This window comes from Giraffa tippelskirchi, chromosome 10 (genome assembly GCF_054371585.1).
Source record: "Giraffa tippelskirchi isolate mGirTip1 chromosome 10, T2T-mGirTip1v1.2.pri, whole genome shotgun sequence".
Classification (NCBI taxonomy): Eukaryota; Metazoa; Chordata; class Mammalia; order Artiodactyla; family Giraffidae; genus Giraffa; species Giraffa tippelskirchi.
In genome coordinates, this window is record NC_137284.1 from 146,630,705 (window position 1) to 146,856,703 (window position 225,999).

Sequence of the window (225,999 nt, forward strand, 5' to 3'; positions counted from 1 at the left end):
CTGTGGCCAATTTTGTCCTTATGGCCTTGCTCCATCTCTATACACATGGCTCTCAACAACTCCTTCTCTACTTCAGATTTCTCTCCTGACCTCTCCAGGGCCTGGGGCCTCCTGAGCATCCTTACCTGTCTGCCCACCAGGGACCTTGTGCTCAGCTTGCTCACTATGGATACCACAATAACTTCCCTCCACTTATTGCTTCCCCAAGCCCTTATCGTGTTTCATGGCACCACATGGGCTCCATCAGTGGAGCCAGAAATTGCAGGGTTATCTTCAGCAATGCTTCACCACCACACTCAATGACCAAGAACTGTTGGTTCTGCCCTCCCCATAATCTCAAAACCTAGCCCCCTCCTCCATATGTCCACATCTACTGCTCCATTCAGACCATCCTCTCTTACTTAGCTGACCAGTGTCTCTTCGCTGGTCTCCCATCTCAGCTGTAACCCATCCGATCTGCCTTCCGAGAAGTATTTCTGTTTAGAAATAATAATAATACTGTTGGTGCTCAAGTTTTGGTCCTGTCCTGGCTTCTCACTGATCCTAGGATAAAGTATAAACTCTCTGGTGTGGCCCAACTGCCTTGCCTCACCTGGCCCCCTCCACTCACCCCCAGCATCTGATGCCCTCCGGCAAGCCTTAGCTGTGCACTGCCTGCCAACTCCATCTGTCCTGCTGCCGTCGGTCCAGTCTAAGCTCAGGTGTCATTTGTTCAAAGCCTTGACTAAGGAATCCCCTGGTGGTCTAGTTGTTAGGACTTCAATCCCTGGTCGGGGAATTAGGATCCTGAAAGCTGTGCGGTGTGGCCAAAACGTTTTAAAAAAATAAATAAAGCCTTTACCAATCTCCTTCCTCCTGTTTTTGCCCCTTCTGTGCCTTGTCTGTCTTTATGTCGCAGTCTCTAGAACAGGGACGGCAGGTAGCCGTTTACGTGTCTGCTTCCCTATCCTGGGAGCTGAGCTCCTTGGCGGCAAGACCTGCAATGTGGGGCCTTATATGCTAAGATTCTGTCCCCCAGTGCCAAGTGCATACAGACAGTCCGATGCTTGTGAGCTGACGGAAGGAATAACAAATGGAGGAACCTGCAAATCTGACCCCTGTTCTCAGAAACTGGACAGGGAGTCCGTAATACACTTGATGCTGTTGAGGAGACTGGGCTGGATTGGAGCTAGTTGAGGTTTTCCGCCTTCCAAAGGGTCCCAGCATCTTCTCCATGGAGATGAAGCAGCTGGCACATCCCCTCAGTCTTTAACTGCAGCAACTCTGCACCCCAGGGGCAGAAACACAGAATAAACTGTATCATACCAGGCTCTGGCTGGGTGAACTATGAATACATAAGTCAATATGTGATTTTAGATTTAAGGAACAAAACTTTGGGTTTAAAGCCAGAAGATTGGGGTTTGAGCCTGGCCTCTAGGATTTATGAAAAGTATGATATCAGACGGACTTTCTCAGTGGCTCAGCCGTAAAGAATCCTCCTGTAATGTAGGAGGTGTGGATTCGATCCCTGGGTCAGGAAGATCCCCTGGAGGAAGGCATGGCTACCCACTCCAGTATTCTTGCCTGAAGAATCCCATGGACAGAGGAGCCTGGCGGGCTGTAGTCCATAGCATCTCAAAGAGCTGGGCACGACTGAAGCAACTAAGCTCACACACACATGATCTCAGACAGTCTTGTACCATCTCTGAGCTCCAGTTTTTCCCTCTGGGAACCCAGGAATGAAAAATCCTGCTCACCTACTGCCCAAGTTTGCTATGAGGCTGAAATAAAGTTACAGGTCAGTGTTCCTTGGTCAGCTATGATGCTGAGGACACTCCTCTGTCCTTCCCCTCAGGGTCCCGTAGGGCAGAGGGAACACGTTCTGAGGTCTCAAACCTTGTCAGAGATGTTGGGCTTCACGCAGGCCAGCTGGGAAACTTCGGCAGAGGAGGAAGGCATTCGCACAAGCAGTTTTTAAACACAGGGAACATGGAGGAAATACCACACAATTTATGGATGAAAGCTTTAAAAAGAAACACAAGACTTAAGTCAAAACAGTTGACTCAACTCTGGGGGAGGCGTCTGCCTAGATGTAGGAGACAAAAAAGCTAGAATTGGAGTGGGTTGAAACAGAGGGGTGTCCCACTGAGTGGGGTAAATGGGCACGTTGATACACAGCTGGGGGCAGGTAGCCATCTAGAGGGTATCACCTGCTAGCATTTTTGAAATTCCACTTCTGAGACTGTCACTTGGGCTATCCTCACGCAAGGCCACAGTGATATGTATAAGGATGTTCACCAAAGACTCATTTATAGTTGGGGAAACTTGAAAAGAGCTTGAATGCCATTTAACAGAAGATGGACCTGTATGAATTACAACACAGCCAACCAGGGGGATTCCAAGAAGCAAATGATGTGCGTGTCTGGTGGTGTTGCTGTTGTTCAGTTGCTGTGTCTAATTCTTTTGGAGACCCCATGGGCTGTAGCCCACCGGGCTCCTCTGTCCATGGGATTTCCCAGGCAAGAATACTGGAGTGGGTGGCCATTTCCTTCTCCAGGGGATCTTCCTGACCCAGGGATTGAACTCGAGTCTCCTGCATTGCAGGTGGATTCTTTACCGCTGAGCCACCAGGGAAGCCCCATATGTCTGGGTATGAACGTGGAAAGATATTCGCCATAAGGTGAACAAGAAAGGCCAGTTGCACATGGCATGGATATGATGATCTTGTTTTCATAAACACTAAAAATGTACCAATGTTTGCATATGTGTAGAAAAAGATAGTGAGGGACATAGACAAATTGGTTAACAGAGTTTATCTCTGGGAGTTGGGATTATAGACTATTTTTCATACAGTTCTGCAGAATCGGTGGTTTTCGTTTTCTATTTTGGCTGCATTGGGTCTTTGTTGCAGTGCTCAGGCTTAGTAGCCCCGAGGCCTGTGTGATCTTAGTTCCCTGACCAAGGATCAAACCCGAATCTCCAGCACTGGAAGGCAGGTTCTCAATCAGTGGACCACCAGGGAAGTCCTAAGTTGGTTGTAATAGATATATATTGAAAAGAAAATATCTAGAGAATCAGTTCAGTTCAGTCGCTCAGTCGTGTCCGACTCTTTGTAAGAATAAAAAATCTAGAGAATAAAGGCCTAATATTTAATGATGGTATGTATTACGACAACAGTCTCCTCCTCATTCTGGAAAAATCTCAACCAGCATGTCCCTGCCTTGCATCACAGATACCCAAACTGTAATACATCCTTAATCATATTACTCTACTGATATAAAGCCTAAAACCTCTTGTGTTTGACCCTTCTGTTCCATCCGGATTATTTACTGTCCACAATTCACTGAGTATTATCTCTGCTCTGAGGTGAGTGTAGAAAGGGGGTGATGATCTCTCTATGGCATTTACAGCTTCCACAAATCACAAATCACACACAAAGGGCTCCAGAAATACTAGTTGAGGAATTAGTTGGGCTTCCGTTGTGGCTCAGATGGTAAAGAATCTGCCTGCAATGTGGGAGACCTGGGTTCGATCCCTGGGTTGGGACGACCCCCTGGAGGACGGCATGGCAACCCACTCCAGTATTCCTGCCTGGAGAATCCCCATGGGCAGAGGTGCCTGACGGGCTGCAGACCATGAGGTCGCAAAGGGTCGGACACGACTGAGTGAATAAACTCAGCACACGAATGAGAGGAACTGGTGTCACTAGGGGAGGTGACCACCCCTCAGGACATCCCTGAGCTGACTGCCAACATCAAAGCCATCTCCGTGAACCGGGCAGGGCCTATGACAGGTCCATCAAAGCCATCTCCGTGGAAAGGGCAGGGCCTATGACAGCCCCACAGATCCATGGCAGGATGGGAGGCATGCGTTCTAGATGCAGAGTCTGAAAAGAGAGATGAGGGCCCTGGTCACAGGGTTGGCTGTGGGACTTTGTACCATCACTTTCTCTTTCTGGATTTCCATTTCTTCCTCTGTAAATAAGAGCCAGGCTTGGCCAATATTTCTCCAAGCACATTCCTAAGAGCACAACATCCAGGCTGTGTTCATACCTGTCCCTTAAGAGGGATTCTGTGGTCTAATGCACTCGAGGAATGCCGCTCTCTGCATCCCACTGTTGGAGAGTCACCATGCATGTCGGTAGGTTCAAGTCTCTGAGAGGTCTTATGTAAATAAACTTATGTTTCAACTCACTCCAGTATTCTTGCCTGGAAAATCCTATGGACAGAGGAGCTTGGCAGGCTACAGCCCACAGGGTTGCAAAGAGTCGGACACAACTAAGTGACTGAGCATGCACGCACACGGTACTGGTCACATGGGACAAAAGAGACATAGAATATGGAGAGAGGACAGGAAGTCCTAAAGGGCTTGGCTGGAAATCGGGCGCTGGTCCAGATAGGAGTAGCCGTTGGGGGACACCCAAGTAGAGAAGCAAAACAGGGAGGCAGCTCAAACGGCTAGAGAATAGGGAAGGTGCTTGGAAGGAAGCTATCTGGTATTTGCATGGCTCACTCTCTTATTTGGGGCTGTCACTCATCAGTGCATCTGGATTTAACTACCATTTGCATATTGGTGCCTTGAATGATTGATTATCACCTTTTGATAAATAGTGTGGGCTTTGGAGTCATACCTCCTGTGCCTCAGTTTCTACTTCTCCAAAGTGGGATTAATAATAAGCATTGCCTCCTAGAGTAGCTTATGAGGATTAAGTGAGCTAATATAGCTGGATGTTCTTAGACTAGTATCTAGCATAGTAAGTACTCCATAAATGGCATTGTCAGTATTAAGAATTATTATTTGTTTTTCCAGCCGAGATTCCTCTCTGACTTGACAGCTCCACTCCAGTGTCTCTCAGGCATCTCAACAGCACCAAAACCCAACTTTTGACCCCAACAGTACCTCATCTTTTCCCAGCCTTCTTCATCTCAGTGAAGGGCGCTCCCTCAAGTCAGGAACGTGGGGGTCAGACATGCCGCCTCCCTCCTCTTCTGTCTTCCTCCAATCCACCAGCAAGTTCTGCAGGGTCTGTCCCCAGAATAGATTTCAAACTCATCTACTTCTCTCCTCCTCCCATCCTTACTCTAGTCTGAACAAAATCATCTTCCAAGAGGCTCCCTTCTTCTCTTTCCATGAATTCTTCACGCAGGGCCAGAACAACTCTAACAAACAGAAATATGACCACACTAAACTGCTAAGTGGCACATAAAATGAAGCCCCGGCTGCTCGCCATGGCCCTGAGCTGTCTGGCCTCTGCAGTGTCTCCTCCTTCCCCAGCTGCTCCTCCAGCTGGCCCACTGGCCTCTCTCCAGTTCCCACAACAAGGGGAGGTCACTCCCACCTTAGAGCCTTTATCTGGTCACCTTTTTGGCCCAAAGGCTTTGCCCACGGCACTTTACCTGATGTCTCCCCCTCACCTGAGGCTCTTGGCTTCAAGTTGTCCTCCCCACACTTCCCCCTACACTCTCCTAATGGGTTATCCCGGTTATTCCCAGTCACAGCCCTGTGTTCACGACCTTCACAGTGCTGTTCTCAACGTGCAATTACTTATTTATCTACTTGTTTATTGTCTGTCTGTCCCCAGAGAAAATTCTCTGGAGCCCAGTGCTTCTCTTTTCCAAGCACTGTAAACTCAGCATACAGCCTGGCCCCCGACCCGTGATGAATGAACAAAAGACTGTCATGGTGAGTGAATGGTTTCCTCTCTGATACACCCTTCCTGTTACTAAAGTTGTCACCAGCTGATTAATAAGCAAAAAATAATCTCGTCCACCTTGGTCAGATAAGCTCAGAGCTAGAACAAAGGGCCCTTACACAAACCTACAGGTATGCTTTTAGACATTTAAGAAATCCTCCAAGTCATGATGAGAGGGCTGACTTGAGGCAAGATCCTTAGGCATTGAGTAGGGACTCCACTGAACCCCTAGGGGCCAGGGGACCCCACGGACTAAATGACCTTGAAAAGTGAAAGCACAAGTTGCTCAGTCGTGTCTGACTCTTTGTGACCCCATGGACTTTACAGTCCATGGAATTCTCCAGGCCAGAATACTGGAGTGGGTAGCTTTCCCTTCTCCAGGGGATTTTCCCAACCCAAGGATCAAACCCAGGTCTCCCTCATTGCAGGCGGATTCTTTACCAGCTGAGCCACAAGGGAAGCCCAAGAATACTAGAGTGGGTAGCCTATCCCTTCTCTAGGGGATCTTCCTGACCCAGGAATTGAACCGGGGTCTCCTGCATTGCAGGCAGATTCTTTACCAACTAAGCTATTAGGGAATCCCAAATGACCTAGTGGGATGGATGTCCTCAATGCGGGATAGATGTCCTCAATGCAGCTGGCATTTTTTATCAGTCTGATGTCCAGCCTCAAATTTTTCTGGGACATTCAGTGACCATGCAAATACCATGCAAATACCATATGACCATTTAATGACAAATTAATTTTTTTTTTAAAGCATGTTCTTTCTTTAAGGAGTACTTGTCATGATAGAATTCTACAGTTGCAGCCATTTTCTTTCCCAGCAGACTTTGGGTCAGGTCTGCTGCTGCTTCTTCCCGGGGAACGTAACATAAATGTTTATTGGCGGCACAGTCATCAAGAAAATAAAGTTGCTGATTCATTGCCTTACAATGAAACCCTTTGTTTTTCCCTCCTCTTCCTTCCTCTTTATAAGGAGACACTTCTGAGAAAGGGCACACTTCGGGGACCCACTTCTTGGGATGTTTTATTGGTTGCCTATGTCTTCTGTCTGCAGACTGTGGGTTCCCGTAACAGCTGGGGGGATCAGCCTTCCTCTTTCCTCCTCAGTATCACCCCTCTAGGGCCTCTGAGGAACAATGGAAGTCTTAGGGTTCTTCAGGCTGGAAGTGAGTGGCCCCATGGTGATGGTGGCCCTGTCCGTGGTCCTCTTGGCCCTCCTGAAATGGTAAGTGCAGCCAGTATGTCCCAACCATGGTGACATTGTCAGAAATAGCAGTCGCGGAGCCGTGCTGGAGCCAGGGTGGGGTCTATGGGAGTGTGTTTTTCTTCCCCTCTAATCTAGAGGGAGTTGAGTATTAACACAGCTTCAGAATTAAAAGCAAACAGCCAGGTTAATCTTTTGCTCTAATGCATGCGATGGAGGTGTCAGGAAAGGCTGGTGATTCAGTAACTGAGAATGCTATACATAATTAAGTTTGAAACAGAGGGAGAAAGCAGCAGATTGGCAAGGTTTGGGCAGAAGTATTTCCTTGCATCCCCGTCCTATCTTCTCACCTCAGCTTTCTAAGTTCCTCTCCCCAGGCTGGAGTTACAGCAGATTCAGCCTCTTGGCTCTGATGACGTTAAAAGCAAAAAAAAAAAAAGATAAAGGAGCTGTCCGTCCGGCAACATGGTCTGGCGATGTGCATGGGAAAGTCACTGTGAAGAATTTCTGTAGGTTTAAAGATAAAGAGGTGGAACTAATTTCTTCATTTTCTAATATTTGATAGAAAGGGATGAATGTTGTATGTGCAGTGCCACGAAGTCTGAGACCCAGGAGGATCTCAAATTTAAACTGGAAGTAACTCCTCGTGATCTTGTTAATTCAACAGAAGGTTTTCTGAAGTCTGACTGGATCAGAGACTGGATGTGAGGCCCCACAATATGCTTCATTTATGCATATTCACCTTGTCAGTGAAAGTTATTAAAATTACCCACTCCATCAAAAGCACCTGGGTTTAGGCAGCTCTGGTTTTTGAGGGGAAAGTGGAAAAAATAATGGAGAGTTTGAGTTTGAACAGAATTTCAATTTACGTTTCTGGTAGTAATAAACCCTCCTCTCGATTAATAACTGGGAAAGCACTTTGAAAAGCATCAAGCATTATGCAAATGTGAGGTATTATTCTTTTGGAATTTGCATAGCTGAAAATGGAATTCACGTTTGATGTTCTATGATGATGAAATTACTTCTTGGAAATTGGCTCTGAAACCCAGCTTCAGTCCCAGTGCTGTTTTGCTTTCTAACTGGTTTAATTATCTTTTGAACTTTTCTCAGTGTGGCTTTTCTTGCCTTGAAACCAGCCACATGCAAACCCAGGAGAAATTGGTACCCTCCCTCCCCCACTCTGCTCCATCCTTCCATCCATCTAGTGTGTTTCTGCTTAGAGATGGACATAGCACAGTGCCTGATATGTTCTGGGTGCTCAGTAGACATCAGCCAGTATCATTAACTATTGTTTAATGTGACCTAAACACAGAGGGAAATAAGTTTTTTGTGCTTCAGGTATATTTAAAATTTCTCATTAATATGCTTATTAATATTAATTTCTCATCAACAGTTGTGCACTGACTGCAACTCTCAAAGTGTGTCCTGTTTGAGGCCCCCATGGTCTCACAACATCCATGTTTCTATTGTATACTTCACTGCACTTCTGTTTCTGTCTTTGTTGGGTCTTTTCAATTTCTGTAGTCTTAATTTCCAGCTCAGTGCCTGATATATATAGTATGGCTCCGATAAATGTCTGATGAATGGGTGAGTGGATTGCATACATTAATGTTGTGCTTGTCCTGGAAAGGGGCATGTGTCCTGAGTGATAAGCTGCTGTAACTGGGAGTTTCTAATCAGCGTAGATCAGAGTCACGGCTAATAACACCATACCATTCAGCAAGGCAGTTGTGCATTTGTCATCTGTTCTGGGGCTGTGCTAATAACCTGGGTCAAAGACACTGAGATAAGAGAGAGGCATGAAGCAGAGGCGGTGAATAGGAAGCCAGAGCCGACTTCTATCTGTTCTTGCAAAAATATTTACCGATTTGCTCACGTGCACCAGGCATGGTGTGAGGCCCTGGTACAAGGTCAGAAAACAGGTGGTCTAGATCAGATGCCCAGGGTGGGGGAGACGTGAAGACTGTGGCTGAGCTGGGTGTCTGGGAGGATGACGCTGAAGAGGAGGAGCTGCAGCCTTGAGGGGCCGTGGATGTGGTTCTTATATCCTGGGTCTATCCCGGGATCAGCTCAAGGTCACCATCCTTGAGCTCTCATCACTCATTTTCCAGGCAAGACTCCTGAAGTGAAGTGAAGTGAAGTGAAAGTTGCTTAGTCATGTCCGACTCCTTGCAACCCCATGGACTGTACAGTCCATGGAATTCTCCAGCCCAGAATACTGGAGTGGGTAGCCTTTCCTTTCTCCAGGGGATCTTCCCAACCCAGGGATCGAACCCAGGTCTCCTGCATTGCAGGTGGATTCTTTACCAGCTGAGCCACAAGGGAAGCCCAAGAATACTGGAGTGGGTAGCCTATCCCTTCTCCAGTGAATCTTCCTAACCCAGGGATCGAACTGGGGTATCCTGCATTGCAGGCGGATTCTTTACCAACTGAGCTATCAGGGAATCCCCAAGACTCCTGGGCAACAGACATCGGCTTGAATGAGGCAGGGCCTCCCTCCCACTTCATTTTCTTGAAAAGATGCACATGGGAAAGACAAGGGCGCTCAGGGAGAGCTGGAGGTAGAGAGACCCTCACAACATCTGCCCCCAAGGAGGTCTTGTGCAGGGTGCAATTTTGAAGGTTTAAACTCCTTAGTCTTTCCTGTTAAGAGCTCCCCCTGCCTCTGGACCAGGAGAAGGTGCAATAATAGCCTCGACTCTGGGAAGGTAACACGAGGAGGACTGCTTCTTGCCTGCTCCACCAGCCTGGGGGTTCACTCAAGTCAGGGGTGAGGTCCCGTATCTCACTGCAGTTCTGGAAATTTCTGTCCATGACTTGCCTGTTCTAGTGTCTGGTTTAATGAAGGTAAAGTGAAGAAGTACATATGCATCAGCTCCACACTCGGGATGTAGGCTTTGGTTCTCACCTCTTTCAGCAAATTCATCCCCCAGACCCTGACTCCATCCTGTGGGCTTGGCAGTTCTGTGAATGGTCACATGCTCCACACATCCAGGCCTCTGTTCTTGCTGTTCTCCATGCTTGGAATCCCCTTCCTCTCTTCTTTCCTTCAAGGAGCTCAGGGGCACCTCCTCACTGAAGGTTCTGCTTGCCCATGGCACTGACCAGTCCCACTCACGGTGGCTTTCCTTGTTGTTCTCACCTCTATCCCCCACTCCTCCACAATGCATGGATGCAGTTGGTGCCCAATGAATGTTGGCTCTAACCTCCACTGGTGTTTTCTTGCTGGCTCTTCCCTTAGGTGTCACAGCTCAATACAAGTCTTAATTCTTCTGCCTACATGCATCATCATTTTCCTATGGCCTTTTCAGTTTGGACCAGCTTGGGGTCCATGTTCTAATTGAACCCCAATAGGTGTGCTGTTTTTGGATCTCCACTCACCTTGCAGAGCAAGATGATGACATGTACTTAAACATTTCACTACGAAGTATATGTATGAATTTAGAAAGCAGAATAGAAAAGAATCAATTTCACTTAAAAAGAGACTAAACTAGGCATAGTATATTTTGATAGTTTTCCCCCAAATGGTATTTGACACGTTTTTTTTTTGATGACAGTCACTAAAATGGATAGTTATGAGGCTGAACAGTGTGCACTGAGGTCTAAGGGGATCAGGGCAACTCCATCGGGGGTTGGAGATGGAGCTGGGGATGTAGGATACATTAGCAAGAAGCCCATGAAGCTCGTGATCAAAACACATGACAAAACATCTTAAAAACTCGTTTTTCTGTATAAAATTGTTTGAAATCCTGACTTTTGGAAGAGATTTATGTCCAAGAAATAAGTGGAGTGAGTTGAATAGTGCTAGAGGCAATCTTAAGTACAATGTAATTAAACTTTGAAGAGCACCTATGAACTGGTAGCTTTTGGTAGGATGAGAATTTCTTTATTAAGAAAGAGTGTAAAGTGAAGTGAAAGTCACTCAGTCATATCTGACTCTTTGTGACCCCATGGACTATACAGTCCATGGAATTCTCCAGGCCAGAATACTGGAGTGGGTAGCCTTTCCCTTCTCCAGGGGATGGATCTTCCCAACCCAGGGATCGAACCCAGGTCTCCCACATTGTGGGCGGATTCTTTACCAGCTGAGCCACAGGGAAGACCAAGAATACTGGAGTGGGTAGACTATCCCTTTTCCAGTGGATCTTCCCAACCCAGGAATTGAACCAGGGTTCCTGCATTGCAGGCAGATTCTTTACCAACTGAGCTATCAGGGAAGCCTTAAGAAAGAGTGTAAGGATTCCCGATTTAATAACGTGCAAATTCACTTGCCCTATCCAAACAGACAGAAAGTAGATTAGTGGTTGTCAGGAGCTGGAGGAGGGGAGATGGGAGTAGCTGCTGGTAGGTGTGGAGTTTCTTTTGGGGGTGATGAAAATATTCTAAAATTAGATAACGCTGATGGTTGCACAACTCAGTGAATATACCAAAATTACTGAATCACATACTTTAAAAGGATGAGTTTTATGACATGTGAACTGTATCACAATAAAAAATTCATCTGTACAGGAAAAAAAAAAAGAAAGCGAGAGAAAGAATGTAAGGAAATAGCCCAAATATTAATGGTGGTGGTTTAATTGCTAAGTCGTGTATGACTCTTGCGATCCCATGGACTGTAACCTGTCAGGCTCCTCTGCCCATAGGATTCTCCAGGCAAGAATACTGGAGTGGGTTGCCATTTCCTTCACCAGGGGATCTTTCCCACCCAGGAATCAAACCTGGGTCTCCTGCACTGCAGGAAGATTCTTTACCAACTGAGCTACGAGGAATAGTGGTAGGATTGTGGGGTTTTTTTCTTCCTTTACTCTTTCTGCATCTTCCATATTTTTAAAACAAATATCAATTACTGAGCAAAACAACAACAACAAAAAAGGTTTTACTAAAAAGAATAAGGAATTCCTCCTCTGTAGCAATGAGGAGGAAAGCAGTCTTATGCTTTGAACATGGAGGTTTCAAGACATACTCTCACTATTCCAATAGCAGAGTAGAACATACAGGAGAATTTTGAATAATAGGGGAACTTCCTGGATGATGAAGCAGTGAGAAAGTAAACTGTGGTTGTTGTAATAAGTGGCTAAACAGAGAAGAGTTGTCTTGGGAAGGTGGAAGTGCTCTTAATGCCAAGCTGCATTTAAGTCTGAGGAGCCTGAGACCCAGAGGTATAAACTAAATGGACATTAAAATAGGAAACAGGATAAGTTAGTGTTCTGATCAAGTCTCCTTCTCAGTTCAGTTCAGTCACTCAGTCATATCTGACTCTTTGCGTCCCCATGGACTGCAGCACACCAGGCTTCCCTGTCCATCACCAACTCCCGGAGCTTGCTCAAACTCATGTCCATTGAGTCAGTGATGCCATCCAGTCATCTCATCTTTTGTCATCCCCTTCTCCTCCAGCCTTCAATATTTCCCAGCATCAGGGTCTTTTTCAATGAGTCAGTTCTTCGCATCAGGTGGCCAAAGTATTGGAGCTTCAGCTTCAGCATCAGTCCTTCCAATGAATATTCAGGACTGATTTCCTTTGGGATCGACTGGTTTGATTTCCTTGCTGTCCAAGGGACTCCCAACAGTCTTTCCAATACCACAGTTCAAAAGCATCAGTTCTTCGGTGTTCAGCTTTCTCATTCTAAGTCTCATTCTAAGATCAGATTAAATTAAATTGTGAATAGTGATTATTAAGACAAAACAACAATGAAAAGGTCCATCCCTGTCTGTACCTGGAAGTTTCTTTCTCATAGAGCTTGCTTTACATGTAGAAAAACTAGATTCCAATTCTAGACCTACATCTAATTTCAGACCATATTTAAAAGAAACCACTGGGACTTCCCTGGTGGTTCAGTACTAAGACTCTGAGCTCCCAATGCAGAGGGCCCAGGTTTAATCCCTGATCAGGGAACTAGATCCCACATGCCACAACTAAGAGTTTTCATGCTGCAACTAAAAATCCTGCATGCCACAACTAAAGATTTCACATGCTGCAGCTACAGATCCCACATCCCTCAACTAAGACCTGGTATAGTCAAATAAATACTTAAAAAAGAAAAGAAACCACTGCTCCCAGGATGCAAGTTGGTTCAATGTATGCAAATCAATAAATGTGATACACCACATTAACAGAATCAAGGGTAAAAATCCTACAATTATCTCAATAGATGCAGGAAACGCATTTGACAAAATTTGACTTTCTTTCATGATAAAAACTCTCAACAAATTAGGAAGGCAAGTACCTCAACACAATAAAGGCCATAGTTTAGGACAAACTCACAGCTAACATCATACTCAAGAGTGAGAAGCTGGAAGTCTTTTCTCTAAGATCAGAAACAAGACAAGAATGCCCACTTTTGTCATTCAGCATAATGCTTGAAGTCCTAGCAGAGCAATTAGACAAGAATAGGAAACCATTGATATCTAAATTAGAAAGGAAGAAGTAAAACTATCTGTTTGCAGAGCATATGATCTTATACATGCAATATCCTAGACTCCCACCCACCGAAAACCGTTAGAACTAATGAATGAATTCATTAAAGTTGCAGGATACAAAATCAACATAAAAAGTCAGTTGTATTTCTACAGACTAACAACAAACTTTCTGGAAAAGAAATCAATCCCATTTACAATAGCATCAAAGAGAATGAAATACTTAAGGATAACTTTAATCAAGGAAGTAAAAGATCTGTACACTGAAAATTATATGACATTGATGAAAGAAATGGAAAAAGCCACAAAATACATGGAAAAATATCCCATGTTTATATATGGGAAGAATTAATATTGTTAAAATGTTCATAGTACCCAAAGTGATCTATGGAGTCAATGTAATACCTATCAAAATTCCAATGGCATTTTCCATAGAAATAGGAAAAAAATCTTAAAATTTGCATAGATCCAGAAAAGACTGAATTATAAATCACTATTGAGAAAGAAGAACAAATTTGGAGACACTACAATTCCTGATTTCAAACTATATTACAGAGCTATAGTAGTCAAAACATGTGGTTCTGGAATAAAAACAGACACATAAGCCAATGGAATAGAATAAAATATCCAGAAACAAAAAGTCAACTAATTTTGACAAAGAAGTCAAAAATAGATAATGGGGAAAAGATAGTCTCTTTAATAAATGATGTTGGGAAAATTAGATAATAATATGCAAAAGAGTGAAATTGGACCCTTATACCATAAATAAAAATAAGCCCAAATCAGATTAACAACTTAAATGTAAGACCTGCAACTGAAAAACTCCTAGAAGAAAACATAGGGAAAAAGCCCCTTGACATTGGTCTTGGCAGAGATTTTTTTTGGATATGAAACTAAAAGCACAGGCAATGACATCACAAATAAGCTAGTGGGACTACATCAAACTAAAGTCTTCTACATAACAAAGGAAACAATGAACAAAATGAAAGGTCGCCCAGTACCTTCTAGATTTACTCCATGACTGCTTCGTCTATTGATGGTCTTGCTTGGGCTGATATGTGCTGAATCTAGCTGCTACTGATGCTGGTGAAAAACAAGTCGGATAAGACCCAAGGGGTCTGCTAGGGACTGCTCCCTCTCCTGCCTGGACACCCTACTCTTCCCCCTTGGCAGTTCCTATGGTGCTGAGTGTCCCAGGGCCCAGGAAATACCCTCAGGAGGCAGCTTTTGGGGACCTCCTTGTAGCTTCATGCATGATTCATGCTTCTCATCTTCCTGTCTTATTCCTTCAGCCTTTCTGGGTCACCAGCCAGGCACAGGTGGCTTTGGGAAGTAGGAAGGTATTGAGCCGGATCTTGAGATGCAGGGAAGGACTAGCAGAGAAGAGGAGGGTGGAAACTTCAGGTGGGAAGGTGTCAGAAGTGAGGCAACATTGGGCTTTGTAATGTTTGGTGGAATAGACCACTCAGAGTGTGAATAATGGACACATTTTAGAAATACATTTTAGAGGCCGTGGATAATTTCCAGTGCCCCAGAGCATCATAGAAAAGGATGCATGCTGTTTCCTTATTTTTTTGTGCTTTTGTCTAGGCTATGATGGGTACTTCGGTTTAATAATTCAGTGATGAGCTTGGAGATAAAATTGAGCCTGCTTATGAAAACTATGTCTGTGTTTCCTTGAGGACCATTTTCACAGAATATTATTTTTTGTTTTCTCTCTTTTAAATAGTTGTGCACAATATCCCCAGCCTTCTTCTCACTTTATTGATTTTCCAGAACGAGAGGACGAGGTGTGACTATAAAGTAACGTGACTGATTATTTTAGCATACGCACCAGAACTTATACAGCCAAATGAATTTTATGACCTTCAAAGGCATTTTCCTGATAGGCTGAAACCTTACTGCAGATATGCCATATCACAAAGCACGTTCTTAGCACTTTTCTCTGGAAATGGTCCTCGGTGTGTGAATGCAGTCTTTCGACCACCCTCAAGGCACAAATCACTGTCTTTGTTGAGAATGGATCGATTTTTTTAAAAAAACAGCCCAAATTTTGGCAACTAGGTGATTAGACTGGGTAATATTATTTTTAATCCCAAGCAAAATGTGATTATAAAATAATAAGGCTTGCTGTCCTTTACCAAGAAGTTTATGAGCCATTTCTGGAAGCCGGGGGATTCTGTTGGGCCATACTCATTGGACATATGAGTTGCTCTTAGTCAAGCTTAGTTTCACTTTAAAGACAACAGCAGCAATCATCTTAACATTTATGGTCATACATCCTTTTATCTTGTAAGGAATTCAGGCTTCCGGAATTGGTAGCATTGACCCTTTAGGCAGAGATGAAAGAAGCAGCTCATCCACTCTATAAACAAAGCAGACCATCCGATTTGTGTTTGTGCCTTACTGAGCTGTTTGCTGCTCCCCCTGGGAGGGCAGTGGTTCTTCCAGAAATAAAACTACTGCACGGAGCCTCCCCTTCACCCCTGAACATCATGATCACAACTAACCAAATAGGCTGCCATTTGCCTTTGCAGGCAAGGGCCTCTTCTTCGGGAACCTGAACAGTATGGCAGGGGCTTGTTTCTGCTGGCCAAAATGACACACATCTGGACAAGAGGGTGGGACTTTGGGGAGAGCGGGGATGGGGGCAGGTATCATGCAGCTAACGGATTGGCATTTCAGTGAGGAAGGGCCACCTTGTCTCTGGTTTGCCAGAAATATGTGATGCTGCACAATGTCCCAGGGGCTGGGGGACAGGAGGCACATCAGCTGAATGGGGCGACCCCTGGAGCCCTGCTGTCTCACAGTCCCCAACCCCCACCCCACCTTGGACAGAGCCTAGAGCTGGGTGACCCTGCAGAGCCATCTTAAAGCCCCAGCTGGTCTTGCAAAGACGTGTTCGCTTTCACCTCAGCAGACGGCAATTCCTGAGCTTGGTCTCAGAAAAAGGATGGCCCTCTCTTTTTTTGGCTCAAAGTTTTCTGGGAAAATGGTGTCAGAGAGTGAAGGCAAGGCCAACTGCTACCGATAGTGGCTTCAACCGAAACCCTGTTTCCCAAGCTCTGCCCAGACTCCCGGCGAGAGCCAGCACCGGGCACCAAACCCCGAAGCTGCCTCTGCCCTCTGAGCTGGGAGGTGTGCCAAGATCCTTCCGAATCACCTTCCTCTACATACAATCTGCCCCTTCTCGCCACACTCTGCACATCGCACTCCCCGCTGCCCGATGCCCTTGCCTCTCTGTTTAAAGGAAATCCAACCCATCCCTCAAAACCTTGTCTAAACATTGCCTTCCTGAAGGTCTCCTTAGCCAGGCCAGCCCTCAATGAGCCTGGCTTCCTCTGAATTCCGCTTTCTGTCTCTACTGCGGTCTTGGCACTTGCTGTACTATTCTATTGTTCACGCCTGTGTCCTATTTCCTGGCCTGACAATAAGGCCTGGAGGGCAGGGGCTGAATCTTAAACCCATGAGTGCCTCGTGCATAGTAGCTGCTCAGTAAACCACATGCGTGGCACGGCTTCTAAATGACTGCTGTCATGTGTGTGTGTGGGTGTGTGTGTGAGCACCTGTGTGTGCTCTGCTGGATACACTAGTGGCACCATGACCTCAACATCTGGCAGAATGCCTTGCACATGGGTCACTGAAAGAGTAAATTCCTTCTTTGTTCATACACTCACTGACTGCTGAAGTTTTCCCAGTCTGTGTGCTGGTTCTACCTCATTGATGGGCTATGGATCATATATGCCCATGAACTCAGATAAAGTAATTATCACATTAGAAATAGAGGAGCAAAGCTCTGATGCAAAAGTAGGAGATGGGATAGAAGGCAGGACCCAGCCATTTAGAAGATGAGGTATGTGGGGAGCACAGAACACCTGCTGTGTGGGCAGGGTATCCTGACCACAGTGTGGGGGAGGGGAGGTCCAGCCCCCAGCAAAGGCATCAAAGGACAAACCCTTCATCCTTCACTGTTTTATTAACCACTAATCCCTATAGTTCAAAGCAATGCTATCTAAACTCCTCACCGGCATCTTTGTTTATATTATTTCCCCATAGGTCCCAACAACGATGTCCAAACAACGATGTATATTTAAGTAATGATTGATTTATTTTCTCATTTTAATTATTCGAAGACGAGCTGATGGAAACCCTGCCAATGAGAATAGTGATCAATGAGAGAACCGACATTCTTATACCCAGTTATAATTCAACTCCAAAGCAAAGAAACTTCACATTTTTGTTGACCTGCACAATCTTATTGTCAATAGAGGCACAATTTCCATTGAGGCTCTTTGAAATGTTGAAAATATCTCATGTACCCTCTTCCTATCTCTACAAATCAACAGGCATCTGGGGACCCCAAGCTGTAAGCATTGTGAAGGATAGTCAGTTATATATTTGATGGTTTGAGTGCTATCTTTACACAGAGAGTGAACGAAATTGGTAGCATCGTCTCATGATATAAAGGATGATCAGTTCAGTTCAGTTGCTCAGTCGTGTCTGACTCTTTGTGACCCCATGAATTGCAGCATGCCAGGCCTCCCTGTCCATCACCAACTCCCGGAGTCTACCCAAACCCATGTCCATCGAGTCGGTGATGCCATCCAGCCATCTCATCCTCTGTCGTCCTCTTCTCCTCCTGCCCCCAATTCTTCCAAGCATTAGGGTCTTTTCCAATGAGTCAACTCTTCGCATGAGGTGGCCAAAGTATTGGAGTTTCAGCTTCAACATCAGTCCTTCCAATGAACACCCAGGTCTGATCTCCTTTAGGATGGACTGGTTGGATCTCCTTGCAGTCCAAGGGACTCTCAAGAGTCTTCTTCAACACCACAGTTCAAAAGCATCTATTCTTTGGTGCTCAGCTTTCTTCACCGTCCAACTCTCACATCCATACATGACCACTGGAAAAACCATAGCCTTGACTAGACGGACCTTTGTTGGCAAAGTAATGTCTCTGCTTTTAAATATGCTATCTAGGTTGGTCATAACCTTCCTTCCAAGGAGTAAGCGTCTTTTAATTTCATGGCTGCAATCACCATCTGCAGTGATTTTGGAGCCCAAAAAAATAAAGTCTGACACTGTTTCCACTGTTTCCCCATCTATCTGCCATGAAGTGATGGGACCAGATGCCATGATCTTAGTTTTCTGAACATTGAGCTTTAAGCCAACTTTTTCACTCTCCTCTTTCACTTTCATCAAGAGGCTCTTTAGTTCTTCTTCACTTTCTGCCATAAGAGTAGTGTCATCTGCATATCTGAGGTTATTGATATTTCTCCCAGCAATCTTGATTCCAGCTTGTGTTTCTTCCAGCCCAGTGTTTCTCATGATGTACTTTTCATGTAAGTTAAATAAGCAGGGTGACAATATACAGCCTTGACATAATCCTTTTCCTATTTGGAACCAGTCTGTTGTTCCATGTCCAGTTCTAACTGTTGCTTTCTGACCTGCATACAGGTTTCTCAAGAGACAGGTCAGATGGTCTGGTATTCCCATCTCTTTCAGAATTTTCCACAGTTTATTGTGATCCACACAGTCAAAGGCTTTGGCATATTCAATAAAGCAGAAATAGATGTTTTTCTGGAACTCTCTTGCTTTTTCAATGATCCAGCGGATGTTGGCAATCTGATCTCTGGTTCCTCTGCCTTTTCTAAAACCAGCTTTAACATCTGGAAGTTCACGGTTCATGTATTGCTGAAGCCTGGCCTGGAGAATTTTGAGCATTACTTTACTAGTGTGTGAGATGAGTGCAATTGTGCAGTAGTTTGAGCATTCTTTGGTATTGCCTTTCTTTGGGATTGGAATGAAAACTGACCTTTTCCAGTCCTGTGGCCACTGCTGAGTTTTCCAGATTTGCTGGCATATCGAGTGCAGCACTTTCACAGCATCATCTTTGAGGATCTGAAATAGCTCAACTGGAATTCCAAGGGATGATAGAAGGAGGTAATTGAGCAGTTCTCAGGAGAAATATGGCACCGTGTGAGTCAGCAAGGCCTTCCTAGTTGAGGGCAGGTACACTTTTCCCCTAGAGGAGCTTGGGTACATCACTCCATCCTTGCCAGATTTTTCACTGATAAAAGAGGCTAACCGTCCATGGTTCTCCGAATATGGCATCTTTTCCACGCAGACCTCCAGGCCAGCTCTCAGTCACCTGGATAGTCAACCCAGTCTTGTTTCCTAAGTGGTCCTTGAACCATTCTTTTCCCTCTATCTGTTCTTGTACTCTGGGAGTTGTGGATTTCAAGAGCATCCGGAAATAAGCACCCATCTTGTTTCCCTGTCTCCTGTCTTGTGCCCCTCAAAATTGTCCTTCACATCTGCAGCCCAAAGAACAACCAGCCTCTCACCACTGGGGCAGAAAGCCCCTCCATGGCCCTCCCTGCCTGTGGAATTGGTCTCCTCGGCTGGCACAGGAGGCCCTGTCCAACCTGATCTCATCCACTGCCGCATGGTCACCTCCTCACCTGCCGCTTTGCTCTCTGGTCCCTCCGTTCCTTCCACACACCATGCTGCATGCCATTCATTTCCTCCCCTCTCCTGGGATGCTCTGGATTCCTTTATTCTGGTGAGAGCCCTGCATCCGTGTGGTCTTGGCCCCACCACTCCTGGTGCCTTCTCTCTCTCGAACCACTTCCCTGTCTCCCCTGTTAGAAGGTGAGCAGGACTGGATCTTAAGTGCCTGGCACTGTGCTTGTACATTTCTTTTGGGCAATAGACACTCAGTTATTTGTTGACCAAAGTTGAAATAAGAGGGACAGTATATAGGATTTCGTGTGGCACGTGCTTGGCATATATAGACACAAATTCATGTTCTTTGCATCTATGAATATCCTCATAGAGAATTTCCATTCATTTCTAAATGCATATCACTGCAACCAAGCTGCCACCCTCACTTGTTAGATAACAAAATTTCACTGCATTGAACTATGAATCTCAGTGAAGGATTTCATCTTTATAATTCAGGTGTCACTGGGCTGTGGGTTGAAGTTCATCTCTGTACAATGTATGAAGGAAGGATTGCTAAACAAACTCTGACTGCAAAGGTGACTTTTGAACCTCTTTAGGAAAATAAACTATTCTCAAGCACTTTCACCGATGTTAGTTCATCAACACTGCTTTTAAAAACACATTAAAAATACTTCACTCTTGGCTGCCTTTCCCCATGTATGTAATGTCCCAGAGCTTGGGCTTTGAAACCTGATTGCCTGCATTCAAGTCTTGGTTAGCTTTGTGACCTTAAGAAGTTGGTAAGGTCACTGTGCCTCAGATTCCCCCACTGTTAAATAGGGATAATAACAATGCTCGCCTCATAGCATGTTGGAAGAATTGTATGAGTATACTTGGAGCAGTGCTGGGGCACAGTTAGTGTTCAGTAAGCATTAGTTATTGTTGCTGCTGTTTAGTCACTCAGTCGTGTCCGACTCTTTTGCAACCCCATGGACTATAGCCCATCAGGATCCTCTGTCCATGGAATTCTCCACTCAAGAATACCAGAGTGGGTTGCCTTTCCCTCCTCCAGGGGATCTTTCCGACCCAGGGATCGAACCTGGATCTCCTGCTTGGCAGGTGGATTCTCTACCATTGGGAAGGTTGATAATAGTCAGCACGCATTAAATGAATGACCCTAACCTTAGCAACGGAGAAGGACATGGCACCCTACTCCAGTACTCTTGCCTGGAAAATCCCATGGACGGAGGGGCCTGGTGGGCTGCAGTCCGTGGGGTCGTGAAGAGTCAGACACAACTGAGCGACTTCACTTTCACTTTTCACTTTCATGCATTGGAGAAGGAAATGGCAACCCACTCCAGTGTTCTTGCCTGTAGAATCCCAGGGACGGGGGAGCCTGGTGGGCTGCTGTCTATGGGGTCTCGCAGAGTCGGACACGAGTGATGAGACTTAACACACATGCACACACCCCATTATTAACTGCAGGCTTGTACTCAACAATAATTGCGTAGGTCCTAGGTTTTTATTTATTTTTTTAAAACACCATTTGGAATTCTCATACGATCTCAAGGACTGCATTGAAGCGAAAAGTAAAGAGAGCTGAAGTTCAATCAAGTGGCCTCATTTTGAATGATCCTGGGCTTACACCATTAGGGAGCTTCTGATCTTGAGCAAGGTAGATGAAGTTTAAATAATAACTACTGGATTTAGCAGCTAAGAAGTTTTAGGTGATATTGGAATTGGGGGTGGTAGGAACAGAAGCCAGAATGCAGCAGGCTTAGAAGTGATTGGGAAAGGAGGTCGTCAAGGAGGAGGGGGTGCCTTTTTTCTCAAGAAGAAGGTCTGGAACGTCAGCTGCCATTCTGAGCTTCAGTTTCCAGTGGTAAAGCAGAGACCGTCATCCTTTTCCTGTCTCCTTGACAGGAGTATGAACACTTTGCTAATGGTAAATTTTACATCAACATATATTATTACTAGCCTATTGATGCAACCGTTTGTCTCTTAGCTGTAGGCTTCCCTGATGGCTCAGATGGTAAAGAATCTGCCTTCACTGTAGGAGACTAGGGTTCGATCCCTGGGTCGGGAAGATCTCCTGGAGGAGGGAATGGCTACCCACTCCAGTATTCTTTCCTGGAGAATTCCATGGACAGAGGAGCCTGGTGGGCTACAGTCTATGAAGCTACAAAGAGTTGACCTGGCTAACACTTTCACTTTCACTTGTAGGTTTTTAAACTTTAAAATAAAATGTTTCTTGAAAAGTGCTCTATAAATGAAGCTTTAAACTCAATTTGCTTTTCAGAAAATTTTCAAATTTTCCCATGACAAAATTTACATTTATCCTCTGATTTGAACAATAACAGCACGATTCTGTTCGTAGCCAAAAAGGTTCATTTGGACTTTTCTGTTACATTTTACTGAAAAACCCAAATGAACTTTTGACCAACACAATATTTTTCATTTGGCCTTTGTTTCACTGGTTGATGCTTGCCTTGTCCTTGGGTTTGAGAGCTTGACATGTAAATGATGCATAGCAAATAAATCCTGGTATGTTCTCACTCTAGTCTCTCTCATAGACCAGACCTCTGGTTTTCTGCACACTCTAGTCTAAGACCCTGCCTTCATTTTGCCTTTATTATGACACTGGAAATGTATTTATGCAAGTTCAATTCTCTCCCATCTTAAAGCATACAAGTAAACCAGCCAACCAACAACCACCTCTTCTTGGACTATGTATTCCACCCCTACCTCCATTCCATCCCACCCTTCACTTTCCAGACAAGACCCCACACTCCTCACTTTCTCATTTCCCATTTACCCTCAGCCCTCAGCAATGGGGCTTCTGCTCCATTGTCCACTGAAAGGACTCTCTCCAAGGCCACCGCTAACTCCTTGGTTCCTAAACAGAATTCACATTTCCCAGTCCTTGTCGTTCTTTAGTGCTTTGCAGTATTTGACTATGATATGCTTAGTCCCTTACTCTTGGGTTCACAGTAGAAGTCTCTTGTATAGTTGTGCAGAAAAGCCTGAGCACCTTGAATACAGTCCAATGGCCTCATTTTACAAATGAGGAAATGAAGGTCAAGAGAAGGTCCATGGATTGACCTCTATCAGTCAGCTAGTGCTGCAATAACATTGTGTAACAAACCACCCCAAACCCATTGGCAAACAACCACATTAATTTTTCTCATGGTCTGGGTGTTGGCTGGGGGAGCTATGCTCCAGGTTGTGGGTGGGGTTCATATCTTCTCCACCTGGTTTGTAATGGGGCACAGGCTGAAGAGGATACTTCAGGAAAGTTCTACTTCTGGTAGATCATAGGAATGCAAGAAACACAAGAGGAGGGAATTCCATGGTGGTCTAGCGGTTAGGACTCTATGCTTCCACGGCAGGGGTTCAATCCTTGGTTGGGGAACTAAGATCCCATAAGCCCATGTGACATGGCAAAAAAAAAAAAAAAAATGCTGGAGGAAATAAGCAATGTCTCTTCAGGGCTCAGCCTTAAAGTGGCTGAATGTCACGTCTGCCTGTATTCTTTGGTTAAAGCAAATCATGAAAGCCTAACATGAATGAGGTGAGGAAGAAGACTCCACCAAAGTGGGAGGTATTGATACTTCAGAGAATCAATATTTACTCTGACGATGAAGAATTTTGATAAGGGTGGGGGGTGACAAGTTGGGAGGAATGATTCAGTCTACCACACGCCCAAAGATGACTCATGTGGATTCTGACCTCTGACAATGGAGAAAGAGGACATGAGTGAGTAGACACAACAAAAGAAGGAACAAAGATAAAGGCAGGGAGCAAGCAAAACAAAAACGTAAAGCTAATGGAAGTTTGCATTTTTATTGTAAATAACAACAATGATGTTTTCTGGAAAAAGAACGGACATGGATGGGGAGTTTGCCAAGACTCCAGGGCAGTGAGTCACAGTAGGTCTCGACTGTGAGGAGCTAGCACCAGGAGGGCTAAAGCAGGGTCGTGTGCCCAGTGCAGGGGCTCAGCGTGGACCTTGACTGAGCCTGGGGGTGGACCCAAGAATTTCTAGCTGAATAAGCGATGGAGATCAGGAACTGACCAATGATGGAGCTACAGCTCACCCTGAGAAGGGTAAATACTAATTCAGGGATGGGGTGGGGAAGAGAGTAGCTGCCACTTAGAGGATCCAACTTGAGTTTGAAAAAGCGGGATTGCAGGGGAACATTGCTGAAGTACTCTGGAAGCCTGAAAGCCAAAAGTCTGCTGTGTTCACTATACCCTGAACTGTAACAACCAGGGGACATCCTTGTAGATTGTGAACCCCATTGTTTGGGACCAATTCATTGGTTTATACTTGGCAATACATTTATGTAAGACGTTATGCCAAGACATGGCTACAGCTGGAAACAGAAACAGCTCCAGAATTACTATAAATATTCTCATGGATACTGGGGCCCTACTGAGTTATTAAAGAAAAAAAATGTTTTAGGATGATCACTTGCCCTTCCGGAAATTTTCCCGTGGTGCTGGCTAGAGGCTGAAAGGAGAAAGGGTGTGTCTCAGCATCACAAGCCCTGTGAGACAAGGTGAACTGAACTTGGGCTCTGAGAGATCAAAAGAGCCATGCTCTTCCCTGTCACACATTTTTTTTGCACGTTCTCCTCTAGGAAGTTATTGGTGAATCTCAACAGGGAGGTGCTCTTGCAATCCAAAATCAGCCATCAATTTCATTTCCTTTTTTTCCTATAAAAAGGGTATGCTGACTCAAACAACTAAAATATAGATTAGTTAGCATACTAATAATAAAGACCAAAAAATCCCCCAAAGACAAAAATCCCCACACAAAAAACAAACAAAGCAAAGCCCAACATTCAAAGTGAGCCAGGAAAAAAATGTTTTTGAATTAGCATTTTCTTTCGTGAGAGTCAGTTTCTTTCTATGTCACCTCCTCTGACTCCAGGGTAGATGAGAAGACCTGTCCCCATCCACCTACCCATGTGTTGGCCTCTTCAATGGCTGGTGACAGCTCTGATGGTCTTTATACTGGATTGAGTAGTGTTAGTGTTCCCCCGCCCTCCCCAAATTCACAGTAAATGGCACCTCCAAACAAGGCCTTAATTGGAAAGAGTGTCTTTATAGAGGCAACCAAGTTGAATGCTAGTGAGTCCTAATCCAAGACTGATGTCCTTCTACGAGGGGATCTGGACACAGAGTGGAGGTGATGTGAATATACAGACACACGAGGAGAACACCATGTGAGGATGGAGCAGAGATCTGCACAGCACCCCAAGGATTGCTAACAACCATCAGGAGCTAGGAAGAGCCAGGGAGGGGCTTCCCTTAGAGCCGCAGGGTGGGCAAGGCCCTGCCGACATCTTGATTTCAGACTTCCAACCTCCACAACTGTGAGAGAGTAAATGTCCCCAGTTTGTGGTACTTTGTTATGGTAGTCCTAGGAGATGACTGGTCTCCTTCCCCTCATTGGCCTTGCTGATCCAGAACACACCAGTCAAAGGCCTGGCTAGAGGCTCGGGCCCTTCGGTCAGACAGACTAGGACTGGGCTGCAGGCTGGCCACTGACCAGTGGGCTCAGAGTCTCAGTTACCCCATCTATATGATGGACATAACAAGGATGTTGGTGGAGACTAAAGGCTGCCATGTTTATAAAGTGTTTGGTACAATGCCTGGCCCATAGCACATGTTTAGTAAATGTTAGCTGCTATTAGCCATTGGTTTCCACCTCAGTGTGAAGTTTTCCTGATTTTACTATTTTGGTAAAAGCCAAATGGACATCTATTCCCTTAGGGGTGTACCATGGCATCTAACTCATGGTTCACACTAAAAGCATCTTTATGGAATGAAGAATGGAAAAACTACATCTCATCATGGAAGGAAAGGGCTTACAGGCTTCATGAGGCTTAGTAATCAGCTCAAAAAGTCCAAGAAGAAGGATATATTTTTATCAAATTAGGTTATGAATGTTTGAGGTTTCCACCATGGGCTCTCTCTCTCCCCTGGGTTGCTTGTTTGGGGGGAAGCCAGCTGCCATGTTGGGCAGCTTGATGAAGGGCCCACAAGATGAAGCCTGCCAACAGCTATGTAAGGGGACATGAATGTGATTCTCTAGGTCCAGGCAAACTTTAGGTCACTGCAGTCTCAGCTGACAGCTTGACTTACCCTTATGAAAAACCCTCACCCCCAACTGCCCAGGTAACACACTCCCAGGTTCTTGGAAACTGTGAGATGATAAATATTTGTTGTTTTAAGCCACTTAGGTGTTGGGGCTAATTTGTTACCAGCACTAGATAACCAATACAGGTGATGAGATAAGAATGGCCAGGATGAGCCAGGGCTGAGACCAGGGACTGTAATGGGAGACTAAAACATAGGAGGCAGAGAAGAGATCAGACCCAGATGGGTTGGACATGGAGATGATCAGGCAGGTTCTGTGGGTCTGTGCCTCTGGTCCAGAGCCCAGAGCAGATAAGAGCCAGAACCAACCACATCACTGAGCAGAAGGCACTGAGATCTTGGTGATCTTAGACTAGAGTATCGCCTTTTGACATAATTTTACACAATTCCCAGTTGGACCTTCAGTTGATCACTATAGCTATGAGGTGATCAAAGACCAATGAGTGAATTTGTCCAGAATTAGGTCAATACAAAGATTTGAGGATTCCAGTAACAAACAAAACGCAACGGGATTATAAATATTTTTGAAACACTCACAATATTCTTTTGTTATTTTGATGGCTTTAGCTCTTTAAGTTGTCCGCCAAGCTGGGAGGCAGAATTAAGTTTCCTAGGCCTGTTCCAGGCTATTGGGCAGGTCACGGTGCAATAGAAAGTTAAAGATATTGCCTGAGTTTATAAAGACATACCTCACATCCAATTGGCAAATGTTTTCTGAATGCTTACCAAGTTCATTATAAAGAACTTAGAGTCATTCTATACATCTAGTACAAGTACCCACTGCTCCTTATCCCACCTGTGATTACTCATGAATATGGAAACTCAATGGATCAAAAAACAGTTCCTCTATTCTTTGCAGAGGCCAGGTCTCCCCTTTGAATTGACCTTTGTCTCAAGTCTTGGAGCCCTGCTGACTCAGTGGCAATCACTTGATATTCAGGGGATAACAGGATCCCATGAATAGCATCTGCCTTTTTCACCAGGAAGTCAGAGTCTTTACTCTACAGAATTGAGCAAAGCTTCCAGCCGCCCCTGTCTTGTCGACAGGTTGAGCTCTAGGCAATTTTCTGCTCTGCAAATGCAAAATGAGAGACAGAGGCTGCTAGCTAGGGGCACAGGCTCAGAGCCAGACTGCCTGGGTTTATATGTCAGCTCCACTTCTTCCTAGCTGTGCAGCCTGGGGTGAATGACTTAAGCTCTCTGAGCCTCGGTTTTCCCAAATGCAAAATGGTGATCAAAATAGCACCTCCCACACAGGGTATGGAGAGGAATAAATGAGTTGATGTATGAAGCACTTAGAACGGCTCCTGGCCCTGGGAAATAGTCTGTAACTGTTGGTGATTATTATACAGGATAGGGAGGCAAAAGTAGCCCCTTCTGCCCTCTCTGGGCTCAAATGTCATTGACTGTTGGGGTTCACTCAAGGCAGATGTCTCTTTCACAACATGCAAAGGGTTCTTCAAGGACTTCACAAAAACAAAAGGATTAACTACAGATGACTAAGCCCACATGATGGAAACAGAACCAGGTACAGTAAATAATGACCTTAGGCAGGATTATATTCCTACAAACAATACACTGAGTTCTTAGGCTCTCGGTCTGCAATCCCTCTACCACAAGGGAGCCAGTGGCCAAGGACAATGTGTCCGTGTGCCCAGGATAATCTGGGTGGGCTCCTGGAGGAGGCAGCCCTCAAGCAGAGACTTGAAGAATTCAGGACTTGCCAGGTGGAGAAAGAAGATGGGTATACCAGGCAGAGAAGAGTGTGCTGGGACCAGGGTGAGATAAGCAGGTACTTGGGACACAAGATTTAAGGGGGCACTCACTCTCAGGGCCATGTGAGAGCAAGGTCAGCATCTGCACACCCCTAGGATTGAGCGCCTCCTTTAGTTTTGTATCCCAAATGCCTCTGTTGTGTCACCTTAGTCCTGGCCCTAGAGAAGAGCCTGGGTAAGAGCCTGGAAAGAAACGTCTTTAACTAGAAATGTCCAAGTCATGAAAGATGGCTTCAGGACAGAGGTCACTTGGAGCGAGCCTGAGGAGTCAGGCTAGGGTGAGATCATAAAAGGTCTTATGTTCCAAAGAAAGGAATTTAGAGTTGGTCTAAAAGTGACAGGGAGCCAGTAAAGAATTCTGAACTGATCTACAACATGATCAGATTTGCCTGTTAGCAACATTCTTCTGGCATTGGCATGAACGGCAGATTGGTGGATGAGGGAAGAAATGGAGAGTAGGAGGCCAATTCAGGACTCCGCTCAAGAGTCCATGCCCAAGGGAAAGACAATGATGGCCTGAAACAGGGCCGTGCCAGTTAGAAAACTCACTGAGCGTTTTCTAGAGAGCTGGTTTGAAGGTAGAATTGACTGTCCACGGTGACTGAGGGCAGATGAGCGTTGATGGGAAGAGTCAAAAATGGCACAGTTTAGGGACTTCCCTGGTAGTCCCGTGGTGAACAATCCGCCTGCCAATGCAGAGGAAGTGGGTTCGATCCCTGGTCCAGGGAGATCCCACGTGCCGTGGGGCAACGAAGCCAGTGTGTTGCAACTACTGAAGACAGCACCCTAGAGCTCACGCTCCTCAACCAGAGAGGCCACGATGATGAGAAGCCGGCAGACCACAAACTAGAGAGTGGGCCCTGCTCACTGCAACTAGGGGAAGCCCACATGCAGCAATGAAGACACAGTGACGCAAAAAAATGTAAATAAATGAATAAAAATGCTTTCAAAATGGCACAGTTTAGAAGCCACGGGGAGCCATTAGGTAAGATAGAAGTATACCGAAGACAGTTAGCAGGGCTTCCCCAAGTCCACAGGAAACCTCCCCACACCCTCCCTATTGGTTTTCCATAGGATACAGTCTCTGGGGGTCTGACATGTCTTACCCTCTGGATGGTACCCACACCCTCTTAGCATCGCCGACCTGAGCTGAGCCACTTCCAGACCCCACTGGCTTTCCAAGCAGTCTTAAGGTTGTCAAAGTCCTTTTAAAGACAAACACGCAGCTGGGCTCAGACCAACACCCTGCCACACCCAGCCTCCCATTCTGGACGTGTTAACCCCCAGGGCTCTGACCTGCCCCATATGACCTGGCTGGGGGCTCTGGGAGGTGGAGGGAGGAGGGGCCGAGGGGGAGTGAGGGTCTGTCCAGAGGCTGGGAGTCTTCAACTGCCTGTGAAGAGCCTTGTGAGAGACGACATAGACCAGAAAGGCAGCTGGAGGGCAGCTGGGTCCGGAGGCAGCAATGCTGGGAAAGGAGGGCAGTGTTCAGGGGCCAAGCCCTGGGCAGGGGAAGTACTAGGGCTGCGGGACTGGCCGTGGAGGCAACCCTGGGACTGACTTCCTCTGACCCCACCACAGCTGCACGCGCTGACCTTGTGGTCCACTGAAGCCCTCGTATCTTCTTCTATGAACTTGAGTGAAGCCAGGTCTCCTGCCCTCCCTGCACTTGAGAAGTCTGGAGAATGCTGGTTCTGCACACATTTCTCCATGTTCTCATAAAAATCAAGGGAATGAAAGAGCGAGTCTGAGCTCTTTGAAACATTAATTAAAGACACCATCGTTTCCTTATTTCACGGAGGGTTGCTACCCCATTTGGGATTATTAGCAAAGCCAGACAGCCTTTGTTGTGCTTGACAAAGTGATTAATTCAGACTCTAGGTGAGTCTTGGCTTTCTCAACATCTTTTGATGTGCTAAGATTCCCCAGCGAGGCAAAAAACATCATCAATTACTTAAACAAGCCATTACCTTGAGAGCACAATTACCAGTGAGGCCCAATCTACTAATTGGCAGATGAAGAGAGAGCAATGAACTTGGGCTGTGCCCTGGACCCTTACCTGTCCAGCAGGAGTAAGAGTCCTTTCAATTGTGTCATGGCAATGCTCCTGCTGATCTGGAACTGCCTAGAAATTTTTCCGTCTCCACAAAAATTCATCTCGGGCCACTCGAGTCTTGGGAAGCCAGAAGCTTCCCATCCGAGAACCGCATTCTCGTGGGCGAAGTTGTAGGCCTCAGCGCAATGGAAACACAGAAGTATTCACAGAAGTAAACCTCTTGTTTGAAGGGAGCTGGGAAAAAATTCTTTGGCTTGCTCCTTTCCTTGAAAGTCACAAATCCTCCAGCTCCTAGGGCAAGCAGGATGGCGGGGTCTTCTGCAGAATGCTACGTCTGAGTAGACAATCCCTGACACATAAGGAATTCAAGGCCTAAATAAAAGAGGCAGGTTTTCACTTTAAAACATGGAAACATATAAAATTAAATTTATAAATTCAAGTAGAGTGTAATACACTTAAATATATTTTATTTTATAAATACTTACTATAAATATACTTTTTAACGCACTAGGTCATGACTGTTTTTTTCCCTCTCTTCGCTAGAAGAAAGGTTTAGGGGGAGATTTTTTGCTGTATTTATATATGTCATTGGTTTTTCCAAATGGAGAGGGGGAGCTCAGTCTAGTTAAATTCAGTCAAATAACCAATACTTAAAAAAAGAAAAATCCAGAAGTGCTCCATAAATATCATCCACTGCACTGGCCTTGTCACCCAATTCAATCGTTCTGTCCTATTTTTAAAATAGAAAGATGGGTTGCATGCATGTTCATACTGTGAAACTACTTTGGGTACTACCTCGATCGTTCTTCTCCTCTAATTCTCCCTGGCACGAAAGGGCAAGGCGCCTTTCAGAATTCTTCTGTGAGAAGTGGTGAGGAACTGGGGGGCGAAGGCAGGGGCGGTGGCTGCGCCAAGGCCTCACTCTGAGTCCCCTCCCTGCTTAACCACTATCTCCCACTCGGCTCCACTTTCTTCCTTAATTCCCGAGAGATGTCAGCTGGGTGGGGCCAGGCCCCGGAAGGCACACCTGGGGAAGCAGAGCGCATAGTGCCCAGGGCTTCCTCCACAGGAACCCCCAGAGCTGGCTCTTCCCGGGCAGGCCCCCTGGGACACCCCTCCTCTCCAAGCAGCAGCCTCTCCCAGCACCTTCACCTGCTATGAGGAACACAGTTCTTTGTTGCACCAGCTTTCGCACCTCTGTCCTCAGTTTCATGGATTTTTGGAAACTGGTCTGCTTTGGAGGGCCCTGCTTTTGGAAAACTAGCCTTGGGGGAAAATAATAATAAGCCTAAGGACCACTTGCCATTTTTTTCAAGTTCGACAAATATGTCCCATCCAATAGCTGGACAGAGGAAGTGCTCTTAAGTGATCAAAACACAGTTCCACTGGCACACCCTCTGACACGTGACGCTTCTTTGCTGCAAGGGTCATCACGTAAATACTTCGTTGGCTGCTTGTCATTAGCCACTGAATGCGTGTCGGGTCCACAAGGCTGTAAGTACCACCTCCCTGTAGCTTCCCCTGGTGCTTTACACATGCCTGGCTTGTAGGAGAAACGTGTGTCTGCCTGATCATTCTTGTAACGTGTCACTTGTAACATGTCAGTTACCATCAGCCGACAGTGATGAAGGATGTCATTCCAGGACTCCTCCCCTTTGTGAAGGTAAACTGCTATCACAGTTTGGAGTAAATCCAATGTCAAATGCAGACGAACTCTCTTTAGTTCTTAGAAATGAAATACACAAGATCCATTAGATCTAATGCTCTACATCTCAGTCCTTTGAGAGAGGACTGAGATTCCTTCATTGTTCTCCAGCTGTAGTGGTAGATTGTCAGCTGAGCCAAGGCAACCTAGACAGAGCACATTTGAAAATGTGGCCCATTTGGACCAGCCTTGGGAGCCCCATCTTCCTGGCATCGTCCTTGTAGACCATCCATGGCCAGCGAGCTCACTTTAGGGAGTTCCTGGGCTTTAAAATGTCCCACGGTAAAGTGTTTGTTTTTACTGTTAGTTTTTCTTTATGGAAGTAGTAATGGTTTTCATTTATGGTCATGACATAAAGTTACCTTTTATTTACGTCTATATCAAAGAAAGTGGGAAGCAAGTGCTAGCTTAGGTGATTTGCAGATATGGCAAAAATTGTCAAGATGTTGTAGATTTAGAAGGTTAACCTCTTAATGCCAATTGAGGTTCGTTGACTCAACTCTCCTGTCCTGGCAAGGTGAGATAAAGCTGAAAAAGTTAGCTAATTCTATGCACTACAATAACCAACAACTGGATGACACGATTGTTTGTAAACTGTAGTCTTTTCTTAAAATACTTATCTGTTTGGGTGGTAAGAGCCCCCAAACCTGGTTCAGTGGTGCCTGAGACAGAGGCTGAGAGCTGTGGTAGCTCTGGGTGGCCCCTCCCTGCCCTTCCCCAGCAGCTGGCTCATCAGTTTTCTCTAAACAGGAAGCCTTGAGAACCTCAGCCTCCACCCCAGACACTTCTTCTTTTCAAGCACACTCCAAAAGATAGTCATCAGCACACAACAGAAACTGGTGTGGGAGCTGAATAATGGCCTCCAAAGATGTCCACATCCTAATCTTCAGAACCTGTGAATGCCACTTTACACAGCAAAAGGGACTCTGAGGATGTGCTTAAGGGTCCTGAGATCAGGAGAGTATCCTGATTATCTGGGTGGACCCTCAATGTGATCACAAGGGTCCTTCTAAGAGGGAGGCAGGAGGAGTCAGGCAGAGGGGTTGATGTGATGTCTGGGAGCAGAGACTGGAATGATGTGCCCACAAGCTAAGGATGCAAAAAATGGATGCTCTCCAGGAGCCCACAGAAAGAACCAGCCCTGCTGACATCTCAGCTTCAGATTAGAGAGACTGATTTTGGACTTTGGGCCCCAGACCTGTAAGATAAATTGTGTTATCTTAAACCACTACACTTGTGGTTACTTGTTTTAGCAACCATAGGAAACTAATGCAGTTGAGAAAGATTAAACAATTCCTTAACTTTCTGATCGGATTCACTGCATTGATCCTTTATGTAAGGTATCACTATACATTTAAAATAATTCTAATTACAAGAGGTTCAGTTAACACGTTTTAAAATCTATTTAAGTTTTTGAATCGGCATCCACGTGGTTGAAATCTCAAACATAGTATCATGAAGTATTACCAAAATAGACTGAGAAGTTTTCTTCCTGTTATGGCCCCTAGACACTGTTTTCTACTGAAAGGAAACACGGTTTCTCAGGAAAATGGCTGATTCAGGTCTAGGGCAAGAAATGTACAAGATATACCTGGAACAACTTGTCATTTCAGAAAGTGGGGAGGCTGTTCTTCCGCAAAGTACTCAGGAACGAACATAAGTGCTCCCCCTAGCCAAAGATGGGACAATCTGATGAATAGAAAAATCATGGCAATGGATCAGAACACATCAAAATACTCCAAAACACAGTCATCTGTACACAATAGAAGTTGGTGCGGGAGCTGAATCATGGCAGTGGATCAAAACACATCAAGTAAATTTAAATTCATGAGTTCATAATGATACAAAAATAGCGTGTGTACCCAATGTAAGATGCTACAGAATCAACTCACTACTTCGAACACTAACAATAAAAGGAAAGAATCAAGCACTGATCCTACTTTTCTCATATGAACTGTCCCTAGTAGAGGAAGGTAAATTCAGAATTATTCCAGCTGGTAAATGGAGTAGGAATAACATGACTTTGCAGCCCCTGGTGCATGAATGGATTCAGGTGATAATCCTCACAGCTGCTCAGGTCATAATAAAAAAGACAAGTAGATTATGAACCTCCTCTGGTGTAGTCTTGAAGAAAAAGCCTCTGGATCAGTGGTTCCTAAATGTGGCTGAACACTGGAAACACTTCAGGATCTTATAAAAATTCCAAAGCCCAAGTCACACCCAAGGCAATTAAGTTAATACCTGGGGGTATGGGTAAGGGTGGGGATGGGGTGAACGGGACACAGGCACCAGAAGTTTTTGAAGCTTCTCCAGATGCAGACAAATTAGGGAATCAAGGGTTTAGATCCAGCTACAGGGGCTTCCCTGGTGGCTCAGATGGTAAAGAATTCACCTGAAATGCAGGAGACCCAGGTTCAATCCCTGGGTCGGGAAGATCCCCTGGAGAAGGGAATGGCAACCCACACCAGTATTCTTGCCTGGAGAATTTCATGGACAGAGGAACCTGGCAGGCTGTAGTCCATGGGGTTACAAACAGTCAGGCACGACTGAGCAATAAAACTTTCACTTTTCATTAGGACTGAAGAACGGGTTAAACTACACCATGGGAGGCAACCAGCAGAATTTAGACTGTGGGAAACCCTACAGAGACACCACCTGGTTTTGTTGTGTAAAAAATGCAAGGGAGAAAATGGGGGTGGGGGGTGGGATTGGAAGGAGGATTTAAAGACTTAAAGATATTTATGAGACATCTGACCCAATTCTAATATCTAGTCAGTGTTTCAGTTTCCTCAACTGTCTCACAATTTTTCTTTGTAGTATGTTTATTGAGTGAGAATCTAAAGTCAGATGACCCCAATTCAAACTATAGACCTTAGATTCTCACTCCATAAACATAATATAAAGAAAAATTGTGAGACGATTGGGGGAATTAAAACACTGACTAGCTATTTGAAGATACTAAGGAGCTATTGTTATTTTTAATTGTAATAGTAATACTGTGGTTATTTTGGGGAAGAGTCATATTTTAGCAAAGGGGTACAGAAATATTTACAGTTGGAATGATGTAATGTCATAGATTTGCTTCAAAAAAGTCTGGGCATGAGGTGGGTAGGAGTGTATAGCTGAGACAAAATTGGCCACAAGTTGGTAATTGTTAGAATGGTAGGTACATGGGAATTCATTTTACTCTTTTGTCTACTTTTGCTCTTTCCATACTAAAGCATCAAACTAAATGTCTCCTTTCTGCCCACCGTCATCCCCACAGTTCCTTCCATCTGTGCAACTGGTAACCTTTTCAATTAACTCCTTATTTAGACTTATAGAGATATTTTTAATAAACATAGAAGCTAACATAAATAATGTTAGGTTTTTTCTCCTCTTTTTTACATAAAATGGAAGCACACTAAACTCAATTTTCTGCATCTTACTACTTTCATGTAATAGCGTATCTTGATGGCTTTCCATCTTCGTTGCATAGTATATTATTGAATGGATGCATCATAATTTATTTAAACAGTTCCAAACAGATGGGCATTTAGGTTGTTTCCAATTTTTTGCTGTTATAAACACGTTAAAAATAAATACCTCTGTACATATTTATGTAAAAGTATATGTGTAGAACAAATTCCCAGGAGCAAATTTGATGGCTCAGTGGATAAATGCATATGCAAGGTGCTAGCAAATAACCCTGGCTTATCCCAGGGTAGAAAGAGAATAGATGGAGAGCAGTGGGCAGATATGGAGATGGAGCTAATTTGAAGACGGAGCTAAAATTATTTGCTGATAGATCGTTTGAAAAATAAAAGAGAAAAATTAAGCATGTCTAAAACCAGTCAGCTTCAGGTAAGTTCTGCTTGGGTAACAACTGACTCCCTTCATGCCCACAGCAAATCTCAGTGATTTACATACTCAAATATTTATTTCTTGGTCATGCTAAATGTCTATCATGGACCACTTCCTTCTTTGCCCCTCATCATCTCCATTGCAGGACCCAGGCTTCAGGAACAGCTCTCATCTGGGAGACTACAGGCCTCAGGGCAGAGGGAAAGGACAAAGGGCTCATCACGTGTGGCTCTCGAAGCTTCCACTTGGATGTAGCACACTTGGCATCTTTTCATGATCAGTTGACCAAAGAAAGCCACATGATCAAGCTTTATGGAAATTAGGTGGAGATGTGTAGTCCTCCAATTGAGAAAGATTGTCATATTTTACATAATTACACACTCCACTAGTGAGAAAGATCCCACCTGCCAATGCAGGAGAACTAAGAGATGAAGGTTTGATCCCTGGGTCGGCAAGATCCCCTAGAGGAGGGGATGGCAACCCACTCCAGTATTCTTACCTGGAGAATCCCACGGACAGAGGAGCCTGGCGGGCTACAGTCCATGGGATTGCAGAGTCAGACACGACTGAAGCAACTTAGCATGTCAGCACGCTCCACGTCGCAAAGGTTTCTGGCTTGAGCAATTGGTGGGTTGTGGTTGTAACAGTGATATAGAGATGAAAGAGGAGATAGAGTTCTAGGGGGAAAATTGAGTTCAGATCTAGATATAAGTTTAAAACACCTAATAAAACCATGATCACCCAGGTATTTTGGGTACTAGATGGGTGGACAGCAGTGCATTTCCAGGTATCCCTAATAACGGGGCTAGAACTTCCAAAATGCTCCCAGTGGGTGACCCCACTGCCTTGATACCTAGGGGCAGCTGTACTGGACAGTATCCAATCCACCAGGCTGCCTCAGGAGAAGGCAAGTTTAGGCAGGACCGGCCAGTCAGCTCTATATATTACTACTTTAAGAGCCCCAAACAGTTTCCTGGTTTTGAACTCAATGCTTCTGTACACACCTGTGCAACTAGAAATCAGTAGAGTTTTGGGGGACAGAAGTTTTCAATATGTTCAAGAACCTTTAAAGCCATGATAGCTTTGATCAATCATGTAATGACTTGAAGTCTAACTTAACTTTAAAAGCCATATGCTAAAATGCTTCATATGCAAAAGATATTTATTGTAGAATTCTGTATTGACTTGAATTGTATTGAATTGAAAATAATTTACATGTCAACAAGTGAATGGTGATGGTTTAGTTGCTAAGTCATATCTGACTCTTGTGAACCCATGGACCGTACCCCGTCAGTCTCCTCTGTCCATGGGATTTCCCAGGCAAGAATACTAGAGTGGGCTGCCATTTCTTTCTCCACGAGATCTTCCCAACCCAGGAATCAAACCTAGGTCTCCTGCGTTGCAGGTGGATTCCTTACTGATTGAGCTACAAGGGGAGCCTAACGAGGGAATAAGCAAACAAATTATGAAATTTAAAACATGCCTAATAAACATCATAAGAGTGCAGCCAAGGTGATGTCTGGATAAAGATGAGTTCGGTGGAGAGAGTGAGGCTATAGATAGCAAGGGAGAAGTTATTGACACATAGATGGTGTTGAAAGTGATGGGACTAACTGAAGGACAGGAGCTGGAAAAGACTCTGAGGACCAGCCCCTGAGGTAGGAGGTGTGAGGTCATGGAAACCAAGAGAAGAGAATGTTTCAGGAAGAAGGAAGTGTTTATCTGTATCAAAATGCTGCTGAGAGCAAGTGGAAAAAATAAAACAAAACTAGCTAGAAATTACGAGAACGACAAGATCAAAACCTTGGACCAGTGACAAGTGACCTTGACAAGGCCACTTCCAATTAAGTGGTGGGTACAGAAACCCAGTTGGGAAGATGGAGAAGAGAGTAAGGGTATAGAAGAGGAAGAGAACATGTCTAGATGAGGCTTTTAAGAGGTTTTACTGGGAAGAAAAAAAGAAAAATAAGGGAAAATAAGGAAATGGCTGGAATCACAGGAGTCTGCTTTTCTTTTCTTTAAAATAGAAGACACTAGGATATGTCTGTATACTGATAGCAGTGATCCAGTAGAAAAGGAGAAATTGGTGCAACTGAAAAAAGAAACAGTTGAGAATTCTGAGTAAAAGCAGAAGCGAAGGCATTAGCTTTAGAAAGGCAAAGACTCTCTCTCGCTCATTATGGTCATCAGTTAATTAGTATCTGTTATAATTATATCTTTGGTTTCTAAGAAACCTGCCCTTGTTCTCAGTATATTCTCTGCTTGTTCTCATGCAGTGGTTTGTCAACAACACCCTATCTTAGAGGACAGGAAGAAACAGGTTCGTAGGGTTCACACGGCACCTGTTTGAAATGTGGCAGACCCGGTTTCATCTCTGGCTCAATCTCTTAGCAGCACTGCCACCTTGGGGGTGCTAATTAATTTCCTTAAGCATTAATTTCTTAATCAGTAATATAAGAAGAATATTTATGCCTACGTTTATGTAATTGTTGGAAGGCTCATACAGGAAAAGGTATAGAGAGTTCTTGCCATAGTCTCTGGTACATAGGGAAGGTTAAAAATTATAATAATGGTGAGTGTGTGTGTTAGTTGCTCAGTTGTGTCCAACTTTTGACGACCCCATGGACTGTAGCCTGCCAAGCTCCTCTGTCCATGGAATCCTCCAGGCAAGAATACTAGAGTGGGTTTCCATTCCCTTCTCTAAGGGATCTTCCCAACCCAGGTCTCCTGCATCGGAGGTGAATCCTTTACCATCTGAGCCACTAGGGCAGCTTCTCTTTGTTGATATAAATGTATTTTTCTTATGCTGTGACAAAATTGTTGTTGAGACTAACAACTACAACGAGCAAACTCCAGGAGACAGTGAAGGACAGGAGAGCCTGGCATGCTGCAGTCCATGGGGTCACAGAGTCGGACACAACTTAGCGACTGAACAACAACAACGTTTTTGTGGTACTTCTATTATTGGAGAAAGAACTGCACATCAGTCAGATATTTGTATATTTGTTCAGTAGTCCTCTATTTTTTTTCCAGAACGGTGAAGATTATAAACAGTCTCCTTTCCTGAGTCTTGGGAACAAATTATAATGACTGTTACTTAATTTCATGGATACGGTTGAACAGAATTGAAAAACAATGGGAAATTCAACTCCAGAATATCTGTCCCACTGAGTTTTGCCTGTGTACATCTTACAGCTTATTTTATATTCAGAAGTCTCCTATTAGAATGCAACTATAAGACAATGAAAGTAGTACATTTCAAAATGCATGGGGTGCAGCTAAAGAAGTAAGAAGAGGGAGATTTATATTCTTAAATGCATTTATTAGAAATAAAATAATATTGAAAATGAGTGAGCCAAGTTGTTAACTTAAGAAGCTAAAAGACAAAAAAAACCCAGAGAACTAAGAATAAACCCAAAGAAAATAGTAGGAAGATCATAATAAAAAAATGAGCATAAAATTATGAAACAGACAACAGCAAAAAGAGAAACATAAAAATGAGTGACAAAAGCAAAAAGTTGGGGCTTTGAAAAGATGGACAAACCTACAGCAAGACTCTTCAAGGAAAACTTTTCCAAACAAACTAGGAATGGAAGGAATGTCCTTTATCAGGGATGTCTGTTAAAAATCTATGGCAAAATCTTACACTTAATTTTAAAACATTAGATACATTCCTATAGAGTCAGGAACAAGAAAAAGATGTTCACTCTTACTGCATCTTTTAAACATTGTACTGAAGGTCTTAGCCAGTGTGATAAGAAAATGAAAAGTGAGATAAAGGAATTAGGGAAAAAAGAGAACAAAGTGATACTGTTTGTATAAAATATAACTGCCAGCATAAGAAATCAAAGAGAATCCATATGTAAACCAGAAGAACTATAAGAAATTTTAGAAGGATCTTGATTACAAGACTGACATAAAACACAAATGATGTTCCTACACATGAGCAATAAAAATAACCCAATGTATGTAAATAGCAAAAAGATACTCTGTGCACAAAATTACAAAATGTTACAAAGGACAGAGAATGAGTCAATGGAGAGCTATATACATAGATGAGAAGACTCAGAATTGTAATAACATTGGTACTAATTTATAAATTTAATGCAATTCTGATAAAAATTCCAAGAGGATTTTTCATCAAACTAGACTAATCAATTCTAAAATTAATAGGAGAAAGTAAGATATTATAAGGTATTGCAGAGTTATAATAGTTAAAATAGTGAGGCACTGGGACAAGTCAGACAAACGGTCAGAATAGATCAGAGCTCCGATATTCCTAGGGTGTAGGATGGAGCCACGGCTTCCCAGGTGGCACTAGTGGCAAAGAAGCTGCCAGCTAAGGCAGGAGACATAAGAGTCGTGGGTTTGATCCCTGAGTCAGGAAGATCCCCTGGTGGAGAGCTTGGCAAACCACGCCAGTGTTCTTGCCTGGAGAATCCCATTGATAGAGGAGCCTGGTGGGCTACAATCCATAGGGTTGGTCGCAAAGAGTCAGACATGACTGAAGAGTTGGACAAAACTGCAGTGACTTACTATGCACCCATGATGAAGGCAGCCTTATAAACCAGTGGAGAGAGGGGTGGGTCTCTTTGCCAACCCTTAATAGAAGTGCACTCAGCTGTGGGGCAGGATTATCTTTCCCAGCGTCCCAGTGACATATGTTTTCTGATGAGCCACCTCTTATTGTAGAACCTGCCTTAACACATCACCCTCTGATGATTGATTTGACTTCTCAAGTACCTGAAAAGGATGTACTCTGAGTAGATACATCAGCATCTTGCTCCTGGAAAAGAACACCTACTCTTATAAGTTAATGAACATTCTGCTTTGCAGTTTATAATCTTACAAGCTTCTCTAACTTCTACTAACTGACACATGAGTGAACGCACACTGGATGGTTTCCAGTCCTGAGGGCAAGGTCTTAAGGGAACGGGTCTCAAGAGAAGGCACCAAATGTGAAGATGAGGATGTGAAAAAAGAAATGAGGCACTAAAAGAGGAACTGAGACGATCTCATAGAGAAATTCTATTTCCAAGGAACTCCTGCCTTGAGACATGATTGAAGAAGCAATTTGTATACTTGACAGTTCCTTTAAGTGTTGTTGTAGGGGAAGAATGGGGGAAGGAAGAATAAAACAATTCAAAGTCAGCTAACAAGGCTGCAGCTAGTTATTTGCTAAACAAAAGCTGTTCAGAATTCATCTGCTTGCCCTCCTCTCCCTGCCCAAATATGGGCTTGCCGTCAGCTTGCAGTCATCTATTGACGACTGCTATTTCCCAACTGATACTTTAACCAATCGGTGTAGCACAATTCTGCCTGCCACCTAGATAAACTGTAATAGAAATAAGGGGTAAAGAAAGGGGAATTTCAAAGTTGGAAAATATTTTTGAAATTGGAGGAAAAGCAATGGCAAAAAAACGTTTTCTCTCAAAAAAAAGTACAGATATCGAGATATTGATACATGGATGTGTCTACAAAACTTGGAAAAATTTAATGAGTGTTTGGTGAAATGGATGTATGCTGACACTGAGACTAACTGGGGCGAACTTTCTGGAAAACAATTTGGTATTGCATGCCAGTGTTTACAACCAGTGACTCAGGGATTTCAGATCCAGAAAAGCTTCATGTGTAAAATATTGGAAAAGCTTGATGTATAGAGTTGTAGTGGCCTAACTTAAATTAGCTAAAAAGCTGAAAACATCCTAAATATTTAACAATAGAAATAGTTTAGTAAACTTTGATATGTCCATAAGAGGCATATACCACCATAAAAATAATATTTATAAGGGATTTATAACATGGAGATGTCTTCCTTATGTTGAATGGAAAAAGTAGAAAAATAAATAGAAAAAATTACAGAGACTAGGATCTCAAATACATAAAAATATACTCAGAAAAATTTACAATTTTAATAAAACGGGAATAGGCTTTCTCCCTGATATTTCTAGCTCTTTTGCTCAAATTTCTGTCAAGCATTTCAAGATTTATTTTCTGGAAAGCTGGCAAATCTCATCTTCTGCTCCTGAGTCTTAAAATCTTTTGAAGAGCCAAAAATGTAAGTCCTTACCTGATAAAGTTTCCCATGTGGCCACATAGCCTTTTATGGAACTGCTGGCTAATCCTTTAATGGCTGTGTGTGTCACAAGGAAAGCGTAACCACTACAAAGGCCTTTTCTTCTCCAGAGGTGGGACAGGTGGGTTACCTGGCACCCTTGGGCTTCATCTCTTCCTGGCACACCATGATTTTTATCCCAGGAAAATTGCTATTTGCCAAAGGAATCTTCCACTATTTCAAAAAAATATCAATAGCCTCCGAAATTTCCAAAAGCAGCTCACTAAGTAGAAATTCTTTGATAGGGATCATGAAGACATAAAGAATGGACTGAGGATCTGTGGTTCTCAAAAGCACAGAAGAGAAAAGCCAAGTCCTCTATGGCTGCGGCTTAACATACACAGTGAGGGAAACTTGTAGAACACACCACCATTTGACTCTTTTCTACTTTGGCTTTAATCTCAGCTTCCCTAGTAGTTCAGATGATAAAGAATCTGCTTGCAGTGCAGGAGATCCAGGTTCGATCCCTGGGTCAGGAAGATCCCCTGGAGAAGAGAATGACAACCCACTCCAGTATTCTTCCCTGGAGAATCCCATGGACAGAGGAGCCTGGTGGGCTACAGTCCATAGGGTCGCAAACAGTCAGACAGGACTGAACAACTCTCACTTCAGTTCAACCAGCTCAGTCATCTCTATAATACATCAGTTTAACACACAATTTATCAAAATATCCCTCAGTTTGTTATGAGTGGCTTCTTTGGCTAAGCAATTGGTTGACCACTCTTATTGAATACATCAGGAAAGGGCTTTGTCTTATGGAAGACAAAGTACTGGGGAATTTCTTATGTTGAAAACAATCCCATGTGGTTCCATGTAGTTTTTTTTGTTTTTTGTTTTTTTTTGAGAATGGATTGGAAGGAGCAACACTGGTACTGCAGGATTTGAATCCTTTGGGGATAAATGACACTTTGGTTGTAAGCATAAAACCAAAGAACGCTATTTGAAGCTACTCCATATACTTTCCATTGTCATTTTCCAAGTTAAGTATCCTTAATGTAAACAATGATAGATGTTCAAGATCATAATTGTGGAATACACTTGCATTAATTCCCGTCAGAGAAGCTGTTCTAAATATCAAAACATGGTGGCCACATGATGGCTGAATATCGTCTGATTTACTAGCACCCTGGGCCACCAGAACTGTTTTTTTTTTTTTTGGCTTTACCATGTGGCATGCAGGATCTCAGTTCCTAGACTAAGGACTGAACACATGCCCCATGCAGTGGAGACATGAAGTCTTAACCACTGGACCGCCAGGAAGTCCCTGCCAGTTCTTTACTAACAGCTCAGGACTTAATGGTATAATTTGAGGCAAAAAAGAAATTTCTTTCAAAATGATAATTTTTAAGGTAACAGGAAATTTTTAAAAAAATCTTTTTTCATTGACTCTCTAAACTCATTCATGGGTATTCCTGGTGTACCAGTTTCCTAGGGCTGCCATATTAAAATAACACAAACTGGACTTAAAACACTAGTTTGTCTCACAATTCTGGAAGCCAGAAGTCTGAAGTCAAGGCTTTTTGCAGAGCTATGCTCCCTCTGTAGAGGAAAATCCATCCTTCTTTTTCCTAGCTTCCAGTCATCTGCTGACAACCTTTGGTATTTCCTGGTTTGTAGCCTTGTAATTCTAATCTCTGCCTTTGCTATCACATGGCATTCTCCCTGTGTCTCCATGTCTTCTTGGGGCATCCTCCTGTAAGGACACCAGCCATAATGGCTTAGAGATCCACTCTACTTCAGTATGACCTCCATCAATCCTAAGTTGCTTCAGTCACGTCCAACACTGCAGCCCCATCCCCAGGCTCCTCTGGGGTGCCAGGCACTGGAGGGCCTTGCCATTTCCTTCTTCAGGGGATCTTCCCAAGCCAGGGATTGAATCTGTGTCTCTCATTGCCTGCTCTGGCAGGTGGGTTCTTTACCACTAGCACCCCTGAGAAGCCCCTCATTTTTAACTAATTACATTTGCAACCACCCTATCTCCAAATAAGGTAGTATTTTGGGAACAGGAATTCAACTGATTTTTGGAGAGGTGACACAATTCAACCCCTAATTCCTAGAGTCCATGAATTCTGCGTTAAGAACCTATTGAGACAGACAGAGGGGAGTCTGGGAGTGGAGAATATGAAACATGGATGCAGAGAAGGAACTGCGAGCAAGACAAATGGAGCACACTTTGTAATTCTGCTCAGAAGTCTGGAGGCAGTGATCTCTCCCTGTTGATTTTAGCGCAAGGTCTCTAGTTACTGATGGCAACGTTTGGCCCATTCCTAGCTGAAGACGCTTCAGTTCTATACTTGACTCTGGGCTGCAAAGTGAAGTTTATGGTTAGGTCCAGAACATTCTCTGCTGATGCCATATGTTTGGAAATGTCTGAATTTTGTGCAGAGACACACAAGCGGTATTTTTGTAAGTGGAGTTACATAATTAGGGCATGGGCTTGCATGATAATTAGCATGTGTAATTAGGCACAGACTTCTTGTCCTTTAATTAGACAATCAAGACATCTAATTACAAAATTAAGATGTAATTACGTGGCCCAAGATCGACATATTTCTTTCTACCCATTAGAGATTACATTTTAGAAAATAATTCATAAAAATTGATGAAAAAATGAACCAGAAACCAGATTTGAGGCTGTTGAGGGAAGTGTTAAGTAGGCTGGTAAGTCACCTTTGGTCTTTCGTCTTAAGTGTGAAGGGGGTTATTTAAAACATCACAGTCTACTTGAAATACTTTTACACGCTCTGCTGTCAACCTTTGGCATACACACTAATGAAGAGGAATGTTGGCATGACTAGTCCATGTAATTCACATGAGGCTCTTGAGTGTGGTTTATAATTACCCTTGAACGTGGACTTAAATGTGATGTCCTGGGGACCCATTCAAACCCAATAGTGCAGCCACTCAGTGGAAACCTTGGTCTGGAGAACTGGGAGGAGAACCCACCTTCCCTTTTCACCCTGGCTTGATTCTCCCTGTGGCTACTTTAAAGGTAAGCAACATTGCTCAAAGTAACACAAATCAACAGTTAACCTGCTGTCCTTTCCCTGAATATTTGAGTATTCACTGCAATGTGCTTAAGTGCTCCTTATTGGACTGCAGGCAAGAATGGGAAGGTCAGAGTCTACAGCAAACATTCCATCTTTCTAATGATAAGTGAGTCTTGGAGCTGCAGGAATTTTTAAGTTCCAGTGCTCCTATGAAGTCTGACTGAATGGATCTTCTCTATATTTTCCCTTGCTCCGAAATTGAGATTTGGCTGATCTTTGTACAATGCTAAACACTAGTTTGATTCATTAATTTTTCTGAACTGAACTTTTGACATAATTGGCTGGTTGATTAGGGATTACAGCCATATGCCCAGGTTTTTCTAAGCTAGTTCTGACTTTCACTGTGTTATCCCTCTGTTCCCATAAACTGTTGAAATATCCTAGTAATTCCAATGTTTTGACAGCAACACTGCTTTCTCAAACTGTCGCTTTCTCCTGGAAAGTGGCACAGAAATCTGTGGGGCCATGTTTCCTGATTTGAGGCTAGGAAAATATGCTTCCCATATGGTCTCAGGCCATGAAAACAAAGACATAAAGGGTTTGCAAGTGGTTGGTGATGAGGTTTTGTTCCATAGAGTGTCCCCTCCTTCCTTGTTTTTTATTTTTCTCTATTAGGCCATGGAATGTGATGAGGGATAAATTATGTGCAGGGGTCAATTTGACCAAGAAAAACCACAGATTTGTGCAGGGAACTGATTTTTGCCATTGTTACTTTTTTCGCCTCACCTTGCCAGGGAATTGTTGATGGTAGATTTAAAGGTTGAGGAGCTGAAATGGGCAGAGGTGTGGCTTTTGGGGGGTGGGGTGGGGCCATGCTGTGCAGCTTGTGGAATCTTAGTTCCCTAACCATGGATCGAACCCAGACCCTTGGCAGTAAAAGTGCAGAGTCGTAACCACTGAACTGCCAGGGAATTCCCAAAGTGCAGTTTTAAATACGATTTATTGACAGAAATTTTGTAGGATCTCTAAGGGGACTTTCAGCTAAGACATCTGAGGATGTCTTGATCTCTAGCCTGTTAATCAGGAGGAATTTACTGAGCTCATGCCACTCGCACACCTCTAGGCCTCCACCTCGTCAGTCCTAAGATGTGGTCACCTGGAAATTTCTCCTACCCTTACATCTGGAGAGCTCAACAATTTTGATATCGGATAGGGCCAAAAGTGTGAATGCAAACCTGTGTCTCACTTTTTAAAATGTGCCTTTTTCCTCAGGTACTCCACTTCAGCATTTTCAAGACTAGAGAAGTTGGGCATCAGACATCCCAAGCCTTCTCCTTTTATTGGAAACTTAGCGTTTTTCCGCCAGGTAAGGGTTGCCTTCCACTGTCTTCTGATATAAGATGCTCTGAGCCCAGAGCGGCTTTACCCACAAAGCATTGCTTCTGTTCAGGTCGCCCACACTCAGGGAGGTCTGTGTGTGTATTGCATCAGTTCTTATGTGATGAGAATGATCCATCACGGATCACTCATCAATACATATAGAGTCCTGGTGTCCTGTCATTCATGAAAAAACCCATTCAATGAGTGTCTAAGTGTGCCAGGCCCTGGAATGTGGAAGAAAGTAAAAGTTGCCCGTGCCCTAGCGCTAGTGTGGGTGGTAGACATGGCAACTGTGGTTTGTCCTTCAGAGGAGAGGAAGATCCATCAGGGCTAGAGTCATCCTGGAGGACTTCCTGGAGGAGGGGGTCTTCAGGAGTGATAGACACAAAGACAAGGAGATTCACACCAGGTGGGAGCAATGATGTGTGTGATGGCACCATATGAGAAACAGGGCACAGCTTGGGGAGCAGCCTGGACTAAAAAGTGGAGATTGGGGAGCACCAGGGAACACTGCTGTGAGAAAGAGAGACGAGCAGGCTTCCCAGGTGGCCCTAGTGGCAAAGAACACACATGGCAATGCAGGAGATGTGAGAGATGTGGCTTCGATCCCTGGATTGGGAAGATCCCTGGAGAAGGGCATGGCAACACCCTCCAGTATTCTTGCCTGGAGAATTCCATGGACAGTGGAGCCTGGTGGGCTACAGTCCATGGGGTCGCAAAGAGTCAAACACGACTGAGCGACTAACACTCTCTTAGATCACTGACAGTTCAGAAAGGCAAGTGAAGAGCTGTGCGTGTCCCAACATGGGTTATTAGGAGGGGGACACAAAAGGGGAAGATTTCTCTGCAAGATTTAGATCACATCTGTAGAATCCAACTGTTGCTGAGGCCTGGCTGTGAAGCAGTGAGGGCTTGGCCAGGGTGGAGATGAGAGCAAAAGAGAACTTTGGGGGCAAAATTAGTAATTCTCATGGTGAGTTAGGTGAGAAGTCAAGGCAGAATGAGTCAACACATCTTTAAGTTTGGAGCCAGACAACAGGGAGAATGGCCAGGAGTCAATGAAAATAAAAGGTTGGGAGGTCAGCTGGTTTAGGGAGGTGCCTTTGATTTGCCAGAGTGACTTGAGTGCCCTCTGGGCATTTGGAGATAAAGTCCTGGGACTTTATCTTTGCAGGTTATTTTTGTTTCTCACATTGGGTTTTCTCAGAAGCCAGATGATTTATTCTGCCAACTCCTGTGGGGGGTGCTGCCACCAGACCCTACATTAGGAGCTTACGGATCCTACATGTGAAGCCACTAAGCCAAACAAAGGCAGGAAGGACTAAATTGGGGCCAATCCTGATAATACCCCTCAAAGATCTCTTTAGGCTTTCCCCACCCCTGCCCCCGGAAAGGCTGGCCCTTGGCGTCAGATAGAAAATAACATATGCTATTTCTGTCCCTTTTCTTTCTCATCAGTTTCTCTTCTCTTCCTTTCTGTCCCTTTCTCAGTCCAACACCCCTTTCCACTGTTTATTGTTGTTTCTCTCTTCCCAGTGTTTTTTTTTTTTTTAACACCTCCTTCTCTCCTCCCTAGCTCAGGGGTGGCCAGGCCACAACTTTAAGCCCACAAACAGCATCGTGGCAAGGCTCCCCATCAGCTCTGTGAAGCAAGTGTGAAGACATTTCTAAGTGTCAAAACACAACAACAAACCAGATAGGAAATTAAAACAAATCCACTTCACAAATTTCTATGGGGAGATGACCAGTTGCATTCAGACTTGACTGAATTAATTCAGTATCAACATGTTGAGTTAAACCATATTCCTGTCGATGTGCTGAGAACACTATACCTGCCTTTGGCTAATTTCCACATAGGCTCCTTTTTAGCTGCTCATTCTTGTATGGGCAAATCCTGCCAAGTTCTTGCTAGAACATGGTCATTTCATTGACTGTTTTTATAGTCATATGAGCTTTCCTTGGTATTAATATATGGCAAGCTTAGATGGAGGTGGAGCTATGGTTTTCCCAGTAGTCATGTATAGATGTGAGAGTTGGACCATAAAGAAGGCTAAGCGCTGAAGAATTGATGCTTTTGAACTGCGGTGGTAGAGAAAACTCTTGAGAGTCCCTTGGACAGCAAGGAGATCAAACCAGTCAATCCTAAAGGAAATCAACCCTGAATGTTCATTGGAAGAACTGATGCTGAAGCTCCAATACTTTGGCCACCTAATGCAAAGAGCCAACTCATTGGAAAAGGCCCTGATGCTGGGAAAGATTGAGGGCGGGAGAAGGGGGCGACAGAGGATGAGATGTTTGGATGGCATCACTGACTCAGCGGACATGAGTTTGAGCAAACTCTGGGAGATAGTGAATGACAGGGAAGCTTAGCATGCTGCAGTCCATGGGATTGTAGAGTCAGATAAGACTGAGCGACTGAACAGCAACTAGATGGTGGAGCTAGATTGAAAGAGCCTGGGATGGATTTTCATTAAGAACATCCACCTCTTCTACTTTCCCAACTCTCTACTCTCAGCCACCCTTTATGTGTCTACCTGTCCACTCCATTCCCACAGCACAAGTCTAGGGGTCTCCTCTCTTCCACTTCCATCCCAATTGAAGCATGTTTTCATGCTTATTTCTTTCCTAAAACACAATGGATTCAGCCATTTTCAACTCTTTACCCATACTATCCCCCTGTGTATATCCACACCCAGACCCCATCTCAACAATACAGTGAGTCAAGCATTTTCTGACCCTGCTCCACGCTGTGTATATCTCCTGGAACCCTCCTTTCCCATCCCAAAATGTGTCTCATATATAAAGTAGCTCTAAGGTTCTTATGCCTTGAATATGTTGATTTTAGTTAAAATTTAACTTGGATCATAATTCAGAGTTTGTGATAATTTGGGTACACTCAGCAGACATTTATGCCTATAGTGGCTGTGAAAAAAGGCTCTGCCAAAAATAATAATAATATAAACCAAATTGCAGAGGGGAATGTTAGCATAGTTGAGAAAGCAAACAGTTTTCAAATATTTTAGCAGCAATTATACACAAATAGTATAAGTACAGATGATCTCATCTGTCCATTAAAGCAGAGTTGACAGTGGCTGTCTCTTGGCAATATTATTTTTTCAAGCCACCAGTTTATTCTAATACTCCAAAGTACTGGAGTACTGAGAACTGAAACAGTTCTGAAAACAATATCACTTCAATTATTTTTTTATGGTTGATGTAATTGTGTTCTCACAATTGCAGGCTTTTTTCCTGAAGAAGTTTGAATATTTGAAATTCTGTTTCATCTGGGTTTTACTATAGTGCTGTGTTTTCTGCAGGGTTTCTGGGAAAGCCACATGGAGCTCAGAAAGCAATATGGACCTCTGAGTGGGTAAGAAGAAAGCTCCATTATTCTCCCATGTATTTTGATTTGTGTGTGTTGAAGTGACATGGAAGGAATGGCCAGAATGGGCATGTTGCCTGTTTATCACTTTTGAGGATCCGGAGAGTATGCCCAACTGTACAGATGGGGCTCCTAGAGAAGATCCCAGGGTGGCCCAGGGTGGCCCAGGGTGCACGGTGCTAGCCTGAAGAACACCGTTTCCCAGTCTTTAAAGCCCAATCAGCTGGGTCGGGCACTGGGTGCCTTGACCATCTCTGATCACTATACCAAAGGCGTGTTGCAAGGGAGGCAGCGGCCCTCCACACCTCAGTCTAATTTGCCTTGACAACCCACAGCAAGTCTTTCCCCATAATCTTATCTAAACTTCTGTTGTTGTTTAGTCACTCAGTTGTGTCTGACTCCTTTGGGACCCCATAGACTGTAGCCCACCAGGATCCTCTGTTCATGGGATTTCCCAGGCAAGAATACTGGAATGGGTTGCCATTTCTTTCTCCAGGGAATCTTCCCGATCCAGGGATCAAACTCACATCTCCTGCATTAGCAGACGCATTCTTTACCACTGAGCTACCAGGGAAGCCCCTCATAAACCTTATTTGGGCCTGTTTTATTCAACTCTATGGGTGAAATATGTTATCAGCTGTATGGACATATCTTCTATTATCTGACACTATACACATTTCAAAGTAACAGGGGGTGCTATTCATACTCACTGCAGGACAACAGTGGAAACTAAGATTGACCTGGGTAGACTGGGTCGCATGGTCACCCTAATTCTCAGCCATGTAAAGTAATATAGCCTTTCCCCTTCTTTTTTCTGTATTTTCCCTTTTTTAAAAAAATTCTTCATGTTTTATTTTAATTGTGAGATATATATGCCAAAGAGCATGTAACATGTAGAATTTAAAGAATATTAATAAAATGAACATATACCTATCACCAAGCTTAAGAAATTGAATACCAGTATCCTGTGTAGATTTTTCTTTTATTTATTTTAATTGGAAGGTAATCACTTTTACAATGTTGTGTTTGTTTCTGCTGTATATTATTGCAAATCAGTCATAACTATATATATATTTGTTGCTGTTCAGTCGCAAAGTCATGTCCGACTCTTTGAGACCCCATGAACTGCAGCACGCCAAACTTCCCTGTCGTTCACCATCTTTCTGGAGCTTGCTCAAACTCATGTCCATTGAATCAGTGATGCCATCCAACCATCTCACCCTCTGTCACCCCCATCTCCTATAGCCCCTATATTTTCCCTTTTTATGCTTCAACATATGCTCCTTTTTTAAAAAAAATTCTGGCATCTGACAAACAAACTCATGATCAGAACACTTAACCTCTTCAAGATTTAATAGACTTGAATCATACTGATTGTCAGCGCATGTCCTTCTAGTCTGGAGTCCTAATCATTTTAGTCTGTTCTCTCACAGCTTCTTCTCAGTGGCTAGATGATTTGGGGTAGCTTTTTCCCAGACTTTCAGGTCTCTGATAACTTTTCTAGGGGCAGCAAGAGTCTATGGTGTTCCTATTGTATATCCTAATGGGATCCACTTGGTTTGTGAGCCCTACTATCCATGGGACACATGATGCTTGTTCTTTGGGTGATGATTTTCAAGAGGGCTTGACATTTACTCTTTGTGGAAATGCCAGGAGACCCACAGTTTTGGCAAAGTTCTTCTCATCACTCTTTAGTTTGCCATGTAACCCTGCAAATGTGGAACATGAAGATATTCTACTCGATGGTCTCGGATTAGTTTGCCATTTCTGGATAAGAAATGCATTTTGGAGTACCAAAATACAGTGACTTAAAGAACAAGTTATTATTGATCGTGTGCCTAAGGGTTGGCTCAAGTTGGCTGATCTGAGCTCACCTGTCTGGGAAGCTCAGCTGGGCTTCCTGGTGCTTCTGCAGGTTCAGCGGGGGCAACTGTGCCCCACCCTTCCATCATCCTCCTTGGAAAGCCAGGAGGGCCAGGGCAGGCTCATCTTGGGAAGGGAAAGTATCAAGAGAGCAAGCCCAATGGTGCAAGAACATTTTAAGTTTCTGCCAACATCCTATCAGCCAAACCAAGTTATATGCAGAAACCAAAATTCTGGGCAGAAAGCACACTCTGTGTGCAGTTAGGCCAAAGCAAGTTACTTGGCCAAGCTTGACACTGGTGGAGCAGGGAGATGTATTCCTCTAAAAGAAGAGTGGGGAGATGGTGCATATTTTTAATAATAGGCAATTCCATCTCACTCTCTGTGATCCCTTTCAGCTTGGTCTCCTCTCACCTCTTGCCCCATTTCTTTTAAGTGCATAGCTTCTTGCACTGAGTATAATAGGTACTAAAGAACTTATTTGTCCAACAGTCTCATTCTGCTGTTGACTTGACATTGACCTTGGAGACTGTCATACATTTCTGAGACATAGCACTGACTCAGAAGGACGGTGGTTTCCCCAGAATTAGAAAAAGGCCTCTCTAAGTCTGATTCTAGGAATCTCTCCCTTGAAGTAGTTCTGTACAGATTTTCAGAGTAGAGCTCTTGAGTATTTTAAAACAATTTTAAAATCTCAGATGAAGAGTTTAAATGGCACTGCATTAACTGGTGGATTGTGTGGTGGTGGTGATGGTGATGTGTGTATGTGCGCATGAGTCAGAGAGAGAGACAGATTGATTTCCTTGACGACAGGATGGCCAATCAACTTCCCACTCCCCCAACTTTAACTTAGAACAATTTACCCCTTTCATTTCAAGAAAACTTGAATCATAGAGAACGATCTCAAATGAGGTTGCAGAGAGAGAGAAATTGCATTATGATCTTTGGTAAAAAGGGAAAAAATGAAAGGTGATGGAATAATTTCTTCATACAAGGCTATCAACTTTCTCTGCTTTAGAAAAATTGATGAGCCTTAAAATGCTGACTTCTTTTTAAATGTGTCCACTGCCGAATTGAGAGGCACTGTAGTGGTGGGGTAAAGTCCTGTTTGAGCTCTGTGAAAAGTGAAAGTCACTCAGTCATGTCTGACTATTTGCGACCCCATGGACTGTATCCCTGACCTCACTCCTCAGGCTCCTCTGTCCATGGGGATTCTCCAGGCAAGGATATTAGAGTGGGTTGCCATGCCCTCCTCCAGGGGATCTTCTCAACTCAGGGGTTGAACCCAGGTCTCCCACATTGCAAGTGGATTCTTTACCAATTGAGCCACCAGGGAAGCCCAAGAATACTGGAGTGAGTAGCCTGTCCCTTCTCCAGGGGATCTTTCCAACCCAGGCATCAAACCAGGGTCTTCTGCATTGCAGGTAGATTCTTTACCAACTGAGCCACCAGGAAAGCCTGCTTGAGTTCTGTAAACTGGGTGAGACTCAGTATATTCACCCTTTCAGATGAAAGGGTTAAACTAGTCTGTATTTACGGAGAAGGCAATGGCACCCTACTCCAGTACTCTTGCCTGGAAAATCCCATGGAAGGAGGAGCCTGGTAGGCTACAGTCCATGGGGTCGTGAAGAGTCAGACACGCCTGAGTGACTTCACTTTCACTTTTCCCTTTCATGCACTGGAGAAGGAAATGGCAACCCACTCCAGTATTCTTGCCTGGAGAATCCCAGGGACAGTGGAGCCTGGTGGGCTGCCGTCTATGAGGTCGCACAGAGTCGGACACGACTGAAGTGACTTAACAGCAGCAGTCTGTATTTAAGGGCCTTTCTAGCCCTAAAAATTATTTTGTTACTTTTTAAATTTGAACAAAATGGTTTCACTGATTGGGAATGGCAAAAATGGACCAAGTTCAACGAGAGACCCCCTTCTTTTGGGAAATGATTTGGTTTGAATTGTCTTAACTTTTGGATTCCTTCTGTCATTAGGAAATGTTATTGATCCCAGATTGGTCCCTTTAACATTGAAATAATAGATTGATTCATCATTTGATGAGGGAAACCCCACGCTGTCGATGCCACACGGAGATGCATGACAGAGCATATATTTTGAAAGTGTGGGCAGAGAGGATCTCTTTACTCTGTACCTGAACACCAAACATGATGAGTATTTATGCTTATTATCTGTGGTCATCATAGCAACTCAGTCAGAGTTTGGGTCCCCAAACAGGAAACCTGCCTCTTACCCTTTTCCCTTTCCTGTTATGAGGAAAGTAAATTGCTGGAGAAGCCTTCTGCCAAGAGGGGTTGAGAGCACCAATGTTTGTTACAATCACCACCACCACCACCACCACCACCGAGAATAAAATGACTTCATCAAGTGTCTAATTTTGCAACTTGCTTTGTGCAAATAAACCTATGCACATTGTCTCTGGTTTCTCTGAACTTGAATGTAAAGCAGGAAGGCTGGCACACACGTGTACCTATACAACTGTTATGCACAACATAACATGACTGAATTGACTTAACACACACATGCACACACAGTAGCCTCTAGGAGTACGTTCCAAGACCCCCAGTGGACGCCTAAAACCACTGAACCCTGTATATATCATGTTTTTCCTATACATATGTACCAAAGATTAAATTTTATTTATAAATTAGGCATAGCAACAATAATAAAAAAATCAACAACAATAATAATTAACTAGAACAATTATGGGCTTCCCTGATAGCTCAGTTGGTAAAGAATCCACCTGCAATGCAGGTTCAATTCCTGGGTCTGGAAGACCCCCTGGAGAAGGGATAGGTTACCCACTCCAGTATTCTTGGGCTTCCCTTGCGGCTCAGCTGGTAAAGAATCCACCTGCAATGTGGGACACCTGGGTTCGATCCCTGGGTTGGAAAGATCCCCTGGAGAAGGGAAAGGCTACCATTCTAGTATTCTGGCCTGGAGAATTCCATGGACTGTATAGTCCATGGGGTCGCAAAGAGTCAGACATGACTGAACCACTTTCACTTTCACTTTTCAGGACAATTATGAACGTGTCAGTTGCTCAGTTGTGTCTGACTGTGATCCCATGGACTGTAGCCCACCAGGCTTCTCTGTCCATGGGATTTCCCAGGCAAGAACACTGGAGTGAGTAGCTATTCCCTTCTCCAGAGGATCTTCCTGACCCAGGGATCAAACCTGGGTCTCCTGCATTACAGGCAGATTCTTTACCAACTGAGCCACTGGGGAAGCCCACTATAACAATATGTTTAATAAAAGTTATGTGATTGTGGTCTCTCTCTCTCTCTTTCTTAGAATAACTTACTGTACAAATTTAATGCCTTTTCCATCTTAACTAAGCATTTATCATGCACTGTGGCCATAAATTTTATAGTTTGAGGTGCAACTGAAAAACAAGCAGAAATTTCTTTTTCCTTCTCCACACTTTCACGTATAAATGATTTTCTCTTACTGTAGATCTTAGAAGCTGCTGAATATGATTTTTTTCCTCTCCTTATTAAGTGGAGAACTTCCACATTTTCACTTAAAGGAAGTACTTTATGGCTTCTCTTTAGTGTATCTGAATCGCAATACAAGAACACTGTTCTTGTGTTTTGGGGCTCTTATTAAGTAAAATAAGGGCTACTTGAACACCAGCATTGGGCTACCAGGACAGTCAGATGATCTGAAAACTGATTTGGTTACTAAGCGACCAATGGGAGGGCAGGATATGCTGGACAAAGAGATGATTCACATCCTGGGTGGGATGGAACTTAATGGTAGGAGATTTTATCACACAGAACATTCTAACACTTAACAATCTAACACTTATGAGTTGCTTATTTCCAGAATTTTCCACTTAATACTTTTGGACCCCAGTTGACCACAGGTAACTGAAACCAGGTAAAGCAAAACTGCAGATAAAGGGGGACTAACGTACCCTTGGCAACATAATATGGAGAAAGAAAGGCTTTATTGTTTTAGATAACCTTTGATTAAAGATTACTGGTTATCTCCTTTAGTCTGGGTTTGAACCCCAAGTTGGATCTATATTCCTTCCCAAACCCTTAAAGAATAGTATCAACATAGTATGTTTGTGATTGGGCATGGCAGCCCACTCTAGTATTCTTTCTGGGAAAATCGCATGGACAGAGGAGCCTGCTATGGTCCATGGGGTCGCAAAGAGTCAGACACAACCGAAGTGACCGAGCGTGCATAAACAGGATAGAGGTTATGTCCCCTTTAGTTTGTGGCAAATTTTGTAATCCAGTGGGTGACAAGGATTTATTGTGCCAATAATATTAATTACTTCTACTTACACAGTGACCTAACTTCAGGTTATGTGCAACTCCTGAAGGCTCCTATCCAAAGGCCCCTTTCCCCTATATCACCTCTCTTGTAAGTGATAGTTCTGCTGTTATTTTTTTATTAATATAAAAAGCATATATATATATATATATATACACACACACATATGTATATATCAGTTCAGTTCAGTTCAGTTCAGTCGCTTGGTCGTGTCCGACTCTTTGCGACCCCATGAATCGCAGCACGCCAGGCCTCCCTGTCCATCACCAACTCCCGGAGTTTATCCAAACTCATGTCCATCGATTCAGTGATGCCATCCAGCCATCTTATCCTCTGTCGTCCTCTTCTCCTCCTGCCACCAATCTTTCCCAGCATTAGGGTCTTTTCCAGTGAGTCAACTCTTCGCCTGAGGTGGCCAAAGTATTGAAGTTTCAGCTTCAACATCAGTCCTTCCAATGAATACACAGGGCTGATCTCCTTTAGGATGGACTGGTTGGATCTCCTTGCAGTCCAAGGGACTCTCAAGAGTCTTCTCCAACACCACAGTTCAAAAGCATCAATTCTTCTGTGCTCAGCTTTCTTCACCATCCAACTCTCACATCCATACATGACTACTGGAAAAACCATAGCCTTGACTAAACGGACCTTTGTTGGCAAAGTAATGTCTCTGCTTTTTAATATGCTATCTAAGTTGGTCATAACTTTCTTTCCAAGAAGTAAGCGTCTTTTCATTTCATGGCTACAATCACCATCTACAGTGACTTTGGAGCCCAGAAAAATAAAGTCTAACACTGTTTCCACTGTTTCCCCATCTATTTCCCATGAAGTGATGGGACCAGATGCCATGATCTTAGTTTTCTGAATGTTGAGCTTTAAGCCAACTTTTTCACTCCCCTCTCTCACTTTCATCAAGAGGCTTTTTAGTTCTTCTTCACTTTCTGCCGTAAGGGTAGTGTCATCTTCATATCTGAGGTTATTGATATTTCTCCCGGCAATCTTGATTCCAGCTTGTGCTTTCTCCAGCCCAGCATTTCTCATGATGTACACTGCATATAAGTTAAATAAGCAGGGTGACAATATACAGCCTTGATGTACTCCTTTTCCTATTTGGAACCCGTGAACAACCCATGTCCAGTTCTAACTGTTGCTTCCTGACCTGCATACATATATATATATATACTGTTCCAATCAGAAAATGTTTTGGTATTGTTGAATTTAATCTACTTTAATGGTGTCTACATTTTGTGTCTTGCTCGGTAAGGCTTTCTTCGCTAAGGATATATTATTTTTAACTTCCATTTTTTTTCCTAGTGTTTTTTTGTTTCACTAAAAAACTTATATATTTGATCCATCAGAAATTTATTTGAGGGTAAGGGTAGAAGTAGGGTGGTATTCCTTCTGGAAATGCATCCTTTCCCAATTGATTTGAAATGTCATTTTTTAAAATCATCTCTTGGTTCCTATATATATTTCTGACTTCTCTGCTCCATCCCTCTGCCCAATCTCATGCCAGTGCCACACTGAATACCCTCCTTTGGTATGGATAGTGCCTTCTTGTACCTAGTAGCACTAGAGTGTTTTAAGAACATCTTTGTAAGTATCAGAATCTAAAGCAGCCTATCTCCCAGGGAACCTTGGGTCTTTGCACTTAAAACAAATCAATTTAGCAAATAAAGAAAACTTTAGTTTGGACATAAAGGACGTAGCACTTAGACCCAAAGTTCACCCCCAGGGCAGGTAGAGGTGTCTCATTTGCCTCCAACCTGGAGGTTCTTGGTACCATGTTTTATTTAACTAGTAGCACTCATGAACTCATAGCACCTGGTCACCAGGGAGTGAGGAAGCTGAGAACCTTGGGATATACACAGAATGTGACATCAGCTAAGACAACAATAGGTTGTTCAGATATTTTTTTAAGCTCAGCTTCCATTGCGCCATCCACGAGGGGAGCATGTTCTCCGGAAGTGACTAAGGTGTGAGCACTTCTCTGTAAGTGCTCTTCACCAGCGTGCTTATGCACTATTTAGATGAGGTTGAAGAGCCGTATAGAGATGGTTTACTTCAAGGCAGTCAGCTGGCTCTGTCATCATCACGTGGGAGGTTTGCTGGCCCACTTCCAGAGGACCTGAAATCCTGGGAATGAAAAGGCTCCTAAGGACTCGACCTGGTGCACTCTTCTGCCACGGGACCAGTCTTTGTTTAGAAGACACTGAGACAGCTCAACATGCTGGACTTGAAAACAAGGGAGAGGATGAGTTAGGGTGGAAACTACTGCTGATTCGTTCAAGAAAATACAAATATTCAGACCCACACTGGGCAACGGATATAGGGAGATTGTTCTCATTTTTAAACTGGACTGAGCTCAACAGAATCACAGATGTGGAAGAATGGCAGAAATCTTAGGCAGGAATGGAGCCACAGATGCAAAAGAGCCTCACGGACAATGTACAGGAGTCCAACTTGAACAAAGTTTCTGCTGCCAATATGGAGCACATGCCTCAGAATGAGATTCACTTACTAAGTGACCCAAAAATGTGACTCTGTTTTAAGAGGAACTGATGTAAATGAAAACACAGTACCCTTGAAACTATGGAATTAAGTACATAAATTCTAAATTATCTTCACATTTGCCCAGAAGGCCAGCCTAGGAGCTTGGGTCCCCAAGCTTGGTAAAAGTTGAGCCTTTTATGAAAGTGTTGAAAGCAAAGCTTAGAATCACTAGCTTCAAGTAATTTGAGTCTGAAACCAAAATTAATAGGAGATCTGATGGTTTCTATGCCACAATTATTGAGAATCATTCAATGAGTTAGATATCAATACTCACTGGTATAGATCAATCCTGATACTCTGCCTTTTAGAATACATGTTTAAGTGAGTGTTTATTATAAAATGATACTATACTTTAGGGGGGCACATTATTTCATAAAAGTAAATACCCTGATAAGATTGGCTGTTCTTTTCAGGAGGTCATTGAGAATAGGAAGAAAGCTGTCAGAACGAACATATTTGATAGTTACCACCAATCCAAAGGAGCTTCCCAGGTGGCTCAGTGGTAAAGAATCCGCCTGCCAATGCAGGAGATGCAAGTTTGATCCCTGGATTGGGAAGATCCCCTGGAGGAGGAAATGGTAGCCCACTCCAGTATTCTTGCCAGGACAATCCCATGGACAAAGGAGCCTCGTGGGCTACAGTCCATGGGGTTGCATTGACTGAGCAATTGAGCACCCATGCATGCACACTGATCTAAATGCCTCGCCCAATCGGGAGGATTATTGAAAGAACAGTTGTTCTCAGACAAATGGGCGATTTAGACCAAGAAGAGAGAGATTTCTATTATAGCCCCATTTTTATCAAATGAAACTTTGATAGACTCTCCACCCCTATCTGTCCCTTTCATGGTCTCTTGTGATCCCAAATGGTGAATTACTACAGAACTTTCTTCTTCCATGCAGTTTAAGACTTTCCCTCTTCCTAATCGTCATCCAAAGACCCTTCTGAAATTTACCCACTTTCCTGGACCTCTGACCTCCCCTTTTATCCCTTATTTCACACTGCTTTCTTGCCCCCCACTATCTTCATTCTATGACAACCTATAGGTGACAGTTGCTGTGCATTTTAGTAATTACTGATGTCCAAGCCTTTGTGACCCATACTTCTAAACATCAACAGCCTATATAAATTCCTCTTGTTTGGCTAGAAAAACATCAAATAGAGCATGCCAACTTACACTGGAAAACTGAGGTCCAAATTTCAGCTCCAACTCTCTTTCTATTACTACCTGTTGGCTTCAAGGATTTGGGCCAGTCGCTTCCCCTCTCAGAGCCTCAGTTTTCTCAGGTATAAAATGAGAGAGTTGGGACTAGATCAGGGACTTGGATCCTTTGTTTAATTATGAGCCTCAGTAAATAATATATTTTACATTATGATCCAGTACACACAGACACCTGAAATCAAAGTTTTACTAAATATCTTTTACTATGCAAGATCCACTTTGATCCAGTCTATTCTCCTCTTCTATTCTACTCTATTCCATGAAAAAACAAAACAAATGCAATCTGATCATGACCCACGAAATTGGTTTCATCATCACTGGTGAGTCAAAATAAGCAATTTGAAGAGCAAAGGGCCAGATGATAACTGCAGTCTTTTCCAGTTCAAAACTAGGTGACTGCAAACTGGATGACTCAGCTCCAACCGTCTACATTAGGAACATTTTATTAGCCCCTGATTTTATTTTGCCCCAGTGTGGTTTAAGATTCTGAGAAATTTCTGACAAAAGAGATTTTGTCAGCTGAAGTAGAATCAAAGATGAAACACTCTTTCTCCAGGGATGGCGCTCCTGAACAATGTGGACCTGAGCAGAGCCCTGGCTACCCAATAGCTTTTCCTTCTTTAAAATCTGAAGTTAATTAATTAAAATTAATTCTCAGAATTAACCCAGAATATTTCAAGCTAAAAAGCTTACCAAAATGTATATAATTTGTTGATATGCGATTAGTTGACAATGTAAAACATCTCTCCATAAGATTTTTGCTCATCCCCTGGGGTGTCTGGGCATGGACACCCAACCAGGCTGTGTGCGCTGAGAGAATGGGTTCCCACCAATGAGAAAAGCATAACATTTAAAGGGGAAGAAACTGCAGCTCCATTCTAGTAATTACTGGACAGTCCAGGAGAAAACTGCCCACTGAGAAGGTGCTGGTCGAGCAGTAGCCAGGAGTCCTGTAAAGCAGAAATCATAAAGGCCCATTAGTGGCCATTAGGGCCTAACTAGGGGGTGTTTGGGGCTTCCCAGATGCTTCAGTGTAAAGAAGCCACCTGCCAATGCAGGAGATGCAGGTTCGATCCCCGGGTCGGGAAGAATCCCTGGAGCAGGAAATGGCAACCCTCTCCAATATTCTTGCCTGGAGAATCTCATGGACAGAGGAGCCTGGCGGGCTACAGTCCATGGAGTCTCAAAAGATTTGGACACAACTGAGTGACTAAAAACAAAATAGAGAAAAGGGGATATTCTTGGTCCTGAGAAGAGTCTGGCAGGAGCCCAAGCAGGGCCTCATGGGGAGGGGGCCCAGGCAATAAATCTTGTGCAGATTCTCAGTCCTAAGACTGAGAGCATGATGTGAGGCTTGAGACTCAGCAACCAGACCCAAGCCCTGTGACCAGCTGGGAACAAAAGGCCCATCCTGGCTGGGACAGAGTGAGGCTGAGGATGCTGGCCATTACTTCACCTCTGGGGGCAGCCGGACTGCAGGTGGGAGATGAACATCCCTTCGGAAAGTCAGCCACGGACCTTCAGTTTGGCATTATTTGACGTGTTTCCAAAAATCCAACAGTCCACCAGGTTCAAGGTGGAAGGGGACTTCTGCTCCATCAGTGACAATCAAATATGGCATCAGTAACTTCTTTATCCTCCAAATGACAGCCTGGCGAAGATGCATTCCCAAACAATAGAACATCTTCAAAAGAAAATCACATATGAGCTGTTTCCAGCTAATATTTTTGAATAATAAATTCCATATTTAATTGTATTGTACCTGCAACAAATCCAAGTTGTTCAACCCAAAATGCAAAATAGAGTTATGCAACATAGTCATGAATCACTGTGGCATTTGCCAAAACATTCTCCCATCTGGAAGCAGGTCCAGAGAACACACGGCACCAGGCGTGTATCTTCTGTCAACAACTCTTTTGCACAGATAATCCCCCAAATGGCACACACTTCCCCAGTTCTCATGGCTCTTAACCCTAATTATCTGAGAATGCAAATAGCTTCCCTATTCTATTCAAAGAGAAGAATGACAAACCATCTTTGATTTCATAACTTTAAAAACATCTTTGCTAAATTCCAGTTCAGTCACTCATTAATGTCCGACTCTTCGCGACCCCATGGACTGCAGCATGCCAGGCCTCCCTGTCCATCACCAACTCCCAGAGTTTACTCAAACTCATGTCCATAGAGTTGGTGATGTCATCCAACCATCTCCTCCCCTGTCGTCCCCTCTCCTCCTGCCTTCAATCTTTCCCAGCATCAGGGTCTTTTCCAATAAGTCAGTTCTTTGCATCAAGTGGCTAAATTCAAAGAAGCAACTAATTCCTAGTTCCCACGGAGCTTCAAGTTCCTCTTTGATCACTATTTTGTAAGCAGAAAAACTTCTCTCAAATAAGTTCTCAGAACCATTGAATGATTAAAAAAAAAACAACAGTTTTAAAGTGCGTTCCTCATAGAGGGCAAAAGGCAATGCAAAACCAAATTAACTCTAGATCTACAGTGTAAGTTGTCAAACAAAAAAAGTCAGATACTGCACACATTTGAAATTCTACTGCAGTTTGAGTAATCAAAGTTTATCTTTAAAATGGAACATGTTCTCCTTTCTTCCTCAGGACCCTTAAATCTTTCAGAGTTTGGGTTGTTTGCTATACATTTCCATTCTTCCTGGTCAGTCTTCTGTGTAACATTTCTGCAGCTGTGGACATGAAATAATTTCCAGCAAGGCACTGCCAAGTTTTATGATGCCTGCAGGCCTGGGGCAGATCATAGAAATTTAACTACTCAAATAAGTCCCTTGATTATTTTTCACATCTCAAGACCATGTTCCTAACAACTTCTCCCCCATCTCACCCCCAAGATGCAAGAATTATGTAGCCCACTATATCAACTTTTCCACTCTGGGTGAGGCTCTCAGTTCATTGGCCTGCTTTAAAAGGCCTGACTCTCTGACATGTTTACCACTCTCCCCACAGTAACCACCAAGGAGGCACTGTGAGCAGATGATTCTATTTTTGCCTCCGCTTAGAGAAGAACTCACTAATCTTTGCTCTGAACACACGGCTGGTGGATGGCCTGTCACCACATGGTAGGTGGACGTGGGAAGTGTGGTCTGTTGTGGTACAACATCCACCAACACCTCTTGATGCTACTCAGGCTACAGGGGAAATGGACGTCCTGGTATTAATCGAGACCACGGCCCTTCACAACAGGCCCTCCAGGAGAAGGGACTCCAAGCCCTCCCTAGTTTGTCCCGCTCCATGTTCTCTGTTGTGGATGCAGTACCTGGGTCATAGGACCCACCAGAGAGGCAGTTCTTGAGTGGACCTTCCATTTGTCTTTGAAAGTTGTCTGCAACTCCTCAAGCTCTCTTCTCCATCTCACTGCTGGACCACAGGTTGTATCTTATGAGTGACATGGCCCCTGGATCTTTGCAAAAGACTCCAGCCCGAAGATTCTCAACTGATGTCCTCGAATCTTAGACTTCTCTGCTAGAGGTTGGGTTCTCCTGCACAGGCTCTAGGCACGTGGGTTCGGTAGTTGTGGCACCCAGGCTCTAGAGCACAGGCTCAATAGTTGCCCCGTGACATGTGGGATCTTCCTGGATCAAGGATCGAACTCTGGTCCCCTGTGTTGGCAGGCAGATTCTTAACCACTGGACCACCAGAGATGACCCCATCCTAGCCATTTTTAAGTGTAGAGTTCAGTGGCATGAAGTACATTCACACTGTGCAACCATGACCACATTCTTCTCCAGGACTCTTTCTCATCTTGAAAAATGGAAACCCTTTACCCATTAAACAATAACTCTCCATTCTCCCTTCCTCTAGCCCTGGGAAGCCACCATTTTACTTACTGTCTCTATGAATTTGACTAGTCTAGGTACCTCATATAAGTGGAATCATGTAGTATTTGTCCTTTTGTGATTAGCTTATTTCACTGGGCTTCCCTGGTGGCTCAGATAGTAAAGCATCTGCCTGCAATGTGGGAGACCCGGTTCAATCCCTGGGTTGGGAAGATCCCCTGGAGAAGGAAATGGCAACCCACTCCAGTATTCTTGCCTGGAGAATCCCAAGGACAGAGGAGCCTGGTGGGCTAAAGTCCATGGGGTCGCAAAGAGTTGGACACAACTGCGTGACTTCATTTTCACTAACCATAATGTCCTCAGGGCTCATCCAAGGAGCATGTATCAGAACTTTCTTCCTTTCTAGGGTTGAATAACAATCTATTTTTTGTATATAATACATTTTGTTTATCCATTCATCTGCCGATGGACACTTGGGTGGTTTCTACCTTTGAGCTGTTGTGAACAATGCTGCTATGAACACCAGTGTACAAATCTCTCTTCAATACTCACTTTCCTTTTTTTTTTTTAAATATATATCCAGAAGTGGAATTGCTGGGATCCTATGTTAATTCTAGACTTAATATTTTTTATTAATTAATTACTTTATTTTTGGCTGTGCTGGGTCTCTGTTCCTGCGAGGGCTTTTTTTCTCTAGTTGCGGGTGCTACTCTCTAGTTGTGATGCATGGGCTTCTCATTGCTGTATCTTCTCTTGCTGCAAAGCACAGGCTCTAGGGTATGTGGGCTTCAGTAGTTGCAGCACGTGGGCTCAGGAATTGCGATTCCCGGGCTCTAGAGCACAGGCTCAGTAGCTGTGGTGCACAGGCTTAGCTGATCCGTAGCATGTAGGATATTCCTGAATCAAGGCTGGAACTCATGTCTCCTGCATTGGCAGGTGGATTCTTGACCACTGAGCCTCCAGAGAAGCCCTGTGTTTAATTTTTTGAGGAACTGCTGTACTGTTTTCTGTAGCAACTGCATTTGGAGTTGCAATGCTGTATTTTTCCTTTTGACCGTGACTGAGTGGCTGCCACTTCTTGCCTTCAAACCTCACAAGTGACCTCCAGAAGAAATGTAAACCCCTCCCTGTGCTCCGGAACCTTGCTGGTCAGCCTGAATGACACATTTCTGATCGGAATGCCCGGCCCTTGTCATCTTGCCCCGGCTTCCTGTTGACTGCAAGCCAGTGAGCACATTCTTTACCAGACTTGCCCCGTTATCAACAGATGCTTGTACTGCACCATAAATTCAGTTCGTTTTAATAAATTCCCAGTAGTCCTTACCCAGAGCCCCTTCTCGCCTTATCTCACTCCTCTCTGCCAAGCCCTTTACAATTTATGTGTTTGCTTTTCAATTCTGCTTTCAGCCCCCTCCAAGTTTCCTCTTTCCCACCAAGTCACTGTGGCCTTTGGGTCTCATTTAAATGTAACCTTCTCTATCTGGGACTCTTTCTCGTTCACAAGGCCTACTCTTCTCTCCCCGGCACCTTCCATCTCCAGGCTTCCTACCTGGAGTAATTTGTCAAGATCCTGTCCCTGTCATTTGTAGCCTCTGAGGTTTCTCCCTCTGTGCTTCTTTCACACAGTCTTTTAGCTATTTTTTGAGGCCTATGTTCCAGCTTTGTGGCCGTTTGCTGGAAGAGATGCACTGAACTTCCCTGGGTCCTCCCCAGAGCACAGTGTGCGCTTTCATTGAGAGGTTAGCTAGCTCTGTAGCTATCCAGGTAAAGGAGAGCTTGCAGGTGGTCTGTGGGCTCAGGCACATAGGCTTGGGAGAAAGTTTAGAGGTTTTAGCTGAGATGTTGAAAGGCAGACGACAGAGGCCAAAGGTGTGCTAAGAAAATGTGATGGTTTGGACATCACTGGGGAGGACGAGCTCTCTGCAGTGGCAGGAGGGGAGATGGATCTAAGGAATGGTGCTAAGGAAGTGGGTTATTTGAAGTAGGTTATTGTACAGATGCACAGAATGGAGAAGGGCAAGGTGAGGAATGAAGGGTGTGTGTGTGTGAGTCACTCAGTCATGTCCAGCCCTTTGTGACCCCATGGGCTGTGGCCCGCCAGGCTCCTCTGTCCATGCAATTCTCCGGGCAAGAATCCTGGAGTGGGTTGCCATGCCCTCCTCCAGGGGATCTTTCCAACCCAGGGATCAAACCTGGGTCTCCTGCCTTGCAGGCAGATTCTTTATCATCTGAGCAACCAGGGATGAAGAGGGAGGATGGAATTTATAAAAGACAAGCAGACGACCATTCTAACAACCCAGGTGAGTGATAACAAGTGATTTGGATCATCAGAAACATGAGGAAAAGAGAAGTAGACTTTCATAAAGGACAGCAGAATTGAACTACTAGTTAGTTACAAGGAATAAGGACTAGGCAACATTAATCACTGATGTTGGCTTTGAATTCTAGAGAGAAAACGATCATTCCCTACGTAATGAGGAGATGGAACATAGCAGAGGGGAAGACAGCACCATCCTCGCCACCATCAGTTGTAACTATGACTGAGACTTTGGGTCCAAGGTGGCTTGGGAGCAGAGCACTGGAAGGATTGCTGGGACAGAGTAGTGGGTGGGGGAGCCCCAGGCTACACTTGGAATCTGGAATCTCCCATCTCTTATCCTCCAGTGGCATTTCCCACAGTGCAGCCTCTGGACCATTTCCATTGACAAAAATAATAGTTACATGGAACTAAAGTGGGGAGTTCCCCTCGGTCGAAGGCTGGAAACACTGGGTTAATCCATGGAACACAGGTCTCTCAGAACTGTTAACGTAATAATGTGCTTGGAACATCTCCAAGTGGGAAATTTAGTATGCAGTGTTTATTTGACCACAGAACATTTTTCCCCCCTTTCTGGAATGTCTCTTGGGACTAGAATATGGAGAACAGGCACTGAAAGGAAATGCTGATCTAATAAGCAGCAGCATTTTACTTCTAAAGAATTCCACATGAAAAACAGGCATTGATAAGAAGAGTTTACTTCACCATTGTAAATTATCAGTGTTACTGCCAGTGATTATTAATCACCTCCCTTTGGAGGTTGTGTGGGTGGGAGTGTGTTTATTCTATGGCGCTATGGAGAACTGGGGACACAGCCTCATGTTTTGCATGTTTGATTCCCTTTTATTCCTACACCTTTCTCTCTGGTCCCTTCCTGTCCCCAACAGACAACCATTCCATTGTGCTTAATGTGTATTTTGGGAGGCGGGGTGAGTGTTGCAAGTTCTTGCAAACTGGGTATTATGGTTCCTGTGTGTTCTCTCTGTTGTTATTCAGTTGCTCAGTCATGTCCGACTCTTTGCAATCCCATAGACTGCAGCACATCAGGCTTCCCTGTCCTTCACCATCTCCCAGAACTTGCTCAAACTCATGTCCATTGAGTCAGTGATGCCATTCAACCATCTCATCCTCTGTCATCCCCTTCTCCTCCTGGCCTCAATCTTTCCCAGCATCAGGGTCTTTTCCAATGAGTTGACTCTTTGCATCAGGTGGCCAGAGTATTGGAGCTTCAGCATCAGTCCTTCCAATGAATATTCAGAGTTGATTTCCTTTAGGATGGACTGATTTGATCTACTTTCTGTCCAAGGGACTCTTCAGCTCATGCCAATGGTAGTGTCATATCACTCATTTATCCTTTAGTTTCTTTACTTCGCACTATGCTTTGAAGCTTCATCATGACACTGTGTGCCCATCAAGTCTGTTACCTCCAACTGCTGCCTGTCATTCTGCAGTGCAACTCTGCCCAGCTCTCCCATTCACTCTCCCAGAGGGGGATACCCAGTGGCCTCCCGCAAATAACGCTGCAGTGGACATCCTTTTGGGGGCCCTTTCTGGACCCGTGTATGCATTCTATGGGCTGTATGCCCTGCTTTTAAGACTGTTAGAGAGAGAGATCTTTGTTGCCTGGGGCCACATGTAGTAAAATGCTATTAATCCATAACAGTTTTCCAGTCCTCTGTCTGGGTCTTGGCCTTTCAATACAGTATCTCATGTGACCATCCCAAGAACACTTCAAATTTACCTGCCCTAATTACATTAGCCTCAATTTATTGGGGTGATCAAAAAGTCTGCTTTGGACTTGATAGGCTTTTTTGCCCATCCAATATTTGGAAACATCAGTGACTTTAAGATGAGAATGACATGTGATTAGTAAGAGGTAAGCACGGGGAAAAGCAGGTTCTCCTTGTTATGTACATGTGTGCTCAGTTGTGTCCAACTCTTTGCAACCCTATGGACTGTAGCCTGCCAGGCTCCTCTGTCCATGGAATTCTCCAGGCAAGAATAGTGGAGTGGGTTGCCATTTCCTCTTCCAGGGGATCTTCCTGACTCAGGGATCGAACCCCTGTCTTCTGGATTGGCAGGCAGGTTCTTTACCACTGAGCCACCTGGCAAGCCCTTGTTAATCCAAAGCTTCTTCAGTCCCCCTGTCCCCTTGGTTGTTCCTTGGACACTCCATGCACTCCTGCCCTAGGATGATGGCCCTAACAGCAGGTCGTGTCATTGTTTACTGTCCTGCTGTCTTGCTAGAGTATAAACTCCATGAGGACAGGAATACTGTCCTTATTTGCTTGGATACTCCCAGGGCCTAGACTGCACAAAAAGTGCTCAGGAACTATTTGTTGAATAACCAAAGGAATCTCCACTGAATATGTGCCTTTCAGGACAAATTTGTCCCCAAGAAAACCTAAAACGGGAAGGTCTTCTGTTTTGGTGATATTGGTAATTAGTATTATTTCCCTGGAACATAATGAAAGGACTTAGGGAAAGTCTTTCATCCTAAAATCAAGGCTTCGGGTGGCAGCGTCTGTAATCTTTCCCCATCTGTGACCTATGAGACATCTATCCAGGAATTAGCCCATAAAAATACAGAATTGATTTAATCCCACATCAGGCTATCTTGGGACCCAAAGGATAAGGTGAAGGGCAGACTCTTATGATGCGCTTCACTGAGCTGGGCTCTGCTCTCAGATCATTGGTTTCCTTCCCCAGGGAAACCTTTTCTCTAGCCCTACTTAAGGGGTCTGCCTAAGGTGACAGAAAGAGCACTGGATTGGGAGGCAGAGCTGGGTCTGGTCTGAGCTCAGCTCCTCCCAGCTGTGGGACTAGAATGAGTGACTTTACCATCATCCTCACTTTTAACAGATACCCGAGCACCTGCCCACCTCCCAGGCTGATGTGAAACCAAAGGAACTGTCAGTGGTCTCCATCAGCACAGCCCCCACCCCTGCAGGGAGCAGGGATCCTGACCATGATGCCTCAGCCCCTAAGGGTGGGCTTTCAAAGGTCCTCTTGCAGCCACCTGCCATCCCAGAGGAGTACCCACTGCAGGAGCCCGTCCCTAGCTAACTCTGGGGTGAATCTCCCCAGTTCTGCATATGGATATTCTCTGGCCTCTCATGCCCCCTCCTGCACAGGGGCTGCTCCAGGGCGATGGCCTGTGTCCAAGTGCTGCCCATTCAATCATCTCACCTCTTGTGACCTCTGTTTTTCCTAGCTATGAAATGGGGGTGTTTGGCTAGAATGATCATCATCAAGCTTCCTCATGTTCCTGAAATACTATGATCTGTGCTTTAATTTCCATCCCCTCACTGCCCCGTCTCTTATTTTTCCCCAGCTGTGTCTCAAATTGTTTGGCCATTAAATTCTCCTTTCTTGACAGTTCCACATCTGGGCTTTCTAATAATACCTAGCCCAAGACAGCACATTCCTCGGGTGGCATGGAGTTCCAGGCCACACTGTCTTTTTAGGACTCATTCTAGCTCTTGCCAAGCCCCTCAATTCATATTCTGAGTTCACACATCATTGAGGGAGAGGAGATTTTGCTACATACTCTCACACAGATATATGTCCTGCACATATTCTACGTATTAGCATGTGTGTGCGCTCACACACACACACGCACACACACACCTCCTTCTGATGCCTGCAAATCTACACACTTGGGCATAACCGTGTGGGCGCAAATATTCTGGGACAGCCAAATGACTATTTTAATGTTTCTTTGTCCCTGCGGTGCCATCTAACTATTTATTTAGTAGCTTGACGCTGTTTGCATCAACAACTTTGCCTTATAGGCTCTTCTTCATGTTTATGATTCTTACTGTGAAAAAAATTGCTTGCCTAACATCTGTTCTGAATTTGTTTTTTCTTCCTTTTTATTTATCTGTTCCCTACTGAATTAAATTTCACCAAGGACAGTAACTCGAATTGGAAACTTCAGTGTCCTTCAGGATTTCTGTACACTTCAATACATCTCTTAATTACTCTTTTTTTATTGTTATGAGATATACATATATATTCATGCTCACACAGGCAGATTGGTTTGTAGCTTACCTCTGCCTGTTCCCCTCTGGGGAATAAGTTTTATTAACTGAATAAATTAAATGGGCGGGTGTATCCAATAGAGTAGAGAGGTTTATCGTTATAGGTTTGCTTCAGATAATTTTCCCCCATTGCTGCCCATTTCCCCCCTTTAGCCACAGCTCTGTTTGGGAGAAAGCTTGACCTGAGCTTGATGCAGCCACAATTCACCAGGAACTAGAAGGGCCCTTCGTCTTCCAGGCCCACTTATGTGAACTCAGATCTGATTCCTTATTAAGCCCCTATTCTCACTACTTAGAAACCCACACAGAGACCAAGCAAGCATATTCACAGCAGTAGAAGGTCCCTAAAGAAGAGTAATGAGACCTGCTTTTCCACCCGATATCTCTGCCAGCTGAATAGACTGTGACCCCAAGACTCAAGCAACTGGCCCCATATCACCCAGTTCTAATTCCCAAATGCAATGCCCTCTCTACCATCAGGTCCTCGCTCATTCAGGGAGGGCTCTCCATTCCTCCCCTCTTTCTGAGCTTTCCCACACTCACTTCAGTCTGTGTCTCTGTCTTCGATGGCACGAAGACTGACAAGATGGTTTCCCCACATCTAAAGAACCAGCTCCCTCTTGGCCCCACCCCAGACATCATCCACTCAACAGATAATTTGGTTTCCGCTGAGTGTCTATCACTGGGCTGATGGTGGTGGGAGAAACCGCTCCACTCTTCTGCCAAAAGTATCACTCATGTCTCTTTTCCTGAAGAAAATCTGGCACCTAATTCAGAAGAAAAACACAGACCTGAGCCAAGTTGCACAAGAATACTGGGTAATGAGGGACTGAATATGCCACATTGAACAGACAACCTGAAGCCAGGAATTGGGTAGAAGCATGGGCCAGTAAAAGCAGAGAAGTCTTCCAGGAAGAGGCAGTAGTCGAGCATAGTCTTGAATAATGGGGAGATGAGGAGGAGGAGAGAAGAACAGTCTACCTGGTGAGAACAGTCAGAGAAGGACCTTAGGGTGGGGATGGTGGGAGGAGGGGTAGCTGACAGCTAGAGATGGAGACACAGAGGGGGCGGCCAGTTGCTGTTAGGTGACCCTGAAGGGATGCGGAAGGCTCTCTGCTGACCACACTCTCTGCTGGAGCAAGATCTCGGTGCCAACCCATCAGGAAATCTCTGATTCAAACGAGATCTCTGGCAGAGCCGTTGGCTTGCAACAGGAGCCTGGCCCACCACGGTGACTCCACACACAGCCAGACCTGGGATGACCACAAAGATTAGCGTTCAGCTGAAGAAGCCAGTAGGGTGGACACGAAGGTGATGCCCCTGCCAAGTGGTAGAAGAGAAAGACAAAGAGTTAGCCACACATTTCAGAGAGGATGGGGACCAGTGACTTCGAGAATGCAAGATAAAGGCCAGTAAAGAGAACCAAGGTTCAAGTCTGGCTTCAGATCTGCCAGTAGCAGGAACTGAGAACTCGGGAGGATAAGAAGTGATTTCTTAGAGCTAGAAAGGCAGACGCAGAATCGTCTTCCCAGTTACCTTGTTGGTACGAGGTGCTCTGCCAGCTTCTCGGGGATGAAAGACAAACAAGATAGGGCTTTGTCCTCAAAGAACTCACAGAGTGGTGAGGAGACTGTCAAGGAAGCTCAAGAAATAAAACAGTAAGATGCAAATCAATAGACAAATGGACAAGATGCCACGGTAACTATGGGAAGTGAAGGGTCCGAGAGGACTCCACAGAAGAAGCGACAGGTGACCCGACTGTCAGAAAGGTTTTCCAGACAAACTGCAGACCAGATTTCAGAGAGACGATCATGTGCAAAGGAACGGAAACATAGAGAAACAGTGTAAATGAAGGGTACCAAAAATAACTATTTCATAGCAGCAATGTATATGGTTACAGTTCCCAAACTGTGTGCTAAGGCACCCAAAGGTGCCATAGAGAATTCACAGGGGCTTCCTGGGATATTTTCAATATTCATGGTGAACACAGCGACATCTGTGGGTCATGATGAGAACTACTTTCAGTGCAATATGTGCATTCTTTTTTCAAATGTTTACTTTGTTAGAACATGTGTTGTTGTTGCTGTTCAGTCTCTCAGTTGTGTCCCACTCTTTGTGACCCCATGGACCTCAGCACGCCAGGCTTCCCTGCCCTTCACTATCTCCTGGAGTTTGCTCAAACTCATGTCCATTGAGTTGATAATGCCATCCAACCATCTCGTCCTCTGTCACCTCCTTCTTCTTCTGCCCTCATCAGGGTCTTTTCCAATGTCAGCTCTTTGAATCAGGTGGCCGAAATATTAGGGTTTCAGCTTCAGCATGAGTCCTTCCAAGGAATACTCAGGGTTGATTTCCTTTAGGATCGACTGGTTTGATCTCTTTGCTCTCCAAGGGACTCTCAAGAATCTTCTCTAGCACCACAGTTTGAAAACATCAATTCTTCGGCGCTCAGCTTTCTTTATGGTCCAACTCTCACATCCATACATGACTACTGGAAAAACCAGAGCTTTGACTAGACGGACCTTTGTCGGCAAAATGATGTCTCTGCTTTTTAATACACTGTCTAAGTTTGTCATAGCTTTCCTCCCAAGGAGCAAGCGTCTATTAATTTCATGGCTTCAGTCACCATCCACAGTGATTTTGGAGCCCAAGAAAATAAAATCTGTCACTGTTTCCACTTTTTCCCCTTCTGTTTGCCATGTAGTGAAGGGACAGGATGCCATGATCTTCATTTTTTGAATGTTGAGTTTGAAGCCAGCTTTTTCACTTTCCTTGATGGAAGAGGAGTGGGATAAGGAGAGATTTCCTACAGAGCTCCTCATTGCAGTTAAGAAGCTTGGACTTTTTTGCTTCAAACAATGAAAAGCCATTAGAGGTTTGCTGATAGAGGGATAGCAAGGTCAGTTTCTGTTTCACAAAGGTAGACTTGGCCTTGATGGGGCTGTTGGTCTGGGAGCAGCAATCCGTATAGGGAGCTACTTCAGTGTCCTAGTGAGAAAGATGGGCCTGGGCTCAGGGACTTAAGAGGTTGGGCCTAGATACAGCCTGCTCCACTAACATTACAGAACTCCTGTAATACATCCAACCCTGTAATACAAATGTTAGATATCAATGTTAGAAAAAGTCCAGATCCTTGCATTTAAACCACTCACAACCAAGTAAAAATGTAGCCAAGAAAAGAACTACAGTTATTGGAGTACTGCTAGAAGTTAACCTGGCAAGATAGAAAGAAGGAAGACTGATCCAGGAGGGCAGGGGACCAGCATGTGCAAAGACCCCTATGGATGTGAGAGGTGATGGAGAGTGTCAGTAAGAAAGGTTGATCATTGGTGCTGGCTCTCGGGTGGTGGGCAATAGGGAGGGATGAGGCCAGAAGCAAGGCAGGGCCGGGCTGTGAAGGACATCTGCACAACGTGCTCAGAACTTCAGCAGTTTGGAGACAAACCACTGAAGGATGTTAAGTAAGGAGAGCTACAATCAGATTGGCTTTCTTTTTTTTTTTTTTTTTGACCACAATGAGAAGCACGCAGGATTTTAAGTTCCCTGATCGGGGATTGAACCCAAGTCCCCTGCAGTGGAAACGCAGTCTTAACCACTGGACCACCAGGCAAGTCCCCAGACTTGCATTTTACAAAGCCCTGGTGGATAAACGGAATCAGGGCCCACGTGCAGATAAGCAGCTGGTCAGGAAGACAAGTCAGAGGGCTGGAGGCATAAATCTGAGTGCAAGGTCCAATGTCCAGCTGGGAAGCGAAGAACCAGAGAGTCCACCAGTGTCTGAGGGCAGGCGAGGAGAGCCGACCCGGCTCCAAGTATCGCAGAGAGGGAAAAGGATGACCTAGTCCTTGTGGCTCTGAGGGGCTCTGTGAGGTCAGGGTCCGCCCGCGGGCACCAGTGACCTGAGGCTTCCCTGGGCAGGTAACGCACACCCTGATCTGAGTGACAGGAGGGACCCGGAAGAAAGCAGCTCCCGACGCCAGGGACCTATGTCTGTCACTGGCTCCTCAAGAAAAGCATCCCCAGCAACTTGAGCGGGCTCCGCCTCTCTGCTAACTCAAGCCTGCCTTGTTCTAATGACAGATCAGGTTGCTAATGAGACAGGGCAGGATGCTCCGCTGAGCCAAGCCGGGAAGGAGCCGCAGGACTGCGAGGCCATGGTTTCTCTGCAGGACTGTGGGCCGCCCAGCCCACCTGGGGCCCACTCCCAGGCTTGGATGCCTACTTAGCTCCCTTGGAACATTTTAGAGACTGATCATTCATGTGGGATCTCCAGCAGTCAACGCCCACCTTTCCCCACTGAGCTGCCCATCACCTTCTCATCCACAGTCCAGGGCAGAAGTCAGACCGAAGGTCAGGACGACAGTTACCCTATTAGCATCCTCAACCTGCTGGGACGTGGCCTGACCCCAAGGCAAGGAGTCATCTGATGCTCTCTGTTAGCAGTCGTCAGTTGCTAGAGGCCTGCATCTTTGGAAAAGACGCTGATGCTGGGAAAGGTTGAGGGCCTGAGGAGAGGGGACGACAGAAGATGAGATGGTGGGATGGCATCACTGATTCAAGGGGACGTGAGTTTGAGCAAACTCAGGGAGATGGTGAAGGACAGGGAAGCCTGGTGTGCCGCAGTCCATGGGGTCACAGAGAGTTGGACAGGACTGAGCGACAAAACACCAACAAAAGAGGCCCCCATCAGTTCTTCAGTCTCTACCTGGAAACCTGAAGTCTCCGGAAGCACATTCAGGTTCTTTGTGCTAAAGCGAGCGAAGGGAGTGGCATGTCACCTGACCTCCCTGGGACTCTTCTCACCCAGCTTCTTCATTCCCCACAAAGTGACACCAGCAGCCACCCACCCCACCCCCCATGAGCGGGGTGGGGGGACTTTCACTCCTGATTGGGAGGTTATCATGACCAGCAGTTGCCTAAAACCTTACTACAGACAAAGCATTCTCTTGTTTCTCATCTGACCCTTATAACAGCCTCTTTATCCAGGAAATTGGCTCAGGAAGGTTGTGGTTTGCTCAAGGTGACACAGCTGTTAAATCACAAGGACACGGCCTTGAACCTGAGTTCTGACAGCTGCACCACTGCCAACCCCCACCTCAGCTCTTGACAAGACAAACCTCTTTTTTCTTTCTCTTATTACAAAAGCACTCACTGTAAACTAGTGGAACATTAAAGAGATTTGTTTGTTGTTCAGTCGCTAAGTCATGTCAGACTCTTTTTGTGATCCCGTGGACTGTAGCCCACCAGGCTCCTCTGTCCATGGGATCCTCCAGGCGAGAAAACTAGAGTGGGTTGCCATGCCCTCCTCCAGGGGATCTTGCTGACTCAGGGACTGATCCTATGTTTGCTGCATTGGCAGGCAGATTCTTTACCACTGCGCCACCTGAGAAGCCCCTATTAAAGATACACAATGTGAAAAGTAAAAGTCCCCATAATATGCACCGTTTGTGCTCAATACATGCTTGCTGAACGAGCTAACCATCAAATGGACTATTATTTATTTCCACAACTGTATGTACTATTTCCCAATGTGCTTTTCCATTCAGCTGTGTGACTTAGACATCCTTTCGTACTGATGCTTTTAGGTACCTCCCGATCCACACCCTGTATAGCTCAGCCACCCTGGATGGGGCAAGCCTTCTGGACTGGAGCCAGGCAGCATGCAGGCTAAGAGCAGCAGTCCACCAGGCCTCGATTCCCAGAAGGCAACTGTGAACTATTTTGGTTGAACCGACTGGTCAGTTTTTTTAAAAAATAAGAAAACAACTAATTAAACAAGTCAAACAAGTATTATTTTTGTCTGCACAATACTTCACCAATTTGCCTAAATTTTCTCTTCCACTAGGTGCTTCAGAGTTGAGTAAGAACATTCTTATGTGCCTAAATAAGTATAAATGAGTAACTGGCAAAGAATTTTTTGACCCCCAAAGTGATGATCCATACGTTTCAATTAGAAGGGAGCAAGAAGTTACCTTTGTAATTGGGCTGGGGTGGAGGGCTGTTTCTGGGCCATTAAACAAGAAGCTGCTCCGACTCTCCACCTTTAAAAGACACAGTCTGCACAGCTGGAAGCCTGACTGCCCACACACCTGCTCGGCCTGGGGAAGAAGGGTTGCTGGTATAGGCGATGGCACGGCCATGGCCACAGGCCCAGGCTCTGGCAGCCGTCAGATTGGGATCAAATCCCTATCTTGGGCAATTACTTAACATCTCTAAGTCTCAGTTTCCTATTCTGACAAGTGGGTATAGTAACTACCCCGTCCATTTTCCATGAGGATTAAGTGAAATCCTACAGGCGGTGCACTTAGAACATGGCTGGTAGGTAGTAAGCACTCAATAAACACTAACAATTGTGCTTATCAAAGATTCTGAGAAGAGTCTTCAAGTCATTCAAATACTTCACTGACTGATTCCACTGTCAACAGGATGTGTTTTCAAGCCCTATAGATGTTCAGTCGCTAAGTCATGTCCGACCCTTTGCAGCCTCATGAACTTTAGCATGCCGGGCTTCCCTGTCTTTCACCTGCTGGAGTTTGCTCAAACTAATGTCCACTGAATCAGTGATGCCATCCAACCATCTCATCCTTTGTCATCCCCTTCTCCTCCTGTCTTCAATCCTTCCCAGCATCAGGATCTTTTCCAATGAGTTGGCTCTTCATATCAGGTGACCAAAGGATTGGAGCTTCAGCTTCAGCATCAGTCCTTCCAATGAATATTCAGGGTTGATTTCATTTAGGACTGACTGGTTTGATCTCTATGGCCTATAGAACGTAGACTTAAAATTCAAAGACCATTATTTAACTTCCTTTTTAATTCATAAGAACTACAGGATTTAAAGCAGAGCAAACTGCTGAGATTGCGTGGTTTTACTCCCACGTTTCCGGGGCAAGGAAGCTGAACTGCAGAATTTCCAGAGTCCACCTATAAGGCTTGTATGAGTAAGCAGCAGAACTGGGTGATCCTGGATCCTGACTCCTGGCCCTAGGGCACGTGGCTTTGCAGTATTCCACCCCCTCAGGGCTTCTTGGTGGCTCATATGGTAAAGAATCTGCCTGTAATGCAGGACACCCAGGTTCTATCCCTAGATTGGGAAGATCCCTGGAGAAGAGACTGGCTACCCACTCCAGTATTCTTGCCTGGAGAATCCCATGGACAGAGGAGCCTGGTGGGCTACAGTCCAAGAGGTCACAGAGAGTCAGATATGACTTTCACCCCACTTCAGGAGGCAGTAACAGGTGGCCATACATTCATACCAGTGTACAAAACTGAGATCAGACCCTCTTTAAAAAAATAATAATAATAAATTATTTATTTATTTATTTATTTGTCTTTGTTGGGTCTTAGTCGTGACATGCAGGATCTTCATTGAGGCATACAGACCAGAGCACGGGGGCTCAGTAATTGCAGTTCATGGGCTTAGTGGCCCCAAAGGATGTGGGGCAAGTTTCCTTACCAAGGATCAAATGCATGTCCCCTGCATCAGAAGGCAGATTCTTAACTGCTGGACCACAGGGGAAGCCTCGGAGATCAGAGCCTCTTGGGGAAGTATGTTTTGAGAGGCAGAACAGCATTAGGTACTCACAAAGTTGAAAAGGAAAAGGAATACCTCGCAATATTTAGGACTTCTGGATTACAAATGATAGAAACCCAGCTCAAACACACTTAAAAGTGCAAGCTAATTTAAGCTTGGAAGATGCAAGGAACACTGCAGGAAGCATACCTTGACCTGGAGTTTGTGCCAGCATGTGGTACAAAGGTGGCCACTGACTGGGTTCATATATTCCTAGTTAAGCACCTTTAGGAGGAAAACAGAGCTTTCCTCAAGCAGCCTCCAAGTATATACTTACACATACACCCAATGAAGGATTCTGACTGGTCCTGACTCAGTCATGCATCCAACCTGTGGACCAGTCACTGTTGTCAAGGAGATGAGATATCGTAATCAGCCATGCCTGATGGTGAGTCCACCCCCATGACCAGAAGGGTAGGCTCTGTCACTGACAGCTCCTCCAGAACTGGTGGAATGGGGAAGGGTGTTTCCTCAGGGAGGGCTGGACAGACAAAAACAGGGCAGCCATCCAGACATCCAAAAGGAAAAACAAGCTTCACTTAAATGTTTCTCGATCAAGATCTTTCCAGGAGCTCCTCAAACTACAGATGAGTGTTTGTATAAATATAAATCTATAAGATTACACAATTTACATGTAAAATGGGGCCAGTTTTCTCACGAGGTTCATAAACCAGCTCTGAAGCAATTCTAAAGAAATGGTGACAAAATTGTTTTTAGCATCAGCAGCATTACTAGAAAAAAGCTCAAAGGCTCCCAAGGTGCCCACTCGGAAGGACAACTTTCATTTGAATGTAGAAGTATTATTTTGGATTTTTTTTTCTTTGAAAATCCAGATTATATGGACATGAGTTTGAGTAGGCTCCGGGAGTTGGTGATGGACAGGGAAGCCTGGCATGCTGCAGTCCATGGGGTCGCAAAGAGTCGGACATAACTGGGCGACTGAACTGACTGATGTAAAATTATTTTGGTGATAACTAAATCGATACAAATGAATCATTACCAAAATAGGTGTGCATTTCAATGTAAATACTTTCCTTTTAGAACTAAGAATTTAGGGAAATGAGAATCACAGCGTGAGCTTTAGTTAAATCTAAAGCAGGGTTTTTAACATGGAGTTTGTGGGTCCCCCAATCTGGTTACTGTCAATCAACTGTCAGTGCTGGTTACTGGAGAGCTTATTAAAGTTAGAAGGGACTGGGTCCCACCCCAGAGATGCTGGTCAGGAGGTCAGGCATCACTACTTTTTGAATGCTTGGCTGGTGCTTTTGACCAGTCCTTGAGGCTGAAAACCACTGCCCTAGAAGAGTATTTCTTGAATTGTGGGAGTAGTCCTTTACATCAGAATCCGGAGAGCCTGTTCAAATGCAGATTTCTGGGCTCCTCCCAGCCTACTCGATTTGCTCGGGGAGGAGCAGAGTTGTGGCTATAGTTTAAGTTCCCAAGTGACTTTTAAACATTTGAAATTTTTTGAGATAATTATAGATTTACAGGAAGTTGCAAAAAAAAATGTACAAAAGATCCTGTGTACCCTTTACCCTGTTTCCCCCAAAGGTTACCTCTTGCATAACTACAGTACATTATCAAAACCAGGAAATTAACATTGATACAATCCATAATGGGCTTCCCAGGTGGCTCAGTAGGTAAAGAGTCAGCCTGCAATGCAAGAGATGCAGGTTCAATCCCTGCATCGGGAAGATTCCCTGGAGGAGGGCATGGTAACCCACTCCACTATTGAGGACGAGGAAGCCTGGCGGGCTACAGTCCATAGGATCGCAAAGAGTTGGATACGACTGAAGCAACTGAGCACACACAGCGTGATCCATAATACTTATTCAGGTTTTATCAGATTTTCAAGCCTTCGTGTGTGTGTGTGTGTGTGTGTGTGTGTGTGTGTGTGTGTGTAGAATCCTCTGAAGTGTTATCAGCTGTGTAGGTTTGTGTAACCACTACTGTACGTTAAGATACAAAACTGGTCACACCCCGCATCCCTAGAGTTTAGAACCTACTCTTTTCCTTTAGAAATAACTAATCTCACTGCTGTTTCAAAAACATATAAATGAAATCATATAATATGTAACCTTTCTAGATTGGCTTTTTTCATTTCAGGCATCAAAGAACTCCTCAAATTTCATTTTAAAATGCTGTGAATGGGAAATGTCTTAGGGAAATGTCCACAGTTTTTACCAGATTCTCAAAAAAATTCTGACATGCCCCATAAAGTTTATAAAAGCATTGGTTCATGGTTTTATTGGGTTATTTCTGGTCTTCTTGGCTAAAATCAATTAAAAAAAACAAACCAGTGAATATTTTTTCTTCTACCACATCTGTTGAATTCCTGTGTCCCAAAGATTTCTCTAACAGTTTGGGAAATATGATCACTCAGATGAATATTTCTGAGTGCCTGACATGTGCCAGACAAATATTATTTTTTCCCCAGTTAGTAAGAAGGGGAAGAGTTAAAACATTAAAGACACTTTTAGCTTATGAAAAGTTCTAAGTAACTAAGAAATCAGAGCAAACTTTGCTGCTTTCATGCCCATGTGACTTGTACTGCTCTGCTCTTTACTGCTCTGAACCGGATGTGCCAGTGATCAAATAACATCCTGAAAAATAATTGCATACACAGTACTGAAAATATGGCATTATGCAGTGGGGTTACTTGTCATCACTCTGGTTGGCTTTATACAGTTGCTAGTCAACCGCTCACAGCTCCTCCAGGCATGCTTGTTCCTGGGCAATTGTTGAACTGATTCCTCTGCCTGCCACACCCTCACTCCCCTTTGCCACCCACCTATCTGGACTAATTCTTGCCCATCCTTTGAAACTCACTTTAGGAAGTACCACCTCTAGGAAGACGTCATTCTCTCTTTGCCAAGCTTTCAGTGGGGTGTGCCCCCAATGTCACCCATGCTTGCCAGATGTCACAGTGGATGGCGATTACTTAATTGCCACTGCCACCAGGCTCTGAGACCCTTGAAGGCTATGACTGGGTCTTGGATGCTTTTATGTCCCCTGAACTTCAATAAACAGCAAGATTTATTTAATAAATAAACAACAGTATGTCCTTAAACAGCTTCCTGTTGGCATTCACCACCACTGCTGATTGGCTGAGACTTTCCTCCATTTCTTTTTTTTTTAAGATTTTTTTTGATGTGGATCATTTTCAAAATCTTTATTGAATTTGTTACAATATTGCTTCTGTTTGATGTTTTGGGTTTTTGGCCCTGAGGCTTGTGGGATCTTAGCCTCCCCAACAAAGGATTGAACCCGTATCCCCTGCATTGGAAGGCTAAGTCTTAACCACTGGACCACCAGGGAAGTCCCTCTGTTTCTTCATTAGTCTCACAGTATCTCTTAAGCTCCTTCACATGTAGGTCTAGCACCCAGTTGTTCAGCCTTTCCCCAGCAGGTTTAATCGTCCCTGAATTCTCATCAAGGTTTGTTAATATATTTTAGGCTTTTGCCCAAGAATCAGTATATACAAGTCACTGATCTTCTCTTGCTAGAATGCCTGTCTCCCCAATTTTGGAAAATAGGGACAACACTGACCTGTACCATTTCCTTCTTGGTCTTACTACTGGATCCTATAAATTCTTTATTATTGTGTTTAAACTTACAGATCTGTCTTTCCTATCAAGGGGTGAGTTTCCTGGGGCTAAAGACTGTCTCTTATTCATCTCAGAGTCTTCAGGGACTGGTACCAGGTGGGATTCCATAAATGTTTGTGGAATGAAGTTTGGTGTTAGGTCATCAGAGCTCTGCTGTTCCTTATGCTTAGCACATGCATTTCCTAATCTTCTCCACACCTTTACTCCCTGTTTTTCCTTTATCCCTGATTCTAAGCCACTGTGAATTCTTTCTGAAAAGGAGAAGAGAACAGATAAATACAACATTTATCATTTTAAAGTAATTTTAAATTAAACATTTTAAAGTAATTCTCTTATTCCTCCCAGGTACTATCTCGGTCGTCAGATGTTTATTGTTATCTCTGAGCCAGACATGATTGAGCAGGTGTTGGTTGAGAAGTTCAGTAACTTTACCAACAGAATGGTATGTAATTTTCTTTCTGCATACGGATGGAGGGGAAATCCTTCTAAGATGCAAGGACCACACATCACATCTAACAGGGACGTGATTGGGCCTCTTAGAGGGTTTAGATCAGTTCAACTCAAAACTGAGCTCCCCAGTGAATTTGAGTTTTAAAAAGAGATGTACAGGACTGTTACAAAAGAATAGCATTTACATTTAAAATGTGCTTCAAGAAAGCGAAAGCTCAAGAGAAGTGGTAGCTGATAAAAATGCTGAAACCAGGAGGGTTTTTAAAGCTGTGTTTAAAGCTAGAGGAATCCAGAGAGCATAGGTCAAGCATCTGAGGAACACTAAGGAAGGTTAATAAATATCAGAGGGAAAGTAACATTTCAAGACTTCCACGCTTACATCTTTCCCAGAGAGTATCAACATCTTAAGATTGGAAAAGGAAGACAAGTAATATGATGAGGGAAATTCATCTCCAAGTAACAAGTCTCTAGCCCACTAAAGGAGGTACACAGTCCATCTTTTTTTTTTTTTTTTGTGCAAAGTACATATCATACTCTTTGTCTTTGATGAGAAAGCCCAAAGAATGGAAGAGATGACAGAAAACGGCACAGGTCAGGGCTGTCCATATTTTCCAAAAATGAGGACATAAGAATCCTAATAGAGATGATCAACAGCCTTCACGCTGATTTTTGGAAAATAGTCTAAAGTGAATGAATAAACAGTTGCTTGTGAGAATTCAGAGAATCTCTATGTGCCTTTCTTTTTTTTGTCAAATTAAACTCATCTTCCATTCTTATAGGAATATAAGCAATGTATTCACTCTTTTGTTGGTTATTTGACCAACCTTTGCACACTTGTGATATATACCATGCACTGTCTAGGTACCGATTAGAAAGAGATAGAAAACTCAGTATTGTCCTCGAGGAGCTCATAGTCTAATGAAAGAGGCAGAGAGGAAGGAAACCAGTATAATACGGAATGGTGAGCATGGAAAACCCTGCTCCACCCAGGATGGGAAAAGGGAAAGGCTTATTAGAGGTGAGGTGGCTGAGACTGTCTTATTAAAGAAATTAGCAGTGCCTGCCTGTGTTCTGTACTGGTTGAGCTGTCCAGAGTGTTTCTTCACATTAAATTTCACAGAAACTTATGAGACTGGTACAGTTATCATCTGTATTTTACTGACAAAGAAATAAGACTCAGGTTATAGGAGGAAGACTAATAGAATCCATGTGCTATCTCCCAGCTCAAGTCCAGGGCTTTTTCTACCGCCATTATTGTAACAGCTGCCTAGGTGATGTTCCTGGATTGTCAAGGTTTCAGAGTAATTGGTTACTTGCCCCAAACACACTCACGTTCCAGTCCCAGAGCATCATGTCCAATTGCTATTAACAAGAGAGTCCCCCACCTTTCCTACACCCGTCCAAACCCTTGGTATTCTTCCAGGCTCTCCTCAAATTCTTTCTCCCCCATAAAACCTTCCCTACTTCAACTCTCATTTACTATTCCCCCCTCTCTTAATTCTAACAGCATTGATCATCTGCATCAGCAGTACCCAACCTTTTTGGTACTGGGGACTGGTTTCATGGAAGATAATTTTTTCAACAGGCTTGGTGTGGGGAATAGTTTCAGAATGATTCAAGCACATCACATTTATTGTGCACTTTATTTCTATTATTATTACATCAGCTACACCTCAGATCATCAGGCATTAGATCCCAGAGGCTGGGCACCCCTGGACTATGTCACTCCCATTATTTTCACAGTCACTCCCATTGTGCCTTCATCTATTTACTGTAAATGAATGCATGACTTTCACCCTAACTTGATTAACTTTAAGCTTATCCTTCTATTTCATACCCCAGGGCCCAAACATATAATGACTCCTCAGTATCCAATATACCCTTGTTCAAACTGAATTGACTCTCCATCAACTTAACATTCTCCCCAGATGATTGAGGTAGTACTTGGAGATTCAATATACACTCTTCCTCTTGTCATTCACAAACACGTAAGAGATCCATCAAGGATTAGATCTCTAGGAAACCCCAATGTTTATAATTTTCCATCTGGGACTGTATCCACTTATCTTCAGCTTAGTTTATGGTCTTTAAGCCAAGCCGATATTCACGATAAAAACAGTCCTTAGTGACTCAATTTTTAGAAGACCATCTTTAGAGTGGGATTTTCTCACAGGTTTTGAAAGTCAAATTAGATTGGGCTCTGCGGTTCCCTCTTATCCATATGCTTACGTATCTGCTCAAAGAACTCAAGGAGATTAGCGAGGCGTGATTTCTTCTTCCTGACACCATGCTCTTTCCCCTCTAATAAGCCATGTTTACTTGAGTGTTCAGCGATTCAGCTTTATTACACATTCATTCAGTAAACACTAAATGCTTACTCCATGCAAGCCTCTACCAAATGGTCCCTTGTGATACAGAAAATACCTCCGCATAATAGTTCGATGCATTAAGTGAAAAGGAACTTAAATAACGCACGGTTTCATTTTCCAACTGTGAGAACCCATCTCTGCTCACAAATCCAGGCTTGACTTATGTGTACACATGACAGCCTGGTGGAGAGCGGCGGGGATAGGTTCACCTCTGAACTCGGATGTCGGCTGTAGGCATCCCTTGAGGGACTAAATAGGGCACATTTGGCTGGAGGTGGGGTGACACCATGGGGAACTCCCTGACATAAGTCAGTACTGAGCATATATTTGAATTAAAAAACTGTTCAATGATACATTTTTTTTCCAGTTCAAGAACACGGGGCTGAACAGACTCTATGGGTTGGACCCAGGGTGGCAGCTACTATTTCGAGTTTTCCAATTCACGTTTTCAAAGCACTCAGTGGAATGTGACTGCTCTCTCCTGCCTGTTTCCAAATGGACCCCTTGGGCCTCTCTTACGCCCTCAGCACTTCCTCAAGTTCCTTCCAGTTGAATGTAACCACAATTTATCGTTAAGCCCCAATCAGTCTCCTTAGCATGTACAGAACCTCAGTTTTCCCAGCACTTCCAGTCTTGGTTATTTTTATGCTGATATTTTTACTTAGCTCCTCGTGGCTATCAGGTACTTGGTGAAACCATGGGGCAGCTCTTTTTTTTTTTCAATCTGCAGAAACTGGAGCTGGGTTCATGTGACTCAGCAGAAATGGTCTTACCAGTAGTAGACCACTTCATTCCTGGCCTGTCATGAAGGCTCAGAGTTGGGAAGCCGTGGGAAGGGTGATAGAGGAAGGGGTGGGGGGTCTTTGGCCCACATGAGGTTGGTCTAGCTGGATGCAGATCCAGACTGGGGGAGCTTAACCACTACAGCTGCCACCTGGAGCTCTTGAGTTCTGGTCTGAAATGAGCCTGGCAAACGGGTCAGGCAGCAGGCGTGCCCATTGCCAGGTTTTGTTATGTGTTTGTGAAGTGGACTGGAAGGTGGTGGTGGTCACACGTGTGTGGGGTGGGGGTGCCAACCCTCAGGTCCTCGCAGGCAACTCGGGGTCAACCGTCCAGGCACAGGGCTAGCCACACTGTTAACTCACATCTAAAACTACGTGATGGAGTTGGTGAGTGGTTTTATTCAGGACCATAAAACCTGCTTCCCAGATGGCACTAGTGGTAAAGAACCTGCCTGCCAATGTAGGAGACAAAAGAGATGTGGGCTCAATCCCTGGGTCGGGAAGATCCCCTGGAGGAGGGCATGGCAACCCACTCCAGTATACTTGCCTAGGAAATCCCATGGACAGAGAAGCCTGTTTGGCTACAGTTCATAGGTTCACAAAGAGTTGGACACAACTGAGCGACTTAGTACGTAGCATGCACATAAAACCCCTGGGCCTGACTCCCCAGGGGCAGCCTCTTCAAGGCTACCTTCGCCGTCTTACTGCACGGACACTGGAATCTTAGAACGAGTTCCTGTGAAGCCACAAAGCTCTTGGCACCAGCAAAGAGTGCTAAAGTTCTGAGGCAAATGTGTCACTGCAGACCTTATAACCCACTGCATCTGTAGCCAGGCCCCATCCCAGGAGCAGGAGCGCGTGGCTGGTTGCAGAGCTCAAGAGCAAGGCAAACTCCACCCAGTGCTCCAGGTGGGTCAGGCCACTTGAGCTGGGCCCCCAGGGACCAGCCTGCCGCCACTCACCAAGGACGAAAGAGCCTCGGCTAGCTAGCCGCAAACGTGTCCCGTCCACCTGCAGCCAGCACCTCTCCACAGACAGCTTTGGAATCTTCGCTCCTCTAGAGTTTCTGGTCCCCTTTCTTTTAAATAAAACATTGAGTCAGAGAAAACATTCTGGTTTTCAAGTGGGTGCAGGAAGATTTAAGTTGTGAGGATGGTTTTGACAGGGAAGCTGTCCATGACAGGGAAGCTCTCATCACCGGGTCGTACACTGACTACTTTTTTCAGCTTTGCATTTCTCAAGAAGGGTCAGTTCACATGATGGATCCATAGCTCTGGGGACCATTCTTGCTTAAAGCCTAAACAGACTGCATAGAACCAGAAGCACAGGTGTGTGACCTAATTTGCCTGGCCCCTGTCTGTTTTGAGGCAGATCTCATTGGGTTTTTAATATATAATTGAATTTATTTATTTTTAATTGAAGGATAATTGCTTTACAACCAACCAATTATATTGGTTTCTGCCAAACATCAACATGAATCAGCCATAGGTATACATATGTTCCCTCCCTCTTGAAGCTCCCTCCCACTCCCTCCTCTCATTGGGTTTTTTGGTTTGTTTTAATATTTATTTATTTGACTGTGTTGGGTCTTAGTTGCATCACGAGGGATCTTTCATTTCGGGGCACAGGCTCAGTACTTGTGGTACATGGGCTTAGTTGCCCCTTGGTATGTGGCATCTTTGTTCCTCACCAGGGATCGAACCTGAGTCCCCAGCATTGGAAGGTGGATTCTTAACCACTGGACCACCAGGAAGTCCCAGGTCTTGTTGTTTTATGTGAAACATTGTACTGTGCACAGGAAACCCTGCAGCCTGAGCCGAGCGCATCTCCTCCTGGGCTGCCCTGCCCATGGGAAGCCCTGGGAGTGGCCACAATGGGATGCCTGCAACCTGCAGGTCGCTCCTCTCACCAGCTTTTCCCATTTCTAAAAAAGCCAGAGCCAGGGAATTGCACTTGATGATCTCAAGCATCTTCCAGGGCACCGGGTGTTCTGTGAAGCCTCAGTAATGTAGTAACAGTGCTAAGTGGTATTGATTGAACCCTCAGCTGTTCTATCAGGGCCTTGCAGAGCTTTTCTAAACTTCAAAATCTTGCTGAAAATAATTTCATATTTTTGTCTTACTAGACCTTTGGTTCAGTGGGAAGCCATCTTTAAATTTTTAAAAGAGAAATAAGTAAAATCTTGATCTTAGATTCATATCTTCCTTCTCTGACTTTTGTGGAGGCAGAGGTAAAAACAAATGTGTAGAGACTTCCCCGGTGGTCCGGTGGTTAAGAACCCACCTTCCAATGCAAGGGACATGGGTTCAGTCCCTGGTCAGGGAACTGAGATCCCACATGCTGTGGGGCAACCAAGCCTGTGCACCAAAGACCCAGAGCAACCGAAAATTTTAAAACTGTGTAAACCAGGAGATTAACAGCTAGAATTCTGGGAAGAGATCAGGAAATAAGCCATAGGAGTGGTCTCTCAGTGGCTGTGTTCCTGAACTTTCTCAGGCAGGGCTGCCATAGCAAAGTTCTTGCCTTTGTTCAAATCAGAAGACTCCCCACCCCCTCACCTTTCATTAGCTGGTGCTGAGTTGGCAGACGGAGCCCAACTTGGGGTTAGCCTCACCTGTCCCCCGAACCTTAAATAAAATGCACTGGGTCCCCATGAGCCCTGGACATGCCACATCCCTTACTTGGAGGCCATGCTCTTGGGCTGGTCACAGTCTGAAGCCGAGAGAGGGAAGACGGTGTGATGCTCATGACCATCTTCTACTGGCAAAGAGTGAAGGGACAAAAATTGTCTTGTGGAGATGCAATACTTTAAATATTTCAAAACACCAAAATAAAAGTCCTGCTCAGTTGCTCAGTCTTTGTACAGCCAGATAGCAGTAGTCATATGTTGAAATTAGCGTATGTTCTCAGGCCTAGGACTGGGGGTTCCCCAGGTGACAGAATCCTCGGGTTTTCATTAACTGTAACAGACTGAGGGGCAGGGCACCGTGTTTCACACACCTGAGGGTAGGAGAGAGAGGGGCAGTAACCCTCTGCTTCCTTATCTGTGCAAGGTTGTGTGAGGAAGACTGTTACCGTGGACCTGGCCTTTCTGTGATCATGGCATCCTTTCTGAATCCAATATTTCCTCAGCCTCCTTGACATACTTAACACCAAACAAATCAGCAACACTCGCAGCCTGACCACTGAAGTAGGACAGCATCTCTTGAGTCTTTAAATCACTTCGCTCTGTTTACCTGCTGCCTGCAGCTCTGTGTGGTTGTGTGAGAACTGTGGACTGCCCTGCCAGGATATCACAGAGCTGATACAGGCCTTGCGTCAACTCTCTGGCATGTTCTAGGACACAAGAAAACTATTTTTGGCTATGGCTTTATATCCCATTACACCTTTTTCATGGTAACATGCGTGCCCATTTACAGCAATAGTGCACTGCATGCATCTTGCGGCACTCTGGGAAGGGGCTGGTGGTTCTTACATGGCTCCAGTGGGCCAGTGGAGAAACACTGGTTTGGCCTGTGATAAACCACCCAATTCGTGCTTCTTCACTTCATGTGAGCACAGAATGCAGAAGAATCAGCTTGAATAACCTGCTCCTCAGAACTGTTTGATTCCTCAGTGTTTAAAGTGTATGCTTAGTTGGTCTGAGTTAGACTCTATTTCAAAGAGTTCTTAATTGAGGGACTTCCTTGGTGGTTCAGTGGTTAAGAATCTGCCTTCAAATGCAGGGAACCTGGGTTTGATCCCTGCTCAGGGAACTGGGATTCCACATCCCAAAGCGCAACTAAGCCCATGCATTGCAACTACTGAGCCCACGTGCTCTGGAGCCCATGCCTCACAGCGAGAGAAAGTCCACACGCCACAGTGAAGACCCAGAGCAGCCACAAAAAAAACTTTTTTTTTAAAAGATCTTAATTGAAAAGACAAACAACTTCAACTGTCTGAGGGAAATTTAGCAAGGGAGCCATGAGGCCACTGCTGAACCACGCTGCTCGTCAAGACAGTTTCCTGACTATTGGAGAATTATCCCCAAACTAATGAGATAATGTGAAAAGCACTTTGATTCTTGTGAGATCCACAGTATTGGTTATAAACCACCCCATCTCCATCTCCAAATCAGCTGTGAGCTCCTTGAGGACGAGGGTTCCATTCTTTGACTCAATAGTTGCAGAGCTACCATAGCACCGGCACATATTAATAGTAGGTGCTCAATAAATGTGCACAGCTTGGCAGCATGGTGACCGACACGATTTCAGCTTAGGGTGAGGACGTCTCTCAGGTATGAGGTTAGAGTAGGGTTTTCAAACATTTTTGACTGTGATCTCTGGTAAGAAATGTATTTCACGTCAGGACACAACATAACACTTTCTCTCACATACACACACTCACATACTCTCTCCAGCATCCTTGCAGACATACCCATAAATATATCCCCATCTTGAACAAAAGTTTGACAACAAAAACCCTTCCCCTCACTTCTCAAAATGTCCCTCTAATATTTTCTACTCTGTCCCATTCCCTTTTTCTGTCTCCTTTCTTCTTTTCAACGGTGGCTGCCATCCACAACATTCATTCATGACCGGTTATGGCCTGCAGTCTGGAAGCCCCTGGCCTGAGTGTGAGCAGAGCCTGGTTCCCTGGACCTGCCTTCCTCGGGTCTTCCCTTCCTGCCTCAGCATTCACGGTCCGGCCCCATCTGTTTTACCAGTCTCATTCCTGCAGGGCAAGCACCCTGTGCCTTTCAAAGCCCTGGCTCAGAACATCTAATCAGTTATTATGTGTAGACGGGGCTGGATGGGGAGTTATTGTGACACGGGTGTGGAGTTTCAGTTATGCAGGATGAAGTTCTGGGGATAGATGGGGCAATGGTTGCACAACAATGTGAATGTCCTTAATACCACCAAACTGTCCACTTAAAAATGGTTAAGATGGTAAATGTTACATTATGTGTATTTTGCCACAACTAAAAAATACATGTATTGTGTGTGTGTGTGTGTTTAAATAAACAAACTGGCTTCACTGGTGGCTCACCCAGTAAAGAATCTGCCTGCAGTGAAGGAGACCCAGGTTCTATCCCTGGGTGGGTAAGATCCCCTGGAGAAGGGAATGGCTACCCACTCCAGTATTCTTGTCTGGAGAATCCCATGGACAGAGGAGACTGGTGGGCTATAGTCCATGGGGTTGCAGAGTCAGACACAACTGAGCAAATTTCACTTTGAAACAAACTAATTTTAAAATAGCTGTAGTGGTTTAGAGAAGGAACTTATGGTTCCCAGGGGGAAAGGATGGGAGGAAGGGATAGTTAGGGAGTTTGGGAAGGTCCTGTATACACCACTGTATTTTAGATGGATAACCAACAAGGACCTACTTGATAGCACCTGGAACTCTGCTCAGTGTCATGTGGCAGCCTGGATGGGAGGGGAGTTTGGGAGAGAGTGGATACATGTATATGTTTATTTTATTTATTTATTTATTTTTACATGTATATGTTTAAACTAAATCTGGTGTGGTCATCAGGAGGTTAAGTCCTTGAGGTTTAGAAAGTTCTTACAAGTCATTTAGACAACCCCCTCCACCCGGGTGTGACCCCGTGGATTGCAGCCTGTTAGGCTCCTTCCATCCATGGGATTTTCCAGGCAAGAATACTAGAGTGAGTTGCCATTTCCTCCTCCAGGGGATATTCCCAACCCAGGGATCGAACCCAAGTCTCCTGCATTGCAGGCAGACTCTTTACTGTCTGAGCCAGCAGAGAAGCCCATATTTTAAATGGATAACCAACAAGGACCTACTGTACAGCCCCAGGAACTCTGCTCAAGGTCATGTGGTAGCCTGGGTGGGAGGGGAGTTTGGGGGAGAATGGATACATGTATACCTTTAAACTATATATATCTGGTGTAGTCATCTGGAGGTTAAGTCCTCAGGGTTGAGAGAATTCTTAAAAGTCATTTATACTCCCCACTCCACCCAGGCCACTCAAACCTCCCATGCAGAATTTCCAAGAAGTAGGATACAGTCTCCAGTGACAGGGGCTCACCACTCAAGGCAGGTTATTTTTGTCTTGGAACCTTCTGACTTTATTGGGAAGTTCTTTAGATGAGCTGGAATTTTCCCCACAGCTCCCACTATTGACCCCAATTCTACCACTCAGGGTCAAAACACAAGCCAAATTTCCTCTTTCATGTAATATGCATTCAAGAAATAGCTTTTGAGCACAGATTAAGGACCGTGATCTGATCTCCCAAGCCTTCTCTTTCCAGCTATTCATTCCCAGATCTGTCAGCTTGTCCCCTCACCATCCGACCACTCTTCTGGAAAGACCGATTTGCAGCTTTCCCTCTGCTAGTATCATATCTAGAAATGAAACCATTACTCTAACCAGTGCCCCTGAAATCCTCCATCAACGAAGGAAGACTTCTAATAGAAACTGTAGGCCCAGGGGAGAGGATTGCTGTGGCAGGCCGATAAGGGAGACCAATGCTGACATAATGCACAGGGACTGGATTTCTCCTCTAAGTGCAAGATAAAAATTTTCATGGAGACAATCCTTAGGTCTGAAGGACAGACATGAAATCCAATCAATCTTGGCTCATCTCCAGTTTATTCTGTTTCATCAGAACCCCATAAACCACCATCCAACTTTCCTTGGAGTGTTGGATGTAGCGTAGCACAGGACTGGCATTTGCCAACATACAAATAAACATAATGTACGATTTTCTCCTTTGACTCTGGAACCTAAACAAATGGGTTATGTTCTAAAAATTCCATAAAACCACAATTCTGTATAGTGATCACGGTACTCCTAAAGAATTTTATCCTAAATATAGAGAGGTATTCCTCTGCAGAAAAATATCCCAGCAACTTGGTTCTATTTAATAACGTATAATTAAGTCCCTCCAGATACTTTGCAGTTATGTTTTATAGCTTATTTTGAGTGTTCATATTTTATCAGAAAATTATAATTTTCTTCTAAACAGGAGTTCTTACAAGGCTTTTGAGTTATGGTGGCTGGCTTCATGTTTCAACTATAATTAAAATAGTGAAAAGAAATAGCAAAACCGTACATCACATGTGCGGTTCTGAAGAAAGCTTGGTCCTCCAGCCCCCCTACTTCCCCTCACCCTGCAGCCCTAGGGCTAGGGGTGCTCTGAACAACTGTGGAGACCCCCCCAGTTTTGACCACTTGGTCAGAGTGGCTGGTTTTAGGAAGGAAGAAAATGACCTGGGGAAAAGGGATGATGAGAAGCGATTTCCCTGGTGGTCCAGTGGTTAAGAATCCACTATGCAATGCAAGGGATGTGGGTTCGATCCCTGATTGAGGAACTAAGATTTCACATGCTATGGAGCAGCTAAGGCAGCACGCCACAACTAGAGAATTTGTGCACTGCAACTAAGACCGGACACAGCCAAATAAAATAAATATTTAAAAAAAAGAAGAAGGGATGAAGCATTCTTTGCATGCTTCCAGATTCAGCAGGACTATCTCCTCCTCAGAGAAGCCTTCCTGGCCATTTAATCCCCTATCATTTTCTCACCTTGCTGCCCCACCCCCCACTCCCTTCATAAGGGGCTTCCCTGGTAGCTCAGTTGGTAAAGAATCCACCTGCAATGCAGGAGACCCCAGTTTGATTCCTGGGTCAGGAAGATCCCTGGAGAAGGGATAGGCTACCCACTCCAGTATTCTTGGGCTTCCCTGGTGAACAGATGGTAAAGAATCCGCCTGCAATAAGGGAGACCTGGGTTGGGAAGATTCCCTGGAGGAGGGCATGGCAACCCACTCCAGTATTCTTGCCTGGAGAAACCCCATGGACAGAGGAGCCTGGCGGGCTACAGTCCATGGGGTCACAAAGAGTTGGACATGACTGAGCAACTAAGCACATCACTCCCTTCATAACACATACTTTCCCTTGAACTATAACAATAGCTATTTGTCAGTTTAGGAGCTGTCTGCTTTCCCACTAGACTACCAACTCGGTGAGAATCAGTGCAATGTCTTCTTTATTTAGTACTGTATAGACAACTTCTCACATAGACATTCAACAAACATTTGCTGAATGAGAAAAATGAATGAAAGAGTGAGTGAAAGCACACACAAACATGGTGACAGGCCTTCTCTTGGAAGCAGCTCCGATGACACGTGCTTATTATGGACTCTCTTTCTTTCCTTCCCCTCTCCCACCCACATTCCAAGGACCCAGCTATCTGGCCCAATCTAGCCACACAAAACCCCTTGCCACATAGTTCAGCCATGACACTCAATCCCAGGAAAGACCAGCCCACCTCCAAGAAGCCTGCTGCTGGGTCTTCAGGGAACATTCACTCAGCAAGGAGCTACAGAACACAGAGAAGCCCCTGAGCTGTCTATGGTGATGATCACAGAGTAACGAGGTAGAACTGGGCCAGAGAAGCTTCCCCATCTGCTCCCAGGGGGCCTCAGCCATGGTCTTGAGATCACTGTCCATGAGACTTTATATTCCTCATACGCTTGCAAGAGAAATCTAACTGATGGTCATGGGTGACTTTAACCAGAGTGTTTATTGTGGACTCTGTGACCTCTGAGCTGGCTTGGGTGTCCTGGTATCCTAACTCTCTGCTTGTCTCTTTCCAAAAGGCAATGGGTTTGGAGCCCAAACCAGTGGCTGACAGTGTCCTGTTCTTACGTGACAAAAGATGGGAAGAGGTCAGAAGTGTCCTGACTACGGCTTTCAGTCCTGAAAAACTGAGTGAGGTAAGACACGAGAAATGCAGAGTGTCTTCTGTAAGGAGCAGGTTTCCTCTCTCCAAACTGTGAGGGGAGGGGGTTCACTTTGCGTCACTTGTCCAATGTCCTGCCCGCTGTGCCCTTCAATCCTGCTATCCAGAAAACACATGAAACTGTCCTGGAGAGTCTGCCCTTTCTCCAACCTATCACAGCCCCAGTTGCCATGAATCTGTAGTGAGTCAGCATGCACACAGGGCTCTCCTGCTGAGTCCCACGCTCTGGCCAGGGCACTTTGAGGGCACCCAGGAGAAAACTGGAGAGGCTCTCCCCAGACTTTCCTGTATAACAGATCACCTGGAGATCTTGTTAAAATGCAGATTCTGATTCAGTAGGTCTTGGGTGGGCCCTGAGATTCTGCATCTATAACAAGCTCCCCAGTGATGCGGACGCTTCTGAACAGTGAACCACACTTTACATGTTGTTGTTGTTCAGTCTCTCAGTCATGTCCAACTCTTTGCGACCCCATGGACTGCAGCTCACCAGGCTTCCCTGTCCTTCACCATCTCCCAGCGTTGACTCAAACTCATGTCCATTGAGTCGGTGATGCCATCCAACCATATTATCCTCTGTCATCCCCTTCTCCTCCTGTCCTCAGTCTTTACATAGTAAGGAACTAGAGAACATCCTGAAACAAAGGGGAGCTTTGAGTCAAGTCCGAAATAGGGAAGAGATGGCCACAGATTACTGGGGAGGGGTATGGGAATGGCCTTGGCAGACCTTCGGGCAGCCAGGCACACCCAGGCTAATCTTTGTGGCCAAGTCAAAGGGAACAGTCTCACTTACAAGATGCCCTTAAACCCAGGGCTCTCTCCTTCCCCCAGCAAGGGATTCACCCTTCCCTACCAGTTGTACAAATAAAACCTACTGTTTGTCCTGCTTCCTGGCCAAGTTCTCTCACCTGATCCTTACTGAAGGCACCTCAGCTGCTGGTCTGACTTTGATGTCTGTTCTGAATTCTACAACAGCCCAGGACTGAGACCTTAAGTCCTTCTGACATGAAGTGGTTAAGGGGTCGCTATGGTTTTTCCAGTAGTTATGTATGAATGTGAGAGTTGGACCATAAAAAAGGCTTAGTGGTGAAAAATTGATGCTTTCAAACTGTGGTGCTGGAGAAGACTCTTGAGTGTCCCTTGGACTGCAAGGAGATCCAACCAGTCAATCCTAAAAGAATCAACTCTGAATATTCATTGGAAGGGCTGATGCTGAAGCTGAAGCTCCAATAATTTGGCCACCTGATGTGAAGAGCTGACTCATTGGAAAAGACCCTGATGCTGGGAAAGATTGAAGGCAGGAAGAGAAGGGGACGACAGAGGATAAGATGATTGGATGGCATCACCGACTCAATGGACATGCATTTGAGCAAGCTCCAGGAGATGGTGAAGGACAGGGAAGCCTGGCCTGCTGCAGGCCACAGGGTCGCAAAGAGTTGGACACGACTGAACAACCGAACACCAACAGAAGCTCACATCCCCTGGAGGAGGATATGGCAACCCACTCCAGTATCTTGCCTGGAGAAGTCCATGTGCAGAGGATACTGGTGGGCTATAGTCCACAGGGTTGCAAAGAGTCAGACACGTAAGAGCAACTAACACTTTCACTTTCCCTTCAAAGCTCACACAGTTCTTACCACGTGCCAGACAACACTCTAAGGGTTCCCACTTGTTTCAGACAGAAACCTCCTTTCTCTCTGGTAAAGCTGTTTGTGAAATGAACTCTGCCTTCAGGGAGCGTGGGCTTGTTAATGCTTCCCTGTGAGTGGGCAACAGCAGCCTATCCCGGCAGAAGGGCGGGGACCCCATCCTTCAAGAGCAGGCCCATGCATGCTCAGTGCCTTTCCACGCCAGGGCCTGATACGGGAGGGCATGTAGAGCTGGAGCGGGTATGCAGTCGTGTCACCTGGGCAGCTCTGCAAACTATTGCTGTCTGGGCCCCGCATGGAGACGAAATTGGTTTGGTTTGGTTTGGAACGCAGCCTGGTTTTGAGGGGACTTTACAGCTCCCCAGGCAATTCTGATGTAAAGCTGGAGTTGGGAACCATCACTGGTAGAGAAATTCCCCACAAGGAAATATGAGAAGGGGATTGTCCTTCTATAGCTGGAGCCCAGAGCCCTGCTCCACAGTCAGCTGTGTTATAGACTGAGGTTTCATGTGACAATTAGTTTGAATGAAGGGCCTCCTTCTTTAAAAAGCTGTAAAGCATTATCTGGATCACCTTTATTACACCTGGTCACTAAAATATTGAGTTAACCAAAAGGAGGGGAGGGAGGAGCAGAGATAGGTAAACCATGGGCTCACATCAGGAGCTCAAACAGGTTGCATCACACTTCCTTATTCGTGAGTAAACAATGACTTGATAGTGCTGTAGACGCAGAAAGGATCTCATCATTCGTTTAAAAAAAAAAAAAGAAATTGATGAAGGGTATCTGAGTTTTTTTGATTAAGAAAGAAAGATTTTGTTTGTTTTTGACAGTTTTGTGCCCTGTTTCTCTGAAGGAAAATAAAAAGAGGGACTTCTTTGGTGGTCCAGTGGTTAAGGTTTCAACTTCCAATGCAGGGGGTATGGGTTCAATCCCTGGTTGGGAAGCTAAGATCTCATATGCCTTGGGGCCAAAAAACCAAAACGTAAAACAGAAGCAATATTGTAACAAATTCAATAAAGACTTTAAAAAATGGTCCATATAAAAGAAAAAAGAATTTTATCAGGGTCTTGATTTCTTTAATATTTTACAGGATATACTCTAGAAACTGATACAGAGTCATTGCCCAAACAAATTTAGTGCTCCTGGGATCCAAAGCTTTTTTCCTTTTGGTTCAGAAATCAAATTCTTAGTGGCTGAATTAGCTGCAGAAAACAAAGTTCCTCTAAGAGGTTCGTAGCACTAAGATGTTTAGGAGAAAGGGGCTGGTAAGCAATAAGAGGGAGGGCAAGGAGAGTGGGGGAAAGAGAGAGGGGGAAGAAATTTCATAGATTCCCTAGGTTTTGCTTCAGATCTATCTCATTGTTTAACATGTTCTACAAGTAAACTTAAAGCTCCACTGGAAATCATCTTTCTACTCAATACAGTTAAGTTTAGATTCTTGGGTTTCAATTGAAAGGATGCTGTTCCCGGGCAGAAGGAGTCACCTTTGTCCCCACCTGTGGAGAGTTTAGACCTGGTGACTTTAAGGTTTCTGGGTGACATCTAAGGCAGTAGTTGGCAGCACATCTTGAGCTCAGGAGAGAAAGGTAGGAAAGATGGGCCATGGGTATATAAATATACAGTGTAAGGAATATGATCAATAATACTGTCATAACTTCATATGAGGACAGATGGTTACTAGACGTAGGGTAGTCATCATTTCATAATGAATGCGAATGTCACATCAGCATGTAGTACACCTGAAGCTAACATAATATTGTATGTCGACTATATTTCAATTTTTAAAAAGAAAAGAAATTTTTTAAAAAAGAAAGAAAACCCAGACATGGGTGAGTTCACCCCAGGAGTGTATAGAGAATGAGAAGAAAGTCCCAGGGAGAACCATAAATACGTGAAGGGCAGAGGAGAGATCTATTAATACAAAGATGACTTGGGAAGAACAGCTTGACATCGAAGTCTAGGAGAATGTGGATGGGAAAATGTTTTTCGAGGAGGAAGAAGCAGCCAAAGGTGTTAAATGCTGCTTAAGCAGAAAGAAACACGAGGACTAATAAGCACGTGACAAAGATAATATTTTTCGACTGTTAAACCAATGTCTGCGTGCTTCATGCTCCATAAACCGTGTCCTGGATTTTCTCTCCCCCACTGAATCCTTGCTTCAGAAGTAGGTGGCAGGTGCCATCTTGGAGCTGGGAGCTTTGTAGGGAGTGAAGTTTTCCTAATTCCCAAAGCAGCTCTCTCTGCATATGAAGAGCAGAGTTTGGAGCTCTGAGCAAGGAGTGTTACTCTACACCAAGGTGTAGACAGAAGGAGGCTCTTCTATCCTATGGAAGATAGGTGAAGGAGAGAAAAAGGGAGAGCTGGCTGCCGGATATCAGTGTCCTGACTATCTCCTTTCCCAGCTTCCGTGACCCTCAAGGTTTCTGGATGCTCCCCTGGACTTGAACCTCTCATTGGCTTTTGCTTTCTAATCACTGGTTCTCAAGCCCTATGTGACCAGGGGCTGTATGAAAATTACCTAATATCCTTGTTTAAAACACTTAATTCCAAAGACTTCTCTGAGGGTCCAGTGGCTAAGACTCCATGCTCCCAGGGCTGCGGGCCCAGGTTCAATCCCTGGTCAGGGAACCAGATTTTATATGCTGCAGCTAAAGAGGTCCTACACTGGCACTGGCAATGAAGACTCAGTGCAGTCAAATAAATAAAGAAATAAAAATGTATGGGCTTCCCAGGTGGTGCTAGTGGTAAAGAACCCGCTTGCCAATACAGGAGATGCAAGAGACTCGTGTTGGATCCCTGGGTCAGGAATATCCCCTGGAGTAGGAAATGGCAACCCACTCCAGTATTCTTGCCTGGAGAATCCCATGGACAGAGGAGCCTGGTGGGCTACAGTCCATAGGGTTGCAAAGAGTGGGACATGACTGAGCGACTTAGTACAGCACATTACACCCCAGGACCTGCAGAATGAGGATTTCTAGGGTGACTGAGAATCTATATGCTTTACTAGTTCCCTAGCAGGATTCTAGTTAGAGCCAAAGTGGAACACACTGGTGGTTCCAGTCTTCCTCTTGGTCCCTTGTCTGATCTTCTCAACCTGCAGCCTCCCCAGGCTTGCAAGGGCTGGGCCCCAGAACCCCCCACTCTCTTCCCAGTTTTATTTTTCTCTGTAGTACTATCACCACTAACATTCTACTTATTTTACTTACTTTTCTCCTTTATTGTTCATTGTATAGCATGAAGCACAAGATGGGCACACAATAATGATTTGCCGGATGGAAGGATGGATGGATGGATGGGGAATCATAGAACCAGGAAGCTTTCTGCCTAAGGATATTTTACAACTAAGATAAAAAGGAAATGAAAGGGAAAGAGTTTCATCAAAGAACAATTGTGTAAGAGGATGCAGCCAATTGTTGGCTCTCTCTTTAGAAGGTCTCAGGCCTACGCATGTAGAAATAGAGAAAGCAGGTCACAGAGACACAGAGAGGGGAAGGAGGCTCACCAAGGGCCTGGGGCGGAGGAGATGGAAGAGAGAAGCTCGGGAACCCACAGGAGCCCTAAGTCCGCGTAGATAAGGGTACCTGACTCAGTTTTCCCAGAAATAGCTTTGAAATATCAATATAATCTCCAGTCCTTTCTGAATTTGTAAGTTGCTTTTGAACTTTTATTATCAAACCTCAGAGTTTATTATTATCATTATTTTGCTGCACCATGCAACAAGCAGGGTCTTAGTTCCTTGACCAGGGATAGAACCCATGCCGCCTGCATCGGGAGTGCGGAGTCTTAACCACTAGACTGCCAGGGAAGCCCCACTTCAGTGTTTATTCTTGAAATAAAGATTTGTTTTCCCTTGAATTCTGAGGCTTTTCCCTTCTGCCCCTGGCAGCCTAAGTCCTTCACTTCCTGGGTCTGTGTCATTAATATTCGAAAAGCTTTGGATGGCACCATCTTTATTTGTGTGGATATTAGGCTGCCTTGGCCAACAAGGCTTGAAAGTTCCTTTAAAATCAGTATTCTTTCATGAATCCTTAGTTTTATTTAAAATAAAATTGGTTTTTGGTTTACGTCTTACCAGGGATAATATAGAGAGATAGAGAAGAAGTGAAAATTTGATTGAAGCATCCCTGGTTTCAGAAGAGACCATTGCAATCATGGTCCAGTGACAGACAAGTTATTGGGGTTTATATTAAAAGATGGCTGAGTGTTACTGGGAAAACAACTTTTTTTTTAATTAGAGAAAATCTTGTCTGATTAGGCTGCCAGATTTTCACCCTAAAAGATTATTTTTTTAAAGGGTGCAATGAGTTGATTTATGTGAATTTTTACAGACTCTTTGCTAGATTCTTTCCAAAGACTATTAATAAGTAACCCAGGGATTGTGTAAAAATTTATTATGGGTCAGGAAGTAAATAGATTTAATTTCAAGGAACAAAACTGGGAATAAATTAATCCTTCTCTGAGGGAAATATATAAATAATAGGATTCATTGGGGACCCAGGTTAGTGCTAATTTTATTTTCAAACTTTATAACTCATCTAAGAGAGGGAGAACACCATGAAATTTATGCATTTGTATATTTCTCCAAATTCTTCTGATGTGAAAAATATTAAATCAATTGGGATAAGTTTCTAAGACTCTTGTAAGATTGTGTAAGTCAGCATGAAAACGACAGATAACCTTCAGTGTAAGCAAGAATAAAATAATACATTTGGGACACAGCATTTAAATGGTACTTATATGATGATGAACTCAAGCTATAAGTTACTACCAAGGTAAAGGATTTGAAATCATTGAGGACTGGGAAGGCCCCATGGTCATCTAATTCAGTAAAATATTGCAAACCATATTTCTCTATGTTTAGGGATTCACTATGCATATTAAAGACTTAGGGGAAAAACTGCAGGAAAGAAATATGTTTAATTTTGTTTATTCTGGGTTCAAATAAGTTTCTAATAAGTGAAAACAGAAGGAGTTAACATCAGAGTTGACTATGGAAAGACATGAGGTGTTGAGCACTGTGCCTTTGGAAGTAGATTCTACCAGGAACTCCATGACCAAGCACCTCTAGCAGAAACCAAGCTCCAAATTAGGTGGACCATGGATCCAACCCAGTATGGCAGCTCAAATTTCATCTGTCCTTAAAGCCTAATAGAAGAGATGGGTATTTGCTTATCACCCAGATAACTAAGCCCATGGTGACCCACGGAGCAGATAGGAAGAGACCTGGCAGCTCCATACATGAGAGCCTGAAGCTGGGTGTGTCACTCAAGAGTAAGAGCCAATCATATGTCTGCACATGGAGGATTCGGTTAAAGAAAAGTCAGACCTACAGGGAAGTTGCTGCGAATCTAGCTCGATGCCTAATTGTTCACTTTCATCCAGATGTTCCCTGTCAGGAAGGCACCATCAATAATGTATGAATCTCGAAGGCAGAGACAGATGCGGTTATTATTCCCTCTAGGCCTTTCCTGCCTTGGAGAAGACATATGACTCAGGAATGACTACAATTTAAAAAAATCTAAGTTGATACCGCCAGCTTATGAGTAAATGCGTAGCTCCGACCATTTCAGAGCAAACGTCTTTGCAGAATTCCAGTCATCGTCGCAGTTTAGTTTGGCCTGTAAATTTTCATGGTAAACGCTTCAGACAATAACACACAAGGGCTTCTCGAAGAGAACACAGCCTTCCCGTGGTGTTGGAGCAGGCAGCTTTCTCTGGGCTGCATCAGCCTCCAGAAGGCTATTTTTAATATTTGCTTTTATTTCTTAATCCTTCCAGACAATAAACATGAGAGTCATTATAACCAAGTGTGGCTGGGGTAATAAATACTTCAGAGTCCAAAAATACATGGTCCCTGGCTGACCAATTGCCCATTTTCCAGAAGGTCTAGGTATTTATCTAGCAGCAAGAGACCATTATCTTGCCACACAGTTTATTCCACTGACACCTAATCTCCTAATTAAAATAGGTATAATGATGGACTGTTTAAATTCTGGTTAAACATGTTCCTTTTCCATTTGCACTCAAAAGAAAACACACTCCTCATCATGGGCACCCCATCCTGGGTTCTAATTTGGTTTTCCCTTGCCGGCATCATCATGGCACTCTGACTTGCCGCTGGTTAAATCTAAAAGAGCATCTAAATGTGCCTTCCAGCTTGCCTGTTGCTTGGCAACACCAGCAGCCACCTCCTCATCAGGATGAGTTCTAAATGGTCACAACTCTTGACAGGAGCCACTGACTTGTTAGAAATGACACTTGATTATTCACCTAGATGGCTGGAGCTAATTTTTATCAGCAGGAAATTTTGTGTAAGATAAGTCATGGATGTTTTTAATTATCTGGGTGGCAGAAGGAGGCCATAAGTTTCGTTAACTGCTGTTAATTTTACATTTGCTAGTCACCAGTTTACGGTACTCTTAACATATTACTTTTTCCATTATCCAATAATATGTTTAAATACCATCTCCCTTCCCTCTTAGCTGACCCTTACTTATTCAGGAAATCCCCCTCCTGACATCCTTTCCCAAACAGCATTACAAAGGAGTCTAAGAATGCCACACAGAAGGAAACATTGAATTCATACAATTAAACCAATATGTATCAGCTCCTGCCCCTAAGCAGTTTATCATATAGGAGGTGCAGAAATTCCTACATTGTTACAGATTGTGACAGAGCTCACAGTCTTCTCTTGAGTACCGGAAACCACTTTAGGAGGGCTGGGGGTGAGCAGCATTGCAACTGAGCCTTGATGCTCTTACTGAGTTTTGATGGAGGGAGAAGGTGCGTGGCAGGTGGAATGAGAGGCAGGAACAAAGACATCTGGGCAGAAAGTACAGGGTGTCTTCAGGGACTGGAGGAGTACAAATGGGCTGGAACACAAAGTACGCGTAAGGTATTAGTGAGGGAGACTGGAAGGAGGGGTGAGGCATGACTTCAGCTGTTCTGTGCCAGGGCAAGGCTTGGTGTGAACTTCACTGGAGAGTGAGGAGCTATTAAATCACTGAAAGCAGAGGAGTGAGGAAAAAGGGTTTCCTCTTCAGCTGTTTAACCTCCAAGATGCCACCCTGGACCCTGGGTTGGAGGAAGGGAACCGCAAGTCCACAGTCTAGAGTCGCCACTCTGCCGTGGCCCCCAGGCAAGAGGCTCCCGGGAGCGTGTTTGATCTGAGGGGTGTCCTCTGCTCAGGCTCTTCTCTGTGTCCCTCTTCATGAGTGGACACGTGTGTCCCCTAGCCTACACACCATCCATGTGGGGGACATCTCAGTTGACTCAGGAGGGACCTTCTCTTTCCCTCCCCCTGCTCAGGAATTGTGTCTTCCTTAGCATTCAGACCTACTCCATTCGCCAAACTTCTAGGAGCTCCGCAGGCTTCATAGCTGTGTTTGTTTGCTTTTCAAGTTCATGGCATCAGAGCTGCACTGAGCAAAATTATAACCTAGAAGTTAATTAATGGAGGAGCAAAAAGAATGTGGATGCTGACTTTGGAGAAAAAGGCAACAAGCCAGGGGTCAGTGGATCTGGAATTTTGACTCTCACTTTTATTGAATTATTGAGCATAAATATAACCAGGTTCTTCCTTTTAGATCTTTACGTAATCCTGAAGTCAATGCATCAAAGAGATGCCAAAAGGCCTTCTTAGGGGTGTCATTGTTGGAGACTTTGTTGGGCCCACTAGGAAGCGGCCTGCTCTTTCCACGGTCCCCAAGCAACTGTCGCAGCTGCTGCTTAGTGACTTTGGAATCCTAGAATCTCCATGGAAAGGGACTTTGTAGCTTATTGCAATTAGCTCCTCACTTGAGAGTGAGGACTCAACTGCAGAGAGAGTCAAAGGACTTGTCCATAGTAAGAGATAGAACCAGCATGGGTCTCAGGTCTTTCATTCAGGGCTAGCTCCCAGCAAACTGCACTATATCCTTGCTACAATAGAAAGAACACCTCAATCTATTAATGTTTCTTACATCACTTCTATGTTAAAGCCCTTAAGGAACATTGTCATTATGTTCTAGAGAATCCACTGAATGTGTTGCCCTGTGATCCTTTCTCACAAAGCAAATACTAAAACCTTCAATCATACATGACAACATACAATATTTGTCAGAAGAGAGTGACATTTAAAGTGTGTCAGTTATCTCTTGCTGTGTAACAAATTACCCCCAAACTTAGTTTAAAACAACAACCTTTTAGTAGTTCATTGATTCTGTGAGTCAGGAATTTGCATGGCTTAGCTGGGTGCCTCTGCACCAAGGTCAAGTAGTCAAGTTGTTGGCCTGGGCTAGGATCTCATCTGAAGTCTTGACCAGGGGGAAATCTGTTTCCAAGCTTATTCACATGGTTACTGGCAGTGTTCAGTTCTTAGCTGGCTTTGGAAAATAGGAAACTTGTTCTATGCCCTTCAATCAATGGGACTCTCCACAGAATCTTAGCAATATGTTGCTCAGATGACAAGTATTTTCAGAAGACCCAGCTGGTGACTGAATATAGGATAGATTGGAAAGTGAAAAGACATAAGGCATTTTCAAAAATTGCTTTCTTAGTATACCTATATGCCAGGCAGTATACAAGGCATTGCGCGCTTAGTTGCTCACTCGTGTCTGACTCTCTGCGACCCCGTGGACTGTAGCCCGCCAGGCTCCTCTGTCCATGGGATTCTCCAGGCAAGAATACTGGAGAGGGTTTCCATGCCCTCCTCCAATACAACGCATTAGGACTATTAATATAAAGATGCTTAAGATACAGTCTTTGTTTTCAAGAAGCAGATGTCAGCTCTGTTCCAAGTGATGAGTAGCAAAGCCTGAATTAGAGTGATCACTCACTGGGGAGATAAAAATGAAGGAACAGATGCCAGAACGGAAGTGATGTTAACATGGTGAGGAAAAAACAGGTGAATCCAACAGGACTTGTCTGGGAGCAATAAGAGATGCCAGGCATCCAAACAGTCTGGGAGCATGGGACTGTTCCAGAGGAAGACACTCGGGGTACTCACTGCATTCTAAACCTTTTACACATTTTGTTTTTAATCTTTGACACAAGTTTTCAACAGAAATATCATTATTCCCATTTTGCAGATGAATAAATAGACTGACTAAGGTTAAATGATTTGCCCAAGGTCACACAACTAGAAAGGGTCAAGGAGAGGAAACCTATTCATTGGTTTTGAGTGTTTTCTCTCCCCAGGTCAAGTGTATTTAACAACTTCAGAGTCTTAGCCTCAAGAAGACCTCTCTACCTCTTGGAATTAACTCTGTTGTGCTCTGTCTACACCTTGAATCACAATTCCTCAGACTCAGTCCACAGAGATACCATTTGTCTTTAACTGGGCAATTGAATAATGCTGTAAACTCCTGATGAGCAAGGACTTCCTTCCTTGTGGAATTTCCTTCCCAGACTGACAATGGTGCTTTGCCCTTGATGACTACTAAGCTAAGCAGCCATACACTCAGCATCACCTTATAATAAAGATAGCCAGTGTGAGAGGTGAGAGAAGCAGAATGGGAAATTTTTCCCCAGGCTTGGCTGCTGGATGATAACCCTTCCCCCCAAGTCATTCTTTAAAAAATTAATAACATTAATATTTTATCTGATTGTAAATATAACATGTATGCTTTATGAAGAAATGTGGGATAAACAAAAATAGGAAGCATTCATTATCCTACAAAGAAGATGAAACAGAACAGCCAAATGAGAGGCTTTTGTTCAGATCTGTGAGATCACAGCATTGTGTGTTCATCTGTGCCTGTGTGTTTGCACAAGCCACCTAGGCCTGCTTGTCTGCAAATCTAGGGAAAGAACTGTGGGGTTTGTGGATTGTATAAAGATGACTGCAAGCCCAGCAAAGAGAGCTTTTGTTTGTATGCAACTCGTGTAAGAGTAAATATTCCATAAATGCTTGGGTACAGGCAAGGAAGAAAACCTGAAATGATGGCTATTGGCGAACAGACAGATTATGCTCCACTGTCTTATAATATTTTCTCCGCACTGTTTTTTAAAACATTTTTCATATTACATGCCCCATCTCATATCACATTAACCTAAATAAAAATGTCATTATCCATTCAGTTCGACAGACAGCAGGCAGAGTATGGCAGAAATTACAGTCATGCCAGCTGACAACAAAGCATTCTAATCATGGGTACACAGAAGAACCGAGGGTGGGCGGCCGGTCCAGCCCCCATTTTGCACTGTCCAGGCATATGATTGGGGTCAATAAGGGGAGATCCTTCTTTATACACAGTACATGCTTCTGAAGAGATGCATGTACATCAAATTTCATGTTGCATCCCAGTTTTGTTGCATTAAGGAAGCTTCTAGCTTGATATCTAGAGAGACTTCCTTTCAAATGGCATTTTTCTCTTTACCATGTTACTATTCCTCTGAAATAAATCAAAAAGATATTTTGGCACATGAAATTATATTAAAGCACAGTTCACTTCAACCACTAATTTTATTAAAATAATGGAAGGAAAGGTGGTCAGTGAGCCAGTCATAGGAATGTGGCTTAGACAGTATTGAGTTCTCCAACATTAAATCCAGGCTGAGATTTACTGAGAGTAACAGCCTAGAGGCTATTAGAAGTGACCCCTTGGCCCATACTTTTGTACTAATGGATTATTAAATTGATGGTTTGTGAAAATTTAGAAAAGAATGCAGTAGTAGCAAGAGTCCACTCATAATTACCAAGATAATAATTCAGTATAGTCATCCTCATTTCTTTTCTCCCTGTCTTTCTTTCTCTCTCACTCTCCCCTTTTTTTTTCCTTTTGTTTAGTGGACTTCAGGATAGATAGATGAGATAAATTATATTTCTGTTTTGGCAAATCACTTGGGAAAGTCTTCCTATGCTAACAATGATAAGATGGTGCCTGGTAGAACCATTATTTAGGTTCATGCACAGCTGGCCAAAGAGCTGGAAACAGTGACACTGACCAATTCCATGGCTGCCGGAAGTAGCCATCTAGTGGAGGGCCACAGCTCTGTGTCCGATCCTGTGTATACAGTGGCAAACCGAAGTCTTACAAGGCACTCTGACCAGAATTCAAATGGAACAAAGAAGGAATAGCCAAGGATATAGAAGATGAGTTTTAAATGCGTGAGTACGCCCTCGGTCCACCACACCTAGTACAACCAACCAGCACTCTAAGCCCTTATGGCTTGATGAGCAGAAAATTCTTCTTCCCTAGCTTTCCTCTACAAATGCTCCCTCCAAGAGTCTCTGCAGCAGGGAACACGGGAAGGGTCTCAGATACTCTGCCATCTCTCCACTGGGCGTGTAGGTGGGTTGTGCTTTAAATATCTGCTCCTTGACCTGTTGCCCGGCTGCCCACAGGTGCCACCCAGGCCCACTCTCGTTCCCCCGCACCGGGGAACCCATGCAATCCCGAGCTCAGAGCAGCTTGCTCACTCTCACTCAACAGGGGTGCCCTTCTGCTTCTCTGAGCACCCCCATGGCCATCAGGGGGGCCCCTGGGCACACAGCACTTTCATTACACCCCAGACCACATAGGGCTGGCTTGGAGGAAGTTACAGGAGTGAGGGGTCCAACAAGACCGTGTGCCCATCCAACCTTGGGCAGCAGCAGCCCAGGCTGGCCTCCCTGCCAGGCCTCCCCAATCACCTGACAGTCTCAGGGCAGGGAAGAAATGGCTCTGCTTAGAACAGATGGTAGGACAACTTCCTACAGAGGTATGTGTTAGGTAAATGTAAAGGCTTTCTAATGAATGGACACTCAAGCGTCAAAAAACCAAATGCACCTGATGATGACTCATGGAAAGAAAACTTGTGGTTTTCGTTGACCTGAACCTCAGTATTTGCCTGTGTTATGTATCTTCTCAAAAACTCAACACATACCTGGCTTTGCAACTGACATGCAGGGAAGTGATATCTTTGTGACTTATGGGACTGCACCTGAGGTGCTGCTCCATTTATGGGACTGCCTTTCAGGAGTGACACTGATTAAAAGAGAGAGAGAGAAGTAAGAGTGGAGAGTGTAGGAAAACTGTGTGGTGCCCAGAGTAACTGAAGGGCTAGGGAATGACAGTCCAGCAGACGCTGAGGGGTGAGGGGCAAAACTTGCTGTCCAAGTATCTGAAGCATCCAGGTGACTCAGTGGTAAAGAATCCACTTGCCAATGCAGGAGACGCAGGATCAACCACTGGGTTGGGAAGATCCCCCGGAGGAGGAAATGGCAACCCACTCCAGCATTCTTGCCAGGAAAATCCCATGGACAGAGGAGCCTGATGGGCTACAATCCAAGTTCAAGTTCAGTCGCTCAGTTGTGTCCAACTCTTTGTGACCCCATGGACTGCAGCACGCCAGGCTTCCCTGTCCATCACCAATTCTCGGAGCTTACTCAGACTCATGTCCATCGAGTCGGTGATGCCATCCAACCATCTCATCTTTTGTCGTCCCCTTCTCCTTCTGCCCTCAATATTTCTCAGCATCAGGGTCTTTTCCAATGAGTTGGTTCTTCGCATCAGGTGACCAAAGTATTGGAGTTTCAGCTTCAGCCTCAGTCCTTCCAGTGAATATTCAGGACTGATTTCCTTTAGGATGGACTGGTTGGATCTCCTTGTTGTCCAGGGGACTCTCAAGAGTCTTCTCCAACACCGCAGTTCAAAAGCATCAATTCTTCGGCACTCAGCTTTCTTTGTGGTCCAACTAGCGCATCCACACATGACTACTGGAAAAACCATAACTTTTACTAGACGGACCTTTGTTGGCAAAGTAATGTCTCTGCTTTTTAATATGCTGTCTAGCATGGTCATAACTCTTCTTCCAAGGAACAAGTGTCTTAATTTCATGGCTGCAGTCACCATCTGCAGTGATTTTGGAGCCCGAGAAAATAAAGTCTCTCACTGTTTCCATTGTTCACCCACCTATTTGCCATGAAGTGATGAGACTGGATGCCATGATCTTAGTTTTCTGAATGTTGAGTTTTCAGGCAACTTTTTCACTCTCCTCTTTCACTTTCATTAAGAGGCTCTTTGGTTCCTCTTTGCTTTCTGCTATAAGGGTGGTATCATCTACATATCTGAGGTTATTGATATTTCTCCCAGAAATCTTGATTCCAGTTTGTGCTTCATCCAGCCCAGCATTTCACATGATGTATTCTGCATATAAGTTAAATAAGCAGGGTAACAATATACAGCCTTGACGGACTCCTTTCCCGATTTGGAAATAGTCTGTTGTTCCATGTCCAGTTCTAACTGTTGCTTCTTGACCCACATACAGATTTCTCAGGAGGCAGGTCATGTGGTCTGGTATTCCCATCTCTTTAAGATGGGCTACAGTCCACGGGGTCACAAAGAGTCAGACACAACTATGCACACACGCACATAGAAGAAGAAAGAAACGAAACCAGCCAGGGGTTGTTAGAGGGAATCAGATTCTGCCTCAATACAACAATATACCTTCTAACAAATAGACTAACATTTTATAACCTTTTCCAGTGCCTCAAGCCTTAACTGAACAGTGGTCTTATGTAATCATTAAAACTCATTCATTCATTCAATACTATGTACCAAGTGCTGTTCTCAGTGCTGAGGATACAAAAATGAACAAACAGACAAAAATCTCCCCTGATCTCAGAAACTGATATTTTAGTGCCAAAAAAGTAAAATCTAAACATAAGTAACATTTCAAAGGAAGTTTTCCACAAGAAATACTCAAACCGCTAGGTCACAGCATGTTGCTTTAGCTATGGTGTCAGTCCTGATTGTGACTGGGTTGAAAGGATTCCCCCTGATGTTTCCAACTTGGCTTTTCAAAAATACAGGAGGAAATGAAAGGTCATGGGGGTGTCCATTGGGTTCCGCAAAGAATTCCACTCACTGAAGGCAGACTTTTAGGGTCAACGTGGCGGGCAGCCAAAATGAGGACTAAATTTGTTGAAGGCAGATCATAGTTACATGAATGTTCATAATCCCTACCATTCTTTCCATGTGTATGTTAGGTATTTTCCATAAGAAAGATATTTTAGTATTCAAAAAAGAAATTCAGGGGACTTCCCTGGCAGTCCAGCAGCTGAGAATCCACCTTCCAATGGAGGGGACGTGGGTTGGATTCCTAGTCTGGGAACCAAGACCCCACATGCTGCAAGGCAACCAAGCCCATGTGCTGCAACTAGAGAAAGGCTGTGCACCTCAACAAAGACCCAGCACAGCAAACAAACAAGAAAACAAACAAGAAATTCAGCAATAGTCCTGGATGTCAAAGGCTTCTTGAGATCAAGGGTTCCCTATATTCAAAGTTTTAAACAGCTTAAGCAGAAATGAATAACCATCCATCCACATGCTCTAAAAATGATTTTTGTATTGAATAAGAAGTAGAAATGGATGAACCTTAGGTTCCTCTCAGTACTGAGATTCTACATTCTAGTGGAAGAGCTAAAGTATAACCGGAATCAAGCAAGCATGGATTTGGGCTAATTCCTGAGTTAGTACATACGAATTGTGGTCTATTTACTCTCTAATACTAACCAAATGTCAGAAAACTAAGCGCTGATTCTCATTTCTAAGCATGTAATGATCATTTTCATAATTATTTCACAGTATTTACTCTAAATCCTTTCTTCTTTTTGCTTTCAAAAAAGAAAAACAGATTGTTTGAGCTAAAATAGGCATTTACAGCAATTGTATTTTACAATATTTGTGAATTTTAGATCTTCTTCTCAGGTACACGAAAGTTACATCAAAATGATAACCATTTTCCCAGGAAACACCATATATAACCTCTTCATTTGTTGCTAATTTAGGTGTGCTCCCTGCATGGTGTCCTAATTGCACCTTTGTTATCTGTTCTCAGATGACTCCTTTAATCAGCCAGGCCTGCGAAGTGCTCCTGGCTCACCTAGAGCATTACGCACAATCCAGGGAGGCTTTTGACATCCAGAGGTAAGGGCACTGCATGGCTACATTATAGATGAGAAATCATGTTTTTGAACTGCTGCTTCTTGTAACTGTACATAATCGCTGAACAATTACCTTGGGACCAACAAACTATGGAAATGCTTACAAGCTCCAAAAAGTGTGGGTGGACTAAGAAGAAGAAATGAAATCCACGGAAAATGTGAAGCAAATACAAATGAAGCCCCGGGGGCTGTGACTTGTGCAGGGAACCCTGAGTGGGCATGTTTTGTGGGGAGACTTGCCCTCTGACCTCTATAGACCCAGGAGTGGGCAAGATATGTCTGGGCAGAAAGGACAGGGTCTGGGGGGGCACAGTCCATGCAGTTTTAATTCAAGAAAAACTGTGCCCGCCCCGCTCAGCCTGGAAGCCATGAGTTAGTGGTAGAGCCTCAATTTAAAGGACTGATTGTCTGGCTTTTTGCCTAATTGACCTCTGCTAAATTATGGTTTATATCAGATTAAGAGTCACACAGCAGATCAGCCAGAAGCCAACTTGCTCTCATTATCAATGTTAATAAGATCATAACATAATCATCACCAGCATTTACATTCTACCATATTGTTTACAAAATCCTCTCCTCCACATTCTCTCTGGTCATGACATGCATGAGCTGGGTGAGGGTATGGTCTCACCCAACTCACTGAGTTGGGTGCTCAGTTGCTGAGCGGCTGGTCAGTTGGCCCAGCAGCCATAAAAACAAAGTTAATAACTCTTAAAACCTTTACATCTTCAATGTTTAGGATCAGATGAAATCACATTCAGCAGTCACATTGTTGTTTTTGCTGTCACCGGGAAACAATCAATTGTAGAGATGTTCTCAGTAAAAGAGGTCAAAATAAAACACGTCATCTGGAGATGTCATGTAGTCCTTAATGATAAGTGGTTATAGAATTTATGAAGAAGGGGAACTAAGTGTGTACCTACGTCAGGCCACAAAAATAGACCTTTTCATTACTAAAGGATATGAATTCCCAGCTGTTAGCCTTTTTAGAAGCAACCTAACTACCCCTACAAAGAAAACAAAAAAAGGTTATTCTCTTAAAGCTTAAAATGGCCATTTGAGGGGCAGGTTTCCTAGGGCCTAAGAGGTTAATTTTTCTGGAGCTACTGCCAGACACTTTTCCTTCTGTTTGTTTCTAAAGTGCAACGTGTGTTTCCTGTAATAATATACATATGTTCATGAAACTGCTCCCAAAGTTTATCTTATGTTTATTTGAGTGTAAAAGGGCCCTGGTTTTTTTTATTTGTTGCTCCGATGAAAACTGTAAAACCGTTAGGAGGAAGAGGGAGACAGAGTTAATAAAACTAGACACTCAGCTTGCTATTAATAATTTCATCAGTCACAACTTGCTCTATCTACCTCAAGCAGTTGTTAGACCCTGGCCTTTGATGGGCTCTGCACAACTTTGAAGTTAAAGCACATAGGCTTTGGGTCAAGTGTTTTCCCTCCCTCATGCGGAGAAAAAAAGTAAAGTGTATTTCTTGGTATTTGACTTTGTCAGGGTGACCCCATCTTTGTCTAGATCGGCTCCCTGTTACGTGTTTATGTGTCCCCTTGAATGGGCTTCCCAGGTGGCTCAGTGGATAAAGAATTTGTCTGCAATGCAGAAACCGCAGGAGACCCGGGTTCGATCCCTGGTTAGGGAAGATCCCCTGGAGAAGGGAATGGCTACCCACTCCAGTATCCTTGCCTGGAGAATCCCATGGACAGAGGAGCCTGGCGGGCTACAGTCCATGGGGCTGCAGAGTCGGACAGGACTGAAGTGTCTGAGCACACACACACACTCCCCTTGAATTCTGCTGTCATCCTCCCAGGATCTCATCCCAAGGTGGTTGGGGGGAGGGTTCCTGTCCTACCACCCCACTCCAGGTCTGCTGGAACCCCGCTTTGAACAGGTAGATGGTGGAGTCGTGCACTCCGGGAGGAGGTGGATGGGGAGGCCAGTGGCCACCTCCTTCCTGAACACAAATGGTTCCCTCCCCCATAGGACCTACTGCTGCTACACCACAGATGTGGTGGCCAGTGTCGCCTTCGGCACCGAAGTGGACTCCCAGGAGGCTCCCGAGCACCCCTTCGTGGAGCACTGCAGGCGCTTCTTTGCATCCTCCATCCCCAAACCTCTCCTGGTTTTACTCTGTAAGTGTAGCTCCCACCAACTGGGGTAAACTGGGCAAGTTGGGCAGACCCCATGGCACCCCAGTGGCCTCGGGTAGCTTCGAGGCTCCGCCCCTGCCACCAAAAGGGCACTTGGGGTGTCTCTGAGAGTCACCTGTGGAGTCTGCCCTGCAGAGCCCTGGTATCCCTGGAGACACCCAGGCTCCTCTGCACCAGCCTGGGGCCACTTACCCACACAGGCAGGCCTGGCCCAGCTCACCGGCCCCTCAGTGAGCACAGCCGTGGTGCCTGGGGCTGAGAGGGCTGCTGCACTGCCTCCGCTGGTGCTTCTCTCCACCTCGCGAGGAAGGCATTCTCCTCCCCACTTCACAGATGAGAAAACTGAGGCTTGGAAAGGCAGAGCCAAGACGTGAACCTAAAACCTTTCATTTTCTAGGACATATTCCTCCCCTCCAGCAAAACCCTCTTTAGAACACTACTCTGCTTGAAGCCCAACACATAGTGAACTGGAAACCATGTGATGGGTGACTAGCAGATTACCCAGTGGTGAGGAGACCGGTCCATTTATCGTATTTCTATTTTAGAAGTGAGTGTTTACCCTCTGGCCAATTCCAGTGTCTTCTTGCTTTTATGGAAGCACTGCAGTGTTGTTATTATGGTTATTGACTATTGCCATAATTCCAAACCGTTCTGCTGGGCTGGTAAATTCTATTTCCTTCCTTGGTCAGTTTCATTCCCATTCCCAAGTCAATTTCTGTGGAAGCCCCTGTCACCTCCATCTGCTCTGCACTGACACAGTATAACAATTGTCACTATGGGCGTCAAAGCACAGAGGGTCACTCCTCACCCTCTACACACCATCAACCACAGGGCATCTTGTGCACTGCAGGGCACGTGGGTCCACTTCCCATGGTGGCTGCCACTCCAAGCCCTCCCTCCCTGCTGTGTCATTTTGGCGCAGGCCCCTGCTCTTGAAAATGGGCAGAGCCTGCTGAGACATGCATGGATCAGAAGGGTCTTCTCCCTCAGCTCCCACGTGTGCCTATGCACGGGAGACCCCCTGTGAAAGCTGAGGATCTGAACAGAGCCTCTCTCCCCAGGGACAGGCTTGGCCCCCACGGTCCAGGCTATCATCCAGGAGTGAATAAGTGGCAGCTCCGGGTAAAATGATCCAAAGGAAGAAACAAAAAATGCAAATGATCAGAAAGTTAAGAAAGTAGATCGGCTTCCACAACTTGCTAGGACTTGAAACATGGCCTGCAATCTCTTCTTTCCTGATGAAATACAGAAACCTTGGACCCTCCTATCTAGGACTAGGGAAATTAACTTATAAACATGAGACTGGCTGCTTGAGGGCCAGATGGAAGTGGGCCCTCAGTTGAAGCCCCACTTCCATTGTACAGACGTTTATTGAGCGCTTACTACCTCCAAGGAAGCGTAAAGAGTCCAGAGGTAGAACTCTGCTCTGACCACTGGCGATTCAGAGGGGAAGACAGGCCTTCAAAAGACTAATTCAAGGCCAGGGCTTGCTTCCTGGCAACAGGCATCTAATAGCCCTGGTTTATTCTCACCCTCTTTTCAATGCCACTTTTGTTTTTCTCTTTCAAGTATCATTTCCATCCATAATGGTCCCACTGGCCCGGATTTTGCCCAATAAGAACCGAGATGAACTGAATGGCTTTTTTAACAAACTCATTAGGAATGTGATTGCCTTGCGGGACCAGCAAGCAGCCGAAGAGGTAACGTATTTTAATAGGACACAGCGTCGAAATGGAATAGAAGCTAATTTGGCATCGCTGTCTGCTTTCTCTCCCTCCCCTCCCAGCCCCACACACTCACGCCAAGCTGTCCTTCAGTGTGGCCTAGCGCTTAGAGCTTGCCAGGGCAGCCAAGAGAGAGAAGGGGGTGGGAGGCGGGGAGGCAGAGGAGGAACAAATAAGGAGAGAGAGGGGAAAGCAGGCAGGAAGGACGGCGGGAGCAGCAGCCCAGAGCAATCTGTGCCCCCTCTGACCCAGGGGAGTAGAATTAAAGCTGCCCTCCCTTCAGGTTCACAGGCCACCTTATTTCAAGCATCACCCCCAGCACAGGTTATGGCTGCCCCAGAGAATTTTCTAGATAAATCTGCCCACATGTGCTTTTCATCAGTATATTCTTTATATTGAAAAACAGCAAGATGGAGCTTTCCAGCATGAACAGCATCATTTCAAGAGGGGAGTTCAGGCAGCTGTCACCAATCCCACAATCCCTCTCTGCATGGAGGAAGGGAGGGCGTTACAGCAAAATGCATGGTTGAGGGCCCTCGCGTGCTTCACTGAGAGCTAGAAATTTCTTTCCCCTTTGTGGATATGCCCTACGCTTGGCACACAGTAGGAATCGAGTAAATATTTGTTGATTGAACTTGGCTGAGAATAGAAATAGGAATGTTCAGTGTTAAGGAAAATAGTTTCAATATTGGATATGCTCGTGTATGTATAATGCTATTCTTTATGGGCCTTACTCTAGTCAAGAAAATTGCTGAAAAGGAAAAAACAGGGCTGAAATGTCTCTTCCTGAATTGGCTTGCATAAGATGTAGCTTTAAAAGTGTTTTCTTGGGCTTCCCGAGGCGCTCAGTGGTAAAGAATCTGCCTGCCAATGCAAGGGACGTGGGTTCGATCCCCGGTCCGGGAAGATTACACATGCCACGGAGCAGCTCAGCCGGTGCGCCACAACTATCAAGCCTGTGCTCCAAAGCCTGGGAGCCTCAATTCCTGAGCCCAAGTGCCTCAACTACTGAAGCCCCCATGCCCTAGAGCCTATGCTCTGCAACAAGAGAAGGCACCACAATGAGATGCCTGTCTATCCCAACTAGAGAGTAACCCCCTAATCTTGTAGCGAGCCCGCACTTGCTATAACTAGAGAAAAGCCCACAAAGCAACAAAGACCCAGCACAACCAAAAATAAAAAGACATAAGTAGGGGCTTTCCCTGGTGGTCCAGTGGTTAAGAATCTGCCTTCCAATGCAAGGGATGCAGGTTTGAACCCTGCTCAAGGAACTAAGATCCCGCATTCCATCTGACAACTAAGCCACAACTAAGACCTGACACAGCTAAATAAACAAACATTTTAAAACATAAATAAATAAAAAAAAATTTAACTGTTTTCTCAAAGACTGGGCAGGTCAAAGAGATTACCAAGGGGAAGATGTGTGTTCCAGTGTCGCCGGGATGGCAGAAGATGACATCAAGGCAGATGCAGTCAGTTAGTGGCCAGTCGCATGGAGTAGCCTCTACCTGCCCAGCTTCACATTCTGGACACTGTGCAGCAAAGGTGTCCTTGTCCAGAAGGTGAGGGAAGGTGCAGACAAGCTTACCCTTTGGCCCATACCACTGGGAACTCAACCTGCCACCCTTAGATGTATGAGAAGAATCAGTTCCTGGTGTCCTTGGCCCAGCTCTGCCATCTGAAAGGACAGAACACTCTTACCCAGGTCCATGCTTCTCCAGGGTGAGCCTGGGGAAGGAGGGATGAGCAAAGTCCCGTTTTCAAACCTTAATACTACTGTGAAGGCCTTCCTTCATGTACGTGAGGTTTGTCACACACACCCCCTACCCCCAGCCTGAAACCCACTGGTGGTGGAATCAGGCTGAAAATTCTCTAACTGGTGCACCAAATAGCTTGCTAAGAGGTGAAGGGTTATTAAAGATCCAATTACTAGGATTGCCTCAAGCTTTTCCTTTTTTAAACTCAAGAGCTATTTGTTTCAAACAACGAGTTGATCTGAGAAAAACCTCCCAACCATGAATCCAGGACTGCCCCTGTCAAGACAGAGCTATATGGTTACTAAGAAAACTTGCTTTAAACCCATCTAAACTCCGTAGACATTCCATCAAGCAGATGTGTGTTTGCGCAGTGGAAAATGCAGCACAGATGTTAAAAGGTAAATATTTTTCTAAGCTCTCGCCAATGGGTGGATTAGACACCTACATCTATCAGGGTGCGTATTTTTCTTGGATATAACCGTAAACCAGCACTGTTGCAGGCCTAAATGGGCAGTGTTCAAATAGCCTCTGCGATACAGTGAAAATAAAAGGAACCCATCAACACTAATGCTCCTCTCCAGCGCACAGGCCCCAGAGAGCCGGCCTTTCCTCTGGCCTCTGGGGTTGGAGGTTAAGACAGATTTCTATAAGGCTTAGCAGCCCTGAAGCAGCCTGGCTGAACTGGGATGAGAGGAAAGGATGCCAGCAGCAGCTCTGCCCAGGGTAGATCCAATGACGTGGATGTGACTGCACCCTCCCTCCCATCATTGTCCTCATGTGACTCCAGCAAAGCCACAAGCAAGCCTTGGGGATGGCAACCATATAGCATCTGAGGAGTTTCAAATGGGCCAGCCAAGAGAGAGCCTGGGATGCTCTAGGGTCCCTGAATGGCATCTGGGAGCCAAGAGAGCTCACCTCCTACGCATGCCATCGTGCCCGGCCCTGGGGCCAGGGTTAGAGACTCAGATGTTGCCCAGGCAACAGGAAGGAAGCTGGGGAAAGTCAGCACTTGTGGATGCTGTTTGGGAAGCAGATTGAGCAGGGCCAGGGTGGGAAGAGGGGGGCAAGGGCTATCCTCTCAGCCAATCCCATGCAAGCAGGCTGCCAGTATGTGGGGCCTTGCCTCCCTAAGTCTCAAGATTCTTTCGGCCCACAAGCTGAACTGGGAGCCCCACTGGAATCTCCGCAGAAGATACTTTCCAACCAGTAGAGCTGCAAGGGTGTCATGATCCAAGGGTGTCATGACCCAAGGGTCTCATGATCTAAGGGGGTCATGACCCAAGGGTCTCATGAGCTAAGGGTCTCATGATCCAAGATTCCTGCTCCAAAGCATGCAGTTATAAGTAAATCCAACACAGCCTTCCTCAAAATACACTTAGGACACTGCGGGTTTATTAGTATTTGTGGAGTTGTTGATTGCAAACCTAACATGTGCTTGGCCCAATACAGGCATGGGGTGGGGGTGGGGCACAGGATCCCGCCCTGGAGATGCAAGCAACCCTGTGTGACCTGATAACCACCTTTGTTGTTGTTGTTATTTAGTGCTAAGTCATATCTGACTCTTTGCGACCCCATGGACTGTAGCCCGCCAGGCTCCTTTGTTCATGGGATTTCCCAGGTGAGAATACTGGCGTGGGTTGCCATTTTCTTCTTCAAACAACCTCCTTAAAAGATGCTAATGTGTGTGACATAGATTACGGATTCAAAAGAAATCCAGAAGCCAAAGGACTGAGAAAATTATGCAACAAGTCAAGAACTTTGAAATGATCATTTTTTCTCTTGGTGGTTCTAATACTCGCCCTTTTGGTGTTGAGTCCCATAGACTTCAGAACAGAGTAACCCATTGGTGGTCCTTCATCACATTCAAGAGCTGTTCAAAGATGAGATGTGTCAGGGACACACTTAGTCAACTCTAAAGTGAAAGTCGCTCAGTCGTGCCTGACTCTTTGAGATCCTATGGACCGAATTCTCCAGGCCAGAATACTGGAGTGGGTAGCCATTCCCTTCTCCAGGGGATCTTACCAACCCAGGGATCAAACCCAGGGATGGAACCCAGGTCTTCTGCATTGCAGGCAGATTCATTACCAGCTGAGCTACCAGCAGTCAGAACTAAAATGATACATAAACACTCCATTGTTACACTTAGGGGTAGTATAAATAGAAAGGATCTGCAAACTACTGGTAAGGAAGGAGGGGGAAATGGTAAGAAAGCTCTAACTTAAATGGGGCAGGAGATTACTGAGGATAGAAGGGACCCAACCTGAGGAGGATGAGCAAAATGCAGGCTGGAGACTTGGAAGGCAGGCTTCTTCAGATGAGTTCCCTCCCCGCCCCCAGGTCCTGTGAACTTCCTGCAGTGACAAAAACTAGACACAGAAGTCCGCCCTGGAGGTGGGATGTGAACAATGGAGTACTTACTTTGATTTATATTTTAAATATTTATTTATTTGGCTGCACCAGGGCAGGTGGGATCCTTAGCCGTGGCATGCGAACTCTTAGTCGCAGCATGTGGGATCTAGTTCCTTGACCAGGGATCGAACCCAGGCCTCCTACACTGGGAGCACAGAGTCCTTAGCCCCTGGACCACCAGGGAAGTCCCTAATTTAATTCTATACGATGCTTGAATTGCTTTATTATTGGAAAAACCAACCAACAATACAAATGCAGATGAAGGAAAACAATAAAAACCTCCCTGGTTTTCCCCCTCCTTCAGCTCACTGTGAACAGCTGGGTAGGGTGCTGCTAAACATTTTCTACACGTGGACACGTGTAATCACAGACACTGTCCAGGTGCTGGTCTTGCAAACATGAGATTCTGCTATACATACTGTTTGGCAACTTGCTCTCTTTACTTATCAAAGTGGCTTAACATCTTCCTGAATCAGCCCAGCAAGAACGGCCTCATGCTCTATCGGCAGCAACACAGTCTGCTGCTGGCTACACTCAGTGCCATGGTGAGGGACGGGGGGAGGGGGAGGTCCCAGGTTTCCCCCATCTCAGACAATCCCGCAAAGAAAATCCTCGTTCCTATTGACTCTCTGAAACCTGCGTGTGCTCATCTTCTTTTGTGCTATGAGAGCGCTCCCTTATGTGACTCTGAGGCCCAAATGTGCGTTTTCTTCTTTCCTCCCTTAGAGGCGGAGAGATTTCCTCCAAATGGTCCAGGATGTGCGCCATTCTGCTGCCACCGTGGGCGTGGAGAACTTTGACATCGTCTGTCAGGTCTTTTCTGCCCCCAAATGCCCAGCGAACCCGTCCCGGCAACACCCACGCAGACCCCTGTCCAAGCCTTTGAGTGTGGATGAGGTGGTGGGCCAGGCCTTCATCTTCCTCATCGCTGGCTACGAGATCATCACCAACACTCTTTCTTTCGCCACCTACCTCCTGGCCACCAACCCTGAGTGCCAAGAGAAGCTTCTGGAAGAGGTGGACCATTTCAGCAAGAAACATGTGAGTACAGTCTTCTGTGTGGCTTTGTGTTCATCAAAGTGAAACTTATTTTTTATAACCATCTTGCTAAAATCACATTCTAAGTGCATAAGTGTGCCGTGGCATGACTTTTCCGTCTCTCGGGGTTAACAAGTAAAATGGAGTACTCAGAACAACATGGAGAGAAAAAAAAAAAAGAATTGTCACATGCCTTCACTGCCTGGGATGGTCCATGAACCAAGCCTGGCTCAGGGAAAATGCAGAACGCCAGGCAGTCGGGGGTCAAAGGTCAGGGAAAGGGAAGGAGACCTGGTTTCCCAGCACTCTGTCTGCGGATTCTCCATGCTCAGGGAGGTGGGAGTCAGCCAGAAAATGGAGCCAAGTGGAAGACAGAAGCAGGCCTAAGGATAGGCCAAGTCAACGCAGGAATGGAGATGGGGAGAGTGCTGGGAGAGAGTTCTGTGAATGGAGCGACTGAAACAGGGCTGGATTCTAGATATTTCTTCTAGATGAGGCTGCTCATTGCTGGACCAGAAGCAAACTTTAGGGTGCAGAGCTCGGCTACTTCTTCACATCATTTTTTCCTGGATGCTTATGTGTGCATTGCTTTAACTTATGAGCCATTAAAGAAAGTCATTTTAAAAATCTGTGCTTTCAAAGGAAGACCACCATAGTAGAATCCTTTCTAATACATTCTGATGATGTAAGGACTATTACATTCACAATGTTGGGAGGAGAGCTGTTCCATTATAGGAACTGTCAGAAATTTTTTTCATATATTGAGTTGAAAACTGATTCCCAGGAAATTCCACTTCCTTATTCCACTGGGGAAAAGTATTGGGTTGGCCAAAAAGTTTGTTCAGTTTGTTTTGGTTTTGATGCAAAGTTAGTTTTTCTTTTGAAAACTGCATTAACTGTGTTACTAGTTGCCGCAACTTCTGGCTCATCAAGAGCTTGTGGTCAGCTTAAAGTCCTGTAATGTTTTGACATCTGCCAAGCCAGGTTTCCCCAGTCCATTGCTTGGACTATTGATTTTCTGAGCCTAGATGCAAGAGTTTATATTTATCCTTATTACTGCTCAAGTCAGTAAAAATAATTTTGAATCTTGATTCTGGCGTCTGTCATATTACAATTCCTCCAGCTTTGTGTCATCTGGGACTTGCTCAGCATGTCTCCTATTTCATCCAAGTCATTGATTAAAGTGTTGAACAGGACAAGTCTTCCCTCCAGGTTGACATTGATCTATTAATCAATATTCTTTGGGCAGAGAGTCTCAACAAGTCATGAATTCAAATAATCCTACCACCTCCTCCCATCACCCATCTCATCCTATTTCACACGTAGTTGTGTTTTTGTTTTCAGTTGAGACGGGGACGAAGGAAGGAACAAACATGATTAGGGTACATTACTGCAAGAGAAAAATGGGGAGCTGAAGGTATATTAGGATGCTGTTAGGGGCAGGTAACAAAACCCCAAACCAAACTGACTTAAGAACAAAAAAAAAAAAGAAGGGAGACGCTTATGAATACAGATAATTGAGCAGTTTAGGATTAGATGTAGTTGTTGTTTAGTCCCTAAGTTATATCTGACTCTTTGTGACCCCATGGACTGTAGCCTGCCAGACTCCTCTGTGCATAGGATTTTCCAGGCAAGAATATTAGAGTGGGTTACCATTTCCTTCTCCAGGGGCTCTTCCTGACCCAGGGATCAAACCTGCTTTTCCTGCATTAACAGGTAGATTCTTTATCACTGAGCCACCAGGGAAGTCCAGTAATAGATGTGGTTTCAAATAAATCTTTATCTAGGCTCAAAGATGGGCCTGGTCCTAGTTTCTCCCCATTTCTTGGCTGAGCTCTCTTCATATCGGTCCCATCCTCAGGTGTTCCCTTCTCTTGAAGCCCCAGGAAACCTGCTGAGAACATCTGGGACACAGGCTTCTACTCATAACCAAAGGAGAAGAGTCTGTGACCCCAAATTCTCAGCAAGAGTCATTGGGTTCACTCTGGTCAGAATGCTTAGGTCACTGCCCATTCTTGAACAGACCATTGTGGCCCAGGGAACAGAGGCATGGGTGGGCTTAAGTCAATCCCTCCTACCTCCAGAGTCAACCATAGCCAAGACCTATGACTGAGAACTTGGGAGCGGACACTCCGGCAGTTACTCCAGGAGGCGGTCAATGTAGGAGAGGGAATTCAGCCCCCTGGTCTCAAACAAACCAGAAGGCAGGTCAAACTAAAGACTTTCAAGTATCTTGAGAGTGGTCAGCCATGTAATGGACGTGGTAGTGGGTTGGAGAGGGGGCAACAGCTTTGAGAGGTAGAAGTCATGACTCACCTTCAGGGAATTTAATTGCCAATTAAAACAATAATCTATGTCTATTACAACAGTACCTCCTTCCAAGTGAAATTCTCCAGGGCAATAGAAGGCAGCACTTGATAGAGTCTAGAATGAATGATGTAATGCAGAGAGCTTGGGGGTCTAGGAGTCTGTTCCACCAGCTACTCTGTAATTCCATCTTGTTATGTTCATCCATCAGGAGGATACAGATCGGGTTTCCACAGGCCTGCATTCAGGCCTTATGCACACAACCTCTGAAGTGGCCTAAACTGACCTTGACCTTGAAGCGGGTGATACTATCTCACTAAACCCTGCCCTCCTTCAAATCCCCAGCCTAGGATGCGGGCTTGTTTCCTCAGAGAACTACCTCCCATGGGACTGTGCAAAATGTGTGTGTGGGTGTGTATGCGCGCTCAGTCATGTCCGACTCTTTGTGACTCCCATGGACGGTAGCCCGCCAGGCTCCTCTGTCTGTGGAATTTTCCAGGCAAGAATAGTGGAGTGGTTTGCCATTTCCTTCTCCAGGGGAACTTCCCCACCCAGGGATAGAACCTGTTTCCTATGTCCCCTGAATGTTGCCAGTCAAATAAACATATTTAAGGAGGTAAAGTTTCTCAAACTTTAGCGTACATGAAATCACCTAGGACATCTGTTAAGATGTTGAGTCCAGGGCCCTTTACACAGAGATTCTCCTTCCGTAAGTCTGGGCCAGGGCCAAGGAACCCCCATTAAATACACGTCCCAGGTGATTTTCATGCAGATGGTCCCTGTTTCTACCTTGAGAATAGAGCCTTTGTACCTAATGCCCTGCCCCAGCTATGCAGGCTCCAGGGTCATTTTCTCTCTCCAGGTAACAGCTGGGACTGTCTCTGAAAAATGGGAATATATAGAACTGGTCTATAAATTAAATAAATTTGGCAGTCACAATAGTGTCAATAGTTGTATAGCCTTGCACATGGTATACATGCAATAAATATTTTCAGGTTCTCTTTTTTTCTGTTCTTTTTTTTCCCTATAATCAGAGTTCTGTTAATATGGGACATCTGTCAGAACATGGAAATGCAGATTAGCTGTTCACACATTAGATATTTTCCTGAAAATATTCCTGAAAATTTGCATGTAAAGTATGACTTGTGATAATTTTCCTGCTGGTTTCCATTCAACAAATATTTTTTGAGTGCCAGTTAATGCCAGAGTCAGGCTCCAGACATTGCACCCAAGAATGTTCTGACCTAGTTCTTCCATAATATCCCTGAGACCCCCACGCATCTCATTAGATGGTCTTCTCTTGTTTGTCAATGAGATCATTAGATTTGAGCTTTTGAGTTTCTCTTGGCCTCAGCCATACCATTTTTTAGCAATGTCCTATGAGAATCCAATGAAAACTATGTTTTCTCCCCATGAAAAAGTCTACGTGCACTGTATCAGGATTCTTTCTGCTGACAGTGACAGAGAATTCAACCCAGGTTGGCTCAGGAAGTTCATTTACCCATATAACTGAAAACTCCAGCATAAATCTGCCTTCAGGTACGGCTTGACACTGGGGCTCAAACTCTGTCACTGAGACCCAGGTTGTCCTCTTTCCCCCTCTCAGCTCCAATCATGCTGGGCATATGCCATTCTCAGACAAGATCTACCCTAATGGTCTCAAGACAGCTGTATAACCAGTTTGTTGAATAGCCTGAACTAACTGAAGTATTGATACAAACATGGAATCCTTTTGTGCTTTTTTCCCCAATTATTTCTTTTAAACGGAGAAGGCAATGGCACCCCACTCCAGTACTCTTGCCTGGAAAATCCCATGGACAGAGGAGCCTGGTAGGCTACAGTCCATGGGGTCGCTAAGAGTCGGACGACTGAACGACTTCACTTTCACTTTTCCCTTTCATGCACTGGAGAAGGAAACGGCAACCCACTCCAGTATTCTTGCCTGGAGAATCCCAGGGACGACGGAGCCTGGTGGGCTGCCGTCTATGGGGTCGCACAGAGTCGGACACGACTGAAGCGACTTAGCAGCAGCAGCAGCAGCAGCATTTCTTTTAAAAATGCTCTGATGAATCGCCTTCCCTCTCCTAGATGATATCTTGGACAGATTGCAAAAGTTTCCATTCCCTTTGGCATTAAATAGTTCAAAACAGTCTGGTCCAGCTTACAACTTCAGTCTCAGACCCAACTCAACGCCCTTAGCTCAGGATGACCTGTGGTCTGAGGAAGCTGTCTAAGGGAGGGGACTTGGTCTGTTCTTTCACCCTCCTTCCTCTGATTCCTGGACCTCCATCTCCTCCTGGGGTGGGCTTCTAACAGATACCCAAATCCTGTCTAAAGGGGGCATCTCTCAGCCCTTCCCCTGTGTTGCCCTCTGGTATGGAGCAGAAGCAGGCTGTCTCCTGAGACCACCCCTTCCCCACAGCTCCCTAACAGAGGAGGGGCTCCTGCCTCACAGCTTCTGGGTGCTGGGGTCTCGTGGTGGCAGCCAACCCTCATAAACAGGGTGCTGGCAAGATGGCTCGAGTTGACCCATGATGCCTTGCGCAGAATCTGAGTGGTCACACACCTTGGCTGTACCAACAGGGGCTGCTCCTTCCACTGTCCCCTCTCTGAGCCCTGAAATTCTCCTGTTACTTAGCCTTTGCTCAAATAAACAGAGGTCAAAGGAACAACCGTGGGGCATGGGCAGGCGGCTCCCTGGAGAACCACAGCCAAACTCAGGCGGCTGCCCCACTCTCTAGGTACGGCCCTTTTGGACCCCCTCCCCCCACCGCCGTTTGACTCAGGCCAGGAGAACTCTTCTCTAGGCTGAAGACTCCTTGCTCTGACACGTCTTCCTTAAATCCCTCTCATCTTTTCATGGGTTGAGACTAGGGACAGTGTGAGAGCCTATTCAGCTCCAGCGTGAAGAAGTCTCTTTCCTGGGGGTCTCAGTAAAAGTCTCACGGCATCTCACTGGCAGAGATTGATTGGGTCATGCACTCACCTCTCAGCCAATCACCTGGGCTCGGGGGAATATGACACTTTGATTGGCTCAGACCTGGGTCACTCTCCTGGTCCCTGGACGAGGATTAAAATGGAATCAGTCCCCAAATGCCCGCTGCAGGGAACCCACAGTTCCCTGACAGGGAAGGGGCTCTTGCCTCACAGTTTACTAGAGTGGGGTGAATGGATGCTGGGTGCCAGAAAACAGTGTCCATCCCTGTACCTAGAATCCATGTTTTCCAGATCAGAAGCTCCTCCCTTCAAATTACGTGTTCTGCAATCACTCACCTTTGCCCTGAGCTTCTAAAAACTGTGGTATGGTGGCTCGGTAAAACATCTGCCTGCAATGCAGGAGACCTGGGTTTGACCCCTGGGTCGGGAAGATCCCCTGGAGAAGGAAATGGCAACCCACTCCAGTACTCTTGCCTGGAAAATCCCATGGACAGAGGAGCCTGGTAGGTTACAGTCCATGGGGTTGCAAAGAGTCGGACACGACTGAGCGACCTCACTTCTAAAAACTAGTTTTCCAGACTTGAAGGTACAAATCCAACAGCGCCGAGTACTGCCAGCTCTTTTACATTACTAAATGGTGTGTACTCCTAGTAAATGATGTGACCACTTCATACCAGGTGTCTGGTGATGTCCACAAAGCCAGCCGATGCTTCTTTATTGGTTAGAATGACACCCAGGTTGGCGGTTGGCCTTGTAGCATCCTTTCCCAGTGAAGACGGGAAATTGTCTGTGGTAAGGTCACTGATACAGGGACTCTCCTTGAAGAGATTGAACGTCTGGCAGGTATAGGACTACTCCAAGGTCTTGCCTTCACCATTGAGGATTATCTTAATACATGTTTTACAACACACTTATTTAGTCTGGTAATGCCCCACCTCTCACCATCCTTTTTGATTCAAGTGGTCTTGATTACTTCTCTCCTTTCAGGGCAGAGATCTGTGTTCCAGATATAAAACAGCTATGTGTGTACTCAGTGGCTCTGTCATGTCTAACTCTTTGGGACCCTGTGGACTGTAGCCCGCCAGGCTCCTCTGTTCATGGGATTTCCCAGGCAAGAATACTGGAGTGGATTGCCATTTCCTATTCCGGGGGATCTTCCTGACCCAGGGATTGAACCCGTGTCTCCCTCATTTCCTACATTGGCAGGTGGATTCTCTACCACTGAGCCACCTGGGAAGCCTGTAACATAGCTACAATCCATTCTCTAATGCATGCCTAGGGCTACTTCTTTCTAGAACATGTATGTTTTCTCCCTAATCATCTGACTTTGGAATCGTGTATTTGGCTTCCCCTCCTTTCCCTGGTGGCTCAGATGGTAAAGCGTCTGCCTACAATGCAGAAGACCCGGGTTCAAACCCTGGGTCGAGAAGATCTCCTGGAGAAGGAAATGGCAACCCACTCCAGTATTCTTGCCTGGAAAATCCCATGGAGGGAAGAGTCTGGTAGGCTACAGTCCATGGGGTTGCAAAGAGTCGGACACGACTGAACGACTTCACTTTCACTTTCCTTTCATGAAACCTTCTTTCTCAAGTCACCGATCTCTTGGAGAACTCTTCCTTTCCCCATGGGTGTCCTTATTCATCTTAAAGGGGAGGTACTTTCATTAAATTCAATAGTGGAGGAGCAAGGAAAAATTTGTACCATTTGGACCACTCATAAAATTGAGAAAACACGCCAATTATTTAATAAGACCTCTGTACCATGGATGCTTCATTGTGTTCTCCAATATCTAATTTTGACTAGGATGAGAGGTGGGAAAAAAAAACTTCTTTCCATATAAATTGTTTTTGCTATAGCTTTAGCACTTTATGTTGAAATTATTGACTTTTGATCTGGCTAAACCATTCTCTTCTCTTCTTGTTGGTGCCGGACTGTGCCAGCCAAAATTTATGACCCATTTTCCTTCTGTTTAATTGTTGTTATAAATCTGCTGTGAAGAACCTAGTTGTAAATTTATCACAAATTGGACTAGATTGATATACAGCCTCTCTTTAGGATAATTTGAGCACAGTTATGCCTTAGAAGGAAGGCCAAATTCTTAACTTCTCTTGAGGAGCTGCTTTGTAACCATTATGAATACCTAATTAAAATACAACTTACTCTTTTTTTTTCTCTTAAGGAGAAAAGAGCATTTCATGCTGGGTATTTCAGCTGATTAGCTCATGCTGCTAATATGAACAAGGCTGAGGATTTGTTCCTTGAAGTAGCCAGAGGATCTCAAAGGAAAAAAGTATATTCTGTGGCTACACACACACACACACACACACACACACACACAGTCATTTCACTCCAACCACCTGTCCATTGTCACAGCAGGTAGGATTGGGTGAGAAAAAATGTGACTATCTTAACACAAATTCTTACTATGGAAAAAAAAAGCCTCCCAGTTTGTATTTCACTCAGGGTTCTTGTCATAGGGAGTGTGTGCTCGGCCACTCAGTTGTGTCTGACGCTTTGCGACCCCATGGACTATAGCCAGCCAGGCTCCTCTGTCCATGGAATTTTTCAGGCAAGAATACGAGTTGCCATTTCCTTCTCCCGGGGATCTTCCCGACCAGGGATTGAACCCACATCTCCTGCCTCTCCTGCATTGGCAGGTGGATTCTTTACTGCTGCACCACCTGGGAAGCCCTCACAGGGAGTAGGTGACTTTAAGATTCAAGTGAAAAACTGGAAATGGGTTTTTCCCCATTGAGAAGGTTTCCTGCCTTTGTCTGGGTCTGCTGGGGTCCTGCTGTTGAACAGTTTAGAGGGAGTAAGCTGAGGTGTTCCCCACGGTTCAATTACTCAGCCACACAGGGCTTAATGTCTCTGCTGTAAGCTTCCCTTTCCTGCACATCCCACAATAGTACAACAGAACACAAAGCAACAAGGTACAGAGAAAAAGACAGGAACAAAGAATAGCTTATGCCCCAAAGTCACACTATGAAACAGAGACAAGAACTGGGACTTCAGCAGGTTGAGGGTAGTGGCAGTAGACTGTGGTACCAGACTCAGAGTGTAATATACATTGGAATCCCCAGGGGCTCTTTGCTAAACTACAAGTTCCTGTGCAGTAGGTCTGGGGTGGGGCCTGAGACTCTGCATTTCCAACAAGTTCCCAGGTGACACCAATGCTGCCAGTTCATGGCCCACGCTCTGCACAGCCAGGTGCTAAACTCTAAAGACTGCTCTCCCTCTGTTGTGATGCACATAGCAAATATTTATTCCCTGTGGTGGTTTAGTCGCTAAGTCGTGTCTAACTCTTACAACCCCTTGGATTGTGGCCCACCAGGCTCCTCTGTCCTTGGGATTCTCCAGGCAAGAATACTGGAGCGGGTTGCCATTTCCTCCTCCAGGGGATCTTCCCAACCCAGGGATCTAACCCTCACCTCCTGAGTCTCCTGCATTGGCAGGCAGATTCTTTACTGAGCCACCAAGTTCAATCAGTAAGAATAAGTAAATAAATAAGTTCATTTATTCCTAATGATAGTTAAAGTACTGATGTTCTGCCAATGATTAACCTTTTGTTAATAAAGTAAAACAGAGTCAAAATTATCCCACCAACAATGGTGCCACTCTCACTTGATTGAGTGAGGAATAAAGTGATGCAGGAATTACTCAATCCTGGATGTGTCTTTAGTAGCGTATTACCCATAATTCTGGTGGCTCAGCTGGTAAAGAATCTGCCTGCAATGTGGGAGACCTGGATTCGATCCCTGGGTTGGGAACATCCCCTGGAGAAGGGAATGGCTACCCACTCCAGTATTCTGGCCTGGAGAATTCCATAGACTCTATAGTCCATGGGGATGCAAAGAGTTGGACACAATGGAATGACTTTCACTTTCATCCATAATCCTAAAATCATCTCGGTTCTTTAAATACAGTTGACCCTTGAACAATGAGGGGGTTAGGGTTGCCAACCCCCTGCACAGTCAAAAATCTGAGTAGAACTTTTGACTCCCCCCCTCCAAATTTAACTACTAAGAGCCTACTGTTGACTGGAAGCCTTACTGATAACATAAACAGGCAATTAACATATAGTTTGTTAGGTTATACACTATATTCTTACAGTAATCTAGAGAAAAGAAAATGTTAAGAAAATCATAAGATTTCTAATTATTTTCATAAGATTCATAAAATCATAGTTTATAATCCTGTCCTGTATTTATCAATACTGTAAGTTTACTTCATCTGTTTACAAGATGAATCATGCATCAATACCTATATCAATATTGTCTTATATGATACAAAACACTGTAGATATTATAGGTACTGCTAATGCTGTAGCTATAGGAAAAGAAATTCAAATTTATTTACAGGTATAATGATTCATGCATTAATAATGAAGAAGCAGCAATATGCTTGCTGTATGGTAGCCTACCATAATCAATATAATTCCTGAACTGAACTGAACAGTTCAGTTCAGCTGCTCAGTTGTGTCCAATTCTGACCCTATGGACTGTGGCATGGCAGGCTTCCCTGTCCATCACCAGCTCCCAGAGCTTGCTCAAACTCATGTCCATCAAGTCGGTGATGCCATCCAACCATCTCATCCTCTGTTGTCCCCTTCTCTTGCCCTCAATCTTTCCCAGCATCAGGGTCTTTTCCAATGAGTCGGCTCTTCACATCAGGTGGCCAAAGTATTGGAGTTTCAGCTTCAGCCTCAGTCCTTCCAATGAATATTCAGGACTGATTTCCTTTAGGACTGACTGGTTTGATGTCCTTGCAGTCCAAGGGACTCTCAAGAATCTTTTCCAACACAGTTCAAAAGCATATTTGGCGCTCAGATTTCTTTATGGTCCATCTCTCACATCCATATGTGACTACTGGAAAAACCATAGCTTTGACTAGACGGACCTTTGTCAGCAATGTAATGTCTCTGCTTCACAGTAGCCTAGCCTGTATACTAATCATTATAAAGTTTTTATGGTATACAGTATTACAGTCATATTCATAACACAATATTGGAAACATTGTTACATTTTTTGAAAAACCACTGACCTGTGATGCTAGGCTGATACAGTGTCTTCAGTTATGGGAGAAGCATACTATAGATAATGTAATTCTTTGAAAGCAAAGTTACAAAACATTAAGAAGATAATACATTATAAGATTTTATATTAAATATCACCTTTATGCCTATGGAAGAATAGACTAGTATCTATCCATCTATCTACTATCTATCTATATATTTTTGGGCAGTGCCATGCATCATTGGGATCTTAGTTTCCTGAACAGGAATCAAACCTGTGTTGGAAGGACAGAGGTTTAACCACTAGACTGCCAGGGAAGTCCCAGTATCTACATATATTTCATGCATGTGTGACATACCTTTTTCTTAATTTTTTCAATATTACTAGGCTGTGTGGTTTTGAGTTTTTTTCAAACTGTCACAAATCTCCAAAAAATTTTTTCCAAAATATTTATTAGAAAAAAAATCTGCTTTTAAGTGGACCTGCACAGTTTAAACCTGTGTTGTTCAAGGGTCAACTCTTAATTTCCTCCAGCAGGTATTCTGGAGGTGGGGGTAGGTTTTGAGTTGATTTAAAGTTGTTTTCAAGGCGGATGAAGGTGGCAGCCAGGGCCCTCTCTCTGGATGCACGTATAGACTGGGGACCTGTCGCATCCAGTAAGCATTCCCCCAGCAGCTGCACCTTTCAGGCAGGTACCATCTAGACCATAAGCACCCCTTAACAGCCCTTGGTGTATACAGCAGCTCTGGGTGCCAATTCAGAGGCCATGGCAACAAATCTCGGTCAAAGAGAATGTTCTTGATGCTGTCTCCCCGGGGCGCTTACTGTTTTCACTGCAGGAGCAGGAGCTGCAGTGGGGGAACCCTGTGATGTGTCCAGCTTGCCCACTTCCTGTCCTTCTCTCTGGAAGTGTCTGACCCAGAGAAGCAGACTCTCTCACAACTAATATCAGAGCAGAGAAGTCTTGACAGTCTCCCTGGTGTGTGCCTGGATCTCCATCTTGTTAATTAGGATTTGTGGCTACTGCTTCCAAAGCACCAACTCTGGGAAGGAAGACAGGATAGGTGGCATCTCTGTGTTAGACAACTCAAGAATCCCCAAAGCAAGGTGAACAGCCAACCTGGATCAGGGGGACAGAGACCCCGGTTTTCAAGTTCTCAGATACACACACCACCCAGGGCTCAAATGCTTCCACATTGACTGAAGATGTCCAAAGACATGGAATGTGTTAGTCGCTCAGTCATGTCCGACTCTTTGTAACTCCATGGACTATAGCCCACTAGGCTCCTCTGTCCATGGAATTCTCCAGGCAAGAATACTGGAGTCAGTTACCATTCCCTTCTCCAGGGCATCTTCCCGACAGAGGGATCGAACCCTCAGGGTCTCCTGCATTGCAGGTGGATTCTTCACTGTCTGATGGCCAAAGTGACCCATGGGGAAACCAAGATGCCCTGACTTTGAACTGCCCCCAGGGATCTCAGCAATGGCAGCCACATACCCAGGGCTTGTGCTGTCCAGAACTCAAGAGATCTGAGCGGCTTCCTGGCCTCTTCCTCTCTTTCCAGTCCCTTCTCATCTACCCCATCTCTCTGTTTCCTCTCTTCTCTTCAATATCTACAGCACCTTTTAGCCTTCTTGCTCTCTCTCTTTCCCTGAGTCTTGTTCTGACTCTCTTCCCCAGATCCAGAGAGGTACAGAAGCTTTCCCACTCCACCCCGTGACCCACTGCCCACTTGGGAGCCTCTGGCCGTCCCAGAAGCCTGTACCCACATGGCGATGTCCCACGTGCATGCACTGTGGGTGGGCAAGTGGGAGGCTGGCTGAGAGCCGGAAGGACTTGCAAGTGTGTTTTCTGGGCCACCCGGCCAAGTGTGGCGCGAAGCACAGTGAAGTGCGGTAAATTTTCAGCAATTAATGCTCCAACTCCCACCTCCCCTGAGTCCCTGCAGAGCAGTTCCGTCTCGGCAGAGGAGAGGTGACCTGCAAAGAGATGCTTCCCCCGGGAATGGGCCACACCAATCAGCACAGATTTTGGTGTCTTTCATGTGGCGACTCAGAGTATTTTATATTCAATATCTGGGCCTCTAGAGGGGCCGGGCTTTGCAAAGCAAATAAGCTAGTGGTGTTGGTTCACATCAATCCAGAAAAGCAAGAATTTAAAAATAAACTTGGGAAGGTGAACGCCACAGGTGGAGCTCGGTGTTTGGCGGGTCCACTTGGCATTGAACTAGATTCTCAACTGCACGGCTCATTTATTTAACTACCGCTCACATTATGGGCTTTTAAGACATCAAAAGTCTGTGTTTTATTCCCAACAATTAGATTCTGAAATAATAAATAAACACACACTTAAAAAAAAACACACTTCAGTGGACTCTATTGGCTAGTGGTGGAGCAGGAACCTCAGAATGGTGACATCCTGGGCAAATGTAAAGACTTTCTCGATCCACCCATCACTGGGCATTACATTCTGCCATTAGGAGGTGCTTCCTTTGTCTCAATGCTTATCCCTTATTAAATGCCACTGCTCCCGGGAGGGGTGCTGTAATCAAGTCCCTACCAGGATGTTATTTCCATGATAGCAGGGGCTCTGCTTGGCATGCTGGTGTATCCCAGGCACTCCAACAGCACCTGGCATACAGGAGGCTTGTGGCAAATAAATGTTGAATGAATGAATGTATGTTCGTGTGTGAGTGCTCAGTTGTGTCTGACTCTTTGTGACCTCAGGGACTGCAGCCCACCAGGCTCCTCAGTCCATGGGATTATCCTGGCAGGATAATAGAATGAGTTGCCATTTCCTTCCCCAGGGGGTCTTCCGGACCCAGGGATCAAAACCCCAGTCTCTTGAATCTCCTGCAATGGCAGGTGGATTCTTTACCATTGAGCCACCTGGGAAGCCCAAATGAATGTTCACTGCTTTTCTAACTGGAGACTAACTGAAAGCAAACTTGAGGTGGAGAGGCTTAGGGAGGTTCCTGCATGCCGGACAGAGGAAGCAGACCGAAGCCAGAGAGAGAAGGCACTGCCGAGGGATGTGCAGGCAGATGAGAGCAGCGCTCGAGGCCCCTATAGACATACAGTCTTGTTCCCACAAGTCTCCCATGGGGCCCAGAGCCTGTCATGCCAAGGAAAGGACGGAACCTGAGCCCTCCAGGCTGCAAGGGGACCTTAGAGGTTAGGTAGAATAGCCTCCCATCCAGGACTAGTATCTGAGAGAAGATCAGGCCCCTCTGCTTGAATGCTCCCAGGAACAGGGAACTCACTATCTATCATCTTCCCTTTATCCTTGATACAGCTCTTCCTTACAGAGGGTTGAACTCTGCCTCAGCTGACAGCCCACCCACTAGCCCTTGTTCCACTTCTGTCTCAGTTCTGGTGTTTGTCCACTAGCAGTCAGCAAATTAATAGTTTCTGCCAGGAGGCAACTTCCACACTCACTAATAGCCAGTCATTGGGCATCTCAGAGACAGAAAGAGGAAGGAAAATTGAGAAATCGGTAGAGAATAAAGAGACCTTTCTAAAATGTTTGCTTGTGGTCCAGACATTCAATTTACTCTGTTTTCTGGTAAGACTGTTTTGCCCCAGGACTGTGGGCAGTATTATGAGTTGCTTTTTTTTTTTTTTTTTTCAGCATTGTAGCTGAATATGGTATGTGTGAAAATATCAACCACGTGAGCCTGTTACTCCCGGCATAGGAATATTCCAGATCACAGGGACTCTTTGGCTCCCCTAGGAATTGCACTGTGTAAGGTTTATAAAGTTAAGCACTTAAGAATTCTGTCTTTAAAATTTAAATATTTAGATTGGGTCTCTAGGACACAAAAGGCAATACTGGTTTCTCACTTGCTTAATTTGATTTTTTTTTTTTTCCTTTTTGGTAGCACAAGTTGTTTTTCAAAGCCTCATTCCTTGAATGTTCCCTATAGAAGGAATGTAATTAAACTCCACTGGCCTCCCCCTGCTGGGACCAAACTGGGGCCAGAGCTGTAGTAAGCATGAGGCAGATACCCTGCGAAAAGACACCTTATTATAAGGATGAGAAGAGAATCACCCTCCCTCCGGTTATGAACAAGATGCTTTGGAAAGCCACCCAGGCTCCTTTTGCAATGAGCTTAGTCTCCAAGACATTTTAATTAGTCATTTAAGACTGCAAGAAAGAGGATCAACTCCTCACCTCCTTAGGAGTAGACAGGGACTTCAGCTCCACGAGAAACTGGTTCAAGTGGCTGAGGAGGTGGGAAGCCCGGTCGGAGGGGGTTCCCAACAAAGGACAGACTTCTTCATGGAAATGGCACAACTGGGTATCATGCCCTGTCATTCACTGTGTTTGAGGTCCCGTTTGTTGAAGGCGGTTCCCAGCCTTCCTGGGGCACAGGCATCATCTTTTGCTGGGACACCTGGAGGTGGCAGAGCCAAGAATCACTCACTGAGAGAGGGGCTCCCGATCACACACAGACCAAACCTTGACTTCTCTCTGATCCAGGAGCAGTGCCCACTCCACCAGGAAGGGCTAGGCTCAGCCCTGCCCAGTGTCCACACGAAACACAGAGCTGCCACTTGCTGGCAGTGTGATGTGGTGACTGGCATCATCTCTTTGTTCCTCAATTTTTCGTATCTGTGAAATGGGAATTGCAACAGTGTGTAGCTCATAAGGCTGTTGAAAGGGCAATTGGACCAAATCCATGTATGATTCTGGGCACAGTGTCTGGGTATGTGTATGTGTGTATATATATGTGTGTGTGTGTTTATTGTTGTTTAGTTGCTAGGACATGTCCAACTCTGTAGCCCACTAGGCTTCTCTGTCCATGGGATTCTCCAGGCAAGAATATGAGTGGATTACCATTTCCTTCTCCCAGGCATCTTCCCGAGCCAGGGATCGATCCCATGTCTCCTGCATTGCAGGTGGATTCTTTACTGCTGAGCCACCAGGGAAGCCCTGTTCTTTGGTAAAGAGCAGGAAATGAGCATCTGAGATGTTTGTCTAGCAGCCTCACTGCCAGCCTGCTCCCCATGCCCCCACTCCGTCTGTCGGTCCCTGGTGCTGCGGTGGAGAGGAGCACTGTCCTCTCTCTCCCTGGGTCTCTATTGGATTCCATTAGAGCATCTATCGCTCTCCCGGCTGCAGCCAATCACTAACAGCTGCTGAGGCCATCCATTTTCATTTCAGTTAAGGAGAAGTCCTTGGGTGGTCAGGAGCCAGGGAACAGCCCTGCAGCCTGAGACTGGGGAGATACTGCCCTCCTTCCACCCAGAAGGAGGCTCTTCTCACCTGACCCCTCCCTGACATCACCGCTGCACGCGGCTGCTCTCCTCGGAGGCCATCAGAGCAGGACCACCCCCTCCCCAAATTCCTAGGCCTCTGACTGAAGTGGGCTGAACCCTGGTGTTACAGAGCACAGCCCAGCCCACCTCTAGGCAGAATCTGACTTCCGGCAACTAGAGACTTCCTCGCGTTTCCTTCTCTTATCCATAGAGCAGCTCGGAGCAAGGACCCCGTGCAAATCACGGCCCAGGGGTATCCCACCTCCCCGAGAATGTCCTAAAAAATCTCAACTGCTGGGGTCCACCCCCCGAGGTTCTGACTAGTTGGACCAGGCATCCCTTTCTTTAAAAACCCCCAGATGACTCTAAGATGCAGCCAGGTGAAGAGCCATTGCCATACTCCTGTGAGGTATATTTGTTGTTGTTGTTCAGTAGCTCAGTCATGTCTGACTCTTTGCAACCCCATGGACTGCAGTACATCAGGCTTCCCTGTCTTTCACCATCTAGAAGGACAGAGTCTGCTCAAAGTCACATCCATTGAGTCAGTGATGTCATCCAACCATCTCATCCTCTGTCACCCCCTTCTCCTCCTGCCTTCAATCTTTCTCAGCATCAGGGTCTTTTCCAATGAGTCAGCTCTTCGCATCAGGTGGCCAAAGTATTAGAGCTTCAGCTTTAGCATCAGTCCTTCCAATGAATATTCAGGGTTGATTTTCTTTAGGATTGACTGGTTTGATCTCCTTGCTGTCCCAGGGACCCTCAAGAGTCTTCTCCAACACCACAGTTGGAAAGCATCAAATTTTTGGCATTCAGCCTTCTTTATGGTCCATCTCTCACATCCATACATGACTAGTGGAAAAACCATAGCTTTGACTATACAGACCTTTGTCGGCAAAGTGATGTCTCTGCTTTTTAACACCCTGTCTAGGTTTGTCATGGCTTTTCTTCAAAGGAGCAAGTGTCTACGCAAACTTAACTTTAATAGTGACCTCGGGTTGCTTTCTTAAGGACAAGACTAATTTTATAAATACAATGCATAATGATTAGAGCTGCTTTTTGGTTTTTAGATGAGTCACTCATTGGGCCACCAGAAAGTAGTGGGTTTTCTGTGACTGTGTTGTCATTCAGATCCAGCCCATCTAGAGAGCGAAGAAACAAAGGCTGTGCCTGGAGAGAACCACTAGGTGGTTGTTCTGAAATACTGAAGAGACCAGCTTGTTCGATAGTACCTCCTAGAGTTATGGTCCTTGGATCTGGAAGCTACCAAACTCAAGAGGTCATCTGGTCTCTGCTCCACCTCCAGGGGCAGGATGGGCTATTTCTCCACCATACAGGCAAGAGGACAGAGCCCCAGGGAGGTTCTCTCAGGCCGAGTGTTATCTCTGAAATGAAGAGGCTGTGTTTCTGGCTGCTCTGAGCCTTCCCCTCCTGCATCCTCTCACCTTTCCCTGAAAACCTCCTTTAATGATTCCCTAGCCTGCTCACACATTAGTGATTTGTAGACCTGCAAGATACTAATTACGGTGGTCACCACCATCATCATCGTAACAGTAAACATTTATGGAGCACCATAATTATTCATCATAAATTTTACGTGGTAAATAAACCTGACCTAACTCTATAAAGAGGCCCTTGCAAACCAAGAATACTACATTAATTAGAAATCTCCCAGAAGCATCTCATGGGAATGTGTCAGTTTCCAAGACACACGTACCTATCATTCGGCGGTTTTGTTTCTGGGCCTGATTTCAGGTGAGTCCCTTGTACAGTGTCAAGGCCATCGTCCATCTTCCCTGCTCTCAGTCTGTGACCTGTGGCCGGTTGTAACCCTCTGCTGTTTATGTGAGCTATGTTAAGGTCTGCTGCTGAAACACTCATGTCCAACTTGTTTTTTTCTTTTCATTTATTTATGCTTGCGCTGGATCTCTGTGGCTGCATTGGGGCTTTCCCTAGTTGCAGAGAGCAGGGGCTACTCTCTAGTTGCAGCGTGAGGGCTTCTCACTGCAGTGGAGCACAGGCTTTAGTAGTTTCGGCATGTGGGCTCAGTAGTTGTAGCGCATGGGTTTAGTTGCTCCACGGAATGTGGAAGCCTCCCAGACCAGGGATCAAACCCACATCCCCTACATTGGCAGGTGGATTCCTATCCACTCTACCACCAGTGAAATCCCTCCAACTTGTTTCTGTCTAGGAGTGATCTTTAGGGATCAAGTGTTCAATACTGACTAATATTGATCATAATTATGATGGAAATAAAGAATCACTATTCATTGAACACAAGCTCTGTGTCTGGTGCTGGGCCAAGCAATTCTAACAACCAATTGGATATTTTCTAAATACAGAAAATAATTTCCCTTTTAGAGATTAGGAAACTGAAACTCGAAGATTAAATGTCTCGCTCAAAGTAGAAGCAGAATCCAGATTTGAACGCAGATCCACAGGCTCCGAGTTTCTCGGTGCTGTGTTGGGAATGACTACCTGGTCTACAGGAGATTGTTCTGTGAGAGCAAATAGTTGGTCAGAGTGGTTTAGCACAGCTTTGGGACACATCTGTGACCATTTTACTAGCATTGTAACAGTGGGATCTCTGTCAGGGTGTTCAGGAATCCCCAAAGTCATCCTCTCTTGGGCGTTCCCTCCCTGACCTCTGCCAAGTACCTAAGGACATTATCAGAATAAATGCCTTTTTTACTTGGATCTTTGGCTTTGAGAAACTAAGAAATCCTAGTAAGTCAAGATGTGTTGGTCTTTACCATAAAAACAACAAATAAATCAATTTACTTCAACAACAAATAAACAGATCAAACAACATAAAAATCCATAGCAAAAGAAAGGGGGGAAAAAAACCTAAGCCAAGAAGTACAATTTCTTTTTACTTAACATTTGACCAGTTTACAACCTCATCTGCCCTTGGGTGTTTTAAAATAAAATTCTATTGATATTTCCACGGAAAAATTTTTTTCCATGTAAAATCTACTATATCATGAATCCCTCTATCATTCTGTCCCTTGAGTTTCAGAGAGACAGATTCTTCCTTTGGAAACAAGTCATGTGTCAAGCTTGTCATTTATCACCATGTCTAGTAGAGTTTTTCTTCCTGTCCCTCAAATTTTAGCTTCAAGCCCACTTAATAATGTCTGTGAATATCCTGACAAACATCCTTCTTAGGTGTCATGAGATTTCTGGTGACACAGGCCATAATCTAGCAAAAAAAAAAAAAAAAATCCTATCCATTGTTAGCATCAAAAGAGTATCCATGGATTTCCCTTGCAGTCCGGTGGTTTAGAATCCATCTTGCAATGCAGGGGACGAAAGTTTGATCCTTGGTCTGGGAATTAAGGTCCTACAGGTAGCAACTAGAACTCGACACAGCCAAATAAACAAATAGTTATTGTTCAGTTGCTCAGTCATGTCCAATTCTTTGTGATTCCATGGACTGCAGCACGCCAGGGTTCCCTGTCCTTCACTGTCTCCCAGAGTTTGCTCAAACTCATGTCCATTGAGTTGGTGATGCCATCCAACCATCTCATCCTCTATTGTCCCCTTCTCCTCCAACCTTCAATCTTTCCCAGCATCAGGGTCTTTTCCAATGAGTCGTCTCTTCACATCAGGTGGCCAAAGTATTGGAGCTTCAGCATCAGTCCTCCAATGAATATATAGGATTGATTTCCTTTAAGATACATGAATACTGGAAAGACTATAACTTTGACTATATGGACATTTCTCGGGAAAGTGATGTCTCTGTTTTTTAATACACTGGCTAGGTTGGTCATAGCTTTTCTTCCAAGAAGCAAGTGTCTTAATTTCATGGCTGCAGTCACATTCTGCTGCAATTTTGGAGCACAAGAAAATAAAGTTTGTCACTGTTTCCATTTTTTCCCCATATATTTGCCATGAAGTGATGGGACCAGATACCACTCAGTTTTCTGAATGTTGAGTTTTAAGCCATCTTTTTTAAAAAAAAGTAAAATAAAAATAGGAAAAAAAATTTTTTTACGGAGTATCCTGTTACATGTCCATACTTACTTTCCTTTTCAACAACTGGAATAAGGATGAAAACATCACCCATGCCTCTAAGTCTTTTTCCTACAACTTGAAAGCCTTGGAGATGCAATCAACTTTCTTCTGAAGAGGTCATCCATGTCCATGTGAATCAGTTGAAGTGAGAACTGGCCTATGGGTTTAATCCATCTCATCAGGTGCTCTCTCTTGAACAGAAATTTCTAGAAATCAGCATGTCCTAGTTGTCCAGGTTAGGTCATTAGAGGCCTCTCCCTCATCAACTGGGAAAACCAGTGATCAGAAAAGCAACAGATTTCCCCCTTAGAACTTGTCTTCCTTAGTCATTTTCAGAAAGTCAGGAGTCAGCAACCTGAGAAGGAATTTCACACACCCTCCCCTTCCTCCTCCTTCTCTTATTTTCTTTGGCAGAATGACATGCTTCTGCTTGTTGCCCCTGGACAAGCTCAGCTGTTGACAATCTGAGTGCAGGGTCCTCTTGGTCCTTACCTCTGGGCACATTGTAGGTGCTCAGTGCTTGTTGAATGAATGAATGAAACCTAACATGGAAAAAAAACTTAGAAATCATTCAACCTAATCCCTCTATTTTGCAGATGAGGAAACTGGAATAAAGGAAGTTAGGAAACTACCCATGCTATTTGGGTGAGGTTTCAAACTCCCAGGCCCGTCCTCATTTCTCCATGTGAATTTCTAATAGCCTGTCCTCCTCTCCTAGGACAGAGTGAAGATGGATGATGCACCCTTGTCCCTACCCCCTCCGCTGGGGCAGAGAGAGTTGGCATTTACACTGGGGGAGTGAGAACGGCACAACCCCAGAACGCCACTTTGAGTCCTTCCCCAGCATCTGTATTTTCTCTTCTGGATGAACAAAGAAGCGAAAAGTGAAAGTGTTAGTTGCTCAGTCTTGTCCGACTCTTTGTGACTTCACGGACCATAGCCTGCCAGGCTCCTCTGTCTATCAGATTCTCCAGGCAAGAATATTGGAGTGGGTTTCCGTTCCCTTCTCCAGGGGATCTTCCTGACCTAGGTATCAAACCCGGGTCTCCTGCATTGCAGGCAGATTCTTTACCATCTGAGCCACCAGGGAAACGGAATGAACAAAGAATCGTTTTTAAATTGTATGCATCACCTGCCTTCCTCCTGTTATTTCTGCTGCAAACAGCCTGCCTACCAAGCCTGGCCTGGCAATCTTCAAAGATTCCTTAAGGGCATCTGGCTCCCTTGTCGTCCTGTAAGCTTCTGCTGTCAGGACCACTTTGGGGGATGTAATGTACCCTTAGCAAGATTTTACCCCTCCTTTCCAGAGCAGACACAGGCAACTCATCCACAAATAGTATTCCACATTTTTTTAAAAAAATTATAAATGTCAAAAAAAAAAAAACTGGTGGTATACCAGGAGCCTCCAAGAGGATGATGATCATCAGGTAAAAAATTCAGCAAATCAGGCTAAAGATAAGGCATATCAATTATGCTCTGAATATTAAATTAGCCAACTGGTGGCCATTTCTACAGCGATGCTATAGAAAGGAAACAGCAGAAATCGCTTTTTCCCCCCCTCTGTGTATAATCACCAAGAAACATGAAAGCAGAGATTAAAAAGGAAAAAATTTTTCCTGTCTTGCTTGTCCAGTCAAGCTAACCTTCACAATGCACAGTGTTTATTGGTACATGTGTGTGTTCAGCTGCGTCTGACTCTTTGTGACCCCATGGACTGTAGCCCACCAAGCTTCTCTCTCCATGGGATTTTCCAGGCAAGAATACTGGAGTGGGCTGCCATTTCCTACTCCAGGGGATCTTCCCTACCCAGGGATCGAACCCTCATCTCTTGTGTCTCCTGCACTGGCAGGTGGATTCTTTACCACTGCGCCACCTGGGAAGCCTGGCAGTTTATTGGTGGAAAAACTGCCAACTTCTAGATGAGAGGCAGGGTTATTCTCGCCTGTTATTCCACCACCAAACTGTGTTTTTTTCTGAAAGGCATTAAAATGGAGGGAAAACAACCACTGGCCACTCACTGGGATTGTTCTCAAGGATTCTAGACACACTATAAGTAATTCAGTGAGTCACTCACAAAGACCCTGGCTCTGTGAGTTTTTGGTTGCAGCATTCAGGCAAGCCAAAGGTAATCAGTGCCACTGAAATGCAGTGCAATACTCTTATCAGAAGATGTCATTTTTCTCTAAATGTCATATATACAATTTTTATTGGAGCGTGATGACAGATAGTGAATAACTTAACATAAATTTGCATAATACAATACAGCTGTTAATTTATGAGCATATTAAAGCACAAAGTTTTGTCGTTTGGGGCACTTACTCTTTTGCAACTTTCTCTCCTGTTTGCTTTTTATTTATTTCTTACTTAGGGTTGCTGGATAAAATACAGGTGTCTGGTTAAATTTAAATTTAAATTTCTGATAAACAATGATTCATTTATTAGTATGAGTCTGTTTCATGCAGTATTTGGGACATACTTATATTAAAATATGATTCATCATAGATCTGAAATTCACATTTAATTAGATGCTTGTATTTTTATTTGATAAATGTGGTACCTCGATTCTTGCTTCATGAACACCTTGGCCTCCATTGGCTCCTTGCTGGCAGGGGAAGAGGAGCTGTTGTGGAGGAATCTCTGGGCCCTTGGTATCTTCATGCAGATTCAAAAGGATCAGGTTCTAGAAGAGCCAGGGCAAAGGGAGAAACTGAGGTAGCCAGACACCTATAGTTTTCTGGCAGTGCTGGGGGTGTTCATGCTATGTTTTTCAAACTTTTTGACCACAACCCATCATAGGAAATATAATTTATTTTATTTTTTAAGATAAATTTGTTAAATTTTAATAAATATTTATTTATTTACTTGGCTGTACCAGGTCTTGGTTGCAGCATGCAAACTCATAGTTGTAACATGTGGGATTTAGTTCCCTAGCCAAGGATTGAACCTGGGCCCCCTGCAATGGGAGCACAGTATTTAGCCACTAGACCACCAGGGAAGTCCATAGAAATATAATTTATAATTTACCCCAATACACACATAGCTTTGTCACTTAAAATTTTTGTGAAGCAATAAGTAGTCTTCTGGTATTCCCAGGTGGCTCAGTGGTAAAGAACCTGCTTGCCAGTGCAGGAGCCCTGAGTTCAATCCCTGAGTTGGAAAAATCTCCTGGAGGAGGAAATGGCAACCCACCCTAGTGTTCTTGCTGGGACAGTCCCATAGACAGAGGAGCCTAGTGAGCTATAGTCCGTGGGGTCGTAAAGAGTCAGACATGACTGAGCACGCACACAAGCAGTTTTCTCCGTGTGATAGACTCTTCTATTCTATTTCATTTTTAAAAATTCTGGTCTTAATCCTCTAAATTGAATTCATAATTCCCTAAAGGCCACATTTTGAAAAACACTGGGTTAGATGGTGACAGCTCAGGAAAGTGAATGAGGAGATTTAAAACTCCACTTTACGAAGAGGAAAACGTGTCAGATCAATTAAGAGACCTTCCAAGTCATTTCACTGATTTGTGGCCAAACTAGGAATGAAGCTTATGCATGCGTGCATGCTCAGTTGCTTCAGTTGTGTCCGACTCTTTGTGACCTTATGAACTGTAGTCCGCCAGGCTCCTCTGTCCATGGGATTCTCTAGGCAAGTATACTGGAGTGGGTTGTCATGCCCTCCTCTAGGGGGTCTTTCTGACCCAGGGATCCAACCTATGTCTCCAGCACTGCAGGCTGATTCTTTCACCGCTGAGCCACAGAAGAAACCCATGAATGAAACGCGGGTCTGCCACCTCCCAAGCCTGTGTTTTGCTTTCTTTCTATCACACTTTCTAGCATCCATTTTCCTGATCTCCAGGTTATAATCCACATTCTGAGAGCCACATTTTTTGGTTTTGTTTTCTCTAATTATATTACATCTATACCATTTTGTTATGACTTCATGCTCTTCTAAAATTCCCAAGATTTATATAAATTTCTGATCTAAACTGACTACATCATTGCTTGTGACATCTGACTTATATCGACATTTAAACTAATTCATCTTGGTACTTACCCTTTGATCTTTAGCATCTTACTGCTCTCCTCCCCCACCGAGCCCAACCTTGTCTAGTGAGAAAAATGTCTCAGGACCTCTTTTCAGTGCATCCTCCCTAGCACCCCCACCCCCGGGACTGGCACTGTCAGAGATGTAGAGAAAACATTAACTATTAATTGTTGGCATTCATTCTCCCTAATCTATGAAGTTGATAGACTATCTGTTATGAATATTCCCTTTTACAGAGTTGAGACAACATTGGCTCAGCAAGGTTAAGTATCTTGCTCAGAGTCACACAGCAAATACAGAATTCAAGTTTTCTTGCTCTGACTCTTACGCTCTGTCATCAGGACATGGAGATCTGCTAAGATGCCTGCAAACTGGCAGGAAAAAGACATCAATCTAAGAGATGTCCATATATATTGCATATTTTTCTCACATGCTAAGTCTAAATATTAAAAGTACATACAGAAGTTTTCGCATCTTATTCAGTTTACTATCCTCTAGATCCTCTCCACAGCCACCTACCCCACACATTTTTTTTCCTAGTTATAGTAGACAAATTCCAGGGAAACGCATGGTCTCTGAAGCACTCCTCTTCCTCTTGCAACTCTGCAAGAGTACATCTTGGCTTGCAGTATTCAAATTCAGGGGCTCCTTCCAATATTTTTGTTAGCTCAGTAGTCAGTCAATTTACACTGGAAGTCAGTCTGGCACTCTCCCATCCCATGGAATGAGCTTGCCCTTTGGCTCCTCTTGAGCTACCAGTGGAAAAGGTGATTCTGGGCAACCCCACAGGGCTCACGGCAGGGAACCTCTGCCATCCCTCCAGGGAAGTCCAAAGCAAGACCCACAGATAGCATTCAGCAAGTCCCATGGCCCTTTCACCAACTGACCTTCACCCACCCTGGATGGAGTCAGGCTGACAGGTAAGAACACAGGCTTCAGGTCAGACTCTCCATCTCAAAGCCAGGCAGAGCCTGCAAAGCAGGCTAAACCTGTCTCCTCAGATGTAAAAGGGGATAATAATCGTATCTGATTAAGTGAGATAACGTGCAAGTGCTCAGCACACAGCTTGGCACCTAGGGGCTCTCCAGAAACACTCATTTCTATTTTGCTGTTGTTTCAAATCTTCCCATTATCCGCATCTTACGAATCATTTCAGAAACCCTGCCTGTGTGTGTGCTCAGCCGCTCAGTCGTGTCCAATGTTTTGTGACCCCTTGGACTGTAGCCCACCAGTCTCCCCTGTCCATGGGATTCTCTAGGCAAGAATACTGCAGTGGGTTGCCATTTTCTCCTCCAGGGGATCTTCCCAACCCAGGGATCAAACCGGCATCTCCTGTATTGCAGACGGATTCTTTACCTGCTGAGCCATCGTGGAAGCCTCAGAAACCCTATGTTGTCACATGTCCACTCCGAGTGTTCTTCCCCACAAAACTACAGCCAAGCTGCTACTCCACCCAGGGTCTCAGCATCTCCTCCCCACCCCTACCACCCCCAGGTCTCTCATTGCATGGTTCCTCTGAGCACCCCCGCCCCCCACTACCACTTTCAGCTCAGAACATTTCTGCCCTTGTTCTATTCCAACAAAACTCGCTCTTTCAATACCCCAGTTGCCAAGACACTATTTTCCACTTGGACTTGGAAGGATTTCAGTGATCACTGGTTGGTCCCAGACACCAGGCCCTGCAGGAGACTGATCCTCCAGCCGCTTGCTCCAGGAATGCAGGCTCCTCTCTCTCATGTCACATGGCTGGACAAGACGATTAATCCATTGATCCATTCCCCTATAGCATCTGACCATGACTTCATTATGGGACCACATAGAACAGTCTTTTTAAAAGTTGGAGGCTACAGCCCCCCTGGCTTCTGCCCTGTTTCCCATGTGGCAAGGTTGCAAGCCCCCTGCCTACATGAGGCCCCCTCCAGCCTGACTGACGCTGTTCGTCTTGGGTGAGACATCTGGAGCGGTGGCAGCCACTTCCACGAGAGCGGTTTCCCAGAGCCAAAGTGGCCCCGTTAGTAACTGACCATCTAGTTACCGCCCCTGAATTTATCAAAATCTACCTCAGTTATTGTAACCCTGTAGCGTAGTACGTCCTGTAAGTTTAAAATACACTGGATGAAAAACGTAATTCCTTTTATTTGCTCCCCAAAGTTAACTCTTTCAAGCATTCTGCACACTCAGTCGCTTCAGCTGTGTCTGATGTGTTGTTATCCTATGGACTGTAGCCCACCAGGCTCCTCTGTCCATGGGGATTCTCTAAGCAAGAATACTGGAGAGGGTTGCCATTCCCTCCTCCGGGGGATCTTCCTAACCCAGGGATCAAACCCGTGTGTCTTATGCGTCCTGCATTGGCAGCCGGCTTCTTTACCACTAGCACCCCCCTGGGAAGCCCTCACATGAAGCGGGGCAAACAAGTGCACATTTTACCCTCCTCGGATCTTTTCTTGAAAACTCTTAGCTCCGTTGTGGTTTTTCACTTATTGATGGGATTGACGTCTCCTGCAAGGGGCTAGGAGCGCCACGTAGGGAGGGACTCACTACAGCAGCCCCCACGCAGCACGGGACCTGGGGCACCCGGAGGACCCTGAGGGAGGAGCAGGGGAATCCCTCCTCTAGACTCTGATGAACTCCATCTGCTGCTGTCTTGTGTCCCAGACAGTTGGGGTCCTAGGCCTGAGGCCCTAGGCTGGCGAAGCACCCAGGGCCCGATCCCATTCTCAGCCTGGTCTCCAGGGAGGTGTGAGAACTGAGCAGTCATTCTAGGATCATCTTCAGGGAGCAGCCAAGTCAAAGAGCTGGTCAGGCCTACCAGAGATGCGGCCAGTCTGAACCAAGTGGCCGAGTGACGGAACTGAGGGGACCAGCCTAGATGGACCTGGGGAGGCCAAATAAGGCTACAGCTGCCGCAGCAACAAACACTCGCCAGGCCTGGGCAGCCCAGGCCACGTTAAGTGCTATCCACGAGCCAGGCACTCGGCCGACTACGACTTGATGGAGGAGAGCTAGTACTGTCCCCATTTTACCCATAAGAAACTGAGGCTGATGGTTAAGCTGACCATGGCTGCACAGTTGGGTAGTGGTGAGACACCAACCCAGACTTGGGCAGAATGACTCCTGTGTGCGTCTAAGTGCTGTGTGACCTTCTCCCAGGGTGGAAGTTTAAAGTGGGAAGCAGGAGGCAGAGCCTAGAAGAATTCCTCAGGCTCTCTGCACAGGGCTAGAATTTCTACCACGTTCCAGAAGTGGTGGGCTTGAGCAGTGCCCCGGGAAGTTGCACGTACAGCCTTGAGCTTGGGTCTCTCTTAAAGCTTCCCTCCGGGACAGCACAGGGTCCCCGGTGATCCCGGGGTGAACCGTTGTGATGCTCTTTCCACAGCAGAGCCCAGAGGCCTGGGGGAGTCTGGATCCCGGGTCTCACTTCCACCCCCAAACAGAAGCTAGTTTCAAATCCACACACACCGAGAGGCCAGAGTTACCAGCCCTGAAGGCTGACAACAGTTCTAATAACCTGGGCCAGAGATTGGATGCATTTTCTTTCGACTGTATTTCACTCTTTTCAATTCATCTGGCCATTATTCTCACAGGGACCGCAGGACCGAAGGCTCCTTCCCTGGCTACATACATATAAAGCCTCACCCCGTGCTTCCGGGTTTCACTTGCCATAAATCAGTTTTCAGGGCCTCTGAGCCTAAAACAATCACCTAATTATAAAACACATGTTTGATTATAACACGAGCCTTCCACTAAGATTACTCATCAGAAAGGTAACCCACGGGGACATTAAGAGCTTTCTGAAATGAGTTCCAGATATTTTGACTTTAAATCCATATCATTGTTGCCCTATTTTTTAAGTTATCTTTTTTTTTTTTTTTTAATAAATTTATTTATTTTAGTTGGGGGCTAATTACTTTACAATATTGTAATAGTTTTTGCCATACATTGACATGAATCAGCCATGGGTTTACATGTGTTCCCCTTCCCGGACCCCCCACCCACCTCCCTCCCCATCCCATCCTTCTGGATCATCCCATTGCCCCGGCCCTGAGCCCTTGTCACATGCATCGAACATGGAATGGTGCTCTGTTTCACATATGACAATACACATGTCTCAATGCCATTCTCCCAGAACGTCCCACCCTCACCTTCTCCCTCAGAGTCCATAAAATTGTTCCATGCGTCTGTGTCTCTTATTCTGTCTCGCATATAGGGTTATCGTTACCATATTTCAAATTCCATATATATGCATTAGTATACTGTATTGTTGTTTTTCTTTCTGGCTTACTTCACTCTGTATAATGGGCTCCAGTTTCATCCATCTCAGTAGAACCGATTCTAATGTATTTTTTTAATGGCTGAGTAATATTCCATTGTGTATATGTACCACAGCTTCCTTATCCATTCGTCTGCTGATGGACATCTAGGTTGCTTCCATGTCCTGGCTATTGTAAACAGTGCTGCGATGAACATTGGGGTACACGCGTCTCTTTCAATTCTGGTCTCCTCGGTGTATATGCCCAGCAGTGGGATTGCTGGGTCATATGGCAGTTCTATTCCCAGTTTTTTAAGGAATCTCCACACTGTTCTCCATAGTGGCTGTACTTAAGTTATCTTTTTAAAAAGTCACTGGGAAAATAAGTAATCTGGGGGTCCCAAAGATCGGAGCAGGTTGACCAGGGCACTTTTTGCCTTGACCTAGAAGATTCTCTGGGTCACAGACCCTTCTGGAGCTCCGAGGGTAGTGGCATTCATAAAGGAATGGTGCTTTTCCTTCAGGCAGATTTTCCCAGTTTTACACAGTTCAACTCCCAAACCAGAAATCCAACTCTGCTTCCTGTTCGGCTAGGTTTTCGGAAAGGACTCTCTCTTCCTCACTGGGGCGGCGCTCACGGCATCCTGTGGGCTGGGCCAAGCAAACAGATACGAGTGCGATTTCTGGGGAAGCTGATGGCTCCCTAGAGGGGTCTACAAGCCTTGAGAAGTTCCCGAGGGTGCCCCTCCTTTGGCTAGATTTAAGTCCATTTCCTCCTGCCAAGCCCTTAGCAGAAATTAAGAACAGTTGGGCACCGTGCTATTTTCAGTAAACTTTGCAAATATACTCACTGCTCTGGCCACGATCTTCAGGGGTGGCCCCTTTGGCCCCTTGTTCTTTGAGAAGACTGCTGGGCAGAGCAAAGGCTGCCTGTGGGCCCGGCGCCTCCCCAGATGCTCAGAGCACTTAAAGGTCAAGTCCAAGGAAAGCAATAAGACAGGGACTCTCCAGATCTAACACGTGAGAGCAGGTGCCCGAGAAATTCTCTGTGGCTTTCTCTCCCTTCCTGGGAGCAGAGGGGTGAGACGGGGCCTCGCCAGCCAGAGCGCCCTGCTGGCACCCAGGGGACTATGAGGTGTCTCTGTGGCCCCGTCTGCTCCTGGCCTGGGTTTGGGGACACTCAGGATGCGCCCAGGTACTCCCTCTTCCTGGATTCTCCCAGCTGACCCCTCGTGTGCTCCTGCCAGGTTTCTGTCCCGGCTTATGAAGCGTCCACCCCTGATCCCAGCTGCTCCTCCTCCTCCTCCAATGCCCTGCTGAATAAGGAAGGAAAAAGCCTGCCTTTCCTGTTTTTCTTTTTGTGTGTGTGTGTGTGTGTGTGTGTGTATTTGTTTAAAACTTTTTATTTTGTGTTGGGGGATAGCCGATTAACAATGCTGTGATAGTTTCAAGTGAACAGGGAAGGGGCTCAGCCGTGCATATACACGTATCCCTTCTCCCCCAAACTCCCCTCCCATCCAGGCTGCCTCAAAACATAGAGCAGAGTTCCTTGTTCCTGTTTGTCTTTACTTGGCCTTATCATGGCCTCTGGAATTGAGTAGATGGGTCCTTCAGTGGGCCCTATGAAAATGAAAGTCGTTCAGTCGTGTCTGACTCTTTGCAACCCCATGGACTGTAGCCCAGCAGGTTTCTCTATCCATAGGATTCTCCAGGCAAGAATACTGGAGTGGGTTGCCATTCCCTTCTCTAGGGAATCTTCCTGACCCAGGGATCGAACCAGAGTCTCCTGCATTGCAGGCACATTCTTTACTGTCTGAGGCAATGAGCCCTATGAGCCCCTCTTTCTGCCAGGCTCCATCCCCTCTCTGCCTACTGACTTTCCGCACAAACCCCTCTGAGCCTCAGTTTTCTCAGCTGTAAAATAACAGCTCAGTGGGACTCCCCTGGTGGTCCAGTGGCTGGGGCTCTGTGCTCCCTACACAGGCACCCCGAGTTCTATTCCTGGTTGGGAAGCTGGGTCCTACATGCCGCAACTAGGGATCCCTTGAACTGCAACTGAGACCCAATGCAGCCAAATAAATAAATAAATATATATATATATATATATATTTTTTTTTTAATAATGGCTCAGTGAGATGATCTGCTGAAACTCACCCTGTGCCCACCCCCAGAACTGGGTCAGGAATGCTGAGCGAAGCTGTAGGACTTTGTGCTGGTCTCCCGTCTCCCTCCCCAACCTTTTCTCCACATCTCCCCATTTCCCCACCCTCGCTCAAGGCCTTGGCTCCAGGGGGAAGATGGACCAGCTGCGAGGGCACAGCTGGCATCCAGGGGCTCGGGGGAATGCTTTGCTCAGGCCGCCTCTCCTCCTGATAAATGCACACATGGGTCCGCCATTTATGGGCAGATTCACCAGCTCCAGCAGGAGAGCCTCCAGCAGCCTGGGCCTCCCGGAGCAAGTGGCTGCCTTGAGAGGAGGGAGCTGGAGGCGGCAGCTGGCCCCCAGACCTGTCACCATGAGGCACACGGCCCTCATGGTGTCCTCCAGGGAGCCCAGCCTCGTTTGTGTGCTTCGAGGGCATCCCACCACCTCTGGCCCTGACCCCCCGGGGCTGCCAGACTGTGAGGATCTCGGCCCAGGAGCTCCTGGGGGCTGCTCTGCCACCACCCGATCAAGGGTGATGTAAATGGCTTTGCCCGGCTCCCCGGTGCCCACCCTCTCAGGGCGGCCTCTCTGTCCCCTGGGTGTCCAAGTGTCCATCCCTGCCCTCACAAGTGTCCCCACCCGGTCTACAGCTGAGGTCTTGGCGCCAGGGCCCTCTGCACCTATGATCCCGCAAAACCACTCCAGCCAGTTGGTCCCGTCTCCTTTGGGGCCTCTTGGTGCGATACAGTCACCTGGAGGGACCCCAGCCTGTCCCCACCCCAAGGTTAAGTCCCCCTTGAGAAGCCTCACTGTTGTGCAGGGAGAAAGGCAGTCAGGCCTTGAGGCTGATGGAGACTGTCTGACACGAAGCAGCAAGCACGGAAGACAAAAGAAACAAACAATTCCTTAAGATCCACGGCCAAAACAAATTGCCATAATTAACACGTGCCGCTGCAACCAGCTAGCGGCTGAGACGTGGCTGGCGTTGAGGCAGAGGCATGAGCCGCAGAGAGCACGCACTCCAGTAAAACGGCAATAAATGATGCGGCTGTGATGGAACGCGTTTCAATTTGGTTCCAAAACCTTGCTTAAGTGCTTTTATTGTTTCTGTGTGAAAGAACAGAAAAGCTGTTTGGAAATTGCTGCTAAAGAAACTGCACCACCTCGTCTTTCTGACCCCCTAGCCCCCACCCCGGGGCAGGTTCCGTGGCCCCTAGGATGGCCCCTCCAAGTTCCCAGGGCACGCACACTCCCCTCCAACAGAGCCCGGCACCCAGGTGTCTCCTGGCCTTCTGTGCCTTCAGGAAAGGAGCGCTGGCCATCTCCACCCCGCCCCCGGGACCCGCTCCCGGGACCCTGTGGGATACACAGCAGGCACGAGGTGACAGCCAGCCCAGAAGAGTGATGGTCAGGGCATGGAAGCAGCACTTTATAAACATCAAGGGGACCCCAGAGGTGGCTCAGGGGGACCCTTGCAGGACAGGGGAAATTCCTTAATAGAAGAGATCTTTTTAGAAAGTTCCCTAAATTAATACTAAAAATAAAAGCAGAAACATAGGAACACGATCAACAGAATCTTATTTTCACGGGAGGAGGGGTAGGGAGGGGTGATTTGCCATCTTGTGGCCACAGTCACCCATCCAGGGTTTGTTCCACATGAAAAGGATGGCCCAATAGCAGAGGTAAGAAAACCAAAATAGGATTGACAAATGTGAGGCCAGGATGGGGAGGGGTGGAAGCCCCCCCAGCCTGGGCAGCTCTGCTGCCAAGGCTTCCTTGGATGCCTTGAAGGAGAGGCAAGGAACATGGGCTGGGAGCCGTTCCGTGAGATGCCGCGGGCCCCCCACCCCGCCACCCCCGATTTCATGAGATGGAGCGTGTGGCTCTCGTTTCGGGGAAGCCATTCTGTGACCTTCTTTCCCTCCTGCAGGCGTGGTGGGGCACGTGAAGGGTGGAGGATGGCATGGAGTAGCTGTCATCTCCCCTCATGCCCACACCGGAGGGGTGAGCCCTCCACATCTGTAATGTGGTTAGAGGGGATGGATCTTCCAGGCCCCTCCTGAGAGGCCGAGCGCAGGGGGTAGCCGGGGGACCACCTGCAGGCCAGCTGGCAGGAGCCTGGCCGTCTGGCCTCGGCAGCCCCCCTCCACCTGGGGCCCCAGCCTGCACCCAGCAGACCAGAGCCGGAGCACGAATGCCTTGGCCTCAGCTCCTCTGAAGAGCAATCAGCTCTCAAGGCTCTAAGCACATGCCATCTGTGATTTAGTAAGTCTCCTCCCACCCCTAATTCAATTTAAAAGAAAAAAAAAATTCCTTCCTATGGACCTAATTCTTATTTATCCAAACCTCCTCCTCCAGCTCCCAGTAAAGGAGAGGAATGCGTTTTTGTGTACCTGGGCCCACAGCAGTGAGGACACTCGTGTCAGCTGTTACTCTAGGGCCCATTTTCATATGTTTTGCCACTATCAAGGACATTCTTGGCAAGGGAGTGAAGTGAAAGTCGCTCAGTCACGTCCAACTCTTTGCGACCCCATGTACTAACAATCCATGGAATTCTCCAAGGCAGAATCCTGGAGTGGGTATCCCTTCCCTTCTCCAGGGATCTTCCCAACCCAGGGATCGAATCTCCTGCATTGCAAGTGGATTCTTTACCCACTGAGCCACCAGGGAAGCCCCCAAAAAACTGGAGTGGGTAGCCCTTCCCTTCTCCAGGGGATCTTCCCGGCCCAGGAATCGAACCAGGATCTCCTGCATTGCAGGTGGATTCTATGCCAGCTGAGCTACCAGGCAAGGGAGAATTTTCACTAAAAGCCACCTGCCACAGAAAAGGGGATACGGCTAAGCCCGCCTTGGGTGGAAGAGATGAGGAGGTGGCAAGATGGTCCTCAGGAAACTCCAGCTCTTCCAGGGCCTGGCTGTGTGGCTCGAGGCAAACCACCCGAGCTCCAGAAAGCCCAACTCCTTCTGAGAAAAGTGGGTTCTTCTGAGGACCCATCAAGACGACGGGGAGGCCCTCGGTTCGGAGCTTGGCAGAGGCAAGAGATGAGAGGGGGGTTTCCAAGGAAACAGCTCGGCTGTAGCCCCTGCTGCATCTAATGGGGTTTATCTTCCAGCCTCCTCTGATGAGAGGAGTGGAGACTTCTCATCAGCATCCCCCTCCCACCACGGTCCCAGCTAAATTCTTAATTCTCATCAGCACAGCTGTTTCCATGTCTCCCGGGATGACCCCAGGCTCGCAGCTACCACTCATAGGGTCGCTCAGGTACCAAAGCAGGAGAGTTACAAACCCAACTCATTGAGAAAAACCCCTACAGGGCACTCATAAGGAATCTGCACTACAACCTTCAAGGTGTGGTTTCTCCCCATTTTACAGATGAGCAAACTAAATGTTGACATGGCTTAATATCTTGCCTGCTGTCTTCCAGCTAGGCCTGAAGAATCTCTGCTCTTCCTGTTTATAATTCTGCCTGCCGCTCATAAATTTCAAAATCTCAGGAGTTAATTGGGGTGAAAGTGTTAGCCGCTCAGTCATGTCTGACTCTTTGTGACCCCAAGGACTGGAGCCCACCAGGCTCCTCTGTCCATGGGAGTCTCCAGGCAAGAATACTGACGTGGGTACCCATTCCCTTCTCCAGGGGATCTTCCCAACCCAGAAATGGAACCTGGGTCTCCCACATTGCAGGCAGATTCTTTACAATCTGAGCCAACAGGGAAGCCCTCAGGAGTTATTACACAAATAAACAAAACAAGCAAAAAACAGTTAATTGCTCTTTAGACTTTTTTGTAGCTTCAAAACTTATGCTTAACTATTGTTGGGTTTATATTAAAGCTGAGCTGGTCTAGTAGAACTTTTTAAAGAATAGTTAAGTGAGAATTTCTGTATGGGCAAAAGTGAGGGCAGGTCCGCTCAGCTCTCCGGGCTGTGGCTGCTCATTGGAACAATGGAAAGGTTGAACTCTTATTGCTTCTTAGTCTCTGATCTTTCCTCCCAGTCACGTGTTAGCTGAGAGTACTGGGTGACTCTCCTTTCCCCTGGACTGGCCACCAGATAAGCCTCACTTCCAGCATTTGTTAAAGTCAGGTACCAGATGCCACTTGGACCTCTGGACATCGTTCTTAGGAAAGGAGATTTTTTTGCTTTTGCTTTTCTTTTTTTTTTTTAGCTTCAGCCTAGCTTTTCCCACTTACATCCTGAACTGTGAAAATGGACTGAGCAGGCAACAGAGAATTTAAAATGAGCTGGGGGAAAAAAAAAAGTCCTGCGACAATAAATTGCATCACAGTGGCGATCTCTATCTAACCAGAAAATTCTCAGCCCAGACAATGGCTCATTTATTTCCAACAATATTCAATACAGCGGAATTCCAGGCCCACAAAAGGATTTCTACAGATTCTTGGAGTTGCTTGCAAAGGGGTTTAACCTACATAGAAAAGAGAGCTATTCAATTATAGATTCCCAGGCGTGAGGGATACCTTTGTAAATAAATTGTAAGGTGGTCTGCTGAAAAGGTGGCTTCTTCCCTGAGGTGGGGAGCACCTCACCTCCTGACAGTGCGAGGGAGCAGGGCCAGGCCTCACCTGGGGAGGGTGTTTGGGTGAACATCTGGGTTGAGATGTCTGCTGGCAGGGTGGGGAGCAGAGCATGATACAGGAGGATAGGAGCCCCCTCTTCCAGGCCCTCAGCTGATACATTTTATAAATATCCAGGCAAGTCAGCCTTGCAAGACTCCCGGGCTTTACAAATACATTTCAGATTCCACGGTCAGCGAGACCGTGTTCTGAGCACGGGAGGCAAAGAGGCGGCAGGAAACAGGAGGGCGGGGAGGGGTCTGGAAGCAGCCTTCTAAATTTAACATGCAGTTGCTTTTAGGCCAAGTGGATGAAGAGCAAATTCCAGCGCTTAAAGCTCTTATCTTTGTTTACCATTTCCCCAAACAGTAAGTGACCTGGGCTCTGCTTTCAGCCTGAATTAGCAACCAAGATGCACGCAAGAATGAGCGATGGGATGCTGGGGGCTGGGCCAGGGGGATAAACAGCGCAAGCTGACCACTCCCCACCTTGACGGGACATTTGCCCGAGTGACCCGATGTGACATCGCAGGCTGTCCCTGGGCAGGCGAGGGTGTGGTCGTGATGCGTCCGACCATCCCAGATAGGGGAGGACCATAGAGCCTTCCACTTCCTTGATGAGGGAGCCTAGAGCGACCTTTTCTGATGCTCAATAATAGCCTCTCAACATCTCCAGCGGGCAAGGAGCGTGGCTGCTTTATTAACTTCCAGTCATTTGAAAATCCCTCTGTGTATGTTGAGGCATAATTTTTTCTCTCTGGGACTTATCACTGGGCTTGGTTCCCTCCTCAGTCACTGTAGGAGCCGCATGTCCTTTTTGTCACACCCCTGCCACACAGACAGGTGGCCGCGCCCTCACGTCTCCCCGTGGTTTGCCCTGTTGTCCGGAGTTCTCCCAGTGTGCCTCACTGAAGCGAGTCGGTCCACTTTACTCGTCCTGGTCCCACCTCTCTCCCTGCCCATCCCTCAGCCTCACAGATGCCGACTTTGGCCTCACCTTTCTCCCCAGATGACGGCCCAGTGGCCTTTCCGGCACCTCTGCCGTCTTCCCCTGGACAGTCCTCACATTTCAGTCCTCGGTGCTGTGCTTTTCTCTCCTCCCTCCATATCAGAGGACTTGCGCACCCACTATGGGCTGAACTGGACACCATCCCCTGCTGGGGCCCCCAACACCGCCCTACCAAAGCCAAGATCTTCCTGAAAGAGGCAGCTCCACCCAGGGCCATCCCAGTTCCCTCTTGTTTTTTTCAGCCACCCCAGGATGAAATCTGAAAATCACTTTTATCTCTTGGTTCCCTGACCCCTTATATCCAGAGACTTGTCTGCCAGGCTAGTCATCCTTTGCACCAATGACTCTGAGAATTACCCTGGGAGATTTTAAAACCATATTAACTCCTGTGCCCAGTCCAGACCAATTAAAGTGGAATGTTTCTAAGTGGGGCTGGGCATCAGCTGGGAACAGCCAAGAGGGAGAGTCACTGCTAACATTCCTCCTGTTTCTACCCCGTTTCTTGTTCTGACAGCTGGCACTGTCCTCAGAGCTCATCATCTCTGCCTGGACTCCTGCATAGTCTCCTGTTTTATTGCCTTATCCCCCAACACTTCCAACTATCCCTCCATGTCATTATCAAGTTACAAAATATCTTCCGTGTGTCACCTCTATGCGTCAAACACCTTCAGTGGCTCCCTAGTACCAAAATAACAAATCCTTGAACAAGTAGACTGTTTCCCGAACATATAGTAAGTGGTAGGTATGGGGCCGTACCCCCAACACTCTGCGAAGTGTAGGTCAGGTACTCAATGTCTATCTGAGGGGAGAATGAACAAAAAAAAATATTTCTTTGCAAATTAATGCCATAACTCCCTCCGCAAGGGCAGAGAAAATGGGCTGGGTATTTAACTATCATTTACTAAGGGGGTTATTTCTTTAAACATCACCTATAATCAACTGTGGGCAATCCCTGCTAATGGAGAGAACTGAATCCTAAATATTACAACACAGCAGATAATTCAAAAACTCGAATCTGGTTGATCTGGGAATGTGTTTTACACTTTTGAGGGCTTGCGTCTGATAACTGAGATGATTTTAAAATTAGGTAATTAGATGTGTCTTATTTGTTCCTCCCCCTACCCAGTCCCCATACATACTCTAGGAATAAATAACTCAGCTCCCAAAATAATACGCTATTTTTTCCTCTCAACCCTTTCCTGAAATAGAGATAGTGGTTACATTTCAGGGTACTGAAGGGGGCAGGCAGAGGGAAGAAGGCAGAAACCCACAGTGACAGTAAATAGAGGGGATGGGATGAGGGGTGTCAACAAACTGCCCTTCAACTGATTCACCATTAAAATGTAGCCAGTACACACAACCAGCCTGCAAACTGCTCACAACATCTGCTAAAGCTGACCACACACATCCCGCGACCCAGCAATTCCACCCCTAGGTACATACCCAATAGAATCGTGACCCACATTCACCAAAAGCCACACACACAAGAGTGTCCCGCTTTCTTCATAATGGCCCCCAAACTGGGGACAGTGCAAATGTCCACCCAGAGCTGGAAGGATGGACAGATATGGAATGGACACACAACTCCACACCATACCACCAATGAGTCTCAAAGACACAATGGTGAACACAGGAAAGCAGGTGCAAAAGCCGAGGTACTGGATGTTCCATTTACATAAAGTTTATAAAAAGGCAAGATAACCTCTTGTTTCAGGGGTCAGGGTGATGGTTACTCTTTCTTGGGAGAGCTCTGATGGGAAGGGGTCACCGAGGTCCTTGGGAGTGCTGGAACCGTTTTGCATCCTGATTTGGATGCTGGTGACTCAGGCGCACTTACTTCGTGAAAATTCACTAAGCACTACACTTTTGTTTGCGTTATATCGAATACTTTCCTGTGTGCATGTTATTCTTCCAGAAGATATACAAAGGAAAGTAAGGGAGGAAGGAGAGGAGGGGAGAGAGAGGATGAAAGGAGAGTGGGAGGGTGGCAATACTTAATGGTAAAATCCTTGAAATCTGAAGATCTGCGTTTAGTTCTCATTCTGCCATGTGCTGTGTGACCTTGGACAAGCCACTAACCTCTCTGAGTCTTTTTTTTTTTCATCTATGAAATAGGAAACAAAAATGCCCTACCTGCTTCACAGTGCAGTTGTGAGGACCAAATGGTGTAAGGGATATAAAAATTCTTCAGAAGGCAGTAGAGTACTGCAGGAGAAGAGTATGATTATTGTCATAATAGAGCTCTGCAGACAGACTTCCTGCAGAGTGGCAGGACCATCAATAAAGCTGAACCCAGGGCAGTCAGCAGGGAGGGCTGACATGGTGGCGGGGTGTGTGTCTGTGTGTGTGTGGGCACAGGCAGGCTGGTTTACGGTCTTTCATTACATCTCCTCATCTAATCCCTTAATGGCCTGGGCCTCAGTGTACAAGAGCACCTGGAATAATCCCTGTGTTTATGTGAGATGGGTCGGTCTCATTCCTTTTAAAGCGGATATAAATAGATGCCACACACACCCTCCTAATTACCTTTTCTAAGGTAGGACGCTTGTCGACTTCTAAACCTGCCAAATTCTTTAGATTAGCATATGCAGGACTGTCTGGGTATTAGGGAGGCAAGCCAGCCATGTAGAAGAACACCCCCACCCCCAACAGCTTTCCCCCTATTACTTCTCACTCCAGGCCTGAAACAGCTCCCTCCGAACATCTGTGGATGTCAAAGTTGAAGAGTCAGAGCCAGAAGAACCCCAGCGCCCCAGTTTAAGTGGGCCATGCGGAACCCAGGCCTGGGCTCAGCCTCGCCCTGGGGACTCAGCGCTCTCTGCCTGGAGGCTGGCCACCAGGGACTACGGGTTTTCTTCTGGGTCAGTGGGCAAAAGGGCACAGTGAGAGCTGCCACATTCTCCATGGGAGGATTCCATCTTGTGGTCCATGTCCCCTGGAGAATGAGCGCAAGTAGAGACCTTGAGTCTTCCCGGGTCTCTGTTGTCCCTTCTGTCCCTAGGCTTGAACTCCCTAGGCCTTATCTTATGGGACGCCAGGGTCCCAGCTTCTAGTGGGTGGGGGCTGACCTGACCCCACCCACTATGTGCAACACTAAGTCTGGTGCATGTTTGTGAGCACTTAGCAATACCGTCTGATGCTGGTACTTCTTGGGAGGAACAACATTGAGGCCTCCCCCACTTCTATTTCCTTTAGAAAAATAAGAAAACATTAATTTTTCTATTAGATCCCTGAGCCTTCAGGAAAAGCCTTTTTGAAAGCAATGACATTTTAATTTTCTTTTTATCACTGTACTCCACATGGTATCAGCACACAGCCAGAGTGAGGTGTACATGTAGGTGTGACTCAGAGTGTGTGTGTATAACTTGCAGAGAAAATGGCACACAAAAATCCAAATGTAGCAAAGTGAGGTTAATAGGCAAGGATAGTATTTCCTACTTAAAATTATTTATCAATAGAGTTTCCCACAGAGTTCCCTTGTGTGTGCTTGTACTCAGTCATGTCCAATACTTTGTGACCCCATGGACTGGAGCCCACCAGGCTCCTCTGTCCATGGGATTTCCCAGGCAAGAATACTGAAATGGGTTGCCATTTCCTCCTCCAGGGATCTTCTCGACCCAGGGATTGAACTCACGTTTCTTGCATCTCTGGCAGGTAGATTCTCTACCATTCTGCTACCTATCAGATTTAGCTACCGCATTTAAATATTGGTTTGCAGAGCCTAAACTAAATGATAGAAAGACCAAGAGACTGAGCAACTTAGACATAAAATTAGCAGTTACTGCCCATTGAAAAATCAAATATAGATGAAAACATCTCTCTGAAAACGAAAGAACTCTGGATTGAGAATGCAAACCATAAGGCAAAGATTCCATTCACTTTTTTTTATTTCTATTTTCCCCCAGTGTTTAAGATTTAATCAATAATTCCCAATATTAAATGTTAGTAAATATTTAATATTGATTTTCAACCGTCTAAGAGTATGTGCGTGTATACTAAGTCCCTTCAGTCATGTCTGACTCTTTGCAACCCTATGGCCTGTAGCCCTCCAGGCTCTTCTGTCCGTGGGATTCTCCCAGCTAGCACACTGGAGTGGGTTGCCATGCCCTCCTCCAGGGGATCTTCCCAACCCAGGGATCAAACCCATGTCTCTTACGTCTCCTGCATTGGCAGGCGGGTTCTTTACCACTACCGCCACCTGGGAAGCCTGTCTAAGAGTACAGTTACTCGTTTTGCAGAACTGGTGCCAGCTGAACTGGATTCTGTAAGATTGTAGAATGGCTTTCCTCCTTGACACATCCTTCCAGGGTAGTTTAACATGGAGAACAGAGGGCCTCATGAGGAAACGTGCTCCTGGCCTCTGAATATTACATTTAAACAGAAGTCCTGTCTGCCTGGTTGGTACCTTAGTTTCCAGAGACCTTTCACCTTTACCATCTCATTGGCTCTGCTCCAAGAGATGGGTGGGGAAACATCATGACCTGGAATTCAGAGACCAGGGAACCTGTTGATGTTGCCTTGGTGACTGGCCCAAGGTCAGGGCTTCTGGGCAATGGATGCAGGGCAAAACCCCTGGCAGGACGTGGTGACTACCCCGAGGCCTGGCCCAGGCCAGCCAGAGAGGCTGCAGGGGCATCCTCGTGGGGTGAGAGGCAGATTGATTGTAAGGGCCCTCCCAACTCTTAATTCTGGTAACCTGGCCTGTGCTACAGGCTTCGGGGGGAGTGGGTACCCATGCGGATCCAGTTTTAACATTATCTTTTGGAAATCCAGATGCATAAAGTGCTTCCTGGCTTGAAATACTCTGCTCAGATCCCACTCCCCGCAGGTCCCCTTAACACTCCAGGCCAAGCAGACCCCCTCGGCCCTTGCCAGCACAGAGGGTCTGAGCATGCCAAGGGGGACAGCCCAGGGCCAACTGGCACATATCTCAGCCCCAGCTCCCCAGACTCTTGCCTGCAAGGCCTCGGCTTCTATTTAAACATTTGGGCCAAGCTCGCCAGCCCTTTCTTCCAAGGAAAAGCACTTCCTTGACTAAACTTAACTTTCGTTCTCTTTTACTTGAAATAAATTCTACTCCCACCCCCATTTTTAGAAATATTTTTATTTATTTGGCTGCCCAGGGTCTTAGTTGCGACGTGTGGGACCTAGTTCCCTGACCAGGGATCGAACCTGGGCCCCCTGCATTGGGAGCATGGAGTCTCAGCCACTGGACCACCAGGGAAGTCCCCCACCCCCATTTTTTTAATGTGTCCAGTTTTTTTTTTTCTAGATGGCAAAGAAAAATATGCCACCTCTTCCATTTCATTTCCCCCACCACGATCCACGCCTGCTGCATTTCGTTCATGTCTGCCCCGGCCCTGGGTGCCCTGCACAGAGGCCTTTCTGTCTTCTGTGCCCAGAGCTCTGCTTTCCAGCCTCCAAGACGTCCCAGAACAGCCCCTCTCCCACTCAGCCAGCCTAACACAACCATTTCGAATTCTTTCACGCATCTCAGTCTTTACATAGGCTGTTCCACGCTCTGTTGTTATTTAAATTTCTATCTAGTACCTTAATTTCTTATGAAGGAAAATGTAAGTTGGAAGGATAGCTGAGTGAACCCCTATGTACTCATCACTCAGCTTCAGCAAGTGTCAACTGTGGCCACTTTGGTTTCCCCACCTTCCCCTACTCTGCCATTTTCTTTTTTGGTTTTTAAATCCCGGACATCGTCTCACGTTTTTCATCTCTATTGTGAAGAATTTGGATTCAAGATTGCCAAGGTCCTTTTGGATTCAGTTTGAGCAGAAGCGCAGGTTCCCTCCCAGGGAGTCCCCATTTGCTATACGCTTGCTGCCCTCTGCTGGCCGGGTTGGCTCAGGACACCTCTGCCCTCGATGCTGGCCCAGATTTTCCTGAAAAGAGCTTAACGCAGGAGGGGGGAAAAACCTGGTTCTAAGGGGTGGAGGGGAGTCTGAGTAGGTGGGTGGGGACTGCCTTGCATGGGTTTGGTTAAAACGCTGAGACTTGAGCCCCCTCTTCAACCACATCCGTACATCCATGCAGAAAAGATCACTAGGGCAGGTCAGACAGACAGTCTGCAGCGGTCTCATCCGCTTAGCTGCACAAAACCAGCATCCAGGCACCACACTGGACCAACAGTCAAACCACTGGGGGGCCAGGGGTCAAGCATCCTTATATACTAAAAGCCCCCAGCCACGTCTAACGTTCAAGCATGTCAAGAACTGCTGGGCCAACATGCTGATGTTGGTATGCATGTTGAGCCCAAAGCTAAGAAGTAGTGATTAAAAAAAAAAGCTCATCGGGGAAAAGAATAAATGAAGACTTGACTTCACAATACAAATTACCCTTGGCCTATCTTAAAAACTTCCCTTCCAAGTGCTGACGGCTTCCGGCCAGACACTTTTGTATGCGGAACCAATACCATGGACTTGTTAGGGACGCTAGTCCTAGATCTGGTTTCCTTTTCTTTTTTGAGATATAGTTCTACATTTGGGTGAACAGTACCACTGTTCTGTTCTGGCTTTTTACATGTCTGCATTTGTTAAGACTCCTTTGGTTGCAGATAACAGAATTCGGCTGTCACTAAGTTAGGTCAAAACTGAGAACTTGCTGGAAGGGTACTGAGACGCCTCCCACAGGGGTCCTTGCCAGGAGCAGATGGCAAACAGGACACAAGGAAATGGAGTCTGTCCTTTGCCTCTGGTTCTCCACACATCTAATTCATTGCTTCTTTCTCGTGGCAAACGTGTTTACTGCTCATTAATCTGCAAGGTGGTACATGGCCACCAACAGATCACGATTCACCTGTGTTCGGCTTCCAGCTGCTGGAGAAAAACTCTTTCTCCCTCTGCCTAGGTCCAAATGTCCAGTCCGATGCTTTCATGTCAGAGCCCCACTCGTGAGCCAATCAACTGTGGCCTGCAGGGCTGACTATGTAATTTGTCCAACCTGGAAAAAAGTGGAAAAAAAGCAAAGTGCCATTAACAGTACATAGAAAGGCTCTTCCTTTTTCTTCCATCTCTCAAATTATCACAGTGTTTTTTTATTTTCTATTTAACATCAGTCTAAGTAAAGAAAACTCTAAATTTTAAATTATCAGTGTGAATTTTACCACTCGTCTCTGGATCATGCAATGCCACTTTTAAATGGTAATATTGGAGCATTTAACTCACATGCAGAACCACTGAAATTACATAACTAGTATTTTGTGACTCATGGGCCAGAAGAGATAAAGATAAACCAAACTCCTCAAAATTGGAAGGGAGATGAGGAGGTGCATCAGGTTCCCCCAGAGTGTGGGGGCACAGGATGAGCTGGGAGAGTCAGAGGCCTGGGACCTTTGCCCCCCTTCCAGCCACCAAGCCCACCTACATGATGGTGCCCCTAGACCCTGGGGTAAGGTCTAGGGAAGATGAGCCAGGTGTCCCCCCTTCCAAGATCCAGCCCCCAAACCCACAGTAGGCTGTGACTCCCCAAAGATCGTTAAACTTCTGTGCCAGGAAACATGCAGTATTAGGCCATGAGTGGGCAGAGGCTTGCCCAGGCCAACACACAGCCACAATGCTGCCTTCCCAGGGCAGGGATGGCCAACACCATGCCCACTCCAAGATGCTTCAGGGCGAATGCACCCCATGCCTACCTTCTCTACACCTGAGCCTAGGCCCCTGGGGAATGGAGAGCAATGGTGGTCAAAAGGATGCTTTGACTCAGAGGGGTGGCCAGGCTGGGCCCAGGGCGCCAGGGGCAGAAGAGCAGACAGCTGAGAACCCGCCCTGGGGAAGAAGCCAGGGAGGGCACTCTCATGGGTGAGGCTCCAAGCCCCAGTGCACACTCCAGTTTCCCCTCAGACTCTACTCCCGAAACACAAATTCAAAGATATGACAATTAAGAACCTCCACGGGGGACTCCCCTGGCAGTCCAGGGTTAAAACTTCACCTTCCAACTCAGGGGCTGTGGGTTCCATCCCTGGTCTGGAACCTAAGATCCCACATGCCTCACAGTCCCCCAAAAATCAAAATATAAAATAGAAATAGTATTGTGACAAATTAAAAAAAAGAAAAAAAAAACAGAAGAAGAAGAAGCTCCACTTGGCAACCACAGAGCATTAAACCCCAAGCATTAGAGCCCCTCTCCCCAGTCACGTGTTTATCAGGCCGGCCCTGGTGGCCTGGGATGGAGGTGGAAGTGTGGGGTCAGGAGATAACCTTCTAAAGAAACAGTTCCCAGAAATGAAGACAGAGAATGTTGGGAAAGTGAACTGTTTTCATTTTTGCCTTTCAAATTTGTAAACATTAGGCTGCACGGGTTTTCAGCAACTTGACTTTGTGTGTGTATGTGTATGTTAGTCACTCAGTTGTGTCCAGCTCTTTGTGATCCTGTGGACTGTAGCCCGCCAGGTTCCTCTGTCTATGGAATTCTCCAGGCAAGAATACTGGAGTGGGTTGCTATTCTCTTCTCCAGGGGATCTTCCTGACCCAGGGATCCAACTCGGGTCTCCTTCATTGCAGACAGATTCTTTACCGTCTCAGCCACCAGGGACATTTTTTACTCAGCAGTATTTTATGCACTAATGGCTACATTATATTGAACAGCTATACTCTAACAGATTAGCTAAGGTATTTACCATGGACTTCAGAAGTCCACGTGTCCTGGCTCATCACTCTCCCCTCTGCCTCAGCTGTGCCTGTCTGCCTAGCAGACACTAAGCATCTCCCACCCATACCTATGCATTTGCTCCTGCCAGCGTGGTCCTGTCCCTCTTGGGGACAGCCTATTGGCCCTACCTTAGAGTTTCAGTTCTGTCCTGGTGTGTGATGCTGCCCATGGATAGGCGTTTCTAAGGCAACCCTGATGTTGCTGATCCAGGGAGTTCTCTCTTACAATCACTGGTTTAGATCCCATGCAAAGCGGCCGCTGCAGGCTTGTGAGCTGCTCCCATGGGGCCTGCAGAATGGACTTGCCCCCAAGTGCTGCCCCCTGCTGTCCTAAGAGGAGAAGACAGAAGCAAGCCGACCTCCCAAATCGAGGACTTCTCTTTGAACATCATTAAGTGATTTATGGCTTCCCAGATGGCTCTAGTGGGAAAGAACCCACCTGCCAATGCAGGAGGCATGGGATATGTGGGTTCGATCCCTGGGTCAGGAAGATCCCCTGGAGGAGGGAATGGTAACCCACTCCAGTATTCCCATGGATAGAGGAGCCTGGTGGGCTACAGTCCATGGGGTCACAAAGAGTCTGACACAGAGTCGGACACAACTTAACTACTGATCATTCCCACAACTGATTTAAAAAGATGAGGCTGTCATCAAGCGGGTAACTTCACTCAAGTGCTATAGGGAGTAGAGAGACAGGACGGGAGAAATGGGAGGAGAAAAAAAATCCTCCAATTAGCAGAGCAGCTAATAAACTTCTATAACCCTGCACTAACTCATCCCACCCACTGGGGTGCCCACACCTAGCTTCTCAACATCCCACAAATTCACTATCACCCCTTCCTCGAATCATGGGGTGACGGCAGAGTGACAGTGTCACCCCATGGAAGTCATCCAGGGGATGTTAGAGTTCCCCAGCACTGGGTGCTGAAGTTGTGCTTCTCCACACCTTTGCCCTGATCAATATTTTCCAGCTTTTTATAATCTGATGAGTAAAAACCGAATCTCATACTATCAATTTGTATTTTTTCATCAAGGCAACTCATACTTGTTGCCTCTTCACTTCTCTTGACCACTTTTCTGATGAGTTTCTTTTCTTACTGATTTACTGTAGCTCTTGGAATTTTGGGGCTTCCCACGTAGCTCAGTTGGTAAATTACCTGCCTGCAATGCTGGAGACCTGGGTTCGATTCCTGGGTCGGGAAGATCACCTAGAGAAGGAAATGGCAACCCACTCCCATATTCTGGCTTGGAAAATCCCATGGACAGAGGAGCCCAGCAGGCTACAGTCCATAGGTCACAAGAGTCGGACATGACTTAGCGCTATCTTTCTTTCTTTTCAAGTTTTTGTTACCACTGATCCTTTCTAGATGCAGCAGTTGTTTTTGTTTTGCTATTTTACTGTTTGTCTTTTAACTTTATGACGTGCCCACTACTACCCTGTAGCAACCTCCCTGAGATTTGCTAGAGGGTAAGTGTCAACAAAAATAATCAATAAAAAATCACTAATAAGAATAGAAAAGAGCATTATTTGAGCCTAACTAGTCCAGAAGCCCAGTTTCCCTCTGAGAAACTGCTCTGAAGAATTAGGGTTTTCAGCCCAGTTTTATATCTCATCAGAACAAAGAACATTAAACAAGTCAGGGTTACATTTCTTCAAGGTTTCAAAAAAAAAAAAAAGAACAGCTTATACATAGCAAGTCAACATGGCCTTAGCACCTGGGAAGGGGGTCTTATCATCAAAGGAGAACCAGCATTGGCTTCCCAGGAAGAAAGGCATTTAATCTTTATTTTTAACACAGACATTCTTTACTCCTAGTCAATGTACTGGTTTCTTCAATAATTGAAGCAGTTGTACAGTGTATGTTTGATAGGCCACAAAGGGGCTACTTTAGTTAGCGTAAAATTCAAGTGAACTCCTCTATAAGCCAGAATGACTTCCCTATATCTTGATATGAAAAAGTTTCTTTTATCATAAGGGAGTGTGTACAATATGTGGCCTGCCACACCATCCGCTCTCAATAATTGCTATCAGGGCAGCCGCCACTGTTGTTTTATAACACACGTCTGACACCCAGAGGGCCCGCAGTCCCAGGCCTGCTGGTCTTCAGTAATGCGCAGCACCATGGAACCAGTGTAATACAATATGTAGACTGTTCTCCAGAGTGCTAATCTAATGCCGTTTGGATGGAATCATGTTTCACCTTGTGGGGTTTCCATGTAAGCATTTGTGAGCATTGAAACTGGGCTCTAAAGTTAGTGGAAAAGATTGAAAGCTGTGTGACTCGATCTAACTCACGTTCCTCCTTTGTCACCACCTCTCCATCAGCCGGCCGCTGAGTACTGCAGCCTCCAGGAAGGTCTGCCCTACTTAGACATGGTGATTAAAGAGACCTTGAGGATGTACCCACCGGCTTTCAGGTAAGCCTGCACCCCTGGGTGCCACATCACTGTTTGCGGTCCTTGTTGGTCTTCAGTCTGTCACCACCTGTTTTGTGAAGAATGCTGGACCCAAGCTCCTGGAGGGGAAGGTCAGGGTATTGGGGGTTATCTCTGCGGGACACTGGACACCATGCCTGACATACAGTCACCATGGCAGTAAATGTCTGGCCTATATTCCTATGTGTTAACTATCTTTTCAAAGTGTCATTGCTGTTTTCTTAACATGACCTTCCTCCCCAACCCAAGCCAATCTCTTTGGCCTCCCAGCCTCAGATGGCTTTTGCTCTTTCCCCGGCCTGTTCGTTCATTCATTCACCAGCTACTTATTAAGTATCTACTTTATGCCACGCTCTGGGAAATCAGCCAAAACAGATAAAGCATCTGCCTTTGGAGCTGACAGTCCAGAGGGGAGCATCTAAGGCCTGGGATGCTCCTTCATTCTCTCCAACCATACGCACCGCACCCCATCTTCAGTGCTCCCACCCAGGACTCAGCGCTCCAGGAGGTCTGACTCAGCCAGCCTCACTAGTTCCCCACTGGCTCTCTCCCCCCAACAGCACTCTACACACTGACTCTACTTCATATTATATTTTTGGACACTTTTCAACTGCCCTGCAACATTTCACCAATGTGCATCCAGTCACACCAACCTGTAAATGCCTTGAGAGCAGGAATCAGGTCTTCCGCTTCTTTCAAATTCCCCCTAAATGAGATGTTACCAAATTCTAGGCTCATTCGCCCCAAGCACAGTAAGCCAAGCGCTGAGATGCTGAGGTTGGCAGCAGAGAACAGACACGTTCACAAGGCAGCCAAGTGTGGAGACAGAACAAATCTCCAAGCTGCCTCCCCCACGGCAAGTGGCCCAGGTATTCATGGGATAAAGCGGCAGCTGGGGAGCGTGGGGAAAGCTAACGATTGGAGATGAGAAAAGAGTGAGGCAATTGTAGTTCTAAGCAGGTGCAAGGAAGCTACAGGCGTCCCCATGGAAGCAAGTTCAGACTATGGCGGCCTTAGCGTGTTCAGAAGATGGAGTTTTAAGCCCTCTGGGGTCAAAAGGTCAGCAAGAAGCCACTTGCGCATGCCCAGTTGGAGAGTCAGTGGTCTCAACCAGTCTTAACTGGGTCAACCTCCAACTAGACACAGCTGTCTCCAAGTTCCTGAAAAAAATCAACTTGGGCAAACATCTTACTGTTGAAGCTGCCTGATCCTTACAGTACGTGCAGGTTGTTGTGTAGCAACAATTAAAGCAAGCTTCATCCATGAAGACAAGCTGAATGGATCTGAGGACTACCCTGGGTTTCAGAGGCGGCCCATGGAGCACAGCCTCTTAACTTGGGTCTCCAGACACTCAGAGAGTGAAACGTTGCCAGAGCTCAGGCTCTAGGAACAGAGGCAACCCAAAGCATGTAACTTATAAATTCTACTCTGCATCTCTAGGAAGCATTGTACCACATAAACCATATGGAGGTAACTTTTGCCATTTTAAAAAGAGAAAATGTGGATGATGTGAAGGTATCTCAAAATTATATTCCAAACCGAAAATATCCTAGCGAGTGTGATTGTAGATATTGTCCAAAACGTTCAGACCCAGAGCCAAGAGAGAATTCCTGGGGTGTGAGTCAAATCACATCCTTCTCAAGCACATGTGGTCCCAGTCTCCCGGCCCAGGAGCAGACAGGAACGGCAGGGCTCGCCTCGTTGCTCTCCTGACGCCAATATTAAGACCTGGTCCTGGGACTTCCCTGGTGTTCCGGTAGTTAAGACACTGCAATTCCACTGCAGGGGGCACAGGTTCAATCCCTTGTTGGGAAACTAACATTCTGCATGCTATGTGGCCAAAAAAAAGACCCGATTTTACAGGCCTTACCTGAGTTCCTTGGGAGCCTCAGAGCAAACTGTCATCCAGTCTGTTTTTTGGTTTTGTTTTTTAATGATTTATCCCAACTTCCTTCCAAGGAAACTGTGGGCAGCTGCTATACACATGAAATTCAAAGTAAGACATTCAGTGATATAACAGATCAAAGACTGTTCAAAGGAAAGAATCCTTGATGGGACCCCAGAGATGGTGACAACTGGGGTCAGGCTTGGTGGCTGAGGCTCCCAGGAGAGAGGAAAACTGATTGAGTTGAACCGTCCTGTTCTCTATTGGGAGGAAAGTGTAGAAATTGATCAAAGACATATCATTTCCTGAATCTAAAGTCAATCAAGCATTCATCACATGAGACCTTGCATAGATGACATGTTGAGCGGCAAAGTCCACAGTCTCTTCAGCACTAAAATTCTGCAGGCAATTCTCCTCCTGATCCTTTATAAGCAGGAAAGTGTAAAAGGAAGTCAGTGAAGGCATTGTTCTGGGGAACCAGGATCCTGGGATCTCACCTGAGGGCAGGACAGAACCCAGAGTATCTGGATGGATTTGTTAAAATTCCCACCATGTAACAAAAAATAGATCCAGGGTTCCCTAACGACAGAGCCAGTCTAGACGGAAAGTCAAGACACTCTCTGCCCTGCCGTTAGTTTATTGTGTGATCCTGGGTAAGTTCCGGGCTGTTCTGGGCTTCTGTTCCCTGTGCCTTTAGGGGGCACATGAGACCTGCTCTGCCTGCTCCGGAAGTGTTGGGAGAGTCAGTGAGATAGCAGACGTGGAAACACGGTACCCCTGCCGGCAGGGTGTCGTGTGAGGCATGAAACAAAGAGCAAGAAGCATTTGGGTTGAATGGCGCGCACCTGGTCCGGCTCCAGTCTCAGGCAAGCCATGGTCTCCCTTCCTCCTGACCTATTCCACTGGTGGTTTAAACCCGATCACTCTGTTGGCTTCTGTCATCAAACAACAGAAGTGAGAGAGGCAGACAAGAGGCTCATTTGCTTTAGCCCAGGCATAGGATTTGGGGGTGAACATAGAATTTTGCTTCTTAATTTTATTTTACTTTATTATTTTCACCTCAGAAAAACGCTTGACTTTTCCCAAGCACTGACACATTTGAATGATACCCTGATTCCTAAAAAAAACCCTCAAAATTGCCTTTGTGGAAAATGTAACAATTCTCTTTGAAGAATTATTAATGTCAATCCAGGAATCTATGCAGTGTAATACAGCAGATTCTGGCCTGGTATGCAGCGCCAATATTTTGGCCACCTGATGCGAAGAGTCGACTCATTGGAAAAGACCCTGATGCTGGCAAAGATTGAGGGCAGGAGGAGAAGGGGGCAACAGAGGATGAGATGGTTGGATGGCATCACCGACTCAATGGACATGAGTTTGAGCAAACTCCAGGAGACAGCAAAGGACAGGGAAGCCTGGCGTGCTCCAGTTCTTGGGGTCGCAGAGTTGGACATGACCTAGCAACTGAACAAACAAACAAAAATGCAGCCTAGTCTAGCCAGATAGGAGGCCCGATGATGTTCAGAAGGGAAGGCCCCGTTTTCTGGCTTTTAGGGGGTCTTGCCTCTACGTCCAAGCTATTTCTGGTAACTGAAAAGGAAGGAGGTTAGGGTATATCCTTATCTGCTCCAGCAGGACTGAGGTACACATATTGGAGCCCCCGCCTGCTCTGATTAGAGCAGGAGTGTTTTGTGACCAGTTTCAAGCACACGATAATTGCGTTCGTTGCTTAGGCTCTGAATGGGAGTCTCACAGCCCTGACCTTTCACGTTCCTGAGATAGTGAAGGCTCATAACAGAGTGGCAAATGCAGCGAGGAGCCCGAGTTACTCTTAATTTCTTTTGTAAGCAGGAACGGGGTACAACAGTGATCTGTGTAATAACTTTATCTCTTCTGAGATATTTAGGGAAACCTAGTTCTGCAACCTGAAGTAAAAGCCAACATAAATTATTTTTAATTTTTAAATAATTATTCATATTACCAAAATAAAATTGCATATACTTAAAAAAAAGAACAAAGAAATACAGAAGGATCCAAAGAAAAAGTCGGCCTGCCCGGTCTCCCACCATCCTCTGCCCCAGCACCACCCCTTAGAGGAGGTCATGGTAGAAGTTTAGGTATTCTTCCGTAAACATTATGTTCATAAGCTGACACATATAGTCTAGCCTTTTCAAATAAGACATAAATGGTATTAAGCCATTGTCATTCGGTAAAAGAAACAATCTGATCAAGATGCTTTCCTCTCTAGTAGAAGTTCTCCATAGCCACACAGACAATGAAGGGGAACAGATGTGCAAACCCAAATTTCCTGTAGGTAAAGCAAGGGTGTGGACCCGACGGGAATGGGAAGAAGAAGGCATGGTGGCCGGGGGATGATCCCTGCACGGCTTCCAATCCCAAGGCTCTCATGCACCCCAACACCAGGCGTAAGACAGGTTCTTCAGGCTGAAGGAAGGGATGGATGAACCTAGAGACCCCCAGGTTAATAGCCAAAGCTAGGGTGGGGTTGGGGTGAGGGTTGGCCCCTGTCTGGGTCACCCCATGAAGAAGGCTGGACCTCCCATCTGCCAGCCCCCTCCCACACTGCAGACCTGGGCCCCAGCACGGCCGCCCCCAAGGCTCTCCATCTCGTCTCTGCTCTGCCTCAAGGCGGGGGTGACCTGTGTGTCCCCGCAGGTTCACACGGGTGGCAGCACAGGACTGCGAGGTGCTGGGCCAGCGCATCCCCGCAGGCGCCGTGCTGGAGACGGCCGTGGGCGCCCTGCACTACAACCCCAAGCACTGGCCGAACCCCGAGAACTTCGACCCTGAGAGGTGAGTACTGCCCCTTCAAAAGGGCTTGTGGGGGGAATGAGTGTGAGGATTGCAGGCAGCTGCCAGGAGACATAGAACACATGGGACATAGTGAAGTCCCCCCAAAGTCAAAAGTTGTGGCAATCAGAGAGGTTTTTGAGGCATAATTTCTAAAAGAATTTAGTGTACCATTTTTGAAGAGACCAAAACACAATCCAGAGGTTTAGCCATCTCCACAGCATTGTGTTCAAGTAACAAGGCACTTTCAGATGGGTGTCCACTGTTTGTTCACACCAAGAAACAGGACACCTTTCAGAAACGCATTTAGACGTAGCAGGATATCACTTCCTTTTTTAAAAAATCAATGCCTGTTTCAAAACAAGAGTATCAACAATTTCTCCAGGAACTCATGAGGCCTGGCTATGCTAACATGGTAGACCTGAATGCCTGTCCCCCGCATGGATTTGGTCCATTGTCTAAATTTCATTTCCAGACTCCCAATTTAAAATGTCTAAGCAGGCATCCTCACTTCCTCCTCATGAGAGTAGATGCATGCCGTTTCCTGGTTGATCTGGCAAGTAGGGGGCTGGCCAGCTGGCAGCTGTGTTTCCACCGTTAGTGGCTCCATCTTCCTGTTAATGCAGCCCTGACTCTACAACCCCGCTCCCTGGGAAACCATGGGCAGTGGGACCCAGATAAGTAACACTGTGCTGTTCAGCAGCTCCTGGAATTACGGTAGAGATCCAGACACATAAACAGCAGCTGCAGGGTTTATAGCATCACCTTTGAAAACAAATGGCCTTGAAGCAAAAAGGGCTTCCCTGGTGGCTCAGGCAGTAGAGAGTCCCGCCCACAGTGCGGGAGACCAGAGTTCAATCCCTGGGTCGGAAAGATCCCCTGGAGAAGGAAACGGCAGTCCACTCCAGTATCCTTGCCTGGAGAATTCCATGGACGAAGGAGTCCATGGGGTCTCAAGGAGTCGGACACAACTGAGTGACTTCACTTGAAAACAAAAAGTGCCTTAACATGAAAGGTGGGTCAAGGGCTTCTTGGGCCCATGAAGTCCAGAGGCTGGCTACTATTACAAAATATTGGTTGTCACCTAGCGTTACTGTCACGGAACACGTGTGGCAAATGTTGTCATTTGGAGCTGAAGAAGAGCTTCCCGTGAGTCAAATACTGCAACCCCCAGAGGTTCAAGTTGCATTCTTGACCCAGAAAGGCAAATGTGGGCAGGGAGACAGCTTCCATCATGGCATCAAGAGACAAACTGGTAGGACACAGCCATCAGAGGGGGCTGGTGCCCAGGGACTCTGCTTAGGAAGTGGATGCCGGCCAGCCAGGGTCACCCTCTGGCTGCTGGGGAAACTGGAGCCACAGGTGAAGCTAGGCTTGTGGTTTCTTGGAGACTTTCATCCCGGATTCTAGTGAGTCTGCGGGCCCATTAACCACGCAGTGAATTCATAAGGAGAGGCAGAGAGGGCAAAGTTGATGTTCCCGGTGATTCTTTGAATTCAACAGTGCCTGGAGGTCTTGGCAGGACGGGTGAGGGGAGCCCAGACTGAAGCGTGTGGACGGGTGGCCACCTGCTCCAGAGCCTTGGGGACTGACGGGTCCAGCAGAAAATGATCCTGCAGACCCTGGGGGGGTGGGGCACGGGGAGCTGGGCGCGGCAGGGTGGGGTGATGGAGGCCCCACCTGCCTGGTAAGTGCGTGAAGCCCTGTGAAGGGTGGCGGTGTTCCAGGCCCACCCTGACCATGCCGCCCTGCAGGTTCACGGCTGAGGCGCAGCAGCGCCGGCGGCCCTACACGTACCTGCCGTTCGGGGCAGGCCCTCGGAGCTGCCTCGGGGTGCGGCTGGGGCTCCTGGAGCTCAAGCTGACGCTGCTCCACGTCCTGCGCAAGTTCCGGTTTGAAGCCTGTCCCGAGACGCAGGTGAGCCCTGTCCGCTGCTCCGAGTGCAGGGGTGCCCACTGCATCCCAACTTCCCACTCCAAGAGCCTTCCACCCACACCTCCTGCCTGCTCAGGCCACTTCCCTTTCCGGAATGCCATCCCTCCCCTTTTCCTACCCCCAGTCTAATCCCATCCTCCAAATCCAAATTGGTGTTCCCTCGGACCCCAACGTGGCCCTGAGAAGTCCTGCTCACAGGGCGTCTCCCATTCCTAGCCCCACCCCAGGCGTCAGTTCCTCCAGGAAGCCCTCCCTGACGACTTTGCCAGCCACAGCAGATGGCTACTTTTTTTGAAGTCCTGTTTCAAGTGTGCCTGTACCTGTACTGTCTGGTATTATATATAGCCACTAGCTACACTATTACTGTTGGTAATAAATCAATACAATTAAAAATTCAGCCCCTCATTTGCACTAACCACACTTCAAGCACCCAGCACCCACTTTCACTAGTGGCTGCCACAGGGGATACGACAAGTCTAGATCATCTTGTTTCTTGAGCCTATAAGTGGTCTCCCATCAGGACTCAAAGACATTGATCAGAAAGCCTGCCTGCCCCCAGCACTAAGGCCTGGTGGCACTTCTCTCCTTGGAGGTTCCACAGTAGCCACCGAACAGTCCTTTCATACGCAGCTGTAGAGGATACCCTGCTTCTTGAGTAATTCTGTGGCTTTTCTTCCTAATCTCCAGCCCACCATTTATCTGCCCAAGTTGGACATAAGGAAAGCCTTCTGAATGGCAGTGGACTTTCAGCAGGGAGCTCTCCCCAAGCCCCTGAGAAAGGGAGAGGGGGTCCTACTCAGTTTCTGGCTGGGCCCCAGGGTGAGAGATAGGAGATAAAGGTCTGAGGTTTCGTTCACCACTTTGCAGTCTGTGCCCTTGGGCAGGTCGAGTGGCCTCTCTGAACCTCTATTTTTTCATCTGCATTGCACTGCCCCTACCTTACGCACGCTTGTTAGGATAACTGGGGGACCCCTCCTCTGTGAGATTCCCTAGTAGCTCAGCTGGTAAAAAATCCACCTGCAATACAGGAGACCCCAGTTTGATTCCTGGGTTGGGAAGATCCGCTGGAGAAGGGATAGGCTACCCACTTCAGTATTTTGGGACCTCCCTGGCAGCTCAGTTGGTAAAGAATTCGCCTGCAAGGTGTGAGATCTAGGTTCAATCCCTAGGTTGGGAAGATCCCCTGGAGAAGGGAATGGCTACCCACTCCAGTATTCTGGCCTGGATAATTCCATGGACAGAGGAGCCTGGCAGGCTACAGTCCATGGGTTGCAATGAGTCAGACATCACTGAGAGACTTTCACTTTCACTTTCCTCTGTGGGAGGTTATTAACATAGGAAAGGGGTGACTCCTTGTCCAACACCAGGCCCAAGACACGACTCTGTGGCTTCTCAGGTTCCCCCTAGGGAGGCCACTTTGCTCACTCTCAGCCCTGCCCTCCCTCAGCCTTCAGCCCAATTCCCACAACCTGCTTCAGGCCCGTTCCCAGGGAACTTTCTCATCGATAGGGTTAATTCTGACAAATATCTTAATTTCCTCTATTTTAGGTACCACTGCAGCTAGAATCCAAATCTGCCCTAGGTCCAAAAAATGGTGTCTACATCAGAATCGTCTCCCGCTGACACCACCCTCTTATCCGAAGAAAATCATCATGTGGATTTTTGTTAAAACATCACCAAAGCAGTTGAAAGCATGCCTGGCCTATGAATATAAAAGTGGCCATTTATGTAACATTTCCTAAATGCTTAATAAATGTGTGTAGCACTTAGTTTTGACTTTGCTAATGGTGTTTGAAGAACAGATCCTCCTCTCAATAAAGGACTGGTGCTAAATGAGTTAAAACATGATTTGGACAAAATGACTGAGAACTTGGGGTTTTGGAAGAAGTTCTGGCCTCAGGATGGAAGACATCTATAGGGTAGGGGACACACAGATGCTCAAGTAAGTGGCCCTGATGGCCCAAGTATGGGGGTCTTTTCAGTGTCTGGTGCATTGTGATGTTTTTCTTAAGAGAATCATGTTCACCAGAAGCTCAACTTTAAAAGTGGTTCAAAAGCTTTATTATGCTTTGATTTTCCTAGGTAGAGTATTACCAACTTTCTAAGTTTCAATGCACAGAAAAGTGATAAGAGGCCAAAATGTACTTTTCCTTTTAAAGAACATCCTAATGCTCTGTGGTGACCTGAATGGGAAGGACTTTCAAAAGGGAGAGGTTATATGTAAACATATAACTGATTAATTTTGCTGTACAGTAGAAACTAACACAACACTGTAAAGCAACTCCTGTTGTTCAGTCGCTCAGTCATGTCTGACTCTTTGCGACCCCATGGACTGCAGCACGCCAGGCTTCCCTGTCCTTCACCATCTCCTGGAGCTTGCTCACTCATGTCCATTGAGTCAGTGATGCCATCCAACCATCTCATCCTCTGTCATCCCCTTCTCCTCCTGCCTTCAATCTTTCCCAGCATCAGGGTCTTTTCCAATGAATCAGCTCTTCGCATCAGGGGGCCAAAGTATTGGAGCTTCAGCATCATACCTTCCAATGAATATTCAGGACTGATTTCCTTTAGGCTGGACTGGTTTGATCTCCTTGCAGTCCAAGGGATTCTCAAGAGTCTCCTCCAACATCACAGTTCAAAAGCATCAATTATTCAGTGCTTAGCTTTCTTTATGGTCCAACTCTCACATCCATACATGACCACTGGAAAAACCATAGCTTTGACTATACAGACCTTTGTTGGCAAAGTCATGTCTCTGCTTTTTAATATGCTGTCTAGGTTTGTCATAGCTTTTCTTCCAAGGAGCAAGCATCTTTTAATTTCGTGGCTGCAGTCACCATCTGCAGTGATTTTGGAGCCCCCCAAAATAGAGTCTGTCACTGTTTCTTACCATTGTTTCCCCATCTATGCCATGAAGTGATGGGACTGGATGCCATTATCTTAGTTTTTTGAATGTTGAGTTTTAAGCCAGGTTTTTCACTCTCTTCTTTCACCTGCATTAAGAGGCTCTTTAATTCCTCTTTGCTTTCTGCCATAAGGGTTGTGTCATCTGCATACATGAGGTTATTGATATTTCTCCCAGCAATCTTGATTCCAGCTTGTGATTCGTGCAGCCCAGCATTTCACGTGATGTACTCTACATATAAGTTAAATAAGTAGGGAAACAATATATAGCCTTGACATACTCCTTTCCCAATTTGGAACCATTCCGTTGTTCCATGTCCAGTTCTAACTGTTGTTTCCTGACCTGCATACAGGTTTCTCAAGAGGCAGGTAAAGTGGTCTGGTAGTCCCATCTCTTTAAGAATTATCCAGTTTGTTTCGATCCACACAGTCAAAGGCTTTAGTGTAGTCAATGAAGCAGAAGTAGATGCTCTTCTGGAATTCGCTTGCTTTTTCTGTGATCTAACGGATGTTAGCAATTTGATCTCTTGATTCCTCTGCAACTACACTCCAATAAAAATTTTAACAAGAACATTCTAATTTTTCTTTTTCTGGCTATGCTGTCTTTGTTGCTGTGTGCGCTGTGGGCTTTCTCTAGTTGCAGTGAGTGGGCAATTACTCTTCATTGCAGCATATGGACTTCTCATTGTGGTGGCTTCTCTTGTTGCAGAGCACAGGCTCAGAAGTTATGACATGAGGGCTTAGTTACTCAGAGGCACGTGGATCTTCCTGGATCAGGGATCAAACTCGTGTCCCCTGCACTGGCAGGCAGATTCCTAATCACTGTACCACCAGGGAGGTCCCCCCCTAATTTTGATTAAAGAATCAAAATACAGAGCTGAATTTATTAAAAGTAATTATTGTGTTGCTGAGAAGTTCAAATGTAACAAACAACTTGCAAACTGAATCTCAGATCTGCCGCCAGCAGCCATGTGGTCTTTTCACCTCTGTGCCATTTCCTCATGTATAAAACAAGGACGTTGACCTAGATCACAGCCCCTTCCTCTATGCAACATCTGAGCAGCATCACAGGGATGATGTTGTATAGGTAACAGAGCAGGAATCTGCAAGGATGTGGTACCGAGGCTGACTCTCCAGTAGGAAGCACAGGCTGTTGCAGGAGGGCCTCCCCGTGTTCTCCGCGGTGACTGCGGCTTCTGCTGTTTGTTCTCCCTGCCTCCCGCCCCCAGCACCTCATGCTTCCCCCAAAGTGCCCCCCCTGCAGAGTCACCTTCTCTGTCTGGCCTCTTAGAATATAAGAGATCAGCCTCACAACTATTTGTTGTCAATCTCTCTTACACACACACACACACGCGCGCTCTGCATCTCACTACCTCTTTGCACGGGAATTCTGAGGTCTTTTTGACTTCTTCCCATCACAATGCCCACTCCCCTCCATGCCCACAGGAACAGCTGCCCTCCACTTCCACCCACAATCCAGCTTCATGGATCCGACCTTTCCTGAATGTCCAGTTCAGGTAGGTGCCAATGTGCTTATTCAAAGGTCAGCAAGGACAGAGGCCTTGGCAGACTCCACAGCTCACTTGACTTTCCTGGAGCATCTGACCACCTCCTGCTGTTCCTCTCACCCATACCCTCAAGGAAGCCACTCCTGCTGCTTCCCACCACTCAGCTCCCAGCAGTCTCAGACCTGAGAAGCGCAGGCAGAGGCATCGTGTGGAAACTGGACACACGGTATCAGGAGGCTGGGGGATGGAAAGGAAGGGTGCAGGGGAAGGGAAGACACCTTGCTGAGGACTGAACCGAGGCCAGCGGGCACAGCCACCCAGGAGGGGGTGGAGGGCCTCAAGAGGTGGAGCCATCCTGCCAGCCCCTCCACCCCTAGTCAGAGACCCTACCAACTGCTGTATGTGGAGGAGACACAGAACACGCCACCCCCTGCATGTCCAGAACATAGTGCACAATAGTGGATCTGGGTTTTGTGGGGCTTGAAATCTGAGTTGAGGGAAAGAAAAAGAAACAAATATGTAACTTTCAAATTTAACCAAAATGTACCATCATGCAGCCAGGTAGCAGTGGTTCCCCCAGAGGGCTGTAGGAGCCCCAGTAAATGAGGAGCCGTGACGCTTCAGCTTCATCACCTTCATGATAAAACCATGCATAGCCCTCCTCAAGGCCAGAAACAGGGGCTCTGTTTTATCCTGACACCCAGAAAAGTGACTTACCCCACAGGAGCTCAATAAACAGACACTGAAGAATGAGCCACAGCTGCCACCCATGTCAGATAAATATTTTTTTATTCCCGGACGCTGCTGTGACACTGCAGCACAGGTACTCAGATCTCATGGGGACACAAAACCCTTATTCAGAGGGTGCTCTGTGCAGAGGCAGGGACGGGCATTCACAGGCCAGGCCAGGTCCTGGGGGAGCCATTCATTCCTGCCACGACTATGGGAAACCAACAGGGACTCAGTGACACCACACAGTAGCCACTGGTCTAACATGGGCCAATTTCAAGGCCAGAAGCCCAGGAGAAGCAGCAGAAATGCTGCCCGGATTAGACACACCGCAATGGACACGATGACTGTGCCCTGCCAGGCCCACAACCCAGGACTTCCTGTGCCAATGGCTACTGTGTCATTCTGATAAAACAAATCCAGGTGCCACAAAGACCTTAAAAAGTCAAACTACTGAAGAGACAGAAATTGTTGCAAATTAAAACCAATCCATAAAATAGTGTCTGGAAACCCTGTGCCTGATGCCAATCTGCAGCAAAGTCAACAAAGAGTAAAAAATAAAACTTTAACACCCGAGTAAAAAGCAATAATGGATTCGCCTACCATCATTACTGGCGAGTCCAAAAGTGATTTAAAAGTGAAAATATTATCATCAGCCAAAGATTAAGAATCTTCATAACTTCATCATGAAGTCAATGTTAAATGAACAGTTCATTAAAAGTTTCTTTAAAAAAAAAACTTTCCCTAAACAGCTATTTCAAGTAAGCCAGAAAGGCATAAAACCATTGGGGTGCTCACTGCCGGCCACTTAAGAAAGAAGCCAAGGAGAAGAAGGTGGGGGTGGTGGCCGGGGGCTTGGTGGAGGCGGTGTAATGGATGATGTACTCCGGGTAGGCCTGGTGCTTCTCGAAGATCACAAAGATGGAGGGTTCGGACATGCTGTTCACGCAGCTGTCATACAGGACGTTGCCTTGGGCCTCCTTGATCGGGGGGCGGACGTAGGCGGTGTTGCCCCGGACGAACTCGCCCACCAGCACCCGAGCCAAGAACATGGTGTGGGTGTTGGTGTCGGTTTTGCTGTAGTGGTGGGAGTATGCGGCATCCCGGGCAAAGTAGCTCCCTGCAAGGACACCAGGGTCAGCCTGTGGCTGGAAAAGGCGTGCCCACTTCCTGCCAACAAGGAGAGACCTACAGCCTCTACCCTCCCTCTGCTCACGTTTTTCCAACTTCTTCCTCATGGAGGGCTTCAGAGGGATCATGAAACTCTGAGATGGAAAACTCCTTTCAAGTAAGATCTGTCACTCCACTCTAAAGGTCTCTGGGCCCCTCACTACTGACTCCCTCCCCCAGAATGTCAGCTTCCTGAGCCATAAAATGAGGCTGTCGGCCCGACTTCCCAGGGTTAGTGTGGAAAAAGAGCAAGACCCCACCCACGGAACACGCTGCAGACACCCGTGGCCCAATACATAGATTCACGGATGGGAATCTGAGTTGGAAGCTGCTGCCTGCACATTCAGATTTATAACCTACCACCAGTTCCCATACACCCTGACCCCACAGCCGTCAGCACGCAGACTGAAGCTAACGGACAGACCTGGTTGAGAAGCTGCTGACTACAGATCACACCACTACGAGGTTCTCCCAATTTAGCAACCACTGAAGAGGAGAGGAGCATGTTCCTGTTCTCAGGAGGTGTTTAAGGGTAAAGTGGTATGATACATGCCACCTACTCCCAAACGGTTCAGAAATAAAGAGACGGGGTGATAAATCCAATATGAAGTGTTGAAGCTGATGAACTGGTAAAATTTACGTGGGAGGGTTTTTTAAATATTATTCTTGCACCTTTCCTGTGAGTTACAAATTATTTTCAAATAAAGTTTAAAAATAACTAAGAGACGAAACCAGGTAACACATTATAGCAAGAATGACATATTTACCCGAGCGTATCTGAGCATTCAGATTTTTACTCTAAGGTAACAGCGTGGGCAGGTGGGGACCTGACTTGGGGCTGGGAAGGTGGCCCTGTCTCCTTTCCGCACCCCCCACAGGGATGCAGGCCCATCTCCCAGGGAAGCCAAAGCCCAGCCTAAGTAGGGGGTCAGGCCAGGGGCTGCACACTGCAGGGAGGGTCAGGTGCCGACAGCTGGGTCCCCCACATCCCAGCCCGTCCTCCCTGAGTCTGAACTACTGGTGCAACTCATGCTGGTTCCCCCCACGCCCTCTGTCAATTTGTTTTAAGGCAGTTTCTGGGTCCTGGACAGTGAGGTCAAGAGGATTCTGCCAGCAGGGGCGCTTACCCTTGCCGTAGGAAGTACCGTGGAGACCACTGACTCGCCAGTCAAAGTTCTGCTGGCAGATGGCGTCAACAAAACCAGTGCTGGTGCCATGGAACAGCTGCCTTTCGTCCACTGTCTTCCCACCATTTCTCTTCTGCATCTGCTCCTTTTGCCTAGAATCATGAAGGGAACGTGTGCTGGAGGCAGAGGGCACTTGCCACCACAGGCTGCCCAATCCAAGAAAACATGTCTTATTAGACATGCCATGAGACCAGGAGCCATGAGACTCCAGGCATGGGCCAGGAGCCTGGAAAGCTGAGAGCAGGACCTGGGTGAGAGCAGAGGGAAGACCTCTCTCCTGGGCTCCAGGCCTCCACGGCTCCTTGAACCCCCAAAGCAGACGGACGAGCCCTAAGAGGGCAGGCTGCTTCTTCCCAGTATCCTGCTTCCACCTGGAGCCTAGCCAAGGGAGCTGGAAGATGCTAGACAGCGGGGGCATCCTCCTCCCTCTCCTCTAAGTTCCCTGATCTCATCACTGGGCCGGAGTTCAGATGACCCTACTCCAGCCTCTTGTGGGGAAAAGGGAGCAGGACCCCAGGCCCACCATGGGGACGTGCTGTGGATTTCCTTCCCACACAAACATGCCAGTCCTTGGGCACAAATAGGAGGCCCTTGCCCTCTGGCTGCCAGGACAATAGCTTTACATTCCCCAGGATGAGGGGTGGCTTCTATGGCCCCTCCCCTGTTGATCTCCAGGGAGGCAGAGTGTCTGGTGCAGGAGCCGGCTTTGTCCCTGGGAAAGCCACAGCACTTGCCCCCCCACTCCGCCCCGTCTCTCTGGAGGGACATGCTGGCACTGAGTTGTACAGATGAGGAGGGGGACAGAAGAGGGACACAGCTCCTGATCCCTGCGGCCTGGGGCAAGCAGCAGCTGCTGTGGTGGATTGTCACGGTAGCATCAGCATGTCTGGGAAGCAGCTGTCTGAGGGAACGAGGGAACAAGGGACCAGCCCACCGAGAGCGAGCCCTGGACGCACCACTGGTAGATTTCCCAGAGGGCGGGGTTCTGGACCCGCTCAATCTTCTGAATGGAGTAGAGAGGCATCGTACAGGTGAAGAGGCCCCAGACCTTCTGAAACTCTTCTGAGGACGAAGGGACGGTGATCCTCTGTAATGGGCAGACATTTTTACTCTGTTATCATCAAAGTGTAGGCTACAGCTCTCTTCCCAAGGCTGCTCATGGAACGCCAGAACCATAAGCAAACACAGACATCTTTCTGTGTCTCAGAGTAAAGGGGAACATTTTCCACGCTCCCCTTCACTCCGAGGGGCAGTCTCTCCAGGTTTGGATATGAGCAGTTTGTGGTCACTTCCTTCCTTTCCCTGGCAAAACCAGCCAGCCTGAAGGACAGGCAGGCACTGCTACATCAGTACCACCCCGGGAGTTCAAGCACGGTCCCTGCTCTCCTCCCGACCCCACTCAGGGCCAACTACTGGGTCTACGAGACCCAGAGCTGGTGCGGTGGATGCAGAACACACACGTCTGGCAGAGAAGGGGCAAATCTTGCCAGAAGCAGCGATGCTGCATGAGGCCATGCACGGCACATGCTGAGGGAGAGGCCAGGCTGGCAGATGGCACACAGCAGCTCAGCTCAGTGAAACCACGGGCACTCCTCCCCGCCCGTTCCCTAGCGTCTGGCTCGAGGGACGCACTCCTGACAAGCCCGCAGAGGCCCCTGATTGTCACATAGAGGGACAATGCACAAATCCCTGTTCCTGCTGTCTGGACCCCAGCCAGCTTGCCTGTTTCCAGGTCCACGAGGCTGGGCCCAGTGACCCTGATCCAGGATCTCTGGGGATTCTCTCTGCATCATCCTTTCTCCCACCCAAGTGCAGCCTTATAATAACCACCTCATCCCCAACAGACTCTAAATGATCTGGGCTCCGTGTGAACATCCATGGCTCTCTGCAACCTATAATCTGACTCTAGTTTCCCTGCTCCAGTCTCTCTGGAGGCCACCATGTCCTCTTCCTCAAGCCTGCCCTCCCATCCCAGAGCCCGACAAGGACTCCCACACCTGTCACGGCCTGCAGCTCAGCCCCCTGACCAGGGCACTCCACAGCAGGGCTTGACTTCCCTCTCCTGCACCCCCACATCTATGCGTGCCCTCAACCTGAGACACTCGTGTCCTGTCTTGGGTTCCCTCCCCATCCAGTTCGCATCCACCAGAATGTTCCTCCCCACCCTCTCCTGTGTAAGCGCCAGCCATCATCAGGTGTGGACCTGGTGAGGCCTTCCTTGATCCCTGAAATACAGTCGCCTGGTCCCTGATGGCCAAGTACTGTACCTGCAGTCGCCCAGCCCTCTAACGGCCTACCGGGGCTGCTGCTGTCTGGGTGTGCTTTGTGCGTCTCCCAGGCAGGGGCTGTCAAGTTGGGAAAGCCAGTCTGCACAGTGCTTGCCGGGTCAGAGGCCAGCAGCTCCACGTACACCTGGCATCCCCAGACCCCGGCCTGAGCTCTCTACCCAACTCAGCACAGCACCCACTGCAAGCTGCTGAACAGTGTTCATTCTCTCGTCTTCCAGTAAGTTCCTAGTATCCTCCTCCCAACTGCAACTCCTCTTTTAGATGGCCCTCATCACACTGAACCCTCTCCTGACTGCTTTCCCTTTTCTTCTTAGTAAAACTTTTATCAGCTAAGCAGCTTATTTATGCCCTTCCTAGAAAATTTCCAGTTCATCATCCTCCCTCCACCATACATCCTTCTTCCCTCAGGCCACAGCCACCTCCTGAGTAGTCATTTAGCTGTAAATAAGCCCCAAGATCTGAAAGACACCAAACTTAGGACTCACCTCTCAGCGGCAGAGGACACAGCATGGTCTGCTCACACTTACCTGTGTCTAAGAACACCCTCCTCACAGCCTAGAGCAGTGCCAGTCTCATACCTTAAAGCCGGTGTCCGGCAGGGCCGAGCGATCCCAATGGTCAGGAATGTTCTTTAGGCCTTGAGAATTGATGCTGCTACAAAATGTAAAGAAAAACACTTAGTCTGTTCTTAGACGTAAGTAGGCCTCTCAGAGGTGCCTCCAGCAGCTGAGGCCATCAGTCTTGAGTCTCAGCATATCGTCTGTAAAGTCAGGGAGGAGGCAAGGGAACACATAAACACTCTCTCCACCATGGGACAGCACTTCCATCTTGGCCTGTGTGGTCAAAACCAACCGGGCACAAGGGATCTGTTTCTCATCTGCACCCTAACTCTACCACATAAGGGAGAGAACATTATGACTAAAGCTGCACACACAAACCCTGACCATGATTTTATAAAATTCAAACAGCCTTGAAACTTTCATTAAAAACAGCCTCAGGGATTCCCTGGTGGTGCAGTTAAGAGTCTGCCTTGCAATGCAGGGGACACTGGTTCGATCGCCAGTCCAGGAAGATTCCACATGCCGTGGAACAATGAAGCCTGTGTCCCACAACTAATGAGCCCACACACCTCAACTACTGAAGCATTTGGGCCCTAGAGCCTGTGCTCCACAAGAGAAGCCATTATAACGAGACACCCGCACACAGAGTAGCCCCAGCTTGCTACAAAGAGAGAAAGCCCAGCACAGCCAAAATTAACTAAATAAATAATTTAAAAATAAAACAGCCTCAGTAAAACTAACACAACACTATAAATCAACTGTACTCTAATAAAAACCAAATTAAGTTTAAAAAAACTCAGCTTCAACAATGTATATAGTTGGCAGAACTATGTATGTTTACATAAACATATGCAATGTTTAAAAACATTTTTTTAAAATGTAAAATTGATGTCAAAATTCACTTGGCAGTAGAAATTTGACTTGAACTGCTAAGAGGCTACGTGTGGCCTCTCTCTTCCCTTCTTCAAGTGACTATGCAAAAAATATTAGCATGTTTCATTGCATGTGTCACATAACACAAGCAGCACATGCTCTTTTTGAAAATGAAATAAAAACTGAGTTCAAAAAAAAATGTGGGCCAAAGGGTTTAGAAATAAGGACTGTGAAACTAACTCCAAATCATTCCTAGTCTGTTCTTCCCACAATAGATCTACCTTCTGTTTCTGCTGGCATGAGGTATGTACCTTCTTCCTAAGCCTCAAAGAATTCCCACAAATAACTTTCCTAGGAAAATGGCACAGTTTAAAAATAACTTAAAAAGGTCCCACAAGCAAGAATCAGCCAGAAACAGACCCATGTAGATGTAAGATGCTAAAATTAGCAGGCAGGTTATAAAACAACTGCTTGCTAATTTGTATGTTTAAAGAAATTTAAGACAAACTTTAAAAACATATGCAAGGAACAGAAAACTATAAATAGGCCTGGAGGATTTGGAAAAAAAAATCTGTAGAAATGAAAAAAAAAAATCTTTGAAGTATAAGTTCAATGGACAGGCTTATTAGCAGATCAGACAATCTAAAGAGAGGGTGGGTGGGCTGAAAGGTAAGGGCAGTGAAATTATCCAGAATGTGGGGCAGAGCAGTAAGATGATGATCAAGGAGGGGAAGAAGCCAAGATGTGGAGAACACAGTGAGAAGGCCTGAATCTGGTCACAGCCAAACTGAAGCTCCAAAAAGATAATATCGAAAACAGGGTGAAGGCAATTTTCAAAGAGAACTAATGAGACACACCAATCTACAGATTTAAGAAGCACAGAGAATCTTCAACAGGACAAATAAAAATGCATATCTAGACACACCAGTGCATGATCCAAAGACAAATGGAAAATCTTAAAAGCAGCCAGAACGGGAGAAAAAAAGTGATTCTGGCAAAAAGCTTCAGTTAGACCAACAGCTGACTTCTCAGAAACAGCAATGGAAACCAAAGGACAGTGGAGTGATATCTTCAATGTTCCAAGAGAAAGAGAAACAAGTAAAACGTCTATACTTGCATAGATCCAATGTGGAGATCATATTCTGTGACCCCACTAACTGTGCAAATAAAGCATTTCTTTCTAAAAGCCACCCACAGTAGAGTCCCAGTGGCCATGGAGGACCAAGCAGACTCGCCTGCTGGAGTCATGACCACCAGCTTCCGTCACACAGGATAGAGGGAAGCACCATGCACTTTCCTACATCAATGTGTGCAAGAGAGCAGGAAGATTCTGATCCCTCGTGTCTTAGTCTGAGTCACCCCAAAATGACCACTCTTATTTCTGACATGTGGTGTCTGCCATGGTTCCCTGAAAACAAAGTAGAGTGAGGACAAGAGACCCAGTTTCAGCAAAGAGACAGGTTTTTCTAAACTGTACCAGGGGTAGGCTCTGCATAGGGAAGGAAAGAAAAAAGACGTCCAGGACTTCCCTGGTGGTCCAGTGGTTAAGAATCCACCTTCCAATGCAGGAGACATGGGTTAGATCCCTGGCCAGGGAATTAAGTTCCCATCTGCCTTGGGCAACTAAACCCACGTGCCACAACTACTAGGCCTGTACGCCATAATCAAAGATTCCACATGCTGCAACTAAGACCTGACACAGCCAAATAAAACAAATATTTTAGAAAAATGATGTCCAGAAGTAGGATCACTCATAATTAACCAAAACTAAATCCAGAAGCAATCCAAATAGAAGAGACAGATACATTTAACTAAATGATAAATATTTCTACATGGTAAAATACTTCATAGACAAAGCCAAAAGGCAAACAACAAGCAAAGAAAAAATACTGCAACTTACATGACAAACTAAGGGCTGATCTCCCCAACAGAAAGAAGACTCAGTGTTTAAGAAACATACCAAAACGTTGGCTGAAGAATGGACAAAAAGACAAATAGTCCCCAGAAAAAGAAATGCAAGGCCCTTACATGTTAGGAAAGAATATTAAACCTCATTCATAAGAGAAAGTGAATTAAATATACTGAAATACCCTTTCCCACCTTACTGAAGAGCTTGATGACTTCCTCTGTTTTCAAGGCTGAAGGAAACAGGCCCCTCACACATTCTGGGGTGAGTGCACATGGTTCAACCCCACAGAGAGGAACCTGCATTTACCGTCTAGGACTCCAACCTGATGCTCCCCTCCACAACTAACAAACAGCATACACGGCAGACATTCTTCGTGGTGTCATACGCATACTAGCAGATCACAAAAAGGCAAAGCATTCCTCAAAAGGGAACAGATTAAACCATGGCAAATACACATGATAGAGAATCATGAAGACAGAAACAGAATTCAGTAGACTTCAATGAACTGAAAGAGAGTAATTTCTTTTTCCCCCAAATTTGTATAATACTCTAAGTGAAGCTTTCCTGCTGGTTCAGACAGTAAAGAATCTGCTTGCAATGCAGGAGACTGGGTTTGATCCCTGAGTCAGCCCTAGAGAAGGAAATGCACAATCCACTTTCGTATTCTTGCCTGGAGAATTTAATAGACACGGGAGCCTGGAGGGCTACAGTCCACGGGGTTGCAAAGAGTTGGACAAGACTGAGCAACCAATACACATACTGAAGTGATCACCACAGTAAGTCTAGTAATGATGTATTAAGTGAAAAAAGGTTACAGAATACTATAGATAGAATGCTACCTTTTATTCAACAAAAGAAGACACTTCTATGTACACTCATTCGCTCATTTTTGCAAAAAGAAACACAGTAAAGATAAACCAAAAACTGATGAAAATGGTTGCCCACCAAGGAAACAGTGCAGAGATATAGTGAGGAGAATTCTAACTAGTGAGTATATCTTTTCACAGTTTGACTTCTAAATCATGTTTTACACATAGCCAAAAATAAACTTTATTAAGAAAGGGAGGAAGGAAGGCACACCTGGCTTCGAAGAAACAGGGAGAGGCAACTCCAGGAGGTTACTGTTAGACTCACAGGCACTCTATTTGCTTGGAGTGATAATACCTTTTCCCTCTAGCTTCTTTAAATGACTTTGCCATGCTCCACAAGAACAACCATTGAAGTCCATATATGACATCTTAAAATAAGAAACGGAAACACTCTCAGTCCTCTCTGAAACAGAAATGAGCCAGATTTCTCCGGCTAATGGAAGGGGCAGTCCACTTGACAGCAGCGCTGGCTACAGTCCTGGCCTGGGCTGTCACACATCAAACTAATGGGCACTGTGGTACCTCTCGCCATCCAAGCCACCATCCCCAGTAAGTGGCCGTGGGGGCTGGAGAGAACTGACCCCTCCCCCAGCTCCATTCCCAGCCCACATGCCTCAAACCTAAAACTACCAATTCAGAGGTGTCTGATCAGTGCAGAGCTCACACATTTGTCCCCATCAGCAGCAGGAGGGCCCTGCTCCTAAATGCTCTTAAGGCCAGGCACAGCCCTACTGGCTTCTGGTAGTCTGGGATGTAAGGGAGCCCACTCTGGGGACGAATTTGGCCCATTAGTGTCTGCAGCATCTGCTTTTGGTATTTTTAACATTCCATGATATTCAAGTATTAAAATAATGGAGTTTTGGAGGTGTATTCCATTATTTCAACATTTACAAAAATTCAAGTCTGTGATTCAATTATTCACTTGAAAAGACAGGCTGATAAGCTAGCTTCAAGTCTAGACCGGCCTGCAGATCACAACAAGCAGCCTTATAGTGACATATCACAACACTGCTATCCGTAAGGATAATTCTTTCTCTGGTTCAATGCCTTTGCAACTAGTGGAATACATATGCCAGTAGTCCAACTGCTCTAGATGACTCTGAACTGGAATTGCTATTCATATGTAACACAACTGGAGGACAAAGAGGAACTTTAAATGCTTTGTTACAAACAAAAACCACAGTTTGCTAACAGTGGGAAAAAAAACTAGCCCTGAAAAACGGTACTGATGAACCTATTTGCAGGAGAGGAATAGAGACACAGATGCAGAGAACAGACTTGTAGACACAAGGATGGAAAGAGAGGGTGGGACGAATTGAGGGAGTAGCACTGACATGTATACACTACCATGTGTAAAACAGATAACTAGTGAGAACCCGCTGTCGAGCACAGGAGCTCAGCTCCATGCGTTGTAATGACCTAGAGGGGCGGAATCGGCGTGGAGGGAGGCTCAAGAGAGAAGGGGTGTTATGTACACATATAGCTGATTCATGTTGTTGTACAGCAGAAACTAAGATAATGTTGTAAAGCAATGATATTCCAATTAAAAAATAAATAAAAACAAACATACAAACAGAAAAACCCAGAGCTGTTCAAAAAGATATCCTCCAAGTTATAAAGCAAAAGATACAATCACTTGAAAATGGAACCAGAAAATTGTCAGAGTTAGATTATTATTATTTCTTCACATTCTCTAAGTTAACTTTAAACTAAGAAAGAACTTTCTGGTTTCTGGAAAAATCTGCACAAGAATACCTTCATGTCACAGTAACACCACTGGCAATCTTAAAGATAAAACATCTAATAAAGTGATTTTGGGGGTAACTTTTCCTTTCTGTTGTGTTTGGCTTATCTTTTAATGCTTTGTTAATTGTATCTCTATCATCATTAAAACAATTACACATCAAGCATTTACCTTTTTATAACTTTGTTAAATATTATACCTTTATAATACATTTTTACTTGAAGTGTGGTAAATATACAGATTTTTCCATTTCATGAAGCCTCAACCTTCTTACAGATCACTCATATAAACAGTAGCATTTTGGTATTAAGTGAAAAGTAAAGTGGCTCAGTCATGTCCGACTCTTTGCGACCCCATGGACTATACAGTCCATGCAATTCTCCAGGCCAGAATACTGGAGTGGGAAGCCTTTCCTTTCTCTGGGGATATTCCCAACCCAGGAATCGAACCCAGGTCTCCCACATTGCAGGCAGATTCTTTACAAGCTGAACCACAAGGTAAGCCCAGTATTAAGTGACGGAAAGTACAAACATACTCAGAGGAGGGCGAGGCATAGGACATAGAGACAGAGTGCCAGAGCGTAAGTTTGCAAGCCAACTAACCCTCTTGATGCTATAGCCAGTCTGACTAGGTTTTTAGTATCTGCAGTTGAGCACATATCAGCTGATACACATATTACACAACAAATTCCCCAAATGCCACCTACCAGGTTTGCTTCATCTTCACATCTTGGGGAGACACATATTTGGGTCTCCGGCAAACCCTTCTAACTGTGCCATAGATCACGTTTTTCTGAATGAAGGCTGGGGAAAAAAAACACAAATATACATATAAGACGGCAATGTTTTATAAACACAAATTAAACAGGTTGTAAAGCTAATCCAAATGTTAAAGCCCACAATCAGTCTGTTAAAAATAAGGCAGTTTTACACATTTCAAATATTCATAATAGGATCTGTAGGAGACTGGATTTAATGAATAGATGAATGATTAGTAATTGACATATCAATTATACATGAGTGCTTTTAAACTGTTCCTTCCAATCTTGTTTAAACTATTATTTTGCTCAGCAATTTTTCCCAGCTTGGATATAAAAAAGCTTCAGCCCAGCCTGAGACCAAATTACCACATCTTGAGCCAGTGGGATTTAGAGTTAATATAATAATTTTACTCTTATGACTTTTTTTTCTTAGTTTGACTAAACTTACTCAACAGCAATATTTCTCAACCTTTTAAAACCTGTATTTTCTTTAATAGATGAAATTCTTACCCTATGCCAACCTCCAAGATTCTTATATTCATCCTGAGGGCAGAGAGGGGAACCTGTCTGTCAGACTGAAAAGTCACGATACCTATAGATTACATGTCCCAACCACCAGGAAATCTCTGTCAAGTCTTACTTTCTGCACTTAAACAATTTATTTGACTTGGAAAACTAATTTACCCTACTGCATTTGAGCATACACCGTGTGATTACCTAGGCATGTGTCCCTCATGCCAGAGTTCAGGTAGTCAAGAATGGGCACTCCCGGGCAGTCCCCCACATTCTGATCCCAAGACCATACTCCAGACATGGCTACCACAACCCCTTCAGTTACCCATCACTCAGCCTCTCACCAATACTCCGCTAATTACCTTAAACAGTTTTTCACTGGTCTGTTGACTAGCACTGCAATGACTCTTAAATGAGCTTTCATAGGTGAAATTAAAAGGTGTTAGAGATATGTGAATGGGCTAAGTACTTGTGAGACCCGTTTCCTATGTCCCTTGAACAGAGTAAAACATGAGGCCGTCTCCCTAATTTACCGTTAAAGAGGATACACTAGGCGAAGTCCTAAACAAGCCCTGCCCATGGGGATTCTGCCAACCAATACCAGCTAACAGACATCAGAATTCTGCCTCTGGAGTCTTGGCATTTGCCTTCAGTGACTGTTCTGACAGGAGTCCCTGAAAAGACAGAGTCAAGTCTTCCCTGATGCTATAGAACGAGTCATTTGGCCTGCTGTGTGTGTTTTTGAAACGAACTTGCTTCCTAATAGACATTTAGTTAATAAACCTGAGTGGCAGACTGCCGGCTGAGACGTGCTTTCACTCTGCCGAGCAGTGAGGTTATGGAGGGAGATGTCACCTCACCTCGGCACCAACGCACAGACCCAGGGGTTCTGCCCACCACACGAGCCCGGGGCAGTCTGCAGGAAACGTGCTCTTCTTGAGTTTGAGTAAACTCGGTGTGTGCTCTCCCCCTCCCCGCATCTTGACTATTCTGTCCCCCAGGGGAGCTGCCTGTATTGAGAGGCTGCATCTGACATTTCTGGTTGATTTGTTTTGATATTGTTCAGATACTTTAAAGAAATATTTCAAACCGTGGTCAGCAGCAGTCTGATGGGTGCTAGTTGTATCGACTTGATCTTCAGGCCAGTCCCAGCTTATTATTCCACAGATTTCTCACGATCCCCTGAGTGCACTTGTGTTTATCAGACTGTGGGCTGTAAAACCACCTCACACATGATTGATGTTTCCCAGCAGATACTGAAGGCTGTAAGCAGTTCTCACCATAGAGTAGAAGAAACTTCCAGGCTCTTTGCACAGGCACATCGAGGGGGCAGCATTCTACCTTCAGCAAAATTACAAGTACTACAAAACCACAAGCAAAACTAACCGGATAAAAGCAGGCAGATAGAGTGGACTTAGGATAATTCACCAAAGACAGTTTGCTGCCCTCCAAACAGATGGTCCACAAAAGTAAACAATAAACAGTGCTTAAAGGGAGGTCCACTTAATTTCCTTAAAAAAAAATGCTGAAAACTCATAAGGATTCAGAGATTAAAATGTGAATTTAAAGGCAAAACTGACTTGAACATGGATGAACTGATAAATCCATGTGAAAATGGCTTGAAAGAAGCCGCAAGAAACTGAAACCAAAGTAAAAAATACACCACACCTCACAAATAAGTCACTGGAAGACCTGACCAAAGGGTGTTTGGTCTGCTTGTCTGTCTGTCAAGGCAACCAGAACAAGCCATTAAGGCCCAGACTCAGGCTACCACAAGCAGAGCACCTGATAATCTGCTTCACAGCAATTTTTAGCTGATGTGTGTGTCTACCATGTGTTTCCAGCCAGCCACAAGTGCTGAAGGCACCTACAGAAAAGCTGATGTGGACTCTGCAGCTGGGAACAGGAGGCGGAGCTGTACAGCAGAACCACTGTGACACGTCAGCGACTAGACTAAAGTTAATCCTCAGACAGAGGGACTTGCCCATGGCCTACAGGACACTGCTACAGTGCTGCCTACACCACCATTGCCCACAGGCTGATGCTACTTGTCCCTCCACACTTGGGGTTCCAGTCGTCTATTTCCTCCAGGTAGCTCCCCCTGCATCCTGCTGGCTGGCTCATCTGTTGACAGGTCTATCCCCCCTTGTAGATCCACAGCACTTCAGAGCAGGGATCATTGCATTCTTTTTTTTCCTGGCCCTCAATGTGTGTGCGGAGCTTCTCGAGGGTTAAGATGGAAAAGGCAGAGCCAGCAGATGATCAGGCCCTACTGGGTGAGTGCGGTGGATCAGGAAATACCTTCCCCTAACCTCACCCTGGCCATGCCGCACAGCTTGTGGATCTCAGTTTCCTGACCAGGGACAGAATACAGGCCAAGCAGTGAAAGCCCAGAATCCTAATCACTAGGCCACCGGGGAACCCCAGGAAGTACCTTTGAAGTCTAACTCATATGTGTGCTTTCCTGCCTGGAACCTCAGGGTGGCTGCCTGGGGGTTAGACCCTGGAGCACAGTACGCCAGGTAGGCCTTCTCCAAATCACTGCTGGTGACGCTGGTCACAGGGTGATCCATGCCCTGTGAAGGGAAAGCCAGACAGATACATGGTGAAGGCAAGCAGACAGACACTGGGGGCCATTCACACTCCCTGCAGACAAGCCCATAGTGGGTGTCCGTGTCCTGGGGGAGGCAGACGAGAGGAGCTGGGGGTGGGGCTGTTGTAGGAGAGAGAGGCACAGAACAGGAGCCAATAGGACTGCCTGCTGTAAGCTGCTCAGGAAAATGGAAGACAGCCCACATGGACCCAACTAACCTGGATAACCGTGATGGGAGCAATGGAAGAGAGAGAGTTCAATTACTTGCAACAGATGATACAACCCTTCAAGTGAAAATGAACTCGCAAACGCTATTTCACTGAGGGCCTGAGCACCGCAGCCTCTTCTGTCCATTGTTTCGGCCTCTCCCCTCCCACTCCTGACCAAACCCAGAGCCACACTAGAGAGCCTCCCTGAACAAATCCAGGGAAGATGGAAGAAATCCCAAGATGCTCGGGGGGAGACAGGTGGGGCAGAAGACGGATGGAGCAGTGATGCAGGAAGGCTGGCACTGGAAGAAGAGGGAAGAGGGAAGGAGGAGGGTGTAAGTCATCTGCTGAGAGTGCCCACATCCACCTGGCCAGCAGGTACAGGGTGGCAACACCTCTGTGTTTCAACTGGCCAGTGTCCTTCTCCTGAGGACCTGCTACGTGCAACTGTCCTCAGCCTGGGGGCACGTCAGTGGCAAAAGCTCCCACGAAGCTCACATTACAGAGTTCCCAGAGAAAAAGACATTCCAAATGCAGTCAAGAGCATGAAACTAAAGCTTCAATATAGCCTCTCACAACCCAGAAAAATACAAATGTCTATCAAACCACATATCCCAACTGTCATTTGGGAAAAGCTGTCACTATAGAAATGATGACCTCCCTACACATGTATCTCTACAGGTAACCGGGGCAGGGGCAGGGAAGGGAGGCTCCTTCTAATCTTGATTCACTTATGAACATCTCTGAATAGTTGACAGCAGCAGTTACTTGACCCAGATACCAAATCAATAGCTGAAACAAGTTAATTTCATATACTTGTCCACCTTTTGTTAAGTGACTACCATAGATAAAGCAGAAAGCCAGCTTTGAAAAGCCTTAAGCTTTATTCCACAGCTACACAAACACTACTGCACACCCAGGCACTCGCTCTGAAGTTACCTGTTCAACAGTAAGAGAGACATTTTTATACCTCCATTTAACAAACTATGATATCACTACAACCAAAGTTACTCAGCCTTCATGAACTAACAGATAGCTAATTGTTCAAAGATGGGACCTCATACAAATGAACTCTAAATTATCCAGTTCTGCCATAATTCCCCTAAAGCAAGCGAGTCATAAGGGGACCTGGGGATCTTTGGCTCTGTCAAGGGCTCCCTGGAGCAGTCCTTGTGCCCATGTTTCAAAAGGCTCCTCCATCACGGACCCACAGGAAGAAACACTCACCCTCTTTCCGTGACACTTACTTGTCTTCCATATTCCTGCCAAGAGCCAAACTCATCAGACCAGTACCAAACCCAGTTGGTGGTGAGGATGAAGTGTGGAGGTTTGGTGACTGAGGAAGCTGTGGAGAGACGGCGAGCCCGGGTGGCACCAAACTTCATGGTGTCAAAGTTCAGAAAACCAATGAGAAAGCTATTGGATGTCTCGGTGTACGTGACCCTGCAAAAGAACACAAGAAGTAAACTGAAAGTCCACCAGCCACATGAACGTGGGCCCCTCAGCTTCCCTCGTGGTCTCTGAGTCACTCGGCTGAAAGATGTGAACATACATGGGACCTGCACATTTAAAACAATGTGTCAGGGCGGGAGGGGACTTGCTTTAAGATCCATTTTGCTGTGTGAAAATAATAAAATCATAATACTATGAAAAAGAGCCCCTGGAGGAAAAAATGGCAACCCACTCCAGTATTATTGCCTGGGAAATGCCATGGACAGAGGAGGCTGGCAGGCTACCATCCATGGGGTTGCAAAGAGTCAGACACAACTGAGCAACTAAGCGCGCAAACACACACACACACACTATGGAGAACCTGTTATCATGACATTCCTTTCACTTCACAAAAATGCTAGGTAAAACAGCTTTTTTAAAAATGCATTACTGAGCTGACAAGACACAAAAATCCTCAGAAGCCAAAAATAGTTAATATACACTGAATGCATGTGGGCTGGGCCAGTCCCTGTACTAAGTACTTTATACATTTTAAGGGATTAAGTCTTCATAGTACCAAAGCTGTGACTTACCCCCATTTTCACAGATGTGAAAATAGAAGCCCAGGGAGGTTCAGAAACCTGTTCAAAGTTAAACAGCTAATAGATGGCAGAGCTGGGGTTTAAGTTAAGCAGTTTGGCAGGACAGCCTGCACTCTGAACCACCAGGATCTACTCACTTTCCAAATGCTGTACTGCCCCAAGAGCAAAGGGAAGTTCTGGAACCAGAGAGGTGAGTGAGAACTAAAGCCAGTGGCTGTCCAAAAGCAATGTCAGTGCAAGCAATGACAAACAGCCCTATTTTTAGGGCAATGAGGAAACAGGAAACAAATGTAGGATTTGAATATGGTCAAGGGTTAAATCTCCAAAGAGATATTTCAGCATAAAACCATGACTCTAAAAGAGTACACACCCTTAGTGAAGGGAGCTGGGAAGGGAATCTGCTTTGCAAAGGAAGTCAGCAAGGAAATTTGCCTATGTCAGAGTTGGCTTTGGAAGGAAAGGAAGAAAACTTCCACTGAGAACTCATAAACTGCTCACGCCTCAGGAAGTTAAGTTGATTCACACTTCTTTCGTGAGAATTAAATTTAGAGACCCACAGTGGCAGTTCCTAGAGAAGCAAACACAAATCCTCTCTGGAAGGAATTCACCTTCAACTCAGGCCTCAAAAGAATTTCTATAATGCTGAAGAGGATATAGAGAGAAGGGAACTCTCCTACACTGTTGGTGGGAATTTAAATTGGAATAGCCACTATGGAGAATAGTATGGAGGTTCCTTAAAAAACTAAAAATAGAGCTACTATATGATCCTGCAATCCCACTCCTGAGCATATATCTGGAGAAAAACATGATCCGAAAGGATACATGAACCCCAATATTCATTGCATCACTGTTTACAACAGCCAAGACATGGAAGCAACCTAAATGTCCATCGACAGAGGAATGGATAAAGAAGATATGGTGCATATATATATATATATATATATGTATATACATATATATGTGAATATTACTCAGCCATTAAAAAGAAATAATGCCATTTGCAACATGGCATTATTCTGGGTGGATGGACTCATACTCTCTGGGTGGATGGACCCAGAAAGTGTCATACTGAGTGAAGTCAGTCAGACAGGAGAAACATCCCTTATATGTGGTATCTAAAAAGAAATGACACAAATGAACTTAAAGAACAGAAAAAGACTCACAGACTTAGAAATCTAATTTATGGTTGCTGGAGGAAAGGGACAGTTAGAGACATTGGGAAGGTCATGGACACACTGCTGTTTAAAATGGATAACCAGCAAGGACCTACTGAATAGCACACGGAACTCTACTCAATGTTATGTGCCAGTCTGGATGGGAGGTGGCTTTGGGGAAGAATGGATACATGTGTATATATATATATGGCTGAGTCCCTTTGCTGTTCACCTGAAACTACAACAACATTGTTAGTCAGCTACACCCCAATACATAATAAAACGTTTAAACTTTTTAAAATTTCTACAGGTAAAAGTTTCAGCAAACATCAGCTTATAATCAAATAAACCAGAAACAAGACACCATAAGCAAAATCCAGCAAAAACAGTCCACTAAAGAAAACAAATATTAAGAGTTGTTGCATATAAATATACAATATGAATAAAGTGTTTTTTAAAGTTAATAGAGTATCAAAAGTATGAGTAAGGATTAAGAAACTATAAGAATTAAGCAGATAAAATTTGAAGAAATAAACAATCTTTAGACGTAAATAATTATAATTTTAAAATCACAGTAGATAGGAGACACTGCATCTCAGACAAGGCTGAACTGGCGACCTATGTAACCAAGTGAAGAAATTCCCCTGCATACAGCACAAAGGATGACATGAGAGAGAAGTCAAAAGACATAAAAAACAGAGTAAGAAGAACTTAATATATGTCTAATTAGAAGTCCAGAGAAGCACTATTTTTGAGGAACTTTCAGAACTGATAAATATAAAACCTCCCACTTAAAAAGAATAGATTATAAATAGATTAAATAAAAATAAATCCACACATAGACAGATCTTAGTGAAACTGTAGCACCAGAGGCTGACTGTATGTTTAGTCAGAGACAAAAAAACAGATTACCTACTGTAATGTGTTGAACTGTATCCTCACTTGTGGCAGCTGAAATGTGACCTCACTAGGAAATAAGGTCTTCTCAGATATAATTAAGATGAGGTCATACTCTACTAGGGTGAGCCCTAATCCAATGACTTGGTGCCCTTATAAAAAGAGAAATTTGGACACAAAGACACATAGGAGAAAGCTATGAAACAAAGAAAGAGATTAGAGTAATGCAGCTATAAACCAAGGAATGCCAAGGAACACGAAGGACTGCCAACAACCACCAGGCGCTAGGAAGAGGCAGAAGGATCTTCCCCTGGAGTCTACAGACAGAGCATAGCCCTGCTGACACCTTGACTTTGGAATTCTAGCCTCCAGAAATATAAGAATAAATTCTTGCTGTCTTAAGACACCAAGTTTGTGGCCATCTGTTACGGCAGCATCCCAGCCCCAGGCCAAACAATGTATTTATTCTGATAACTAACTACTAAATAGAAGCAATGGAAGCCAGAAAACAATGGAATAATCTTTGAAGAATTGAGAGAAAATACCCAATAAAACTATTTTTCAAGAATGAAGATGAAATAAACACTTTCAGACAAACAAAAAACACATCTGCCACTAGACTCTCACTAAACCAACTTCTAAAAGATGAATTTAAAAGAAAATGATCCACAAGGAAACATATGAACACAGAATTGTGTGCAAAAATTCAAAATGATAACTATCTAAATTTAAACAAATACTGACTATATAAAACGATGTTAATTTCTAACTCCTGGGATTAAGAAAATAATAGAAGCAATGCTATACAGCACATTTTATATGTCTGGCGTTGTTCTGAGCATTTTACACAGATTAATTCTTTTAATTCTCAAAATAATTAATCCTTTAATGTAGGAACTATTATTTTTATATACTTGACATAAGGAAAAACTGGGGCACAAGAAGACTAAGTAATTTGCCCAAATTCACACAGTGGTAAGTTAGTTTGAATGGAACTTGGGAGAATTCAAGTGTTCAAGCCTCTTTTACTGTTGGAGAGAATTATAAAATGTATCGATTAGCTGAAGTTGGTAAGCTAAAGTTTATTAAGTTAAAGGGTCTGTTTTCCAGAGTAACCACTAAAAGAACAAAGTCACTATATAACTTCCAAATCGATGAGGGGGGAAAAAAATCAAACGAGGAAACATCTAAGAGAAGACCAAAAAGAGAAAAGAAAAACAGAAAAAGTAGGTCAAATAGCAAAAACAGACAGTAGAAATAAATTCAAATGTAATCACAATGTGTAAATAGGTAATCCCAACAAATGAATAAATCACTATAAAAAAGAAGATTAAAAGACAAAGATTGTCAAACTGAAAAAAGATCCAGTTTTGTGATGTTTACAGGAAATATATCTAAAATATAAACAAAAGAGCTTGAAAGTAAAATAGTGAAGTGTGGCTGAAAGAAAGCAGGCATAGTTAGATTAATAACAAATGAAACAGACTTAAGGCAAAAAAGGCATTACTAGAAATATTAATAAAAAGCATTCATTTTATATTACTACCAGGTTCAATTTAGCAGGAAGATAAAAATTTTAACTTCTATATACTTCATAATAGTTTTTAAAATATAAAATAAACACTGATGGGATTATAAGGAGAAACCAACAAATTCATAGTGAATTAACATATCTTTCTGGCTAATTGATACAAGCAGCAGACAAAGAAATCAATAAGGATACAAAAGATTGGAGCCACACAATTAACACCCTTCATCTAACACCACAAACAAAACACTTTGTATACACAGAGCTTTTACCAAAATTAACGATGGAGTAGCTTTCCTGATAGCTCAGTTGGTAAAGAATCCCCCTGCAGTGCAGGAGACCTTGGTTCAATTCCTGGATCGGGAAGATCCCCTGGAGAAGGGATAGGCTCCTCACTGCAGTATTCTTCAGTTTCCCTTGTGGCTCAACTGGTAAAGAATCTGCCCACAATGTGGGAGACCTGGGTTCGATCCCTGGGTTGGGAAGATCCCCTGAAGAAGGGAAAGGCTACCCACTCCAGTATTCTGGCCTGGAGAATCCCATGTTCATGGGGTCACAAAGAGTCAAACATGACTGAGCAACTTTAACTTTCTCAATAAAATTCAAAGAATCTGTTACTATATAGCCTGACCACAATGCAATTCATTTGAATTTAAATTTAAAAACTACTATAAAAAGAAGATAGGTCATCTAATCTATGGGATCAAAGAAGGACAAAAGTCTGTTCCTCTAAAAAAATAATACGAGTAATAAATCTCTGCAATACTGATGAAGAAAAAAGGGAGGGGAGAAAAAAAAGATTAAAAGTGTAAACGGGGACAAAATTAAAGATGGCACAGACACTAACAGGGATATTACAAGTAACTTTATGACAGTAAGTTTTAAAATAAATAAAATGAACAAACTCCTAGAAAAAATATCAACTTACCAACTGACTCAAGGAAAAACTGAAAACCTGACTGGTCCTATAATAATTATAAGAAATTGGGTCAATAGTTTAAAATCTTCCCAATAATTAAACATTAAGACTAGAAACTTTTAGATGCATAATCATTCAGGAAAAAAATAACTAATTTCACATGGCCTTTTGAGAACAGAAAAAATATCCATCCCAATCTCATTTGTATGAGGCTAGTAATTTCATAATATAAAAACCAGGCATCATGATACTGTACATGGCTAAGTTTATAATATTGTACATCAACTTTACTTCAATTTTAAAAAACAGGCAAAGACAACATGAAACAATTATAGACCAATCTTATTCAAACATAAATTCAAAAATCTTAAACCAAATAATGAAAATCCAAATTCACCACCGTGTATGTTGTGTATGTGTGCGTCTACACATGCACAGGCATGACTTAGGCCTGGGAATGAAATGGACTTAACATTAGAAAATTAATGTAAATCACTGCATTAACAAGCAAAACAGAACAAAACATAGGCTCTTAATTAATGCAGAAATAGCACTCAATAAAATTCAATTTCCATATATAATTAAAGAAAAACTCCTGGCATACTAGGCATAAAATCAGAATTGATTAGCCATGCTAAAGGTTCCAAACATTCACATATGCTTAAGGGAAAACATTTTTAAATTACTCCTTTTAAAATTAGGAAAAAAAAGAAGAATCTTCCAGTTATTATCACTTATGTTCAGCACGGTACAGGAGTCTTAGCCACAGTAAGGCAATGAAAAGAAATAAAATTTTTAAGAATTAAAAAGGAAAAACTTTGAGTGTCATTCACAGATATTAATTTCTAAACATGTATCTAGAGTATATCGAGAATTATACAGATAATTCAATTATCAGTAGTTAAGATATTTCAGTAAAGTTGCAGGAGATAAGGTAGAAAAGTCAACTGCCTTTCTACACATCAGCAGGGAGAAAATAAACAAAAAAATTTAACTAGGGATGCAATGCACAGTATGATTAACTCTAGTTAATGATGCTGTAGAGCAATATTTGCATGTTGCTAACAGAGTGAATCTTAAAAAATTCTCATCACAAGAAAAAAAAAGGTATTAAAGAACATTTAAATGAGTTGCTATATTATGTCAATTCTCCCCAAACCGGTAATAGACAATGCAATTTCAAGTTAAAAAAAAATCACAACAGAGTTTTTTGTGAAAACCAACAGGCAGATTTTAAAATTTCTGCTGCTGCTGCTAAGTCGCTTCAGTCGTGTCCGACTCCGTGCGACCCCATAGACGGCAGCCCACCAGGCTCCACAGTCCCTGGGATTCTCCAGGCAAGAACACTGGAGTGGGTTGCCATTTCCTTCTCCAATGCATGAAAGTGAAAAGTAAAAGTGAAGCCGCTCAGTCGGGTCCGACTCTTCGCGACCCCATGGACTGCAGCCTACCAGGCTCCTCTGTCCATGGGATTTTCCAGGCACGAGTACTGGAGTGGGTTGCCATTGCCTTCTCCTTTAAAATTTCTAAAAGAAGAGAAAAAGACCAAGAGGCAAGATAATCTGAAGGAAAACAAGGTGGGAAACTGCCTTACCAGATGCCCAAACTTACTGTAAAGCTCTTCTACATGAGACAGTGTAATAGTAATAAGAGACATACAGACCAATGAAGCAGAAAGGGCCAGAAAGAAAAGGGGCGTGTATTTGCTAACTCAACACCCGACACAGACAGCATAGAAAACAGGCGCAAAAAAGATGGCCTACTTAGAAAAGTAGTACTTGGCATCTAAGTCTGAAATTAACCTATAAAATGTATTAACATTTTGTCAAATCTGACTCAGTTTTGGTGGGTCTAAAAATCAACTGACTTCTGGAAATGAACAATGTAAGACAGCTGAACAACAATATGAATGTATTTAATGCCACTGAACCTTAAACTTAAAAATGGTTAAGATGGTAGGTAAATTTTGTTATGTCTGTTTCATCATAATTTTTCTTTTGCTGAGTGGAGTTTTAACATTTGGCAGGGGGTGTTGTTCTTTTGTCCGTAAGATATAGAGGTGAATTACAAATGTATTTTAAAAAATCACCTGAAATACTCCTCTCTCTCTATATATATATATATCCCAAATATATTTTGGCTCACTTTTCCCAGTTTGGTTATTTTGGCGTTTTTTTTTTCACATGGGCTATTTTTAAAGTCTTTATTGAATTTGTTACAATATTGCTTCTGCTTTATGTTTTGGTTTTTTGGCCACAAGGCATGTGGCATCTTAGTTCCCTGACCAGATCGAACCTGTACTTCTTACACTGGAAGGTGAAGTCCTAACCTTTGGACTGCCAGGGAAGTCCCTGCCTCATTGTGATTTACTTTTTGAATATTTTTTTGTTTTTAATCTTAACCTTTTATTTATTTTTTAATGCTTTACTTGTTTAAAAATTTTCATGTTGGAGTGTAGTTGGTTAACAATGTTGTCTTAGTTTCAGGTGCATAGCAATGTGATTCAGTTATACATATACATGTATCTATTGTTTGTCAAATTCTTTTCCCATTTAGATTATTATTTAAAATATTAAGCAGAGTTCCCTCTGCTATACAGTAGGTCCTTGTTATCTATTTGAAATATAGCAGTGTGTACATGGCAATTCCAAACTCTAAATTTTTAATTAAATATATTTTTTAAAGTTGTCTTTGGAAATTCATCTGCATAAGAATGAAACTGGACACATACTCCATCATAGGCAAGGAGAGGTTAATGCAGTCCTTAAAATGTTAAGAATTTTTAAAGAAAATTCAGGACAATTTTTTGATGGTCTCAGGATAAGGAAGAATTTCTTATGACACAAAAAGTGTAAACCCTCCAAAAAACAGGAAAAGAAAAAAACAGTATAAAACCATAAAGAAGAGGATGGAAAAATACTTCTTTTCATTAACAGATACCATAAGCTGACAGGAGGAGTTCATTTATTTTCAACATATACTTAATACCCCGACACCTGAAGAATTCCAAAACTAAGGAAAAGCACAACCTTTCCCCTCAACAAAACAGGCAAACTACAAACACAGACATTTCACAACAGAGAAAGCACAAGTGGCCACTGAACACAAGAGGAGATCCCTTTCCTCACAAGGACTCAAGGATATGCAAACAGAGACCTCATTTTACACTGAAGACTAGAAAAGCGCGGATATCAGACTGCACCAAGTGTGAGAGAGCCACGTCGTTACAGACCGCTAATGAGGGTGGGAAGCAGTACAGTCACTGTGGAAAACAACCTGGCACCCCCCAACAGAGCTGAGGAGGGACCAGCCCGGCTCCCAGCAGGCTCACCCCCAACACCTAACCCAGAGAAGCCGGAGCACATGTGAACACATGGGAACAGTCCAGAGCAGCTCCCTTCAGACCAGGTTCAAGGACAGGCAAGACTATTTGTGCTGACAGACGCTGGAACAGCAGTGGTTTGTGGCGTGGGCACTGACTGGAAGAGGGCTGGAAGGGGGCTTCTGGGTGATGAAAATGGTCCACAGTTGGATCAGAGCACTGGCTGCACAAGTTATAGCTTCCTCAAACTTCACTGACCTATATGCTTAGTATCTGTGCACATCACCAAGTATCCATTTTAACTTAAAAAGCCTCAGAAAAGGAGATGAAGAGAAGGTGGAGATTTAGATAAGGGCTGGCTGCATGAGCCACTTAATCTTCCAAAAGGGAGATCATTTGTTTCACATACTTGACCAACATCAAGTTGCACATAACTGCATCCTAAGCACAAATTTATTTTACTCACTCAAAAAAACGGGCTCAACTTCTCTTCTTGGCAACATACGTTCCAAGGAATCCAAGATACGGTAAGCATTTGAAAATAAAGTTACTCAACACTTCCCCATTTACTCTAAGTGAAAATTCTAGGACATACTTAGAAAAATAAAAATGACTGAATGATAAACAGGAGTTCAGTTGCATGACTTTACAGGCAAAGGCTAAAATTTGACAAATGACAGCTTCTTACTTTTCTGGACTAATCAATGAGGATATATTTACATGACCGATCCCAGTATCAAATAATTCTGAACTTACTTGGTACCCCTCCCTCCCTATTCTTCCCATAGCTCCTCCCTGAAAAAAGAGGAAGATGAGGGAACAGAGACATCAACCACCAGCATGACCACCAGCCCTCAATTTCCAGCCCAGAGCCTCTGCTTGTAGACCAGGTAGCCTGCTTACTCCATGTATGTGTGTGTGTCTGTGTCTGAAGCCCATCAAAACTAAACTCCACTGTGTCTAAACTTCTTATACTGCACACAAAAGCCCAGGCACAGACAGACACAGGTGACATATTTCATACCCGTCTCTTGCAGGATTGCTATATTCCTCCTCAATAAGCTCCATTTTGTGCAGATCCTTCCACTTGCCTCCATCTAAGACTTGCCATCGATATGGCAAATGGAAATGAACTCTACTGCACTTATCTGAAATAAAAATATAAAGAAGTAAGCACATTGGCAGCAAATAGCACGGCCCAGCCCTGTGGTTCTCAATGGGTACTGTGCTGCCTGCTGACCTGGCAACATTTTAGAAATCTGTGAGGGAGCCTTTTTTAATGCAGTCATACCTAAGCATTTAGATATTGAATTTTATTATACACACTTTCCTTTTATGTCTCCCCTTTTAACAAGACATTAAACACATCAAACTCATGTTTTAAAACTGTGTGTTGGTAGGTTACATTATGTATGAATTACATCTCATGAAAGTAAAGAAGCTGACCATGAGATGGTCAAAGCTTCCATCCCTGCAGGGGGCAGTCTGTCCATGCATTATTGCCATATATGTGACATTTGGATGGGGAGTGATTGCACCAGAAATGGAGGCAGGTTCATCTCTACTAGAACCATCCCAACCCAAATAGGTCCTACCACAGGTGGGTCAGCAGTGCGGTTCCAGTCTGCCTTGATCTTCATGGCTACCCACATGCTCACCCCTTCTCAACACACCCAACTCCTAGAATGTATTATACACATGGCCTGGGTCTGTGGTTGCCAGCCAACTGCTCTCACTGCATTCCCTGTGATCCCCGGGTCTGTCCCTCCTAGCACCTCCTGCCTGCTGTACCTTGGCCAATGCCAGCAGCTCACCTGGAACGCTGCTCACATCCCCCTCTACCTGCAGAGGTTTTGGTACATCCTGATGGAGGAATGTTGTAAGAGGAAAGGGAGACAGGAAAGAAGTGCAATGGGAATCTCCACACTCTGATACCTGCAGGATCTATACTATTAGGTAGAAAGATACACAGGTGTGGAATGCCTCTATTTGGGTGAAAAAATAGAAAAGACAGGATTAGATATATTCTCACTAAATACACATGTGGGAATGGGAGGGGGAAGACTAGGTGGCTGGGCACAAAGGTATGAGGAAAGATTTGTTTTGAATTTTGAAATGAAGATAGAGTCCAAAAAAATCAAACATCTGTATCATTTGAAAAAAGGTACAAAATAGTGTGCATAGTGACCTTGTGCAAAAAAAGACTAGATATACACTTCTGCTTGAAGAAAATCTTTACGGAAGGATATTCAAGGAACTAGTAATAAGGACTGTTTCTGAAGGGAATCTTGGTGCTGGGAAAAGAGGGTGTGAGGAAGACATTTCTTACTGTCTTTTGTACATTCTTAATTCATCTTTCAAAGTAATATCAATGAAGTCTGGCTAATTTGACACCTGACAAAGATGTGAATAAAGAATATTGAAAACTATTACAAATCAATAATGAGATCAAACAACCCAATAAAAAATGGGCAAAACAGTCACAAAAGATGATACACTGTATGATTCCATTTATGTGAAATATCCAGGCAAACCCATAGAGACATAATGTAAAGATGTAGCTACCAGGAGCCTGGGGGAGGGGAGAAGGGGCAGTGACTGCTAATGGGTTTCTTTGTGGGTGATGAAAATGCTCTAATATTGACTGTGATGATGGTTGCACAAATCTGATTATGTTAAAAGCCATTAAATAAATTGTATACTATGTGAAATATACTTAATATCTTAACAAAGCTGTTATTTGCCTGCAAAATAGGCAAAAGATTTAAACAGATACTTCACAGAAGATATGCAAACAGCCAAAAGGCACATGAAAATAAATGTTAAACATCATTACTTATCAGGGAAATACAAATGAAAGTCACAATGGATATCACTACTCATTTACTAGGATGGCTAAAATTTACAGGACTGACAATACCGAGTGCTGACAATGATGCAGAGCAACCAAAACTCTACTACACTGCTGGTGGGAAAGCGAAATGGATCCACTTTGGAAGACAGTTTGGCAATAACTTGTAATGTTAAATACATGTTTATCGTATGATCAGACATTCCACTTTGAGATCTTTACTCAAGAGATGAAGACATATATCCACATGAAAACTTGTACATGAAAACTGACATAGAGGTTTTATTCATAAAAGCCCCAAACTGGAAACAACCCAAATGTTCATCAACGTATAAATGTATAAACAAATTGTAATCAATGCAACAGAATACAAGATTACATTTATTTAAAATTCTGGAAAAGGCAAATCTAGTCCACATCAACAAAAAGTAGATCAGGGATTGCCTTGGGTCAGGAAACTGGGTGGTGAGGATCAACTGTACAGGGGCATAAGAGCAATTTTAGGAATGAGAGAACTATTTCATATCCAGATTATGGTGATAGTTATATGGGCAAACATATTTACCAAAACTCAAAGGGTATACCTAAAATGGGTGCATTTTATTTTTTATAAATTATATCTAATAATGCTGATTTTTAAAAACATATATACACACACACGTGTGTGTGTGTGTGTGTGTGTGTGTCTGTGTGTGTGTGTGTGTGTCTGTGTGTGTGTGTGTGTGTCTGTGTGTGTGTGTGTGTGTGTGTGTGTGTGTGTGTGTATCTCACACATTGCCTGACCTAGTATTCCATTTCCAGGAATCTATCCATGGTAATATACATGTACACTCAGATGTTCAAGGGAAAATCACTCTAATCAAATACTACAGAGTTGTTTTTAAAATCCAGGTAGACATACACATATGTACTAACATAGAAAAAATCACCAAGACACACCATTAGGTAAAAGAAATAGGTTAAATAATGCATATCACATGTTCCCATCTGTTGAAAACTATGTAAAACAAACATGACCACAGTCCTGTGTTTACCTTTGGAAGGCTAAAGGAAGACTTCAGGCTTTACTCTGTACCATTTCACTCATTCACAAAATTAAAGTATTCATGAATTGCTTGGGTAGTTTTTTAAAGACTGAAAACAAAACAGGAAGTTTGGGTGTTTGGTTTTTTTTTAAGAAGACTCACCAAATTTGAGAAGGAATCATTCTTTAGTCAAAGCCCAGGACAGCAGCAAGAACAAAGATTTAGTAAAAATACAGTCTCTCTCTCTCTCTCACACACACATACAACATTTGCTACATCTGATAAAAAAGAGTATTGAGAGAAACGCCGAACTTAAACAAATTCTCATCCCCCAAGAGTGCACACAGAGGTCTCCTCCTAAGAGGGTGTTCCTAGGTTCTGAGGCATCTCTGAGACTACAACCTCCTTCTAGAAGGGAACTAGACTGGGCATCCAAGTGTTTCTGTGGGTTTGTGACCTCACACTAAGCTAACCAAGGAGCAACACCTGACATTCGTTTGCTGCATGAAACAGTCCCCCAAACTCATCTACAGTTTGATTTTTTAGAAACTCAAGTATTCAATAATTCTTACCACTCTCAACTCCCCAACAAAATCACTGAAGTGCCACCAGCTTGCAATTAATAATGCCCGAACCTCTCTGGATCGGGGGGAGGACCTTGAGAGGTGATGTCAGAGCAGAGCTCTGGGAACCGGGAGCAGCTGTCCTACCTGCAAGTGGACGACGGGGTTTCCAGACTCACCTTGAAAGCTACAGCTCTTCCAGATATGGAACAAGCAGATCTCATCACTCTCCTCTTGGGTGGCAGTGTTTAAGGACACAGAACCTGTGTCTCTTCTTTCTACAAAGAAGGACCACAAAGATGTGTCACCAGTGCTTCTGATGTGGGGCTGGAGTAGTTCAAGGTACAAAGGAGAGAGAACAGAATTCATTCATTCCTCTGCATGAGGCAAAAGTGGGCAAGGCAACCTCACAAAATCTTATAATGTTCTAGATGAAAGCACCCTCAGACATATAGGTGGACCCTCTCTGCCTTTTAGGGAGGAATCCGGGAGCCCAAGGCCATATGACTGCTGCCAAATCCAGGACATCATGGTTGGGGGTGAGTTTTTTCTCAGCTCTGGGTGTGTACCCAATTCACTAGGAGACCTGTTTATAAATAGAAGTGCCCAGCTCTCCCTCAGACTGACTCAGTCAGAAGCTTTCAACAGTGGAACCTGGGACACTTTAATGGGGAGCGGTGGGGAACCACTAACCAACACATTTTCCTTCTGTATCTATGACTGTGATTACCCCAGAGAGCAAGTGAAGGCTGCATTTTATAAACTAGATTTGATTCCAAAAGCAAATGAACTATGAGAATTGGGTTCCAATATCAAGAAAAATAATTAATGGAAAGCCTACAATTCAAAATGAAACCTAATTTAGGTTAATCATAAGAATTTCCCAGTTGGCATAATGGTAAATAATCCACGTGCCATTGCAAGGAGACACAAGAGACTCCAGTTTGATCCCTGGGTTGGGAAATCCCCTGGAGTAGGAAATGGCAACCCACTCCAGTATCCTTGTCTGTAAAATTCCATGGACACAGGACCTAACAGGCTCCAGTCCATGTGGGTCATAAAGAGTCAGATACAACTGAGTAACTGAGCATGCACACACACACACACAGATTTTAATATAACAGGAGGATGCACATGCTTTCAAAATCTACCTTTACTATAAGTGCTTCAATGAGCCATTACCTAATAATTACATTTGGGCATGCCCCAACTGCCACCATGTAAGCCTATAAAACTCATAAGCAAATGTTCCCTATTTAGCATCACCTGTCATTTTGTTATTCATCTTCCCTTTTCGTTTTGCAGGCCCCTCAGACATCTACCAGCTGGACCTTAAAGCTCACACCTGTGGTGCCTTAGAGGTTGCCTCCCTCTCCCTCCAAGGGCAGGTATCCTTCCCTGCTTTTCTAACAAGGCCATAATCCAACTGACAATCTTAACAATCTATTAAAGCAAAATCGTTTGCTTCTAGGCTTCCTACTGTTAAAAGAAACTAACCAAAAGTAATTGAAGAAAATGTAAAGAAAATATACAGTGAGGACAACTTTCAAATATAAATCTCAGGTAAGTTTAGAGTGGTAAGTTAGTTTGCTGGTCATCCTGGCACTAGTAATTTAGGAAGCAGTCTATTAAAAATCCTAGATTATCAGAACAGCTAACAAGTTGGGGGAGACGTGTCTGAGACACCAAGGTAGAACCAGGGCCCAGGACAGTGTCCAGTACACGGCAAGGACTCAAGTTTGTTGAATGAGAAAATGGATTATCAGGATAGCCAGCCAGCAGCAGACAGTGTGAATCTCAGAGGACACCAAGGCATCGTAGCCTCCCTGGTACTGGACCATGGTATTCACTTCCCACACTGTTTAACAGGTACTCAAGAAATGCTTACTGGGACTTCCCTGGTGGTCCAGTGGTTAAGAATCCACCTTGCAATGCATGGGACAGGGGTTCAATCTCTGGTCAGGGAACTAATAGCCCACGTGTGGCAGAGCAACTAAGCCCATCCAAGGCAATTAGAGAGTCTATGCTCTGTGACAAAAGATCCCGTGTGATGCAATGAAGATTCCATGTGCCACAACTAAGACCCGACACAGTCTAGTCACAAGCTCTATATAAAAAAAGAAATGCTTACTAAAGAAACAATCTCTACTCAAAATTCCCCCATATGCCTGTCGCTAAGCATGACATTCCTCAAAAAATACAAGTAAAAAGTATCCTGGCAGGTTCACCATTCAACAAAAGTCAGTGCCAACTGTGGCCCAGCAGGTACCACTTAGAGATGAGCACTGAACAAAGTAAATTTGCAATGATGAAAAAAAATTCCATTCATGTCAAAAGGGAGCCAAAATTAAAATATGCTTCATTCAAAAAAATAGATAAAATGTGCCTCATGCACTCATTAAAATAAAAAATCTCAACAAAACATAATGCAAAGGATGGCCCCAGAATTGTAGAGCACAGCATTCTTAACTGTGGGGTCCTTCACAGGAAAACAAGCTCTCCAGGGCGGAAGAGGGAAGACCAGCTAGGGAGAAGTAGCATCGCTCATCTCCATGCAGATCTCAGGCCCAGAGGGAATTCACCCACTGTCCACACCAACCCGAATCTGTTTAGAATGTCTTATTTGTTCACGGCTCTGATTTCAACTCATCTTCACAGCCCCCACTGGCTGGAAAGGGGTGGCCAACTCCCTTTTTCTCAGAGCAGCACAGACTTGCCCAAAGTCACACATTCCATTTGGCAGCCAGCTGGAATCCAGCAGCCCCAGCCCAGAGCCTTACCGGAAGTCCCCTGTGACTGTGAGGGCGGAGGTGGCACCCGGATGGAGGCGGAGCTCTTACTCTTGATGTCATGAGCATTTCTGTAAATGGAAGGCAGCTTGCCCACCAGCTCCGGCCTCATGCCCAACTTCTCCAGTTTTTCCAGGTTCTCAGAACTAGAGAAATCATGGGATCTCTTACAGCCAGTGCCAAACTTGCATTCACCCTGCGAAAAATACTGGCAGACGTGGAGTTTGATACAGTGCTTTTTAAAGGAACAAGAGCCGTACGGTCCATCTCCTTTGTTGTAATGAAGGCAGATCTGTTAATGAAGAAGGAAAAAAGACAGAAGCTTACAAAGGCCTCACATGACACTACCTCCTTACTGAGCAGTCTCTGGTTAATTGATGTTCCTCCAGAGACCTAGCCAAGGCTGTGACCCCCTTGTGATATGGGTCACAAGCTCTGAGAACATCCCTCACTCTAGATGGACAACTGCTAGCACATGCCCTTGGTAAATGGGAACCAGGAGGACAGCAGACTGCCCAGAGCAAGTCTCTGGTTAGAAAAAAAACAAACTTCCAGCTGATCAGAGCTGCTCCCTTCATGAGACAACATTTTAATGTAACACACACAGGAGCATCCTAACAATCCCTGCATTCTACCGACTGCTCCCCTCACTGATTCACCAATTCCCTATAAACCAGGACCCAGCTTCTCCCAACTTTTTTCTTCTCCAATTCAAGGTCAAAGAGGCTCTGAGGGTTTCAAGAAGGCCAAATACAGCCCTTTCAAAATGAGGCTCAGTGAAGTTAACAGGCTTGCTCTAAGTCACACAGCTATCTAGTACACCTGGCACAGGTGTCTGCTAACTGGGTTGTTGGTAAGGTGGGGCTTGAACTTCAATCAGCTGTGCCTTCTCCTCTACATTCCACATTCCTGGAGCTGGGAACCAAGCCAGAGACCACCATGGGCCCACCCACTCAACTTACAGGCATTATATCAAACAGAGGCCTGCAGAACCCAGACCTAGATCATCAGGGACCACCTTCTGGGGATGGAAGCCCCAGGGAAAAGATCAGCTACAGCTGGGCCCTAACCTTGATCCTGTCACTTACAAGCTGCCTGACCCTGAGCAGGCCACTCACCAGCTCTAAGAGTCTGTTTCTTAATCCCCTAAATGGGACTAATGCCATCTACAAAGCTGGTCTATTGTCAGAATTAAATGAGAAATATACAAAGTGACTAGAACCAGTGGGTGCTCAGTTCATGACGGCGGCTCCTCAACGGTCATCTGATGATGAGGGGACTAGCCTGAGAGCAGGAGTCCTGACGGAAAGCCGCACTGGATCTGAGCTTATAGCCACAGCCCGTGTGCTAGCACTGTGTCCTGAACCACCTCACACAGCCCAGGAGACAGACTGCACATTCCAGACGGACTACCTGCTGATTCACTTCTCACACCATTAACAAGGTGATCGCTCCAAAAAGTTAATGCCTACCCTCCCAACACAACCTCGCTCCAACTCCCCCCTGTGACACAGGAGGCTGTGCAGATCAGCCTCCACCCACCTAGTTCTCTCTCTCCCTCCCACCCTAAATCCAGGTCGTACTGACCTACACACTGTGCCCTGACCAGGCAGGCTCTCTGCCTCCCTCTTCCCAGACCTTCATCCTCCACTCATCCTCCAGCACCCAGAGCAACCACCATCTGCTCCAGGACTCCTTCCCTGGTGCCCAAACTGTGCCCCTGAGACCACAGCACCAACTCTAACTAAAGCACTGACAATCCCACTAAAGCACTGACAACCAACAGCACCTTGCTATCAACCACCAACTTGTCCCACCCAGTAGCTGTACCCCGCCTGGAAGAGCAGAAGTTCTCATCTCCTTAATGCCAGTGCCTCACCTGTAGTGGATATGCAATAAAGGTTAACTGAATTAAATTGATACTAATTTTCAAAAGGCAAAGAAAAACAGTTAATACCTATTATGTGCCAGTCATTGCTCTATGGCATTTTTCTCAAGTGGTTTCAACTGAATAATAATTCATTAAAATATTTATTGTTATTAAATGTCATTAAAATATATCCATCTCATCTCTGTCACCTCATCCAAGAAGCAGGGCCAGAACAGCCCACAGAACCCATGCTGGCCAGAGAATGACCACTCAGATCTGCCGCAGAGCACAGCCAACACTTGGCCTGGCTGCTGCCCTCTGCACACAGAGGCAGGTCGTTCTGGGGAGACACAGATGTTGCCAACAGGGACTTCAGCTCAGAACTTTGTGCTGGCTGGGCAGAAGCTTTTGGGGACCTGCAGCGCAGTCAGGATCCTTTCCAACACAGTCTCCTTTCCTTCCCCTCTCCTGCCACAGATTTCAGGGCACCATCACCACACGGAGGCTCCCCCACCTTCTTCTGCTCCCCCGCAATAAATCTCTCCCACTTCCAACCCCATCTTGGTGTCCACTTCTCTTAGGACTCAAACTCGTCCACGACCACTGCAGTGAGCTTCAAAACAAGTGGTTTCTGTCTGAAGTGCAGTATGAGAATTCACAATGACCCAAGTCAGAAAACTTCCCCACAGACCTCCAGAGCCCCGTGGTACCTGCATTTTTCTAAGCCCTGCTCGACAGGGAGGGGCTGACTGGAATCCCAAACTCCCCTAAGCTCTGTGTAACAACTGGCTGCAATCATTGGCCAAACAAGCTTCCCTCAACCTCACAGAAGCCCTGCAAAGGAAGTACCAGCCCAACTGACACAGAAGGAAAGGAGGCTTCAAGAAGCGGCAAGGTTGGTGCAAGGTCACGGGTCTAAACATCAGCAGAGCCGGGAATCCAGTCCAGGGCTCCCGACAGGCAGACCTCAGTGATCACTGTGGGCCCCCTGGCGTCTCTTCTGCCATAGTGTTTCCCTATTTTCCAACCTCCTGGCCTCTTCCTCATCACTTACCCTCAGGCCCACCCCTCCTGGCACTCACCTCTGGCAAGAACAAGGGGTCGTTCTGAAACAGGAGCATGCAGAGCTGACTGTAGTTGAGGTGGTCCACGCCATGTGTTTTCAGCACGCTCACGTTGTGATTGGACATCAAGTTGTGACCATTCCTACATTCCCTCCTGCAAAGAAAAAGGGCTAGGGTCACAGCTGAAATGTCTCCCCCCAAACTCTTATGCTGAAGTCTTAACCCCCAGTACTTTAGAAGTGACTGTATTTGGAGTCTTTCAAAAAGGTGATCAAGTTAAAAATGAAGTCACTGCGGGGCGGGGCGGGGGGGGGCGCTAATCCAATCTGACTGGTGTCTTTATTAAAAAAGGTGGAGGGATCAGGACACAGAGAGAAGACAGTGTGAAGATACAAGGAGACGATGGCATCCACAAGCCAAGGAGAGACGCCTCAGAATATGCTGACACCTTGACCTTTGACTTCTAGCCTCCAGAACTGTGAAAAAATAAGTTTCTTAAGCTACTCAGTCTGTGGAACCTTATTACGGCAGCCTGAGCAAACTGAAACGACTGGTAAAATCAATCTTTAAGATAATTTTTCAGGAATAGTTCCTGACATTGTTTAGAAGCATCAGAGAAAACCTGCATGTCCATGAAAAATCATAGTGCTCATTTGCAAAGGAAGAGATGGTGCCTTGTGAGTTCTAGGCCCAGGGAAGCACCTCTCAGCAGGTATTTAGTGAGACTTACAGGGCCATTCCCTGAACAGTCAGTGTGCCAGTCACTGAGCACTTACTGGCATTTAACATTGGCTGAATAAATGAGTGTGGATGGCTTATGATTACGGGTGTGTATACAAACACATACACAGACACACACAAACACATCACTGAGGCCCAGCCCTTTTTTCTGCTCCCTTCTTCCATTCTTTTCATCAACAATTGCCTCTTGAAAACTCACTGTGAACCAGGAACTGGCACCATGCCCCAAAGATCCAAAGATAAGCCTTCAAATGATCGCCTGGGTCAACAGAACCCAGCAGAGTCAGGTAAATCACATTTGCTTGACTCAGACACTGCCATATCTATGATACACATCTCAAAAGAAGACTGAACCACTCATCTACTCCCCCAAACCCACATTTCTCCTGGGCTCCCCCAACACAGTAAAGGGCCACTTCCCTCTTCCACTGCACAGGCCAAAAACCATGGAGTCATCCAACCCCTCTCCTCTCTAGTGGATACACAGACATTCAGATGACTCTAAAATGTGGGAAGCACAAGGTCAGCTGTGCTCAGGATCCATCAGCACGCTGAGCGGCACCTGAGCCTGACAGGAGTAGGGAAGCAATCAGGGAGGGTGCCTGAATGGTATAAAATCTGAGCCTGATACTAAGGGCTGAGGAACCAGGCAGGGAGAGCAGGAAAGACCATTCTAGGCAGAAAAGGGAAAGTGTTAGTCGCTCAGTAGTGTCTGACTCTTTGCGATCCCATGGACTGCAGCCTGCCAGGCTCCTCTGTCCATGGAATTTTCTAGGCAAGAATACTGGAGTGGGTAGCCATTCCTTTCTCCAGGGAATCTTCCTGACCCAGGGATCGAACCCAGGTCTCCTGCACTGCAGGCAGATTCTTTACCATCTGAGGCACCAGTGAAGCCCCATTCTAGGCAGAGGGGCTTCATAATTACAATGATCATAATGATGATGATGGCTACTAAAAGGGCATTTACCACAAACCAGGGTTTGCCTAAATGTATTGTGAATTAACTCATCGTGTCCTCAACAAGCCTATAAGGTGGCTAAGTAATACCATCCCATTTTGGAGATAAGAGAACTGAGGCTCAGATAAAAACTAATTTGCCCAAGATCACTCAGCTGGCAAGGAACAGAGCCAAGGCAGAGAAAAGGCAGGCTTGTCTTGGGTCTGGGTTCTTGACCACTTGCTCACTGTCCCCTAAGCAAAGGATGGAATCAGGGACCTGGGAACCTCTCCAGAGGTCACCAACAAAAGCAGCAGTGACAATCTATGTCCGAGACAGCTGATCCTGCAGTTGAGGAAGACAGATAGCTTTGCAGGGAAAGCACAGAACATGCAGCTGACCACACCCACTCTCCCTTATGTAAATCCAGAAACAGTCAAAGAAGGAAGGTTCAAGAAATTGTCCTGTGTAAACCACAAAGATGACAGAAAAAAAAAAAAGAGAACTCAGGATCATCCAGACCAATAAATACTAGATTTCTAAGACAAAATCTGACCCGAATTTTTGGAATTAGCCTATCTAAAGATAGCAGGTCTGCTATCTTTATTTTACCAACTACAGACATTAACAAGACCCACTAGTGATCTCTGTCATTAGATCCCTCCATCTACCACCTACTGTATCTACCTTCTGCCCTGACATGCTGCCTCTCCACCAGCCCCTGAAGGCTCAATTGCCCTGGGGCTCCACCCTCAGCTTCCACCTTAGATCAGACCCACCCTTGCTGCTGTAGCCACAGTAAACCCTGCCCCCAAACTCCCAAAACCTGCATCTCAGCATCCTGGCAATCCTCCCAAGTTTCAGACCTGGATAGCTACCCTCTGCGCACTCTTCAAAACAAAACCCTCTCCCTCTCTTTGTCAACAGTAAGAAAGAAGTCATCTCGGAGTGAACAATAATAAAGAAAAATAAGTCATCAACTCTCGAATCCTGTCACCTTCCTCTTACCAACTCTCCCAAATTTCTCACACATACATCTGTTCCTCAGAAGGCCTTATCTGGGTCTTGAAATACTCAAATCTAAGGATTTCTGGGCAGCTGCTTCTCAGGGACATTTTCCAAATCCCTCTGCATCCAGGCAGAGACATCCTGTGATGCTTGGGTCGTGGACAGAAAACTAGCTACCATTCCAGAAATGGCCCATAAAAATCTCCCACTAGCCCTCTACTATCCATCTTCTCTACCTGCTCCTTGGAACCTGATACCCAGGATGGCCTTAAGAGTCATGGGTTGAAGAGGACACAGTCTAGGTCTGCCAGCCTGGGTCCCTAAATGACTATATGGATCAAGGTCCATACTTCACGCTGTTAAATCGCATAATTAGACCTGATGTGAGCAAGAAATAAGGTCTACCCTGTTGAGGCAGAAAAAAGAAAAATAACTAAAATTCTTCCAGATGACCGGACTAGCTTCCAAACGGAATTATCATATCCTCCTCTAAATGAGCATGCGTACCACTATCTAAGCTATCTTCCTACGACGCACACCTGATGGCTGCTGTCTCCTGCTACCTGGTGGGCCCCTATTACCTTCAGGGTGAGGTCCAAATTCTTTAGCATTTACCTCATGAATCTACTCCACAAATCTCACTGAGCACCTGCCAAGTGCAGAGCACAGAGCTGAGGGCTGGGAGAGGCCAACCAGGACGAAGACGGAGGTGTCTCTGTTGTCCTGAGTTTACATTCTACTGAAACAGTGGGGAAGCCATGATGGGCGCTATGAGAAAAGTAAACAGAACGTCCTGATAGAAAAGAAAGAAAAGGGCTCCAAAGGAAAAAGAGATGCCTGAGTCCCGAAGGATACACCAAACTAGGAAAGGCGGTCCAGGAGAGCAGAGGTCACCCGATGAACAAAGATTGGAGTTGTACCGGGACCGGAAGGGCACCCTGAGGAGCCCAGGACGGAGGGCCGGCGAGGACCTGTTCCGTTCCCTCAGGGGCACTGGGGGCCAGGGTTAGAAGCTTGCATTGTATTCCAAATGCAACGGAAGCCGCAGGCGTCTAGTCAGCAGGTGAAGAGAAGGTTTCAAAAGATTCCTTCTAAGGCGGGGCAGAGGGAGCTGAGCCGCCCGCGGGCCCACCCCCACCCCGGGCCGCCCACTCCCAGGCTGTCCCTCCCCGTGCTGGGCTCTCGGTCACTCTCCCAGGCCACCGCTCGACACGGAGCCCCACGCCCAGTTCCACGAATTCAGAAAGCGCTCAATAAACGTTCGCTGAAGAGAAAGCGGGGGGGGGGGAACAGGTCAAGGAACAGCAGCCACCTCATAGTCTCCCCCAAAATGACGAAGGACGGGGAGCGAAGAAGACGCCCTTCCGGCCGTCGGGCTCCCGGCGCGGCGCCTTACCCGTCCCTGAGGAACTTGCACTTGCCGTAGAACAAGAACTTGCAGAGGTGCAGCTGCGCGCACAGCCCCGCGCAGCCCGGCTTCGGGCCCAGGTGGGCGCCGCACAGCCGCAGCGGCGACACGGCCAGCACCACGCGCTCGACGGCCGCCGCGCCCGCCCCGGCCGCCCGCCGCGCCACCACGAAGCGCCCGCGCTCCCGCAGCAGCCGGTCCAGCACCTCGCCGCCGACGCTCGGCCGCACGCGGCGCCGTAGCTCCTCCAGCTCCAAGGCGCCCCCGGCCGCGCACAGCACCTGGGTCACCTCACGGAGGAGGGCGGCCGGCGCCATGGTCGTCGGGCCCGCGACTGGCGGGGCGCAGGCGGCTCCCGCGGGGAGGAGACTGCGGCCGAAAACGAAACTGAAAGCTCCCCCCGACAGGGGGAAAACTGAACTCGGCGGCCTCGCCACGCCTCCGGCTCTCAGCTGAGCGAAGCTCGGCGCCTTCCGGCACCGGGCCCCCTCAGCTATGCGCTCCCGCCCCGTCGGAAGCCCGCAGGAGCTTCTTCAGCGTCGGGAGGACTCGGCGACGAGTCCCCTCAGAGTGCTGACAGGAAGAGAGTCGACCCAGCCTAGGGGTCGCGCTTGGCGTTCTGGTAGCGCCTTCGCCGGAACGAGGGGGGTGGGGCCGCCCGGGAGCGCGCGCAGCCGGCTTTTGACTCCGGGCGTCGGGAAACAGCGCGGCAGGCGGACCGCGCACCTTTGCGCCGGGCGCTGGGCGGAGCGGCCTGGGACGCGCACTTGCGAACCGCCAGGCGGCGTCGCGCGAGTCAAACGCTAGACGCTGAGGGAAACCGGGAAGACGCACTGGGGCCCCCTCAGGTGGAAGCAATCACACAGAGTCGCGAAGCCGGCCTCAGTGTTACTTTCTCTTCAGCGCAGGCTGTGAATCCCTTTTTTTAAACGTGAAAATCCCTTCTTTTCAAACGAAAAGCCATTTCTCCCCGCGCCAGCTGAATGGACTATATTAAAGACCATGGGGGCACAGGAACACCTCACGGGCGTGGCTGACTGACATGTGACGTGTTAGAGCCCTTTAGGAAAGTAATCCCGGAATAGTTATTCCAGTGTTTAATGTGCGTGATCTTTGACCCAGCCATCTTTCTGAGAATCTTCTAGAAGTAAAAGGAACGGTAGATAAGGTACATACAGAAGCATTTGTATGGAGGAAGTAGGGTGATGGGAGCAACGCGGTTGATCGTTATCCAGACTGGGACACAGCTCTAACCAGCGTGCGTTAAATCTCTGCCTGTTGACCTAGAAAGACATATATGATGTGTTGTGAAGTGAAAAAAGAAAGCTGTATAAAAATGTCTAAATCGGTAGCAAGAAGAGAATCCCAAGTGTGTGTATGAATGTGGTGGAATATTTTTGAACGGGCGGAGAAAGCTGAGGCAGGACCAGGGCTGTGGGCACTGATATTGTAGGAAGTATGCAGTAGGAGATGTTAGCAAAGTGGGAAAGAAAGTTGAGAGGTGGAAAGATTGTGGGGGAAAAAAATACTTACCGTATTCTATTAACTTAAAATGAACATAAAATTCTAGTTTTAATATTACTACCAAAGTGCTATTAAGTGCTGTTAAGCTACCAAAGATCTATTAAGTATGGATGGAGAGTAGATAGTAACACGGACAGATGAAAAGGAATTAGTTAGGGGATGGGATAAGGAGCAATTTTTCTCCTGTATTTTAATTGTTTAAAAAATTGTCATTGTGTATTTTTTTAATAAAATTGTATTTTAAATTCAGTTTTATTTGTTTATTTTTGGCCATTCCATGGGGCTTGCATGTTCTTCCTTTCCTGAACAGGGATTGAACCTGGGCACCGGAAGTGAAAGTGCTGAGTCCTAACCACTGAATCACCAGGGAATTTAATGAACTTTTAAATTTTAATTGTGGTTTTAGTACTGTTTGACAATAAAATAACATTTTTTTAAAAAAAGTAAAGGTGATTTTGTTATCTGAAAGTTTGATTTGCCTCTTGGTGGGTGTTGAGCCAAAAGACACAACCAAGCCAAAGATCTATCAGGAGAAAGAAGGATTTATTACCTGCAGCAAGTAAGAACATTGGTGATCTTTCCCAAGGCAGTGTCTCCCCAAACAGCAGAATTGGGGAAGGTGTAAGCTAACTGTGGAAAATTCTGAAAGAGATGGGAATACCAGACCATCTGACCTGTCTCTTGAGAAACCTGTATGCAGGTCAGGAAGCAACAGTTAGAACTGGACATGGAACAACAGACTGGTTCCAAATAGGAAAAGGAGTACGTCAAGGCTGTATATTGTCACCCTGCTTATTTAACTTATATGCAGAGTACATCATGAGAAACGCTGGGCTGGAAGAAAAACAAGCTGGAATCAAGATTGCTGGGAGAAATGTCAATAACCTCAGATATGCGGATGACACCACCCTTATGGCGGAGAGTGAAGAAGAACTAAAGAGCATCTTGATGAAGGTGAAGGAGGAGAGTGAAAAAGTTGGCTTAAAGCTCAACGTTCAGAAAACCAAGATCATGGCATCTGGTCCCATCACTCCATGGGAAATAGATGGGGAAACAGTGGAAACAGTGTCAGACTTTACTTTTTTGGGCTCCAAAATCACTGCTGATGGTGAATTCAGCCATGAAATTAAAAGACGCTTACTCCTTGGAAGGAAGGTTATGGGCAACGTAGACAGCATATTTAAAAGCAGAGACATTACTTTGCCAACAAAAGTCCGTCTAGTCAAGGCTATGGTTTTTCCAGTGGTCATGTATGGATGTGAGAGTTGGACGGTGAAGAAAGCTGAGCGCCGCAGAATTGATGCTTTTGAACTGTGGTGTTGGAGAAGACTCTTGAGAGTCCCTTGGACTGCAAGGAGATCCAATCAATCCATCCTAAAAGAGATCAATCCTGGGTGTTCATTGGAAGGTCTGATGCTGAAGCTGAAGCTCCAATACTTTGGCCACCTCATGCGAAGGGTTGACTCATTGGAAAAGACCCTAATGCTGGGTAGGATTGGGGGCGGGAGGAGAAGGGGACGACAGAGGATGAGATGGTTGGATGGCATCACCGACTCGATGAACATGGGTTTGGGTAGACTCTGGGAGTTGGTGATGGACAGAGAGGCCTGGCGTGCTGCAATTCATGGGGTCGCAGAGAGTCGGACACGACTGAGCGACTGAACTGAACTGAACTGAACTAAGCTAAGAGTACATGCATATTCATGAAAGGACTTGAGCAGAAGTCAGCATAGAATTGAGGTAAACTGACAGAGCCCGAGCTTTAGTTGATTGCAGTCATGAGGTTCAGAAAAGGTTGACAGCATCAGGCCTTAGTTTCCAGTTGATCTGTTGGTTAAGCACCTGTTGTTTAAATTGTGTCCCACTCTTCAACCCCATGAACTGTAGCCTACCAGGCTCTTTTATGCATGGGATTTCTCAGGTAAGAATATGGGTGGGTTGCCATTTCCTTCTTAGGATGAGCACCTGAGGGGTGGTTAACTTCTGCAGAATCAGCTCAACAAAGTGCTTCAGACTACTAGTCTTTACCATTGAAACAGAACTGGGAGTCTTTACAACTGCTTTGTTATATTTGCTGTTGTTACTTCTCTTGCCTATTAACAGTTTGTCCTTTTGTTCCCTTAAGATCATTATTACTGAGACCTGTTCAAGGGCAAGCATTGAGGCTGGAACTAGATCTCAAAATAGCTTAGGCCTAAAATGGCTTCTCTTCTGTCAAGGAAGCCATGCGTGTTTTTCTTTCCCCAGGGATCCCCGACCTTATCTGCTTACAGGATAACAATGGAGGCAGAGATTGTAATGATATGTACAAATCCAGGAATGCTAAAGATTGCCATCTGTCACTAGAGGCTTGGAAGATGCAAGGAAGGATTCTTTGGAGCATTCAAAGGAAGCACAGCCCTGCCAATGTCTTCATTTCAGATTTCTAGCCTCCAGATCTGTGAGAGAATAGATTTCTGTTGTGTTAAGCCCAGTACTTTGTTATTGCAGCCCAGGAAACTAATTTAGGCTTCTATTTTCCCAGTAGGACATGGAGAAGGATTATCAGCTGCAAGTGGGGCTAGAGTGGGGGCCAGGGAGGAAGAAGATATGACCCAGGGATCATATCGATGGCTAGATTAATTGCTTCCAATTTGCAGGGAAGTTGGGTTCAGCTTGGATTTGGGTTTTGCCCTTTCAATTCAATGTGGATGGAGATCAGGGCAAGTTTTGGAGGGCTTTTGCAAAGGATAAATTGTCTTAATAGATCATGGAAACCAGTCTGGGTTGGAAGGAGAGCGAAGGTGAAGGGAGTGTAAGAGATAATAATTGGACATCCGAGTTAGAACACCCCCACCCCGAAAAAAAAAAAAAAAACCATTGCAGGGATGAAAACCTGGGGAATACATGACACAGAGTAGATAAATAAGTAAAGACAATAGACAATAGTGAAGGCATAGAAAGTAAAAAGAGTTAGGAGGATAGAAGATGGTGAGCAGAAAGTGGTGACTTGAAACTTAGTAAAACTTGTCTATGAGGGAATTAAATCCTTACGTAGGGAATGAACCTGTTTTGAAATGTCCTGCTGCTGTTTATGGGAAGTTGAAGTCACCTCATTTGTTCTAGGAGCAATCACTGTGTAACCCCTCTGTAGTGTGTATTATAGGGAACATGGGAGTCTCATTGTCTGAGCAACCGTATAACAAGACCTTGTTACTTTGTGGCTTGACCACACTGCCCTCCCAATACCCTGTGTTACACAGAGCTGGTCTCTGGGGAGGAGGGGAGGACAGCAATTCCTTCCTTGATCATCACCCTGCCCTGGAGTTAAAGCAGAAGGAGCAGCACCCATGAAGGGCCCTGTCTCAAAACTCTGAAAATACTGCTCTGTGGAATCCAGTAACACCTTCAGGAAGCACCTTTCCTTTCCTTTTGATAGAAAAAAAAAAGTCCTCTCATAATCTGTCAAAAGAAGAGAAGTGAAAAGAAAAGGAGAAAAGGAAAGATATTCCTGTTTGAATGCAGAGTTCCAGAGAATGGCAAGGAGAGATAAGAAAGCCTTCCTCAGCAATCAATGCAAAGAAATATAGGAAAACAACAGAATGGGAAAGACTAGAGATCTCTCCAAGAAAATTAGAGATACCAAGGGAACATTTAATGCAAAGATGGGCTCGATAAAGGACAGAAATGGTATGGACCTAACAGAAGCAGAAGATAGTAAGAAGAGGTGGTAAGAATACACAGAACAACTGTACAAAAAAAAATCTTCATGACCCAGATAATCACGATGGTGTGATCACTCACCTAGAGCCAGACATGCTGGAATGTGAAGTCAAGTGAGCCTTAGAAAGCATCACTATGAACAAAGCTAGTGGAGGTGATGGAATTCCAGTTGAGCTATTTCAAATCCTGAAAGATGATGCTGTGAAAGTGCTGTGCTCAATATGCCAGCAAATTTGGAAAACTCAGCAGTGGCCACAGGACTGGAAAAGGTCAGTTTTCATTCCAATCCCAAAGAGAGGCAATGCCAAAGAATGCTCAAACTACCACACAATTGCACACATCTCACACGCTAGTAGAGTAATGCTCAAAATTCTCCAAGCCAGGCTTCAGCAATACATGAACCGTGAACTTCCAGATGTTCAAGCTGGTTTTAGAAAAGACAGAGGAACCAGAGATCAAATTGCCAACATCTGATGGATCATCAAAAAAGCAAGAGAGTTCCAGAAAAACATCTATTTCTGCTTTATTGACTATGCCAAAGCCTTTGACTGTGTGGATCACAATAAACTGGAAAATTCTGAAAGAGATGGGAATACCAGACCACCTGACCTGCCTCTTGAGAAACCTATATGCAGGTCAGGAAACATTTAGAACGGGACATGGAACAACAGACTGGTTCCAAATAGGAAAAGGAGTATGTCAAGGCTGTATATTGTCACCATGTTTATTTAACTTATATGCAGAGTACATCATGAGAAATGCTGGGTTGGATGATGCACAAGCTGGAATCAAGATTGCCAGGGGAAATATCAATAACCTCAGATATGCAGATACCACCCTTATGGCAGAAAGTGAAAAAGAACTAAAAAGCCTCTTGAGGAAAGTGAGAGAGGAGAGTGAAAAAGTTGGCTTAAAGCTCAACATTCAGAAAACTAAGATCATGGCATCTGGTCCCATCACTTCATGGGAATAGATGGGGAAACAGTGGAAACAGTGTCAGACTTTATTTTTCTGGGCTCCAAAATCACTGCAGATGGTGATTTCAGCCATGAAACTAAAAGATGCTTACTCCTTGGAAGGAAAGTTCTGACCAACCTAGATAACATATTAAAATGCAGAGACATTACTTTGCCAAAAAAGATTTGTCTAGTCAAGGCTATGGTTTTTCCAGTGGTCATGCATGGATGTGAGAGTTGGACTATAAAGAAAGCTGAGCGCCAAAGAATTTATGCTTTTGAACTGTTGGAGAAGACTTTTGAGAGTCCCTTGGACTGCAAGGAGATCCAACCAGTCCATCCTAAAGGAGATCAGCCCTGGGTGTTCATTGAAGGACTGATGTTGAAGCTGAAACTCCAATACTTTGGCCACCTCATGTGAAGAGTTGACTCATTGGAAAAGACCCTGATGCTGGGAAGGATTGGGGGCAGGAGGAGAAGGGGGTGACAGAGGAGGAGATGGTTGGATGGCATCACCAACTCGATGGATGTGAGTTTGGGTAAACTCTGGGAGCTGGTGATGGACAGGGAGGCCTGGTGTGCTGCAGTCCATGGGGTTGCAAAGAGTCGGACATGACTGAGCGACTTAACTGAACTGAACCATTAGAATAATCTATATTTCAAATCAAGTCACATATACACTAAAGTTTGCAAAGCATTACCATAAAAGTTTCAGGTTCTAAGGGAGGGAGAGATTGGGGGAGGGAATGATGAAAATGAGGACTATCCATATTTGTTCACCTGTTTATTCAATGATGAAGAAAGCTGAGCGCCGAAGAATTGATGCTTTTGAACTGTGGTGTTGGAGAAGACTCTTGAGAGTCCCTTGGACTGCAAGGAGATCCAATCAATCCATCCTAAAAGAGATCAATCCTGGGTGTTCATTGGAAGGTCTGATGTTGAAGCTGAAGTTCCAATACTTTGGCCATCTCATGAGAAGGGTTGACTCATTGGAAAAGACCCTAATGCTGGGTAGGATTAGGGGCGAGAGGAGAAGGGGACGACAGAGGATGAGATGGTTGGATGGCATCACCGACTCGATGGACATGGGTTTGGGTAGACTCCGGGAGTTGATGATGGACAGGGAGGGCTGGCATGCTGCAATTCATGGGGTCGCAAAGAGTCGGACACGACTGAGCGACTGAACTGAACTGAACTTATTCAATGTATTTTTAGTATGCTAAACTCTGGGAATGCGAAGAACTGACTCATTTGAAAAGACCCTGATGCTGGGAAAGACTGAAGGTGGGAGGAGAAGGGGATGACAGAGGATGAGATGGTTGGATGGCATCACTGACTCAATGGACATGAGTTTGAGTAAACTCCAGGAGTTGGTGATGGACAGGGAGGCCTGGCGTGCTGCAGTCCATGGGGTTGCAAAGAGTTGGACATGACCGAGTGACTAAACTGAACTGCAACTCTGGGGAGAGAAAACACATGTATTCCCAGCCCTAAACTCAGGCTGGTAGTTCAGACAAAGCAAGGGACTCGGCAGAGTGAGAAATGGAGCACAGACATGGCTGAGAACAGGGGTGGAGGGAGTGTTTTCCCCCTGGTGACTGGCTCTGTGTCCCATTCAGCATCCTGACCCAGCCCAGCCCTGCTAGGCTGCACCTGCTGCTAGGTTGCACCCCGGGGAGCAGAAGTGATAGGGCCAGAGTAAAGGGACAAAGTAGGTGATTAAATAGTTATTCCCACTGGGGGATTGTAAGTAGAAAAAATATGGGAAACCCCTGTAAGTTAATGGTTACTCAAGAAAGCACGTTTTCTTAGCAACAAAATGGTAAGAATCTTGTTAGCAACAATGCAGCAGAAGCATGAGACATGCCCCAAAACAATAAAACAATGGTGGCATGAGACCTACATACTGCCCAGTGATCTCAGTAAGTTAATGATCCCTAGGATATGCTTTCTACATACAAAAAAAAAACAATTTGTGGACCTAGCTTGGCCTTGTAGAGACAAAACTCCCCTGCTCAACCTGGAGGAGCTGATGATGGAAGCATGAAGTCGACTCAAGAAAAACAAAGTTATTCTCCCCCTCCCCACTTTTCCTCTGATTACAAAACTGTAGCCCAATAAGTTCTTGTGGCCCAACATTTCTCGCCCATCCATTTGTAAGCTTCACAAGCACCCTGTTCTGATGAATCACTTATCACTGCCTCTGGTTGAATTCTTTCTGCGCTAACACTAAGGACTATGGTATAGCAGAGCTCTTTGGAGCCCCTGAAACGACACCTAATGGTTTCAGAAGGGCCTGATTTCTGATGAGTGTGAATAGGTACATGGTATAATTAGCACCTTGGGCCAGCTAATCCATAACCCGTGATTTGTCTTTTTTAATTATAAAATTGACATGTTATTTGAATTAAGAAAAAAAACCCAAATCATAAAATCAGAGTGTGTGCAGATTCCCAGTTTCAGTGACCCCTCTGTCCTATTCCCATTCCCCAGAGGTCATCTGCCACCCACGGGTGTTACTCCAGAACCTGAAATGTATCTCAAGTTCCCTAGGTAGGACAGCTTCTAGAATAAATGCTTAAGAGAAGGTCAAAATACTATCTTAATATTACTGTGAACATTTTGTTCCAAGTTATATCTGCCACATGTATTACTTTCTGTTTTTAAGCCCCTCATTTTTTCCTCTGTGTCCAACTCTGGCAGAGAAGGAATATGAACCTACAAAACTTCAGAACGGGCTTTTTAATAAAGCATAAAGCATATTTCTGGGCCCAACGGGAGCAAGAGTCCAGCAAGGAAGCAGAGTATGGGGAATTTAAAAGTGAATGATGATATGTGGATGGTGATTGGGGTGGGGGTGGGAGGGGAGCCAGGCTCTGGAAATCAGAGCCTCTGTATCAGCAGGCGCACGCAGAGCGGACAGTCTTTCTCCTTCCTTGTCTGGGCCAATCCCCTCACGGAGCCAGCAGCCGAGGGGCTGAACAGGATGGCAGAGAGGCCACAGGGAAGGGCTGCAGTGGCAGGGGCAGTGCATCCCGCAGTGGGGCTGGCCAGGCTGCTGGAGGGTGCACAGGCACGGCCTTTACGCAGACCCTGGGGGCTGAGACTGTGGGGATTCATGCTCGCTTCCTGCGTCACGTGCCCCTTGTTTACAGCCAGCAGGTGGGTTCCTAGAAGAGAAACCTCACTCTTTTCATGTGCACTCAGCCCCTGGGAAAGTACAGACTCAAAACTTCAGTTGAGTGACAGGAAACTTCTGTTAAAAAATATGTTTTGGATCCCAAATGGGTGCCTATGAAGAAAATTTTAGAACAGAACCATTCCTAAAGACCATCTACTCCTTTTCAATAATTCAAAGTATATAATAATTTATTTATTTATTTATTTTTTTTTTATAAATTTATTTATTTTACTTGGGGGCTAATTACTTTACAATATTGTAATAGTTTTTGCCATACATTGACAAGAATCAGCCATGGGTTTACTAAAGTATATAATAATTTAAAATAATCAAGAGAAATAAGATGGCTTTTAGATTTGGGCTTTGATTCCAATCTCAGTTCTACTCGTTAGGGGTGTGTTCTTTACCCTCTGGCCTCAGTTCCATCAGTAGGGTGGGGAGGACGGCACCTCACTTGCTGGGTGATTATGAGGAAGAAATGAAAATATGCCTTGCCTACAGTAAGTACTTAATGAAACAAAGATAACGAGGGCTTCTGTTCAGAACCCTGCCTGCCGTGTGGCACTTATTCCCCCCCTTCTCCAACACCCGTATCCTGCACTGGTGTATCTCTGTCTCACTGCTTGGTAGAGACACAAAAATCAGGCTCAAAGTCTAATGAGTTCAGGTAACGATAATCGGTCCCAACAGACAAACTGGAAGAAGGGTAAACACCTCACAGGCTTATAGACAGTATGTAGATTTTTTTTGAAACAACAGCTTTCTTCAGATCGGGGTTTCCATCAGTTGGACGAAAGCAGGCCAGTCAGTAGAAAGAGGTGGTGTAAACGTGGCTTGGGTAACACTCTGGTAAGGCTGTTGGGGGGTGTGCTCTGGGGACCTCTACTCTCTTGGGCAGGGCCTGAGCAGAAGCCTCTGCCCTTCTGTTGCTTTGGTTTCCAGGATCCTCCTCCAAGGTGGTCTCTCCGCCCACTTCCCACCCTGCTCCTAGGCCCCTCTTGTGCCCTGCGCCCTGAAGCGCTGCCTACACGGTTCCTGCCT

The 225,999-nt window shown here is 45.4% G+C and overlaps 2 protein-coding genes and 1 long non-coding RNA gene across 10 annotated transcripts; 1 reads left to right on the forward strand and 2 right to left on the reverse strand.

Annotated features, from left to right (window-relative positions):
* The first annotated feature begins 6,668 nt into the window (after positions 1-6,668).
* TBXAS1 (thromboxane A synthase 1) lies at positions 6,669-173,439 on the forward strand. 4 transcript variants are annotated; one of them, XM_081533202.1, is made up of 13 exons: positions 6,669-6,899; positions 45,661-45,754; positions 49,086-49,138; positions 80,764-80,860; positions 92,625-92,741; positions 109,217-109,305; positions 111,310-111,458; positions 113,046-113,176; positions 118,093-118,407; positions 164,930-165,021; positions 169,601-169,738; positions 171,490-171,652; positions 173,219-173,439. In XM_081533202.1, exons 1-13 carry the CDS (start codon positions 6,811-6,813, stop codon positions 173,291-173,293), a joined length of 1,602 nt encoding a protein of 533 aa, XP_081389328.1. In that variant the 5' UTR covers positions 6,669-6,810; the 3' UTR covers positions 173,294-173,439. The 4 variants fall into 4 exon arrangements, with proteins under 4 accessions (XP_081389328.1, XP_081389331.1, XP_081389330.1 ...); XM_081533203.1 differs by lacking the exon at positions 6,669-6,899 and adding an exon at positions 31,135-31,229; XM_081533205.1 differs by lacking the exon at positions 80,764-80,860.
* On the reverse strand, positions 11,324-35,908 carry LOC145523239 (uncharacterized). The gene is made up of 3 exons (XR_014066445.1): positions 35,783-35,908; positions 29,739-30,107; positions 11,324-12,513 (listed from the first exon to the last, which is right to left on the reverse strand). It is a non-coding gene; the product is annotated as an uncharacterized LOC145523239 (long non-coding RNA).
* Positions 173,440-176,854: 3,415 nt separating the features above from the next.
* PARP12 (poly(ADP-ribose) polymerase family member 12) lies at positions 176,855-216,849 on the reverse strand. 5 transcript variants are annotated; one of them, XM_081534281.1, is made up of 12 exons: positions 216,772-216,849; positions 211,520-211,655; positions 208,559-208,859; positions 205,958-206,056; positions 202,364-202,487; positions 192,734-192,929; positions 191,119-191,260; positions 188,118-188,214; positions 182,035-182,110; positions 180,125-180,255; positions 179,109-179,260; positions 176,855-177,931 (listed from the first exon to the last, which is right to left on the reverse strand). In XM_081534281.1, the coding sequence occupies exons 1-12, from the start codon at positions 216,777-216,779 to the stop codon at positions 177,606-177,608; spliced, it is 1,788 nt and encodes a 595-aa protein (XP_081390407.1). In that variant the 5' UTR covers positions 216,780-216,849; the 3' UTR covers positions 176,855-177,605. The 5 variants fall into 5 exon arrangements, with proteins under 5 accessions (XP_081390407.1, XP_081390409.1, XP_081390406.1 ...); XM_081534283.1 differs by having other exon boundaries at positions 182,035-182,107; positions 216,772-216,827; XM_081534280.1 differs by lacking the exon at positions 216,772-216,849 and adding an exon at positions 215,584-215,931 and having other exon boundaries at positions 182,035-182,107.
* Positions 216,850-225,999: the final 9,150 nt, after the last annotated feature.

Bases quoted from the DNA above. Each gene is read 5' to 3' on its own strand.
- PARP12 (XM_081534279.1), bottom strand. From the start codon at position 215,912: ATGGCGCCGGCCGCCCTCCTCCGTGAGGTGACCCAGGTGCTGTGCGCG. The intron at 192,930-202,363 runs GTATGAAATATG...GTTCTTTTGCAG, and splicing joins AGCAATCCTGCAAGAGACGG to GGTCACGTACACCGAGACAT. The intron at 182,111-188,117 runs GTAGGTGGCATT...TACATTTTGTAG, and splicing joins GTGAAGATGAAGCAAACCTG to CAGCATCAATTCTCAAGGCC.
- TBXAS1 (XM_081533202.1), top strand. From the start codon at position 6,811: ATGGAAGTCTTAGGGTTCTTCAGGCTGGAAGTGAGTGGCCCCATGGTG. The intron at 113,177-118,092 runs GTAACGTATTTT...TTCCTCCCTTAG, and splicing joins ACCAGCAAGCAGCCGAAGAG to AGGCGGAGAGATTTCCTCCA. The intron at 169,739-171,489 runs GTGAGTACTGCC...GCCGCCCTGCAG, and splicing joins GAGAACTTCGACCCTGAGAG to GTTCACGGCTGAGGCGCAGC.